Source organism: Tyto alba, unplaced genomic scaffold, assembly GCF_018691265.1.
Source record: "Tyto alba isolate M040663 unplaced genomic scaffold, T.alba_DEE_v4.0 Super-Scaffold_14, whole genome shotgun sequence".
NCBI lineage: Eukaryota > Metazoa > Chordata > Aves > Strigiformes > Tytonidae > Tyto > Tyto alba.
Window position 1 is genome coordinate 23,177,784 of NW_024881276.1, and position 286,326 is coordinate 23,464,109.

The following is a 286,326-nucleotide window of genomic DNA, read 5'->3' on the forward strand; positions in this document are numbered from 1 at the left end:
AACATCAACATACAAAACAGGAGTTTGAAGTGCTTTGTTCCTTAAATCTGTCTTCAGTCAACAAGCCCCTGCCACCCATAAAGGATTAAATTCACACTTCCTGTGACAGACAAAGCCATAGCTAGAAATTGGCTGTAATGCACTCAGAACAGCTTCTTTAGCTTCTGAGGTAAAAGGAGAGGAGGGCTGCAAGGGATGTATTAAATGTGAAGTGGCCCATGCATTTCATAATCTGCGCTCCTCTAGACTGTTTTATCTGGGATCTCAATGCATCTGGAGTTTTTACTCCAAAGTAAAGGACTTCAGGCTACTATGGTAGGCGGGTTTTTGCAATTTCTACCCCTCTTGTATGATTATTTGCATGGGCACTGCCATTGTTAAACTGTTTGAGAGGGAAAGATTCACACCCTGTTTCTGGCATTTATCTTCCATTGCAGCAACACAAATGCTCTACAGTTTCTGCAAGGAAAGAAATTATCCTTTAGAGGTACATCACTATTTTTTTTATCATCAGAGAAACCAATTTCACCCAGAGCCTTATTAATAGTGGAGGTGGAAGTGGAACTCTAACAGCAAAAACCCAGCAGGCATAACATGCTTGTTTTTCTTTTTCTTTTTTTTTTTTTTTCTTTCTTATTAATGCTAATTCCACATTGCTTATTGCTTTTTCAGAATAGTCTGATTAGAACAAAAAGAACTGATATTAGCATTAATTGAGAAGAGTTAATTTCACAATGCAGACAGGTAAATGGCCTGCTTGGGACAATGCAAAACTGATAAAACCCAGATACTTACTACTGTTTCCAGAGGAAGGTATTATAGTCTGTTAATTCTGTATTATGTATTATTAATTATGCATCTATTTTTCTTCTACTAACAAAACAGGATTACTTCAGAATAATAATTTATTTAATTCTTTCTGCTTTATTATCAAGTAGTGATGGATGATGGTTGAATATCTACAAACTTTCCATGCTTTTCTACCCAGTTTCTGGATATGCCTCTGGCAACATGTATGTAGATTAGCACTGATCCCAGTGATGTCAGTCTCTACTGAATTTACCGAGATTAGACCATGTCCTTTCATATCCAGTTCTGTGATGAGGAATTTGCTAAACTGAGTGACCAAAGGGAGAGCTCATTTTTAATGTCATTCAGAAATTATAAAAGATAAAATAAAATTAACCCTGCAAGAATGATAGCCCTTGAAATTACCAGACCAAACAAACAGGACTCCTATTTCAATTTGCTGCAAAACCTGTGGAGAATAATAGTCTTTGAATTAGATGTTTGGTTATATTTTAGCTCTGTAGATCTCTCCACTTGAGTCTGCCTCTGTAGAACAACATCAAAGCAACACTGCATGAGGAGCCAGGTCCTACAGCCGTCCTACTTGGAGCATACTTCACTTCTGCCTTTTGTTCAGCCCCTGAAGTGGGATGGGACACCTCTAGCTGCTCTACTGCTAGGTATCTGTTGGGAGCAGAAAGCTCAGGGTCCACGAGGACTCATGTCAGGAAGACCCCCAAAGGACATGCTTCTCCAGCTTTCTTCTTTCCTGTAAAATAGTGCACTCCCTCTTTTGGTTGACACGCCAAGAGGGCCAAAGCCTCGAATATTAAAAAAATTAATAATGCCTAGAATCGGCAGCCATTATTTGTGCATAAAACATGGAAAAACTAATATATCTCACAGAAGAATTTTGTTTTACACTAATAGACTTAATTAACTCTCAGATAATTATGAAAGTGAGATCTCAGAAGAGATGGACAAAGAAATCTCATTATTTTAATTTTAAAGACTTTTTAAATCTGTGTTGTGCTTTGAGTTTGACAGTTATGCTTTTTTATGGCCTAATGCATCATAGAGTTTGGGCAATTTGGCATGGAATAAAAGGAACAAAATTAAAACATAAAATGCCATAAATCTTTTCTCCCTTATTTATTTGCACCACTAAACCTTGAAGCATTCATTTTAATCCCCAGTTTCTGATGGGGACATTTATTTTACGCACAGCTGAGCATGGAAATCATCTATGCTTATTTTCATTGGATTGCTTTTGCCTCCTTGGATTAATTCTGAAGAATGGGGCCTTGACATTAGTTCTCCTTTTGAACTTTCAAATTGTAATTCATAATCCACTTCATGATAAAATCCTAACATCTTTACTGTGTATTTTCACAAATTTTTAAAGAAGCCCTAATTGCTTATGTATCATCCCTCTGTTATTGTAGGGCTGACAACATCTCACTTCCATCTTGGCCCTTTTGTTAAGGCAGACTTACTGAAAGAAAAGGTATTTTCAGCAGGTCAGTGAGTGGTGTTTGCCCAGCCAGATGACTTTGAGGATCAAAAATAGCTTGTGGCTAGCTGACTTCAGGTCAGGTAGAGGTGGGGGTGATCACATCTGTCTATACACACCTGTGCACCCCATTCTGCTGCCCAAAGAAACCATGCCAGGTGTTTTGTTTTGTTTTGTTTTTCCTGTGGAAAGGAAAAGTCATGCTGAAGAACTAACACAGCCTTGGATGCATTAACTTCTCAGAGGACTTTCTAATGACTATTGGAAAGCTTTGTATCCCTCTCCTTTTTCATTCTACCTATTTGCTGGGATTCTTTTATGAGGAGCATCAGGACATATGAAAGAGTAATGTTGTCTTCTCCTTGGTGTTTGCTGGTCTGAACGAGATACTGGAGTTCAAAAAAAAAAGCATTTAATAGCGTTAAAGGATTTGGTATTAAATACTGTCTTCAGGTGGAGACAGATAAAAAACATAATGCTCATCCCAACATTCACTGGAGTGAATGCTGGTACAAATGTCAACTCCAGGCTTCTCCTGGGTTAGGCTTCTCCTCTCCTTCTGTAAAAAGCCATGGACAGCCAGGGTGTAGCTAAGAAATAAATAGGAAGAGACAAGCTCTGAAGAACAACACCTACCTGTTTTTCTGAACCCTTTCATGGCTACATGCTGCCCTGAGAAATGAAAGCAAGTTAAAACCAAAGAATCACCTCGTAATTCATGTCTGTGACAGAACATGAATGTGTTTCCAAAAACTGAAGCCCTCTGAGACCTGGAGAGCTTGTGGTTTGGCCCATTCTGCCTTCTCATTGTGGTTATTTGCCTATGGTAGCTTTCACACAGTTGAGTACTGTTTCTGCCTTCCTTACAGCCAAGCAACCACTGCCCCCAAGTGCCCATTTGAAGGTTACTTTTTAAGTTGGGAGGGTTCAGAAGGTTTTGCACGTATGTGATACTGGGGTTAGCAGTGTGACCATCTCACAGGCTGCTGTCTGTGCAGTTGCAGACTGGCTAGCTTCAGCAGCTGCTCGCATGGTCAAATCACCTCTTTTAGTACCCCACAACCCATTTTCTCCCCATTGAACACCTATTGCCTCTCAGAAACCATGATTTTTTAATGTCTCCATTTCCTATGGTATTGCCTTTATACGCTGCACAGTGAAAATCAGTTCCTTGAAAGCCATTTCATTGTCAGGATCAGTGACAGACTACCATGAAGTTTTGGTCTTCCATATACTAAAAAAAAAAAACAGGTTTCATTATGTTTCCATCCAGAGTAACAGCTCTGTGTGATCCAGCATAACTATGCCTTCTCTTTACTTTTCAAATCAAATCAAATGCACTCTTTTTACTTAGGCAATATCATTCTCCAGCGTTCCTTTTCCCATAAAACAAAAGAGATCTCTCCTATAAGGCTCTTTCTTACCTGAGCAATTATCTCCTTCAAGATTTTTTGCTGCCTTATCAACAGTAACTCTTTTTGAGAGTCTAGCATTATCAGACCTTTTTTTCCCTTCTTTTCTGGATGTCCTCTCCAACTCCCCATCTTCATACTCCTTGATTTATGAAGTTTCTTTCCACACTTACCTCTGTTCTCCTGCCCCACTTAATTAATTCTTCAGAAGATGCTTTCTCTTCTGTCCTCCTCCTAATCTCCTCCACAACATGTCTCCACACTGCAATGGCCCTCCCTCTCCTCCAATCCCTTCCTGCCTTTGCCTGACTCCTGTACAGCGGGACTGATCCTGATCATTGTGATGGCTCCCATGATGAGGTCTGATTTGGCCTGATATGATCACAATAGAAAGTACTTTGAAGAGACTTCCCAGTTCTAAATCGGGGCAAACTGGAAGTGTTGGTGATATTCCCAAGACTTACGGTGTCCATTCCTGCTCATTATTATCTCCAGTTACATTTCATAATCTCAGGAACACATGACAGCCATTGCACTTGCGGGTAATGGCTAAGTTTTCCCAGTGGTTAGAAATTACAGTCATAGCAGTGGTGCTCCTTAGCATCACCCCAAGTACATCAGGATCAGTGAGAAATTCATTGCATATCATGTGGTACCGCTTTACTTAAATGTATTGAAGGTAATTAAATATGTTAATTTAGTGTGCACAATGCTTGCTTTGTGTCTAGGATAACCATATATGAATGGATTGATGGTATTTGAAACTCAGGCATCTGATATTACAGTTAAATAAAACAGGTTATGAATACACACTACAATAATATTTACTTGAAATTAAGGACAGAAAGAAAAGAAGAGAGACCACAATAATGCTTTCAAGCCCCAGTAGATTTGTGATTTGTACTAACTTGGCTGTAATAATCTTCTATATCTAGGTTGATGTGTCCATCAAAAATGTTGGCATGAAAACCAAGGGAAAAATTAGATGTCAGTAAGCTAAAAGCCTTTTTTTTTCCTCTGTGACAGACACAGCCTAATCCTGATCCCTTTATCACTACAAGAAATTCAGAGCTACTGATTTAAGAGTTCAGTTTGTAATGTGTACACACACATTAGGAAAACCATATGGAAACCCTTTTTCTATTCAGGCCAGTGAATAATGAAGCAGTGTCTGGATTCCTCTCCCACACACAGAGTGATCAAGCAGAAATCCTGCTGATAGGATGAGCAAGGGGAAAAAAACAGTCCTGTTTTGTTAATGTGATACTTTGCAATCAGGTCAGCAATACTTCTGAGGCTGCTTTACCAACGACTCCCCAGTGGTATCATTGCTTTACAAAGCCTGTCTGGAAGCAGCAAATAATTGCCAGCAGGCAAATGAGAATTTTAAGAAAAAGAAAGAAGCAGGAGGGAAATCATGAAATCAGGTCCCTACCTGGTCTGCCCAGGAGGCAGCTGAGAGCCCAGCAGCCTATGGTGCTCAGGGAGGAGAAATACAGGGGGAAACCTCCAGAGCAAAGCTCTTGGGGGTGTTGCTGAGTGCTGCTGAGCAGGTCCAGTCTTGCTCACAAACTGGCCGATCTCTTTCCACCTCTTGTTTCATCTTATCTTTGTATGACTTTCAGGTTTTATTTCTTAACATTTAAGTATGAGGAATAAACCCACCAATCTCTTCTATCAATCAAAGCCAAATCAGCGGTGAAAAGGGGACCTTGCAAGAAGACCAGACCCTATATGCACTCATATGGACTAGAGAAATACACAACCATAATGCATTTATTTTACATCTTGAAGACTCTCCTTCCTAAGCCAGTGATCCTTTTATTCTGGAAGCTTCTCTAACATGTAATGAAAAGACCTGTATGAACTCAAGGTGCTCTTTCATCCTATATAGAGAACGTGCTATAGAAATTAGAAATTTTTGTAGTTGCATTTTGACTTTCCACCAGCTCAGAGCTTTATGCTATTTCCAGGCTAATTAGAGTCAACAAGTGCCTGAGTTTTGCTCAGCCTTGAGTACTTGAGTAAAGATGTATGTGATGCATCTGAGATGAGGCACAACCATAAGACACAGGGAGGAATGAGACTGTAGGGAATTAATTTTCTCATGGAGGGCTCTTTCACTGGACTTGGTGAAACAGTGAAAAGCACCTCACTTGCTAGTACAGCCAGGGCATATTATGCTGCATTATCGAGCCTGACTGCCTTTCACTGGTTAAAGCGCTGTTCTTCCCTAGAATTGTCAGGAGGTGTTATTTCCAGAACTGTGAGCTTGTTGGTTATCCATTTGTGTTTCACACATACCCTGCCTTTCTAAACAGACAATCCTATTTCCAAGCAGACTGAGTCTCATTAACCACATAATCTGGAACAGAAATATGGATTCATAGTTTATGCATAGCTGAAAAAGCAATTGTAAGTTCTTAAGCATTCAGCATTACAGTCTGTCTTTGGTTATGTTACATGATCATATGAGCTTTAGAACAAATTTAACTACAATACTCCTTTGTTTCACAGTATCTGAGTATTTGATAGCATTAGAGATTTCCCCCCGTTCCTAGATTGCATCTAACTGACTTTCTAATGTATTTATTGTCCAAATGAGGATTGAGCTGAGACGCACATTACCTGTTCCATTTCTATACTGCACTCACTTGTTTGTATGCCACATTTAATATGAATACCACAGCAAGCTTTTCAGACAACTAATAGATTGCAAAATGTGTGTTAGCCAACATTTTGTTCTAGTCTTGTAGAAGCAATACCATGAATAGGATCATTTTCTTCACTATATCTTAATTGTATTAGACTCTCCTTCAACTAATTAGCATCTCATTTACTTAGAGCTGATAGCCAAGGTATTATAGATTTTAAAAAGCCTTTATGTTCACCTTCTTATTGGTGTCCTGTTTCTCATTCAAAAATGCTGAGGGACCGTTGTGCACCTTGCAGTTTAACTGCTAGGTTCCCTGCTGCCTTCCAGGTCTGGAGTCATGCACAAATACCAATGAAACATTTATCAAAAACCTCACACACACCTGTCTGAGTTCAGCTTCTATTCAAAATGAGCTGCAGATCACAGGGATGTTGTGCATGTTTCATTAACTTTTCATCAAATCCAGACACTAGGTTTCTCCACTAGAATTTTCCTTAATGAACAACCTGACTATTCACTACCAGCCAGTTTTTTTCCAGTCTGAACTTCGCTCTGTGATAACTATCCCATGAGTTGAATTTCATAGTAGCTTGTGATAGGAACAGTAGTCTTCCTTCCCTTCACTTCTGGAGAAAAACAAAGCCATGCAAATGTGTACAGCATAGAAAGTAGAATTGTCGCTCTGGGATGTGACCCGTGGAAAATTGGATTAATTCAAACCTGTGTCTGATATAAAAGAAAGAATCTGCAGCTAATCCATGGAGAGGATGATGCAGAAAAACGAGGGTGAGGGGGGGTGGGGTGCTGCTTTTGAACCGGAATTTGTAGGGCACATTCAGCTTTTGGTCCTTGCTTAAACTCAGGATTTAAAAGAAATTCAAAGCTGTAACTTAGTAGCATGAGGTCTTCCCTCTCCTGCACTGGGTACCGTGGGACAAGCCCCATGAGAAGAGCCCCTGGCTTCAACCTGCAGGTAGCATGAGTGGGAAATGCACGCAGGCACAGGCATGCACAGGGACCACAGGGGCCAGCAATAATTGAGATAATTTCCTAAATTGGCTACTGATTCAGCACAGCCTTCACATCTCACAGTCCTCAGCTGACTTGAAAGGCCCACTCACAAACACATCTGCCATCTGTGATGTGCTTATCAGGGAAAAGAAAGCAAGAAAGCAGTTATTAGTTTAAAATAGGAATATCCTTCTCCAGGTAAAACTCAACTAAAAATCATCCTAGATAATAATAAAAATAAATATGGAAAGAAAAGCTCTTCTCCAGTGGATAGCAAATACATGCAAAAGAAGTTAAAGCACTTCTAATTTGGCATGCATAGCATTTAGACACTTGTTACTGCTCAGACTGAAACAACAAATACATGAATTTATCATTACACCAATGAGGCACAAGAACATAGTTGATAATAAGTCTAGTTTGGGGAGTAAAAGTCATTTTACATGGGTTTTAACACCTTCTGAAGGTGCAAGCCATGAACTCTGAAAGGAAATAATTCTGTCTGAAGGTAACTTCATGACGCCACAGCATCTGGCCCATTGGTCATCATGAGCCAGTAACCAGAGAGGGAGGATGAGCTGTTCTGGCTAATGGGCAAGGAACAGCAAGAGTCACCAGGACTTTCATCTCCCACCTCAGGCCAGCTCTTCTTTTGGCCTTTTAGTTTGTGAAATCTGTGAGTCCTGGCAGTGACAAAGCTGCTTAGGTATAGACAGGTAGGCATTGGTTCAGCAATGCCTTGAGGATGCCAAATTCACATTCTGAAACTCTTATAATTCACCAGGATGAGAAACAGAGAAGTTCGTCTCACTGGGCTGCTCTAAATTTAGCCTTTTGAGCTAACTTCACACTTTATAGAAGAACAGAAGAAGAATAACAGAACAACCCTTTTTTTCTTCCTCAGGAGAATGAGTTAACATATAGAAAGAGGCATTTTTATACTATATCAATGTTGGCTGTTTCAGAGAACAAAAGTTCTGACAGCAATTCCACTGAAAAACCTTTAATCAAAGTAAATGACATAAAAAAATTCACAAGGCTGGTGTAAGTGGCATTTTGTTTGGCATGACCATAATTTAGCTCTTTGTCATTGTTGTGGTCACCAGAAGAAAAGGCTTCACGGTGCATTAGCGGTTTTTTTATTAAGCCACATCACTGATGCAACTGTGTTTTTTGTATCTAATGTACATCAACATAACAAGGTATTGACTGGTATCTGGAGTTCACTGTTAAGGGTGAAGAAAAACATCACAGTGAATAAACTGGTAAAGAGTTATTGATGGCGTTATTTGCAAGGTGAGTTTGAGGGAATACTGCCAGACCATAATTATTGCATCTCACTGATCCACAACACTAAATATTGAGAACATGGGAGCTGCCTGGGTCTGTTTCTGAAAATACATTCAGTGGTGACTGGCAGCCTTGGTGATGCACAGAATGACTACAGCTATGAACACCCAAAGGGTTGGTGAGAGAAACAGTGTCTGCAGCCCGAGAGCATGGGCCACCATGCTCCCTGCTGCAGCCAGAGGCGAGGTGGCCTGCAGTGGCCTCCAAGGGAAGAAGAGCAGATCCCCCTCACAGAGCTCTGGCAGTCACCACAGCCGTTTTGGGGTACAGCTACATACAGCTATACTGGAACCAGTATGACCGTACTGCTGTGGCGGGAAACCAGCACATCTACTCTGTCTCCCTCTTGCTTGTGCAAAACACATCTTTGATCAGAGGAAAGAGCAAGGGGAGTGGAGCTGGGCTAGGGAAGGGATGGGACAGAGCAGAAATCCACACCAATCAATCTTTCTTTTGTGTGGAGCTTTGGTGTTATCAGAGGTGTCCCTCCACAGTTTTTAGATAGGCCCAGGATGTGTGGGATTCAACAATGTGAATGGTTTCCTGATTTTCTCCTCTCTTTCACCTCTTCTGCAGTGTTTTGGGACTTTATGGGCCCATCTTTCAAAATACATGCTCCAATCCTTTCAAGTCAGGAAGTTTTTTTTCCTCTCTCCTTGTGTCTTCTACTTATGGCTTGCATGGCTATTTTATTTATTTTCACATCTCTTTATTTCTACATACTGTCACTTCTTTACCTTAGTCCATATTGATGTGCCCTTTATAAGGCATTTCCTGCTGAGGAAGTAAATATTCAGGACCCGTAAAAAACAAAACTCAGCTCAGGTGTGGGGAACGTAGAAGACTTTACCTTGGCAGCAGAGTTACAGCAGGAAAACAAAGGTAGCATCAGCAGGAACTGAAGATTTGTCTTCACCCATTGCTGCTCCAATTAGAAAAGTGAATGGCTAGGGAAGCAATCCATCAGACCTCAAATAACAGACCAAATGAGGCTAGCACTCCTCAGGTCTGTGTTTTCTTTTCTCTTCCCATTGTTATTTATTTGCTTGCATCTTGCTTATCATCCAGTGCCTCCAAGTGCGCCCAGCCCTCTTTCTTAATGTAGCATCTCCTTTAATAATGTATTCTGTGCAAATTGCAGCCTGGCAAACTGCAGACTCATCAGGTGGCAGAGACACAACACGAGTAGGTGCTTTACTCTTGTAATCCTCTGCTGTCAAAGAAGCCAATAAATACAAAATCTTCATTTGCTTTGAAACATCCTATGGCAAAGCAGATCAAGCTGCTCTTTTCCTTCATAACAACTGTGCCTTCTCTCTGCAAGATTAACAAGCATTACTGTGGATTTGGTGTGTCTGTACTATCAGAGATCACTTGTAGCCATCACTAGCCAAAGAGCAGCAGCACAGCAGTAGCTGTTACACTGCTTGTCAAAACCAGCAATCTGTGCTTCTTCCTCACCATTAAAACAATCAGGGCTGAATCAGCCATGTCAGGGCCTGTCCCCCGATGCATGCGTGATGTGTAGGAATGCACTTCTAGGAAACCAGTCCTTTTTTGGGGGGGCAGACAGGGTGAGGTTGTGAGATAAAAGGAAAGTTTACTAGACAGCACTGATTTAATGATGTTAATAAACCATAGCTATTAGTCCAATTACATAAGAGCAGGTTACCCTGCCAGCCCTAATAGCAGGAGATGATAAATGCAGATTAATTTCATCTTATTTACCTTATTCTGTTCTCCAGATAGGGAATGAAATGCCTGAGTTTATCTTTTTGTAAATGGCTCTTATATGGTTTAATTCTGACTTAGAATTATAAAGCCCTTATAAAGGGCTTTCTGGCCAGAAAGGGAAATCCTTTGCTCTCCCCTTAAGTAGGGCTGAAATTGCTCCCAGGTTGCAGTTACTTGTAGGCAGAAAGGATGAGAACTTAAGGTGGTTTCCCCAGGTTGTTGTACTTATAAATGCAGAAGGGAAGCAGTGTTTAGCCTTTCTCAGAAATGTTACCTTTTCTTTTCGTCTGTTTCTGAGCAGTTGTTTGGGACCATACCCAGCTCACTGGGTACTGCCTCAGTGTGTTACCACCCTCACTTAGGGCAGAGCGTGAGGGAGCCAGGTGGTTTCGTGCCATCATGTCATGGCAAGGCACCAAACAAGCAGGACAGCATCACCATAACAATAACTATATTGTTAGTCATAGAGGCACCAGACAGGATCTGAACCACTCGGCCATACACTTGTCAGGCACAAACAGATTTAGACATGACATGCTCCACCTCCCAAACCCCCCGCACTCTCAACCCCAGTGTCAGCACTTCAGCCCATGGTTGACTCCACAGCGCTGCTGTCAAAATGACATTTCTGTGCTCCCAGGGCACTAAGCCTCTGCTAGCATGGCCTGCCATGAGGCAACAATGGAAGGGGCTACTCATGGGGCCATGCTGTGCCCTCCCAGTGCTGTCGCATGGCTTTGAAGATATGCTTTTAATTAACTGCTTACAGCCAACATCGAGTTGAGGGCAAGAGAGGCAATAGCATCCCATCCTCTGTTTGCATTCTACCTGGTATTTAAATTAATTTCATGTAGTTACACTTTGCCACTTGATCTTGTCCCTTGATCCTTGCATAAGGGTCTAAACAACAGTGGCCACCCCAAATTACTGTGCTGGAAGTGATGCAAACCCTTACTAGGCTAGAAATAGACAAGCCATTATAAATGTATTTAAAATATTAGTTCAGAGATATTATAATTATCCTATTAAAAAGCATATTTGCGAAAATAACAGTCCTGAACATGGATCTTTCAGGCCAAGTTTAATCTCAAAATGAACTCTCACAGCACTTAATATCACTGTGAGATTTTTAATTATATCTTGGCAGAAATGGGACCCCTATAATTAGGCTGATGTGTTTGACAGACTATTTTTCACAAAAAAAGTTGACCACAAATACTTCTTGATCGACCTAACAACCTTCCCAATTGAAAATCTCTATGCAAATGTGAAAGATACGGTCTATCTTGACTCTCTAGTGAGCTTGATATGTTTTGGCAGGATTTACTGAGTAGTTTGAAGCCCATTTATTAGTGGAATGAACTAAGAGGTGATGAAGGAGATCTAGGTCTTGAGCTGTGAGAAGGCAGTTGGCCATGCAGCTTCTCCTACACATTTTCTTTCCAAAGATTGCTCAGAATCTTCTCATCCTTCATCTTCCATGTGCCAAGTTCTCCATTATGGCAATGTGCTCTGGCATTTCAGATCACTGGCTGCCTCTCTAACAGCAGCAGTGTTAGCCGCGAGACCCCTAGTTGTCATATCAAAAAAGTAATTCCCAGCATTTCAGTCACCTCCAGATGATGAGACCTTAGCTGAGAGGAGGGACACGTAGAGGTCATTTCCACCCCTCCATGCACACCCTGTCTCACATGCTGGCACTCCCTTGTAACATATCCTGCACTCAGGACAGGCGGAGAAGGCAGAGCTAAGGCTAGCAACAGCCACAGCCTGTGGAAGGCTCCCATATTGTGGAGAACTCAGAAATGGCCCCTGTAACTTTGACAGACAGGAAGGACTGTTTGTTCACAAGTAAAACAGGACTTATTTTCAAGGCGTTCCATAGTGAGACTGCATTATGTGACCAGTTCAGTTCATAAACAGGTTTGGTTGGGATGGAGTTAACTTTCCTCATAGCACCCACTATGCTGCTGTGTTGTGTGTTTACGACAAAAATAGCGTTGGCTGTTGCTGAATAGTGCTTGCGCAGCATCAAGGGAGTACGTTGGAGTAGCCAAGAGGCTGGAAGGGGACACAGCTGGGACAGCTGACCTGGACTGACCAAAGAAATTTTCCATACTATACAGTGCCATGCTGTTATGGTTTAGGTCCAGAGGGCAACTGAGCACCACGCAGCTGCTCACTGACTCCCTCCCCCATCAGAGGTATAGAGGGGAGAATATGGATCAGGAATGGCTCAAAGAATCCATCTAAGAACTGGGAGGAGTCACTCACCCATTATGGTTACAGGCAGATGACAGACTCATTAGGGGAAGATAAAAAAGAAAACATCACTTTAATTCAAATGCTAACAAGACAACACTTAACAGACAAGGTGGGGACAGTAAGAAGGCCACCACATCCAAAAACACCTTCCCCCCATCCCTCCCTTCTTCCCAGGTTCATCTCTGTTCCCTATCTCTCTACCTCCTCCCCCAGCAGTGCAGGGGACAGGGGATGGGGGTTACAGTCAGCTCACCACTCCTTCCTTCTCGAGACGGGGGGTTGAACGCCACACATCCCTCCCCTGCTCCATGTGGCTCCCCTCTCACTGCAGACAGTTCTCCATGAACCTTCTCTGGCATGAGGCCTCCCCATGGGATGCAGCCATCCCCGTGCTGCTCCGGCGTGGGTCACCCCATGTGTTGCAGTCCTCCCAGCGCCGAACCACAGTAGTGGAGGCCACTTGTCCCCTCAGGGTTCTGGCCTCCTTTAGTGCAGATACCTGTCCTGCCATGGGCTCCTCCACAGGCTTCAGGTCGGCCTCTACTCCACGGTGGATCTCCATGGGTAGCAGGGTGGGTGGCCCTGCCATCTCACCACAGGATACAGGGGTCTCTGCTCCAGCACAGCTCCCCCACGTCCTTCTCCTTCCTTACACTACCTGAGTGTTTGCCCTTCTCCCAACTCCTCATCACAAGTCCCAACCCCCTCTCAGGTTCCCCTTCTTAAATACATTATCTCAGCGGCACAGCTTGTTGGCTTGGCCCTGGCCAGAGGTGGGTCTGACCTGGAGCCAGGGGTGCTATCGAGAAGCTTCTCACAGAGGGCACTGCTGTAGCCCCCCTCTCCCACTACCAAAAAACTATGCCATAGAAACCCAGCACACATGTTCGGCAATAGAACTGGACTAAGGAAAAGAGAGGGATGTTTTTGGCTTCTGAGACGGCTGTTACTCTGGAGCCTGGCTGGGCATTGGTCTGCTTGTGGGAGGTGGTGAATGACTATGAACTCTGCATCGCCTGTTTTTTGCCCCTTTCCTTCACCTACTAAACTGTCTTCATCTCAGCCCACAAGTTTCTTGCTTTTGCTCTTCCTACTCTCTCCCCCGTCACACTGGGAGTGTGGTTGTGAGTGAGCGGCTGTGTGGGCGCTTGGCTGGGGTCAACTGCAACGATAGCTGAAGGTTAAAACACTGGTCCTCTGAGATTCAGCTGTTTTAAAACCTACCATAGCAACCCTTCTGCCTATCCGTCAGCAGTCCCCAACAGGAAGGGCCCTTCATGACATATAACAGTAGGTATTTGGGAATGGGGCAGAGAAGGGAGAAAAGGGGTATTTGGTTTTGTAAAGCTTCATATAGAAAATGGAAAATGAAAGGCACAATTGGACAAAATTACAAATATTCCCAAATGAGTCAAATACCCTAGCATGCCTTTGCTTTCAGAGTGCAAAGACAGCCAAATGCCCCTCAGATTCAGACTTTCCTTTCACCTCCTTGCAAAAGTTACTTAACAGAAAATCACACAGTTCATAATTTTTTTAAGAAGTGAGCTGGTAAACATGGGGTGTCTGACCCACTTTGCTCTCAACAATTCATGGGAGCTTGCTCTTCATGTGCTCAAATTAAGGCAATGTGCCTCGGCTTAAATTCTGCTTAGTGAGGTTTAAGCTAAGGGATGCTATTTCACAGCAGGGAGAAGATAAGGACCTGCACAGGGCTATTTAGAGGGACTGAGCTGAAGGAAGCTGACTCAGGGAGTGCAGTCACGTGCCTGCATTTGGTCAAGAATATTATTCTTGTCTCATGCCCCATGTTCAGCAGAACTGTCGCCAGCAAAGCACCCTAGTGCAGAGCCAATGTTGTCCTCTCCCCAGTGTGGGGCCCATCTCTCTTCAGGTTGAAGGGCTATCTACTGAACTGCTGGACAGTTTCAGAGATTTACGTTTTTTAATGCAAGGTTTAGATTATATTATTTTATTAAAGTAGCATTTGTGAGAGAAGAATTTTCTATTGGAAAGTTCCAGCAGCCTTTGTTTTCTGCAGGATTTTGTCCATTACATCCTTGTCACTCCAGAAAGGCATACATTTAAAGAAAACAACTTGAAACCAAAAGTTAAATTGTTGAAGTGCAGGAAATGCCCTAGAATCATGTTCCAAGGACAATACTTTTGTTTAGTGCAAAATCACTAATGCCTTCAAAAGCTGTTACTAACTAGAGCTGCCTCAACAACACCACAGGTTGAAATGATCCTTGAGATTCAAAGCCCTTTTTTCTCATTCCATTCAATTTGTCAAATAAATGTGATAAATAGTTTGATAAATGGCTGCTGAAAGTTAAACCTCACATGGAGCAGACCATGTCTTTTTGGCTAGGAGGAAAAAGAAATTTAGACTGCACACAAACTGAGGGAGATAGTCTGGGCCATAGTACCCACAGAGAAGCAGATAAACAGGTCTTTGTGAATGAGGCTAGTGATGTGGCTTTTTAAAGTGTTATATTTCCATAACTGCTATCACTAATAAACATTTATGTTGGTGCAATGCCCAGTCATTTCAACCCAATGAGAATCCCTACAAGGGTCCACTGTGGTAACTTCTCTACAAACTGATGTCAGTCTGTGATTTCCATTATCCTGGAAGACTTGATATATTTTTATTACACTGGATATTTTGGCATGAATGATCTGCTTCTGGCTGTATTTACAGCCAAGCCTTCCTGGTTTCACAGAATTGAGCATTACAATGTTTGCTAAGAGGGATGAATTTCCTTATACCTCAGTGATGTTCAAAATAAACTTTTTGGATAATTCCTGCAGTTTTTCCTCCAGTCAAAATGTATTCCCTAAACCTTCTGAAAGTGTGGACTGATTTATTTCAAACTCATTTCCTCCAGAAACCTTTCTAACTCTCAACAGTATTTTTACCGTTATACCTACACTACTGATCTTCACTTGAGCACTCTAAGAGAGTGAACTGTCATTATCTTCATCTTTCCAGGCAGACATAAAATAAAGCAGAAAAAGAATTCATCTCACTTAACTTCAGCCATGTAAAAGTTAAGGAATTGGTCTAAGCTCGTTTTACATAAGCTCCTTCTATAGTCCTTGTGGAGAAAGATCCCTTCAGAAGGTGATTAATGCCATCTCTCCAAGGCACTTTTCCTGAGAGTGGGACAGTTTGTCCTCTGGAGATGCCTTGGTTGTCGGAATATCAGAAGGATTCAAAAGAGCAATGTACGGTATCTAGGTTGCTGGATTTCTTAATTCAGCATCTCTACCTCCTATCCAAATACACAAACAAATGAGAACATAAATTGTTCATTCCAACTCTGTGGATTTTGTACAATGAAATTTTGTCATTTTATATGCAGTTTATTTGGTATTATGCATGCTTATTTATATATGTATGCATTTAATTTTATTGTATCCTGTTTTATACAGTGACAACAGCACTTGGCAGACTCCACTGCAATGTTTCCTGGGAGTAACCAAGGTTGAAGTGGGTCAAGAATTGAGTATTTTTTCTAGAACCACTGTTTGTTCAGAGGCTGCTCTGCAGCTCACAAATCAATTCTTATTTTGTTCTCTGTGTATGTGTGTTATAATTTATACAGGTATCATGCCTTGGTAAAAGTATGATACATTTCCTGTTTCAATATACCAAGACTATTGCACATTTACTTGCAGAGTAATGTATAAACTATGACTATGAGACCTCTTGGTTACCATCGGTGTGTGATGCTGGGATCATTTCTTATCCTTTTATGTTTGTAATTCTGTATCTTCAGTGTACGGAACAACTGCATGATAACATCTGTTTCACTAATTATCTGTTGATAGTTAAGAAAAGTTGAACCTTAAAGTGGTTGTGTGCCTAAATTTCCTTCTTTCCTAAAGAAAACTATAAAAAGGAGGTATATTTTTAGATGCATTTCTTTGGCAGATTTAAAGATGTGAAAGAGTTCTAAGGCTTGGGAAAAGTCTTACAAAACAATGTGCTACCACTACTCATCCACTGTCTTGTAGACGTGCAGCTTTCTGAAGCCCATAAGTAAACACATACTTTTTCTCCTTAGGGTAATGAGTTCAAAGTAATGAAATCAGAATTTGTCATAGTTCATAAAAATAGCCATCATTGCCATTCATTGTTAATGTTGGCATTTGAACTGTTCATCCATATTCCCATATTTCTGTTAGTATATTAGGGAAGCAGTGATTCGTGGAGTCCAGAGAAGACAACTTGTAAGCAGGGAGGAAAGGTGATTCTTCACAGTTCCTGATCTGTGCAGGGTGACTTTCCAAAGATAAAACAGCCTGTGAAAAAAATGTCACTGAACAGGCAGGATCAACAACCTGGCTTCAGTCAGCGGGTCCACCCCTCCCAGCTTCAGACTTGAACACCACAGAGCCCATGGTTGTGCACCCTCAGATTAGAAGAGAAACTAAAATCATAAGGACAAGCTCAGCTATGAAAAGTAATTAACTGGGAAACTCTTCTTCTTCATTCACAGAGTGACCCTTTGCTGAAAGGAGTGTGACTCCTTGGGGAGAAAGGTAATTTTTCTAAGTGAGCAACTGCTGTAATTTTCCAGCCCTTTCTACACTGCAAAAGTAGCTCTGACTGTACAGTTATATAAATGGATTGGTAGGGGTAAAGGGATTCATCAGCAAGGATCTGGTTCTGCAGTAGGAAGCTAGAGGACCTAAAGATATACATGAGTACACTCCTCAGCACCAGTTACATTTAAGTAAAATGAGTCCCATGAGTAGGGGCTGTAATTTAACAAACAGCCTCACTTCTCTACCCCAGGTCCCACCCTGTGAATAATGGGAGGGTTATGGCGGATACGCCAAGAGCAGCCTAGCAAAGTATGTTTGCTTTCAAAACACTGCTCCCTAGGGATAAGCCAAGAGCCTACTTGGCAGCTGCGTGAGGAAGTTTGCACTGATTATGATCTGATTAAACAAAATAATTGGAGGCCTAATGTATGCAAGGCAGTACCTTTTCCCAGTGGTTATTCAAATTTAAAGGAGAACTGGGCCAGTGCCGGGTAAGGTGTGACCATGGCCAGCTGTAAGTGATTTCTGTCATTTTAAGAAGGCCAGGTGCTACCTAGTGAGAGTACAGCTTGCAGGGCACAAAAGGAAACATACTTTCATTCCGGTCTTTACAGATAATTAAATGTTGCCAGAATTCAATGAGAGAAGATTGATATTACACCTGTAACTGTCTTGTCCAGGAGAGAAGAGAGCCATGGCTGTAAATATTGTGTACAGATCCATACAGTCACGAGGTGGAAAGCAAAGGGCACTCTGCAGGCAGGCAATGTAACTTCACTCCTGAGAGAGTGAAAAGCAAGAAAGAGAACTCATTCTCTTCTTTACCAGCTTTAAGGAAACTCCTACTATAAGGAAGACTCCCTACCATGAACTGAATTTGGAGACCAAGTCTAGCACACATTAATTTGCAAATAATCACCAAGTTACTTATATACTGAAGTGCTTGGGTTAAATATAGGGGATGTTTGAGTATATGTGGAATATATGTCTGCTTGTGTCCATATAGTAATAACATTGTCTGCCTTTGATTTTTACAGCAACATTTTTCTGCTCCTCTGTGTAACTCCTTAAAACTGTCAGATCTGAAGGCAGTCAGAGAAACATTTCCTGAGCGCATTCACATAAACATTTGTCTGCACAAGTGCGTTATTTTTTAATAAGCAGCAGCTAAATGGATCAACGTTCCTGCCTAAATGGAGGCTACATGTATGGGGTGTTGTGCAGAAATACAGAGGTAAAGTGTGCTGTGAATTTTATGAATTCCAAAAAAAAAAAAAAAAAAAACAAAAAAAAACAAAAACCACAAAAAAACAGAAGGTGTAGGTTAAGTCCAAACTCTCACAGATTCAAGGGACACCTTTTCAGTGCTGGGTGATCCAAGTCACTCAAAGTAAAACTTAAACACTCAGTTGAGACTGTGTTACCTCACTTCAGGGAACAGAATCACACTCCCTAACAGAAATTATAGAAATGCAAGTCTGAAAAGTTTTCTGTCAATTAAAGTGTTACAACTAGTTCTAGTCTACATTTAATAATGCAGCTATGCATGTGCAGCTACACATGTCTGGTTGTCCCCATGGAAAATACAGCTTCTGTGTTAAATTGGTGCTCACAATGTGTCAGAGAAGTTAGCATCCATAAAGTCACCAGAGCCACTCCAGCCCACAATGAAAGACAGGGCAAGTCTCACAGAACCTATATCAGGACTACAAACACAAGATGCTTTTGGTTTTAATCTGTAAAAACTGTGATTCTTTAATATCTAGAATAATTTTTATTCTTCTTTTCAGCAGAAAATGGAAACACTGAGAAAGATCTTGCAGTGGAATTGCTCTTCTTCAGGACTTACTTGTCTGGGCAATGAAACTTACATTTCTGGGCAATGAAAGAGGTTGAGGGTGAGCTCATCAGAGGGAAAGGCAGACACATCCAAAGGGGGAGAAAGCAGCAAAGCAACACATGTGAGAGAGGAGAGTGGGCATGGAAGCAGAGGCCCAGGTGTCCAACAAAATCCACTGAAAGAGAAGTTGTAGGCTGCAGAGCAGGAAGGTTGCGCTGCAGATTAAAGCACCAGTGCTGCCAAAGGAGATCAAACGGCTGTTAGAAGAAGAAATCAGAAGTGGAGCAGCAGGTGACAATGAAACACTTGAGGAGGCTCAAGACCTTGGTTAAAGGAAAGGATCCAGCACTGCACATCAACAGTAGAAGAACCGGAGAGACACGGAGCAAGGATGCAGAGGCTGCTGGGGAGAGAATAGGGGTTGTCAGGCATAAAGCAAGAGGAATCAGGATGAGCAGTTGGAGAAGAAATGGGTGGCAACCAAGAGAAAGACAAGATGGAGTGCAGGTCAAAGGAAAAAGGGTTGAAAAATGAAGAGCAGGACACTCTTAGTACAGCACTGAACTGGTTCACTGAAGTATTGCAAGCAAAGGAGGTTGTTTCAGGCTAGGGCTCATGTCAGATGTTGCCATGATTCAGGTCAGTCAATCAGTAAATTCTAGCAAGAGGCTGCTAGGCACAACATCACAGTGCAAAGCAATAGGCTGTATTCATGTTAGTGAAATCAAATAAAATTTTTAAAATTCTGCTATAGGGGTTGATTCATTGCAATACTTTTCTGTGAAACAGTCAATATTGTCCGTCAGTTCTTTGGCATTTTATTGGACATAAAAAGTGGAGATTAAAGAAACATATTAGAGTCAGACAAGGAAAAGAAAGGTTTTACCAGCACAAGTCCAAAATGGTTGCATGGGCTGGAAAAGTAGATGGACCCACCTGCATCTAGGTGAATCACATAAATTGTCCCATGTGAGCACTCAAAGCCTTCTATCACATTTCATTTTAAAAGTAAGAGTAAAAAGCAATTAAGTGACAGGTATACTGCCTTTCTATCTCAGGAGTATGACCTCAGACAGGAAGAAAAATAATAACTATTTCATTTTAGAAACACCTGGAATTGACATAAATGTTTTTTTTTCACACAAATTTATTAGGTTTTTAATGGGGGGAAACTCTGGATGACTGGGGAGATATTGGACTTTAAACCCAAATTTTGAAGAGTGATAATAGTATCAGGCCTAATGATTGTATAATTTTTTATATCCATAATGGATGGTAAATTAAAAGATTTTTTTATTAGGAAGTTGAAATGCAAAGTATAATCCTACAGCAGATTAAAACTGGAGGTACTTCAAATTATCAAGTATGTCTGTAGTTTATCACAGGGATGATACCATCATAAACACAATGCGTATCTGTATAATTTCACAATAAAACTTTTGAGACATTTTAAACTTTACTTAAATAGTTGCTTTCTGTTAAATCCTGCTCTCCAGAAGTCAAGCCAAAACTGAATTAATTCCATCGACTTTTCTTAGGGGACTGTGGTCTCCACATCAATGTAAGCAAGAATAACTGACAGTTCACACCAACCGTGTGTTAATGATGGCAGCAGAGCTACTCTTTCATAAGAAGTATAACAAAAATGACATACACTCCTAAGGACAAAAAAAGGAGTGAGGAACTATGTCAAAAGTTTTTGGATGGAGTATTCACATTCTGAGCTCTTTCACTGCATAACGGCTTTCCTTCACTGCTAGCTTTCATATTTTGATGAAAGAGCACTTCATCCTTATTATCTGTGAGAACAGTTTTGTGAGATGTTCATAGGCTGAAGTTTGCAGACCAAATAATTCAAGACTTTCTATGGGCCTGATTCTGCAGCAGGAAAGTTGATGTGAATTTTATTGCTGATTTATCAGGGCATCTGGTGCTTTTATCTTAGAAAATGTTCATATGAAACAAAATTTAAAGTACTTTTGATATTACATTTTATTCTTCTAGTATGCTAGCAGAAATTAAATGAGCCAGTGCTGATATATATTTAGATGATGTGGACTGTATTAAATTGAAGGCTCTGAAGAGCAGCCTGAGAGTAGTAGGCAACAGTAGCAACAAGTATCAAGCAAAACTCATCTTTAAAAAGACATTAATTTTTATTGAAGGAGATTATACTTGAAACACACTAGACAATTCTAGAATATGAGAGGCAAACTGATGAAGCATTCCCTGAAAACTGGAAATACAAAAATGTGACTAATCTCATCCCTTCCTCCTTCCCTGCCCAGGAAAAAGCAATGAATAACACTGAAAGTTTCTATACTTTCCCAGTCAGAATGTAGTTTTCAGTTGACACTTTGGTGTGAAATGCAAATTTTAAAGAGAAAATATTTGTTTTTGAATGTAGATTGAATAGTAACTGTAAAATAGGATGTTTCCTATCATTTCAGATGATGCCCTTTTGTCGTCTGATTCTGTTCTGCCAGTTTCTGGGGAGATGAGCTGAGAAGCCATTCACTGGGCTATGCAAAATGAGCCAGGATAATGCTTTGTCTTCAGAGATCATTCTTTTATTCCTTTCTGTCACTAAGGTTTGCACTGTATTACTATTCTATTCTATTCTATTCTATTCTATTCTATTCTATTCTATTCTATTCTATTCTATATCACATTACATAATGTTATATTAAGTTCTAGTTTCTGGTGCTGTATCTATCAAAGTGTTATGGGTAAGCTGAACAAGCACCTGTTCACTGTTGCAAGTGTTTGTGACAATTATTAAAAACATAAATCTCTGCTTCACACTAAGTTGCATCTCAAGGGTTCCTGCTGCGCATAAAAAAGGAGGCTTGTCACAGTGACACAGTGCCATAGACTAGACCTTGCAAAAGTTGTTTGCTACAGCACGGAGCATGGGAAGGGCTGGAGGAGGGAGCAGGGCACCAGCCCCAGGCTCCTCCATGCACTATCTGCCTGACAGTGCTTCAGCAGAGAGCTTCCCTGGGCTCTGCACAGCTCCAGCAGCCCTGACTTCCCCAGCGCTCAGACACCGTGGAAGAGAAGATAAGTGTCAGCAGTTGCTTGTCTCTGGTCACTATTAAAAAGTCTCTCTGTAGGCCACGGAGATGGGTTTTATCAGCTGTCACACACCAGGAGCCATCTTACAGGCCCTGATAAATAGAGAATAGTAAGTAACACTACAGAAATGCTCATATTGAGACTGGTCATATTTCAATGTGGAAAAGTAAATGTTCAGTGATATTTCTTCATTAAGTGAAAATCTTTGATCTGAACCAGGTGCCCATGAGACATTATTTGCACATTCCAAGGTTTCCCAAAGCAAATGTTCAGTCTTTTAGTAAAGGCAGACATGATTAAGGGTCTCTAAAAAAAGAGAAAAGGATACAGATATCCTCTTTTTTTACCCTTACTGAGAGGCTGGAGAACCTCCCTTATGAGGAAAGGCTGAGAAAGTTGAAGTTCTTCAACCTAGAGAAGAGAAGGCTCCAGAGAGACCTTATAGTGGCCTTCCAGTACTTAAAGGGGCTACAGGAGAGCTGGGAAGAGACTCTTTATCAGCGAGTGTTGACGAGGAGGAACATTTTATTCACATAAAAGTATACCATTCAAGGACCTCATGCCATTTTCTGGTGGACACCCATATAGGACAAAACCAGCATGTTTCACATGAGCTCTGCCAGGGTGTTGAGGAAACAGAGTTCCAGCAACAGCACCCATTAGTGTTTCAGATAAAAATTCCTCTTGCAACTAAAAAGAATGAGATTAAGCAGTAAAATCATTGTAAAGCTAGCACATTGTCCACACGGGGAACTGCAGTGGCAATGGCAGAGTGTTTTAGTCTGGGAAGATGCCCTGGGTTTGAGTGCTGGGGATTTGGATAGCAAGAGAGGGGGATACAGCAGTGATCTCCTGTGAGAAGCTTCTCAAAGCTCACCCAGCTCCAAGTTGGCCCCACCTCTGCACCAAAACTGAGCCAATCAGCTGTGCCTCTGCGATAACGTACTTAAGAAGGGACCTGGGAAGAGGAGGAGGAGTTCGAGTTGGGAGGAGGAGTTGTGACACCTATGTGAACACCAAGGTCAGTGGAAGAACAGAGGAGGAAAGGGGGAAGAGGTGCGTTGGAGCAGAGACCCCCTTGTATCCTGTGGTGAGACGGCAGGGCGGCCCCCCTGCCACCCATGGAGGTCTATGGTGGAGCAGATGCTGACAGAGGGTCTCTGGGGGGCCTCACGCTGTCTTGGGTGACTGTGCATGAAGGAGGCTGGGATCCTGTGGGAAGAAGCAGCCCCTGCTGTTGTAGTTCAGTGCTGGGAGGATTGCAGCATGAGGGGATGTCCCATGCTGGAACAGGTTGGGAAGGGCTGCAGCCCGTGGAAGAGATTCAAGTTGGAAGAAGTTGGTGTCCCATGCCAGAGCATCTAGGGAGATGCTGTGGCCCATGGGAGAGACTCAAGTTGGAGAAAAGTTTTCGAGGACTGTCGCCTGTGAGATGGGGACCACACTGGAGCAGGCAGAAGAGGTTCCATAAGTTCTGCCCCCCCAAAGATGAAGAAGAGGCAGCACTGACTTCACTCCCCGTTCCCTGCGCCTGCGCTGCTGGGGGTGAGGAGGTAGAGATATCAGGAGCAGAGCTGAGCCTGGGAAGAAGGGAGTGGGGGGAAGGTGTTCTCAAGATGTGGTAATGCTTCTCACTGTCCTGCCCTGTCTGTTAAGTGTTGTTGTTGTTAGTGTCTGTATTAAATTCATGTTCTTTTTTCTTCCTCTAATAAGTCTGTCTTTTGCCTGTGACCATAACGAGTGAGACATCCCTCCCTGCCCTTATCTCAAATACCAAGCTTTTGCATATTTTCTCTTTCTCAGTACCTGGGGGGAAGGAGGAAGTGAGCTGCTGCACGGTGCTCTGTTGCCCTCTGAGGTCAAACCACAACAGAAGGTATCTTGGGCCATATCAATAATGTTCCTTGCTAGTGTAAGCAAATCCCAAGCAACAAAACAGGATTGAATTCACCAACATCAGAAGCAGGTGACACTCCTGTGACTGCAGGCTTTAAGGCAGCCTGCATTTGGCTCAGCTAACCTCTCATAAGAAGACTGGGTATTGATGACAGATCCTTTTCTGCCACTCTCTCCATGCTGAAGATCCCCTCTTTCCGTATGCAGGAACATCCTTATCAAAGTAACCAGAGACTGGCCAAGATCTCTGGCTAGTTTGACTTCACAGAATCATAGAATCACAGAATGGTTTGGACTGGAAAGGACCCTAAAGACCATCTAGTTCCAACGCTCTGCCATGTGCAGGGACACCTCTCACAAGACCAGGGTGCTCCCAGCCCCATCCAACCTGGCCTTGAACCCTTCCAGGGAGGTGTCAACAACAGCTTCTCTGGGCAACCTGTTCCAGTGTTTCCCTGAATTACAGTATAACACTGTAATTAACCCTTCGGTCTGCTGGAACCCAGAGTCACCCACCAGGCTCAGTATCAGCCTGAACCATCCCAGCAGGCACCTGCCAAAGCGTCACTTTCTCCTGTGTCCCCCTATTACCTTCAGCTCTCTAAGGCAGGTGTTTCCAGCTTAGTGTTTGTGATCTGTGGAGAGGTTAAAGCAAGCTAATGCAATCTGGTTCCAGTTCAGCAGAGCCTGTAAGCACATAGCTTAATTTAATTGGAGTCCCTGGGACTATTACGTTGTGTATTATTAACTGTGTGCTTCACGTGCTTTGCTAGGCTGGGAAAGGACTTCTCAATTTTGTAGATCTCTAATAGACAGTAGAACTGTCTAGACAGTGCCAAAAACAATAATTGTTTTTCAGTAGTTGTTTGGCAGGAGCCTTTCTTCCTCTGTGCACTTTGCAATTATGCTTTGCCTGAATATTACCATGAGCCTAAGAGCCTGGGGTCTGAAGGCACAGGATTTACACAAGGATCACTGGATCCTGAAGTCCCAAGCTTTGCGGTTTGTGATCTCTATTAAGAGAAGTTTCAGAGGAGGCTGATTACATAGCTAATTCAATCAGCCAGCTGTGTTGTGTTTCTTCTTTCCTTCTCCTTATTGCACGGTGCAACAGAAGTGAGCTACTGTAAGCCTGTGAGAGGAATTGCGCTGTCTATGTTTTTATCAGCTGGGACAATTGCTTACTTTTCTCAACCTCACAATGTCAAGACTGAAGATGGCCAGTCCTCCACTCTACAGATCAGATCTGCCCAAGGACTGGTCTAGCTTTTTACCTTCTTTTCAGTTTTCAACTATTTATTTCATGCATGAAAGTGACTGGGGATTGGGAGATTGTTGTAATGGAAGACCAGTTCTTGTACTCTTCTGCGATATTCCTTCATGCTGAGCACTGACGGGCCTTGCTATCCACTTGCTGGATGCTTTTCATCAGGGATGCCTCAACAGCACCACGAATGCCTCCTCATGAATGCCTATGATGAGGCAGGCAGGTGCTACTACCACGTATGCATCTCCAATGAAGGTCTAAATTAACAAAGCATAAAACTAGCCATAGTTCCTTGAAATCAATCACAGACTTTAATGGTATGAAAGCCTAATATCAGAGACTTTCCATGGAAAATGACATTTCTTCCAGGAGAGCAGATATTAACATTATAAGTTAAAACACACCAAAGTCATAAATCTCTGTCAGAAATCTGATTGACCTTAAATCATAGAGCTACTGTGCTAGAACACTCTCTTGTAAACGGGACGACAGAGAGATATAGCATTTAAAAGTATTAGTTATAACATTTGGGAAAAGCAGTCCATTTTTCTCTTTTGTGTATCAGAAATTGAACATTTCGGTGTTCATTCCCTGGTTGTTTGTACCATTTCAAAAGAGCAATTGCCATTAAAGGAACATACGACCTTCTTTTGTCCTCGAAGAAGACTCATGTGGTCCTCTGGTGTAATGCAGCTGGGTGCAGCAAACAAAATCCTGTAAGGAATTTATCTAAGTATAAAGGTGTCATACTAAATCAAAGAAAACTTCCTCTAGCCATGTGTGCCAATGCTGGACACAGGGATCACGTGAGAATATCAGATGACCCATAATAAAACTCATATGATTCACAACAAAAATGGAAATCGTAGTAAAAATCTGTGGATATTTTTCTACGCTTTGGATATTGTCTCCAATTCAGGGTTTTCCCTGGCATTGACTTATCTAGAATTTTTATGAACATATCACTGATTTTCTATAGATACAAAAGACTATAAATCTTAGTTCTTAGGTCAGCACTCCATTTGCTTCCCAAAACATGCAAAGTAGAGCATGTAAAAAATGACCTGGGGTGTGTGCATGGATGTGTGTGTGTGTGTGTGTGTGTACGCAGAGAAGTACACTACAGATTCCCAAGTGATTCTTTGCAGTAGGATCACACTGTTCGCTACCTAAACTAGAAGGTCAAGCTTTTTTTATGCCTGATTTGGACAGGGATGAGGCTAGAAGATAAAGGAAGGAAACAATGTGAGAGTTTTAGAAAATATGAATTTTAGAAATGTGGAAAGTCGGGCAACTAAAATAAAATTACATGCCTCTGTATGGGTGCAGAAGCACTGCACTTCCAAGGGGTGTTCTGGAAATGCTATAAGCTTAGCAGAATAGGAGAGCTGGCACAGCCGCAAGGAGAAAAGAAAAGAAATGTATCCCTATGTCAGGCCCGCAGCATACAGATTCAGGCAACCCTTTTGCGGGAGAGAGGGAGGAATTCTACTGTCATTTAAAAAAAAAAACCAAACCCCGAATCAGCGGGGTCCCAGACTTGAGACAGCCAGACCAAGCTATTGTCCTAATCCACACAGTAATCAGAAGTGATGAAAAAGATCTGTGGGATTTCGTCTTTAGTTTGCCTTTCTAAATCAGGAAAAAAAATGAGACTCGCCTTTTATTTGGGGGTAGGGGGAGTGGAGGGGGGGGTGGTGTTTAGATGGAATTATCTGAGACTGGAGCTCTTTCCTTGTAAAGACAGAACTATCAAGGGGCAGAGGTCTGTGGAAGAGAAAGTGGTTTCCATTGTCTTTCCAGAAGGAACAACAAAATGGGGATAGACCTGTTTCAATTTCCTTGCCACATGAGACAGGTTAAAAAAAAAAAAAAAAAAGGAAAAAAAAAAAAAAACAAAAACACCAAAACAGTAGGGATTCCTAAGTGAAAAAGATACAGAGAAAGCATCATTTGACTTCCTTAGATTTTATGGCAAATTTTGCATGTTCGAATTTGCCGTTAGCTCCCGGTGCAGCTGGATGAAACTAACACAGCACGCCTGCTGGGGGCGGTCAGCCCTCAGCCAACGCTGCCGTGAGCCGGAGCCCAAAGGATGCGCAGAACCGAGGGGGCCGGGGCCGGCGGCGGAGCGGGGCATCCTCCCGTGGGTCCCCGCCGGCAGCAGCCGCGGTTGCCACGGGAGCGCGGATGTTTGCCGTTGCGCCGGCCGTGGAACCCGCGCTCCGGCGCTTCTGCCCTGACAACCGCGTGGGCGTTTTCCCTGCAAACGCGGGTGACCTGACGGACTCGGGGAGCCCTCCGTATCTCCTCAACGGAGGGTCGACGATTCAGCCCTGAAATTATTTTCTGCCCCGCTGGGTGGTGGGTTTTTTGTTCGGTTTTGTTGTTGTTGTTGTTTTTAAAGGGGGGGGGGGGGGGGGGGGGGGGAGGGTGGGCGGGGCGCAGTTTCCCGCGGCCGGCGGGTTTCCCGGGGCGATGCCGCCCCCTGGCGGGCAGCGGGGCGCGGGGCCGGTGCTGGGCAGCCCCGGGAGACCTGGGTCCTGCAGGGGAATTAATTAAATAATAATAATAATAATAATAATAATAATAATAATAATAAATAATTAATAATAATAATGATAATAATAATAACGATAATACTAATAATAACAACAACAACAATAACAATAATAATTTTTAAAAAAATCCTGACCAGTCCAAGCACACGCATGTAGACTTAGCAGAAGCAGCACTTTTTCTTCCCCGCCCCACCCCCATTATACATTGATTTGTGTACTTACAGCTGTATCTGTAGATGCCTCCCACCGCCGGGATACGTGGGTGTCATCACAACTGCCAGCACAGGCAGAAAGCTCCTCTCAGAGGCAACCAGAGCAGGTGAACCAACTGTAGATCTGCTGTAGTGTTTAATCAGAGGGTCAGCTGAAGCAAACATGCTCGCCCTTCAAACCTAACGCTCACCAGGCACTGGCTCTCCCCAAGGCAGCTTGCTGGAGAAAGCGCCGTGTGTGAAGGTTTTCCCCCAACAGTACATTGGCACTGGTTTCAGACACCAAAAAGCCCCCAGAAAGCTTCCCTGCAGGCCCCATTTGCATGCATTGTTTAGCGGTTCTTATGATAAATTCTATGCCTTTGGTAGCAAGGCTCCAAGAAGGAAAGCAATCCAGAGACAGTCTGAGATTTTGGACACTGGTTTAAATCATGTGATCTCATCTGGTCAATGGTACAAAGGTCGATGGTGTCCTTGCCCTCACAAAGACTTTTCCTGTTGCCTTAAGCAAGGTCCATGTTGCTGGCACTTGTCCTGGGTCCCCAGACACCTCTGAGGTGCTGAGCTGGGGGCCTCAGGTTCTCACCTGGAAAATAAGTAAGACTGTGCCTCTCTGCTCTGCTTGCATATGAAGGAAAGAGTGAGAGGGCTCAGCTACTGTGAGAGAGGAGCTATGAAAAATACTGTGACAAAACTTAAAGCATCACAGACTGAAGTGTCTCCAGGAGAACAAACACTGCCTACCTGAGCCCTGGCTGCACTCTGTTGCCCTCTCAGAAACCACAAGAGGTGAGTTTGCAATAAAAAGGAGGGTGTACATCTTCCTGGCTCACCTGGGCAAAGATGATCCATTCCCATTATCTGAGAACCTGATTAAATGTAAACTCCACTCAGCGATTATTTCTAAGTTGGATGTGCATATTCCAACAGCTGTAACACTGGATGGTCTGAGATATTCGCAGGCTGTTGAGCTCTGTAGGCATTTCTCGGCTGGCAGCAGGCTTCAGGGCTACAACAACAAGAAAGGCTGTAAACCAGTAGCAACGAGGAAGTCCACACTTGCACCCCACCTGGCCGCGGGCTGCAGGGGACCAAGGAGCATGGAGTGGCTACGGGAGTGGATAATATTTTTTCCCACTACTCTTTCCATGAAAACGGAGCACAACAGCTCCCAAGATTTCATCTCAAGAGCAAATCCTATTTATTTTCCATGTTAGTCACAATCCCCCCGGATTAGTAGCGCCCAGCTTTCCAGCTCCCAGCACATCTGTGTGGCTGTGCCTTGGAGCTTGACAGCAGTTTGGGCACCATGAGGAAATAGCACTGCAGAGTTGTTAGTCTTGGAAGGATTATAGCAAAAAAAAAATATAGCTTTAGTACAAAAAGGCTGGAGGTTATAGCCATGACACTAGAGGGACCTGTAAACATTTTACACTGAGTTATTTCTCCCCAAATGTAAAGGCTAAGAAGGCACCACAGAAACAGCTCCAGTACAAACACTCACTTGCCAGTGTTGAAAACCCTCCACAAATGTGGAGGCTCTTCCCAAGGACTTTATTGCTTATCATAGGTAATAACAATTTATTTCAGTGCCTTCACTGTTAGGTATAATAGCCAAACAGAGGTATGAGAGACCCAAGCTGACACTCTGGTTGAAATCTATTGCTCTGCCTAGTGATTATATAACCAGTCACAGCTAAACAACAAATCACCAGTGTAGCTATAAATTGTTTATTTGCATAAATAAATAAACAGGTAGTCTTGTGCTTTCAGCCTTCCCATTGCATAATGTGGGTTCTCTAAGACACTTTGGGGGGCTTATGAGTATTGTTTCTCAAGCTTCCAAATCTTCAGTGACATCGGGATTGTCAGTTTTTCACCAGGTTGAAAAGCACCAACATCTTGTTTTGCTGAGTCCAGAGAACATTTGGGTGCATTGCATCCATTCTACAGAAAGGTATCCAAACCATCCAGAAGAAGAAAGATTTGGGACAAAAAATAGAAAAAATGTCCTGGACATCTGTGGTCAGAAAATCATCTATTATCCTCCTTTGCAAAGGTAGGAGGACTCATCACACTGTTCTGGGCCCTGCCCAAGCCTGCCTCCAGACCAAAACCTTCCCTACAGCTTTACTGTTGTGTGTGGTTAAAAAGCTCCTGCTTTCCAGCCCACTGTGGACATAGTTATTGCTATATATTCTCATTCCTAGCACACTTTGGTATCTTTGGGAAACAAAAGGCAGCAAATGCATGCAGGATTTTATGATTACCCATAGATTTCATATTTTCTGGATGAACAGAGGCAGCAGCGAGCTACTAATCACATCTATATGAACCTTTACATTATGTTTGCTCCATCTCAGTCTCTTTGGTGTTCATTATTGCTTTTCTTTTCTGCTGCTTGATACACTGAGGTAGACTTGAACACTTTGTGGTTCCTTTAATAGGCTCAGTGCAGCAAAGTGCTTTCAGTTCACACATGCTTCTGTTGATTTCAGGGAAGGAAAAACAAAGGGCATCTGCAGTCGTGACTGCTAACTCAGTCCTTCCAATTTTACTCCAAATGCTTGTAAGAGTTCATTTACTCACATTTAAAGTAGGCCTGTAACCGTCTCCTCACCTTAAAAATGGCCCTTTGCCACAATTTGTATCTGCAGAGTGAAGCACATGGCTGTTTTCCCCATTTTCTTTCATACATTCAGTGCCAGGATCTGCACTTCAGGTGAAAACACAAAACAGCAGGAGAGAAAGGGAGGCTTGGGATGTCACCATGAGAAAGATAACATGAGAAAGTGATGAAAGACTTGGCAGATCTGAATCCTTTTTTTAATTACTTTAACTCGGATCATCATGGCTCTGTTTAGGTATTGGTGTGCGTGCTGCACAAGGGGGTTACTTTTTCATATTGTTAACAATATTAAACATAAATTACTAAACATTCTTCTGAAATAATGAAATTTGGCATTTAAAATACTTCTAATTTAAGTTATTCTGTTTCTGTGGACATGGTATGGTCCAACAAAAGGCTCGATTTTCCTCCCTAGTTTAGAAATGGGCTTTTCAGACTGCTCAATCCTTTGATTTGTGCCTGTTGTTCCAGCTGCTCTGGTGCCTGGGAGCCCTGAGAACCACCAGCCACAAAAGCCCTGCAGAGCTTCAAATCCAAGGTTAAGACAAGCCAGTGAGGGGGATCATGGTATTGCCTGATCCATGTTAAAGATGTGTTTATATGCCAAGCCTCAGATGTATTGAAGGAAAATTCATTCTTTTATCCAGCTGAAGATCTCGGTAAGAGATATTTACCAACAAGTTGTTAGCTCTAGGATTCCCTGAATAATTTACCTTGAGCAAGTTTTTCTGGACATCTCTGGGCAGGTGCTGCCTTGAGCCTGTATGACATCCACTGAAAAATCCCAGAAGACAGCAATGACTGTCTTCCTCCCGTAAGAGGTGTGAGCTCCTGCCTTCCTACCCTCTCCAACATAGGGAGCTTTAACAGCACATACCAGGATTCTGCAGATGTTGTCGTAGTTAAAATACCAAAACAGTAATTTGGCCAATCAATGGCAAAAGCCACAGGAAGGCCTTAGGTCAGCTTCTCAGCTTCATCACATCATACCTTCCTGATGAACCTCTCCAAGGCCAGCCATTTGCTTTACAGATTGCTTTAGGCCTCTTTGCTAGCACACCATATGTCTCTGGAGAGCTAGAGCTCTGATCTTGTTTTAACTGCTTGGTATGTCTTCTACTAACACAGATAAAATATCTCACCCTGTTCCTTCTTATTTTAGAAAAGGACTCCACTAGCAACCCTGTCAGACCATTACTGCTGATGGTTTAAGGAAGACTGAGCCTTTCTGTCAGAGTCCAGTTTATTAACTCTAACATAAAAATTCGGAAAGTAATGCCAGACAAATTCTACATAAGCTAGCCATGTCCCTAGAACTCCTGTCTCCCTTTAACTCTGACCTGTCTGAGATTCTCCCCTCACAACTCCTTCCGACAGGGACCAATCATCAAATAAGACCGACTAGCCTTCAGTCTGTCCTTGCATGAGTAGACCATTTGCAATAAACATAGTGCTGTTCATCTGGCCAACACAAAGCACCTCTACAGTTATTGATGATGATGCAAACGGTGGTTTTGGTCATTACATTGCACTCAATTGATTAAACAAGGAATCTCGATTGTTAATACTTTTGCTGCTATCTTGAGCCCCAGCTTGGCTACAGCCTCTGACTGGAACCATCCGCATGCAACGTGCCCCACCGAAACAGAGCATTTGCTGTAAATGAGAAGAACAAAACCATGAAACAATAGAAAGCCCATAGCATATTTACGATCCTGAAAGAAACCAAAGCCTGAGTGATAAACCCACCTTTTCTTTGTAAGGGTGTAGTCCTAAAATGAGTTAGTCAGAGGCATAGTTTCCAACCCTGGGAGCAGACGCAATGGAAGTTACTCACGTTCTTGTTCTCTCAGTAACTTGCAGGTTCAGGGCCATATTCTCAGGTGGTACCAGTGAGCATCACTTCTCTACAGGATGGCCCAGGCAATGACACCTAGATCTGGTCCAGTGGCTCTTCTCAGACAGGTGCTTAATTTTTTCCCACTAATTCCATATCCTTCTAAAAAGCCCATACACCTTTCTTCTTATCAGTATTTGGGAAGGGACAATGTGGGTTCCTCGTCTCAGATGTTCTTCAGAATCTTTTTGGATATTCCTTCCAGACAGTCCTGTCAGGTAGACTTAAACAAGATGCACCAAAGTGAAAGCTATTATCAGAAGTGGAATATTTTATTGATCCCTGCATTCATTTACCACATAGACATTTGGGCATTGGGCAAAGTCAGTCAGAGGCTTTGTTTTTTTTCTACATTACTGCCTTTTCTTGGTAATCCAAGTCACACATGAGAAATAGGGGTTAGCAGTGTAATTTCGTGCCTAATGAAGCTTGAAATTATCGGTGGTGTCCACTGATGAATTATTAGTGGTCATTGATCCAAATCATGGAGTTTAAGCCTTTTCAGTTCAGCAATTTATTAGCAACAATTAGCATACAACATGTGAGACATCGGGCATTCTTCCCTACAGCAATCAGTTAACTTTCTGTGCAGCCTGCCAAACAAGTCATCTCAGGGTGCAGCTCTGACAGCACATGTAGGGACTGGTCCGTGTGTGAGCACAAACCAAAGGAGCTTAGGAGGAGAGGGCATGCACAAGCAGCTGATGCTGCATTAATGAGAGCACTGCTATGCAACTGTCACTTTACTCATTGATGGGGACTACATCTAATCCAGGGCATGTCTTTCCTTGTCCTGTTCTTCTTTACTTTGGACTCTCATGAGTTATTAAGCAACCCCACAGACATCCTGAGGTTTACTGTGTGGGGACTCAGTACCGATGCCCGGCTGCGCTTTGATCTTCAGCAGAGTTGGCCCCTCAGGCTCACAGCTCAGCACAGCTCAATTTTCATGCCAGTGCTGAAGCTAAGAAGATGAGGGGACTCAAGCTTTTCTTCAGTCAGATATGAAGGCAGCTATTTGCTGAACTGTTTCAACAGTGCTGAAGCATTTGAGATGTGCACACCAGCTAATGTGCCAGTGCTTTTTCTAAACTATTCCGCAGCAGGCTTCTTTTCTTTAACCAAGATCTATAGATCTTGCTATCCTCTTGCACAAACAATTTGCTCTGTTGGAAACATAGAACTGAATTTTATTTCACAGCATACTTATTCTAAGTTAGCTAGTAGCCTGATTTAGCATAGCCTAGCATACTTATCTGGCCACTCTGCAGCAGTATGCAGGTCAGAACATGAAGTAAATTTTAGAAAAATGTCCATTTTTAATGCTTACACCTAACAAATGGAGGTCTTCACACAAAACAAACATTACCAAGAAGCTTAAAACATGAGGTTAGACCATGTTGATTAGACCATGCACAAAATACAGAAATCTAGGGGTGAAAAGTAGTTCTGTGTTCCCTCCCCAGGCGAGCCACTGATTTCTCTCAGCAATGAGAGCCAAACCGGCAGAAATGACCAGGCAGCTTCCAGTGCCTGCCCACAACTCTTTCTCCAGACCCATCTCCTTCCCCTTGTCTCCCTCCACTCGCTTCTCACACCCTGCCCTGGGCTCCGCAGCGCTGCAGCAGCCAGAGCTTGGCCATGCCTGGTCCCCCTGTCCAGACCCACATGTTTTCCCCAGCAAGCCGGGGTGCTGCTGCTCAGGGCCAGAGCCCAGAGCCAGCCGAACCCAGCTAACTGCTTCTCATCTGCAACATGCACGGTCCTGGAGTATCAAGTAGTGGGAGTGTACAAATCTCACAGCATTGGCCTAAAATATCCCCAGACAATCTCTATCAATATTAAACACATTGCACAGGGGTTTTGTTAGGGCACATCAAAGTGGTAAAATAATGTCCGATGCAGAAACAACATTTTTGTATCTACAGGAATTAACTATTCAATTAAGATAGAGCAGGCATGAGTCATTGACGTTGGAGGCTGGTCAGGCCCAACATTCAAGAGAATATTCTGATTCAGGGTGTCACAGACCCCGGGTGTACGTGGGACGCAGGACTAAGAAATGCCACCAGAGTGGCTTTTGCTGTATCTATCAAGGGTTGTCCAGTATGAGTCTTGAAAACACAGGTTCCCAGAGACTGTCCAAGAGAGAAAAGATCATCAGGTTTTTCAAAAGACACAAACACTTCCAAAGTTATGACATCTTTTGAAAGAGATGATGACATTTTATGTTTCATTATCATTTATCTGATTTGGTTCATGCAAAAGCTCAGTTGGGAAAGGAGTTAGATTATACAGCAGTTAACAGTATGACTGGGAAATAAGAGAGAAACAAAGAAAAAACATGTCTGTTAATGTCTAAAATCTTAATTTGAGCTTGAAGACCAGGAGCATTGTCAAAGACCCAGAACAGCTCTGAAGCTTTGCTTTTATGGCAGGCAGCCAAGCGTGAAGGAAGATGCTGATGCTTTTTACTGAACTATTTCTGAAGCTTTCACAGAATCACACTTTATCTCCTGAAAACCTGAGATGCAAGACATGGGGTAGCAAAGGTTATTGCAGCAGCAGCATGTGGCAGGCTTTTTAAAAGCCTCATTATACAGCCCCGTTCCTTACCCATCAGCCAAGGGGCTGTGTGTTCCTATGACAGAGCACATCTTTCACAGCTGAGAAGTGACCCACTGGGAAAGCAAATGCCTTGGCTTTCCCCGCCAGCCCACCAGAGGTGGCACAGGGCCCGGCAGCAGCCTGCTCAGCATCTGGGTGCCACAGGAGGTGGCTCCCCCCAAACCCAACTCGGCTGCTTTCCTTGGATAGGCTTTCCCACATGGTTTGGAAGCAGAGTGCCCAGGGCGTCCCATGGACTGGCCTCCCATTTGGGTTAGTGCCCTCCTAGCTCACATCTTACTCACCCCTCGATAAATTGCATCTCTAAGGCTGTTCAAGGAGTATACTCAGCACGAGTGGGGATGGTCTAATCTATCCCTGATCCAGTTTGTGAATACACACACTATCAAAAAGCACCGATCAGAAAAAGCCCCCAGGTCAGTCTGACAAAAATTGAGCGAAGAGGGGAGGGAAAGAGCAAAAGGGAGATATTCAAAGGTGCTGGTACCAGAGGAGTCACTGAGCATGTTGCAGGTGCCTCCAGGAAGATCAAGCAGCAGGGCAGAAAGGGGAGGTTGCCGAGGTGCAGGCACACTGCTTACCTCTGCTGAAGGGGTGCAAGTCCATTACAAATGGCAGACAGGTTATGTAAGCTAGAAGGAAACTCTGGTAAATGGGAAGGCAAGGTCAGAGAAGCTCAAGGCTGGAAAAATCATCTGAAGTGTTACCTTTCCATTTTGTCCCTCAGAGCCTTCTCCCAGAGAGCAAAATTCTCAACCAAAATTAAGTTGCAACCAAAATACTCAATCCTTTGCTTTCTCAGAGTACATATTTGCTTTTCACTTCACGGCTTTTAAAAATAACTCACCTGACTCTGAAAAATAGGGGGTATCTTTTACTTCTCCAGAAGTATCCAGCATTAACAGAGATGGCATCTACTTTGCATGTCCACCACTAGGCAAGCGAAGAAATTCCAGGACATGATTGATTACCCACCAAGCTGGCAAGTCACACAGTTCAGGCTGATCATAGAATCACAGAATAGTTTGGGTTGAAAGGGACCTTTAAAAATCATCTAGTCCAACCCCACTGCAATAAGCAGTAACATCTTCAACTAGGTAAGGTTGCTCAGAGCCCTGCCCAACCTGACCTTGAATGTTTCCAGGGATGGGGCATCTACAGCTTCTCTGGGCAACCTGTTCCAGTGTTTTGCCACCCTCATCATAAAACATTTCTTCCTTATATCTAGTCTGAATCTACTCTCCTTTAGTCTAAAACCATTACCCCTTGTCCTATCACAACAAGCCCTACTAAAACCCCTCAAATGTGGGGGTCAAGTACCAGAAGCTAGAGAGAAAGAGGCAATGGAGTGACAGCCTATGACTGTAACTCTTTATTGTCACTATTGTGGCTTAGGTATCTTCCTTACTGTTAATTAGTGGCTAGGGTTTACCACTGAGCTTTTTATTCATGCTCTGGAAGCAGGAGAATGAATTCAAGCCAGCTGTGTTGGATCAAAGGAATGTTATTTTTCTTAGCCCGTGAGATATCTGTAATCCACTATTCAAGGTTTGTTACAAGGAGCACCTATAGCCCTTGATGTTAATTCTTTAGGTTAAGCTTAGACAGCTTATTGTTTTATCTCTGAATGTCTACTTATAAGCCACTGGTGTCTCAACTGCGATGGTGGCTGTTACAGAAGCACATACCCTGTTGTCTTTCTCCAGATACAATTGAGGTTGTAAACCTCCTTGGAAAATGTCATGGTGTGGGCTAAATCTTTGTAAAGAAAACCCCTTCCAGTATGTTTAATAATATGAAGTCTGTCACATTCCTGCTCATTGCCATGTTTTCCAAATGTCTCAGTTAAATGTCACTGAAGCGAAGAAGATGAACATTATTTCAGTTAAGAAGTTACATGTAAGACCAGCAATGTGCTCTGCCAATGGTGAGATCATCAGCCCCAGAAAGCTTGTTCCACTTCTGTGGCTCTTAACATTCAATGAATTTAAACAGAAACAGATGTGAAACTCCACCTCTGGCTCACTTTCCCCAGCAGCACTTCTACTCCTGGGCCACTGCCCCTGTCGTGAATGCTGGAGCACCCTGAGGAAGGGACTCTGGTGGCTGTGGGACTTTTGTCCTTGTGCCTATGAAGAGCTCATGAGGCTTGGGAAAGGGAATCCCATGGCAGAGTGGAGTCCAACCCATAGTAGCAGCATTTCAGGGGGTAATATCCATGTAGGTGAGCATGTCCTCTATCCCGGCCCCATCACCTCTATACTGAAACGTGTCATGTCTTGGTCTCCATCACGGTGCCCTGGGAGAGGATTATGAGACCAGGGGTGACACGGGCAGGGTCCTGTCCACCAGCACTGTGCAAGGATCAGATAAAGGACAAGGAGATAACACCACAAGGTATTCAGTGTTCAGGCAGCCTGGGAGCTGGCTCTTGCCTTGTCCCTGGGAGATAACTTGCTGTTTGTTGTGCCAGCTGTGTCTATCCCTGCCGGGAAAGCAACATCTGGTTTATACTACCTGTCTTATAGTACCAACACTGTTCATTAAGTGGATTTTGCATAAGGTACTTGCAAATATTGTATAAATATTTCACATGTCATACAGCGTGTTTTTGGTCTGGAAAGAAAGAAGGAAAGCATTTATTACAGCTGAGTGTTAGTACAAGCACTGTAGATAAGTGTGGAAAGAGATCCTTATTTCTAATTGTCATAAAACATCTTGTCTCCAGAAGCTTGCTCCTGATGGTGTCATACGTTTTTATATAAATCATTATGCCTGGACAGAAATAATAATTGCACTACTGGAAATGCTGTGTTTTTGTACCATCTGCCTTGGGCCTGTCTGTAGAAAAACAGGAACACAGAAAACAACCCTTGAAAGCTCAGGATTTCTCTTCCAAGAACCATGCCAAAAAATTGGGATATTTTCTCAAATTTAATAAAACTGTTGGATTCTCCATACAGCTGAGTTGAAAAGCAAGTACTGACAATTCTTCTGAGCACCAAAAATCTTGTGGTTATGAGACTTTGTCTTTAAAGCTTTGGATTCCAGGTTCTTATGATTATATGAAAATCTTGGACTGTTCTGTTTTTAAAGAAGCAAGCTTCTGCTGCCCATAGGTGCAGAGAAGAAGCTGCAGCTATAACTTTGGTATAAGCTAACAATGCAAAAGAAATAGGAGAAATACCTGTTTTCTTTCTGTGTTTTTCCTTTTATCTAAATCTCAACAGTTTTAAGCCCAATGTTTGATTTAGCAGAGCCTGTCTGATGGTGTTTACACATGACACCCACAATCCTGGAAATTTTGTGAGAATAAAACCATGTGTACCCCATGATTTGGGGGCAACCACTGGCCATGTGGTTCTCTTCTGTTACCTACCTACATCACTGGTCAGGTTTTATACATTGACAGATGGTTTCAGCCTTGCCTTCAAGGGTAGCTGGAGAGGGAATGCTTAGCCATGGAGAGGTCATTTCTCACAGCTTACAAATTGTCAGATGGGCTGGAGTAGTTGAGCAAAGAAAACATCACATCCACAGGCTGTTGAGCTTCAAAAATGCTCCGAACAACACCTCCAGAACACAATGAGAAAGAGGTATGAGAGGATGCAGAGCTTCTCTGAGGCATGAGGTCTCTCTGACAGTCAGCCTCCTCCTCCTCCCCAGCACACACTGGGACCAAACCCATCGCTTGGAGCTGCTAAGCCTCAGGAAGGAAAAGTGGATGCTGACTCCTGTGAGAAGAGCCATGTTTGTAGTATCTTAGCTTTTATATCCTATAGTAATCAGACAGAGTGTGGCCAGAGAAGCATGAAAATGAAAAATAATTGGGGTGAACTATGGCCTTTATCAGCCACAAAGGTTGAAATTATCATAAAGTCTGGTTTTGTGGAAGTTTGAAAAGATTCATCATAAGTGTTTTACCCACATGTGCATCAGAGTTACACACCTGCTTCTGCAACAGGTGCTGGGAATGTGGTGGCATGCAGCTGCCACAGGCCGCCTCCGAGTCAAGCCTGTTCTTCTGACAGTAGATAAAAGTCTATGCCATGAAATGCCATGAACTGTGTATGCCAAATTGCATGAGAAAATGGTGCTGCCTTATGGCACTACATCATTTGAGTTGCAGTTTTGCATCACCAATTTGATGATTAAATTTTAGCCCTGTCTATGCCTATGCAATCTTCAGAAACCAGGAAGGTTTAACAAAAACAATTTGGTTTTGCTTGCCTGCTTTCACATTAGGTATTGCAGGCACCTACCTGCTATTCATGGAAATGAGAGAAAAGTTCAGCTAACTACTTGTAAGAGGCTTGTAACTCTCTGAAACAAAGACTGAGAAGAGCAACCTGAGGAAAGCACAAGCAACAGTGAGAGATTAAACTTGGTAAGGATAAGGGATGGAGGGGGATGGAGGCCCTCTGAGACTTTCTGAGGAATGTCTCAAACACTCGCAAATTACCCTAAAATGAAACTGTAGTCATGGGGTGGAAAATGTGGAGTTTGGATAATGCAGGCTTTGTACTCAAGGAGTTGATGAGGGTACCTGGATAGCACAGGATGCGGCTGGAGGAGACAGCCCTGTGGAGAGAGGATGGTTCTGCTTGGTACATCTTGTAAAGTTTCAGGGCCATCTGTCCAGTGAGTGACCTTTGCTTCATTATCTGCAAAATGCATATTAAAGTTGACACCCTTGCACATGCTAATGAAGATTAAGAGGATCATGCTAGGTACATCATCCCAAGAAGCACATTACTCCTCCCCACATATATGATATGTAGATATGTAGGTTGACCTGGGGGAGGGACCCAAGGAAAGTGTGCATAGATTGAGGAGAGGCAAAGATAACAACAGTGGAATGAAGAAGTGCAGGAGTGGAGTGAAGAAGACGGATGAATTCTCAAACCCTTATTGGCAGGACCAACACAGGAATCTGGACCAGTGATGTCTATTTCTATCCCCATCTCTATCTCTCTTCTTCTCTTTTCACCCTTTTCCTTGTTATCATTAAGTAACACAAGGCATATCATATTGCTTGAAATAATTTGTTATATACTTAGTCAATTATCTTGTGTCCAGTTAAGACACTGTAGGAAATTAATAAATGTTTATGTCTGGACTTTGAGATTTGTCTCACCATTGTCTACTCCATTGGGGATTTACAAATCTAAGTTGCTTGTTTTCTTCTTCTGAGCAGGACATGACATTAAAATTGGTGTCACAGACAGGATACCCTTGGTGTTGGAAAGTCCTAAGAGATACCAGTTCTCCATTGGTGACAAGCACAGACGGGGACAACTGGGAAATGACCTCTCAGCTGTAAGCCAGAAGAGGTTCGAGCAGTAGCAAGCCATGACTGCACACAAAATGTCGGTGCTTGACTGCTCCCCAATTTTTGAGAAATTGAAGGAGTGCAAGGTGTGTCCTACTCCATTGGGAATACCCTGGGCCCATGATAATTCACGTGATCGAGAAGCAATGGCAAGCCATAACACTGTCCTTGCAAAGGAGCAAAGGTTGCAGGCAGGCAAGAGAAAAGCTATAGTGTGTGCTGCATTAGGGGAAGCACTGACTGCAGCCCAGAAGGATAGACACTTGACCAGGCAAGAAGAAGGAGAGACAATCAAATGTTGTAAGATCTGGTAAAAGTTCTCCAGGATCTAATGGAAATTTTGCAAAACCAATTAGCTGCTAAGCATAACACCACCCAGAGGCTCTATGTGGCTCTGTCAGATGCCCTGGACCAAGCAAAATTCTTACAGTCCAAACCAGAGCAGAATGAACAGGATTTCCATGGCCGAATGGATTTTAACTCTATCCCGGATAGTGAACTGGGATTTATAAGTCTGGCAAAACTGGCTGATAGATCCTCGTTTCTGACAAAGGAGTTAAAAATGAGCTGAGAAACTTTTTACCCCAAAAATTAGGGTCCAAACTTGAGACCATTAATTAAAACAGAGACCATCGATGACCAAGCTGGAGGAGCTTTGCAGGTCACCATTTGAATGATCCCATATCCAGCAATGGAACTTTAGAAAGTTCAGGAGAAATATACCAGACAAGCTCAGGAAACCAAGACTGAATACATATGGAGGGTTTTTTTAACTGGTGGCAACTGAAACGTTATCAGAAGATGAGGCACAAGGGTATTGGGGGCTCCAGGGTATTTTCAATTACTGATGAGAGCACTATGGTTGTTAACAAGCTGCCTATTGGGCAGAGGGTTTGGACTCCTTGGAAAGGTGGGATCCAGTATGTATTGAGACCCCCAACCATAAATTACTTGACCGAAAGTCTGCAGAAAGCTGCTTGTCTCCAATTAATACATGATAGGCATTTATTTCCTCAACAGCGTTCCCCACCACTATTAATTGCTAACCCCAATAGAATGACTCCTCTGATTTGAGGCCTGCCTGATTCTTTGAAACTATATGCAGTACAACTACAAGACCGTTTTTGGGATGCGTTAGCCTCATGGCCGGGGGAGACAAGCCCCATGACTTGGGGAGAGGTAGACCAAGAGTTAATAAATTATGGCAGAAGGATGGGGATTGGGGGGGAGAGCTACAAAATCAAAGACTGCTGTACAAAGAGTGGAACAGCAGGAAAATTGACACCCCCCCCTCTCCAGCAAGCCTTAGGGGAAAAGAGAAACATTTTGTGGGCTTAAGGAATAAAACAGGGAATTCCCTGAGATTTAATGGACAGTATGCCTACTATGGTTTTAGAAAAGCTCATTTGAGCGCGGAAAGACAAAAGGAAAGTGCCCCCCCAAATTGAGCAGACCTCTAGAGACATAGGAGGGTGGAACTGAAATCTAACGAGATGAAGGTAATTGTCCCTCAAACACCTACCACCCCTGAAAAATGATTTGATTGATCTCTGATTGGGAAACTGGACACACCTTCAGTCCCCAGTAAGTGAGACAGAGGACAGCCAGTGGGTTGACTTAATGAGGGTCACGGAAAATAGTAAGGGAGACTTGCTGATTAACTTTCCCCTTTGCCCACTTAAAACCCTGGTCACATTTTTAGTAGACACTGGCACTCAAGTCTCAGTGCTCCAAATGGATGTCACTGATCACAATAGCAGAGTAACTGGTAAAAACCAGATTGGGGTTACAGATGTTTTCAGAGGCTCTAAGCCACAGCCAACTGCTCAGGTGAAATGCTGGTTACCTGGGAATGAAACTGCAACAAAGGCTATCACGATCTTTGGAAATTTCCCCACAAATAACCCGGCACTCAATCTATTGAAAGGATGAGCCTGAGTGGATTTGAAAGGAAGGGAATGGAAATTTGGCTTCCCAATTGCCTCTATAAGCCTTTTACAGCAAGCGCCTGCACTTCCTCCTAAAATTGTTAACATGAAACCCTATGCCTTACCATCAGGGGCCAGGGAGGGGATCGCTCCAATAACAGCAGAAGTGTGAGAACAAGGGATAATTATCCCAACTCACCCTATAACTCTGTGGTGTGACCAGTCCGTAAAACTAACAGAAAGTGGCGACTGATGATTGACTACTGGCACCTAAATTCCAATACAGGTCCTCTAACAGCTGCAGTACATAACATAGACAGACTGATTGCAACCGTACAGGAACAAGCCCACTAGATTTTAGCAACTATTGATGTAAAAGATATGTTCTTTATGGTTCCCTTACAGGAATCACAGAGATCGCCTCGCCTTTACATGGGAAGGAGTGCAATTCACTTTTACACATCTCCCCCAGGGATATTGCCATTCACCAACCATTGCTCATTATGCACTAGCGCAGGAGCTTGCTCAAATCGATCCCAGGGAAGGGGTCAGGATATATCAGTATATTAACAGTGTACTGCTGGGTGGCCCTGACACCACTGCAGTGGGACAGACCCAGAGAGAGATAATCATCCACTTAGAAAATTCAGGGATCCAAATTCCAGCTGAAAAGGTACAACTCCCATCCTCCGTGCTAAAGTTCCTGGGTATTTGGTGGTGGGGAGGAAGAGTGTGTATTCCCCCTGAAACTTTATTTACCCTTGAACAGGTAAAAATTCCTGAAAATAATAAGAAGATGCAACGTGCCCTAGGGTTGCTGGTATTTTGGAGGAAACATATCCCTGATTTTTCCATCATAGACCACCCCCTCTATGATTTAACACATATAAGGGCTACTTGGGACTGGACCCTCGTTCATGAAGTTGTTAATCTTTGAGGCTGGGGTATATCCGGCCTTAGGGCCAATACACCCAACAGATCCACTCCATATTAAGTGGGGTTTTTCAATTCATAGACTATTCATACTTATGTGGCGATGTGCACTGGAGGGTCTGACCTGCCCTATAGGGTTTAATTTGTGCAGTTTCAAAGATGCAGAAAAATATTACTCAGTTTGGAAGAAAGGTCTTTTTGTGGTTATCCTAGGCTTCCAGAAAGTTGGAAGAAACATACGGCAACAGTCAATCATTCTATAAGGACCTTTTAAGGTCTTGAAACTGGTACTGGCCAGAAACCCCCACTCCTGTAGGAGTTGTGCAACAAGAGACAGTAAGGAAGCAGTATGTGCAATTAGAGCATTACTGTCATACACATCAGATAGAGGAGGGAGCACCCAAAGTACTCCAAATACAAGATCCACCCTCCCATCACCCAGACACAGAATCCCTTCCTTCATGCATAAAACCTGTTCATTTAAACCCCACCTAAAGAACATGTTTCACTGATTCATCCTCTAGAAGAGAGGGAAAGGTATGGAAAGATTGAGTGGTAGCACTGCTTGTTGACTCAGGGGACTGAATCATCACAGAGGGTGAGGGAAGTGCTCAGGTGGGAGAGTTGATAGTGGTATGGAGAGTGATTGTTAAAGAAGCTGAGATTACAGAATCGGTGTTTATTTACATGGATTCCTATGCCGTATTCAAAGGGTGTACCAAATGGCTCCCATTCTGGGAACAAAACCAGTGGGAAGTAAATTAGGTACTGGTGTGGCACTGTGAAAAATGAGAGGAAATCTTGTCCATTGCCAAATGGAAATCCTTTTTAGTAGGATGGGTTGCTGCACACCAGTCAAGAAATCACTCCGTCCACCTACTTAATAACCAGGTAGATTCAATGACCCATTTAACAAGAATGGCTACAGAAGGTGAGGAGGGAAAATGGGAACACTTACTGGAAAGTTTGCATGTAAAACAAGGCCACTCAGGGAGCAAAGATTTGGAGGCAGTAAGCACGAGATGATCTGTAACCAGGGAATTGTGCAATACCATTATTTCAGCATGTGGTTTTTGCCATACTCGGCTAGGAAAACACAACCCTTTTAAGGACCAGCCCCTACACCTAAGGGACAAGAAGGGTCCATGGGATGCCTGGCAGGTGGATTATATTGGTCTTTTCCAGGTGTCTGAAGGAAAATGCTATGTATTGGTGGGGATTAAAATAGTGTCTGGCCTAACCCAAGAAGAAGCCATCTTGAGCAACAAGGAAAATACAGTGAAGGAGTTAAAATGTTGGTTTAGCTGCTTGCCTAAACCCAAAGCGAACCAGTTAGATAATGGTAGTCGCTTTATTGCTGAGGTGGTTCAGGAGTGGCCTCTGGATGAAGGAATCCAGTGGGTTTTCCATACCCTATACTAGCCAAGCAAAGGAGATTGTGGAACGTACCAATGGGCTTCTAAAGCAGGCCCTAAAACCCCACAAACTGTTATGATCACAACTGGTGCCAGACGCAGTAATGAGAGTAAACAGCCAGTGGGAAATTAATGGATGCCCACGACTTACCGCGTTCTGTCCTAAACCTCCATCCATACTCCCCAGGGAAAAGGAGACTAAGGACCCTACAAACCTGCTCCATTATCCCAGACAACCTGTCCTAGTGAACTTACCCGCCATGGGGCAATTACCCCTAACCCTAAAAACTCCCATCAATATTTACTCATGGGTGGCTACTGTTACCCATGGGCAAAAACACCACATCAACACCAGATGGATTGTCCCATCCTTCTAGGGGGACCTTCATGTCCTGAATTAAAGATGTTCCAATGTCAAGCAGCTGATCAGAATGTGTTCACATAGTGTACTGCATCCCATTTTCTTTTCTTCTGTATCCCACTAGATGGATTATAACAAGCATAACATTAAGATGCAAAATATAGACCCAACCCTCTACTACAGTGCCAAGACCATAGCTGCTTGGTTTTTTGCATATGTGCATGCAAATAATCCTTGTTGCTTTTGTATTTCTGACTGTGTTGACTTCTTAGGGTTCCTGGAGTGAGGCAGAATTGTAGCCCATACAAATGTTTCTCATCAAGTACAAAGCCCACTAATTACTGGCTCTATTGTGTAAGCCTGAAACTTTGCTTAAACAATGCATGCCTTTCTAACCACTATACCTTTCAAGAGGAGCTAAAAGACAGATAAGAGAGGAACATCCTACCTCAGAAGGCCTCAAAGACTGGATAATTGTCTGAGAAGCATGAAGTCAGCAAAAATCTGTGGTAACTTGGGAAAAGGTAAAGATGATAGGGGGGGAGACTGTCACTACTGAATCAATTTAAGACCAAGAATATGTGCCCCTCGGCTTCACCCTTTGAGTTTGGGCAGAAAAATTAAAAGACACTGTAACTTTAAATCAAGACAAGGTATGTTGTTAACCAATAAGGGACAAAGTGATAAGAAACTAACCACTGGTCATTACAGTAAATGTGTGTTCATGTAGTCTGAAGTGTACAAATAGATTGAAGTTTTGAAGTTGCCTTTGTGTGACGTTCTAGCTTTGTGCAGTTACCAACTAGCACCCATCTTTGCACAGACATGGAGTAAATAAACACCTCTGCTCTGTGTGTATATTGGCGTATTGCACACCAAGTAAATGACCACACTTGTGGGAAAACAGTTTTGGTGACCCAGGTGGGACTGTGCTGACAGCCTCGCCTGGTTTGTCTTGCCGTACCCGACAAGAACTGGGTGGACTCCAGTGCACACCAACCTGTTGATGGGGGACTCCATCAGCTCCTCTCCTGCAGTTGGGCGGCAAGTGACACAACCATGCAACACTACTGAAAAGAGGTATTTTTGAAGTATGAGGGAAAGGGGTGTGGAAGCTGAGAAGTAAATGGCATTTGGTATATATGTTTTGTTTCGAGCTCTGCATAAGTTGTATCAGGAGAATATGTGCAGCACTAGCACAATCTTGTTACTACATGTTGTATTGGTAACAAAGGGAAACATCCCTCATTTAATATTTGTAACTCAGGTGTATGAAATGTTGGTTTAGGAAATTCTTTGGTACTGAAATGGGCGCTACTACTTCCCAGGAGACATCCTGCTCTCCTCTAGGATGCATCCTGAGAAACTGGAATAAATTTGGAGGGAATGCCCTGATTAAAAATAGGCTAAAGCAGTATTGTAATCAGTGGTGGCCACAATATTTTTTGGAGGATAGTGAAAAATGATCTGAAAATGGATCTTTAAAATAGAATACTATGTGGAGCCGCGGAAGAATGACATGCCGAGACATATTCAATGTGGGTGATAGAGCATCATCTATCTTATTGTATTCCTTTATTGGTCCAGGGTACATATATTTATACAGACAGTGCTAATTATTATGCCTACTAGTCACTAGCTGATTGGCTTAAGCTCTAAAGGTCGTATTCGCATGGTCCACCTACTTGCAGTTAGCTAACAGCACAAGCTTCTCATAACACTAAGTTTCTCTTGCCACTATTTCTAATTCCTCTTAACCTGTTTTCGACACACCACGGTACACAAGGCCGAAGCATCCTTGACATTCCTCATGTATCAGCAGCTGCGAGCAGCTGCAGGCAAACCCTAGTGGGGCCCAGCATCAGCCCCTAGAACAGGCTCTGATCGTACAACTGCTCGGGGGGCTCATGACCCTTGTCTCTGAGCCATTCTCCAACAATACTATATTGCAGTTAATGTTGTTTTGTTGAAGAACTGAGAAATGGGATAAAGTTGTGTATGTTGATTTATTTTTGTTTAAGACATGATCATGAAATTCAGGAAAAAATGTAGATTGTTGGTGGATGACATTGATGGAATGTATGTATTAGCAGAAAGTGTTAATGGACAAAGGCTGAACCATATGGCTGAAGAATGCTTCATCGCTGTTCACAGTGCCAGCCCCGCTACAGGGAACACCCATGCCAAGACGAAGGAGGTCGCTGACAAGACCGGAGAACTCTTTCAAGCAATGAAATCAACGGGTTAGTTTGGTGGATGGAGCCCTTGGTCATGGATCACATCACTATTAAAATCCTTAGGACTCATGGAGTGGGGAAGATGGCTTGTAAATACCGGTCTTATGACATTATGTGGATTTTTTTCTTTTAATGGTAGGCCCTGCAGCAGTTAGATGTATGCTTTCTCACCTCCTATCTTCTCTTTCCTCTGTACCTATTCACTATGTAAGTTCACAACAGTCAAAGAAGAACTTGGAGTGTTTGAGCAGGACATACACTACTACATTATCTGTACTAAAAAAAGTTCAGCAGCTGTTAACAAAAATTCAGAAATCAATTACTTTTAGGAAATTGAATTATCAGTTAATAAAATGTTTAACACATACTCCAGGATGTTGATATTTTCTATATTCATGCCACCACAACTTCAATCCTAAACAAGATAAAAGCATCTTCACTCCTTTTTCTTCTTTTCTTTTACAGGTACTTAGAAATACCTGCCACCTTCTGGAACAGATTTCCACTAGATATCCAGAAAATATATTTGTTAACTACTTAAATATTATGTTTGTTAATTTTGGTTTATTTATGATAGGCTATTCCTTTTCTGAATTACTATTTTTATTTTAAAGGCTTTGTCAGCTTCTGGTGTAGTGGATTGAAGAACTAATCTTAGCACATGGATGCTGTTTATATCTTTCAGACTAGTGCCGAGCAGGGGCCAATGTGTGCCTGAACCTTATGGATTTTGTGTGCTTATGTATGTACACACATATGTATAAATAAAAAATTTTATCTGCACACAGTTCCTCTGTTACAAAGATCTGGGAAAGAGAATGAGATTTTGGCTACTGTCATCACTGCCAAGTGCTTGCCATACATACTCTTGTCTGACACATCTTGTGCTGCAACATTAGGTTGACGTCTGGCAACTATCAAAATGCAGGTAAAACTAGAAGCATGAAAGCTGGATAGGTACCTGAGCTGTCCACATATCTCAAGCTGGAAACCAGTCTGTCTATTTATTTAGACAAACTTGGTGATGGGTTCAATAAGACATTTCCCAGAGAGAGCTCAATAAAGTTACCACATCTGCCTTGGGGATGATAGAACAGGAAATTTTTCTCTTGGGATCTCAGCACTTCCCTTTCCAATCTCAGCCATGACAAAGAAGCACTGAAGTGCGCAAAAATATAAGTAGGAGCCCTGATCCTGTCTCTTAAGCTTGTGTATCTCATCACTCTACATGCCCAAAGTGACAGAGAACCTGAAGGCGGCATCCCTACGTGCTGTGCAGGGACTCATCTGATCCATGTAATTTCCTTTCCAGTTCTAGTTGATGCTGGAAGGAAAATTTTTATTTTTCTGAAGGATCTTTATTTTCTTTGCAATAATGTATTTATATTGCCTACCACTATCACACATTTACCTGTAAATACAATTCAGGCAGGATAAATTGTGCCTGAGAAATACATCCCTCTCACTGTGACCTATACAGACAACCTAGATATCTTCTTTTTAGATGAAATCAGGACCCTTGATTCATACTCAGAGTCACTCCCTCTTTATTTGGCCTAACAGTAAGGGATGCTTTTGGTTATGGGTGTCCTAGAAATAAACTAGTAATGTCTTTTCACATACAGGAGGCTTGAAACTGTTTAGTCCACCTGGGTGCTTAAGCAGAAGCCATGCAAGCAGGAGATCCAGCTTCTTCTCCAGGCTTGGGGAGGAGGAACCTGGCAGCCAGCACACCCTGCAGGTTGCCAGCTGGTCTGCTAGTCGGCAACAGCTCCATTGCAATTGCCTGCAACCTCTTTTGCTTGCCCTTGGCTACTAGACTGGGGCTTCTTTCCTAGTTGTAGGGAAAGCCCCATGCTAAGCATGGGCTGAAGGCCTGGGACCTCTCTGGGCGTGGGGCTGTAACGTGGCAGTGGCAGGGGACATAGCTGCTGCAAGGTGCTGGAGATGATGGGCAACCATATTGTTATCCTCACGCTGCAGCAGCTCCACGGGGTCTGTCACCGAAGTCTGCAGCAAGTTGTCTGGGAGCAAGCAACCCAGCAGCCCAGCCGTGCAGCCGGGAGGACCAGAAACACCATACCCTGTGCGGGGCGATGGATGGGGGGGCACAGCAACACGGAAGACTGCATCAATCCTTGCACCTGGAAGTGGCTCCTCTGCTCGAGTCTCCCAGCTCAGCCTGCCCTTGTGCAACCCTTCTGGGCAGCCAGGATGCTTCCCTGGCTGTGGATGATCGCTGCAACATGTTTCCAAAATCACCCAGTTGGGGCTGCTCCATCCAAATGGCCATTTGTTCTTGGACAATATTAACTTGTCAGCTCCGCATGTGCACTGATCGCTGACTGCAGCAGCCAGGATAACCAAAGCCTTTGCATCAAGAAGGATTTTCTACTTTATTGCATAGCACTGAATGATATATCTAAAAAAACCAAACCACATGCAGATAATCAATATGTTTTACTCCATTAGTATCTGAATTACATGGCATAATACCTGAACAGATATTTTTCTTCTCTGGGAAAAAAAAAAAAAAAAAAGAAAAAAAAAAGAAAAAAAAAAAAGAAGATAAAAAGATCTAGTATAGTTCTGATAGAAGAATATTTAATAAATGGGATTATTTCCAATCAGATTAGTCATTAAGGGATCTGAATGTGATCAGTACACCTCAGACAAACAAGGAGTTTGAGGAGATGGCAAGTAGGTACTAGAAAAGAGTATCTATTGAAATGAAACCAAGCATAGTTCTATCACAAGTTTGTGGTTCAAACAGGCACATAAAAATATATAATACAAAGTGTTCTGGCAGTGGCTCACACTAATACCCGTGTTCTAGCTCACAAATACACAGGAATGTTAGACTAATACTTTATTGTACTTTTGTTTATTCTTGGAATCTCCTGTCAATAGTCGATCCCTCATCACATAAATGTTTTCCTAGCAAAAAAATTATAACTGGGTATTATCTCCTTAGAAATAAATTTGAAAGCCAGTCAAATTGCAGAGGAGGTAATATTCTCATTTCAAAAGACTCAGTGATTCACCACTGTGTAACCTTCAACACCTGCAGGCACAAAACGTCCTGCAGTTAAAAAGTTCAGGCAGATATAAAACCTCACATACAGGAGGTTCCCACAGTTCAGAAAATGTACTTTCACACTAAAGAACAAACACAGAGACTTGTTTATTGCTGTAGGCTCCTTTTAATAGCTCTATGACATTCAAGATAGTAAAAATAAAACCTGACATAATTCAAAATCCAAAGAGCACCAACTAAGATATATGCTTACTTAAGCATTGTACAGTGATACACAGAAATAGTCTTTACGCTGAGGCATTGCATTAGGTAAGGCAAGAAGCTCCATTGCATTGTGTGCACCCCAAATTACTAGAGGCTGGTGAAGCTGCAGGAACTGGTCTCAAGTGGCTCTGTCATGTAGACGAGAGAAGAAGTCCAGAAAGGGAAATTAGGGTACAGAAGACATATGAAGTGAGATCCATAGACTGCTCGCTAATGGTGCTTGCACCTTCTAGCTTGGCTGGGCACTTCAGCCTGTGCTGTCATCCTCAGACTCTGCAACTTGCGGAGAAGTGACAAGTTCCTCAGAAGTGGCAGAAATCAGTCTTTGGGGGCATTGTCTTTCTTTCTGTGCCTTTTTAATGCATTGAAAACGCCCCAGCGAAGGTGCTGTGAATTGCTTCTCCTGTCCAGATGCCTCCACTTCCAAAACCTGGCATAGGCAACGTGTCACCCCAGACTGGTGGTGCATTCCCCTGTCCCTGCTGCCTCCCCTGGCACTGGCTACGCAAACTGGTGGGCAGAGGGTTTCACTGGGAGAAGTAGCCCTGTTGGACACTGCTGAGGGAGCGATGCCCATGCCAGTCCAAACAATGACTTTTCTCTCCCGCTATGAACAAAAAGTAAACATACACTCCTCTGTGTGGTTTTCCCTACGTCCTCTTTTCATAGATGTAAGATGAAGATTGAACTCCTAATAATGTCTGTATCTCATAACAGTGCTCACAAGAATGAAAACCACTTTTACAGTTCCTTAAGAAATATCCAAAAATATTTATAAAATTGCACCAATTGCCCCATCCCTTAAATAATTCGTTAACAAAAGAGGCAACAGGCAATGCATTTTTCTAATGACTGAGGAGGAGCACAAGGTACCAGCAGAGCTGCCTGCTGCTGCACTCTTCATTTCCAACTCTATGGATGGATGTGCAGCTTCATGGTCTGATCATATGGTGACAGCGAGGACTTTCCCATCCCCACCAGGTACCTGCGCTGGCACTAGAGGTCCTGCACTGTACTTGTAGTGTGTGCCAAAGGCATAAGTAGAATATAAATGCAGCTACCTCCTGCTGCTGTAAATTATACTTACATCTGTGCTCCACATTTTGGCTCTAGGTAAATCAGCACCACTGAGACAAGCAGCAAGCATCTCACATTTGAGAACAGTTTTCCTGTCCTTCTTCTCTGTTGTCCTGACACTACAAATTGACCTTTGATTGCTTTTCTCTGCCTGTATCATATATAAGCCTGTGAGGCCCTGCAGACTCACATTGCTTGTTGTGTACCATTGAATGCAGCAGGGCAGTTGAATGCTGCATGCCTGTTTATTAATCAAGAAGGCATGTGTAGCCAGGCACTTCCATTTGCATCTTTATGAAGTCAGCAGTGACTACTGCTCAACAGAGCATTGAGAAATTGCATAAGGTCGTGTTGATAGATATCATCACAGGGTACAGTCAGGGTTTTTTTCTTTTATTGGAAGCACATTGCCAGACTTACCTTGATCAGAAATTAATTTCAGTTTTGTTTTTTTTTTTTTTTTTTTAATATAGAGGCAGATTAAGACTTTAAGACTTTTTTTTTTCTCTGAAGCAGTCAAAAAGTTTAATATGTTACTAAATTGCATACAGCATCAGTAATCAATAGTATTCTAGAGCATGTTTTGATATCACCAGATAAGAGATGGTGACTGTCATAAATACTGCTGAGCTAATATAGTTACACCAGAGGTGTGGTGTACTAGCAATTCTCATGATTTTAACTTTAACCAATTTATTCACAGTTCTTAATTACAAAATCTGCTAATTCATTGCTTTGGCTAATTTCTAATAATTTATTATCTAAATTTGAGGAATTACACAAGGAAAAAGAATGCACTTCCAGGTCAGTTTTAGGAATGAGGATGATGTCAGGATCTCAGGTTCTCTATTTGGATTTGCAAAAAGGAAACCAGGCAATTGATGTTATTTAGTCCATACAAGAATGTGATTCCTTGCGTCACACTAGAAAGTGTGCTGAATCTGCAGGGTAACTTCCAATCAAGGACTTCCAAGAAAAGAAGAAATAGCACCTTGGAAATGAGATTTTCTGTCCTCAGTTCAGCTACCTGACAGAGGTGGGGAAATGTGTCTGTGTACCTGGTGGTACTTAGGGCTGGGTCCAATTGCAAAGTGCTAGGGTCACTGCGCAGGGAGAGGAGGGCTGCCAGAAAGGGTTGTTCATCTCCCAAACCCTTGAAGTAGATTTGCTTCTTGGGAGGGGTACTGAGGGTTTTAGGTATTCAGTGAAGTAGTCATTAATCTAGTAGAGAGATGAAGCTGTCACATGGCTTCAGCTGACTGCATCCTGTACAGGATTTGCAGAGGAGAACAGCCTTTATTTCCTTTTGGACGCTTTCTATAGGTTCTCAACGCTGTTTTACCTGATAGACAGTGAGAGGGCATGACAAATTTCTCTGACCTACTTTTAGCAAAGCTTTCTGATTTCTTTTGTTATTGTATCAAAGGCTGGAGTTCAATGGCTCTAACTGGATTCTTTATTCCGGCTGGTGTTTCCACTAATTTTTTTCTTACCCTCAGATCAAATCTTATTATACTACTTTGATATTTAACTGTCTCCAATAATGATCTCCACTGATATGCCTATATTCCTATAATGGCTGCTCTAATTCTTAAATCCTGTTCAAACTGCAGCCAAGGTTTGTGGTCTATAAACAATGCTTGTTCTCCAAAGGTACTATCATGTTCAGGTTGTTGTTATCTCATACAAACTTTGATCTAATCTCAGACAATCCCAGCAATCTATGAGCTACATACAAACCACTTTTTTATGGAGCTGGTAATTACAGACACATTTTGTTAATATCACTGCAAGCGCATTGTACAACACAATATATAAAAATTATCTAATAATGTGATGGTGGTGAAGGGCACATAGAAAACTTGATAGCAGAAATGATAATGCACAGTATAAATCTGTTTCATGTGCTTTAAAGAACGTGAACAAAGTTCAGGTCTTCACATAAAGTCCTATCCACTAGCTGGAGCATATGTTTTGCAATACCAACATTCTCCTTCCAAAGGTCAGAAGGCACTTGATTTATGTGGTCTCTAAAGCCTGAAAAGTGAGCCTGGGCAAATCAGCAGGAGCCGCTAAACTAAGCAGGGAATTAAGTCAATTTAATACGCCCTCAGAAATACAGTAGTGTAAGTCTAGTACATAGTGGCAGTGTCACCTGAAATGTACAGGTTGAATGTTGAACCCATACCTGCTGAGGGACTGAGTCTGGGAGGGAAGACTCAGAAATTTCTCCCCGTTTCCAGAGACAAAGGCTGCTCTGCCACGCCTGCTCCTGGCCATCATCTACACACCTGCTTTGGGTCTTTGTGTGCTTTTTTTGCCAAAACTCTTGCAGATATCTCCCACTGGCAGCTACCTGGGGAGCTCCATTCAAATGCGACACCATGCTCTGAACTGCTTGCATGGCCACTTTGCCTCCAGCTTGCTCCTTGAGTTGTGCAGTAAAAGCATCACATGTGCTGCCTAGCAAGGTCTTCCCCCATGAAGGTAGGAGGAAGGAGCTCCAAAGGTTTGAGCAGTACCTGGAGCCCTTCTTCTAGACCTTCCTTGCAGTCTCTCCCACCTACTAACTTCACATTGGAGTCTATATTGGAGCTGAAAGTATTAGTAGAACTCAGCATCCCAAATTATTTATTTAATCTAAGCTTGTTGGAACCATTTCAGGGCTTCTTTTATTTGAAAGGAAACAAAGACATACACATATTTTTTAAATCCTTATTACTACTGTCAGTGAATATATTTTATCTCATAGCAATTAAAACAAACTCCCATTATAGGCAAATGAGTCATGAAGAAAGAAAGGGAAAAACTTCATGTCTCTCAACACTGGTGATTGAACTAATGCACATCATTAAAGACAAAGACCAGTAGGCTAAAGACATTAAAAATGAATTACCAGCATAATCCTTTTAGTTGCACATGTTAGCTTTAACTTTAGTTTCCTCTGTTTTGTTAGCATGAGTCATATATCTGAAGTTCTGTGTCTTTCACATCTTATGTAAAAAAACCTGCCACACAGGGGGATTGTAAATTTTTAAAGGCAACAATAGTATTTTGTGATTGCCCAGTACAACCCCCAGAAGATGCTTATCAAGAGATTGTCTGGAATCTGCTGGTGCCACCGCAGTGGAACCTAACTAGCTGCGAAATTGTAAAGTTATCTAAAAGTCATTCCTTGCTTTCAGAAAAGCTGTGTACAGAAGAAGGCTGAGTTCTGAGAAAAAAAAAAAAAAAAAAAAAAAAAAAAAAAGGCTTATCACACTTCATCTACTTCTTCTTGAAGTGCTTTGTACGTGTCTTTTAATACCAGGAAGCAAAATCTCGTTGCTCTGCCTATGGCTGTACTGAAAAACCACCTCCTTGTGCAAGAGCTGCCTGGGCATATCTGACTTATGGTACATGGAGATTTGTGCTTTATCTCACCCACTGATGAAGCCTGCCCAGTGCTCATTAATATGATGCTCAAATTTCCAAGATCTACTTCATTTTAAAATATTTGACAATTTGAGACTTATACAAACAGGAGAGTCTGATGCTATTAAAATATCAATAACAATCTTAGTTATACTGCACAATCATGCAGGGAAGTTACTTTGAAAATTTTTACTGAAGCAATTCAGTTTCCTTCCCAAACTGTCTTCTGGATTTTTGTACCCCACATGCCTATGTATGTTGTAATATAAGATGAAATAAAGTGTTGGAAATATTTCACAAAATTAAATTATTGATGGTATCCTAGTACAGAAAGAAAACATTTACCTAACTCTTTGGTGGCTAAAAATGCTTAAAATTTTATTCCACGTTTCTGTAGAGTCAAAATATCTTTTGGTGGCCTGAGGTAGTGGGACTTTATCCAGGGACTATATAACAGGTTTCTCTGGTGGAACAGAAAGCTTCACTGTGTGTAGTTGTGGGCATTCCCCTTTAGGGAGTAAGTCTCAGCTTGTATTTCGTTTTTCTGTTCCCAGGTGTAGAGAAGCACTCTGGAATGTGGATGAATGTTTTAGATATATGCTAGTAGACTTACCTAGGGACATTAAAGTCATAGCAATTGACCTTTTACTCATGGCTTTAAGAAAAATACTTACATGTATCTTCCCCATCCCCACCAAAAGTTTCCAGCCCCCCAAATACAGAGTAGTCACATGAATGATGCCTTCTGCATCTGGCACTGCAAAGGGAACCAAGATCTCTGGAGCGGTGCAGGGGATGGAAAGAGAATAAGTAGGTCTAGTGCCGATCGCTCACTGAAGAGCAGAAACTCTCAGTGATGGGGGCTGGCTCAGAGCACCCCACTCCCCACGTGCTCCTCTGTGTCCCACTGCCACCATCTTACACTCGGGACAGGCACCACACCAGAAGGTCTGTTGGATGCTTGGTAATCAAAGGAGTGGGAAACACAGGTCAAGGAGAGGGTGAGCACTGAATTTTTATTGACTATGTTTGTATTTCAGAAGATTCCTGGTTGTTGTTCTAAGGTAAAATGAACTAATCAAATTTTAATAGCCAGGAGAGATAATAATTTGCTTCAAGATGCTTATGCATTCATTAGAGTTTAGTGAGGTGCCTGAAATAGAGCTAGCCGGGAAGCAGAAGCATGAAGTTGCTATAGTTCTTGGAAACCCGTAGAATGAACAGTGTTGAATAAAGATGTCACAACTATCTTGTGTACAAAAGCATTTTTTACACCAGTGAAGACTGTTTTACAATATCAGACTGGTAATTGTATTCTGATGGTTTTGAATACACACCTAAGTAAGAAAGTGGACTTGAAAAGATAAGAATATACATCCTAGTCAGTAAAAATGACCATTAATACCACACAGTACCATTCACAGCTTACCAATTTGATTCCCACCAATTTTTACAAACATGTTGCACAATCTCTTTACGAATCCCCTGATGGGCCCATTCCAGTTGGTCTAGACAACTATCTGTTCAATGGGCCAGAATGAGGCAGAGAGATTGTATGAACATCCCCCAAGGGAGTCACTGAGGAAATAAGATCATGATGGTTTATGTTCAAGTCCTATGGTATAGTGTCATATTTTCAGTGCTTCTTGGAATAATTCCAAAAGAATCGGGTGAGAAATATTTGTTCCCAAACAGAACGGCAGCAAGGGTGCTCTGCGATGGGACAGGGGAAACTGGCACAACCTGGAGACGTGAGAAATTCCAACTCGATATGAGGGAAAAAAGGTCCACTGTGAGGGTGGCCAGATCCTTAAGCCCAGAATGGTTATGGAATCTCCATCCTTGAGAACATTCAAACTGGACAAGTCCTGGATCTACTTTGAGCAGGAGGCTGGACTACCCCTTCTTTGCTATTTGGCAATACATGTTTTCTCTCTTTCCTCTTTCATAAGACCCTTGGAGACACTTTGATCTGAGGTTGTTTGTTTGGAATTTGCTTGTCTCACAGGAAAGCACTCTAAAGCCTGAAACATTTAATAGAACATTTCCTTTTTTTACTGCTCATGGTGTACAACATTGTCTATTTCCATGTGTTACATGGTCTTTTATCATTTCCCTTACTGATAAAGTCCTTGGAAAAAAAAGAAATAACAAACAACTCTGTAAACTTAGTATTGTAAATTAACTGATGACCCCAAATTTACCATAAGATAGTCTAAGATACTGTTCCAAAATAGAAAACTCTCCTTAGAAAATAAAGTCTCACCTACAGCTGAGGTTTGAAGTTACTCCATACCGTGCACACTGTTGCCCAACAAATGCTCCCAACAGAACTACTGAGTCTGATGTTTGGAAGAGTTTGGGTTATTTTTTGCAGTTTTTCATATTTCAGCTTGATATAACCCAGCGTACTAACCATATAATTACCAGAATTAAAATGTGTATAAATGTAAATTTATGTGAATCAAGATTTGCAAAAGGCTCTGATAGTCTCTGGAAAGCTCATCTTTGTGCCTGCAGCGTAGAGTGCTAATCAACACAGATGATGAGTTAATGGTAAAAATTTCAGCTGGCGGTAACACTTAAGATGGCATGTTCTAGGGTATTTCAGAGAAACACTGTTGATATCATTAAGATACAAAAATTATGTGACTTTAGAAGTGGCTAAGTGGTGGTAATTATGACTTTAATAATGACAATCAGTGTTCTAGTGATAGTACATTCCTGCCTTACAGCACTTAGGTTCTCTTCACCTGTCAAAAGACATTCATAAAACAAATAAGGAAATAAAAAATTATACTGTATATATGAATGTACGGTAGATAATGTTTTTTTATTTTGACAACATTTTTTTTTAATGCCAAGGATTTTCCCTATGTTTTTGTTTCAGTTTGCAGATGCATTGGCAAAATAAGTAAAAGTGAAATCAGGAAGGAATGCAAAGCATCTGTGTCTTCCACGATGATTATGACTGATTTTACTCATCATTTGAGGTACTGATCAGACACAGAATAACGTGTGACCGTGACTACTGATGACATGACCTGAGAAGTTTGACTTCCTCACATTAGCAGCTGGCAAAACTGAAAGCAAAACACTTGTAGTACAACAAAGAACCTGATGATGACACTTCTCTTTTGGTATTTTTCTTCATGTTCTTTGAACAAGAAATTGATGCCTTTTTGCCCATTTTTGGGGCTACCAGACAATTTTTATTGTTGCTGACAGAGCTGTGATCTCAAGTGAAAGCTTTGCTCTGGGTGTTCCACTGTATTTCTCAGCAACTCTAAGTGTTTTTTTTTTTTTTTTTCCTGGTAAATGCCTAAAAGTCTATGTCAGTCCTGTAACTTTCTATACCTTCACATTAATGACCATACACATTCTGCAAGCTCAGCAATGTATTACTACAACTCATTCACTGAAGCAGCCATAAATCAACTAGACCTACTGCTAGGAAATGCTTTCAGCAGCAGTAGCTTCCTATACTGACCCATCAGCCTTGCCCCCTGTTTTTTATAGTGCATAAGGAATAGGGCCCATTGGCGAGCATTTCTTTATTATTCAACTCTCTGTTCCAAGCAACAATTAACTTCTTTCCAAATAAAATTTGAACTGTTTTAAATAAAATTTCCTTTGCTGTAAAGTTTGCCATCCCTTTGTTTTCTGTTGATTTCTGGACACATTTCAAATTTCTCTTGGAAAACTTGGTCATAATATTTAGGAAAGGAGGATCATTCTCAATATGACACATCACTTTATTCCTTCCCTGCTTCTTGCATTTTCAGCAAGTCCTCAGCAAACCCTGATGGACCCAGCTGAGAGGTTGACAAGATCTCCTTCATCATCTCCCATTGGGTTCATCCCATTGTTCTCAAGCAAGGCTTCAGCATCTGCTTGTTTTGTTTTGGTTTCGGATTTTTTTTTCCAAATCCTAGATATCTGCAGATCTATATGAGTGGAGGTAGAATTATTCTGAGGTCTTTTATTTGTATCATACAGATACTAAGGGTTTAGTAGTTATATGGTTCTGACAGCCATTGCTACACCTGCGGGCTTCTAATGCCCAAGATAATCCTTGGTAGCCTCTTAACATTTTTTTGGTCTTTACTCCAAGGGTAGAGGCAACCACAATGTATACAATTCACACTTTGATGTCACCTCTCATCATTAGAGATGCTCTAGGTAAAACCACTCCAGTGTCCACTGTTCTTTACTGAGCCTGCTGCAGCTCCTTTTAGCAAAAGAGACTTTTTGGCAAGCTTGTCTATCAGCAAGTTATCTAGATACACACAAGTTTCCTGTTATTATCACAGAGGATGTTTTTGCTGTTTTCCTCCAAACTTGGCTTCTGGATTATGAGGGAGGTGTCACTTGGTGATGCTTTGTATTCGTCAGATCACCTGTGACCTGCTCACTGGGGCCAGCAGAGCTATGGGAGGGGGTATCCTCATCACCCTCAAAAAGCAAAGACTTTTTCCCCTAATAAGCTGAAAAGGCTGTTGATTCATTGCATTTTCTGTTTTAGAACACATATCACTCTCACAGTCTTGCACTGTCCCCTTTTTGCACACTTTACTTCAGCATGCAAGCAGCAGCAATCTCAGTGATAATGAGCTTCTGTGTCAGCAGATGATCTTTCAGAGCTGTTATTTCCTATAGTACCTGGCACTTGCGTGTCTGCAGGTAGTACCACACAATTAATTAGCACTACATATATACTTTAAAGTACCTGTCTGCAGGTAGTACAACACAATTAATTAGCACTACATATATACTTTACTTTTTAAAGTACCTGTTTTTTATTTTTGAAGAAGATCCATTATTCTCTCTCTCATATTGTTGCTTAGTGATTTCATAGATGTTTCTCCATCAAGTCACTGTTGTCATAAAATCATAGAATGGTTTGGATTGGAAGGGGCGTCTAAAGGTCATCTAGACCAACACACACCCCCCACCCCCCCTCCATCAGTGAGCAGGGACATCTTCAACTAGGTCAGGTTGCTCAGAGCACCCGTCCAACCTGACCTGGAATGTTTCCAGGGATGGAGCATCTACCACCTCTCTGGGCAACCTGTTCCAGTATTTCGCCACCCTCATCGTAAAACATTTCTTCCTTATATCTGGTCTGAATCTACCCTCTTTTAGTTTAAAACCATTCTTCCTTGTCCTGTTGCTACAGGCCCTACTAAAAAGTCCCTCCCCATCTTTCCTGTAGGGCCCCTTTAAGTACTGGAAGGCCACTATGAGGTCTCCGCAGAGCCTTCTCTTCTTCAGGCTGAACAACCCCAATTCTCTCAGCCTGTCCTGACACAGGAGGTGCTCTAGCTCTCTGATCATTTTTGTGGCCCTCCTCTGGACCTGCTCCAAGAGATCCGTGTCTTGCTTTGACACATTTAGCACAAACTAGAAGTTCTAATTTTTCTCACTGTTAGAAAGCCGAGGCATTTCCGAGGACATCAACTGTAGCATTGGACTCTCATTCCATTCTTTGGCCATACCCAGATATGGAATAGGACTGTAGAATTGGGCAACTCTCAGAACTTATATCAATATTTAACATGAAGTGGCATTAGGATTTTCTGTAATTGTGTGAATTGTAAAGGTCTTCTGTGCTTACTTGGAAGGGGGTGGACAGGCTCTCTATTTTTTCTACTTAGCTTCACGGAGATGACATTTACACTTTGGCAATAAAAATTGTACAAGCTGTAAAAGGCACAAAAAAAAAATCACAATCATCACGTATTTCAGAGCAGTGATAGTAGCTAAGTACAAACAAAATTGGTATTTTGGCAACCAGTTATTATTTCAGGCACTGTATCTGGTAAACTGCTTCTGTGCAAAAGTTAACCCTTTATTCCCTGGCTCACGGACCGAGTGCAGTTTGGTATTAGTAGCACAAGGCGAGGCTTGTTTACAGCCGTAACCTGTGACACTCCAGCTCCGCGGGTCTCCTCCTCTCCCACGCTCACTGCTACCATACTTTCTAAATTTTAGCAAACAGAAGGGGGTTAGCGAGCGCAGGCTGCTGGAGCTGCCAGCATCCTGCAGCAGGCACGCTGTCCCCTCTCTGCCTCTAACCCTTCTGGTGCACCTGGGACGGGCTGGTGCCAAACCGAGCCGGTACCGAGCTGGGCCCCGGCAAAACACGGCGGCGGTTCGGCGGCGGGGGCTCACACCGGGCGGGGGGGGTAGGGGTGGCTCACACAGAGAGGCGTGGCTAGGAGAGACCACGCCCCCCCCGACGGGCAGCGCCCATTGGTGGAGGCGGCGGAGGGCCCGCCCAGGGGCGGGTCCGGGGCGGGCGGGACGGCGCGGCGCTGTCCCCCCGCCGTCGCCGCCGCGGGAGGGCGGGATGGAGGCAGCGGCCGGGACGGGGGGCAGCGCCATGGCCAAGAAATACGACGTGGTCGTGGTCGGGGCCGGCATCTCAGGTGGGTTCGGGCGCGCGGTTGCGGCCGCCACGTGTGGGCCGGTCAGCCGCGGGGTCATCACGCCGGCAGCGGTCCCGGAGCCCGTCCTGCGCGGCGGGGTCGGCGGGGAGCACCGGCACTCGGGGCCGGGGTGCGCCCAGCTGGGCAGCGCGGGGCCTGGGGGCGGCGGGGCCGGGGGCGGCTCGTCCCCACCCACGGCTGGCCTTTGAGGTTTGGGCGGTGGTTAACGAGAGTGTCGGGTCCCCAGGGGCTGCAGATACACTCGGGGGAGAAAAAAAAAAGGAAAATTATCTAGGTCGCAATTTAGGACGTATTTGCTGCTTCTTGCGTTGGTTTATACTTTGTGCTCATCGGGAGAGAGTCCGTAGGAGAACTGACTTTATAGTATCCACAGGTGCAGGAGAACGCAAGCATACAGGCTGGGATTTTTGCATCCTGGAAAACGATGGTATTTTGAAGTTTTTTAGGCAGCTCTTGCAGTGCTGGCAGTTGTGTTTTGATAAATATTGCAGAAAGACATCTGGGAATATCTGTAAAAACAGGCTAGGTTTTGTTACTGTGAGAAGAGCTGGACTACAGACAGCCAGATTCCCCCAGTGCGAGGGACTCTTCACACTTTACTAGGAAATACTTCCCAAAATACTCTTCAACCCTACTTTAACACTCACAAGTGCATTGTGGTTCCTGATCTTCAGGCTTATAAAAAGAGAAGTAATTAGTCTTATAGAATCTGGTGGTACCTAAGATGAGAATGTTACTATGTTGGAGAAAATCTGTATTTGGTTTGTTCATCAGATAAATACTGTGTTAGCAGCTTTGGCCAGGTTTCACTTTTCAGGGAGCCTTTGCTTTACTAATGATTTAGAAAAGGTGTGTTACATGACTGTCTTCAGTAATACTACAACCGTTATTGCTATAGGTGAAATCAGATTTTATTAGAATTGAGGAGGAGTCAGAGGCTTTCCTTCCTTTAATCTGCAGTGAATTAATGCACAAAACAGAAAATTGTTTACTTAATTGCATTATTTCATTTGGTAAAATGACATAACTTGTTTAAATAACAGTTTGTGACAATGTAGTTATGTAAAGAATCTGTAGTATTGCTGAAGAAAAAGAAAAAATTTGGACCTAGTTTTACCTGCTTTTTAGTTTTACCGGATGCCAGGGCATTTTCCTGCTGGTACCAGTCATTTGGTCTTCATCCTTCAGGTTCCTGTAATGCATAGAGTGTCCTTAGGGAATTACCACACTCTGTGCAGCTGATGGCGATGTGATCTTAGTATGGTTTTTAGGGGTCTTTGAAGCTCTTCTTCACTTGAGGGTAACTTGCTCCTCCATCTTTCCAACCTGTAGCAGTGCTTTGGAAAAGGAGACATTCCATGTTTTGGAAAACAAGAATCAGTAAGTTACTTCAGAACACTTATGACTTGGACCAAAGCCTGGTGTGGAGTCTGAAATGGAGCCAAGCAGGAAATTTCAAGGCGTCATGTTCCCTGAAAATTTGTCAGTGGCATTAGGAAGACAAATAAACATGTCACAGCACTCTTGGGGTACAGGAACATTTTTTTTTTTGCCAGTGGAAACCCTTATATCATGCCAGTGGCGTAGAAATTGGAATTTGCCTGTTATGAATTAGAACTGGCATTATTTTAAGAAAACAGCCTTAGAAAAATGGACAATAAATGCTTTATTTAATAACTAATTAATCTTTAATATACGATACCATTCATAGCTGGGCATTGTAATTCCTATCAGCTCCTGGTTTGTCTTGCTTTTCACACAGCTTCTCTGTCGCTACCGTTCCTGTACCAATATACCTACACTTCAGTTCTGTAAGAGGTTAGACAGTGCTGATTTCTGATCTTAAAAAAAAGTAGTCTGTATCTAGAATTTTGGTTCTGGTGAGATAAATAGTAAAACATGATCCAGTATGGATAGAATTTCCACTCAAAATCTCTCTGATTCCAGTCTTGACTTGCTGATGCTTATTTCTCTGAAGATATATTATTTTCAGTTGCCTCATCTGGTAAGATTTTAGTCTCTTCTCTCCTTTTACTGTATTTTGAATACTCATTACTGTATACTTGCAAGAAAAGATGGGAAACTTTGGGATAAACTAGTTCTTTTCTAGAAATACATGAAATGTGTATCAGGTATAAGCAAGCTGCTTGTTATATTAAGTGTGAGCTTCCCAGGAGTGAGACTGTGGCTTTTTAAAATATGTGTACAATATTTGCAAAATGAAGCTCAAATCCTGACTGTCACCTCAAAGTTATCTTTTCTTCAAAGTGAAGCATGGTCTTGAGAGCCGATTTCTGTACAACCTAACACACTCTTCTCATCCATACTGCTGGCCTCAGCATGCACACTTCTGTACGTGGTCATTCATAGCGACACAGAATCGACTCTGCCTGTAGGGACCTTCAGTGGAGGGATGGAGGGAGCTTCTGCAAAGTGTTTCACAGTGGGGAAGCTCTTGGAAGAACTCATCTCTGGTGGCCTCTGCTGCTGAGATTTTCCTGCTGTACCCCATGGAATTGTGTTCAAGCTGTCCAGACTCCACCGGCAAGTACGTTTGGGCCCCTACAGAGGGAGAGCTGCAGAGCTTGGACTATATTCCTCTTTTCACCTTGGCGTGCATGTGAAATGTGTGATCTACCAATGTGGATCATGGCCAGGGAAGACCCCAGGCACGTTTGTAACATTCTTAATGGATAATATCCCCCATAATACAGTTAATATTAATTATAACATTTTAGACTCAAATATATTAAAAAAAACCTGACACGTGAAGTTAAAGACTTTCCCCATACCCATAGGGAGTTCTTTGCTCCCATTTTTTATTTGTAGGGTTTTCTACTGAACTGAAGAGGGTGTTTTGGTTTGGATTGATTTCGACCTTTTGCTTGTGCATTTTGGTTTAGGCTATGTAATTCCCTCTGTAGATAAACACAGCAAGCTGCCAGCACATGATGTACCATAGATGCGTGTCTGATTAATCAGCAGAACCATAACCCTACATCCCATCCAGAGAGTCCTCTGCTGCTTGGGTTAAGGGCCTACACTAGCTGAGGACTAGGAGATTGTCATCCTCTGTGTGGACTAACTACTGTATCGATGACTTCCAGAAGTTGTCCCTTTTATGCAGCAAGTCACTGCCATACCTCTCGTGACACATTGTCCCTATCCCGTCTCCATTACCTGCTCCCTAAGCTAAGGCCCCAATTACAGGGAAATTAATATTTTGGCTACATAGCCGTAGGATGCAACGTTCACAGGTGCTCTGAGATAAGGGATGGGATGGAAGGAGATCTGGGATGCTCAGTCATTCGTTGGGGACTGCTCGTTAACAACTAGACAGCATTAAGTGCTCAGAGAATTTTGACAGAAACCTCAGATACTTCAGCTTTTCAGATCTAGAAAAAGGCTGCTGCCTCTGTGTGATCCGTAATTCCTCAAAACTTTCTAACTGACCTTATTGGAGCATATTTTCACATGGATTACAAAATGTGGTATGTTGACTCAAAGGCTACTTCTTTGCCAAATTTAAAGTTGCTGCTAGAACTTCCAAAATAGGAACAAAACAAAGCCATGAGTTTTCAAAATCAAAAAAATGTTTGTTCCCTAGAGGTTTAGAAATACTCAGCCAAAGTTGACCAAGATTTTCCAGCAAAAAAGAATCAGCCTGAAAAACACACCCTGAAAATTCAAGCTTAAATAGTTCAAAATCTGTCAACAAGTGCAAGAAAAATCCCCTAACTTTTTTCAGCAGGATGTTCGGAGTATATTAATGTGCCAGCCTTACCTTACATGTGAATTTTGGACACTGGAAGCTGAGTTTATCAAAAGGAGGCAGGGAGAATTAAGAATGTTTGTCTATATAATGCAAACCAGAGACGCATCAGATATGGAGAATTATGTCCAGAAGCAGGCAAGTCCAAGAAAAGTTGTATGCAAGTATCTTCTGGAAGAAATTTCAGCACATCATGTTACAAGCACAAGACACAAAGGAAACCCAGCTGTAATTGAAACTTACACTGAAGATTATAATTCTTTGATGTGGATAGTTCTTATTTCCACATAAAACCATGTTTGTTCTTAGCTAGAAACAAGGAGATCTCATGGCTTAACAAAACAGATGCTTAGATTTGCCAGCCGTGTGCAGGAAACAGCACTGTTTTCTGTTGTGCTTATGGAGCAGTCCAAGCACCACAAATTGTAGGAGAAGCTGAGATATAAAAATAGTGGTAATTAGTCTTTGTATTGAAATAAAACATATGATAGACTATTAAGGCTTTTTTTCCCTCTTTCCATGGAGGAGCACTGTTGGCATCTCCTGCTCCACAGTGTGTCATCGACAACCTTACCAGTTGAGCTACCTACGCATTGGCTGTGGTCTCTGAGTGAAAGACTGAATAATGAGGAAATGCAGATTTTTCTTGCTTGCTATAATGGCAGCACAACGTATGTTGTATACTGCTCTGTTGGTTTTGACAGCATGCCAATCTGCTGGTGGGTGGTAGTGTCAGATAAACTATCAAATACACAGTTACTGGTAGAAGATATAATCAGTCCCACCTGTGTAAATCTGGAGTAGTTCTCAGTAGATTTTTTTTTTTTTCCTAGTGTTACTTCTAAATTTGCACAGAATTTGACCTGTAGGAGGAATTCAGTAGCTGGTTCCTAAAATGTATGCTGTGTTTCATCTCCCCACATCTGCCCAGTGCTGGGCTCCAGCTACCTGGTTGCTTCCCACTTTCTCTCTGGATCCAGCAGGAAAGCTGATAATCGGTGATAATATTGTCACTTGGTGCCAGAAATTCCTAAAGGCCATTTTTTTGGGGTGCAGAAATAAGTATCAGTGTTTCGCAGAGTTTGCAGTTCCTCATGTACTACTAGCAAGCTGACTGTCCTTATGAAAAAAGTGTAGAGCAGGAACAAAACTATCAGACCCCCATACATAGGGTAATGGATGTTTTATACAATAATTGCAAATAAGCACAAATGCCAGTTTCCATTTGCCTCCTCCTTCGTAATGTGTTCTAATGTTTTGCTACTAAAGATGCAAAACCTTATGATGTGGGGCACAGGTTTTGGTTAAGACACTTCTTTGTGTTATGCTCCGTGCTAGATATTTAGGTTTGGCCAAAATATGGTTGTGATGTATCCATTATATAACCAGATGTAGAAATATTGTTATTCTCTTCATATTTCATCATATTATTCATGTGTTTTTTTATGGTAAATGTATCGTTCATAAACATTGTCTAAACCAGGGGGTAACCTGCGTTGTCACAGCTGGTTCTGCTCCTGAGTTAAGAATGTCTCAGGTTTGTTTCTGGCAGAAACAAAATTTACACCAGTGTTATTCACAGGTTAGCAAATTCAGAGCTCTTAAGAGAGCACTGTAAACCTGTGGTTTGTCCTAGAGGAGTAGATTTTGCACTGTACTTCAGGCTTAGGTAAAAATTGTTGAAAGGTAGTAAAGAGCTAGGTAGGTCTGAAGTCTTAAGTGTTATTTACTCCAGTGAACAAAAGAAATAGCTTAATTAGGACAGATACCTAAATATCCTAACAATAAAAATAGGCATGAGACAGGTATTATGTCTTTCCTGGGAATACCAGCGCTGATGTTCTTGATATTTGTGTCAATGACATGGATCATAGTTTAGCAGCAATATTTTTCCTCATACTTACTTAGTTTAAGACCACCATATAGCTAACAGGAATTTATTCTACATACTAACCAAAACAATTGTCAATATTTAGTAATTCATAGAATCATAGAATTTGAAAAGACCTTTAAGATCAAGTCCAACCATTAACCTAGCACTGCCAAATACACCAGTAAGCCATGTCCCTAAGCACCACATCTACATGTCTTTTAAATACCCCCATGGATGGTGACTCAACTACTTCCCTGGGCAGCCTGTTCCAATGCTTGACAACCCTTTCAGTGAAGAAATTTTGCTTAATTACCTTAGATAGTTCCATCAACTAAATGGTATCAAACCATCCTCATCTTAACTGGTGCCTCTCATTTTAATATGTAACAGGAAAGAAGATGCTGTATTTCTAGCCCCATGCTTATACTAGTTAATTTTTTTCAGTCTTTGTTTTGGGGGGAGGGTGGCATTCTGGGGAAGAGATGTTTACTGCATTGAGTTTTGGACTTGAAAATCCCAGTGGGTGTGTATGGAGGGGTGGATTCATCCTTGGGATGCAATTCCTTCATCCTGCCCACTGTGCTTCTGTTAACACCGTCCATGAGAAACTGTCTTTGTACCCTTCAGAACAAGGCTTGCATCTGTTGAAAGCATTTAGACAGTAGCACCATTGAAGCCAGCCAGAGTGGCTTGATCTCAATTGAACAATGTACTCTGTAACAGAAAATATTTATTGTCTTTTGGTTTAAATCTTTGCTGAATCAACTGGATTATTTTTGCTAGAGGGGAAAAAAGAATTGATGAACGAGAAATTACAAACATTTACCTGAAAATGACAAAATAAATAAATGTAACCTCATCCCCAGTATCACGTATTCTACAACAAGGATTGTGAAAGAACGAGTCGAAGGATAAAATACAGTTTCTGACAAACGGGAAGTTAGTGTTATAGCATTAAGCAACACTGAAGAAGAAATTAATGTAGACTTGTGATCCACACTGTGTATTCTTTCTGTTTTGTGCAAATTTAAGGGGCTGTAATTTAATTAATATGTTTGTTGGTTTGGTGCTTGTTTTTGTTTTTTTTTTTTTTCATTTTCAGTGGCAATATTAAATCTTCAGATCCTTAGTGTGTGAAAGAAAACAGTTTTTTGATTTTCAGCCTTCTGTATGTTGTTGCTCATTAGTGATTTCTCTGGTCAGTCTGATGTTACTGAGCACATTTTAACTATATTTTAAAACATATTTAAATGCCACGGTGTGCACAAAAATTCCAATAAAAAGAAAATTGGGGAGAGGGAGGAAGGAGAAGAAAGAGTTGAGGAAGGGAGATTTCAGAAATATTTCGCATCTCTTATTGACAAGTTCATGTTTACTTGGCAAAGAGACTTCTAGCTGGATAATGAGAGCTGATTTTAAGGTGGCCATTGCCACATTTAATTACTCAGTTGTGTTTGGAAAATGTTACGTTTTCCATTAGTGAAACAGTAAAAATAATCACGGCATTAGCATGCAGTTACGGTGGAACTTTAATGAGGATATATTGACAATTGTCATACTTTACTGATGTATATTAGAATAATGAGCAAGAAAGTTCTAAAATTTTTCCCCTGCTTAAGATCAGAAAATCACAGAGATTTTCCAGAAAGGTTTTTTCTGTATGTTACTCAGTTAAAGCCTGCTGGAACGCTACAGTAATGGGTTAGTTGTCTTTCACAGAAGGTAATTATCCCACTCCATCTACGGTAAGGTGGATTAACAAGGATTTTATGAAGGAATGTTGTATTAGGTTGGTTGTGGTAAACTTTCAGCCTGATAGTGGATCCATAAAAGGCAAATGCACTTTTTCAAAGAAGCTAGCAAGTAGGCAAAGAGTGTATCTAGAAAACCAGCAGACCTTTTCTGAGAGTAAGGTAACTTTCTCTGTCTCTGTTTTGGTGTGCTCAATATGGCACATACATAGTGGCCTCAGTTTGAAAGGTTAAAAGGTTGGTGTTATCAGACTGTCATCACTCCACTGCCTTTGCATGTTTTGGAGATGTTCAGCATACATCACATAAGAAGTGCTGTCTCTGGGAAGTTTTTACTTCTGATCATGGTGTATCAGTGAATCTGCTTGATGTTGTTGATTTACAGAGCCTAGTCTTTGAAAAGTAGAATTACTATACTGCTACTATAGTATTACTATCTCCTTTCCAATAAAGTAACTTTTTAAAAACTCCCACCATTTGTGCTACAGAACTCATATCTGCTCATACGCCCTGTATCAACCCCATTGTTGAGGCAACTTGGAATTATTGTCATAAATGCTACCCTCATAAATATTTCCCTACAAAATAGAGAAATATTTCCCACATTACAGGGCTTACTTGGGAATCAAGATCAGGTCTCTTAAGTCCCAGTCTTGTGCACTACCTGCAGAGCTAAACCTTCTCTCCTATGAGGTAGAGACATGCTTTGTTGTATTTTCCATCAGACTATATACAAACTTCAATATTGTTCAGTTTCTCTATGTTTCAGCCATGGTGTATGTCTAGTGGTCTGCAGATTGGCCTAAATTCATCTTAGTTTCTTTTTTTTAAAAACCAAACCAAACCGTATATCCAGTGTTTTGATGCACTTGTAACTGCTTCGCTTGATAGGATTATGACAATTTTCTGAAATGAAAGCAGTGGCAGCATGATCTGTGGCAGCAGCAATTCTGAGTCCTTAATAGCACTGCAAAATCAATAGGAATAGAGCTTTTCTGCATGGCGTCTTCAGACGGGGGGAGCTTGTTGTGAGATTGCTATAGAAACCCTTGTGGAGGATGTATAAGTCATCTTGACTTGTTTATTCTCATCTAATAACAAGTGAATTTCTACAACCAGATACTTCAAATGAGGCATGGTTTTGGCAGGCTCCTTTCATCTTTCCGAGGCAAGTAGTGTATTTCTAATTCACAGAATTCAAGTGGTATCTGGAGGGAGTGCGGCCAGGTTTGGGGTGGTTTGCAGCTTAATCTCTAGTCTATACTTGGAGGAGGTGGAGGCAGCAATGGGGCACAGCAGCGGCCTCGGCTGTGACAGGCGTCTGTGCTGCGGTTGTACAGATATATTGCGTGTGTGTTTTAAAATACCTCACCCATGTCATGGAGGCGACCTGAGAGGTTGCAGCCCAGTGCTCGGTTTGGCCTGGTATGGCGTGCTTACAGGATGTTGTTGATAGCCACAGCATCTGAGGGCGTTGTGGCAGGTGTCAGAGCCCACGCGTGGTGGAGGGCCATGGCCCTAGAGCAGTGCTCGCATTGTGGCAGGCCCTGGTGGTATGAAGGTCCTGCCCTCCCCCTTGGCAGCTCCTGGAAGGGGCACCAGATGTCCTCTGGGAAAGTGGTGGAGATGTTGGAGAGGAGGTGAGAGGCTAGCTCCAGGCAGCCTGAGAGGAGCTGAGCAGGCAGAGATGGGGCGAGGAGCTGGCAAGGAGAAGGTCTCGTTCCTTCCTCTCGTTCTCACACAATCAATCAAACAGAAATAAACGGTCGCTCTCTGGTATCCAGTCCTGTAGAGGGTACTGAAACTGCAAAAAAAAGTCTTGAAAATTCAAGTTATGGAGAAGATAAAGGGAAAATATACAGTGTGTTTATAGGTTAATTGTATATGAAAAGCACGTAGGCTCCATGACCTGTGGGATGCTTAAGCCATACCTACGGAAGCACCTGTATCTGGTCAACTTCGGTCACACCAGAATGGAGCTAGAGAGTTGGGTTCAGTAGACACCTACATAGAGATAGATACCCTGTGCGTGGGTGCGGTTGCTGGTCCTACATTTTGAAATAAAATTGTTTCCATACTTTAAACAAATACATGTGTAGTAACAATTTTTAATCAACATATTTTGCACTGTTTCTATTTCTGAGTCAGGCCCTTTCCCAGTTGTCAGTAAGCCATAGCTGTCCCAATGTATCTCTTGCACTTTCCCAGTCTGTGTATCTCTGAAGCCTTTTTTTTTTTTTTTTAATCAGTGTCTGAGGTGACACCTGTGTTGATAAGGAAAGAAAGAAGGTGTAAGGCTGGAGTGTAAGAAATATAATTTAACAAGCAAACAGGTTAGAGATCCTCAGTCACATTACCACGTGTTCTTCATCCTTTAGCAGTTCTTCTTTATTTGGATATATCGTATAATTAAGCTATAAACCAATAGTAAGCTTAACTTCCAACCCAGTCCATTGCAACCATTATTCTTCCTCAACAGCTGTGGTGTGAATATAGCTAGCATATTCATCATGAAATGATGGTCTTAGGCATTGAGGATTTCCATATAAATTTTTTTCAGACCTAGGCCAGATTTTTAACTGTTTCATGGTCCACAGAGTAACGCATGAATGTGCTGTGCATTTTTAAAAAACTTGTATATATACAGTGAAGAATTACCCACTCATGCCTGACTGTCCAGTGGTATTTATGTAGAATAAAGAATTTAACCTATTATTTTATATATGTAGGAAATATACTTTTTTGTGACAAAAAAACCCACTGTGTATTTTGAAAAAACACTTTTCCTCATATAAAAATTAAAAATATTTGTAAGAAAATATGGCAGTTTGTGTTTCCAACATTATAGATTTTATCTTCTATGATTATGTTGAGGAAGAAGAGAATACCATCACTGAAAGGTTTAAAGAATTAACTATTAAAAAAATGTAATATATTCTCTGTAGACTTTCATGCAGGAAAAAAATTATCAAAAACTACTGAAAGAAATCAGATCAATTTACAAGTTCACTGCACTAATACTTGGCTTGCATTTTTAAAAATTGGAATATTAGATAGATTAAATAAGTATACTTCTACTTCAGCAACAATCTAAATAGTATGGTGCAAGGATGTAAAGTTATTTTTAGGCAAGTGTGGAAATTGTATATACAATTTTTGTCAGTGTAAGACATCTGAACTTCCTCAGTTTTGGTTTCTAGTGAATGGTGTTCCACTTCCCCTTTAAAAGATTATGTACACAGAAGTTTATGGACTATTCTGTATTGTCCTCAGAATAAATGAGTACATTTAACGCTGCCCAGAATAATTCCTTTCCCCTGGTCTTTTCAGACATGCATTCTTTGTGGGCTCACAAACAGTTGCTTTTAATCACATTTTGAGGTAGTGTAATAAACATGAATATAATATTATTATTCCTTACTTCAGGCTATCTTGGAAGTTCTGATCAATAAGGCTGGCCTTTGTATACTTAAGGAGGGGAAACAACTCCAAAGAAACAATGCTTCAGTGCCAAATTGGCCTGCAGGGCAATGGGATAATCTGATTTCACAAACTCGTGATTGCTTTTTACAATTTCAGCTCGCATTTGTCAAAAGCAAAGAGGACTCCTGTCCTATTGAATTTTCACTTGTCTCTAGTGCCTCCATCACAAAGTCCCATAATTGGATGATTTTTGCTGAGACCATAATTTCTTTTATAAAGTACTTACATATAGCCTGTTTGATTGCCATGGTCAAACTCCATTGCTTAAAATGAATCTTGACAGTGAAGCAGACTTTCTTCCTGCATGTGAATGAGGACAATGGATAGCAATAGAGCAAGGAGCTGATTAGTGAGAGAAGTTGGAAGCCTACATTGCTGGAACATGCCTATTTAGTATATTATTTCTATCACTTTAGCACTGCAACCAGCACAAGCTAGGTTCTGCCTTTCTATGCACTGCACAAATGAAGAGTAAGATGTGTGTCCCTTAATAGTTGAGATTTTACTGTTTTTAAAATGCCAAAATGCTAACCCGAAGGACGGAACTTCAGTCTGTGAATGCTACTTATGGAGTTGGTTATAACTTGCAACTAAGCAGCAGCCACATGATTTCTGTGGTAAGACACCATGAAAAGTTTCTGACTTCTTTCGGGAATTTTTGAAAACAGTATTGAAATCTCTGACCTTGAAGCTTTGTTTCGGGTTTTGACCATTAATGTGTCTGACTGCTGCCACTTGCTTTAAAGCACTTTCTCTTTTTATGGTAGGTTTGTCAGCTGCCAAGTTGCTCTCTGAGTCTGGGGTCAGTGTGGTCGTTCTTGAGGCTCGGAACAGAGTTGGAGGAAGGACATTCACTATCAGGGTAAGTGCTTCATGAGATGCTGGTCTATGACATAGCAAATGTCACTCCTATCTCCAAGAAGGACAAGAAGGAGGACCCACAAAACTACAGGCTGGTCAGCCTCAACTCAAATCCCTAGGAAGGTGATAGAGCAACTAATCTTGGACACCCTTGCCAGGCACACGAAGGACAAGAAAGTCATCAGTCAGCATGAATTCACCAAGAGGAAGTCATGCTTGATCAACCTGATAACCTTCTGTGATGAAATGACTGGCTTGGTAGATGACAGAAGAGCAGTGGATGTTGTCTACCTTGACTTCAGTAATTCAACACTATCTCCTTTAAGATTCTCATAGACAAGGTGATGAAGTATGGACTGGTTGAGCAGACTGTGAGATTGACTGAGAACTGGCTGAACAGCCTGGTCCAGAGGATGGTGATCACTGGTATGAAATCCAGTTGGAGGCCAGTAATTTGTGGTGTACCCCAGGGGTCAATACCGGGTCTGATCCTGTTCAACATCTTCATTAATGATCTGGATGATGAAGTTACTGGAGCATCTCTCCTGTGAGGAAAGGCTGAGAGAGCTGGGACTGTTTAGCCTGTAAAAGAGAAGGCTCAGGTGGGATCTTGTCAGTGTATAGAAGGGAGGGAAGGAAAGGTGCAAAGAGGATAGAAGCAGACTCTTTTTCACTGATGCCCAGTGGCAGGACAAGAGGCAATAGGCAAAAACTGAAACACAGGAGGCTTGAACTATCTGAACATTAGGAAACACTTCTTTACTGTAAGGGTGACTGAGCACTGCCTGCCCAGGAATATCTCCTCTGAGATACTCAAAAGCTTTCTGGATGCAGCCCTTATCAACCAGCTCTAAGTGACCTTACTAGAGCAGGAAGGATTGGCCCAGATGGCCTCCACAGGTCTCTTCCCACCTCAACCATTCTGTGATTCTCTTGGGTTTGACATCATTATCCAGGGGGAAGAGGGGGAGTAGAGTTTCCAAACAAGACAGGTGTCTCAAGTTGCCATCACTTTTGTCAAGTGATAGAGTTTGGACAGGTTGCATTGCAATATATGCCAGCAGGCTTCTCTTGACAGAAGGTGCTTTAAAATTGGTCTGGAAGCAGCTCTGACGGCCATCAAATGGGATTTGGGTGTCTTACCAGAAGTGTGTAGTGCCATTTTAGCTGCCCTAGGATACCTTGCCTGGCCTCCAGCTGCAGGTCTTCCATGGATCGTGAGTCAAATTTGTCAGCCTTGCACAAAGTCTTGGATACCTTGGGCTCTCTAAAATGGTGTTAAACATCTGTATTAAGATAATTGAATTCCACCCACAGAGTCCATACCCTTTGTCCATAGCAGGATCTGCTCTGCCTTTAACGTTACAGAGGGAAACTATCATCTGAGACCATGAGTGTCAAAGCATTTCTCCTCTCATTCCCATCTCACTTTGCATACTGTAACAGGCATGATAACTAAGAGACCTATAAGAAGCAGCCTTATCAGGTCCAGACAACATTACCGCTCGGCCATACATTTTAACACAGCTTTAAATTACCTGAAATAACACTCCTGCTTCTAAAAATTGACTGTATCTTGATTGCCATTAAAAAGAAAATGAAAGAAATGACAAGTCACGTGTGGCACAGGGTAATGTAATACCTTACGTCTGCCTCCCACCCTACAAGTAAGGGAGGTTTAAATTATGTCAGATGCCATTGCTGGGGAACCAGAGATAAAAAGTGGCGTTTCAGCAGAAATTATTGTTCATGAAACATGAAGCATAAACACCATCCTTCTGTGACTCTGAGAATGCCTAGCTTAAAATGCTCACTATAAACAATGTTAAAAAGAGTTACTATTTTGGGAAATCAGCTTGTTTGTAATCGTACGCATCCCTGAAAGTTTTTGCTTTCTTCCTGCTTCCCGAGTGAGCTCAATACTGGTCTAAGGGGTGTGTGGAGCAACTTCAGTGTCAGGCATGGCTGGGGGCTGCTAGCCAGAGCACACCAGGCTAGAGCCAATGTGTGCGTGCTGGAAAAGAGATTACTCTTCTTGAATACTGCAGTGTAGTGCTCAACATCTACAGCATTAAGTCTAAGCAGATATCTACAATGGGAAAATAAGCCTTGGTGCTGGAGATGGTTTCAACTTGAGAAATGTCTTGCAATGATGAAAAAAGTAACATGAATTCTGAAAAAGTTGGCTTAGACTTAACCAAATTACTGATTCAGTTGAATATTTCTTCATATTCTCATGTCTTTTGTGAGAATAAAAGCCAATACTGAAAACTATAGTGAGATTTAAACTAGTTATGCACATGTGTGCAATTGGGTTTGACAGAGTGAAGACACTGTGATCTCTGTGTGCCTGTCATAGAGCTCAGTACTGCCCATTTTTAACTCAGTTAGTACACATTTTCTCCTGTGCATATAGTTGCAACGCGAGTCAGTATGGATTAATTCGTTCTACTTCTAGATGTTTGTACTGAGGAGCTTCCTGTACAACTTCTGATTCCTGTATTCTTTCTTTTGACAGAACAGTCAAGTTAATTATGTAGATGTTGGTGGATCATATGTAGGACCTACCCAAAACCGGATTTTACGACTGGCAAAAGAGCTTGGTATTGAGACCTATAAAGTGAATGTCGAGGGTCATATGATCCATTATAAGGGGGTAAGTACTGCATCTTTCATATTGAGATACCTAAAGGTATCATTGAGCTTTGGAAACTACTGACAGTCATTAAGAAAGTTTAATTTAAAGCTTGCTTTTAGTAATCCAGTAAGAAGCACCTGTTTGAAGTGTTGTTATTCTATTTTAACTTATTGGGAATGGGATCAACAGGTTTGGGGTTTTGTTTTTGTTTTTTTTTTTTTTGAAAAGTGTTCAGAAAATGGGACTGACAGCACTTAAAAACTTTGGGATGCATTCAGCACCTAATTATCTTTGAACATGTCCTCTAACAAATTTTTGCCTGAAATTCAGAAAATACTTGTTCTGAAATAAAAGCCAAATTTAAATAAGAAAAAAAAATACTATTGAATGATGATACTAGACAACAGTATTATGAAACTAGTCAGGGAGTAGTATAGTATATTTGCCCCACTTACGTAACTAGATTCACATGAGATCTCTCCTAGCTCCTTCATGTCTGAGATGTGGGTCAGCAGGAATCCACATGGCCACTCTTGAGTAGGTACTGCTGTGGCTAAAGTAAACTGGAATGAAACCTGTCTTAAGAGCAGATTTCCAGCCCTTGCCTTAGATCTTTAGCCCACTGAATATTCACTCAGATCCTAGTCAGGATCTACTGCTAAAAACAGTGCAGAAGAAGAGCAGTAGGGAAAGGGACAGAGAGGGGCCTGAGATTCATAAGTATGAGGTACAACTGTTTATCTCCATAACTCACAAACTACTTTACTTTCCAAAGACCATCACTTTTTAATATCCTTTGGTTCTGATATTTTCCAGATGCCAGCAGAACTAGGCAAGACTGTGTGATGGGTCCTTAACTGATTTAATTTCTATTATCTTCCCACTTTCTCTTCCAAAAATTAGAGCAATGCCTTCGTGCTGCAGTTTTATCATATGATTCTGTTGCTTCTCCTTGTTGGATAGATACATGCTATGCTCATGAAATAGTCATATCTTAAATAATTGCATGGCCACTCCATAATAGTAAAAAACTTATTTGACACCACCTGGTGTAAATCTACATCAAGAGGGCTGGGCTGATTTGTATCAGCTGAATGTTTGGCCCACTCTATTTGATTTAAGCTCAGACATGGATCTCTTAGCATCCTAAAAGGCACTTATCTTCTGTGTGTTAAATAAAAGGCTCTAATGGGTTACATGAATTTGAGCCCTTAATCCATTTTGACTCTGAAGCTGCAGCTTTTTTTTTGTCCCACATTACATTATGCATGTCCTTGCTAATGACCATGTAATTTTGTAAGTTTTCTTTGAAGTGAAAGCATGTTTCTAAGCAAGAGGCAGTATTATGAGCTATTCAGCTGGATCATAGGCTGTGGATCTATTGTAGATTTGGCATCATGGTCCTGCTGAGCTAACCAGGGTCCCCAGGGGAGGTGTAGTTGTTGGACCAGGGTGACAGGAAAGGGGCTTTAAGTTCTCCCAACATGGACAGACTTAAGCACTGGATAAATAATAATGGTGCTTTTCCTCCTTGTTCTTCCCGCATCCTCTTCCCATGAATTGCAGGCTTTTTGTTTTCTTTCCCTAAGGTTTTCCACTGCTGCTTCTCCTTACTCTTTCCTTAAGACATCGTGTAGTCACCATGCCCTTTGTTTTAGAGATCTGTTGTTGAACCCTCCCTTACATCCCACTTCTACAGGAAGGCTATTGAAAGCCATCCGTGCAGCCCTGGCTATTGGCTGGGCTGGTGAGTGCTCAGGGCTCTTAGGGCTTGTACATTTTACCTACCCGCTGCACGCTGTTACCATGCTGTGATGGTGAGTTGGCCAGGTAGGGATCTCTGTGCTCCTGGCTATAGGTGCACCCCTCATATTCATTAAAGATGGTCCAGGAACCCGAGCACCTGTGGTATTCCCTAGATGATAGAAAATGTGTTTGCAAGAGCTGATTTGATACTAAATGTGTTCAGCTTCTTGGGATAATACACTGTCAGCTGTGGACCAGCTGCTGCCTTTCAGGATTGAAAAGTATGACTAAAACTTTTCTCCTTGCGTATCATTTGCTGTTTCTGTCAGCTGATGGCTGTCAGGGAGTGTGTAGCCAGGGCCAGACAGGAAAGTCTCTTCCCAAGGGCATTTTGAGTTAGGGGAAAGTGGGGAAATGGTTTATCCTAGTAGTGGAAGCAGCCAAGGGAAAGTAGAAATCCCAGGAGAGATTTCATGAGCTTCTTTACTCTCAAAAGAATTTTTCCCATATGTGTGTGGAAAAATTCCATGTACTGCAAGCTTCAAAACCCATGTTGCTTTGTGTGGACAGGTTTCCTCTGTAGTTACAGTTTATTTGAAAAATCCAAACATGTAGCTATTGTTTATCTTTTTGTTTGTTTGTTCATTCTTTCCCAGCAGTTAGCATGGTAATGTGGAGTGCTTTGATGTCAATCAGGAATTTGTGTATATCTTGTCACCTTAAATCTGTAACTTCAAACTGTAAACTTTGTTATGAGCCCGACTTTCTCTTCAGCCATATTGCTCTGTGGCTACTGTCCCATAATTCATCAAGAATGCTTTAGGACTGAGAAAAGGCAGATCTGCTGGAGTTCTGTCTTCCGGGAAGAGGCATATAGCTTTTTGGTTTTACGGAGGTCCTTGAAGGTTATGCTGTGCTCTGATTTCACCTTCTCTTTAGTAGAAGACCCTAGAAAGTAAAGGTATCAGGGCCTTGGTGTGGTATTAACCTTCTCATGTAACTGCAGTCCTCTAATATCTGGCAGCAGCACCCAGCTGCTGTATATATAACATTAGTAAATAAGGACTGATTTTGCTTATTTGTTTGCTTATGATTCTCAAAGCAAGGTAACACTTGACAAAAGATGACCTTGCAGAGCACATCTCTCTCTGCTGCCTTCTTTCTAACCACTGAAGCACCGTGCTTGGGGATATTGTTTCCTTTGGTTTGGTGTGAGGTGACTAATCCAGGCAGGCAGCAGGACTCAAATCTGAGGTCTGCAAGAAAACACTCAACACACCAGGAAGTGAAAAAAAAAAAGTTAGGTAAACTCTGTGGGTCAGTCAAGCAGCCTTATGTTAGCATGGGAACAAAGCCAGTAGGTTATTTTCCTTTCAGTTAAGAAAACAGTAGTTCTCAAAATAATACACCCAGAAGACTATAAACTTTATTAAAAAACGGAATATTGCAAGACCTTGCCTGCTTGCAGTGAGCTCCTCTGTGAAACATGCAGCCAGAGCTCTTCTGACTAGTGGGGAGAAAATATTAAAAACAAATTAATAACTTACCAGCTCCAGGTCATTTGGGCTGGATTTATTCCCTGCTATGGAGACACTTGTGCAAGAGAGAGACTTGAAAAACTGATGTGGCTAAGGCTGTTTAGCTCATGCTTTCTGATGGGCAATGGGAGTTTCTCTCCTGGAATTTGTTAGAATTGGGCTTTCCTCCAATCAGCTCCCACCTCTTATAGGTCCAACACCCCTGCACAAGGAGTTAGTGTGTCTATGAATTACTTCAGGCTCTCTAAATTCAGTGTCAGCCTCTTCCAGGTCTGTTAGTATTTTTCCAGCTTTTCCTTGGTCTCCAGTCTTACTGAAGTTAATGGGTTTTTTGCATGCAGAAGAAAGCAACAAGTGATGCAACTTTAGACTATTAATTATCAGTTGACATTTCATAGTTCTCAGGGGATAAAATATGTTTTCTAATTGATCTTCCTGTGCTATGCCATTGACCGAAGTTGTGGGGATAATAGTATTTTCAGATCAGTAATTATAGTTCTTTTTTCAGATAGTGGGTAAGTGAATATTCAGTGTGATACGTGTCATACCAGTGGCTGAGACCATAAGGTTTCTTGATCAGTCCTCAACAGTTTGCAGTCATGGTGTACTACAGCTAGCATAGAGGTGGAAAAGTGGGAGGAAAATATTAGGTAGCCAGGCAGCACGCAAGTTCTCTCACCAGTTGCCCCATCTGCAACAATCAGAGTAGTTTAGGAGTTTCTCAGCCTGTAGCTGTTGAACACAGTAGAGTTAATGCTGGGGGTTGGAAAAGCTGTTTTGGCACACAACTCATCATAGAATTTGAGAGACTTTTCTTGGACTGTTGTTTCCAGCAATACAAGAAATAGGTTTGGCTGAAATCATGAGGAGAGGAGCCTTAGAATAAGTTACTTTTTTTACTTTCTTTTTAAATAAGTGCTTCTTTTTTTTGAGTTAAGTAATCTGAAGATAGGAGAGGTGTTTGCAGGTTACACCACTCAGTACAAGCATAGTCACTTATGAAAAAGCCTGTTGAAAAGAGGTATCACTGAAAAGTGAAAAACTGTGAAGTTTTCACTGCTATTCATGAATGGCAGGCTTATCTTTTCCCTTTGTCCCCTTGCAGTATCAACATGACAGAACTGCAGTAATAACTTATCTTCACCTGTTGTTAGGTGGCCTGACAGCATTGCACCTCATCTTTGCTTTAGGGCAGGATTATTGGTGTTAAAGCACGCCAAGGAAGACACATTGATGACACGTATGTTCCCGACCAGAATAAAATGTCTAGCAATAAGTGAATTTTGAAGGAGCAGTTTTTTATGATCTTTTTGAAAAACAACATGTTGTGCAATAGGAACAAAATTATTAGCAATATATTACTGCTTTGTATCAGGGTTTCCTTGTTTGTTACAGCATCAGTTTATGACAGTAAAAGCCATAGCATGCAGTATATCTCTTTGTGTGCATTTCTTGGTCCTTTTTTCTGTGTCTGAACACACAGTGCTCCAAACTGTCAGTGAGAAATTGTGCTCAAGGAAAAAGAAGAGGCAGTGTCATGTGGATGATTCTCTTGCTGGTAGTTCATAGGAGAATTTTCTCTGCTCTTGCCATGGCAGGAGTGTGTTTTACATACACACATTCACTTGGTGAAGGCTGGAGCAGCTTCACCTTCCTGCTTACCTTCCAACGTAGCTCTCTAAAACAGAATGAAATTGGGATAAAGGAAAGAAGTATGTGGTACACGAGATTATGATTACATACCCAGAAATCCAGAGGCAACCAACCACCGCCAGAGTCATCCTGGTGACTTGAAAACTCAACTGTTGTTGGAAATGCAAAAAAAAACCTTTAAGCACTTGGATCTTAAGCTGAACTAAGTGCTGAGATTGCAGTCTTGTGCTTTGCATGGCCAGGAGCAGAGATTACTGTGTCTAAGATGAACAGGAGAGCATGTTTGCCGCTGCCCTCGCTGAAGATGGTGAGGGGGTACAGCACAGCATGGGCCATGGGCCCAGATGGATGCCGGAGCTGGGACACGGCTGCAGCCATCCTCTGGGGAGAGAGGGACCAAGCGGTGTTGGCCATAGCAAGGCTTCTGTCCCTTACCCATGTACCCTTGTCTCCTCCGTTGTACCTGCCCTGAGGATGACAAAAGTTGACCAAAATGTGGGAGTTGGGATTTTTTACTGCTTTTGCCAAGTCTGAAAGCTCACTGTGGTCTCTGAATTTCATCTTGCACCTTTTATCTTTGTTATGACCTTTGCAGAAAAAAGTTCTGAAGAATATCAGAAATCCGTATGTATTTACACACATGTACACAACTATCTGTGGGGAAGACCACTAAACCCTCTCTCACCAAGTGTGGGAAAGGCCCTTTTGGCTCCTGCTTCGTGTCCCCCCATCCCTGGTTCACCATCTCATGCATCTGCAGCACTGTGGCCTCTCGCTTGGTCTGTGGCTCCCCCCTGCCCGCTGCAACGGGCCGGCACGGCGTACGCCGCGCTGAGAAGCACATTGCACTCTGCTTAGCACCACAGCTCCTACCTGTCGTGGTCTGGTGTGTTCGCTGCATCCTGCCACGTGATCTCATTGCAAACTTTTGACACACCCGGAGGAGCAAACATTAAAGAGGTCTGATGAGAAATTTGCCGTTGATTTACGCGGGGGAAAGTTCAAAGCAACTTCAGAAGAGAAAATGTTGCCTGCTCATCCAGTCCTCTTTCAGATTAAAGTTATCACTAAGAACCAGCTGCTGTTAGATTGTTTCACTTATCATTTTATCACAGGATTATCTGAAACAGTCTGTATTCCTGTTGCAGCTATGTGTCATGCACATTGTAAGTACTGATACCATTTTTGCAAGGGTATGAAATTTTTCTTCCTGCAGCCAAAAACTTTCTTTTTGGCAATTGTTTGGTTTTTTTTTTTTTTTTTTTTGTTTAGTCTAGCTTTCTCCCAAGGTACTTGGCATAATGAAGAGATATGTTTGCTTTTTATAGGTGAGTTGTACCATAAAAGTGCTTAGATAGTTTAATAGTTCAAAATGATGCAGTTTTAGACCCATGCAAATTTTAGGATGCACATCTTAACAGGCAGGCAAACATTAGATTCATTCATATGTAATAATGAAGAATGCTTAGGTAAAAGGAGTATTACCTCCTTGGCCACAGCTTGAGTCTCTTTAGACCAGAATTTGACAACCTTCTCAGAACAACTGTAACCCTCCCCATCCCCTCTAAATAAAAAAGAAGTGTTACTGTCCTTTTTAATGCCAGCCCAACAGTTTTTTCCTCTCACACTTAGCTTCATGCATTCCATTGCTTATATGCATATGGAGTGAAAAAAAAAAAAAAGGAAAAAGAATAGGTCTTTTGGGGCAAAAGGTCAACCATGTGATAACTTGAGTTTTGTGTTCTTGAGTAATGAAGATATGTTCTGTTGTGTTTCAATTGCTTATATTTTTATGTGTATTTTAGGGAAAGTCACGCTATTTCACAGGTATTTCCCCTTCAACATGGAATCCCTTAGTTTATCTGGATTACAATAACTTCTGGAGGACCATGGACAAGCTGGGAGAAGAGGTAGGCTGTGTATATTGCATCTGCTGCTTCCCATAGTGCTCATGTCACTATGAGACTATGAGTAAATCTGGCTTGGTTTTGTTTTGGTTCTGGCAGGCTTTTTTTCTGCTTCTTTAATATTAAAAAAAAAAAAAAAAAAAAAACCAAAAACAAAAAAACAAACCTCCATCAGGAAAGATATCGGTGTTGCCCAGAAACTATCAGGAATAACAGGGCTTCCTCACTGAGGGGGCGGTTGGACTAGATGATCTTTAAAGGTCCCTTCCAACCCAAACCATTCTATGTTTGTCCTGGTTTTGGCTGTGATAGAGTTAATTTTTCTTCTATGAGAGGATACAGAAAGATCTGGAGTTGTCTAAGATACCTGAAAAAAATGATGTTGAACCTTTGTGTATGTACTTTCTCATGCCAGGAAAAACCATTCCACGAGCTGGGAGATAAGTGGTTTTCCCCTTCCCTTGTTACGGCCTTTTTGAATAAGGGTGATTCTTTTTTGTAGCTGCCTAAGGTGGGCTCCAGTTCGGCTTCATATTAATTCTATTTCTAAAATTTTATTTTTAAAATTCTTAAACAGTAAATGCCTTCAAAATTGTCACAGTACAACTGCAGATCTTCCTGTGTACAAAAAGTAGTCCGTGGAATGACATGCTGTCTTTCAAATATTTATCAGTTGTTTTATAATCTGGCTGCAAACCAGGGGCCCTACCTTACAATAACTTTCAAACATAACTAACTGTATTCCTGCAAAGTTCATCAGGTTTATGTGTTTTTTCAAATCAAATTTGTGCATCATGCTACACATTTTTTTGTCAAATAATATATATTTTTTAAAGATTAAAATATATGATGGTGTCCTCACATGTCACGGTACTTACATGCAATGGATTATTACTAAGAATTTAATAATATAAAAATAATTTAATAGTATCTAGACATTTTTTCTCCCTCTGTAGTTAACAGAGACATAGGGGGCCTTCAGATACCTGTTGTGTAACTGACTGAATCTCTGACTGGAGAAAGAATTTTTCCCTCAGCTGCTAGAGGACATCAAGACAACTACATTAGAAGACACCTCACTTCTGGATGACTAAAGGCCAGATGGGTCCCAACATATGGATATAGATCATGGGTCAGATGGAGCCAGATTTGGTGGTCATGGTACAATTCATGCCCAAGAGTGTGAATGGAAACTCTTCCATTTAGTGAACTTACTCCAAATTTGCATCCATGTGCAGGAGACAAAAGCAACTCCTGGCCAACATATCAATCAACTCAGTGCTACTAAGTAGCTGTAACCAGGCAATGATATAGTACTCAATAATTTCTTGAATATTTTGCTTTTGTCTCCAGATTCCCCTTGAAGCACCATGGGATGCTCCACATGCTGAAGAATGGGACAAAATGACCATGAAAGAGCTGATAAATAAGATTTGCTGGACCAAGTACATAACTCTTTATTAATTTTGAAACCCAGATGCACAATAGTAGTAGCTCCCTGACACATTCTGGGGTACAGCTGAATACAGCTGGGGTACAGGTGGTGAGAGAGCAGGAGGTGTTTGAGATGAGGCTTGTCTTTGTGATGGGCTGTTGTCAGGTGGTGGGCGAGGGCCCATGGAGGATAAGGTGGTACGCAGAGCTTGGGTTGGCAGGCAGGGTGGGGTTAATGGTGCTGGGGAAACCTGGGGTTTGCCTCATCAGGCCTATGCACACAGGAGAGACAGCGTGGGCAATTCCCACCATGCGTTCACTTCACTTGGTTGGACGGCATGTGCCTTTGTTTTTAGGAAAAGCAACCTGTAAATAAAACTCCACTCTGCAGGCACGAATGAAGGTCACTTGCAGGCACAGAAGTAGAGGCAGAAGGGGGTGAGGGGGCTTCCCCAGCCCCGTGGCAGGCTAGGAGCCGAGGAGGGATGTCCTCTAACTCTTGGCTGTGTCCTCTCCTGCGCAGTTATCACACGTGGCTGCTTGTACAGCGTGTGCTGCATCGCGTGTACCGCGGAGCAGGCAGGTGCCGCTGGCACCCCGGGGAGCGGCACGCCGTGCCGGGGGGCCGCTGCTTGCCAGTGGCTGCTCCACGGATGGGGCAGCAAGACACCCCAGGAGCAGGGCAGTGAGAAGCTGCTGGCTCTGGAAATTCAGGAGAAGTCCAAATGCTGCTCCTTATTTCAGCAGTAGTGCCTGCTGGGCCTCTGAAACCCTTGGAGGGAAACAAGGCAGATGAGGTGACCTTTCTTGTTGCCTTTACCCTGTCTGGTTTGTGCCTGAGCCCAGCTGGGAGCTCTGTATTCGTCCCAGCAAGCCTGTTGCTGCTCTTGCTCTGCTATGCCCATTGCAGTGCACCCTCCCTCTGCTCCAGGGAAGCTGTCCTTGATTGGCAGCCAGCTCTCCTGGGCCTCTTTGCTCTACAGGGTAGTTTCCCATGAGATGCTGCCAATCAGATCCTTGAGGAGGATAAAATCTGCTCTTCCAAAATCCAGGGTTGCAATTCTGCTGTTTGTCTCACTCCTCTTGGGATCTTAAACTCCACAGTCTCATGGCCACTGCAGCCAGGGCTGCCCTTCTCCTTTGCATCACATGACAGATCTTCCTTGTTTGAGAGTAGCAGGTCCAACTGATCATTAACCCTAGTTGGTGAGAAGAGGGCCCAAGGTGTTGTATCACCCAGAAAATGGCCAGTGTGTTTTATCTATCTATGAGGGACCACAGTGTACGAATAAAAAAAAGGAGCAATGTTCAATATGAGGTGACAACAACTGGAAATACTCTTTTATTCCTTTCCTTTTTCAATTAATTCTCTTTATAAGGCAAAGAGAAGTGTGCTCATATGAGCACTTGAGTCCCCACTTGCTGTGCTGTCCCCTGTGCTATTCTGTGACTCCCTCCTCCCTTGTATAGAGCATCTTTTATTTGTGTGGCTCTGCTCTGTTTGCCGTTTCATTCCGACTGTGGTTTAGCACTGTGCCAGCAGCTTCCTGACCAAAACTTTCCATTTGAAATTTATTTTGCTGGCTTAAATCTTGCTCCAGCTGCATGTGATACAAAGTACAGCCATTTGGACTTTCTCTTGCTCTTTGTGGCATTGTAGCTTTCTTTACAGTTAGTTTTATGACCATTTGCCTGCAAACTCAGTTACTTTGAACTGTCCTTTCTGTGCAAGTGCAATGGCTCTTCCTCTTCTAGTTTTTACAGTTCCTCTTAGTCAGGGAGCCCGTGGTGTATAAGCAGTACTGGGCTTATAGTGATCTCTCCTGGAACATGCTTCTGTGCAAGACTGCTTCTACTTGCCAGTGGTTTTGCGGCTTTCCAGTTTTAATGGATGTGCTCAGCTGAAACATGTTCAAAAACTCAGTAAAAAGCCGTTTTAGATCTTCAAGGCAAGCCAGATTTCTTCTACACATAGTTAAAAACCATAGTGCCCTAAACATAAAAGCTCTTCCGCAGCATTTTCTATATAACTTTGGTCAAGATTATAAAAGATTTGTTTGTCATGTGTCACAGATCAGTATATACTGATCTTGGAGATTCTTTTCACATTTCTGAGGCCTGAACTTGCTACAACTGTTTAGTGTCTTGGTGCTTTCAGGATTCTGGCAGAGAGGTCTTGCGTGCAGGATGTTTTCATATCCTGGCTAATGAAATAGAGGTGACATTGTGGTAGACAGCTGATCCTCTCCTTGTATTTATGGCAGTGATTGACAGTTTGGTTTCTCTGGGTTATTTACAATGTCTGATTCTTGGTTTCACAAAAGGTCTGTGCAGCAGTGTTACATGGGACATGGGGGATGTCTTGGCCACGTAGATAGTTGAGTCCCTTAGGATTCATCAGACCTTGGAAATTATGTGCCCAGTGAACTCCCAACAGAGATTTTCACTAACTGGTTACCAAGTACATTCTCCAGCTGAGAAAAATAATTGTTCTGATGAAAGGAATAGCAGCTGGGAAACTATTTAAAGAAATAACTAAGGTGAAATCAGTGGGATTTCAAACTGAATGGGTAAATGCTTTGGGAGAGAGGGAGGAAGTTGCTGATATAAACGCATTGAAACAGTCTCACTACAGACTAAAACATGAGACAGATATAAATTATCTTGGCTTTTCTGAATTTGAGAAAGCAACTCTTATTGAGAATGACAAAGAAATTCCTGAAAGCAGTCAGAAGGTCACATTCACTCATTGACTGTTTCTGCTCCTGTGTCTCATGCAGAGCTGCTAAAGAATTTGCCACCTTCTTTGTGAACGTCAACGTCACATCTGAGCCTCATGAAGTCTCCGCTCTTTGGTTCCTGTGGTATGTGAGGCAGTGTGGGGGCACAGCCAGGATTTTCTCTATCACCAATGGGGGCCAGGTACAAAATGTCTTATATTCTTTCTCCTTTCTTGAAACCACAAAAAGCAAGTGGAGTGTACTCATCAAAGCCCTGCAATTAATGAAAAGAGGACAAAACACTAAGTGCATGTGGCACAGGAGACAATCATGTTCTCATGGGGTAGAACAGCCCTCTCAGCTAACTCTGTACAATGAGGAATTTTATTAGCTAGGCTGTGGGATAAATTGGGACAATTTAATAAATTGTTTTTTCCTGCATTCATTTCAGCACAGTCCTGTTGTTTGGTTGATTTTTTTTTTTGCCAGTTTGTTTTCTATGGGTTACTTAGCACATTTAAATGTGTTCAGGAGTTCAAAGCAAGTGTACTTCACAGTGGAATACATTTTTTTGGCATTGAAGTTTCTAATTATAAGAGTTGGAAGCAGATCGCAAAAGACCCTTCCTTCTTGGGACAGCTCACATGGCGGCATGTTTTATGAGCTACTTCAGACTGTTTCTCACCTTGGTCATGGCAGGTGTCTGGTTGCCTGCAGAACATCATGGTTTTCATGTGATTGTTCTGGATGAAGTTTCAGAAAAAGGGAGAGAGGGCTGTCAAAGTAATTTGTATGTGGTATGTCAGCACCCTTTACTAGCCTCCGACCTCAGTTAGCGCAGCCTCAGAAAGCATGCACAACATTTCAGACCTAAGCTGTCAACAGCAGAAGTGGAGACTGTACCACACCCTTCCTCCAAATGCCCTGGGACAGGGAGACATTAAGGGAAGTTGCCTGAGGAGATTTGAAATCTCCATCAACATCTGTCCACTGGGGACAGAATAGGCAACCATGTGTCAGGAAAGATGTATGTAGAGCTAATGCTGCCCTAAGCCTTACTGCTCAGGAGCCCCTCAGCCACTTTTGCTGACCCACGTCAGCAACTGCTAGACGTTACAGCAAGAATTAAAATTAAAATTAATCCAAAGATACTCGGAGCTAAACAAGGCGTGTGGAGAGAGTAAAACTAGCCTGGGAAGAGCACTTCCTTTTCTTTGTGCGTGGGTGGGACAAGCTGTCTTGGTTTCTACCATCCTTCCCTCTCCTCTCACCCCAGTCAAAATCAGTTGAGCAAAAATGCTAAGGGTTTCTGACTTAGTGACCATGATGAGTCTTATAAAACTTCTGCAGGCAGCCATTTCAGTCTTTCAGCACAGCACTTTGTGGATCCTTTCCTCCCTGCCAGTACTAGCATCTTATATGTAAAAGCGAGCTGCTTGATTTAACACTGGTGGCTGGTGGATAAAAGAGGGTTAGTGCTTCCCCTGAGCCTCTGCACAGACATCGCAAGGAAATACCTATCACAGATTGTGCCTTTTTCCAGACAGCAGTGCCTTTGTGTCTTCCTGGGGGCAGATAAAGCTCATTGCCTGCTGCATTCGAGGCCAGACCCACTTAAATATCTGTCTTGCTTCTGGGCTGGTGCAGGCTTTCACTGTGTGGATGCAAGTTGGTATCTTTGTCACACATGAGAGTTTTGGTAGCACAATGATAGGTAAGATACTCAAAACCTGTTTTTAATGAAGTGATGTGTTTATACTAACTGGAATACCTGTATTATATGTGTTTGTTTTCTAGGCTTTAAGAGTCTTTAAATCAGCTAATTGAGGAAACCATTGCAAAAGTGGCTTAGGCAGCATTCTCCACTGAGGCTTAGGTTTATGCCTTCGCTCTTCTGAAAGTCTGGGCCTCTTTATGCACCCTTAGGACTTGCAGATTCAGCCTGTCATTTCTTGATTATGAGCTGAAGTCCTATTCAACGTTATTGTGATTAATGCTGGTGATTTTTTTGCTTGTGTTTCTTTTCTGTTTGTTTTTTAGGAGAGGAAGTTTAAAGGGGGTTCTGGTCAGATATCAGAGAAAATAATGGAACGCCTCAAAGGCAGAGTTAAACTGGAGAGACCTGTGGTCCGTATTGATCAGACAGGTGATAATGTTGTTGTGGAGACTCTAAACCATGAGATATATGAGGTAATTTGATCAGAATAAAAGTAGAGTATGCATTTAGTGGGGGAATACATCTGCTGTAGCTCTTAGCCAGATGTAATCAGGAAGTACCCATTTGAGCGTGTCTATTTCTCAGACTACACTGACAGTCTGTGAAACCTGCTTTACAGATTTATTTATGGCTGGGTCTCTTCTTGGTGTTCTGCCAGTTAGTTTCTGTCATTATTGTGCCTTTTCTGCGATTATGTTTTTACATTTAGTTCTGCTTTGAGACCATTTCAAAGAAAGGGAAAATAACATTCCTGTTCATATCTAAATTTGTGGTTTGCAGAACGAAAAAAAAAAAAAAAAGACATTTCAAATGCCTTTAGTAAGATTTTGCCTGTGTACAGTGGTGCTGTGAAATGCTCCATCAGCACATGATTACCCACAGTGGCACACACAGGATAGCAGCTCCCTTCTGCACACAGAGCCCAGCCTGCCACAGGGGTTTGTGCAGGACCATCACAGTTTTAGGCAGTTTTACCTATGCCATAAGATCTATCCTGTCCCATTTCCCCCACCTTTCTCCAGCCAAGTTTCAGCTCTGGTCCAGTAGTGTTCAGAAAGCTGTCAAGAATCATCTAACCATAAAACAACGTGGTTTTCCCAGCTCCTTTTTCTGAAATGGCAGAATTATTTTCATAACCTGGAAATATCTGCGGGGGTAAGCCAAGTAGCAAAGTCAGGTGTGGCAAAGCTGTTTACAACTAATAAGAGTATCTTTCAAATGTGTCCTGCAGGGTGAAGTCAGTGAGAGGCAGTGCCATGTCTGTACTGTCTGTGTTTTATGTTTCAGGGCAAGTATGTGATCTGTGCTATCCCTCCAATCCTGACAACGAAGATTCATTACAAACCAGAACTGCCGCCAAAGAGAAACCAGTTAATTCAGCGTTTGCCTATGGGGTGTGTCATAAAATGCATGGTGTACTACAGGGAAGCCTTCTGGGAGAGGAAAGGTATGTGGGGAAGTGAAGGACTTGTCAGCCCTGTGCTGCATGAATTTTGAAGCTCTGCTGTCTATCAGGGAATAAATCCAAGGGGTGGGTCAAATGTGCACAGTCCCAAAACCAAACACATATAAAAGGGAAAGGTAAAGCTCCTTAGAAAGGAAAACTCTTTCCAGGCTTGAGTGCATGCCTTCTCCAGAGATGAGTCCAGACCCAGATAGGATCCCGAATCTCATTGTTGCTAGCTGAGGACGGACAACTGAGGGAACAAGCCAAGTTTCCCTGGGAAGCATTGCTGAAACCTGCAACGCACAGAAGCAGAGACCCTGCAGCAGCAGGTCCCTGCTTCTTCCTGCCAGGGACAGAGTTAGGGCAGCCAAAGAGAATTTATAGCAGATTACAGGGAGAGCTTAAGGTGTAAGCAAGACCTTTCTCTGTTTTTAATTCTCTGTTCTGCAGACTTGATATCTCAGAGGACTGGAAAAAGTAGGTTAGCTTTTTGTTTAACACAAAATATTTTTTCCATGTGCTGCAACATCACATGTTTCTCAGTTTTAACTGATACCATTTCCAGAACTATTTTTATGAACAGATTAGTTTCCACTTCCTGTGTAATGATACTGAGAGTTGCACTGGGTGAGAATATTTCTTAATCAAAAGAATATAATGTTGCATGTCTCGGGGCATAAACCAGCCATTGGGATTAGAAAGAAATGTAGGCAGGTTTATACATTATCTATATGGAATTTTTTGCATGTTCATCTGAAACATATATTGATGTGATACTAGATTAGACAGCCCATGTTTCTGCTGCATTGCTGTTACAGGACACCATTCCTGACAGTCTTATCATCAGCAAAATCAATGCAGGGTGTAAATTTGAGCCCACAGTGGCCAGATGTAATTACACTGGTTTTTGTTGCTGCTGTTGCTGTTTTGGCCAAAGTTACTCATGGAATGAACCATCATAGTTCTTGCTAGATCCATATATTTTTGTTTATATAAAATATATGTTTCCCAATACAGAAAACCAAAGGGACTTGCAACAGTCCATAGAATATTCCTTGCTAAGTAATAATGGAATTTAAATACGACTTTTATAAGTCTGTGTACAAAATTTCCCAGAATCAGCGGGAAGAGAGGAGTGTTACAAAAACACTTCAGACAGTGGGTATTATTGGTGACAAAGGAATTACTGTACAATTCCTTTTATGCATAATTTCCGTTGCTCATTACTGTCAGAAGCAATGGTCATCAAGTTTCTCTGGCAATCGTTTTGTTTTCTTTTCCCCCCTTAGGTTATTGTGGTTCATTCATCATTGAGGATGAAGAGTCTCCAGTTGGAATAACCATAGATGACACGAAACCTGATGGATCTTTCCCTGCTATTATGGGGTTAAGAGCTTCTAGCCCATACTTACAGATGTGTATTTCTTTTTGTATGAAGGAGTGGGAGGAGGAGAAAGAGGGGAAATGGCCAGGTTATGTCAGTGGTACCCACTCCCACAGTCTTCATAGATGAAGGAGCACACTGCTGACAAGCCCCTTGTACTTCTCTAGTCCATATAAGCTTTTAGGTGAAGCTTCTGCTACAAATAGCCTAATACAAAGGAGATGGTTGGGCAGGAGTTGCTGAATTCAGCTGTAGCTCATTTTAAGCATTCGGTTAATTTTTTTTGCTGTGAAATAGATTTAGAAATAAATCCCTTTCTCACCTAGCTTTGTGAGCCTGTATTTGGCTTATATCAGGCCTTGTGTTTAGTGCCTGGGCCAAAATGAAAATGCAGTTGTCCAAGAAATCCTCATTTGCCTCCTGTGCCCATTGAGCTGAGGCAGGACATTGAACATCAGATGGTGATTGAGCAAAGCAGCAGCTGTGCAGTGAAGAAATTGGGATTCCAAAGAAACTGGCAAGTAAAAAAGTTGTAGTTTGGACAAACAGATGGGAAAATATGTAACAGCTTTGACTGGCTTTCAAGATAGGTTAAGCCAGTATGAACAACCTTTACAAATATTTCCACTGTAATCTGAGGTGAGACTGCCAAAAAAAGGCCAGTATAAATGTCAGGCAAGTAATTCTTAAGTATCTGGCAGGGAAAGCTTGCCACTTCTGCTGAACTGTACATGTTTATGGGCGTGTTCAAGGCTTAAAAAATTCTGTGACCTGAGAGCAATAAGCCTCTTCCAAACCCCATATGGCAAACAGTTTCCTGCTTTCTTCTTGTGGATTTATGCAACTTTCTAAAAGAGTGCCAGAACATACTTCATCCTCTGGGTATCTCCGCTGAGGTCAAATGAACTGATCACCAAATCTGTTTCCTTCAAGCTGAATACATATTAATCCGAGTTCTTACAGGACTGGTCCGTGACACTGCACAGCGCTTGTTGGAGCAGCAGGCTCCCCTTGCTTATTAACACCAAGTGACACGGGTAGTGGTATGGCCAGCTGTTTGCAAGACTTCAGAATCTCAAGAAAACTCAGGGTCTCAGTCATATTGGATAAGACCCTGGGTATAAGAGGGTAGGCAGTGCAAGCTAGTTTGCTGGGCACTGTCGTCTCTCTGCCCACTTTGGGTATAACTTTGCTCTCCTGAGTCAGTAAGGATGGAGAGCTCATTCCCACTGAGTAAAATGAGGCCAGTGCTGGCAGCTTTGAAAAGAGACTTGGAATCCGCAACTTTCTCATCTGGTAGCTGCCAGGCAGTCCTCCGTGCCTGCCGCCTGGGAATGCATGCTCTCCCTGTCAGTTAACTCCCCAGGGTTCCCCTCACAGGCCTTTTCACCCATGTGACCTGTAATTATTAAGTGATGAAGAATGATGAAAAAATGCCAAGCCCGTTACGTACTGGTAGAGTGCTTTGCCCGTCTTTTTTTAGAGTCATTTCAGGCAAGAGCTTGTGAATCAGCTGGGGTGCTGACACTGCATAATATTTATATGCCATATTTTTCTTTTCAGTTTCATCCTTACCAGAAAGGCTGTTAGACTGGCCCATCTCAGCAAGGAAGAGAGGTAAGAGTTCAGAAACTAAATATTTCAGAAATAAGTCTGTTCTCTGGGCTGCATCCCCACAGGAATATGTGTGTGGATATGTGTGTGCATGTGCATGTATACACATGCTCAGTGCAACTACCAATACTGGAAACTGGGGCAAAAATTGAGCTTTTTACCATAAACAGGCCAGGACATTAATGCTGATATCCATCCAGTTATGAATATTTCTGAGCTTACAAGTCCTACCCACTCTTCCATGTTATGACTTATCAGCTCTGTGTCTCCATGTGAACTGAGAAGATTTTTCCGAAGATGTTCCCAGGCTGCATCCCCACGGAATGATGCCTCCCCCCAGGGATACAGTGAATGTTGACATACGGAGTTTTGGGTGTCCTTCACATTCAGACTAGATGATAAAATTTTTAAACCTCTGTGTTTACAACAGTAGGGTTTCTCCATTAGTTTGTGAAATGAACAAACAGTGCTTTCTAAATACGATTTTTGGTACACACGCAAGTGGAAGAGGAGATCTGCTTAGGAATGTGAGTAGTATTCTCCAGCTCATATTTTGTTCTCAGCTACAGTAAATCTGTAGGGATTTCATTGATTTATATTGCTTCTCTTCTGGTCTTACACCAGTGAACATGAGAATGAATTGGCTCTGCATCCTAAAATAACTGTACAAAGATTTATTTTTTCAGAGCTCATTGCCAAAATCAACCTTCATTTCCCATTCCCTGGGTCCGTTTTGGATGTCACATTTAGGCATCAGCGTTTGAAATATGTATATTAAGATAAGAACTTGAAATCAGACTTAAAAATAAAGCTAAACCCATATTTTTTTCCAATGTGTTGGAATAAATGTGATTTTTTTTTTTTTTTAATAAGAAGAGCAACAGCTCAATAGCTGAGAGGTCTTTTTCCTACTTTTTTTTTTTTTTTTTTTTTTTTTTTTAAATTTTCCTACAGGAAGAAGAAGATCTGTGAGGCATATTCCAAGGCAATGGGGATGGAAGAGGCTTTACATGTAAGAAGTTCTCCCCTCTGCTGTACAGTAATGTTGCTCCTTTATTCTGGAGGGTGAAGCCAAAATTCATGGTACCTAAAATGTATATCTAAAACTGCATGTTGTGCCATATAGTCTGTACTCCCAAGGCGAGGGCAGCAGCATCTAGTACAGGAAGAAAAGAGCTGCCAGTCTCACCCATTACAAGAAACGAGAAGGCAGTGCATGGTTTTATTTGTCCTGTCAGTTCCCCATGGGAGGCTAGTGCTTCTGTGTAAGTGCAGAGATTTATTTTGTGCAGATGGATAGCATTAACCAGATGACATGGCACTTCTTTGACAGGTATCCTTAGCCTGTTTTTTCCCTCTTCAAAGGAAATTTATTTTTTGTTTCCCATTTCTTTGCCACTGTTTCACTTTCTAATGTTTACTGATACTTACAGCCTGTGCATTATGAAGAAAAGAACTGGAACATGGAGCAATATTCAGGGGGTTGTTACACAGCCTACTTCCCACCAGGCATAATGTATTCTTATGGAAGGTAAACCAGAGAATGCTTTGCTTTCTAATTTTACATTTATTAGCTCGTGTACAATGATATACCTTATGCAACAAACTTACGGCATAGACAGCATATTGGGGGAACTCCAACCCTCTTTCCATTCCCCTACTCCCCAGGTAACAAGGATCTTGCTATTGACTTTAGTAAGAGCAGAGTTTCTCTTGTGACTTTCAAGGAAACAAAGCACAGTCACAAAGAGACCTGCTAGAGCCAGGAAACCTTTCCCCACTAGGTTACTTACAGTATTTGCTGATACGCAGTATGTGCAGTAGATCCATTTAATGCTTTCTAAGACCTTGAGGGCACATGTCTTGGACAGATGAAGAGTCTTCACTGTCTCTGTAGGTGGAGCACCAGGTTCTGGTGAAGCCCATTGAGTCACATCACAAGGGGAAGGCACAAAACACTTACATGAAAACTCATTCTCTCCTCCTACCCAGCAAAGCCTCCCATGCCCGCCCCGTGCAGAACTGTTGTATTCCTAAAGGAACGTGGTAGGTCATACTGCCTAGTACTAGGTATATCACAGGAAAGCATGTGGAAGGCGTGGTTCAGCACACGATAGGAACAGCCAGACAAATCTTATATCCATAGCCAAAGACCAGACAAACCACATAGCACATCACAGCATGAGCTCCTTAGCATGTCCATCACAGTGTTACACCCGGCCTCTGTGCCAAGGTGCGAGTGGGAGGAAGTACTCCTGTGCACAGCCTCTGCTCTTGTAGTTTATCTGAAGGCTTGAGTAGTGATGGGTGAGGCCTCTGACCTGGGGAAGCTGATGTCAGGCAGACAGGGAAAACCTAATCAGGGGTTAGATGGCAGCCCTTAGAGCAAGTATATCTCTATATGGGGAAGGGAGCTCATTACCTATGGCTGGGCTGACCAGGGCATTTGTGCAACTTTGCACGGTTGAAGGGCTGGCTTATATGACCCTATGGGGTGAGTGCATCTCCCTAAAGGCTGAGGCCTTCAGCTTCCATCCCCTTTTGGCAGGACTTGCAGCCAGGCAAGTCCAGCCTCCAAATAGAAGCTGGTACTAGTGACCCACCACTGCAAAAACATCATTCACATCCCATTCTAACAGCATGATAATAACAAAGCAGCCGTGCAGAAGACATAAATCTATCAGCTGCACTGCATTTCTGGAGGCTGTTAGGATTATCCCTTATCCCAGCACTAAAATAAAGCTCAAATTATTTTGCGTGGAAGGTGGGCACACTAATTTATGCCTTAGGTTTTCTCTTTCTCAGATCTTGAGTTTTGTGTACAAAAGGAAGTAGGTGGTCCTGTGGGGACAGCTTATTGTGCCATGCTCCCCAGCCCAGGGCTGCAGGAATTCTGAAGAACTGAAGTTGAATGCTCTATCAAAGCCCATAAATTGCTTTTAGAAGGATTATCGTCTTCCTGTTACTTGTTGTCTGACATTCACCATTTATTTTGAAGGATCATTCGCCAGCCCATTGACAGAATCTACTTTGCTGGCACAGAGACAGCCACCCAATGGAGTGGATACATGGAGGGGGCCGTACAGGCAGGAGAGAGAGCAGCCAGAGAGGTACAGACTGTTGGTTTGCTTTCCACATCTCTGTTAAAACATTAAAAAGGATTAAGTACAGCTTGGAGCGTCTGATTTCATTCATCACACCCTGTAATTGTACAGGGGCTCCTAGAATTGATGGGGAAGAATCCCAGAAAATTATGCGAACCAGAGCCTTTTTTTTATATTTAAACTTTACTTAGTTGTTACTGAATAAAGTGAAGCCAAGAATCTCACCCTAATCAGAACATTGCGCAGTGTGTTGTTGCACTGGAGACTTAAAACGAAGCTCATACCATATACATCATGTCTGGAGGAAAAAAACCTTCCAACCCGATGCTGCCCTTAGATATACTACCACAGTTTCTAACAAATTAATCACTGTATATTTTAAAAGTAGTTTAAGTCATTACAAATGCTCGTAGCTATTTCCTGTGCAGTGATCTGGAAATCCGAGCACTCGTCTCATTTTTGATCTATCCCTTCTGCTTCTCCTTTTACCAGAGAGTACAGTTAGCTTGGCTTTATGAATTCGTAATGGGCAGCTCTGATAATGTCTAAATCTCCTCAGAATGACACGCATTGGGCTGGGTTCCCAGTCACAGTGAAATCCCTTTACAACAGTCTGGAGGGAGGGAAAAAAAATACATTAAAGGGTGTACATTACAGTTAAAACTGCTGTAAGGCAGAGCCACAGAGCTGTTATTTAAGGGAAAACCAGCCCTTTGCTTCTGTTTGACTGAATGTCATATTTGCCTTATAAACCTCATTACTTGCTCTGTTTCAAGTCACCTAATTTCTCTTTTCTTTTTTCCACATCTGTAAGCAGTAGTTACAAAGACAGCTGTTTCTCCTGGAGACATTTATTTGCCTCTGAGAACCTCCATGGTTGTTACAATCAGTTTATTCTCAAGAAAAATCCTCAGTGAGCATTGTACTGCCTGAATAGCCAAGAGATAACTTCGTAATTGTATGATTTGAAAGCTCTAGTGTTGTATCTCCCCTCTTTCTAGCTTGTGATACAAGCAGCATCACTCCTAACAGGCTTTGCGTCCCATGTGTGTTGGTAACCTCACCTTGCTATTCCTCAAACTGTCATGTGAAAAAGCATTTTTATTTGTACTCATAAAAAAATTTAAAACAAACAGCTGGAGAACCTGTAGTTCATGTGGATTTCTGAGTGAAGTCCTACTTTTTACAAATGACTCTGTGAAACTGTCCTTTTATCCTTAAAACATTGGTTAGGCACATGACCGTTTGATGAACAACTGTCATATATTTACAGAAACTACCAAAACTGCCTCCTTCTTCTTTCTTTGCTGATATGAGCAGAGAAATCACTATACATTTTCAGGCTCAAAGCATTTTCAGCTAGTCACAGCCTTTTATCAATGGCACCTTGCTCTGACTTGCTCTGCTCTTCCAAAACTGAAAGTAGTGTGGGTTTTAATTTCTTCTCACGTTGTACAAATAATCTTTTATTCTAGATATTGCACAGTATGGGGAAGATCTCAGAAAATGAAATTTGGATGCCAGAGCCAGAGTCAGAGGTAAGCCAGACTTTCTCATTGTCACCCGGTCAGGCGCATACCCCTCAGTCAGGCTGTGGTCCCTGCTTCAGCGAGGTTTTGGTTACCTCATATGCTGATGGCATTAATTTTTTTGACTCCTCCAAGGAATATCATTACCCCTGTCTAAAGGGTGGATGGCCAGATCCCAGGGACAAGGATTTCAGAGTCTGGGGGACTGCAAAATGTAGTAAATTAGCCTAGTTCTGCCCAGTCCCAGGCCAAGGTTTTAAGGCAAATATAACCTCCTTCCAGTTACAAGTAACTCCACCTTCGCTGTCCCGTGGACGACAGAAAATGTGTGTTTCACAGCCCTGACACTCCTTCCCCACCCCAACCTGGTGCTTGGGAAAAACCTGTGATCTCCCCAAGCTAGTAGGGGACATGTGCTGCCTCCCCATCACACAGAGAAGAAGACCCTGCAGTGGTACCATCTCTTCTCTCCCCCAGGATGTCCCAGCCCGACCGTTCACCACCACCTTCTGGGAGAGGAACCTGCCATCCGTGCCAGGACTGCTGTGCCTCCTTAGCTCTACCTTGTGTTTCACCTCTGTGGCTGCTGCAGGGCTGCTTGCCTATAAAAAGGGACTACTAATTCGAAACTAGTGTGGACCACATGTCCAATGATAGCTGCATACTTCCTCTTCTTCCCTTTTACCAAAGGAGTGTTATTTTTGGAGAGAAGTGGCATGGACAGCTGGAAAGGGCAAAAGTTATTCTCCTTGTGATTTTGCTTTTTAGCACCGTAATTAATGCATCAAATCTACTGCAATTGCTACCAGTTAAACAGAAATAAATCAGCTGTGGGGGTGTTTTTCAAATTTCCATTTTCCTTACCCTTTTGTTTTGATTGGACATCATAAAATTGATGGTATATTCCTAATACAGGCAAGGGAAACTGCAGATCACACCTTTCTCAAAAGACAAAGACACCTTGGAGAATGCATTAGTTTCCACTTGTCGCTTTATTCTAGACCACACGAGATAATAAGTGCCGTTATGTATTCACCTCAGTTAGCAGCTCAGAATATCTGAGGTTATTCCCATAACATCTCTGCCACACAGAAGAGATTAGCATGCCAATCAGACGTAGAATTGCCAAATTAATTTTCAAATGCATTTGATTAATTATTAATCATCGCAACGGGAAACCGAACCACGATCTGGATGAAAAGAGGTAATTAGCACAAAGCAGCTCGCTAAACAGCGAGAGAGGAAGCACGAGTGGACTTTATTCTACCCGCTACTGAGCAAACATCTGCGCTTATCTGTTGCTCAGGGTGCCTGCGTCAGGGCGGCTCTCGGTTACTTCCCGGCCCAAGAGCATCCGATCCAGCCCAGCCGTTTGCTGTTAAAGGGGAGTGAATTGAATTAGCAAAGTTAAAGGCTCTCCGACTTGCAGCAGGTGCTAGCTGTTATTTTTCCGAGTGGCAGCAGCTTCTTGGCTCCCTGCCAATTCACTGCCCCTCGTTGTGCTCATAATCTGTACTGCTTTCCTCCAATAAGGAGAAATATATTTGGGACTTGAATTACTGCCTTGTAAATTACAGTAATTGGATGCATCTGCCTGTTCCGCACTTACTATGTACATGACACACTTAAAATAATCACTTTAGTGTTTAACTGAAGTCTGGAATATATGTTTCACAACCTACCATCATTATGCAGTCTTTTTGCCATGAAATGTGAGCATTGTATGTGTCCATGAATTCAACTGTTGTTCAACATGTGTGAAATGTGCCTTTCAATAGTCCTGAAACCTTGGTAAGAGGAGCTCTTCTATAAACTTTTCTTCAGATTCTTTCTTGCGTTGTTTCTTGTGAGTTTGTGGAGGGTGGTGTGTCTCTGCACCTGTGTTAAATCACTAGGCACATCACCTGCAGCAGCCACCAAACACTTGCTCTGCTCTATATGATCTATATGTATATGCCAACAGAATATCTACCTATGCAAGATGACTTCGCTCCTGGCTTCTGCTTCAACCACATTCACATGGCCTCTCACTTTTTTTGTCCAAAAGCCTTGTAGACACGGTAAGTGCAGACCAATCTCAGCCTAGGTGCTGGTTGGCTCCAAACCAGAAGCCATTTCTAGAGGGAAGGGCTGCTTCAGGTGACCCCTTGTCATCAGATGTGAGCAAGATGGTCACGGTGCCAGCGTTAAGAACCACGCAGAAGAGGTTGTACAGACACTATATGTCTCCTGAGCTACTTTGTTCACTGTTAGCAGCCATTCTGTGTGAGGATCGGACAGTTGCTGCCAAAAAAAAAAAAAACCTGAACAGATTTTTATAAGACTATCTACATTTTCAGCTTTAGCTTTCCCATCTACCTTGAACTTACACATGTACTTCAAATTACCCACAAAGGAAAGGAGAGAATAGTCTCACTAGGAAGCCGCAATGTTGGATTTTGAACGCATTAAACTGTAGTAGTTAATGCTTGTTCAAAGGATTTTTGACTGGTCCATTTGGCATCCAACTTAGGAACATTTAAAGGAGGGGAAACGTCCCTAATGTGAATTGGTGTTTGACTCGAGGGCTCTCTAATGAATGAGTGTTTTCCCCAGGTCCAGCCATTACTGAGCAGGGATTCCTGTGCGCTAGGACTACCCCGTGCAGGTGGCCTGGCACAGCCACGGTGCCCACCCAAGGGCTCAGGGAGGGACCACTGGCTTGCTCCTGACAAGCCCGTTGTGGCATGAAACGGCTCCACACCATTACACACTTCCCCCAGGGGGGATATTTCCACCACCCATAAGACACTGACCATATCGGTTCAAAAATATTCATCCATTTGTGGCAATTAAGAGACATACATTTTTGTGCTGACTTTAAACTTGACATCTGAATTTCACAGCTTTTGTGTGCACGTGCAAAAGGGACACCAAATCATCTGGAATACTCCCATGAGCCAACACCGTCCAGCTTCGCTTTTCACCTTATCCACACACGTTTCTATTGCAATTTGTTTGGGATTTGAAGTGCAAGTTCAATTCAGCTGAATTAGTCTCAAACTGTTAAACAGGGCTAGGTACAACGTTCCCCACTTTGCAGGGAAAAAGCACATCTCACTGATGTGGGAGTGGTAAGCAGCAAATGAGATTAAATGAAAGAGGTTGATTAAAATTGGCATTTCTGAAACTCCTTGCAGCTTCCAGGCACCACGCTGCTGCACAGAAAGGGCAGCATTTGTCAGAGATTATAGACCATTCTCCATCCCGCTTTAAAGTCCTTTCTGACAATCAGAACAATTTCCCGGTTTAAACATTAAACATTTAGCTTAAATATTAAACAACCAGGCATCTTTCTTAAACCAATTTTGAAACAGAAAGGGACTGAGTTTATCACCACTGACAACTCTCCAAGCGAGCTGCTGCTGTTATTAAAACCGTGAGGCTGAAGCATGGTGGAAACATCCCTTTGTGCTAGGGACTGAGCAGAGTCCTCACCCAGACCGTGGAGTGGGAAAGTCTTTGGTGACCTTCCCTAACCAGGAGTGCTCAGTGCCCCACTTTTGGGAGAGAGAGCCCTGCAGTCCCTTGGCAGAGGTGGGAGATGCTCTGTCTTCTCAAAGTAAGGGTTGAGACGGGAGAGGCCGAGGTTGACACCAAGTCCGTCAGCACCAGGGTGGGAACTGAATTGCATTGACATTCCCGGGAAATGGGAAAGCCTCAGGTGAAAAGGCTGCCATTTGATGCTTGGAAATAAAGCAGAAACCAGATCAAGCACTGGCAAAAGGAGCAGCAGAGGGGAAAGAGAATAAAAAAAAAAAAAAAAAAAAAAAAGACTAATCCTCCATACTAGCAGTGAAATAAGAAGCATCACAGAGCAGATAGATCAGGCGGTTCAAAATAAGCAAGCAGAGATGATACATGTGAGAGATCCTGCCTTTTTTTTTTAATTAAATTGCTGCTTTTGCTTATGGATACCACAGCAGCTGTGCCCAAGCCCCTTGCAGCATGTCACATAATTAGCCTTCCAACACCTCTGAGAGCCACAGAAATCAGCACCAGGGATGGAAAAACACTCCTGTGAGAATCTCATGCTTCCCAACTCCTTTCTGCCCTGCTCCACTCAGCTGCAGCTCCTGCCTGTGCAGGGCGGTACGGCTGCCCCCTCCTCCCTGGCTGCCATCATGGGGACAGCGACCTGGAAACCCGATGGGCTGCTGGGCCACCAGGATCTGGGCGGGCAGGAGGTGCAGGAGGAGAGTCGCTGGCTGGCTTTTTTGCACCATCAGCCCAGCAAGGCTTTCCTTCCCTCATCACCTACCTGTCACGCAACCTCCAAAATGCCCGGCATGGGAACTGACAACCCAAACCCCTCTGCTTGGGAACCCACCATGTGAGAGGTCCGGGAAGTGGCCACCATCATGAGGACCAAGCGCCGGGTTGCAGGGGCTGCATTCTTTGGCACGGTGGACATGGACCTCCCCCAGGTCAGGCAGCGTCCCTCCAGCTGTGCTCCTCACACGGGGCAAGGGGGAGGTCTCACCACATTCACCTGAGGTGTAAAAGCACCTCCAGCCTCAAAACCCATTCTGGGCACACAAGAGGCTGCAGTCTGCACTTGGTCTCTTCAGTAGCTGTGCAATACTTTCCACTCCATGTTTGATCCAGCCCCCGGTTTCACACTCAGTCTCTTCTCTCAGGATCAAACATCCCCCCAACTACCTGCACAAATTAGCATTCTATATTTGAATAAAAATATCACCCATGGGAATTGCCAACATTGCGCAGTCTGACGGGCCAGAACATCCAGGTATCCCACCAGCCGGTTCCCACGTCTCATTGACCACGTCCTGCTGCCTGGCATCAAGGGCTTTCCCCACCCAGAAACCACACCAGGAACAAGCTGGGGACTGGTCTTTTGTTCTCTGTACAGAGCTCAGGTCCCAGTTCCCAGCAGCAGCATCAAGAAATAGAAAAATGGACAAATCCAGAGAGTCCTCATCTGTGGAATCATGATTTTAGTTGGTTCTCTTCCTTTCCTTTTGGACTGTTTTTTGGAGCAGTTGGAAACAAACAATTTTGTTTTGCAAATATTCCCTGCAACAGATGCTTTCTACGCAGAGAGAGAAAAAGCAAACTTCACCTTGTTGAAAATCCAGAAGGGGAAATTAAATGTGCTCTTCGTTAGTGAACTGTAACTTTTTCTTTTCCCACTCAGCTCTGGCACTTGGCAATCAATGCTTCAGGCTCCAGTTGCAATTTCTGTTCTGCTCTTTATTTGTAGTGCTTGGCTTCCCAGTTTCTGTCCCCTGTTTGTTGCTTTCTTTGGGGTTTTTACTGGCCTCGTCTTATGTAGCAGAGACAGAATAAACCAGGACACATAGAAGGAGCAGGGAAAAATCTTTCCCAGGAGAGAGCACATTACTAATGAGAGGAAAGGGAGGCTTTAGCAGAGCGGTGCTGGCAGCTTGCTGGGTGCCAGAGGAGATCAGCAGTGCCTCTGAGCTGTCCGTCTCCTCTTCTAGGGGACCCAGGAGATGGGAGGTGCCCCGGCCTATAACCATGAACACATCAGACAGGGGTGTGAGTTTGCACTGCCTAAAACCTTACCAAGCACCAGACAATATAACGGCAGATGTCATTTGCCGTCTCTATCATCCCACTGTTATTCTTTCTCTATGAAATGCAAGCGTGAGCTTCACTGCCACTTACAGTACAAGAAGACTGCTTCCACTAAGGATTGAAAACGAAGCAAAGGACATAATTACTGCTTGTGCTGAAATTTGGACTTTCATGGTTGTGTTGGCATTTGGACCATTCACTTGAAACCTCCTCGGATTATAGTCCGAGCACCATCATTTTCATCAAAACATTGATTAAAACCAGAATGTCTGGCCGAATTACAAAAGGCAGAGCCTAGCATTTGGCAGGGGGGTGGGAGATGGGGGATGAGACTACTGTTAGTAGACACCAGCTGCAGACAGCTGTGCTGAAGCATGGCCTGCAGCACAGTAGCATAGCACAGCAGGGCTCAAGGATGAAATAAAGGCTGCCATCTTCTGGCTACATAATAGCAGTATTTTATCACCTCGCAAACAACAATGTGGCAGAAGCTTAACACTTGCGATTTTCGGAAAGGTCTCAGTGGGTATTTCTGCACTGGTGCTTACCATTCCTGTCGGGTACCCAAAATACAGAACTCTGGAATGGAAACACTAAAGGAAAGGGATGCAAGTCCCCAGCTTCAAGCCTCAGCTCTCACTCATCTCCAGGCTGGAGGAAGCAGAGGAAGGCAGGCTCCATCCCTGCAGCCTCTGCTTCCCAGCCTCAGCCAGTTCCTGGCATAAATCAGGGCAACTGAGCGGCTGTTGCACCACTCCTCTGCTGGCACTGCCAGAGTTCCTCTGCAGGGCAGCTGAAGTCTCTGCTGCTGCTTGGCAGCATGAGGGAGCTGGAAGAAATGCATGAACACTCCCTTCCTCTGAGAAGGGGGTTTCTTTGGGTGCAGTTTGCTTTACAAAGAGAGATAGAGGTGTTGGATCAAATATGCAACCTCTGAAAAAGCATTCTGGTCAAAGTCCAGCTCAAAAAGAAATTACTGGGAAATAGCATAGTTTCTAATTTAGTTTAATATTCTTGTTCCACTTTGGGCTGAACCGGCAAGCAGAGGCTGGAGTAACATCTCCCCTTGATTTTGATTAAGTGCAAGCATGCATTTCAATTGTTTAAGATAATGACTGCACAGCCCAATGGGACATCTCACTGACTCAGGCCTGGAATAGACGTTTCCGTATCTGAAATTATAATGTAATTTCTACTAAATGCAACACTGCTGTGCAAAGTGTTTTCTTACAACTTGGAGCATATGCAAACTGGGCGTGAAGAGCCTGAGAGCTGACAAGAATACCTCAGTGCATTATTTATACGCTTTCTTTTCTCCCCTCTTCTCCATCCAAGCATCAGAGAATATTTGAATGCAGTGTGGAATCCCATTAGACAGCAGTGCAGGAGCGAATGAGACATTTGACAAACTAAATCAGCCAAAAGCTGGTGCTTCTGCTGGTTACTGCTTCCTCAAGAACTTCTCCAACACATCTCTGCTGATGCAGGGAAATGGCACTCAATGAGACCCCCACCCCAAGTTACTTACTACTGGCATTCAGTGACATTATGCCCTTGGGCAGATGAGGATGGTCTGTATTTGCTCAGACCCTGTTTGCTGTAGGTCAGATGAACGGATTGCTTAGATGTGGATGAGGCATTTTCCCCCCCTCAAAGTTGCGAGGATGGGGGAAGAGGGAGTCTACAGAGCCTGTAGATGCCAGAGTAAATGGAGCCGGATGGATGTTGATTATTTTCTTATGGCCATTCTGCAAAGGAGGGGTTGTAAAAATTGCTAACAGAAAATTCCCTATGCACATAGCAAAACCCAACCCTGAGTGAAAGCTAACAACCCTTTACTTCTAAATTAGAAAAGATATCTCTCACATTCTGTCAAAACACAGAGTGAGGCTGTCTTATGATCTACAATGGATGTAAAAACTCAAAACAACTTTGTCATTTTCAGCAAGGGCAGGAAGAATGGAAGAATGGCTCATCGGGATGAACCAGCATGTCACTGGGTAAAGACCCAGTGGAAAAGACAGTGTGTGTTTCACAGCTTATCACAGCTATCTAAAATTCATTTTTGAGCTTTTTATAGCCCAGCTTTGGAATAGCTTATTGTTACTGACTGCACAAATCATGCAAACTAAAATCAACTACAAACCCTCTTACTCAGGTGTACTTTTTTTACAGCTTAACTTGGCACTTGGTTGCTAACAGAAGGCTTTTCTAGCCAACACTGTTAATATTCTGACTAGAATATCATGCTTTGTTTTTATTTCCACTGACCAACAAAGTCATTGTATAACATGCCTGCACAAAGGACAGCTATGTATTAACATATTAAATGTGGAGCAACCTACTGACATGCAATTTATTAACTTGCATCATATTAGATTCACAGGGCCTGCATCATCCTTGTTTGCATTTCTCCAAAGCTAAGTACCCCAAGGAAGCATTCAAGTACCTAATTGCCATCGGCAGTTGGTGGGAGGTAGAAGCTTAGTTCAGTATCCAAGGAATGTCTGTGCCACCTGCGCAGGGCTGCTTAGGACACATGGCCTCTGGAAGAGCTGCCGCCTTTCAGTGCAGCAGCTGGAGGCTGGACAGGGTGCCCTCAGGTGTCTGAAAGGCACAAGGCAACTGTGTTTTGGCTCCTGAATAGCTCTCTAGGTAGGTAAATATCATGTGCTCTTTGAAAACATCTAACCTTGTCATTCATGTCTTTGCAGACCAAGTGAAACAAGCGCATTAGATATGATTTAATCCCATGTATTTGAAACACATCACTGAGATACTGAAGATAGAAACTCCATTAACGTAGGTATCCTCCTACATGGAGAGCAAGAGAGGGGGATGTGTCCATAGGACTCCTCAAGTCCTGCATGGGCTGAACCACCGGGTGAGGAGCCCTTCTCTCCCCATTCAGAGGAGGGAGGACGGCCAGACAAGAACTGTGCCTCAGCGGCTCTGTTGGCGGAAGCACCTCAGACGGGGTAGCAAAAACTCGGGCCTTAATGTGTTGGTCTAAATTAAACAGAAAGCCTCCCCTTGTTTCCAGTAGGTATCAAACTGTACCTTGGTTCTGTACAGTCTGAGGCCAGTTGTGCCTTTCGTTCTTGAATGCTTTTTTTCTGAGGCAACTCTACAGGCCCTATGGGAATTAATCCTGCCTTGAGCCAGAAGGCAAAACTTGTCAGTCCCTCAAACACTTTGGGATTTGCTTCAGATGAGTAGATTGGTATAATTATACAAGGTGAGAGGAAAAAATGATCCTCAGTTCTCACACTAGAAGTTAGTGTTGTACGATTTAGCCAAATAATTTGCAAACATGTTCTCTCCTGAACAATGAGTGGGATATCTAATTGGTTTCTCACGAAATCCTATTTATCTTCTACATATGTTATGCCAAATGCATTTCTCCTGTATTAATCCATCCAAATTAATTTTCTGTACACTGGACTGCTGGAAATAATTAAGTGGCCCCTGGCTGACACAGTCTCTTTGACATGCACACTGAAAGCTTTATAAATAAATAAATAAAAATACCATTTCAGTACCTCCTCTAGGATGCCACAGGATATGTCTGAACAAAGCGTTAAAGAGGTAGTTCAAATCTGAGCCAAGGCAGCAATGTTTAAGAGTCATAATCATTTGTGAGTTGCTTTGAGAGCCTGTGAAATGCATTGCTGGTTCTGATACATTTCTTAAGGGATGGATGCTTTATAGAGCATGCAAAGGATTAGTTGAAAATATTTGCTTTCATGGTATTTGTGCTCCTTTATAACTTGTAAGTAATACTGAAAGTTAAGCCTATATAAAAAGCAGTGCATTTTTCACATGACGTGTTTTTCACATGGATGGTTATGCTTTTTCCAGTAGTCACAAACTACATTTTGGTGAAACACAGGACCCTCCCCACGGCCAAATTTATTCTTCAATTACATTATCTCTCTAGCACTGACACTGAGCTGATGGATGAAATTAAGCCAGTGATTTTTCCTTTTCTTCCAAGTTTTTTATGTTTACACCACAGAGTATTTAGTATGAAGTCTGTTTTTTCCCATGTTCAGTTATAGCATTATGCCACCTGCCCTTGACTCATGAGCAGCTGTAAGTCCTGCCCATACATATTCTGGTAAGCAAGGTACTGTGAAAGGGGTATGTTCATGATAGGGATACTCCAAATCTACCTACAGCAATAAAAACTAATTCTTAAGTGTAAAAGACAGTTGGCCATCTATATGTTAGAAAGAATTATTACCCAATGTGGTTTCATTGTTTTGGTGTTTATTTTTTTCAGGGAGTTGGGAGTTTTGTGGTTTGTTGGAGTTTTCTTATCCTTCTTCCTTTCTTCTTTACAGAGCTTTCTTTACTGAGAAAAGCTGAAAACACCTCACTGGCTTCCATATGAAATGAAAAATCTTGTGTTACTAAGTAATACTCACCATCACAACCACGTCAAAAGGGGCTTCCACAAAAGAAAAGCCTCAAACAGTAAATGTGACATGACAATATTTATTGATTCTAATTAAGGTTAAAAAAAGTTCACAGCTGTCAGATAAAAATATCTGCAGAGCGTATTGAAAAGAGAACTTAAGAAGGAAACCAAGGGAGACAGTCACCACAGAGGCACTTGAGAAAATGCTACAGTTATAAAAGGCACACATTCATCACACACACAGCATATATATTCCTGCAAAGTGAAGTCACTCTTTTTTTCCAAAACACAGAGGCAGGCATCACTGAACACTGACCTCTACATGACCACAGGAGACACAATACAAGCCGCAGCCTATGACAACACCTAAACGATTTGACTGGAGAGATACTTTGAAAGCAAGACTGCTTTGGCCATCTCTTTTTTGTCTCTATTGAAGAACAGATTGTAAAATCAAGGTGATCTTAAAGTGGTGGAGATGGGAGAGGGAATGGCAATCCATTTAAACTCAGGTCAGGTTTATTTGTGAGCATCTGTAATCTGTGATTTAAGTGAGTTTGTTTCTTGTCTGATTGTGCAGGTCTGAGAGTGAGATCTGCAATGGCAGATCTGTTGTCATTTAATCCCGGCTCCCTTTTGCATCCAAGTACTTTTGGAGGACATACAATTCCTTCCTCTCAAAAATATTTTTCTTTCATGTTTTAAAAAGAAAAAAAAAATCTTAAAATTTCTGCACTTATGTAAAGTCTACCTCAGTGAAGCAACAGTCCCACTGAGGACACGGGGAGATTATTTTAATAGAAGTCCCTAGCTTCTCCTGCAGGCCTTGGTTTCCAGTGATGGACAATGCTCAGACATATACTTAATTGTGATTAATGTCCTTGTTGTGTTGACAGCAGATGTGCTATTTGGAATCAAGATGTGCACTGAGAAAAAAAATTTACTAGTTAAAGGAAAGACAAGGGGCTACTTCAGATTGCTCACTTCCTTGTTATTGTCAAGTAGTTTATACAATTAGCTTTCAAGTACTTTGGTTAACACAGATTTTCATGCCATGACCCAACATCCTTTGCAATATACAGTTGTTATCAGAACAGTTTACAAGCAAGTAAACTTTTTTTTTTTTTTTGCAAACTCTTAAGAGCCTTACAAAATATGCATGATAACACAAATCAGTTCATAAGAGACAAATACAATTATTTCCACGGTTGTTCCTATAATATATTTTACGAAGCTGGTAAACTGTTGGAACTTTCATGATAGCAGATTTCTCACCAAACATGTTAATAAATTAAGAATATAGCAGAACTGGTTACCTGATAAACCAGAATTCATTCCTCTCTTTGAAGGGTTAACATGAAGGAATTTTAAAAATGTTAGCCAGTGCCAACAGTTCCTTCTACCCATGGGGAGGCAACTTGATTCTTCACCAACATTTGTCAATTTTCTTATCACACTGGCATCCACATACACAAAGTTCCACATATTCCTTTTACGTGGAAGATATCAAGAAAACAGCAGCAAATCCTTCTCTTTAATCCCATAGTGGTGATAAAATCCATAGCATAATCGTAGCAAGACATGGCTGTAAAGACAAAGAGAGCATTCCTAATGCATTGGCAGTCTGGAAGGAAGAAGACAGCAACTTTTGAGTGCTTATACAGATGCTGCAATTCAGACCTCCTGGCACCATCAATTTGGTGAGAAATCTCAGGGGATCCAAATTTAATCTGAGATTGAAAGTCACATCTGCTTTTAGTTGTGGCAGAATAACATGAGAAATGCTTTGTGGTTTTTTGGGTTGGTTTTTTTTTTTCCATTTTTGTTTCACTTTGAAACTAAGAATAAGAAATATTTATAACTATATACACTGGTTTTGGATTTGTTTTGTTTTATTTTTTAAATTGACCAATCTCATTAAAAGCTTTGGTTATGATTCTGTTCAGTTCTAACTATACCTAGCTTCTGGTTTTCCTTAGATTTTCTGCCACACATTTTCTCGTTAGATGGGGAAAAACGTCTAATAGATTCAGGAACAAAGAAGAGAGATACATTTTGGACATGAATAAAACTAATTTATCCTCATTAGTCTCATAGATCTGTTACCCTTTAGAGACCTGCAGAGTATTTCTAGGGCAGAACCACGACTTGAAATCCGAACAGTTTTGGCAGAGAAATCATCCACAAATGCATCAGGTCTTTATATATTAAGCATGTATTCACCATCTAGAACTTACAAATATTAAGTCAAGACTTTAAAAATGTCTTCCCAAATTTAGGTTCCCGTCTTTATTTCTGGCCTGAGAATTGTCTGAGTTGCAAAAGCTCTGAATTTACACAGTTCCCATTCAGCTTTTGGTTCCTAATTTATTCAGTAAATAAATCACAGAAAGCAAGCCACGTAGAAATGCTCTGTTGTAGGCAAATGTCCCAGCCAATTAGTGCTCTGTGTGATACAATGAGAAAGGCCATATGTACACTGCCGCACTGTTCTTCTGACTTAAAGATCTTTATATCTGAAAAGTTCCCCTATGCATTTTAAAAGGCTGTTATGAGGATATTCATTTGTGATAAAATCCAGGCTGCCGCTACAAGATTTTTAACTAGCACATCAAGTTAAAAAGAATGAAACCTAAGGGCCAGAAACTGATACACTGCTCACAAATATTACAGCTTTATAAGTAGTTCAGTGGATTTCCATGGGACTATATGGACAATGAAGTACTACTCTGCACAAGCAGGATCAGATGCTAGCCCAAAAAGTCTGCCTGAAACTGGTGATACAGTTCCTCTACCGTCTGATGAATATATTATTATACTTCCCTCCATGGCTTTTTACTGCAATGTAATTTTTTACATATAAATCAGCACTGTTTGAAGGGAGATGTACAGCAAATCGGCTCAGAAAAAATGCAGACATCTCAAACTTCATGTGCACCAAATCCTGTTCTCAGTTATATCTGTGTCTTCCTGTTTTGGGTTGTGCAGACATAAAACGACAGAAACACCTAGAACAAGGTACCATCGTGTTGACAGGTAGGCACCTAAGGTTCTGGTGGTTGGGGGGTTTTGTTTCTCTTTTTTTTTTTTTTTTTCCTTCTTCCTTTTTTCTTTTTTCTTTTCTTTTTTTTTTTTTTTTTTTTTTACATTGTTTGAAAGGTACCAAGCTAGAGAGGGCAGAAGCACTTGCCTGTGACTATCCTATCCATGGTTCTCTTTGATCTCTCTACCATTTAAATCCTTGATCAGCTGCCAGGAGTGCACAGTCAGTACAACACAGCACAGCAGGCAGAAGTGGAAGTGCTAATCCCATCAATACAGTTGTTCAGAAAGACTGGAGCTCTGAATCAGCTAAACTGTGTTCAGCATGAAGCAAGTGTGGGGAGGGGCAGTTAAATTAGTTTTGTTGTTGTTTCTTTTTAATACTAACGCTACATTTTCAAGCCCATTGTGCCCTACCAGGCATGACACAGCCTCAGGGTGTTCAAAGTATAAATTTAAGTGGATGAAAGAAAGGCAGGAAATAAGAAAAAGTAAGTAAATGAGTTTTTTATGGAGGGCTTTACAACTTCCTGAGGCAGGCAGAGGTTAATTTGCTCTCCTGCTATCTTGCAGCAATTTAGGGAGCTAAAACAGGACCTTGGAGGCACAGAGATGTCGAAGACTGAGTGAAAAAGGTTCAAAAGGCTGTGTCTGTGCATTAGCACAAGGTTCCCCATTCGCACTCAGGTCCAATAGCCTGATCTGCCATACTGCTGTACAGACCAGCAATAGTCCGGAGCCTGCCGGTTTTCTAGGCAGAGGTCAGATCCTGCACAGGGATGGACTTGACTGGCACACACGAGCCCTGCCGTTCCAGGCAATCTGAACACAGCTGGGGAGCCTGAAATTCAACCACATTGCCAAAGGCTCTAACAACACTGTCCTTTAACTCACTGTAGGACAAATATGCTACTGGAAATCCCAACAACCTCGAGTCACCCTTGCATGGTTTGGATGGATAAATTTAGCCCAACCTGTCCCTTAGGTGCTGCCTGGGCTCTGGACACCTGGGTGAGAAATGAAAACACTAAAAAGATCCTTAGCAGCAATTTTCATTAACTAGTTAATTATTCTTTAAGGTATGGATTTATTTTCTCAGTCTACCACACAGGAAGGCAGAAATCCTTCATTTACAACTAGAGATAGAAATGCCTGTGAAGACTTGGGAGTTCAGGGTCTGGTTCAGATACAAGTGTAAAAACAGCTGGAAATCTCATCAGAACAGGCTTTATAGAGGTATTTGTCACTTCTCTTCTGAAATCCGGATAAAAACCTCAAGGTGATAATGCTTGGCAGGGGTATCTATTTCTATTCAACAACCAAAAAGTTACTGCTAGAAGTAGGCCTGGATTCAAGGGGTTCTTTTTCAATACGGATCCCCTTCCTTCATCCCTCCCCTTCAGCCTCTTCTCTCTACTGTTTTCTCCTCTTCCCAAGTCCTGATCTGATTTTGGAGACAGGGAAGTACATGCCAAAAAAAAAATCAAAAAAAAAAAACCCAAACCGCTCAAGCATGAAGCTTTGTATTGGCACCTTTTTCAGTTTCGAACTACAAGTCCCTTTTTGTAAGCAAATAACCCAGCCGCAGCCACAGAGGTAAAGAAAGTGGAAAATCCAATCAGTTTTAGCAGTCCTGGCACAGACGGCAAGTTCCTCTCCCAGAAGGTTGTAGTGATGGGCAAAGCTGGAACATCCTGCAGGAAGAGCATCCATTATCAACATAACGTCTCCACTGTGAGATGCAGCATGTAAAGCAAGAGATTCTTGTGGCAGTCACAGAACTCAGTTGAAGCAGTTCATGTTATCAAGAAGTTCAGTTTATCAAAATTTGCTTCTCAGTTAAAGGGAATAAGAGACACATGGAAAGGATTCATAGCTCACTTAAAAAGTGCAGTTCTTTCTAATTCCGCATTACAGGGTTGTCACACGGGTGCCCTCTCTGAGTTTCTATCACGTTCCTGTTAGGGAAGGGCAGTTTTGATGAGGAAGGGAAAGCTTATTGTGGCTTTGATTTAATGAACTTAAATAAAAACAGCCAACAAAATTCTACTTCACCAGCAAAACCACAGAAAAAAAAAAAATTACATTAGATTTACAGAAAGACTTACAGTTGATTCAGGTTCTGGCTTCCAGATTTCACTGTCTGGGATTTTTCTCATAGCAAACAGTATCTGAAAATAAGTAACATTCTCTAGTAAGTACTATTCATTCTTTGAAAGGGAAAAAGAGCTGGCTTCAATTTTCGTTTTAAAATGGCATGATGAAGACAACAATTGAGCACATAAATTGCTGTGTGTGCAAATTTTGAAAGAAAACTCGACCTTTGTACAACTCATTTCTGGGGAGGCCTGATGTTTAATAAGACACTCATTCTAGTGGAAAATAGAATCAGTAACAGAAAAACCTCTCTATGCTTAGTTAGTCCATGAGAGATATTGGAACTTGACTAGTCCCATGGGAACAGGGTAATATGAATATGACTAAGTGTTAAGTATATACTCATGGCAAAGTGAGGCGTGCATAAACCAGCTACTGCATGCGTAAGCTATATAGTCAGGAGTAGCTCATTTTGCAAATTTTACCATGATGTAGGAAGAGGAACAGAATCCTGTGGGTGATGACAGACCACCGTTTTCAGCCAGAGAAAAGCAAGACTGAAAAGAAAACCTTCACAATGGAAAAGTAATCATTCAAAGTATCAAAGATACCAGAAATCAGTAGGATAGTAGAGATTATCTGAAATTATAGTCATGAAAGACAGCAATATTAACTTCTTCTACAGTAAAATAAAATGGAGGTAGTGATAATAATGTTTTTCCTATTCCAGACACTTGTAGGTTTAGTATTTGCCATCCTTTACGATGGGCTTTTATTCTAGACAAGATTCATGGACCCCATCAACTTTTCAATACAGGAGAGTGAGAAACACCCTCTCACTGGATTTTAAACATATTTTCCTTTCACAAGTGAATGAGAAAAGAAAAACATCAAAATTTTTTTTGTGAAAAAAAAGTGAGTCAAGCTCACTTCTCAACTTCTCTTCTGTAGCCTATGGAGGTTCTGCTGTAATGTCCTTACATTACAGTGGTCATGAAGCACTACCTCTGGAGGTTTTCAGGAACAGGTTAGGTATAACCTTCACAAATGGGACAGTTTAAGGGCAGTTGATCCCTGTCTTTAGGGGAAGGGGTATGGGCTAGACAGACTCTCCAGATAATTTCCAGGCCAATTTCTGTTCTGCAACTGTAGATTTTAGCCACAGGCTTCCTTCACCCCATAAAACAAAGATGAAATTTATTTTGCTGCTCCATAAACTGTAATATTCCTGAAAATACTTGAGGAATTGACATTCTCTCAGAAGCAAAATATTGAAGTCCTTGTTTAATGACTTTATTTAAAGCTGTCTCAATGGTATATCACTGTGTCAATGGTATTGTTGGAAACAGTTGAGGAAGGGACTGGCTTGGTGTGCAGAGCTGCAGAACTGAGCTGTTCCTAGTGAGGCTAATGGCCATGTTCTCTCAGTATGATGACTAACAAAGTGCCAATTTGGGGGAAAAAATGACTAGGTGAGAATCTGGGATTTCTGTTTGTCCTGGGTTGAGTGAGTGGTGGAGTTTTTTGGTAGCAGGGGAGGGGGCTATAGGGGCGGCCCCCTGTGAGAAGCTTCTCGAAGCTCCCCCAGCTCCACGTCAGCTCCACCTCTGTTTGGAAAACTGAGCCCATCAGCTGCACCTCTGCGATAATGTATTTAAGAAGGGACGTGGTGACATGCAGTGGGACTGGTGAGGAGGAGTTGCGGCAGCTGCATGAACACCAAGGTCAGTGGAGGAACGGAGGAGGAAAGGAGGGGGGAGGTGTGCAGGAGCAGAGACCCCCCTGTATCCTGTGGTGAGACAGCAGGGCGCCCCCCCCCCCCCCCCCCCGCCATCCATGAAGATCTGTGGTGGAGCAGACATTGATTTATGGCCTGTGAGGGGCCTCTCATGGATGACCAAGGTGACTGTGCCCGAAGAAGGCCGGGGTCTCATGGGAAAAGGTAGCCCCACTGCTGTAATTCAGCGCTGGGAGGATTGCAGCACACGGGGGATTCCCACGCCAGAGCAGCTCGGGAAGGGCTGCAGCCTGTGGGAGGGATTCCAGTCGGAGGAAGTTAGTGACCCATGACGGAGCAGTGTGGGGAACGCTGCGGCCTGTGGGAGGAATTCATGTCGGAGAAAGTTTGTGGAGGACTGTCTCCTGTGAGAGGGGGACCACGATGGAGCAGGAGGAACAAGTTCCAGACACTCCCCTCACCGAAGATAAGGGAAATGGCAGCGCTGACTGCACCCCCCATTCCCTGCCCCTTCGCCACTGGGGGAGGAGGTAGAGATATCGGGAGCAGAACTGAGCCTGGGAAGAAGGGAGGGGTGGGGGGAAGGTGTTCTCAAGATGTGGCAATGCTTCGCACTGTCCTACTCTGTTATGTGTTGTTGTTAGTGTCTGTAATAAATGTATGCTCTTTTTTTCTTCCCCTAACGAGTCTGCCTTTTGCTCGTGACCATAAAGGGGGATTTTTTTTTCCCCATCCCAGTCCTATCTTGAACCCCAAGCCTGGATCTCTGTCCCTTCTTATTGCAAGAAGAGAAGGGAGAGAGAGCTGCTGCGTGGTGGTTGGCTGCCAACCAGGCCCAAACCACAACACTGTTAAAGAAGAAAGAATTTAATTACTGGAAACAGAGAAGTGTTTGATGAAATAGCCAGAGCCCTTCATAAGCATTCCAAATCTAAGTGCAAAACTGTCATCCTTTTTGAAGTCTATCCCCTTTGCAGGGATTTGCATCAAGATTTCAGAATGCCTGAAGCAGTCAACACTCGGTTCCCATTTCACCTCCAACCAGAGGCTCTTCCGTTTTCCATAGCATATTTGACAGCACCCCCTTTTTTGGGCTTGCATCTGTACCTCTCTGGCTGCTCTTTCTCCAGCCTGCACAGCCCCCTCCATGTATCCACTCCACTCTGTGGCTGTCTCTGTACCAGCAAAATAGATCCTGCCAATGGGCTGCCGAATAATCCTGGAGGGGGACAAGGAGTAAGTCACATCAGCCATATCAGGAAAGGTAACTGAAACCCTTGGGTTAAAATCAGAATAGAAGTGTTTTAAATGACAGCGAGCACTGGAAGATAGTAAACTTTGGGTGAGTTGAGCTGGAGGGGCAGTCTGTATTGCATCTCATCTTTTAGAGTAAACACAGCAGTGTTCATATTTTCTAAACATTTAAAATGCTTGTAGGTGCAAAGGGCAATTAAGCTTGAGATGAGATTTATTCTATCTCACTATTTTAGCTAGTATCATAAATACCAATGCTAGGCATTACTGGCACAGTATAGCATTCTGAAGTACATCCCCATGATATCTAAAGTAACAAGAAAATGAAAAAAAAAAAAATAAAAAAGGATTTTTTTTTAAAACTCTATTTGCCAGAATTTGCAGCAATCATCATTAAAATTGCTTTAAATACTAAGGCCTCCATATGCCCTTCATTACAACTGCTTTATTCCTCTGTGGTTTTTTTAGATTGTGAAAACTTATACTTCAAAGTAGGGCTGTGCCACCACATTAAAAACTATCTATCTGAATCCACTCACCAGACTGACCAGTAAACCTTTTTCTTTTTGGTAAATCTTATTTTCAAGCCAAAATTTTGTCGGACAGGACTGTATACAACGGCACACGGATTACTATATTAAGCCTTGACTGCTAAAAGAAAAGAAGCAGTCCAAAGAAATCACTCATTATTGTCAGTGTTGGCAAGAATTAACTCTACCAGTATTTATGAAATACCAGCTAACAATGTGCCGGAAATGGTAACACTGATCTCAAATACCCAAAGCCAGTTTTGTAAATAGATTGTGAAAGCTTCCCAACTCCCTTTCAAGAACCTTCTCGGCTGTATTTACCAAATAACAAAAGTGAATAAAACCCCCTAATGATACTGTACTCATCCATCATAAAGCCCAACTGAGACAAGTGGAAGGTTATAATATCTGTTTAAAATATTCCCCCGTGATCTTAAAGGTATAAAGCGAACAGTGACAGAGGATTTATGACCCTTTCTGAGGATATTTATTAATGTGGTTTTATCTTACTACTCCGAAGCCCACTATAAATAGACACTGTACCTTCCATACTGAGTCATTATGCCTGGTGGGAAGTAGGCTGTGTAGCAGCCCCCAGAATACTGTTCTTCACACCAGTTCTTCTCTTCATAATGCACTGGCTGTAAAACAGAGATTAATTCACTCAAGGAAAGGACAAAGTCCCAGGGAAGCTAATAAAAGAACTGAGGAGAGAGCAGAGAAGAATAGCTTATGATTTGTTGCATGTCAATGTCTGACAAGATGAGCATATTTAACAAGTCTCTTAATGCCACATGGATCCAACACAATAAGCCTTAATTTTAGACACTGCTAGCTATGTTTAAAAAAGCTAGTTAATCTGGCCACTGTAGAACATAATCCTCTTAATCTCTCAATGCAAATTTATGCTTTGAGCCATGTAAAGAAAAATTAACCTCAGGTGTACACAGGTATAATACTTGTAATATGTACATTGGATACAAATATATACTGTTAAAAATGCAAAGTATGGCACTTGCATGGTTCTGTGTACAGTACCACTGTGTTTAAAATCATGTAATCTTGGGATTGGTGTCTACAGCATTTAATTTCCCTTAAAGGATAAGCAGCGTTGATCACACAAACTAAGTGTGAGATCACACAAATCCTATCAGTTATTTTTCATTACAGGGAAGAGAAGGCAGGGAAAGACAAAAAATCCCCAACACATCTAGTAGTGAGCCTTATCAACTAACAAGAGAGAAGAAACATTATTCTCAACACAGACTGTGAGGGAAAGGCAAGTCTGTCACATCTGAAAACAGCTGAGATGTATGGTGGCAAGCACTGCGAATGGCACCCATGTAGCTGGACAAGAACATATCTGCCTTTTAACTGTTTCGTAAGCTCATTCTCATCCTCACTGTCAAACACAACCCGAGACTTGCCATAACGTTCTTTCCACTCCTCTACAGAGGGCAGCAAGTGCTCCCATAGCAGGTACTTTCTCCAAAATGCCATGCAGTGCTGTACCAGAGCACTGCTGCATTCTGGTTTCATTCTGCTCTTCCCCAGCTCACCAAGTCTGACAAGAGGTGCAGTGGTTTAGGTTTTGTGCTTACATGTAAAGCTTCCTCTGATCCCAGAACCTTTGCATAGAGCTCACAAAGCCTCATCTTCCTGCAAGAGAAAAGCAACAGAAGACTTCTGTGTGAGGAAAGAGAAAATAAACCACCTCTAATATGTCCTAGTTTCAAAAGAACAGGTATTAATATCTACTGGAACTTGAGGTTCCAGCTTTTTAGAATCTATCCTAATTGGTCAGCCTCTGGATCACTACAAATAATTCACTCAAACTCCTGTGCTGTATAAGTGCTGGTTTTACCATCAGTTATGCAAGATGTTCCCTTAAGATACCTCTAGCAGACCAAATCCATATATTATCCAAAGGTTCTCTAGGCTGTCAGAAAAGCAAGTAGTAGGCACTGCACCTTTTTGTCTTGGCACATAGTCTAACTTATGGTTTGTTCCTACAAAGATCCAGGTATTGATAGCCTGAGGCTCTCAGGGAATCAGTACTTTATTTCTGTATCTATAAAAGTTCCTCCTGTGTTACTTTATGAGTCTATAAATCCATGAATATACTTCATACTCTATCAAACCCCAAGTGCAATTAAGTTTGTTCTTATAAGCTTTTCGATCTTACTATTTACTGTTAGCCGCACTGCACCAATTTCCAAACACATGAAGATCAAGATGAAATAATAGTTAACAATTATTAAAAACAAACATGCAAACACAGCACTGGAAAGATGTTTACTTCTGGAAGCAAACGCTGTGCTCCACAGAAAGCCATGCTGGGCAGAGAAATACAGTAGTACCAGCTCTGTAACTGTATGGGCTAAACTTGCAGATATATGAGAAAACTGTATTTATACTGCCGTATGAAGCAACCCAGCTATTCAGGAGTCCAGCTATACCCAGGAGCAGCTGAACTCAACGAATGCTACAGAAAGTGGATGAGGAGAAAAAAAAAAAAAAAAAAACAAACAAACCAGGAAGATCTGAAGGGCCTTGAAGAAGGTGTCCTCCTGTGCAGGATGGGGCTTGAGCAGGAAAGTGAAGGCTGCTACAGTTTAGGAAGCGCCGTGGGCCTGGGGTTACTGTGCTACTGGGGGGTGCCAAGCTCAAGAGCAGGAGAGGGGGAAGACGCAGCCCCTCAGCCCCTTCCTTGTGCCCCAGGGCAGAGAGAGGAAAAGGGTCAGCCTGCTCCAGAAGCAGAAAGGCACAGTGAAGCAGTGACTGGCCATGGGGGGCTTGGAGAGCTGCAGGATCTGTATATGAACATCCCTCTGCAGTCAGGGTGTGACATGAATCCAGTAACAACCATAACAAAAGGAATCACAGCCTCCATCTCTCTGTCTCTCCCTAAGTGAGGTGACTGCCATGACCTGCAGACCACCAGTACCTACCCAGTGTCTGAAGAGAGTAAAGCCATTTTAACAGCATGACCCAGCAAAGCTTCTGCTGAGGTCTGCCCATCACCTCTCAGAAAAGCCCACTGGCTCCTGCTTTCAGGGCAGGTCAGTAACACCACAGGGCTCCACAGAAGAGTTATTACCCTAGGACCCACCTGCCTCTGGCTCCTCTCAGCACCACGACAGGGATGAGAAGGATCCCTCTAGATCTGCCTGTGCCCTGCCCTTTTTCCACATGTGACTTGTAGACCCTCCAGGGAGCCTGGAAATGGCATACCAAAGGCTGGTAGGGATTCTCAGGTATGGCCAACTGCTGAGCTCCAATAAGGTGCAAGTTCACTGCTCTTTGCTAACTACATTGCAAATACATATCAAGTTAGTTTAAGATAGCTGTGCAAAAGAAATTATTAAGCTTCAGGTCAAGGGCATCTTCAGACTGTTAAGAAATTTAGACCTTAGAAGGAATTATTCATCAGTAATAAGGTATTATTTGACAGAAAAAAAAACACATAAAAGCAGTTTCTAAAGACTGAATCACACCAATGGTACTCTATTACTGAGCACATTACCTCTAATAAATCAATCTTTGCAGATGTGCTAGTCACTCCAACATCTGCAATTTTTGTCCTAGAACAGTTCATATAAATACTTATTTATGGATTTATGGTTAATGTTAGCATGGAACTTATATGCAGTGAGTAAAATCCTTATTTTTTGTCTTTGGACTCAGCTGTGAAATTGCCACTAGCACTAAATAAGAGGAATGCTATGCCTGGAGCTACCTAGGTAGGGTCCTGTTGAGAGTTACACTGTGCGCAGTGTGGAAGAAGTGCACACGCAGACGGACGGCTCTTTACCCCGGTCTCTTATTCCACGTCAGTGTGTGATGTCATCACCTTTACTGCACAGCTGTGAGAGGTAGCAAACTTAACCACAATTTAACCACTGGCACCTGGCCTGGGAGGACCAGCTGGAAGGCAGCATTAAGGTTTACTCTCTTCAGCCTGGCTTAGGCTGTAAAACAGTTTCCATACCCTCCCACAACCACCATTCCCAGCCATGATTTAGGATAGCTGCCATGGACCCTACATCCTACTCTTTGTATCCAAGGATTACTGAAAACCTTACCCTGTCATCAACGTGACAAAATGAGAACCCAGCCTGTGTTGATAGGCAAGCACAGCACCTCTGCAAGACGCATCCTCTGTAGGGTGCCACAAGAAGCCTGTCCTCAGGAGAGACCCCTCCCTGAAAACACCATGGCCCCCATCTAACATCTGAACAATACAAACTAATTGCCCCTGAATGTACATGGGAAAAAGGTCTGGGTTTGCACTCTGTCTTTTCCTGGACCCTGATTTCCACTGGAAGGAGACTTGTGCTAATGTGCAGGAGAGCCCAGTGGGTTCCTGCCTTGGCTGGCTGTGGCCAGGACTGCAGGAGCCAGAGAGGTGCCCCCACACCAGGGGATGTCAATCAGGTGCCAACCCAAGCATATTTCATAACCATTCCTTATCAAAGCACAGTCCTTCCTAGTCTAAGGTTTCTTCCTCAAAAGACAAGAGTTCAAAACCCGTTTGTTTAAAAGTTGGCCACAGGCAGCAGAAGAGTCAGATAATTGTGCTATTGCTTTTAACGCCCAGGGGAAAGCAACCTTTCCTTCACGGTGCCTTGCAAACATCCAGGACAGCCCTTCATTTCACAGAAAGAGAAGCTGTTCTCAAATACTGTGAATGTTCAGTTGTGTCTAGTGTATTGACACACAGTGTAAGACACCATTTGTTGTTTATGATGGTTTAAAATGCTGGGCACACTGGATTTCAGAACATCTACACTACTTTTATAGGCAGTCACCTGCTGGGGATCTATCTCAAAGCCTGAGTCCTGAGGAAAAGACTTCCCTGTCCACTCCAGCCAAAATTAAAAGTGCTCTGTGGTACTAGGCTGTCATTTGAAAAGACTGCGACATTAGCAGCCCCATTTAGACCCATTATCCACAGACCGCTAAACTACCTGCAAAGCTAATCTGAGATCACTACATCTTTTCTAGTTAGATTAGCTATTACTGTAACAATGTTTACTTGGACACAGTATTCCTTGTGGCATACTTTAAAAACAAAGGTATTTTCTCCTCATATCCATACTCTCTACTTGTAGCTTTAATTTGATCAGATACTGTGAATCAGTGTGATGGAAAAAACTCATTACTTTGTAAATTCTGTTTTAGTAATAAACCAAAGAGCACTACCATATGCAGAGATTTGTTTCAAGAAGACAGTAAAAAAGACCTTCATCTGTGCCTGAAGGGCATTTTTTCCCTCAGAACTGAGAGTGGAGAGCTGGAGGCAGCTTTTTGACTCCTTCACAATGCTGAGGTCTCATTCATGGCATCTACAGTGGCCTCAAGGTTGCATTAAGTTAAAGACACCGAAAGGACCCTCCAGGGCGATTATACAAAAAAAAAAAAAAAAAAAAAAAAAAAAGCACATTGGCCAAACCTGTTCATTCTGAAAAGCCTTCAAAGAGCTCAGTGCAGCTGCAGGAAGCCAGACAGGTATCTGGGGGCAGGAGGGAAAGGGGATATGAGGCTGGCCCTGGGCTCTTTCCACTCAGGGCAGCAGAATGTCCATACAACTTTCATATTCAGCAGCTTAGAGCAGTTCTTTTGCTAGAGTCATGTAGGCAGAGCAGCCCTGCTGGAAAACGTAAACCAGGACCAGAGAGTTTCCAAAGGGCAGGGCTAGCTGCCACATCTGCTGCCAGTTTGTGGGAATTCTGTGGGGCCTTCATCCAAAAAACAGTAAGCTCTCTTCTTCCTTAAAGTGACATGTCTTCCTACTGTCACGAGGTTACAATTAGGACATATTTTTCCTTCTCTGGTCATTTATAACACAATTTTGACTCAGATTCCATGCAGATCTCCAGTGTTTGTAGTTACCTTTCTTCTTTTGTGAGGCCTGTCAGTCTTCTACACTTCCGAGCAAGAATGAAGCTGTAGGAAGACCATAAACAATTTATTTCCATTATATTACTACATTTCCTGTGTTATTTAAAATGCCAATACTTTATGATAGGATGCTGTGATTCATAGTATTAGATTTTGGGTCTCTATCTACATGCTCTGCCTGCTGCTTGCAGCACTCACTGTGGAAGGAACCACTCTGAGATTCAGGGTAGTATTTGTATGAGCTGCTTCCCAATAACCTTAATTTCATACAGCAGTGAGTGCGGGCATATACCAACAAGAGGTGAAGCCTGAAATTGAACTGGAAATTATAGTTCAATAACCTTTCTAAGACTGATCATACGCTCTGGCTGTTTTTCTTTTTTTTTTATATATAAAAAAAAAAAAACAAATCAAGATATAATTCTAGAAAATAAATTTTAATTTAAAGAACTGGAAGATCTGGGGGAGGCAAAATATTTGGAGAAAACTTTACATTTCTGTAACCACCACCTTTTTTCTTCTCCTTCCCTTCCTCTTCTCCAATTTTGTACTTTGCCACACAAAAAGGCAAAAGATGACAGTGAGAAAAAGAAGAAAAACAGAATTTATTTTTTTTAAAATTAGCAATTATACCATAGAGAGAACTTTTCTGAAAGGAAGAAAATCATAGAACATATTCCTTACACACTGAGAAACTCAACCCTTTCATTTTTTTAAAGTCTTTCTCTCCAAAAGTAGCAGGTTTTCCATTTCAATTGTTGCCTATAAGACAAAATAAAAAGGCACTAACTAGACACTTTCTTTCTCTCTTACCCTATTATGGCAGGAAAGCTGCCATCAGGCTTAGTGTCATCAAGTGTTAAACCAATTGCAGCATCTTCATCTTCAATGATCATGGTACCACAATATCCTGTTAAGCACAAGGCAGAAAAGAATGTAGGATCCATGTACCCAAACACAGGAATGAGCTTCCAAGAAGCTGTGAAATGCTCAGAACTTGACTGGAAAAAGCCCTGAACAACCTGATTTAAATTGACTCTGCTTTGAGCAAGGCATGGGACTAGATGACATTCAGAGGTCCCTCCCAATCTCTATCATTCCCTGATTCTATAACTCTAATACAGGGAGATATGAAAACAAAGGAAAGAAGAAAAAAAAAAATAAACAAAACCCACAAGTGATGTGACTCCCATCAGGTGACAAAAGTTAGCACACAGCTTCCTTGCTGATCTGAAAGGCAGTGTAGTGTAGTGTTGCCTTGAATCAGAGAAGTGCTAGATCCTCTCTAGAGGAGAAAGTTCAGATCTGAGATGTGCTGACAGTTAACACCCCTTTTCAAGCATCTTTAAAACAGAAAGTCAATAAAGGAATCTCCTATTGTTGAATTCATGATAAAAAAATAAATTATTCTGCAACCCACTTAGCAAGGTTAGCACAGAAACAGGTTGCTCCCAGATACTGAAGGTGTTCAAGTGCCTCTACCACAGTTCCACATATGACATTCATCAGACATAGAAGGAGATATTCATACATTGTTCTGAAAACACAACTGTTCTTAAAAGAAGGGTTGGAAGAAAATAAATTGTTCTTAAAGAAGAACAATGGTGTTGGCAAAGCACAGTACACAAATTATGGGTTCAATCAGGAAATGGGAATCACCTGTTGCCAGTCCATCCCAAACCTAATAGCCAGGATCCAGAACTATTAAAATCATTCACAAAGATGAAGAGCGGATGATATTTGTAGACAAACGCAGCTGTAGACTTATTATAAACAGTGATAAGAAATGGGTGCTATTACGCTGCAGTTTGTCTTAGATTTGCGAAGTTCTAAAAGAGAGCTGAGGAATCACGAAGGAAGTATTCAGCATGTAAAGGAGACCAGGATGACTAGCTCAGCTGGGGATGTCTATGTGAAAACACATTCAATTAATCTCGTCCAGTGCATCCAGAAGGCAGAATTTTTGCAGGCTGATAATTGATGGGATAAAACCTCTTTCCATCACACATCACTTGTACCTTTACACTACTGTACAAGTAGGAGAGACTCATCTCATCCCCAGGTGCCACTGAAGGAAAAGGAGAGGACAACAAAGAACAACCAAGGCAATAATAAACAGGCATGAGTTCTCTCTTCATGTCTACCTCATGCTTTTTATTCCCCTGTCCACCCTCTCTTCCCAACCAATCTCTCAAGTTTCTCAAGTAGGGGAAGGCAAAAATGACATAGAAGTGTATGAATTCTCCTTCTAAGGTCCAGCATCTTCTAAACACAGAGACTACACCGTTACCATGTACCCTCTTCCCTCACTCTATCACTATTATTCTTTTCAATTAAAACCTAATACCTTTCTTTCTCCAGAAAGTTTCTGTATAGTACACAATGCACTTGATGACTGAGCCCATGGGGATACGGTTGATGAGCTGGTTTCTCATTGGGGGCAAAGGTGGGTTGAAATGAATCTTCAAAACAAGAGCTGGGGGAATGGCACTGATCACATATTTGCCCTGGAAAAGAAATTATACATAAGCCAAATACATTCCCCACTACTCCATCTGAAGTATATTGCTCTAATGATCTTGGCAGACATCTGGGGAGGCTGCAGGGTATATCTTCTGAAGCAATTTTGGCACTCAGTATAACAATTGCAAAACTAAACCCTCACAAAATCCTGCTTGTTAAACAACAAACAAGCATTATATAAACAGCCATCTGCTCAAATGATGGACAGCTGCTCTTTCCCCAGCGCTTAAAAAAACCCGCTGTATTGTAAGAGTCCATTGGTCTCCCTTCCATCTGGACTCCTCTGTTACAACTTGGAAGCAAAGTCTGCAATGTTTTTCACAGAAATTTTATTACTAAGCTACATTTTTGCATCCACCTTACAACTATCCTTTAATTCACAAAGCAACTGAACACAAAGAAGAGATGCTTGCAAAGGAAGTTTGAATATAGACTTCGCTTTCCAGGCATCATTTTAAAGCTCTATCATTGCTATTCCTTCAGAACAATCAGAAAGTGTGACTGTCTGTCACAGTCACTTAAATCTCTGCTATGTTTTTGTACAGCATTCTGGAGAAGTCAAAAAGGAAAATCTATCCTTCTTCTAGCCAACCCAGCACAAATGGTTGCTTAAATGTTATGGGTTTCATTACCTCATATAATTCATGATCTAAGGTTTCCACTATGACACTTTCACCCGACTGGTCGATGCGGATGACTGGCTTCCTCAGCTTTACCCGGCCTCCCAGGCGCTCCATTATTTTCTCACTGATCTGGCCAGAGCCCCCAACAAACTTCCTCTCCTGAAACACAGAAAACAATAACTCAGCAAAGCAGAGTCAGCAGAGCAGTGCTGATGAAGTGAGTATCGTGACAAACATTTTGTTTGACATTCAAAACAAACTACATTCTTCTGGTGTTATCAAAACATTGTTGGGAAGTTTGGCAGTCTTGCCTGGAAAATGTATCCACATTACTTTCTCTTTCAATGAGCTCCTCAAATACTTCCCGTATTTGACCACCAGCCAAAACTAGAAGTATCAGTAACCTCATCAGAAAATTCCTTCTCATGTGGTCTCCAAATGGCTTCCCCAGACCTGTGTGAATCAGCAAGACTTCTGAAAAGCGCTTAAAATTTTATAATTTTCTCTGAGTTCTCACCCTGCAGAGGTCCATGCACCAGAAGTAGGAACCCTGATCCTCATAATAATAAATAACAAGGTGTAAGAAGTCACATAGTTCACGCCAAAAATGTCTCCTGCAGTATATAATCTAACCTAACTTAAACTCAAATAATCTCTAACATAATACAGAATTCAAATAATATTTTATTCAATTTATTTACAGTTAAATTATCTACAATAACTGCTTATCTATGCACATTTATGCATTTAACATTTATTTGTATTTTTAGTTTTTTATTTACAATTAAATAATATGCATTTCTAAAAAAATAATTATTTCTAATACAATTAGTAAAATTTGCATTTCTCAAGTAGAAGACCATTAACAGAGTCTTTACTTTCTTGAAACGCAGACGCTGCACTAATGTACCAGATTTCAAACATTTCAGAGCATCATCACATTTAAGAAGAGGTGTTTGTTTTCTTCAGACTGGTTTTAAAATCCTAACAGTTTAAATCCTTGGAAGCTTTCATCCTTAGGTACTCAGCTCTGGGCTACATTTTCAGTATGAGTTTGGAGCACTCTACACACTTGTGCAGCTAGCACTGTCATCTCCATTATGTGCTTCTGAAGTTGTAAGGCTTGCTTCAGCCTCACAACAGAAATAAGCATAAGTAAAACTTTATTTTTTTAATGTGGATAAGCAAAGTACATGTTCTAACCAGAGCCCAAAAGGAAGCCAGAGTCAGGAACAGATACAAATCTACTGATCCCTGGGCCAATGCCTTCAGCACAGGAACAGCCTTCAACACTAGTTTTGCAAGATCCAGACTAACAAGTAAATGAATAGAACTAGTTATCAATGTGCTACTGGCTTAAAATCATGGATGTATCAGTTGGCCCTCTGAACTAAAATAAACAAGCAGAAGGATGAAGAAAACAGGGCCTGTCACAAGCTGCAGAAGGTGATGACTGACAATACCTGTCCTCCATTGGTCGTTGAGAATATCCTTGTTGTCCCTCCACACTGCTTCACGTACCACAAAAACCAAAGGGCAGAGACCTCATGGGGTTCAGAAGTGACATCCACATTCACAAACAGAGTTGCAAAACTTTTGGCAGCACTGCAACAAAGAGAAGAAAGTGAGTTAATTTAAAAACTGAAGAAGGGTAACAAGATTGTTCTTTAGTAGGGGACAGACTGTCTTTGGCAACCTCATATTTCACTGTGGGCAAAGGATTCCTTAATTTCAGTTGAAGCAGGGAACTATCAATTCCTTTTACATAATATTTTCCAAGTAACTCCGCAAAAAACTGTTAATCAAGCACTGCTGTGTTCCAGTCAAATTAGAGCTCCAGGAGACACAACAGCCCATGAAAGCTTACACCACTTTATGCTACTAATGCAAAGTTAGTTTTTCATCCTAGACTCAGAATTAAAGGAAGCAAGCCCTCCTGACTTCACTGGACTTCAAAACCACCATATCCTCCCATGATTGCTGGGTTACATACAAGACCTGCAGATCTGTTTGCACCTGCTGAATGCCTGTCTCTACACACAGTGTAGAGATTATTCAACAACACTTGTCATAAAAAAGTTAGGGATCTTATCTAAGCTAATCATCTGGACTCTCTGCATTAGTGAGCATCCCCTCACTGCCCGCTCCTCTGCTGTGCTCAGGAAAGGTGATGCTGGAACACAATAAGGAAAGAAATGTAAGTAGGAAGCCATAAGTGAAGAGACAGCACATACAAATTCATGCAAAAGTCTGGCAAGGAAAGGGAAACGTTATTTTTAGTTGCTCAACTCAGTATTTTAAACAGTGGTATGCTAGTCAGTAGTGATGAACACAGAAGTGGAAAAGTAGCCTGTGTCTGGAAAAGGAATGCTGCTTTATGTCCTCCAGTTGGCGCTTTTATAACAGCTCTGTTGCAAATTACTGTATAAACCTGTACAAGATTTCAGGGTCCACTAAAACAAAGTTAAATAAGGCTCAGGGAAACATTCCTCCTGTTAGAAGTAAATACTTCCTCTGCCCTCACTCTGAGGAGGAGTTTAAAGGGACATGGACAGGACCAGGAGATGCTCGGCTTAACTGCATTGTGGTTGGCAGGGACTGAGATTCTATAGGTATTTCATATGCCAGTCATTAGGCAATGAATAACTTCAAAAGCTAGTACAGAATCCACTTTTAGTAGCTTCTTTTTTTCAGTCTTCAAACTTCCCCTCCCCCCCAAAAAAAGTGAAAAGCATAACTCAAACATACTATTTCAAACAGCTGTAGAACTACAAAGAAAAAAGTAATCTTCTGTGCTTTCTAAAAATGCAAACTCCTGCTGAAGTAAAAAGCTGATCCATTTTCTGAAATATGGATGTATTCCAGCTTCATTCTTGACAACCAAAAAAAATACAGAAAATATTTATCAATTTTTGTCTGTATAAATACATACTGTAAAATTTTACCAACTCTGAAAAATATTTTGTCTAGTGGGAGAACTACTATATATGTTTATTAATATTTCATAAGAAGAAGCTATTAGATGGTGGTTAAATTCTCCCAATTTCTGCTGCCTTCTCCCATTGCTTTTTAGCATTTCAGTTTCCCAGTTTCTCATGGTTTTTACCTAGAAATGGCAGTATTATTTCAACCAAGAGCAGTCAGGGTATTTCCAGCATGCAACTCTAGCCAAAAGCAAATCTGTACAGTCTGTTAGATGCAAGGAAATAGTAGAACATTACCCTTCTAGATCATTACCTTCCAGGGTGGGAAGTTTCTATGGCATATTACCTGAATCTTGGACAAATTGGGCAAATCAAGCTGAGATGCACATATAAAATCTGAAAAGCATTCTGGAATTAAGGGAGGCTGAAATTTATGCCAATATTCAGGTAAAATGCCAAGTCTTATTCCATCAGGGTTTGAAAACGTATGACTATAGTCACGTGAGCCATTGGATATTGAATGACTACCGATGCATAGCATTTTGTTAACTTGGATAGTTCCTCACTGAATCAGAGGTTCAGATGGCCAGCAGAACCGCCAGCATACATTTCTGTTTGGTTTTACTGAGTATGGACAGTGACAGAAGCAAGAAAGGCTTTCCATATGCTTTTTTTTGCAATTGCCACTCTCCTTAAAGCAAAGCAATCAGAAGATTAAAAGTTTTTGGACAAGAGCCTACTGTCCATTAACAATGATCACGTTGCTCTCCAGAGACTGGCTGAAGCCATAAAAATGCCCCGGCCGATGACTGTATCAGCTTGAGTGGGTGCTAGCAGGCTCCTGCTCCAAAGCTCAGGCAGGCTCACGGCAGCCATGTGTTGGGTGCTTAGCAATTCCGAAGAAGTTTCTGTAGAAATCAATCTGCTTTACAGTGAGGTGGAATTAATGTGGTTTTTCTTTTTTCTTCAGTGCAAAGAAAACCAATCAAACTGTTGTTAAATGGCAAGTAAAGAAAAATTGCTTTGATGTATACATAAAAACTGGAAGCATTTTCAGTTTTCATGGGTGGTATATAGTGCAGCAGTTAAACAATAGAATGATGGGTATTAAAGTGATTTACTGCTATTTCAAGACAAATGTTATTTTTATAGCACTTTGGTAAAATCAGCTGGTCCAGCACAGAATAAAAGTGTGGTTTTCCATCAAAAGTTTGATTCAAAAGCCTGCTGCAGCCAGAGTATTTTTCTCTTAAAGGTTAAATACACAGTAAAGACAGAGAAAGCACACATAACAGATGAAGGTACCACACATCTCTTCAGAAGTAACCCTCACCAAATGCATTTTCCTTTTATCTTTATTTTAGTCTAAAAAGTTATGGAAATAAAATATACTCTGTGTGCTGACAGGTGTCGTGTTCCATTATTATAAGATTTTCTCACCCCGTTTCTTTAAAAAAGCTGTATTCTAGTGGTAGTTATATCTGTTTGCAAAGCAGTAACACTTACTTGGAGCTCTAAGGTATATAAATATAAGCTATTATATTTCATATCAAAGAGTTTCTTACTTTGTCCAACAGGTTTTGTCTATGAAATCTTGCATAGTCATTTTGTCCCATTCTTCTGCATGTGGAGCTTTCCATGGGGCTTCACTGGGAATCTAAGGAGACATAAAAGAGCATTCATCAGCAAATGAGTGAGCAGCGTAAGAGACAACAAACACAAATAATCTCATCTTTACAATTCAGCCTGCAAATTGCTGGCAGTGAACTTAACAGAGAGTGCTTTTAGGTTTTTGTTGTTTGTTTGCTTGTTTTAAGATTTTTTTTTTTTTTTAGTGTGAAGAACAGAGAATAATTTTACAGTTAAGAACTTTGCCCAGAAAGACAAAATACAGTGCTGGGGAATGTCTCTGAGTTATTCCCTCTCTCTCCCATTCATCTATGCATGTAACAGTAATCTCTTCTTAAAGTCTTGTAGTTCAGTCAGTGGAAAACATAGACTACTGGCAACAAACTAAAACAGTTGAGTTCGAGGGTGGAGAAAGGCATACAGTTGAGGTCTACAAGCCTCCTAAAAAATATTACTTACCCAATCATCAGACAAAGTGCTAAAAATCACATGCATAAACCCTCATGTTCATATACCCAGAAAAGCAAAGGTATGACTGCAGACAACCTCAGTAGCATGGCCTTTCAGAAGAGCTTGCCAGGATGCCACTTGTACATGTGCTCTGACCATCAGCGCATAGCAAGATGCACACCGTGACGCTGCTCTTGCCAGCACCAGGTTTCTTCAAGCTAGAGCAGCTTTGCCTGTCTGCATCCTAGTCCCATCTTCAATCTGCCCCTCATGAGGACAAAGCCGAGCTGAGACAGTCAGCTGCAATTCCTCATGCCATACCTCCTTTCCCATTTCATCCATGGTCCTCCATAGGTTGTTGTAGTCCAGGTAGGCCAATGGATTCCACATAGGAGGGAATGGACCTTTAAAGGGGTAAGACTTACCCTGCAAGATGAAAAGAAAAACACGAAAATATCATAAAAACTAAGTACAACTATAATCATGGCTTCTATGTGCAGGAAGATGAACCAAATGTTTAAGTGTTCACTGGAAAAAAGCACAAATTTAATCAATATATGTAACAGCTTCTGACTGATCACATCTGCGTGTGCACACAGAACAAGAGGCAACGAGCACAAACTGAAACATAGGAGGTTCCTTCTGAACACCAGGAAATACTTCTTCACTGTGAGGGTGACCGAGCACCAGCACAGGTTCCCAGAGAGGTTGTGGGGTCTCCAGCCTTGGAGGTATCCAAAAGCCGCCTGGACATGATCTTGGGCAACCAGGTCTAGGTGGCCCTGTTTGAGCGGGGGGCTTGAACAAGAGGACCTCTACAGGCCCCATCCAAGCTCAACCATTCTGTGATACTGTTATTCTGCCTGTGCAACTTAAGCGTGATACATGGTTGAATTAAGTCACTTGTGTGCAGAACTGATACTGCACTGTAGATTCAAAACTTTATACTGGGCACTTCTGGGCAATAAAACTAATACCCTGCAGCAGAGTCACTAATATCAGACTGAAAAAATGAAATGGAATGGCACTGCTCAACTGGGATGAAACATTAGCTATTTGTTACTGAAAAAGATAAACATATGTTACTTTTTTTTTCTCCTAAATGTTCATGAAAAGACTGAACTGTTAATTATATCTATTGTTGTTTGGGGTTTTTTTCTTTCAAAATCGGACAAAAGCATCTGTGATGAGCTTTATTATACACTAAAATCATAGCTTAGAGACCTCCTGGAAAAAAATGGTTTCAGCTAACCTAAAAATCCCCAGCCCTACAGAACATGTAGCATTTACTAATAATGATTCATTCTTCCAATCCAACACCTCTGGCCGTAAATTCCAGAGTGATAGTGTGGTCAATACAAATGTCCTAATTATATATTTAATAGTTGGATTTTATATATCTCTATCTCCACTATACTAGATATTCAGAAATTCTAGCTTAATTAAGAGTGGAAGATGACAGGTAATTTCTAGAGCTATTTTATTTACATGGGATTTCCCTGGTTGACTATATGGATGGCAGCACAATAGCTTTAAAAATTCACAAATAAATGATCATTAGCATTATGTGGTTACTCATTTTTTCACAATGTATTCTGGACTTCATAAAATAGATAAACAGTAAAGGACATATTGTATGCCACAGCTGATTTTTCAAAACTTATATTAAATTATGTATTTAAGTGGGCATTTCATCAGCATGAATGTCAACAGGTAGAAGTACTAACTTTTAATAGCAATTGGATGCAGTGCCACACTAATCTGTCACTGAAAAAAATATTTACACTGGCTTCAGAAGAAATACCGCATCAGGGTTTAATATTTAGAACCAGGTAAAACAACACTACTGTCTTGTTAAGGAGAAGTATCCAAAGACCATTTAAATAAAGAAGTGTCAGGATCGATTTGATTTAGCCTCTTTATTAATAATGAGAAAGAAGGGATAGAAAGCACATCATTAAAATTTGCAGGTGTTTGCAAGCACCCAAAGAAACAGTAAAAGGGCACAAGGGGTTCCTGAAGGTCTCAAAACTTGGTCCAGAAATAAAAAAATGAGATAGCCTTGAAAAATGCTAATAACTTTGAGAACTTATGATTCAAAGAGAGAGATACTTAGAAAGCAGCAAAGTCAAAAATCAAACCTAAAGAGAAAAATAAGAGAACATTAGTTTACAAAAATCCCTAACAGGCTAGAGAAAGTGAAAAAAAAGACTGTTTTTTCACCTAGTCTTTGTACGGATGCAGGACTCTAATGGAATCCTTGTCAGAAACACCAAGGTAATGAAAGTTAGGAAGAAAGCAAAGTGTGGGAGGAAAGGATCTAATTCTTGGGTATACGGACATATGACAAAGTAGCTGCAAAACAGCAATTTCATTTTGCAGTGCTTTTCAGGAGAGATTATGATTTGTAAAATGCCAAAACATCAAATTTTAAAAAGTTTTCAATCAGAAGTTTTGTCATAGCCAGAGTAGATCTCCAGTCACTTCATAAGCCAGAGTCACCAAGGTTGAAAACCTAGCATTTCCAATTTAAGAATGGACATTACAGTAAATGGTCACAGATACTACAGCAAATACAGGGTTGGGTTTGGTATTTTTTCATTTAGCATGGAACAAAAGCACATTTCTACAGCTCTTGTGCTCAACCATAGGACATTCCAACGTTTCACTGGAATCAGGAAAATACATCCCTGTAGATGGAGATGAACTCAATGAGTTTGTTTCAACAGAAGCATTTGGTCCCGACATGGACATTTGGGTACTGTTATGGAATCTCGTAAAATGAAATTAATTTGAACTGGGGCACACCTTCTTACTCTGCTGCCAGAGGGCTATGAAAGAAGAGTAAAAGCACTCAGACTGAGTATCTTCCTGTCCCATCTAGTAATATCTGAACCATGTCGGTAATTACCTTTTAGCCTTTTTGGGCTTATTAAAACTCAATAACTAACTCCTATGGCAGCAAGAAGTCAGTTTTACCATGCCACCTTCTGAAGAATGGAGCCATCCTTCACTAGCGTAAACACCGTGCAGGTATTCCAAAGACAGCATATCAATTTGGTTTTAAGTACCTAGCATTCCCCAGATTTAGAGTTATAAACCACATATACTGCTGTGCTCAAAAAAAAACAGAACAGCATTAGAATGGGTTATTCCATTTATTGATTTTGTTCTGTACTTCCTGCTCTGCCAGAGGCAATCCTACCTGAGTTATCCCCTCTGAGTTAAGTCAAGTCTTACGAATTCCCTGTGGTGCTTCCTTATGAGCAACCAGCTAAGAGACACACAAAACCTATCTTTGTTTTAGTATTCTTCTATTTCACTGCATCTGAACTGCTAAAAGGGCAATCTCGGGTATGTCTCTTGTGCAGAAATCTGGGGTGACAAGTCACATAAAGCACAAGAACAAACTTCAACCTGGAAAAATAGAAACAGTCATCAAAGTTAGGAAGTTTCCTGTGAAAGTTACTTTCAAGACCTCCTAAGACATTACCTAAGGCATGATCCTTATTTCCTACACAGATAAAATTCCAGGAGCTGTCAATCAGATTTTTGTTTGAGAAGAGACTGCAAGACTGGGCTCTACACTGGAACAAAAACACCAGCACCAAAGAAAAACTACACATAGCTCTGAGTAGTTACCAACAAACTGAAACATTTCAGCTCTACGTCTGATGAATTTGCACTTCTGCAAATACAACCACCTATTTGATATTTAGGCAAAATTTGCCTATTTCTATCATATTGCTGGGAATAGCATTCTCCATACCTTCTGGTGCTGTATAATCTGTAAGAAAAGACACAGATGAAAAATATATGGCCCAAGATGCACAAAACATTTAATTTTCAAATATTTTTATACCTAAATCAGAGCAGTATAAAAACAGCAATAATAACCACCCCTTCTGATCAGCTGACATATTTCAACACCAGCACTATAATGCTCAGAAGTATTTCTTACCTTTTTATTTATTTATTTATTTGTTTATAGGGCTTAGGGGTATTTAATACATGTATATATATTTTTTAGAAACTGTTTCACAATGCGACTTGCAATGCTTCCAAAAGCAGAGCATCAGCATCAGCAGCTGGAGGTCTAACTGCCAATATTGTATGGGCCACTTGCTGCTCACAAAGGCTGTTGCTGCAGTATGGGCTAAAGCACACAGAAAAAGCTGAAACTATAGGAAGGAAACTCATGCAATCCAACTGCCTCAGGAATAAACAAACAGGGAAATGAGGAATCCAGTGTTTGTCACAAATATTACAATTCCCAATAGATTTTCTCATCCATCTGTTTCACATCAACTAGTGTTTGGCTTAGTTATGCTGGACCCATGTAAAGTAAGTAGTATAGAAATAAACCTTCTGCATACATCAGCTCTGCTTCAGGTCAAATAGCTGATGTAAGAAGTGGGTTAGTACAGGGGAAAAAAACACAGCATGTCAGCTGAATATCAGTAGCTCCTGGAATAGCAGCGCCAGCACCTGAGAGGGCATAGGAACTGGATCCCACACATTTTCCCCTGTTTGGGTGAAAGAATGGCTAGCTGAGAAAGGACACGATCTGCCAGGAAATATCATTGTTATCTCAATGCAGAGTGAGATCTCAAGAGACAGTCTGCTTTTGCAGGCACAACTTCATGCTCCCCTAAACGTTATGTACCCAGGTAACGCCCAAGTGGGTTGCGGTATTGTGAATTGAAGCCCTTGGTGCCAATGATCCATGCATTTTTTTATGGTATAAACATCTTATAAATATAGTCAGCTTTCATTGGAAGAAACGAGATGGTGTGGTGCACTCCCTGCATCACTGAATGAGCACAGATATTCCCTCAGCTAAACCGTCTAAACCTTGGAGTAACTGTGCGAACTTCACCAAGGTGTCACTCCGCATGTTAATTCACAGTTACGTAGGTTTATAGGCACATAGTGCCCCCTGCTGATTCACAGCGCTGGTACATCACACACACCTCTCAAGTTAAAATCCTAGTAACATCATTCATATAAAGCACAGAGACAGTAAGATGCAAAGTTGTGAGAAAAAAAATGAGAAACAGAAAAGCATCACTTCAGTATGTAACTCTGTACCTGTCTCAGATACTCAGTTTCTCATCTGCTGACTTGCGGAAAATAATCCTTTTAGTTTGCCTTGTAAGGGTGTTTTTTGGTTTTTTATTCCATAGCATCTAACAATATGTGTCTTTGGGACTAAGCCTCTTGTGTAATAAATCTCAATAAAACATGGCAACTAGCTAGACCAAGCTGAGAGAGGTATACAGGCCCACTAACAGCGTTGAGTTTCATTGAAGTTCCCCTCTTTGAGAAACTGTTCAGGAGCTCATATGCTCAGCTGGTTACTATACTGACAGATAACCTAAAGATACAAAGATATATAGGTTAGAAAATATAAATGCAGCAGAAGAAAAACTGGATAACTAATGGTGCAAAGCTTCAATATTAAGACACACCAAAATATCCCCCAAATATGTTTCAATATCTAATTTGATATTATCAGCTGTGGATGCCAGAGTGTTTTGTGAAATTTGGTCAGCAAAAGTAATTTCATTTTACATGTAGCACAGTCAGATACATTGGCTTGAAAACATGCATCCTGAAAAGAAAGGAGCTAATTGGGAACAATTTGTTTCTGCCATATTATAGAAATTAAGTCCATCTTCACTCTGCCACAACATCAATCATACAATCACTGGAATATTTGTCTTTATCTGCAAAAAAGGCAGAATGAGAAAAACAACACTGGCGTGATTTAGGAAGGGAAATTGAGATTCTGCTCTGAATTTAAAAGCAAATATAACTATTTGTTCAAGCCAGATGAGAAAATAATTAACTAAGTCTCCTTCATACTAGAACAGGATTTTTTGGTTTTGGGCACTAAAAAGCACCTTTATAAAAAGCATCGAGGCATCTTATGAAGCACAGATTTATAGGGACTGTCATTCTAAACATGCTTTGAAACTGGGTCTGTGGTTTTCAACACCTGAATTAAACCTGCCAACAAAGTGGAAAAAATCAGTAGAAAACTTTTCAGTTGTCCCTCTATGAAATACACATTTCTCTAATTCTGTTTTTTTGTAGACCTCAATCAACTTTCCAGGGGAAACAATAATCAGTTCTTACAATCAGATGTAATTGAAGCTCTTCTCAAAGCAGCCTGAATTAAATAAACTAGGTGGGAGTACAGCTCCTTTTCCTTATCTCCTAGGGAACAGACCCTAGGGGTCTGGGAGGGCTAAGACTGAGAAAGTTTTTTTCCATTCAGATTTAATTAAGAAATGCATATGTTATTTCCAGTTCATTTTTCTTACTACTTTCGTCCTCATGCTACCATTAGGTCACAGCTGCCAGTCAATCTTCTTGATCAATAAACATCCCTTGCAAGACCTTGCTTTACAGTCCCCTCTGACAGAGATCACTTTGCAGATTTGATGTACATAATCTTACTTTTTCTAGGCTGCTGTAATACAAATATTATCCATCTTTTAACTAAAAAGCCCTTCATTCTTGCAATTACTGCCAGGTGACTGGCACACAAGCTGGAAGATGGCCCTTTATTTACAGGGCAGTTCCAATGAGACTGAAAGAAGACTCACAATCCTGCCTATGACTGCTCTTCATTCACAGCATGGAGAACATCCCTTGTGGGAGTCTGGAAGATGCTTTCACCAACCTCAGTCTATTCAGTCCTCAGACTCACTTTTGAGGCTATCAGCAAGTGTGATTAATGACACGGCATCTTATGACAGGAATGCCTGCATCCTGGTATCTAGTAAAGAGTTAAAATAACATAGATCTGCATTCCAGTAATGACATGTGAAGCTACCAAGTCTCTGTAGTAATTTAAGCATCTTTGAATTTACTTGGCTTCCTTTTCAAGACACCAGATGCCCAGCTTCTTAAAGATTCAGATACATTCTTCTCAGTTCCCCGAGTTCTTGCTTACAAATTGCCAGCAAAAAGGGGAAAAAACAAAAGATGTGATACCATTTTGCCTCACCTAAATTGATGGCAACTGAGAGTCTCACACACATTTCATTCTCTGACTGCACTCTAATTAAGATATACAAAGAAAAATGAAAGCGTTTTTATCTAGTCATTCAAAAACCTATTTAAGCTGTTACGCTCTATACTACAGACTACGCCAGGAGATACTGCCCCTAGATTTGCAGAGAAGCAGGTCAAAAGCTTAAATAAATCATATTGCTTAGCTTCAGCACATATATCACTGATATCACAGAAGAAACATCACTGAGTTCTGTAACTTTAGATACAGCAGCCACTTATCCAGCTGCTAATTAAATCCCAATACAACACGACCATCACATTTTTTATTCATGAACAAGACCACAGCAAACTACATTTTAATAAGCACAGTAGTGCTGAAAATGAATGACACCCAGGAGGGCTGTAAATTTTTTTTCTGCAGATCTCTTGTAGATCAGTATGTAACCTGATAACGTTAGTGCAGATGTGTGGTCCTAGTTAAAAGTACCACATGTCTAAGACTAAATGTTCACCTTCAGGGATGTGCTGTAGACAGGGTTCACGTTAGCATTCTCCCCAGAGATGCCAAGTGTATACACTTGTATGAAAGCGGTGCTAAACTAAAGAGGGCATGACGTGCATTCAGACATCTCTAGACAGTGCTGGTGGCAGACGAATGAGTATGAGGAACCTCCATCCTCTTATGAGGAACCAGATTGAAGTAATGAGGTATTGGCAAGTTTCTGTCAAGAATTTGTCTAGTGACTGGGGAGAGGATGCTTCATGTTCCACCCATCATTTGAACCTGAAAGACACCCTTGGATGTGCGCAATGCCAAGCGTGCGTTTTGTTGCTAAGGAAACAACTAGCAGGATTTATCTCAATTATAACCACCTGAGCAATGTTTCAGGTGCAACACACTGTCAAAATAGCCAGCTACCTAAGCCAGATGTTAGCACTATCCGCAGCCTGCACTGAGACAGACTAGAAGGAGCAAGTGTTACTACCAGCTTCTAGCAAAAATGCTATAATCTGGAGAAATTCCAGGAAGGATCGTGGCACTACCCCATAGAAAGTTCTGGTGAAAAAAACATCTGGAAAAAAAAGACAAGAAGCATCAAAATTGCAGGGGTGGGAGGGCCGGGATCTGCCACAGACTAATTGTATTTTGAGAAACGAGCTGTGTTGGTCTAATGTAGCCAGTAAGCAGTCTTGTTGCCAGTCTATGCTGCCAGGTTTTCATGCAAGCTCTCCATCAGCACAAACGGGATCAGAGGTTGTTCAGCTGGCACCATAGCAGGACAAAGACTAGATCATCCTTACTGCATATGAAGGAATCAAGTTCTAAAAAGGTTAATTTGGCAAACCAGTCATACAAATAAATGTTTCTTTGCACAGATTTAGGGTATCAGAGTAAACCAGTTCCACAGTTATCTTACTTAGCCAAGGAACCTGTGTTACATTTGATAACACTGGTAAATTTGTGTTTTAAAATGCAGGAAGTTTGCATGGCTATTGAGACTGTACAAAAGTCAAGTGCAATTTGAATTAATGAAGAAAATATGTTGATAATTAAACCCTCACAATAATTGACATGTTTTTATATTTCAATACTTCTTTCCAGGGTAAAAATTACCTGGACTATATGTTCTTTGGATTGTTTTTCTAGGACAAAAGCTGTCTTTTTGGTGAGGAAAACAAAAACCAATCAAAAGTTGCAAATCTACCTATCTAAGGCAGGGTCCCCAGCCCTCACTTGAGCAGCTAAGGAAACGTGTTTTACATCTGCCTACCAGTCCAATGAGAGGACTATTAGGAGATGATGACTTCTCAGACAGTTCTGCTTTTGCTTCTTAAATCTGGATTTATGAACCTAACTTCAGTTACACTATTGAAAAGCAATGCTGTTCAGGCAGCAATTTGTCTACCAGATACTACTTGAAGAGCTATACTAATTTTCTCACTAAGGCTGATGAACCAGTATTTATACAAATGAAAAGAACAGACTCCTCTCCTTTCAAAGACCATTAAAAGGCTGCTTAGCAAGTGGAGGGAAAGAAAAAAAAATAGGGCAAGAAATATAATTTTGAGTTTCTGTGAAGATATCACACACAATATAAGCGAGACCAAAAATAATCTCACAATAGAACCTGACATTAAAAAAGATTAAAGAGGAAAAGAAACCCACACAACCCAATCAAGTTGGTAAAGCCTAATTAGCACAGACCTACCCAGAGATCAACAAAATGCATTCTTTGCATTTTGTAGTACAAAGAAGCTGCATATATTACTTGTATTTAAAAACCTCTAAAACAAATTTAATTAACTATGAAGGGGTTGATTTTGCCTTTGGGTATATGTAAAAAAAGCAGCTGACTTTACAAGATGCACTGTGATGCCTGATTCTGTAGTGAGAGATGAATTAAAACTTCTAGGTTTTACTGTCTCTCTGAATTCAGAGAATTTTGTGGTCCAGAATTTAATTATTTTTGGCTGCAATCAAAAATCTTGGGTTAGCATGTGAATTCAAATCCACACAGGGTCAAAAGACCTTTGTATAATTTGGAATTTGGTTTGCAAGCTATGACTTGAGAGTACCACTTAGATTTCAGGGAGCACATGAGAGCATTGTCCACTTGCAGGGAAAGCATGGGCAAACCACATTGCTGAAAATGACAGAACTATAAGGAATGTATTACAGACACATGAAATGCAAAAGTCTGAAGATTATTACACTGATTCGGCTACACAACAATGCATATGTTTACTATACAGTGCTCATGTTCCAATTATTTGATTGAGAGTAATTCTTATTATGTTAATAATAAGAGTTATGTTAAATGTTAATACTATTCCATAGTAGTATAAACACAGAAGCTAAAAGGAAAGAAAACATCTAAAACTAATGAAATTAGGAAATTCAAAGGAGGTGTTACTGACTGTGGAATATCTCCTCTCTTTACCTCATGCTTGGCTACCAGGGAGTCCTGGCACACACCTCTCCCTCCTCTCTTCAGGAGCTCTCCTACAGGCAGCCACACTGGGAGCCTGAGCCTACAAACTCTCTCTGAATCCAACCTGAAGGCTCTCAGCATGTCTTGGGAGCACCTCAGCCAGCACATGGGATCTCTCTCCTTGGAGACTTTCAACACTTCACTGGGAATGACCTCAAGCAACATGAACTAACTATGAAATAGACACTGCTCCAAGCCCAGGGTGGAGTAGGAACCTCCAAGGCCCCCCTCCAGGGCAGGTTTTTCCATGGCTTTGTGTAAAGCATAGTGTCAATCTCAGACATGCCTGCCAGCACTCAAACTGAGCCACTTTCCTGCATCAAATAGCCATGGATGCTCCATTCCCCTGGCATATGTAAGGGGGATAACCTGTCATCTATGAGCATCTCTCAGCAGGTCTTAGCATGGGCACATGAGTGCTGGAGCAAGCCCAGGCCCTCGGCCTTCCTCACAGCTCCCCCAGGATCTGTTTGCACAGATGCAGACATCAACCAAAGTAGCAAGCACCCCTTATCTCCAGGCTTGGATGGCTTGAATGTCTCAAGGTGCACAGTGGCTTTCCCCACCTCTGGATTTCTGGATACAAGCCATACTACTGTATAGATTTCCTGGACTTGTGTCCTAATGCTTTAGTGTCCCAATTCAAGGCCCTTTCTATACCCAACATACAGACAAAGCCAAGGCACACCCCCCCTCTGCCAGCCTGGGATACGTACCTGAATGCCAGCAAGTTCCATCAGTGCTGGGTAGGGAGGAAAGCTGAGAGCCATGACTCACACCAGCACTCACCATCCCAGGCTAAAAGGTATCCATAGATGACAGTAAAATGCTATGGGCAACCTCCAGCAACTCATGCAATAAGACACTTGTGGTCAAAGGATACATACTACCCTTGTCAAGAGCCCAAACTTCTACTTTTGTGCCATTCTCTGTTCTCCTCACTCTAAAAGCCTGTTGGAAAACAAAAGGCTATTTCAACCAGCATAGTAATATCAATATCCCCCCACAAGCTGGTTCCTTAAGATCCTAAAATCATTGCTAATTTCCTCAGGACTAACATAGAAAGCTTCCCTTCTGTGGGAGTGCAACACTAATCTATATCAGAAGAGGAGAAAGGATGCTCTTTTGGAGAAAGCATAGTACAAATACTGAGAATACGTGGGCTTTTTAACAGCTTTGCCATAGATGCCCTGTTTCAGATCGTGAACAGATCATTTAGATCTGCCGCCATAAGAACATTTGACTCCCAGGGCCTTTTGCAACTACTGTTACAATGCCTTTTGCTGCTCTGCATATTAGTTTCCCCAGACTTAACTTCTCACGTTTCTTTCAGTCAGGATAATAATGGTCACTGGTTTAGGAAGCCCATCCTGAAAAACTTTCAGCCTGATTGAAGATACCTCTAGGAATTCTGAAAGGGACTTGCAGACACCTTGGGCAGCGCATATGAGAGCTTACGTGTCCAAAGTCACAGTTGTACTGTCCATTAACAATTAAGCTTTTTGAGAGGTTTTAACTAAGTCCTCAGACCTGAACCAAGGCATCATCTAACAGGATGTGTCTATAGGGTACGTATGTAGATGTGCATGCATATAGTAATTGGTGTGAGTTCTTCATTATCAACACACTTATTTTTCTCCAAGAAACTCATATGATGCATACTTAAACATGTATACTCCACTGTAGTATGGATGGAAAACAATGAGAAAGCAGATCACTACAACTCGCCCGTCTACAGCAGCATGCTTGAGAGCATCTTACCTTGACATGGTGTATCAGGTGCTCAACTTCATTCACTTTATATGTCTCTATTCCTAACTCTTTAGATAACCGCAGAAGACGATTTTGTGTTGGCCCCACATAAGCTCCTCCAAGGTCCACATATTTAACTTGCTTATTCTAGTTTATCACACACAACACACAAAAGGGGAAAAAAAAAAAAAAAAAAAAAAAAAAAAAGGATTAAAAAAAGGATAAGCCCTTTACAAATCCTTTGTACACAGCACACAAGTTACAAGAGCAATCCAGAGGAATTCTTTAAATTAAACACTCCCAGAGCATTTTGGCCAAGATTCACCTCCCCACAGAAAACTTCAATTCTTTGGTATCATTCTGGTGTAGCGATTACTGAAATCTCAGATAAGGGGTTCATAACCAGTTTAGTTGGCCTGTTGTTACATTACAGCCTTAAAAAACATGAGAGGAAAGAGCCTGACAGGCAGAGAAAGAAGGACAGTCAGACACATCTGTGTGGTTCTTGCTCAGTCAGGTATCTCGATGACTAGTTCAGAACAGACTGTACTAGGAAGTAGCACAGGTAAGATCTTCTAATGAGTGAGGGGTAGGTGGTCTTCCAGGCCAAGATAGGGCAGGAGGTAAAGGAGTGAAGGGACACATGCTGGTTCTAGTTCCCAGCCACCCCTGCCGTTCCTCCACCCTACTTTACTCCTCATGGAGCCTGTTACGGTTCAGCTCAAGGCTCCTCATGGTATGGTTGGCCTTACAGGTGTTTTTTCAGAGAGATTTCTCCAGTGTCTCTCCTCAGGAAATTATTTTGAAACATAGCTAATCATGTTCTCCTTCCCAGAGGAAAGAACTGATGACTCCAGAATGTGTAGATCACGTGGAAATATTCTGGCCCCACCATCATGCCAGTCCTTTCCCTACTCTTGCTGGCACAATATCAGGAAATTTCCTACCTGCTAGTGCTCTAGAAATTTTCCCTCAAGTAGGTCCTCTAGGAGGAAAGATAAATAAATACATTTATGTACACTATTCACATAGTATATGTATAATATGCATATATATATACACATTCAACATATATGTGTGTGTATATAGTAGTATATAAATGTATATATGTATAATGTAGTATAAATGGGTTTGGAGATAATTACCCTTACGGTGAAAGTTCTTCCACCAACCCTGTCATTGGCTTCCAGCAACACCACATTCAAGCCTGATTCAGTCAGCAGTTTAGCTGCTGAAAGACCTAAAAGATAAAAAGAAAACCAATTAAAAAATACTTCCGCAGATGCACCCCATGGCTTTTGTGACTTGACATGTAAATACTCACAGAGCTATCCATCCAAATCCTGAATTTTTCATTCAAACACTTTGCCAGGGGGGTAGGGTGAAATTAAAAAAAATAATAATCATTAAATGAAACTGAAGCCACATATTAAAACAGTCTATGGTCAAATTTTACATGTGCTGAGCATCTTTTGCACCACATGCTCAGCTCTTCTGATGCATAAGCCAGCACTTGTTATGACAGTCATCCAGCCAGGCAGAGAACTTGGGGAGGACAGCTTTCTGTTTTCGAACATGAGCACAACATCTTTTATAACTCCAACCCCAAAAAAATTAAAAAGGAAGAAGTGAAGTTTTATTAGGACTGTCCTAAATTTCAAAAGTTTTCCTGAAGTTTGCTGTACATGTCTGCTTTCCAGATCTGACTATTTTGAAGTACATCAGCAAAGTTCCCACACAGTCAGGTCACAGGTTTCTTCTCCTGAAGAACACATGGTCTAACTCAGAAGAGAGAGAATGTGCATTTGTGTGTGGCAACAAGAAGAAAAAATATGGTTAAGTCTACCTCAAACAAAATGTTTAATTCCTCATCCCTTTTCTTCACACACATTTATTTCCATCTTGCAATTCTTGAAGCAGAGACACCAAGGGAAGGAACAATGGGAATACAGGAGAGAACATCTCATTTTAGTTCTGATGCCATAAATTCTCATAATTGCAGAGGAAAATATTAGCGTCAGCAAGTGTGTCAAGTGCTATGGGAACGAAGGGAACTAGAAAGGGTACACAACATGGAAGGAATGCAGCCTGCAACCTCCCAACTTAAGATCATCTCTGCCTTTTACTTCAGCATACGAACTCAGATTTGTATAAACTGAAGTTCTTACTTTGGTCACGAGTGAATTTCTAGTGGGATGACAAGAGTTACATTCTAGAGGGTTGCATCATCCTCTTGAACTGACAGGATGCGTTGCATAAAGTTCAGCACAGGCCAGGCTAGAAGCCACACTCATACATCATAATTTAGTTATCCTTTCTGGCTTTCTGCCTTGTCACCATCAGAAGACAACTAGTTTTCTCTCTGTGTCCTAGTACATGTAGTCTTTGAGAAGGAGTTTTCCAAGCAGATTGATGAAAGCATAAGGCAGCCATGGAAGAAACGGCAAAAGCGCTGGCAGGAAAAACAGATGGCCAGTGCTGATGGGGCAGCACTGAACGAAATGATAACAAAGGAAATATAGCAGCCCTGGATAGAGAAAGAATACTAATGAGAACTACCAAAGGTGCTACAGAATATCCTGGTCATCAACTAGTGGCTTGGGAGTAGGAGAATCAGGTCCTGTTCCCAGCACTGCACTGAACCTACTGCACCGTGCTCATTAAATCACTTAAGCTCTTTGTTTACATCTGTAAAAAAATTAGACAATGGTGTAGACCTATCTATCTAAAGGATTTGACATTTTCTGAAGAAAAGCAGCAGATGTTTCCATTAAAAGATCACACTGCCCTGCTTTTATTTCTAGCTTCATGGGCTTATTTATCTTAGGTTTTCACGTAAATGTTAGTGAGAAAATCAGTAATGACGCTGATAAAGGTCTTTCCATACTTCCTTATTGAGGAAATTATATTGCAAAAACAGCTGGCTAGATCAGTGGCCTTGACTACACTCACAAGTATTTGAAGATACCAAGGAAGAACAATATACAGAAAACAGTCATGGTCTGCAAACACAGACCACCGCTTCAAACACCTTGCAAAAAGAGATTGGCTCCTGAAGGAAAAATAGTCAACAAAACTCCTAAATAAATACAGTTTCGCAGTTAAAGAAAAAAAAAAAAAAAAGTTGCTCTTCAAAAAAAGATAAATATTTCATCAGTTGGGAGAGGATCAATAGTAGTTATTAATAATTTACAGAATGAATGCATAATCTGAAGGCTGTTGTCACTGAAGGTTTCTGTTGGCTTATTATGCTAACAGGTATTGACTAAACAATTAATAATATTCAGTTACCAACACTGATCAAGGAATATGAGATTTGACTTTCTATATTAAAATCTAATGAATAAACATTTCAGTACAGCTGGGAACAAAGACAGTTTATTCCCAGGAGCTGAACAGAGAAGCTTGTGAAAGTATAGCGCTCTAGACTCAACTGAAACGCAGCCAATGTGCGATGGTCAGCCTAGATACCACCTCCTTGTTTCCTTATGCACCTTTCATCCACTCTATTGCATTTACTATTATTTAGTACCTACTGTTTATTTTGAGGCAGGTGCCACCTTTTTTTTTTCCCTGTACATTCACAGATGTACCTGTTACAAGACAGATAACTGTATACTCTTTCCTGATGCAAATACAGAAAACCAAACGAGTGTTGAGGGAAGGATCAGGCACATTACTATCTCACTGCCTGTGGTGGTGCAACCCCCACCTCTTAGGCCACTCGGTGTTTAGTGCAATGTTCACCCTCCTTGGGCCACATGCCAACCCAAGAAGAACAGGGAAAGGTCAGAAACCAGAACATAAAGGCACTCAGCATTCCTGATTCCCACCTCCCCTGTTGCTTGGGAACAGACCACATGTCAACTCAAATGGCTTGGGAAATTGGCAGTAGACTGCAGTGTTAAGGTGCCCCCTTAGTCCACCCGGCTTCTGCCTCCCTCTCTTACCACTCAAAGAATAATAGGAACCATCAATACCTCCCAACAGCCTAGTACATCTTTATCTAGAGGTGATACAAAGAGGCAGATACCAGAACTCCAAGATCTAGCAAGTTCTGGGCCTGCGCAACTGGTAGAAAGTACCAGAATATTCCATCATCCAAACTGGGCTGAAATAGAAAAGTACCTGACAAAAGTCAATTATCTCAGACCCTATAAATAGCGATTGTAAGTGAGACCCTTAGAGCTCTCTTGGATCACAGTAGGCTGTGACCAGCATCTCCCCTGAGCTGGGATGCCTCTCAGACTTCTTGAAGTTTGAAGATTGTCTGCCCATAAAACTGGTGGAAGGCCAGGGTGAAGTCTTATTCTTCTCAACTCTCAATTATCGCCCATTGAGAAATACCAATGCACTGTGAGTATTTGCTCCCAACTTGAGAAGAGGGAAATTTTAGCTTATAGGCTAGCGTCTTCCATCCACCTCTTTACTTATCTATGTGCTTAAATATGCACAATTGCCTTTACGACTGTAGATGTCTATACATTTCACTGGTTATCCGAATATTTCCAGGCTGTCTGTGTGTGTGTATGTTTTGAGAATTTACATGCATAAATATATATATTTTTGGATTTAGAATACCCTCTAGTAAGTTAGTGTGAATCTTGTCATTCTGAAATCTGTAATCAAGTCATATTTTAATCATATTTTACTGAATCACTTTGTTAATCTTTAAATCAACCATTAAGTGCTGCCAAAATTTAAATTTTGATCTACCTCACACCACAAATAAATATTAAATTTTTATTAAATCATAACCATGTGAGATACTTTCATCCATGACACTGCCCCATGCCCATCCTCCAGCAGATCAGATCTCTGTAGGGGGAGTGATGTGTCCTTGGGGCTTGCCCTATAGTGGAAGTTGCAGTCTACAAGGTTCCCAAACTAAGCACCACCTGACCACTTAATTCTTTTCAAGGGCTGGTAGTCCAGCCCCTTCTCTCATCTACATGACAGGGCTCAGTTCTGGTCCAAAGTTTGCTGGAGAAATTATGCAGATAATTGCTGACAAAGGCAGGGAACACAGCCAACCTCTAGCTCCTCCTTTCCCTCATCACAAACGTGTAATTGGGGAAAAGGGTGGAAGAAACGAAGGCAGAGGATCAGGAAGGTCAGATGGCACAGTAAAGGACAAGATTAGATCTCGTAGCACACACAGTACAGGATAAGGCAAGGCTGCTGTCACAGACACCACACAACAGTGCAATACTGACAGGCAGGAATGTTGATAGTTTTGGCGTCTCACACAACTGGAAACACAGTACTGCCACATCACCCCAGACCCGTTCCCTGGAGCTGGACCCAAGACCCCAAATGGGCTCCTGCACTGTTACTACAGTAACAGCAGGAGGACTGCATGCTGCAGAGGGAGACCTCTGAGCCAAAGTGACACAAGGACAGATAGGGTGCCAGGAACAGCAACAAAAACATATTAAGATGGAAATGAATACTAGCACATTAATATTGGGTCAGAAGGTTGAGGCTTGCTTTTTAGAAACTAAAAATTGCTGCAGGAAGCTCCTACAAATCACATCTTTTCTGGGCAAGAGCCAGAGTGGCCTCTTTGTGCTTAATACTCAAATTGCCACAAACAGCACGCATGAAGCCTGTAACGCAAAGCCTGGAAAAATCTGTCATATATGATGTAAGATGTTCTCTTGAGAAATTTAACCTCTCACAAGTTGCACATTTCAGCCCTGCCTCTGGCTTACCTCTCACCCTCTGGCACTTCACTAATAAAAGGCAGGTCTTCAATACTGACCCCATTCCTCACAAGTGAGGAAAACACCCACATTCAAATGTAAAGTCCATTCAAAAACGTGACTGATGCTGTTATTACTGATGTTACTACTCCTATTTTGTGCACAATGCTTTGCCACCCAGCGGCACCTTCCCCTCCTCCCCAAGACCATCTCCACAGAATCAGATCTGAATTGCAATATAAGGGCTCAACCACCTTTGCCACCACTTAGCAGAAGACAGTAATTGGGTCCAGTTCCCATTGCAGGTCAGCTTTCTTCAAGAGGCAAGAGAGAGTCATATGGATCTGGCAGATAACATACTGTTAAGCAACCTCACCTGCGGTTCTGCTCAGAGAAATGATAGATAATTAATGCAAACAACAAAGAAGCAAAGATGATAGGTCTTATTTGAAGCCCCAGACTGAAAATACCACTGTGCTTAGAGGATGTTTAACCGGGCAAGCCTTCATCCGTTACCATAGCAACATGTTACCCAACCACAGCCACTCAGAGATACTGGTGCGAGATTGCCTCCCCCAGAATTTTATAATGTAAGTTCAAGCCAAGAAAATCGTTTTTCCATCATGCAGCTCTCTGCATTCTAACAGATCTTACTGAAATGTAATAATCATAATAATTAATTCATCTTCAGTTTCAACTTCTTTCTTTACTGTTTGATATCTCTGTACCTGCTAAACACCTTAAATTGCAACATTTTATTAAACAGCTTCATTATAACCTTCCTTCCTAACATTAACAGCTTTCTTGTAGTAAGAGAACAACTAATTCAGTTTGGGTTTCTTTTTTTAAAGAGAAAATCTTAAATTTCTGTGCTAGGGCAGAATCCAAACTCACATTTGGATTGACAAATATGACAAGAGTCACATTTTTCATCTGATCCCGAGGTAATATGGACTACAATGAAGCCCTACAATAAAACACATCTAACTATCTAAAAAACATTTTAAAGTAAATTCTTAAAAAACTGACTGAAATTTTGTAACACCAGTCTGAATATGCCTGGAATCAGCAAATTTATTGAAATACCCTTTTAACTTTAGCATTTCCACAAAAATTTCACTAGAAAGGACATGATTGGAAGTTGCATCTCTGATAGATCTCTAAATGATATCTGTGTCTTCTTCCATATAGTTACTTTTTTTTTCATAGGATACTTCTGTCATTCTCTGGGCAGCTAAGCAACCAATACACAACAGCAAGCCCATCAACAATATTTTATTTCTTTCTTGGGCTACACCCAATTCCCTTTCAAGTGTAGGAGGGACAGGGCATGTAACCTGGAGGGCAATAGATTATAAAGCTGTAAATAAAGTTTACTGCATTCCTGCCCTTCCTGATGTACTTTCTCTGTATCATTCACTACTTTATCATGTTCCCTCCATATTATTATCTCCCTTCTAAGAACAAAAAAAAAAAATCTCTTCTCTCATACATGTAATTATAAAAATCATGTACAAATTCTAAATTTTAATTAACGTAGGGAGCAAAGAAAGAGCCTCTAAGCCACTGGCACTTATTTAATAGCTTCTAAGATGGCTGTCAACAGATTATTTACTTTATAACCTTAAAAATTTCTCTCTCCAACTAAAATTGTAAATTGAACAGGAAGAAAGGCTGCCATCGTACTGTACTGACTTGCAGATCTTACTGCAAAATGTACATGTCTTTCACCTGGATTTCCTCATTCATGAAAGTTGCTGATATTTCTCTCTCCTCCTCTTTATTTATCTGTCTTGACACCAAAGATATGTTTATAAAGTACTGCCCAGGGGTGTTTTAACATTTGTAACGAATGCCAGACACCTGGGCTCTGCATACAAACATCGGCTATACATGTAGATTAGAAACACCCAACACTTAAAAGAGGCAAGGAGCTGATTTCAACCTTTGTTGTACCTCCACAACTTGGATATATGTGTGTGAACAAGCTCTACAGTGGCTCATTTACCTGCTGGCAGCATCCCCCTTGACATCATGTGTTTGAGCAGGGGCTGACACCTGCTTTTCCCAGGGTTTTTGCAGGTGCAGCAGCGGCACTGCAAGTCGTCCTCCAGGCAGCTGCCTGAAAGCTCAAGCGTGTCTGCACAAGAAGTGGCTGACATCATAAAATAGCTTGTAAATAAAGCCAAAACTGATGAGTTTCTTGAGGACTTTTTCCCGGCTCTCAACCTGTTTGGCCACATTGAAATCACTGTCTGCAGAGATGTCAGCTAACAGATGCTCCTTTACCCAGAGCCGGCGGGCAGAGCAGCCGCAGCACCAGAGTCTGAGCCTGAGCACCTTCACAGGGTCAGGGGCAGTAAAATAACATTGCTCGAGGCTCAGCATGAGGATCTGTCACAAAATGCGCCCTGGAAATGGTGCAACACTGAGCCTGCAGAACAAGCACACTCCTCCGCCCTGGGGTTAATGGAGATATTGTGGGATGTAAAAATGTTTCACAAGACTGACAGCAAGAAAAGGAAACATACTACAATTGATTATATGCAAACAAGTAAGAGTTGAGTTCAGGGTCACTAAGATAAATGAACTCAAGCATTTCTTAACATCCAAAAATATTAGTCAGACCACCTTTGTCCATGACATTTAACATCTTGAAGCCGTTATTTTAGAAATCTCAAGATTTGTATTCTTCTTCTTGATCTTAAGTCTCATTTTGACCAGAGGGACCAGGAATTTCATTTATTTCCTTAATGAAAGTGATGAGTCTCACAAAAATCATGAAACCTGAAGTAGCTGAAATCTTACCAAAAACCAGCAGATCTGTCAAAACCTACAAAAAAGTTATAATAGCTGGTATTGCTGTAGGATCTCATGGGAAACACAACTTCCCTCTCTATTAGATGTCTTCATTCAGTAAACCTCACCTACCATCTCTGATGTTCAGAAACACATACAAGATGCGTACAGCAAATAAATGAGTTCTGGCCAAAATTGCTGCACTGTACCCAGTGAAACAAAATCTATCTGTCCTAACACTGCAGAAGACCTTTTGAGGAGAACTCTGTTAGTGGTCAACACAGTTGCAGTATTTGACTTAGGGCAATAGGAAGAAATAAAGAGGAATATGACCCAAGAAATTGAGGTAAATTGTGGGGGAAAGCAGTAAAAACACTTCTTCGACCAGGAATACCCACTGGGTAAGTTCCTAGCACCTAAAAATTAGATCAGTTAATGGAAGAATCCTGTTTGCTGTTGTTTAGACCTAATTACTCTAACATTCAAATAAAAATCCTCCTTGTTTATACTCAAGGTTCTCTGACCTCCTTTCAAGAGATGACACAAAAACATCCTGTTAGCTCAGTGCCATTAGTGTAATACAGTTCACATACTGCTGTGATACTGGAGTGATGGAGGGCAGAAACAAAGAAAAGGCATGTTCTTATGCACAGCTAAGCAGACATTTTGCACCAGTGGGTTTTCTCCTTCAAATCTCCCACTGCTTCTTTATTGCATTACTATGTTAGAAACATCAATTTAATAGCATTGTTTTCATTTGTGTTGACTGCTCTAATAAACACAATCTGATTACTGCTCTGCCACTGAGAGATTGAACTTGGCACTGGTCACCTGTACCTCTGTCACTCATCATTAGCCAGCTAAAATGTTTTAATTGAAATAATGTTTTGAGACAGTAATGCTTATAAGGCATTATAGATAAGGATTGTAAGCAAAATCAAAAAACAACAACAAAAAAGGCAAAACCAAGACTGGCTCAGGGTCTGGGTGAGCTAAGGTGATACAGGCATTTTTTGTAACTTTCCTCACATTACGGAAAGGTCATGGGATTTTGCTCTTGTGAAGAATACTATCCCTTTATAAATTCAAGGGACATGCTCAGAATTGTAATGGGAGTGCTACAACACAAGTAGCTAAGAGCACAGTGCCTGAAAGTTCACATCAGGCTGACAGACTGCTAACAAAAATGGTGAGCATGAACAATAGTCAGTTTCCTTGCTTCATTGCTTTCTTATTCCTCTGCAAGACAAAGTATACAGTATCCAGATTGATCCAAGAGTTATCTAGGTGACAACAGTTCTGAAAAGCAAAGGGCTACAAGGACAACAAGATACTGCAACCCAGAAATAACTTTTCTTAACTTGGCCCCTCATCTACATCCATATGCTTTCAGGGTGAAGGTAACCTTTTAACTTCTCTAGTTTGGGACACCTTTATAAAGGTACTTTAGAGACTCAGGCTCATGGAAGAATGATACAAAAATTATAGTTCAGAACCTAAAAACATGGTAGATCTGGGTCTCTCTAAATTGTTATTCTTGGTTATTCTCAATGTCTTACCTTCACGTGCTGAACAGTACTGTGAAAGGTATCAAAGCAACTCCTTTTGACCCAAGTTTAGCTATGGGGGAGATACTCTTTCTTCCTAAACTGTATTTCTGTGCAGCAATGAATGCCACTAAAATGAGTATCCCTCACCTACAACACTGGAGAACTTAAAAAATAATAAAATAATAAAATTACAGTTTCAGAAACCCCAAGGACCAAAAAAAGACATTATCAATCTGCCTATCTGCTTAAAATGTACATTTACTTAAAATATTTGTACAAAGAACATAACATTTCTGCCTAGGATATGGCACTCTATGAGCAAATATAATTTATTTCTGTTAGCATTTCATTGTCTAGCTGAGGCAATGAGTTTTTCCTGTCTGAGCGTTGGTTCTGTAATGTTGTCACTGAGGTCAGTATGAGCATCCCCACGAGTTAATGTGACTTTACTTGAGCATAAACTCTAGTCACAACCTTCTGTGTTCTCTTCTCCCTGGCAGTGCTCCTAAATGATTCATCCACAGTGCAGGGAGAAGTATTTAAGCAGAGTTCTTCAAACTAACATTAAAAACATTCAGTCTACATTTGTCCCAGGCATTGCTCCTGGTTAAGTGATACAGAGCCTGGCCAGTTATGAGTGAGACAAGCAAAGTGCTGGTGCCTTAAACTCAAGCCCTGCCAAGCATGGCATGAAGACAGGTTGTTGCATTTAGGTGGAAACCCAGCACTCAGTGTGGTGGTGCCCAGGCTCAAGCACCAAAGCCACAGCTATTCTGTCCTTGCCCAGGGCTTCCCTTTAGTTTCTGTTGCATTTTTACACTTGAAGTTTCCAATGAAATTTCAGATTGATGAAATGCTGGCACTCCAGCACTTCAAAGGATGGGTATTTCTAGTACCAATCATTTACTCCATATTCCATTCATTTCAATGTCATGTCTTACACGTGAAGCAGTATACCCACTTAATGCCCACTTCACACTTTTGAAGAGTCAGAAGTCTGTTTCTAGGCTCTAGTCAGATTAAAAAAAAAAAAAAAAAAAAAACACAAAACAAACACATTCTGCAGGTCCTTTGTTATGGCCCCAGGATATACTGAGGAGTTAAAGTTAATTGCATTATTATTATTATCATCTGTACTGCAGTATTATCTCACACTTTCAAACCCAATGCCTCCTTTGGTTTAGGTAATCCCTTTCCGCTAGTTTACAACCTAGGCTGCCTCAAAACACAACAGACAGAGGGAAGAAATAAAGGAGATAAAGAGAATTGAAAGATAAGGTAACATTACAACAAGCATACAATAGTATTAGAACAAACAAACCTTAGCACAATTAACTAGTTGAGGCACTATATATGCAGTTTACTAAAAACATCCCTTTAGGCATTACTGTTACACAAGCAAATAAAATGCCATCCAGATTTACTCTGAAGAAGAGTTTTGCCTTCTATACACCACAATGTGGGAAAAAAAGTTACACCTGGAAAATTTTGCAAAATTATGTAGCCCTTGCCTCAGAAGATAAATGCTTATTTGTTTTCCTAAGTCTTGCATGTTCTCAAGCAAATATTTTACATTTTTTTTAGTCCCCTGAGAAAAGCAAATGCTCAAAATATACAATCAAACAGAAGATGCAAACTTAAAAAATAAACAGGCTACCATTCTTATATCTTGACATTAAAGAGCAACATATAGTTTCACAGATTTCTCAGTATCTGGTGACTCACAAGCATTCATCTAGAGAAGGTCACTTCTCATGGCAGCTAACAAAGCCCCCAGCAGAGCCACCATGCCCTCATTCCATGTCTACCCATTTTGTTTCATGTTTTCCTTGATCTTCAGCTAACTATTTTCACCCAGCATAATGCATAATCATTTTACGTGTTAGCCAGCTTTTTGCTGATATCCCAAAAAGATCATTTCTTCATGGCCAGCTCACAATGAACCACTCCCTGGCTGAGATACCAAAGGCTGAGAACACAGATGTCATCCAGAGAAGCCCAAAAGGGAACAACTGAAAAAGATTCTTTTCAAGTGACTGTCTTCCCTTGATCTCTAAGTACAGGCAGGAGATAGTTTGAGACAAACAGCTCATAAAAATATTACCTTTATGAAAGAAGAAGTGCTACCATTAGGTTTGTACCATTCTGATATAATGCATGCGGAACAAAAAAGGTGAAGGAAGCATAGAGGGAAAGGAAAGTATCAAAGGTGTAAACTAAAAGAGTTTAGACTCTTTCTTTTCCTCATTTGTGCTCACTGTATAGTATAACTGACTGATTCGGCCTCTGTCCAAGCTAACCTCATAAAAAAACAACTCATATTGGAATAAAATGGGTGTCTCGCCCTAATATTTAATGCATTCAAACACAGATCTATCGCTCAAGCAAACAGTATGCAAGTTTATATGCAAGCTATCCAGGTAATCATGATGCATGGTATGAACTGGCTGTTTGATCAGCTGTTGCTGTGTGCAGTCAACTGAATAGACTGCATTCAATGTTTTATATATGAATTATACCATCAAGATAAAGACCAGCAGGCTGGGAGGCAGAATGTTACAAAGGCACCTTTCCTCCCCATCCCCCTCACTCCCAGCTGAGTTATATGGTGGAAACTGAAAAACGTGAAGAAGTTGAATAGTATAAAGTATTATTTGTAAAATTAACAGGTTACAAGTAAATTAAAACTTCATGGAACTCTTTGTCCACCTGAAACATGAAGTGGCAAACAGTAGTCATCACCATAACCTAATCCTTGTAACTGCAAGATGCCAGAGGCTCTAATGAACCACAGCCAGACTCTTCAGTGTTAATCCAGTGTTAAAAATCAGCGCCTCTATGATGTATTTTGCCACATGCACCAGTTACCAGAAGTAGCTCACAAGGTATCAAACTTTCTAGACTGGAAACCCCGCTTCTTCTGGGGATGGTCTTCACTCTGTGTTCACCCATCCTATCCCCTGCCCTCCCTTCTTCTACACAAACACACACAAGCCCCCTATAAAAATCCCATTGCCCTGCATTTCCTTGAACAGTTCCCTGCTCTCCACCCATAGCTGCTACTGCTCCTGATACCATCAAGAGCCCACCCTTCCTTAAACTAAGTCCATGCAGCTGAATCCCACGGGGCTGTGGGTGGTGTGGGGACAGTAGCCCTATATACTTGCTAGTGAGGTGGTAACATCTGTCTGGCAATGGAGACAGCATGAAGAAGGGCAGGGGAGAGAAAAAGAGATGGGGAGAAGAAAAAGATGGATTCAATTCCTTTGGGCTTCTTTGTTCCTGAAAATATTTCACTCCCTCCTTGAAAGCCTGCTCTCCCCATAAATAATATTATCACTGCTTCTTCACTAAGTCAATGCAACTCCTCTGTAGTTTGACAGGCACTTTCCAGAACCCTCTTTTTTGATAACTTATCCAGAACTCAGGGGCTCCACAACAGAGATTTTGATGCCCATTCCTCTTCCCGTTCCCTGACAGTACTCCAGACCCAAATACTGGTCATAACAGTTTATGAAGCAAATACAGTTTCTAAGGCACTGACAGAACTTTTAAGCAAGCTGTCTGAACAGAAGACTGACAGGACAGAAAAGTTTGTGCAAAATACAAGTGCATGGGTGGGTTAATTATAAGAATACTAGACATTCACAGTTTAAATACCAGTGTGCTGTAGTGCACTCTCATTGACCATTGAAATCAGAAAAAAAAAAAAACAAAACTTTAAAAAAGGATCATACAACATTACAAAATTACAAACCTTAGACACTAATCACTCCTCAAGGAAATAAAGCTAGGCAATTAGATGAACAATCACATTTAGACAAACCATCTCACAAGGCAGCAAGAACCTTAATATCTGACAGAAGTTTACAAGGATGAAAGAGGTTATCAGCCCAGATGGAAAGTCATGTTAAGTTCAAATACAGATATATAAAAATTACAGAATGGAAACTGTAACAAGATGAATGGAATTTCCTCAAGAAATTGAAGCCCGGCTGAAACTCTGGAGTCCTCAGCATAAGAAAGAGGTGAATCTGTTGGTGCAGATCCAGAGGAGGCCACAAAAATTATCGGAGGGCTGGAGCACTTCCCCTATAAGGACAGGCTGAGAAAACTGGGGTTGTTCAGCCTGGAGAAGAGAAGGCTCTGGGGAGACCTTTCAGTACCTAAAGGGGTCTTATAAGAAAGATGAAGACAGACTTTTTAGCAAGGCGTGTTGTGATACGACATGGTATAATGGTTTTAAACTGAAAGAGGATAGATTTAGACAAGATATAAGGAAGAAATTTTTTACAATGAGGGTGGTGAAACACTGGCACAGGTTGCCCAGAGAAGCTGTGGATGTCCCCTCCCTGGAAGGGTTCAAGGCCAGATTGGACCGGGCTCTGAACAACCTGATCTAGCTGAAGATGTCCCTGCTCGGTGGGGGGGTGGGGGGCTGCACTAGATGACCCTTAAATGTCCCTTCCAAATCAAACTATTCTAAGGTCCCTTTCAAACCAAACTATTCTATGACTCTCTGATACTATGAATGACGACTGACTTCAGAAACATAACTGAGAGCTTTGTAAGTGTACCAAGACACCCTCACTGTAAAGGAAAACCAAAGGAAGGTCTTCAATTCACAATGGCATTGCTCAGCAAACTTTTATAACCATGGTAAACTTCACCATTGTTTCAGCGCAGTCTGGGAAGTAGCTGCTACAGAACTGAGACAAAACACAAAGGCAAGCGACTCCTGTTCTGGGAACGGGCAGTGAGACAATATGGCTTTTTAAATAACAAAACTACTTGTGCTATAGGGAAGGAAGCAGTGCCAGTGGGAAACAAGCCAAAATCACCCAGATTGTTTACATACAGAATAGTAACTTCTGAAGAAGAAAAGCCTTCTCAATTGACTAAATTATGCATAAGACCTAATTCATTGTCATTAGCTACTGTGTAAGATGTGTAAGTATAGAGCAAACTCTCTGCTGATTTATGATACTACAAGCAGCACTCAAGTTTATCTCTGGGACTATAAGGGCTGTGTAAGCCTGCATTGTTCAGGCTGCCTACTTATGTGGTACAAATCTGCCTACTTAGTTTTCTGACACAGTTCTCCACCTTTTGATAAGACTACCTCCACTCACCAGTTGCCCTCAAGTCCTCACATAGTCCTGAGATCACATTAGACAGCCTGAACACTCCCAGGACAGAGCTGGAGCAATGGGCTGCTCCTCACAGGAGCTCCTCTGGGACTGCAGGCACCAGCATCTGACCCAGACTCCTATCACTGTGGTGACTGATATCTTGCTGTTTGCTGGACACGGACACCGCAGTCACTCGCTACGGGGAGGGGGAAAGCATGCCGAATCATGTGTCTTTAAAATTAGACCTGTCCCTGATGGTGCCAATGAATAAAATGAGCAAATCAAAATTCACAAGTACACAGAATGTGATCTTTTCGGCAATCTCTTGATGCTACGAGAAAATTAAAGAAAGAAAAACAGTAGGCAAGGAGAAGACATATCAGATGGAGACAGGACGGCGGTGCACATCTGTGGTCAGGATAACCAAGTAAATTTTTAACTGTGTCTTCATGGAAGAAGAGGACAAAACTGAAATGCTTACTCTTTCCATGTTACCACCTTTGATCTGCAAAACTAAAAATGTCCCAAGACAGCAAGTTTGCAGCGCCTATGTTAGCAAATATTGCAGAACATCAAAATATCTGCAGAGTAAAACAGTTATATCCTGGATATCCAGTATCCATACTAAATCCATGAAAGGGGCTTTATTTCATACCAGCTCTTGTGTAGTGCTACAGGCTGAACATCCCACTACGGGCTGGTGCTCAAAAGGTGAGCTCCTAGAGCATGTCTTCCCACTTGGTCTCATGCAAAAATAAATCCAACACATATTCTCTGAGCCTGCTCTGTAGTGCACATCATAGATTACTAAGTGGGGTCAATCAGGAGATTTGCTCAAGGTACATACTTGATTGGAACCAATACACTAATGCAGACAAATACCTACCAACACCTTCAGTGTGATCAGGGTCTAGCTGAGTGCTAGACTAGACCCTGACAAATCTAATGAACTAAAAGCATCAGTGCGGATGGTTGTCCAAGTAAAAAATGCATTAAACTTTCTTAGAAAGAACTTTCACAGCCTCTCCTGTGTCTAATCTTGTTTGTCGAAAAAATTATGCAATTCAGCAGTATGGATAAAAAAAATCCTGTACATTTTGCAGTTTGTAACCCTAACATCAACTGCTACACACAAACGTGGGCTCTCCACCAATTATTTCCATAATAGGTACCCAGGAATCCCTTGCTCAAAGTTCTGCCATCCTAATTTACCTTTTTTGCACCTTCCAGGGTGGTTTTCACATTTTGCTAACAGACTGATGAAGTTTCCCTAATGTCACCCTTTCATAATGGTTAAATAATCTAATGGAAAAGCTTTCCTTAATGATGCGTTGCTCTAAGCCTTGGGACATGAGATGGCTCCTGCGTGTAGACTGGAAAGCTTCTTATCAAATCAACCTTGAGACCAAATAAGAGGTATCAGTCAGTGAATTACAAGTGCTGTCCCTGCTGCCTACACTACCAAACTATTTCACAACATTATGCAGCTGCTTTCTGTCCTGTTTACTGTGTATTACCAAGCCTTTTTGTGAAAATTTCTAGAAGTTAAATGGCAGGCTCCACCTAACTGCCTCATAGTCCTTTGCAGTAGCCATGAGAGTAGTTGAATACAAGAGAAAGAACCCCCTGATGGCAGATACAGAGATGGACCCTGAAAATGTGAATGAAGAGCTTCATCACGTCAACTGTCAGGGAAATGTTTTGGTTTACCTTTGCCCATGTGCATCCTGGAGAGGGTGGTATCCCTCGGAGAGGGTCACAGTCCTCCCACAGATAGCTCCATTCCATTTCATCATGCACAGCTATTTCATCCATGCCTGCATTTTGTTTTGGTCTGGGATTTCTTCCTCTCCAAACGGGCATCGAGCATAGGACTGCTAGACTAGTAATGTTCTCCAAATATAGTGTCTTGTTTGGCAAACTATCTTTTCAGAGGAGGATTATTAAGACACTGTAAATTACTACCAGAGAGCAAAAAGAAACAAGTTAACTAGTGGAGGGTATATGTCACACATATCCTTTTCTTACAACATGCCCCAGTTTTGTTTTGAAAAACAACTTTGCCCTCTGCTTCAGTCTATTTTAAAACAGACTGAACATCTTCAGACAACAGCCCCCAAAACAGCTGATATAATTTAGGGGGTTTTGTTCTGTTTTGTTTTGTTCTTTTAAAGTAATTTGAAACAGGTTCACTGATGCAGTGAGAGCTACTGTAATTATACATTATATTAGATTGTCATACAAATACAAAGCAAGGCCTAAGAAGAGTACAAAGCACAGTGGTATCTCAGTAATACATGAACAAGTATCTAAATATTTTCAAACCCCAACATTTCAATAGAAATATTTTATCTTACAGTGGGTTTTGGTTCTAAACTTACAGGAGCATGACAAATTCTTGTGAGCAGGAAAACCACTGAGCATACTTCAAATAACATTCACCATAATTAAGAAAAGGCATCACCTTCCAGGAAAAAAAAAAATAATCAATTAACCTCACTTTGATTATAAAATCTGTGCACCAGAAATTTAAGATGAGCATTTTATTAGTAGGACTGGCATAACATTAGGATAAAACATGATAACTTCTTTGAAAACAAAAATGGAAGAGGTCCCCATGGCAAAAGCAGGGACAGGAAGGCACTTTAAAAAACACAGAATTATAGAATAGAATCATAAGATGGTTTGGGTTGGAAGGGACCTTAAAGACCATCTAGCTCCAACCCCCCTGCCATGGGCAGGGACACCTCCCACCAGACCAGGTTGCTCCCAGCCCCGTCCAGCCTGGCCTTGAACCCTTCCAGGGAGGGGGCAGCCACAGCTCCTCTGGGCGACCTGTGCCAGGGTCTCACCACTCTCACAGTGAAGAATTTCTTCCTTATATTTAATCTAAATCTACCCTCTTTCAGTTTAAAACTGTTACCTCTTGTTCTATCGGTACGCTGCCTGATAAAGAGTCCCTCCCCATCTATCTATAGGCCCCCTTTAAGTACTGGAAGGCCACTATAAGGTCTCCCCGGACCCCTCTCTTCTCCAGGCTGAACCCCAATTCTTTCAGCTTGTCCTCACAGGGGAGGTCTTGAGCCCCATGATCTCCTTCTTGGCCTCCTCTGGACCCACCTGAGCAGGTCCATGGCTTTCTGTTGTGGTTCCATTCCAAAGGGCAATTGAGCACCAGGCAACTGTTCACTCCCCATTTCCCCTTCAAGAATGGGAAAGAGAAAATTAAGTAAAAGTCTGGACATCAAGACAAGGACAGGAGGGATGCCTCACCCATTATGGTCATGGGAAAAAGACAGACTCCTCAGGAAAGACAAAGAACATTGTTTTAATTCAAACACTAACAACACTTGGCAGAATGTGACAGTGAGAAGCACTACCACATCTTAAAAACACCTTCCCCCACCCTTCCCTTCTTCTGGGCTCAGCTTTGTTCCCAATCTCTCTACCTCCTCCCCCTGAGTGGTGCAGGGGCAGGGAATGTGGGAATTGGGGGGTGTAGTCAGTCCCACCATTTGTTCCTCCTTGGGGGCGTGGGGGGGGGACACACATGACACACCCCCACACACACCTCCTTGCACTCTTCCCCTGCTCCAGTGTCGTGTCCCTGTCACAGGAGACAGTCATCCACAAATTTTCTCTGAGTTGAGTCCTTCCACAAGCTGCAACTCTTCCCAACCTGCTCTGGTGTGGGTCCCTCCCATGTGTTAAAATACTCTCAGTGTCTGTCCTGGGTTTGAGTGATTGGTGGGGGTTTTTGGTAGCAGGGGAGGGGGCTATAGGGGTGGCCCCCTGTGAGAAGCTCCAAGTCTGCTCCACGTCTACATCAAAACTGAGCCAATCAGCTGCGCCTCTGTGACAACATATTTTAGAAGGAATGTGATGAGGAGGAGTCAGACTTGTGAGGAGGAGTTGTGGCAGTTGCATGAACACCAAGGTCAGTGGAGGAACGGAGGAAGAAAGGAGGGGGGAGGTGTGCCGGAGCAGAGCCCCCCCTGTATCCTGTGGTGAGACGGCAGGGCGGCCCCCCCTGCCACCCATGAAGATCTACAGTGGAGCAGACACTGATTTACAGACTGTGTTTTTAGTAAATCCTCCTGTACCTCAAAGATCTGTGCTGTCATCAACTATATTAAGATGATCTGAAATCTTCAGAGAAGCCACAGACCACTTTTTTAGACTTGAAATTAACGAAGACTAATTTTGAGTAGATTTTCATCACATAACACTTATATTAGCCGGTTCTTTAGTTTTATTCTTTTTCACAAACCTTCAATAAAGTACAGTGAAAATGATTCAGCAAAGGAAGCAGTACCTTCAGATAAAACATCAGCCCCTTCAGAGAACAATGACTGTCAGGGTTGTGAAGGCCTCTGCATTGCTATTCCATTATCAGGTTTTTTACTCTTTAAATTTTAGACTCTAATAATTAAATCTGGATAAAAAGATGGGTAGGACTGCTGACAAAGAGGGTCAGAGCACTGCAAATGGACAGCTTGCATTAACCTAAATTAAGAAATAGTAAAGACATAGCTGAGTAGCATCTCGGCAACATGTTTGCATCCTCACACCAGCCCAGCAGCTCTTTCTTTCATCTGTGATTACCTGCTTTGCTTACAGCTACAGCGGCTAACGAGCACACCCGAAGGTTACAAGAGCTTTCTGCTGTTTTACAGCTGTGCACTGACTGATGCCTTCCTCACCTAAAGGCAGTAACAGCATAATCTCAAGCAGCTCAAAACCAGTGACTTTCTGAAGGAACACACACCAAATCTGGAGTAATAACAAACCCGGCCTCCGAGGAGCAACCCATTTTAAAAATCATACACTTCATTCTCCAGTGAACAGGAGAAGAGATCTCTGCAGCAGTTTGGCACGTCAGCAGGAGTTTTCAATCAGAGCAAGGAGATATAAAACCATAGTTTCCTCACCTGGCATCAAGGTCAATGATTTAAAGAGAAGTGTGTGGGCAGAAGACAGAGGTGAATCAGGAGAGGTACATAGTAGCTAAAGGAAAATGACTGAAGAGAGGTGCGTAGTCATTAGCAATTTCTGTGTGTATATTTTTCCAGCTACTGTGTGAGGACATGAGAAAAGTTGCTACAGCATGAAACCAGAGTGCGTTGGTGAAGAGTTGGTGTAAAAGGAAGTAAATAGAAAACTGGCCCCCCACCTTCCCCCCACACACACTTGCTGCTGTCTGCAGGTAGCAAAGAGTGAAGCACACAATTTAATACGGCATAGTGCTGCTTCTCTGTTCTGACTGCTCTTTCAGAAAAACATATGTGGGCTGTGCAGGACTGCCATGAAAATATTCCCATGGCAACCATGAAAAACAAGGGTATATTAAAAGCTGTTACACTAACTCTTTCACTCCAACTCATTCAACAGAGGGAACCTGTAGCACTACTTGCTGTACAAAAACACACCACTGGAAATGTTTTTGTTTGGAATGCATGAATAGATAGTTACCACTGGATAATTTTCTGTAATCACCGTGAAACATGGTGTAAATTAAGAACTAGCCATAATACTGTGTTCAGAATCAACTGTGCTTTATAGAAAATAGATGGTTAATTTTTGCTAATTGCATAAACATACTTGAAATATTAAATAATTATTCAGCAGTTAGTTTATCAGATAATCATCCTTAGGGAATAATGCCAATGATTTTGGTCACTGCATTTTCTATATCATTCAAATAGCATGCTGCACACCTTACTATAATGGTTAAACAGATACATAGAATTACATACAAATAATTAGTGGAAATTGAAAGCCATGGAAAAACCAGATTAATAAAATCATGTTTTGTAACACATCTTGAGTAATTTGTTTGCAGTTTGGCAAGAGATACTTCTTGGATCTGTGAACATGTGCATACTCATTTTGCAGCAAGGAGATTTAACATTCAGCACAGGAGCTATCACTGCATCCCTCTCAGCGCTAACTGGCCAAAAAGCAACTATTCAGTATGTCAAAGGCACAGGGGGAAAAAAAAAAAAAAAATCTACTGTGCATCCACAATTTATTTGGCATGTGTACTTCAAAACAAAACGCAGAAGAGAGAGATTCACTTTGGGCAGGCACTGAGGTTTTCTAGCCAGGATTTGGTTAAAAACAGCAGATTGCCACTCAGTGCAACAAGGCTTCCAGGCCTGCTGTCCATTTCTGCTAGACTGCTCATGCTCTCAAATCCCTATCAGTGCGGAATGAGGAACCAGAAACTTACTGAACGATCCAGCTCAGTTCAGTCCTTTTTTTTTTTTTTTTTTTTTTTCCTTTATGCTTCTACCTGCTCTAAACAGAAAGCACCCCAAGATTTTCATTAGTCACGTGTGAGCGAGGGCCCCTTCGTACCACCCCCGGCCTCAGTGCAGGGGATGTACACCCTCGCCTGCTCAAAACTTACAGGGACTCCAGTAAGAATTACACAGGCTCAAGGGGATGCCGGGGCTGGACAGTGGAAGAACCACCATAATAAATTTTAAAAATAATACAATATGAAAAAAAAAAATATAATAAAATACTGCCCGCGCCATGTGGCATTCATCCCGAATGACGGGGACTCTACCCCGCCAGCTTCACCGAGCCGGCGGGGTAGAGGTGCGCTCGCACCTCGGGCTCCCCGGCGGAGACCCGCTCGGCCCGAGGCGGCGGCGAGCACCAGCGCGGCTTCTCCCGCCGCCGCCGCCGCCGCCGCCGCGATGCTGCCGCCGCCCCGCCGCTCCCACCGCCTCCCCCGGGCCGGGCGGCCCAGCGGCCCCGGGGGGGTGACGGCGCCCAAGCAGGCTGCGCCCCGGGTGCCGCCACCCCGCCCGGCGCCCCGGGGGGCTGACAGGACACCCCCCCACACGCACACCCCGGGCCGCCGGACCCACCTGAGACGCCGCCCCCGACCACGACCACGTCGTATCTCTCGGCCATGGCGCTGCCCCCCCGCACCTTCCGCCCGCTCCCTCCCGCGGCGGCTCTGCCCCGGCTCTGGCGTCCCCCGGGCGGACACCGCCTCGCCCCGCCTCGCTCCGCCGATGGGCACCGCCTCCCGCCGCCCCGTCTGGGACCGAGGGCTGGCGGCGACGCGCCCCTCCGCCTCCGCGGGGCTGTGAGGGGGCCCGCCCGGCGAGGGGTCCGCCGGGTGTGGGGGCCGGCCCGGTTCCGCGGGCCCGGGGTGGGCGGCTAACAGCTGGGGGGCCGCTGACCCCCTGGGTGGTGGTTGACCCCTTGCCTCGCCCCCCACAGACGGGAGCCCCGCGTCTTGCTGTTCTCTCTCCCACCTGCCAGGGGACTTGGGGAGCCTGGTTGAGGAGTGCAGCCCCCAAGGCGCAGCGGCTGTGGGGTGGCTGCCCTCCGTGCTCCAAAGGCTGTGGAAATGTTGGAGTCAACTTCTGCATCCGCTGCGGCTGCCCTGGGGCCACCAGAGGGGACCTGTGGCTACCCAGGCTGGCGGTACGGACACTGGAACAACAGTTAATGCTTTCCTTGAGAGCGCCTCAAAATGAGCAGCGCCTTGTGCCAGCCGCAGTTTGTGCTGTGCGACGGTGGCATGCACCAGTGTTCTTCCAGATCGGCTTCCACGCTGAGTGGTCTGCTGAGACCCCCAAGACACTCACCCACGGGGAAAAGGAACTGGCTTGTCCAGAAGCAACAGTGTCATCAATTCACTTGGAGCCTTTAGGCTGGTCCCCTACAAACCCAGCATGGATTTGCATCGCTCAGGTTTCTACTTTGCCACGAGGGTGGCTCCAGGAGGACTGGCTTTGGGGATGGTCAAAACATGCAAACATATTTCATCAGGTGTATCTGTACAGTCCACAGCCAGCAGTCATGTCAGTCATATCCAACCTTCCATGCTCGGTGGGCTCAAGGCAGAAGGTACCCAGCTCCAAGACTCCTCTGAGCCAAAGACACATGTTCAGTCTGTGTCATTCTCCATCTCCTGGAGCCATACATCAGAAGAAACAGACCATGAGAGTCTGGACAGGATTCCCTGTCCCTCTTCCATAATGCCTCAAGTGATTTTTGATGGTGTACAAAGACAGGGGCACCTGTAATGGGAGTCACATATATTGACTACAGTAGGTGCAATCCTGCCTTTGTAGGGAGAATGGGAGGGGAGAAAATATAGGGGTCAGGAAACAGAATAAAAATAGGTCTAGGTCAACTGTCCGCAAAGCTAATAATCATTCATGGGCCCATCCTCACTTTCACTGCTGGGAACAGTTCCTGCTCCATACTGTTTCTCGTGTCCTGCTCAGGCATTGTGTGGCACTGTTCTGTTTGGCACGGGCCACACAGTGCCAGGAGGCTTGCTAACAGGTAGTAAGGTGATCATAGGGCACTATGATCATCTGAGCACGTGTCCTGGACATGTTTAATTTGCTAGGAGACCTGTGTCCTGTATCTCATGTAAAGTGGATGATAGTTTATTCGTGGGCACTCAGTTTAATGTCCAGTGCTAAGGCTCTAGCATCTTCCTGAGACCCCAGGATGAAATATGCTTCATCTTACAAGTATACTGTCTAAGAAGCATTCTCATGTTCCCTTGTATTTTTCATAGAATTACAGAATGGTTTAGGTTGCAAGGAACCTTTGAAGATCATCAAGTCCAACCCCCCCTACCATGGGCAGGGACATCTTGGGTTGCTTGAAGCCCCATCCAACCTGACCTTGAACACTTCCAATGATGGGGCATCCACAACTCCTCAGGGCAACCTGTTCCAGTGTCTTACTACTCACTACTCACTATTCACTACTTTTTTTAATCCCTTTTCCAGCCCTCTCCACCTGGATAACTCCTCTCCTTGTATCTTACCCACTCTTTCTCCAAGCTGTGTGCCAACCAACAGACGAAGTCCAGACTTTAGGACAAAAGCCCCTAAAACTTGAAGAATTAATGAACTACACCCCATGATGTCAGCATAAGGGAAAGTTTAGGTTAAAGGAAAAATTAAATTTTTAAAAATCCAAAGATTTTTAAATCTAGAAGATTTAAAATAGAGAAAGAGCAGTATCTAGCTGAAACTAGTTTATCACAGTTCTCAATATCTGAAGTACAAAAGTTTCATTTGATTTACCTGGTATCTTTATTACTTTGTGACTATTAGATTAATAATTACACCGGTGAAACCCAGAAAACACCTGCAACACTCCTCTTTAAGGGAAATGCAATTCCTCCATGATCATGAGTATTCTGTTTTGGTTGGAAGAAGGCATGCCAGAGAGGCAAGGGGTGTCAGAGGGGTAGGGACTGAGCCACCATCTGGAGGGCCAGGTCACCTCTTGGAATATACAAGGAAATTCATTAGAAGGCAAGGGTCATGTGGTATTGTTTCTTGTTATACACTTAGAAAGATGCTACATTTATTATTTCTGAAGTTCAGGCTGGTTGCTGGTAAAAAGAGAGATTAGGGTAGATAAGGGGAGAAGAAAAAGAGTAAAAGAGGAAGAGGAGAGGGCAGTGGCCCTAATTTATTTGCCTCTTGTCTGTGCGTATTTTTTTAATTCACTTTTAGTTTTCTGAATGTGAGAAATCAACCAATACATTTCAGAACTTGAACTAAATTTCTTTCTGAGGATGCTAGTCCTAAGAAGTAGCTAGCTTGCACGTACATTCCTTTTGATGGGGTCAGAAATAAGCTGCTTTGCCATACCTAATGTGGTTAATGTCTAGGATATTTTATTGTATATGATATTTGGGTCTCATTTCATCACTGTAGTTATGAATATTGTAACTGTGGTTAGGTGCTGTATCTGGAACTGCAGTTCCTGATGATTTTAGACATTTGCTTCTATTTTACACTGGTGAAGTCTGCTTTGATCAAACTGATATTTTGCTTTAAAAAATTATGAATACTTGTGAAAAAAAAATATTGCTCCTTACCCTACTTTTCTCTATTGCTCTTGCTCCTTATCTGAGGTCTGTTCTCTAGATCTTTGCCTAGCTGCTTGCTTACCCTTTTTGTTTACTTTTAGATGTGATCTCTTCCTTGTTAAGGCCATAAATGTATCAACTTCTTACAAAAGAAAGCAGTCTAATGAGACCATCTATATTTTTACTTTTATTATTGCATTTCTACCTAGAAGATATGTGAAGACAAGAAGCTTTGCCTCATTAAAATTGTCATAAATATCTCCCTTTCAAAACAGCTTTTCTGAGTGATGCTTTCTCTGCCTGAAGCAATGCTAGATGATTGATCATTTACAGGGAGAAATTCCTTATCTTTGAGAGAAGTAGTTAATGGAGAAGAGAGAAAGAGGTCTCTCCAAATGACCTGAATAAAAAGTTATTGGGACACTGATGAGACTGAATTAATAGAAGATGCCACTTTTTAGTTTCTGCTCAGAAATACATATTCTTACTGTGATTAAAAGAATCTGTCTGATTCAAGGATGGTTAAATCAAACTCCAAGACTTCATACTGAGAAACACACAATTATCAAATGGCTGTCAGAAATTATAGTTGTAGAGATTACTTCAAACCCCACATGAAACACTAAAAGGTAGGGGAGGCTATTCAAAAAGCAGAAGCAGGTAATTTTATTTGGGCTATTGGCAAAGGTAGCTACAGTTACATCTATATACTTAATGCCAAGTGCCACAGATTCCCAATGTCCACAATATGTAACACTTATTCCTGGAATTCCTCTGGTCCCTATCTTCCTCCCGTGGCTCTAAGGAATACTTTTTTTTTTTTTTTTTAATGTGAGTGTTTGAAATGAAGGGCTATATTGCCTGCAGTTGAGGGTATGTAGTGCATGCCCTAGAGTCACATGAAGGTCCACGGGAGTGTTTGAGGGCACGAAGTGCTCAAAGGGCTGCTGTTGAGATACAGCAGAGCAAACTTCTGTGTCATTAAGTCTGGTCCTCTATCATCATGGACACATTATATAACCCTTCTAATGAATAAATCTAGCTCTGTCTAGAGCAGGCCAAACCTCTCCCAAAGCCAGGTTGGTAGTTTTTCCCTCCTCTCCCACAATAACTCTGTTTCAAATGTTTATTTTTTCCATCTCAATAGCTTCTGCTTCCAAAATGTTTACACCATCAAGCATTTAAACCAATACCATATTCCTCTTTCTGCTTTTCTGCTTGCAATGTTGACGCTTGTCAAGCACTTTGGTATCCTCACATACTGGGATACACATTTGCTGATCCTAATAGTTCAGTCCAAAAGTATACATAATCTTAACAAAGCCTCTTTGATGGCATAAAGATTTTTTTGTCTGGAACCCGCTCTCTTCTAATCATATTAGGATTCAGTTTCTGTTTTTTGTAGTCCCATTACTTCTCTCATCCCATGTAGCTCTAACTGAACAGATAAAGAACCTTTTGCCTGGATTTTGGTGCATTATCCTTTGGACACAAAATGTTAAAAGCAAAGCAAACTTTCTGAGAAAACAGTGCAACCAAGAGCCCCCACATTTCCTTACCTTGGAAGAGAACTCATCTGAGACAAAATATATTGTTTTCATAAATTTTGATAGGCACTTAGACACTGTGGCAATGAGACGGCATAAATAGCTATGCAGTCTGGTAGAAAATGTACTGACAGCCCTGGACTAAATTTTGAGAAATTAGTGGAAAGTTGATGGAGCAGGGGTCAAAGCCAAAGATCTCCAAATTTAAAAGGCTGAGGTAGAATTTAGGAACATGATTCATGACTGTCTGGTCAGTGGCTGGTAAAACCACAGTGGCATTTTAAATTACACATTCTCTCAGCTTCTTCTCCTTAAATAGCAGTGCATTTAATAAGCCAGCTTTTCGTTGTTTTTTATGTGCTACAGTCTCTCTTCATCATATTTGGTGGGAAAGCCCCTGCTTCAGAACAAGCCAGTTTTCCCTGCTGAAATTTCCTGCTGACAGGTAATACATGTTGACATCACCTTTAATCAAAGAGTCGGAATGGATTCCTGTTACCTGCAAGCTGTATTAGCGCCTGCATCGCTAGGGTGCTTCAGCAACAGTGATCTGATCAGAGCCAGAAATCCCTCTAAATTCCTGGGTCTGGATACAAACTCCCACTGCACCGGGCCCACGTCAGAAAGCCCTGGGCATTCATCCTGTCCCCCACCCTTCCCACCCCACTGCCACTGCCCCTGCCACACAGAGAGGAAGCCTGGGCACACAGGCTAGGTGGAGACCATGGCACCACCACAGTGGGTCTGAGACCTTCATAACTGGGGTCAGGGCACAAGGACCTGACAGCTTTTAGGCTGTTTGGTGGACAGAGGTTCAGGTTCAGGAGCACAGATAAGTCGAGACACAGCCTTAAGGGCATCGCTGTCACATACAGAGAAACTGAGAAGAGAAAGGTAACAGAGAGTTTGGTTCTGAAGAGCAAGATTGCATCTTCCATCGGCCACAAGCATCCACTGAGACTTAGTGCTTTCAGGCACCTAGTGAATTTGGTGCTCGTATTTCATTACTGGTTTGTGGTGGAGAATCCCTTGAAGGTAGAGTGAATGTGGCTTGCTACCTCTCTAGTCTGCAACCCGGTCATGTTGTTCTGGTTAGTACCTTTGTGTCTGCTGAATACTGATGTCACAGAAGACAGGCAAGCTTAAATACATTTTTAAACATATATTTCACATATTTTCAAATCTCTCTAAAGCAATCAGTGCAGAAATTGTGAAAGCACATGTCAGAGCTTTTGAAATACTGTACAATTAAGTGAGCATAAGCTCCATGCCAAGCTTTCCACTAAAGGAAAACTGCTGCAAGGAGTCTCAGGAGTTTGTCTCGTCTGTCCTTTTGCCCTACGGCAGCATCAGCCATGACCGAAATGTATCTTGATTAGGAGTGAATGTTAACTGGAGAGGCTAAATGTTAATAACCAAGATTTTTAATCCAACATACAACAGTCTGACATTAATCTACAGCTAATAAACAAGAATTTAATATATTATCAGTCAGATTCTATTCAAAGTAGAACTGATCATTAAATGTAAAACACACACAATTAAGCCCATTACTAAAAGCAGTGAGTGAATGCAAACACATTACACTTGAGCACTACAGAACAAGGGTCTGAGTGCCATGGTCCCAGGGCCAGGGGCCAGGATCGCAGGGTCCCCCCAGGGGAGGGTGACAGGGCAGGCCCTGGAAGCCCAGGTCTGTCCCACTCCCATCCCGAGGCAGCCCCAGCCCTGGGCACCGGGCACATCCCTGAGGGTGGGCCCTGCACAGTGGGGGCCATGGCCAGGCAGAGTAGGGCTGTGTGGAGCTGCGGCAGGGGCCAGCAGCCCTGGGGGACTGACTTGGGGTTCTGGGCTGCGGGCAGGTGGGGGGACCCTCAGGGGGCTGCCAAGGGGCAGTCAGGACTGGGGGTGCCTTCAGAACCCTGAAGCTGAGTGAAAACTGCTTTGTGTGTTTTCAGGCTAGTCAGAAAGACCAGCAAAATTAGGTCTCCACTGATACCATAATCATTAAATACAAGTGCACAAGTTTCTAGACCACAGCATTCTAACACCCAGTAATTTTGGCTTTCTTATTATTAGCTCTTGGTCTATTTAGGCTTGAGGATCCTCCTGGCCAAAAGCATCTGTAATGGGTATAAAGGCAGCCTCCCGTTCAGTGGAGGGAGGCCACATAGGCTCTAACACAATGAAGAGTCAACCACATGTCCCACAGTTAGATGTCATGGAAAACCCATTCATCAAGACTGCTTGTGTAATGAAATCCCAGGAAGGAGTGGAGGAAAGTCAGTGTGATGTCTCAAACCATTCCAGCTAGTCCTGGTTCATAGTCTCTAGTTTCTTTTCCCACTCTTTTGCCTAATGAACTTACTTTTACATACCTGTGACTGATGTAACCACCATTCTGATGCAAGGATTGATAACAGTTATGGTAATTATACATGTATATGCATACTTACTAATATAGCCAACAATATAAATGCAGGGAAAAAAACTTAAACTAGCATAAATTATTTCCCAACATCAAGCTCGTCCTTGCATTCTGCTAATCTCTTCCTGACCATTAGCTACAGTTCAGGCTGGTCCAATTTCCAATTACTTTTCTCTTTTGTGAAATTTTCCTCCAAAAGAAATCCACCATCAGGTTTGCAGTGATGTTTGCTATTGGTATTAGCATGCTTATCTGGCAGAGGTGACTGGTACTGCCATGGCATCTGTGACATGGACTTCTACTAATTTCAAAAGACACTTTACATTCACCCACAGGCAGTGCTAGTTCCTGCCATGCAGAAGTCCTAGCAGACAGGTCCACAGGTGACCCAGACAGACAAGGATGATGACAGAATGGAAAGCAACATTTTAAGTAGATGTAAAGGAGTGAGTTAGAAAAATTAAAGTGTCTTAGAAGGTAACAAAATGGAAAAGAAAAAAAATCTCAATAGAAGCAGCTAAATTGAATTCCATGTGCATCATGGCAAAGTGGAGCACTGGTTCCCCCACTGTCCATCTTGGAGAACTAGTCTGAATGAGGTTCTCCCAAGCCCTCCAGTTCACCTATAGCCTAAATCCACAAAAGAGACCAACAGACAGGGCATCACCTGGAATGGCAGAGAGCAGTCCAAATTAGTATCTTCCTGCTTGTCATGGTTTGAACCTGGCCAGCAGCCAAGAACCATGCAGCCGCTCACTCACCCTTCTGTCACCCGGGGTATGGGGGAGGGAATTAGAGGGGTAACGGGAGACTTGTAGGTTGAGATAAAAACAGATTAATAATTGCAATAAAATAAAACCATAATAATAATAATAGAAAGTACAAATGGGTAATGCACAATGTGATTGCTCACCACCCCACTGACTGATACCCATCCTATTCCTAGCTAGCGATCCCAAAATACCAAGATCCTGCAATTGCAATCCCATAAGCAAGAGACAACCCCCATCCTTCCCAGACATCTCTTCTTTATATACTGAGCGTGATGTTACATGATATGGAATATTTCATTGGCCAGTTTGGGACTGGTGCTCTGGCCGTGCTCCCTCCCAGCTCCTTGTGCACTTGCGCACGGGCAGGACATGGGGAGTTGGAGAGTCCTTGAAATGTCAGCAACAACTGAAAGCATCAGTGTATTATCAGCATTCTTATACTAAATCCCATACTGAATCCAAAGCACAACACTACTCTAGATACTAAGAAGAAAAATTAACCCTATTCCAGCCAAACCCAGAACTCTGCTTCAGATAGAGCCAGACTTAGGTTTGAAATCAAAGGGTATTTTTCAAAATAATTGGTGTTTTGTAAGCAGTGACCAGAAGACATATGTTCTGAACTGAAAGTCAATAGTCTTTGCTTTGTAATGACTATTTTTTCTGATCTTTGTTTAGAGTCTGTTTGAGCTCAATTTTTTTTTTATTGAACAAAATGATCAAAGGCTAAAGATGCAAAGCAGATGATAGCTGTGAAATTCTTTCTCATACCTCTAAACAGTGTTCTGTGTAATATGGATTGGCATACCTCAGAACACAGGAGGAAATAAACCATTTTCATTCTTTTAACAAAGATGACTGCCATGTCCTTTGCCGATAATCTAATCTAAAGAGTTCCTTAAGAAACAGGTTATGCCTCTCACTCATGACAAATGTTTACTTAGTGAATAATGGCAGGTGACCTTTTATTTTTACTTAATCATGCTTCGCATCTACCTAAGTCACAGCACACCGTTTCCATCTGTCACTTGAAAGATAGCTCTCTTTCAGTCTGGCCACCACCAGCCTTCATTAATTCACTGCTAACCTATTTCACCTGAACTAGAGTCAAAAGGAGCTCCTAGGTTTGCATTCCTCTGGTTTCTCATTCTCTAATTATGTATTTTTCCCCCTGCATTTCTTCTAATTCCTCATTCCCTAATTGTTAGGTGTGGTGAAATAGACCAGCATCAGTAGCAAAACTCATGTTCTGCAGGAAAAAGCATACAGGAAGGTACTCTGGAAGATCCTACAGTGCAAACTTAGGAAAGAATTGAAATAATGAACAACAGGCTATCATGTGTTGGTATGGAGGTTATTATCACTGAGGAGGCTATTATGCATGTTTATGTTAATACTGCTGTGACTACTGGGGAGGGGATGCAGTTTTCACTTTTGTGCACACTTCTACAGTCCAAGATGGTCCTGACTAAATTGAAGTGGCTTCAGTGAAGAGCTATGAAAAATAATTAACAGATTGGGAAATATGCTTGCTGGTGAAAAATCTAAATTTAAAGAGGATACGGTTAAGAGGTTATAGTTTTTACAGGTGGGATTCATTTCATCTTATGTTGAACATCTGAACTGGCCAACAAGCTCCCTTCTCTGGGAAATGGAGGAGATAGGTAGGTCTAGAGATTGATTTATGCTATACTAGGATAGTTAATCAAGAGATGTGGGACCAGTTTCCTCCTGAGATGCCTAGCTCTCTCCAAGGACACTTAACTAATTGACTTAGACTAGATAAACTTTCAGATGATTAGAACTAGTGAACTAAGTCCCACTCCAGGTATGTACTTAGGGAGCAAAGAGCTACTCCTAAAGCTCCTCAGTGGAGATAGTAGAAGTGCTAACTAATACTTCTAGCATAGGAGAAAAGGAGAAACGAATTCAATTCCTCCCTGGAAACTTACCACTCAGGTTATTTCATACAGACCATAGGATCTTGTCTTTGCTGCTGAGAAGCAGCAGAAAATTGTGTCTTCGAGATAAATTGGCTCCTTGCTCTTCCATGAAGTCTAGGACTACCTTTGAAAAGGCCTGTGTTGTCCCGATTATCCTCCATGGGCATGGAGAACCCCTTTGCATAGGAAGACTTGGGCCTTGGTAGTTATTAATATTGTAACACAGATTTTAAGCACTCACAGACACAAACAGCATTAGCTGCATGCTGGACCAGAATCAAGTTTTTATCTTATAATTACCCTTCACAATCTTTTATAAACATTCAAAATCCCAGCATTGGAAAGTGCTGAGTTTAATCCTAAATCCTCTGGGGTCAGGACTTGACCTTTCTCTTTGAGGCCTGGGGTAGATTTTCCATACTCGTGTTATTTCTTCTTTCTATTGTATACACAGTTTCCATTCTTTTCAGGCCTAAACTTTCTCCAAAATCTTTAATTACCCAATAAATTTCCAAGTCCAGCTCCTCATCAACTTTTCCTTGTATGCTTCAACTCATTTCCATAAAAGACAAACCTCCTCCAAAGAATTAAAAAAATACATGTATCCACTTCCTAGATGTATAATAGTTTAAAATCCCTAAAATCTGGATCTAACAATAAGCAGAGCTTTCCATGTTGTCTTCATGCTAATTTTTGTCTCTCTAAGTATTTAGGTCTGTCTCCACTTATTGTCTTCCATTTTATAGCCTGTTTCTTTTGAAATGCTTGGTTATTTTAATAAGCCTAATTTGCAAAGGTGTTTTGTTTATATTAGAACTTCTCTACAGTGCAACCAAGATCAGTCATAAGTCTCTCTGTTTTCTGCAAAATGAGCCTGCTGCATTCACTTTACAGAATGAAATAAAAATATTCTGAGTTTAGGTACATCAGAATTTTAACTACTGTCATATACAGACACGGAACAATAGTTTTCAGATAAAAATATTATTTGATCTCCCCTCACATTTCTCATGATTGGTATTTTGGTTTCATGAGGTAGGCAGCATGTAGTTAGTGTTACTGTAGGTTGTATTTCATAAAAGGTATATTTTAGAGGAGGTCAGTACTAGGCAGGATATTTTAAAATGCTGTTACTTTACAGAGATGAGCAACCAGACAGCACCAGGGGACCTTGTCTCTGTTCCATTCCTCAGTTCAAGGAGATCTAGTTTCATGTTGCTGGTGATTGCACTGAATGGAATTCTCAGGGCTGAGAACAACTTTAACTATTTTACCCAAAGACCTCACCTGGTCCTGACTCATATCTTCATGAACTAGATTCTTGAATCAGAATATCATCTAGAATCTAGAATTTCATCAGCCATCTAGGTTGTGGTGTGAAAACAGAAGCTTCACATGTTCAAATACCTGACCCTGCTGTCTGCATCCTTGAGAGAAGAACTGCAGTGATCCTTCATCTTCTGGCAATTATCATTTCACAGCAGATGACAGAAAAAAGTCAAGGTGAGCCTTCTGCATTTTCTCTGTTGGGATTAAAATCTTGGTCCTGAGCCATTGTGTGCATTTGATTGATTTTCCCCTTTCTGTATGCAGTGGACATTGCTTTCTCTCATGCCCTTTCAGGGGAATGGTTAATACCTAACGGTGATGTGTCAAACGTTTGTAACTCATTGTATGAAGGCACTTGCAGTAGAGTACTCTGCAAGGCTGTTTCTATCTGCTTTGCGTTTTCAGACAGGCATCCTTTTATTTTAAATGTTCTATTAGAACTCCAAATGGTGCCCTAGGAACAAACCATGTACTGGTTTGTCCTGGGTTTGAGTGGTGGGGTTTTTGGTAGAGGGAGCTATAGGCATGGCCCCCTGTGAGAAGCTTCTCGAAGCTCCCCCAGCTCCAATTCAGCTCCACCTCTGCACCAAAACTGAGCCAATCAGCTGCTCCTCTGTGATAATGTATTTAAGAAGAGATGTGAAGAGGAGGAGTTGGATTGGTGAGGAGGAGTTGTGGCAGCTGCATGAACACCAAGGTCAGTGGAGGAACGGAGGAGGAAAGGAGGGTGGAGGTGTGCTGGAGCAGAGACCCCCCTATATCCTGTGGTGAGATGGCAGGGCGGCCCCCCCTGCCACACATCAAGATCTACAGGGGAGCAGACACTGATTTACAGCCTGTGGTTTTCACCTGGGTAATCAAGGTGCTGTGCCTAAAGAAGGTCGAGGTCTTGTGGGAAAAGGTAGCCCCACTGTTGTAGTTCAGTGCTGGGAGGATTGCAGCATGTGGAGGTGTCCCATGCTGGAGCAGCTTGGGAAGGGCTGCAGCCGTGGGAGGGACTCCAGTTGGAGAAAGTTGGTGTCCCACGCCAGAGCAGTGTAAGGGAACACTGCGGCCCATGGGAGGGACTCATGTCAAAGAAAGTTTGTGGAGGACTGTCTCCTGTGAGAGGGGGACCACTATGAAGCAGGGGCGAACAAGTTCCAGAAGCTCCCCCCACAGAAGATGGAAGAAATGTCATCACTGACTGCACCCCCCATTCCCTGCCCCTGTGCCACTGGGGGGAGGAGGTAGAGATTTCAGGAGCAGAACTGAGCTTAGGAGGAAAGGAAGGGTGCGGGAAGGTGTTCTCAAGATGTTGCAATGCTTCTCACTGTCATACTCTGTTAAGTGTTGTTATTAGTGTCTGTAATAAATGTATGTTCTTTTTTTCTTCCCCTAACAAGTCTGCCTTTTTACTCATGACCATAATGGGTGATCTGCCCCTCCCAGTCCTATCTCAAACCCCAAGCCTGGCTCATCTGTCCCTTCTCATTGCCGGAAGAGAAGGGGGAAAGAGTGGCTGCGTGGTGTTCGGCTGTTGACCAGGCTCAAACCACAACATGTTTTAAGCCTGTACTCTTTTTGAAGCCTTTCCTGCTTCACTAACATCTTTTTGGTCTGTCTTGTTTTGCATTATTTCCTTCTGGTTCCCTATTGTTGGCATTGTCTACTCTGGCTGAGTGAGCATGAACTTCCTCTGTCTTTGTTCCCATTACCTGCATGTATCTGCAATATAAGCATAATGGTCAGGGAAACTGCTATGTTGTCTTTCTGAATACAGTAGCACTGCTTACTGCTCACATTTATATTGTGCATATAGCTCTTTCAGCTGTGGGTTGGTTCATCTGCTATGTCTCTCCACCAGTTTGGAGATAGGTCACAAAATAACTTTCACTGTTTGCAATATTTTTAGTGTTGCAGACTGTGGTGTGAGGGGCTAGTTTATAGCCATCTGCAACTTCTGCCACATTGTTTTGCTTGGCATATTGCTGATCACTGCTGTATTTTGTGTTCTTGTTCAGTGATTGTCAGAGTCAGTGGGGAGATTTATACCAGTGGCAGGGAGTGTTCTCTGAGAGCCTGTGTTATGTTTTTTATTGCTATTCTAAAATTCCTGGGTTTGAAAATCTGGTTTGCTTTTCATGTATAATTTTAGATGAAAAGAACATTAATGTTTGCAAGCAGACAGACTTTTGTCTAAGCCACACAGGTTTCTGGAACTGGTTTCTGGAACTGTCCAGATACTGGGACAAAGGTACAAGAAATATCTCATCTGGTAATTCTTCCAGCAAATAAACGTACTTTTAAGTTATGTCAGTCAGTTGAAGCAATTGAAGCAATTCTGTCAGTCAGGTCTTATGAATTCACAGTCATAAATGCCTAAGCACTGATGTAAGATTTTAATAAACCAAGTATATTTGCATACTTTCATACTTGGAGAATATGTATAGACAATACCAGAAAGAAGTGGCCTTTTGAATATTGGCAAGTGATTTCAAATACCCTGAGTTCATTAGAATAGTCAGCATTTCATTTGGATTGACTGGCCAGTAAAATAATACAGATAAGCAAAGTAAACACACAATGATTAATTAGCAAATATATGCGGTATTTCTGAAAAAAAATCCTGACATTTTCATAGGAGACTTTGGGATTGTAAACGTTATATAACCATGAGGCTTGCTTAATGAGGCAATGTATTCTGAAGTGGGATTCTTTGATGTACCTGTATCTTTTAAACTAGCCCTCAGTAGCCATATCCCCACGAAGAGTGGCTTTTACTGCATTATAACATATCCTTCCCTTGAGATACAGGTGTAGGCTTTCTTCTGAAGAAGGTGTTGCCCAGCATGGATTAGCACTCCTTTGCACATCTGCTGGGATCTGGGCTCCACAGACCTGGTCCCGTGGTGAGTGGGACATCTTGCAGAAGCTAGCCAGTAGCCACTGAATTGTATACCTGGGAGTCAAACTCTTCTGCCCTTGAGCTGTCCCCTGGGGTAAATCCAATACCATTTTCGCACACCTAGGAGATCACTATACATAAACCTCTCTTCTAGGCTCAGTGCTACTGCAAACTGTGTTGCAGAGTTGGTCTGGCCAGTAGTGTCCGTATTGACTTAGGTCAATCAAAAGGTCAATGCTAAACTCGCAGGTTTCACATTGGCTCCATGTTGACGGAGGGCCAGAGAGGCCTCCTGAAGCCAGGATGGCAGCTGCATTCACAGTACTTCAGGTGGTGCTGATAACTGAACACCTTGCTAATCCACGTGGGGAAATAGTGAGACTCTGGCCTCAGATGGTGTAGAGAAACCCAGCAAAATTAGCAGTGCTGTTGTTCACTTGAACAGTCTTTCTGGCCACTCTGAATGGGAAGAGAGATGGCAATCATGCCTTAAACCACAACAGACTCCTTGCAGGGAAATCTTCTCTATCTAAAATTTTGATTTATCTCTCCCAAGATCATGCATGGAATTTTCAACATCCTGTTTTCCTCTGCATAAGCCTTTGTAAAGTAAACAGTGTTTGTCCTCTAAACTATGTTGTGAAATTCTGTGTCTAGTTCTCATCCTCTTGTGATACATCAGTGTTGCTATACCTACTTTCACAGTGGTTTGCTATGCTTGAAAAAGAGATTGCGGATGTACAAGACTTTGGCAATGAACAGTACACAGTGAAGTACAGGTAAAGCTTAGGTGAAGAATTTTCTGGTGACAGGAGGGTAAAATAGCACAAATATTGTCACAGGTACTCTAGAGGAGTGAATGTAGTGACATTTAATTGATCCTGACATGGAATATGATCATGACAACTATTTGATGTTAATTGATTTCTTCATTAGGAATAGCTGTAATTTGTTTTCATTCCCCTTTGAAAAGTATTCATGGTAACAGCCTATACACAGTGACCTGAGCTCCAGGTGAGTGCTGACCAATGACTGCAGAAACAGGTACATCACCTGTGGATAGGACACACTCTAATGAAGGTAAGCAGAGGGATTCTGCAGACTCAGAGCACAGTTCCTCTGTGGATCATCTTGCAGGCATACAGTAAGCCTTATGTGACCAGGGCACTCACTGCTGGATTTGAGGACCTTTTTAAACTTGGGGATACTGGAACCTGTCTCTGGGGTTTATGTCTTAAGATGGCACTGTGCATTCAGCATAATCTTTCCCCAAATGACCAAGGTTAGATGGTACGATATCATGGGCAGTAACTTAAAAAGTAATTTCTTTAAAAGTTGCCAACATTCATAGCCTGTTGGTCTTCAGCATTGCACTGACTGTAAAATGCATTCTGAACAAGGACCTGTTCCAGAGATAATGGTGTTGCTTATTAGCCACCAAATAATGTCATTCTGAATTTTAAAGGAAATTACTTTCTGTACCCTGTAAATGAATCTGGAGGAACTGTTTGTCTTCAGAGCATGGTGTTCTGCGAGACTGTGGCAAGTGATCTGCAAATGATCATGGATCTAACATCACCTTCACAGCATTTCCAATTAAAACTGTACTGAAGATGCATGGTTGCCTACAGAAATTCTGAGAGGTGACATGGGCCTGAGGAATAAAAAATCGGGAAATCACCAAGCAAAGAACACTAGACTCTGTAACCTCTGGGTGTTATGGAGGCGTGAAGATAAAATATAAATGAATATTAATGTCTGGGGACAGCTTAATGATACAGCATAAAATTGAAATTATATAATTAATTCCTAAGCATGGAACAACATTCTTTCTGAGAGGAATTGTTTTGATTATGATTAGAGATATTTAAAAAAAGGCTTTTCTGTTCATAAATGTCTATCTTTTTCTGGCTGATGTGAAGTGCATGCCTCTGTTCTATCCACTAGAAGTAGTGTTAGACTTGAATGTCTTACTGTGAAGAAATACTTCTAGCACTTCCAGATGCAAGCTATAACTTATAGTTCAAGCATACCACACACAGCATCAAACAGTTTATTTCAAAGGAGAGCTGTCACTGCATGTATTCTGCAGTTAGCATTAGTCCTGTCCTATTCTATACTAATATTAGTCATAGATTGTAGCAATTCCAGTTGTATTTCAACATTATTAGTGCTCTACAAGAGGAATTCCTTGTAAATATTTGTGACAAATAAATACTGAAGAGGAATATCATAAGATTAACAATTTGTATCACAGGCATCATTGTTTGATAGTTGTTTCATCTTGTTAGTGTTTTAATCTGTGTTCAATGTAAGACAAACTGTATTGTCACTATTTGCTTTTGAATAGGCAAGCAAAAAGTGATGTGTCTCAGCTATATTATGAAGTGCCTGTTCTCTTTCATGTGAACACTGTGGCCTTTTATTACATTCTCGTGACATTGGTTCTGTTCTAGCAAGATTCCTCTTCTTTTTCCAATATCTAATCATGCTCCCATCAAAGTACCAGTCCCTGAGGGGGAGAGGAAGGATGGGAGAAGCACATATGATGCCTGCCAGGAGACAGAGGAGCTGGTTTTATTTATAATGAAAGTGATAGAACAATCTGGTTTAAATGTACGAAGCAGCAAAATGGAAAATCTCAAGTTTTATCAACAATGAGGTTATTTTTTCCTCTATGTGTCTAGCTTTGGTAGATTTCTCTGATACTCAATGATGACTCATTATCCAGCAAAATCAGAACACCTCAGAACACAAAAATTATGTTACGGTTATTACTGTAGTCCTATGAAGTCTCAGAGCCTGAACACATGTCCTGTACTTAAATCTTAGTACAGAAGAATTTTCAGTGCTGGCATTTTGAAAGGCTGTGGCAATTAAATGAGATAGAGGCAAAGCATTCTACTGGCTGGTGTATGCTTTTCCAGAAGTTTCACAACCTTAATGATTTCAAGACAGATTACAGATGAAGTAATCTTCAGATAAACTATTATAATGTCACCCTATCTCCTTGTTGGCACTGGTCATATTCCAGATCATAGTTATTGTCCAAAATGGTCCACAGGGCATACATGTCCATGAGCTGTAATGGGCATTTGTGTTCCCTGGCAGACTGCATAACTGTGGTCTCTTTGTGACTGAAAGATTTACACATGGTACAAAAAAGAGAAGGGCTCTCCACAGTCATCCTGTTTCCACACTGCCTCTCGCACTCCAACCAGCCTGTAAAATACAGCTGGATGGTGCTAAACACCAGGCAACATGGAGCCACTTATTGCCTCAGATGTTGAAAGGTAGCAGATGGTGTCCAGCAGGCTCTCGCTGCTGTCTGTCAGTGCAGGGGAAAGAAACGTTACAAACCTTAAAACCTGAAAAAGCATGGTGTGTTGAGGAGAATCACGAACTCCGGCAACTCCGTAAGAGTCAGGAATCAAAATCCATTTATTGCCAATACAAGTGTGTTTATAAATCTTCCTAGCAACTGATCACACATAAACAGAAGGCTTGATTGGTTACATGCATTCTTCACACACTGTTCACAAGCCTAAAACTAACATTTGATTGGTTATTACCTGCTGTCCATAATACACCAGACAATTCATTGGCTACAAGTTAGTTACTGCTATCCTAAAGCCGATTGGTTAATTAAATCTTACAAGCACAAACACAATGTTCTATACACTTTTAGCTCAAGGTAGAAAACTTTCCACTGTTTAAGAAATGACCAGATGTTTCCCATCAACCGTAGCTTGGCATGTTTTCTTCAGGCAGAGCTCAGCATCCTTATCTTGTTTTTCTACATTCCTGTTTGCTACTTCCAAGGCTTCTGGCCAGCGAAGGTCAAGATGTTCTCATTATTCACCAGCTGTACAGTGCTCTCAGTTCTTCTTCCTCTTTTTGCATCCCTTTTGCGATGTAGCCAAAGTCTTGCTCTTGTCCGACGTGGCCATTGTCCTCCAAAAACGATCCCACAGTGTGGCGTATCTTTATATTGTATGATGAGGTACTTCGCTGAATCCAGAGGATGAGGAATTGGGCCTCGTTCCTTCCTGGAGCAACTGAAGGTGTGGTTTTGTGGTGTTTCGGTTCTTTCACCCCCAGCTCATCTTTGAATCCAGCAGAGGGCATTTTAATGTTGCTTCAGTTGAAAGTCAGCTGTTCCAGGAGCACAGATAAGTAGGTAGGAAAGCAGGGAATACACAAACATAACTCCTTCTTCAGCTGCAGTTGGGGGTCTGAGGGGTGGAGAATAGGAGGAAAACATAATCAATTCTTTTTCAAAGTGGAAGTACTTGCTTTGATCAGTTCTAGTGAAAAACGGGGTTAGTAAAAAGGGATGCTGCATTACAAGAAGTCAGTGAAGGTGCCCAGAAGCCTCCTGAATGGGGATCTCAGAGGCCTAGTGCTTTATCAGAGGCATACACACAACAAAGCTCACTCACGGAAAGGCTGAGGTCCCTCACACTTCACTCAACCTTTGCTCTTTGCTGTTAGCAAAGGCTCTCTGGAGACAGCTGCCCTGATAGTCAGTGTAGCTCCATGTTCCTAGTATCTATGGATCCAGCATTTACATCTCTTTTCTTGCATTGCAGTTACAAGTCATATCCCTATGCCTCACCACTAACTTCTCCTCTCAAAATATTTCATCTTGGGATGTTTTCTGAGGATTCAAAACACCCTTTTCCCTGCCTTTTGGCCATTCCTTTTCCTATATACCTTCATGGGTGTAAAGCCTAAGTCTCTGTTCCTTTATTCAGAACCAAGAGATCTTATTTCTTATGGTCTTGGCACTGTACTTTAGACCAGTAGCATATCTGTCTATTGCTGGAGCATTATAGTAAGGAAGGATTACTGTTGATATCAGCTGTGCCAAGGACCTGACTTCAAGCCTCCAGAGATTTCTAAGCCTCCTGGCTACATGACAAGTGTTTTAAGGTCTTTGGAAAGTGCAGAGTATAAACAAGAATAGGAGTAAAAATGTAAACCAAGAAAAACAGAATCAAGTCACTCTTGGAGAGAAAAAGTGAGGAAAAAAAAGGGTAAAAGCAGATGCAGAGGTATGCTTAAGACCTTGGGTTAAACCTACCTCAGCTTTTCAGGCATCTGCAGCAGGCACTGCAGCTCTTGCTCACAACTAAAAGCTAAAGCTAGATTTCCTCTTGCCAAAGAACAGTCAGAACAAATAGGCTACCTTAGCCTACACTTTAACAAGGCAAATGTTGTCAGGCCTCTGCAAGCTGCCCTGTTACATGAAACAAATTCACGGTATATTTACTTTTGCAAAACATTTCAGCTCTGCTGTCATGAGTCACTTTGACATAATTTTTCTGCAGCAGCCCTTGCAATGAGGGTGCATGCCTTCACCTCCTCTGCTTAGTTTAGTGGCACAATTATTTTAAACCTCTACTCAGGGGTCACGCTTCATGAACTTACCCAAGAGAAAGATACTATGACAAAATGGTCATGACTCACTGTTACACACAGGCGCATGAAAAGAGACCCAAGGAGATCATGTAGTTCACTGCACCATTCAGAGGTAGGACCGACTATACATAAAGGAACCTGAAGGTGCACAAGTCCATGGGACCTGATGAGATGCACAAATGGGTTCTGAGAGATCTGGCAGATGAAGTGGCTAAGCCACTATCCATCATCTTTGAGAAATCGTGGCAGTCCGGTGAGGTTCTCACTGACTGGAAAAAGGGAAACATAACCCCTGCTTTTAAAAAGGAAGACCGTGGAAACTACAGGCCAGTCAGTCTCACCTCTGTGCCCAGCAAGATCATGGAGCAGGTCCTCCTGGAAACTATGCTAGGGCATGTGAAAAATCAGGAGGTGATCTGTGACAGCCAACATGGCTTCACTAAGGGAAAATAGTGCCTGATAAATTTGGTGGCCTTCTGCAAAGGGGTTACATTGTTGGTGGATAGAGGAAGAGTAATGGACGTCATCTACCTGGATTTGTGCAAAGCATTTTACACTGTCCTGCACAGCACCCTTGTCTATAAATTGGAGTGACATGTATTTGATGGATGGACCACTCGGACGATAAGGAATTTGCTGGATAGTCACACTCAAAGAGTTGAGGTCAATGACACAATGTCCAAATGGTGAGCAGTGATGACTGGCATTCCTGAAGGGTCGGTGTTAGGACTGGTAATGTTTAGCATCTCTGTTGGTGACGTGGACAGTGGGATCAAGTGCACCCTCAGCAAGTTTGACAATGATACCAAGCTGTGTGGTGCAGTTGACACGCTGGAGGGAAGGGATGCCATCCACAGGGACCTGGACAGGCTTGAGAGGTGGGCCCATGCAAACTCATGAAGTCTAACAAGGCCAAGTGCAAGGTCCTGCACATGGGTCAGGGCAATCCCAAGGACAGATACAGGCTGGGCGGTGAGTGGATGGAGAGCAGCCCTAAGGAGAAGGACGTGGGGATACCGGTGGATGAAAAACTGTCTATGAGCCAGCAGTGTGCACTCGCAGCCCAGAAAGCCAACCTTGTCCTGGGCTGCATCAAGAGAAGTGTGGCCAGTGGATTGAGGGAGGGGATTCTGTCCCTCTACTCCACTCTTGTGAGGTCCCACCTGCAGTCCTGTGTCCAGCTCTGAGGTTCCCAGCATAAGATGGACATGGCCCTGCTCGAGCGGGGCCAGAGGAGGCCATGGAGATGATCAGGGAGCTGGAGCAACTCCCTTATACGGACTGGCTGAGAGAGTTGGGGCTGTTCATCCTGAAGAAGAGAAGGCTCCGGGGAGACCTTATTGTGTCCTTCCAGTACTTAAAGGGGGCTACAGGAAAGATGGGGAGGAACTCTTTATCGGTCAGTGTAGTGATAGAATGATGGGTAATGGTTTTAAATTGAAAGAGCGTAGATTTAGATCATCTAGAAGGAAGAACTTCTTTACTGTGAGGATGGTGAGACACTGGCACAGGCTGCCCAGAGAAGCTGTGGCTGCCCCCTCCCTGGAAGGGTTCAAGGCCAGGCTGGACGGGGCTTTGAGCAGCCTGGTCTGGTGGGAGGTGTCCCTGCCCATGGCAGGGGGGTTGGAACTGGATGATCTTTAAGGTCCCTTCCAGTCCAAACCATTCTATGTTTCTATGATTTATCTAAAGTGTTCTTAATGTCCTTAAGGATATGTCTTAACAGACACCTACTGCAATTATTTCCAGTCCTTCCTTGTCTTCTGTGTAGGAATGTTTCTTCATTATGGATTCTAGGATTTTAATCCCTGCAGCTTCTTTTTGCATATTTTAATATTTTCAGCAGATTTTCCCTCAGCCTTCACTTCTATAGGTTATTCAAACCAATTCCTTCAATTCTTTCTTGCAGGCTATGTTTTCATGCTCTCTGATTATTCAAATTTCTCTCCTCTATACTTTTTCCAGTTAGTGAACATCTTTCTTTAGCTCAAAACTGATCATACTATTCCAGCTGAAGCTTCACTGACACCAAATAAAGTGGAAGGATTGCTTCAGGTACCTCATGATGCCTCCCAGTATCACATTTAGCTTTCTCATAACAACATAATGTTACTGATTTATGCTCTGCTGTGTCCCACCATAACCCCCGTATCTCCTCTTGATGAAGGTTTGTATTTGTACAGCTGATTATTCTTTCCTTTCCACTGCATCTTTCAGGTCTCCCTTATGTTTACTTTGGGTGGTAACGTCAATTTGTTGGGATTGATTTGAATACTAATTTATATTTGCAGTCCCTCCTTCTTAATGCCATATGCAAATACAGTAAGCATCCTCTCTATTCCATTATCTCGGTCATGAGTGAAAACATGAAGGGCCCCAAGTGATGTAATCTCCCATTTTCTCACTGTTTACTAGTTTACTCTCTGAGAGTAGTTGCTTGCTCACCTCTCAGAAGCTCGATTCAGACCATGTTTCCTCATTTTATTTATGAGGACATCACTAGAGAGACTATATTAAAAGCATCCCTGTGACTCTTCTTGATCTCCACAGCTGCTGTGTGGTAATACCTGGATCTGGGTTCTTTGAGTTAAAACTGTCCTTTTTTTGTGTATACAGTATATTGATCTGTACCTGTGACTTTCTACAGTAAGAATGATAATAAAAGTAATAAATTATAGTAATAGAATTGCTCTTTTTTTTTTTTTCTGAGGAAAGAAATAGCAGGTTGATTCAGCTTGTAGATTAAGACTGGAGAGGATATGTCTACCTATGCAATAGGTGTCTAACCTGTTATAATCCATAAGCATCTAGTCAAGACAGTCAGCTCAGTCTAGAAGGCTACTCAGCTCACCCAGATGTATACACTAATGTCTAGTCAGGTAAGTTGACTCTAGACTCAGGCATCTTGACTCTGAGAACTGCGGCAGAAGTTAGACATGAGCCTGATTTTGGGTGCCTTGATCTGTGAGCCAAATCCCACCTGCTAAATTCTGTATAACATGCATGGTAATGTGCTGTATTCAGTATGTTCTAGTCATGTTTTTGTACGTGTTTTTAGAGTACAGAAGAAAACCATGGAGGAGGGTAATATATACAGTGCAAATAGGAGTAATGCTGCAACACTGGAATTTATTATTGCTGATCTCAGTAACTACTTACAGTAGTGGGTAGTGATCTGTCATGTGAAAGGGACATTGAGTCTTCCTAACTCTGACCTATGAATTCATCTTAAATGACTAATGTTGCTTACCTTTATAGTAATTGGGATTTATCATGTGAAAAAAACAGGGAACTGAGGAGGAAAATAAAGTAATAACACAATGAGTAGCACACACCAGCAACATCATTAAAATTTGTTTCCCTTATAACTTGATTTCCTTTCAAAACTTTTTATCACATCCATGAAAGGGAGGTTTGGATACTGGTATGAGACATCACAAAATGGGGAAGGATTTTTGGTACAGGTGTAGTTTCAGCTGATGAAGTTTTGTCTGGAAAACAGCTCATCAAACAATTTGATATTTTACAGATATTCAGAGTCACCAGGTTTTTTTCTTGCACAAAGAGAGAAAAAGACCAGGAATTTGTAAGAATCCAACTGAAATAAACAGGCACTAAAGTAAGAAAGAAGAGTAGATCAGCAGGCTGCAGAATTACAAAGCCTATCTGGTTTGCATTTAGGCTTTGTTTTGTTTTGTTTTGTTTTTTTCAAAATGTCTCTTGCCCTTCTGGACACTCCTTTGTCTATAGCATGGTTGCACACAGCTCTTCCTTGGAGGCATCACTTTACATTTCCTCTTCTACATGTCATTGATTCTCATCTGTAAAGATTTATATATCATTTAAGTACAAAGCTGAAGCTGGATCACAAAATGTGCTCTTCAAAGGCCTTGACTGCTAACTGAATATCTGAACTTTGCCTCCTCTGTAGTTGCCCCAGTTGCATAAACTCGGATGCTATAAGACAGATTCTCCTGGCTGAAGTTGTTGTAAACTGGCAATACCAGCCTTGTTTGTCCCTGACCAAACTTCACGTCAACTTATCTAAAGTGCAAGAAGGAGCAAGAGCTCACAGTCATGGTATTTCCCAAAATGTCATGAAATAACAAGAGCGTTAGAGCAACTCTGTTGTTAACACACATCATCACCCTAGCAGCAGAGTCAGGAGAGGCTATCTGCACACCAACCCCACAGCCCAGGCTTGCTCTAACCACCAAACGTTTTAGTTTGGTCCTGGGGCAGCAAGCTAGGGGCGGTTGGTATAAATCTAACCTTTCCATTCATGGCCAGGGCTTCAACAGGGCATTTGGCAACTGCTGATCCTCTTTAATGTCCATGCAAGATCCTCACCATCCCGCAGCTGGCAGCAGGACACCCTCAGTGTAAAGTTGTTTTTGTAAGTTTGCTGTCCCAAACATCTGTTCATCCCAGGAGTCTTGGGAGTGTAACAACATAGTGGGCAAGATTTGGGGTTATGTCAGGCTCTTCTGTGAGTATGGTGTGATATTGCTGGCAGCTTCATGTATAATAAGAAATGTAGAAATCCGTAATTTTTCCTTTTCCTGTTTTGCAGGTTTAAGGACCACTCCTGTCCCCTTCTGCTTTCTATCTCTGGTGCTATCGAGGACACTCACATTCTTCATCCTCCTGAGCTGACACAGGCCCTGCTTGTGATGCCAGGTATCACTTTTACAGTGTGAAATAAACACAGCTTTTACAAGCCTGGCTTTGTTAGACAAAATTGTAAGCCCTCACATGTGTTTTAAATGCAGTCCACTGATTTGGGGTTTGCTGCTAGAGTACAGCTTTCTTCCACTTATTTCTGCCTACTCTCCAGCCTGCCAGATCTCACAGAAGGGACGGGAAGATCTGGGAACCACACGCTCTGCAGCTGATGCGAGCCTGCCAGATTGCCCTTGCTGAGCCCAAGACTCGCACAGAGGCCTGCTCCTTCGTGCTTCCCACCGCGCTCCGCTTGTGCAGTGGCCCTCCTCCCAGCCACTGCACAATTAATTAAGATGAATTAAGGCAGCCTTGCGCACGGCTCTCCCCATCCCACAGCCCAGCAGCACCGGGCCCCCTGCCGCCACGCAGCAAAGCGTGCTCCTGGGCCTCCTTCGGGAGCTGAAGGTCCTCGGGGTCCCGTTGGACTGGGACGCGAGGTAGACCTGAAGGGAGCTTCCCTGGCTGCGTGGACACGCACCGAGAGTCTCTGATTCCACGCTCCTGCCGCGGCGGTGGCCGGGTGCACGCAGCCCCTCTAGTTGCCCCAGTAACAAAGCCCAGCCACGGTGGATCCGCCAGCAGCCCTATGGGCCGTAGCCAACGCTGCGTGCACGCAGGACAAAAGCCATCTGCAAACAGCTTTCGAAAGAAACCGTTTCTCAGCTTTGTGAGGAACCCGGCTGTTAACCCGAGCGGTGAAAATCGGGAGGTCAAGCTCTGCTCTGCCTGGCCGGCCTTGTCCCGCAGTGATGCTCTTCCCGGGAGCGGCGGTACGTGAGCTCCACCTAAAGGCTCAGGCTCAGGCTCAGCCCCAGCCCCTCTCCCAGGAATCCGCAAGGATTTCATCACGCCGGAGCCTCACGCTGTGCCCCACCTCCAGGGAAAGCGTGGGTTACTCAGCAGAACGTCAGGAGCAGCCAGCGACGGCCTTTGCCTCCTTTGCAGTCGGGTGTGCTGCTGACCTGGCGCCGTGTTGTGTTTATCACCTTTTGGTTTGTGGCGTTCAAGGTCATTCATGCAGTCATTTTGCCTGACAGCAATGGCTCTATTGAGGCTTAAATGCATAAAAACATATTTATGAATATATAGAAGTAGATTTGTGTGTGTCTCGGTGTGTTTCTCTTTTACATCCTGTTGCAATACTGCAATATAAAACATTTCCCACAAAGCTGTGATTATCCAGGTCAAGGCTGGAAAACAGAGCTTCTCCTATCCTACAGTAAGCACAGTCTCACCCTCCCTGTGTCTGTGTGTGTGCGTGTGCACATATGCATATGCCTGTGTGTATCATTACAGTTTAAGGGGAAAAAAAAAAAAAAAAAGTCACAAAGTAGTCAGTAGTGAGTTTCCAACACCGGGTGACAAAATAGCCCCAGTGTTCTGGAGTTTATGGTGCCTGTAGATGAAAAGCCAGAATTAGCACATTATTCAGTCTTTGAAACAAGATGCAAGAGAGAAGCCTTCAGTTATAGAGGAGGATGATGCATGTATTTCCCCCTGAGGCTGTTTCCAAATTGGAGAGTACAGAGGAAGAGAGGTGGATTACCAGCTCCTCATTGCCCGAGGCCTTAAGGGCAGGCAAATAAAAACAAAGAAACAACACGGGAAACATTCGGAAGCACAGAAATGGGTTCTCCCAGTGCAGGGACTCTTGCACTTCAAAGGGAATGAAATATGTGAGGCAGCAGTAACTCTAGTCCCAGGAGTGGTAATGTTTGAACATAGCTAGCTTATGTAAAATATTAATCAGTTTTAAGTCTGCACAGTCTTGCTGCATCGGGTCACAGATTTCTTCTTCCAGCATCCCATTCCCAGTTACTGTGAATGTTTGGAGAAGCTCTGTACGTGACAATGTGGAGATATGTCTGACATGAGCAGTGGGATCCCAGCAGCACGATTGTTTCCATGTATTAGAGGTGCAGGGTGGGTGAGGAGGAGCAGGGCAGGTGAAAGGAATGAAGGAAACTTAAATGAGCATAACTCTGAATTTTCCTCAATTAAGGGCAAATGACTTGCAGACATCTGATGCTGAGGACTGGCAGTATCCCGAGCAGGTGCATCGCAAAACTGGATCCTTCCCTTCTTCCCTCCTTGCCTCCTCTCATCATCCTCAGGCAGGAGGCTTTGTGGTGCTGGCCAGGGTTTGTTCTCACTGAAGCTACTGATTGTCCTCCATCTGTGTGAATCAAAGTGGAGTTAAGTCAATACTGAGCACCTTTGAAAAATCCCACTCAGAATTCACTTAGTATTTATTCAATTAAGTATTAATTATAGGATCTCTTTAGCTAAAGAAAATCCCTTACTGTCATTTCATCAAAGTGTAGAATATGGTGCCTTAGTTCCCCCAAGCATCCTCTGCTGCATTTCATTTTCTGATGTATTTTTCCCACAGTTACAGTCTGTAGAAAAGAACTAAATTTTTAAATATAAATCCAGAGATTAGGAAAGGCATAATTTCTAAACACCACACAACAATTCTGTTAAAGTGCCAATAATCTCTGTGTCAATACTCTAAAGGGATCAAAACAAGAGTTGGGAAGATCTGCAATTTAAAAAATAAGAGACCCATAAAAAGCACAGATGAAAAGAGTGAATGTAGACATGCAGCTTTAGATGGGATCACTCTTATCCCTTTTATACAAGGAGCAACAGAATTTTATGTCTGGAATATTTATTTGGCTCCAACAAGTGGCCTCTGGCGTGACCATAAAGAGCTGTATCTGAACAGTCAGCTGAGGGGCTTAGGTGGATTTAGGCACCTACTGTGATGCCTCACTTGAAGAGAATGTTGCTAAGATTTTGTTCATCTTGCAAACAGTGGTGAAATGTAGCTGCTTTCTAAGAGCAGTGGAGAGGGTCTAGGAGAGAGATCTTTGCTCCTCTCCAGCTACCAGGCTTTCAGGGAGCAGTAGAAGGCTGTGAGGCTGAAGAGAGATGTCCGTGAGATAGAGCCTTGGTTTGTGCATCTATCTACCTATACATGTACACAGGAATATAGCAAAAAGATCAAGAGTTATTACTTCTAATAGTACCAAGCTTCTCTTTAATAAAGTTATGGACTGGTTGCTCTTGTGAATGTTTGACTTCTGCAAAAGCATATTTATGTCATTTTCAAAGAGCAAAGCAGTCAGTAATCATGTCATTTCAATACTTGAAATACTCTCAATGTATTTTCAATACTATTTGTCTGAATTCTGCAAAACTAATTTCTAATACACTCAGACACCTATCTGGGACATTTTCAGCCTCTCAGTTTCAGACAGAAGTCTCTCTGACCAGCAGAGGTTCTCTCTGCCTTTCCTATAGGGACTGCCTAGGAACTTGCATCTGCGTAAAACAATTTGGCATACAGAAAGCTCAAGTCCAAAGAGAAGCTTAATTTTTCTACCAACGCTGAGACTGTGCTTAGCTCACTCAGACTGCACTGCATTTAGTGACAACTGCTTTGGTGACTTTACCACCTCCCTTTTTCACAGATCCTGCGGGAAAACATACCCAAGAGAGTGGAGACTGATTCCACACCTTTCTCCACTCAAACAGGAGGTTTGATCCCCATCTGTTACAGAGCTGGGGATTGATGCCTTCAGGGGAAAGGACCTTCCACCTCTCCTCTGGAGTGTCAGTCATTTTGAAGGCAGAAGTAGACCCAACAAGACAAAGTCTCTAGTGATTAAGGTAGGGAGATGGGGGAGATGAATCCTGACACACCACTTACTGCTGCTCCCCCGATTAATCCTCCTTTTTACACAAGGAATGTCTGCACTACACAACATCAGTGCTAACCTGCATTAGTTTTTGAGTCTGAAAAACCTCAAAAGAATGGAAAACTATGAAATCTTGAGATCCACATAGAGCTTGGAATAGCAATTTCATACTTGAATGAAAACAGCTCTTTAATTCTTCATAGAAAAAAATAGATCAGATTAATGTATGTAGACTACTTGTGAATGTAATTAACTGGTTTTAATATTTGATTTTCATTGGGTATACTGTTGGTTAACATCTAAAGGAAGTATTATTTCTGATTCAGACAAACTATAGATGTCCTTTTGTTTTTTAATACATGTTTTTGATTCCTAGACCACTCCCAAATGGCCTATTAAATAAAAATAATAATAATTAAAAAAAAAGGCAAACCAAAACATCTTGCAATATACATTCTTGGTGCAGGCCAAATGAGATTACTTATTCTTGTTAGTGAACTCTGGTCTTTCGTATCTTGCCTTGATGTACCTAAAGCATCTTCCTCATATCATAAAACCACCAAGAATAATTTTCAGTGCATTAGCCTGTTTACTAACATAGTTTGCAGACTAGTAATTACCTATGCTCTCTCTTTTGAACCATAAATAAAGACTGTGACCTCTTGCTTGCAAAATAAAAGGGATAGACTCACTATCTGGATCTCCAGCCAGCTTATTTGTATATGTGAGACACAGCAAATTTAGCTGGGCTACTACTTTCCAACACAGCCTGCTGCACTTTTCTATCAGTATCTGTCTCGATACATGTTAGCTACAATACAATCTATCTTAGAAGCCTGTCAGTCACTTTTACCTGGCATATCATCTTTTTTTTTTTTTTTTTACTTTTTCCCAAAGCCCTTGTATTTTAAATAACTACAGAGTCAATGAAAGTAAGACATACCCTACTCCACCACCCCTTACACTGACCTATTCAATGATTTTTTTGGATTTTTCAAAAATACTTATGGCCCAGGTCAAAGGAAAGATTCCTTGCTAAGCAGAACTGTACTTCCTAGAGGATTTAATCCTATTTCAGACAAATTTAGTAAGAAACCACTGTCTTTAAACATACAGGGCTAGGCACTGAAAAAACACTCACCCACAGAAGGGAGCTCAGGGGCATCTCTTTTCTCACATCATGTCTGAAACAAAAAAGGCCCAAACAATAAACCTCCAACCAAAGTTGACTTCTGAATGAATCCCCCGACCAGCAACCAGCATCTTATCAACATGAAATGCAACCCTTGGAACAATCCCTGAAAACTATAAGTAAACAACAGGAAGCAACTATAAATCCCAAATGTAAAGTAAAACAGAAACTCCTCAGTTGTGCCCGGATCCTGGCCAGATCCGGAGGGCGATTGGTGATGTATCTTTCTTAATCACTATAGCTAGCTTTATGTAGTAATGACTAGGTGCATTACCTTGCTTATTCTTTCTGCTGCTTTAAACTAAAGTAAAATAAGCCTATTTCTTTAGCTTGGTGTCTGTGTCCTTTGTGTTAGCCCCGTCAATTGGCAAAACAAACTTAGTGTCACAGACAGGATCAGAACAAAATGTCATTTTTTAAACCTAAATGTAATGAATCAGCTCCATCCGAAATTCCTGGATGGGAATACCTTCCCTATAGCTCACTGGCTCTCGAGTGGGTTAAGGTCGGAGGACCATGTGAACAGTGGGAAAGTTGAGTAAAAGAAGCTGAACCATTGGATGTATTAAAATGCATCCAAAAATTATCTATCAAAAAAGGAAAAAAAAATTGTGTGTTCAGGAAGACAGGGATGGGTTTTGTTAACAGCATTTTGGAAACAGCACCAACAGAAAGAAGAACTGTTGTTAAAGTGCTCCCACATGGAGCAACAGATGTGTGATTTGCAGAATCAAATTGTAATGTTACAGTGTCAAAATAAGTTGCTTGCTGATAAGTTGGATACTTATCAGACTGTAGCTGAAAGAGCTGCGGTAAGGGTTGTACAGTATAAGAAAAGAAGGGGACAAGTAAATCATGGGAAAGTGCATTCTGTGATTGCAGAAGCAGGGGTACAGTGGGGTCCTGACAGATGGGATGGAGATATTTGGGATTCTACGGGTTCTGATGAGGCTGATTCCTCAGATGAACTTGTGGATGTAAAACCAGTGTGGAGACGGAAAACAGAATTGGATACTAATGGGCAACAAATAAGGAAAGATGTGATAGAGGATTATACTCAGCATGAAATAAATGATATAATTGAAAGATTTAAGCAGAGACTGGGGGAATCTCTACTCTCTTGGATGGTGCGTTTGCATGATCAGGGAGCAGCAGGGGTAACCCTAGATCCAGAGGACTCTAGGAAGTTTTTATTTTTGAGTTCTGATTCCTTTGTGCAAGATGCATTCCGAAATAATCCTCAGGATACAAATTTTCTAACCTTGGCTGCCTGGGGATGTAATAATAAATACCCCACAGAGAATGATTGGTCAGGTGTGGAACATCCCTGGTATACTTTTCAAGATCGTATACAGTGGATGAAGGAGGAAGGGATGAAATTGGCAATCTTTATAGGAGACCCTGACACAGTGATGCAAGATGCCTTGTCTGTCACTCATAGGAATCGATTGATTAAAACTGCCCCACCAGCATATAAAAATGTAATAATGACTCTCTTAATTAATGAGACAGAAAATCCCATTGATGAGATACTTGAAAAAATACAGCAGCTAGGTGATCTTGGAGAATGGGGCCCCCAAGAAAATGTAGGAAACCGAGATACTCGGGACAGCCCTAAAGGAAATGAGAACAGAGTTTCTCGCAAGGAAATGTTTACAGCTTTATTGAAGGATGGCATATCTCGTGAAAAGACTGATGGTGTTCCAACCAACGAGCTGTGGCGAATATACGAACAAAGAGGGCTGAATAAGCCTAGCAAGGGAGTGTAGAGTTCTGAAACTAAGAATTCAGGGGTAACTCAGCCTACAGCATCACTTCCTGAGCCTCAGCGGGACTTCCCATCTGCACACGGTAGGCCCTCCACAGGCAGAACAGTTGTTTCAGGGGAAAGGGAGGATTGGGAGCCATATTCTGATTTATACCCATGGAAGGAGACTAGGGAAATAGTCCAGCATAGTAAACAGGAATGAAATTACAGCCAAGCTCCAGTGCAATGGGCACAGAAGGACTGACAGCCCCATGTGGAGGTCCAAATATTTTGGAAAAAACAGTCCTCACAAACAGTAAAAGCCTTCATTGACACAGGAGGAGAGGCCTCCTTGATATATGGAAATCCAAAGAAATTTAAAGGACAACCTGTAATTATTACAGGTCTGGGAGGGAAACAAATTGAAGCTATACAAAGTCAAATAGAAATGAAAATAGGAAACCTCCCAAAACAACTGTATTCAGTCATGATTTTCCCCATTCCTGAATATATAACAGGAATAGACATTTTGAAGGGACTAACTTTGAATCTCCCAGATGGTTTGTACCAGTTAGGGGTGAAAAATCATATCAGTATTAGAACAATTTTAGTAGGAAAAGTAAAAATGCCTCCTGTACAGATTCCTGCTGCTACTAAATTAGTGACTATGAAACAATATAGAATTCCAGGAAGGCATGAGGAGATATCACAGACAATTAAAGATTTATCAGATGCAGGAGTACTGAAACCAGTTACCACAGCTTGGAACAATCGGGTATGGCCCGTCAAGAAAAGTGATGGGTCATGGAGAATGACAGTAGATTTTAGGGAATTAAATAAACACACCCCACAGCTTACAGCAGCTATACCCAATACTATTACTTTAATAGAAAAGGTTCAAAAGCATTCAGGGACTTGGTATGCTGTAATAGATTTAGCTAACTCCTTTTTCACTATCCCAATTACAGAGGAGCATTGGGACCAATTTGCCTTCACCTGGCAGGGACGACAGTATACCTTTACCAGATTGCCTCAGGGATAGCTGCATAGTCCAACCGTTTGCCATCAGACAGTGGCTGAGCATCTGGATAAGATAAAACTGCCTCCTCATATGCAAATAGTGCATTATATTGATGATATCCTAATTCAGGGAAACGATGAGAAGGAAGTGCAACAAATACTTGAACAGGTGGTGGATCATATGAGACAGAAAGGTTGGGAAATTAATCCTAACAAGATTCAAGAACCATCCCAAACGGTAAATTTTTTAGGAATTCAATGGCATTGTGGGCATCAGGAAATATTACCCAAAGCTCGACAGAAAATTTTGGATTATGCAGTACCACAAAATAAAAATGAGGCACAGAGATTTATTGGATTGTTTGGTTTTTGCCTGCAGCATATTCCTCATTTAGGACATATTCTGACTCTTTTGTATAAAGTAACAAGGAAAAAATACGAGTTTGAATGGGGGAATGAACAGCAAGCTGCTTTTGAGTCAGCAAAGGAAGCTATTCAAAAGGCCCTAAATTTGTGGCCAGTGCAGGAAGGAGAAGTGGAGTTAAATGTGTCAGTAAATGGATTACATGCCAATTGGAGCCTATGGCAAAAACAGGGAAAGAAAAAGGTTCCCTTAGGTTTTTGGGGATGAAATCTGCCAGAGGCAGGAAACAATTATATGCCTTTTGAGAAACAACTGTTAGGATGTTATTGAGTGTTGGTAGAAACAGAAGAGCTTACAATAGGACATGAAGTGTCACTTTGTCCTGAAATTCCTATCATGTAATGGGTTAAAAGCTCTCCTAAAACCCATCGAATTGGGCATGCTCAAGAATTGAATATCATAAAGTGGAAATGGTATATTCAGGATAGGGCCAAGGTAGGGGTTGGCAGAGTAGCTACCCTCCACGAGCGAGTACCTACTGCCCCCACAGGTGATCGAGAAATGAACCCTGATTTCACAGTTGAACAGGAATCCCCAGTACGATGGGGAAAAGCTTTAGATCAATTAACACCCTCTGAAAAGGAACATGCTTGGTTCCCTAATGGATCAGCTAAGTATACAGGAGGGGAGAGGTTTTGGAAAGCAGTAGCTTATTATCCCCATCTAGAAAAATTTTTAGAAATTATGAGAGAAGGGAAAAGCAGCCAATATGCTGAATTATATGCAGCTTATATGGTCTTGAAACAAGAATATCTAGGAGAATATCATTTATATATGGATTCCTGGTCAGTAGCTAGTGGGTTAGCTACTTGGCTGCCTACATGAGTAGCCAAAGACTGGAAAATATACTCCAAAGAAGTCTGGGGAAAGGAATTGTGGAAAGATATTTGGGAAATAGTACAGAGGACTAAGGTGACTATGTTTCATGTTGATGCTCATAGTAATACAAACACTTTAGAATGACTTTATAGCTCTGTTGTAGACAACTGGGCAAAGATTTCCCAAGCTGGATTAGAATTCCCTCAGAAGGAGGATCATGAAGGCTTGGAAAAATGGGCTCACCAAAAGTGTGGGCACCTTGGAGAGAAAGCCACTTACAGGTGGGCCCAAGAGCATGGCATAACAATGTCATTTGATATGATCAAAACTATAATCGCCCAGTACCCAGTGTGCCAACATTTTCACAAATGCCCGGTGCCTAATATTGTGAAAGGACAACTGGGGAGAGGAAAATTGCCAGGACAAATTTGGAAAATGGATTATATTGGGCCTTTACCCCAGGACCAAGGGTGTAAATATGTCTGCACTGCTGTAGATACATATTCTGGATATTTGATTGCCCATCTTTGTAAGAAAGCTAGTCATCATAGTACTATGTGTACTATAGACATAATAATTTTGTACTATGGAATTCCATTGCAGATTCAAACTGAAAATGGGTCTCATTTTTGAAAGAAATTTGTCCAACAGTATGCTGAGCAGCAAAATATTCAGTGTTTTTTTCATATACCGCACTATCCACAAGCTGCAGGACTGATTGAACGAATGAACGGATTGTTGAAAGAGCAGTTGAGGAAGTTAGGAGATGGGAACCTATGCCAATGGAAAACTCATCTCACAGATGCTCTCCATATCCTTAACAATAGGCCCATTGGGGAAATGGAAACCGCTTTGATGCACATGACTACACCCAATTTGCAAATAAAACCTCTGACAGTAAGTGAGACTTTGACTTACTGGGAAATTGTTCTGGATGCTATGACCCCTTACCGGGCCACTCCAGAGGCTGCAGGGCTAGATCTCTATGCATTGGAATTGATCAAGATAAACCAAAAACAGATGAGAGTTATCAATACTGGAATAGGAATTCAAATTCCTCCAGGACACTTTGGTTTGATAACTGCTCGTTCGAGCCTAGCCTTGGAAAGTATTCATGTTATGGGAGGAGTAATTGGTGCAGATTATCAGGGAGAAATTAAAGTAATTCTGTTAAACAATGGTGAACAAGATTTGATTATTCATCCCCATGACAGAATAGCACAATTATTGATATTTCCAGTTTTGAAAGCAATTGTGAAAAGAGGGGATCCACCTCAAGTCACCACTGTTCATGGAGATAAAGAGTTTGGATCAACTAATTTCAGTAACGGAGCTAAAGTATGGGTCCAAAGTTCAAGTGGACCTCCTGAACCAGCTGAAGTAATAGCCACAGGAAAAGACAATACTGTTTTAATCATGAAACCTGGACAGGAAAAATGGGAATATGTTCCTGCAACTAAATGTTATCTGCAAGAATAACTAGATGTTTTAAGATTCTGTTTTTTAGATCCTGCTAAGATGGATTTGCCTGTGTATCGTCATGGTTCATTTGGGAAAGGCTTTTACCCCAGGATGGCCATTGGAAGGTCCACAAGAGACACCACTTAGGTGGTAATGGAAAAATGCAACCAAGACAAGACAACAGGATGACTTCCGATGCAAAGCCAATTCTGCCTGTATCATAGCCAATCTAACTTTCAGTACTCAGTTTATTGGAACATTCAGTGAATCTGTATAAATGGACAATCTTGCCCAAAAGTTTTGATATGTTTGTGGAAATTAGTGCTAAGCATGTTTGTATAGTAACAACTTATAAAAATATTATAGAAATGTATAATCTAACTACTCCATTTTTGGGATGCCTCAGAAATGTATTCTATCTCATCTGGCACGGAAGATGTATACTTTTTGTTCAACGCATGAAGAACAACTAAACATGTACTGGCAACCCCAAAGCTTAGGACTTAATGGAATCATCTTATCTCTGACTCCTCTGAAAGCCATCATGGAACAATCAGAACATTTGTGTTGACACCTAGAACAATGAAACAAAACTCTGTCAGACTCTCTGATACAGACTGTAATCAACTAATGTCATTAGCTAGCCAGATGGAGAAGGAGACTGCACACCACTGGTGGGACATCTTTACTGGATATTCACCCTCTGCAACCCAAGTGTTGAATTTCTTAATACATCCTCTTATAATATTGCTAGTTATCATTATTATTACTTTATATAATTGTTATGTATGGTATTGTATCAAACGGATAGAGCAAACATATTGGGTTCTTGCAAAGGGGTCGTGATCTTCACTCATAAGTCAAAGGACCAATTGAAATAAAAAAGGCCCAAACAATAGGCCTCAAACCAAAGTTGACTTCTGAGTGAATCCCCCGACCAGCAACCAGCATCTTATCAGCATGAAGCAACCAGCATCTTATCAACATTAAATGCAACGCTGGGAACAATCCCTGAAAACTATAAGTAAACAACAGGAAGTAACTATAAATCCCAAATGTAAAGAAAAACAGAAACTCCTCAAATGTGCCCGGATCCTGGCCAGATCCGGGCACACCTGAGTGAGGCATGTGAATCTACCAGATATCTCCTGTGCATTTTTTATAGATTAGTTTGTTAAACTGTATGAAAGCCGGACCCTCTCACAGCAAAGACAGAGATCTCACCTACGAGAGGACGCCCTGCGTAGGACTTCCCAATTGCCAGGAAAGGCTCTCCAACCCTCCACTGTGACGGGGCTCCCCAGCTGATGCACGGATCTGGATGATGGTGAAGTATGAGGGCGATTGGTGATGTATCTTTCTTAATCACTACAGCTTTCTTTATGTAGTAATGACTAGGTGCATTACCTTGCTTATTCTTTCTGCTGATCTAAACTAAAGTAAAATAAGCCTATTTCTTTAGCTTGGTGTCTGTGTCCTTTGTGTTAGCCCCATCAATTGGCAAAAAAACATCCTAAGAACTGAGGTTAGACACAGAGAGCAGCAGAGCATTGGGCTATTCCTATGAGACAGTAACCTCTCCTCTTTTATCTTTCTTTCACAAAAATAGTCTGGCTGCAAGCTACACAGTCCTGCCTGAGTTTCAGGGCTTCGTGGTAAATTTGCAAGGATTTGGTGAATAGGTCTCAAAAGACTCATGTGAAGGCCCTGTACAGACTGTGGTGTACCATGGTTGTCAACAAACTTCACCTCTCCGATATTGCCATGAGCACTGTGACAGTAGCTTACAAAAGCCCTGATAAAGGCCACCACAAGACAGACAGGCTCAGGATCTCATCTGGTAGAAATTCTTCAAGCTCAGAGGGCAAGATGAGGTGTAAGGAAAGTCAGTGGGGACATCTCCAAGAAAGCAGTGAGTTCTTCTGTTTAATGATTCATGTAAAGCTTGAATCTGCAAACTGACTTTGTATCCATGCAGTTGTAGAGCACTTAACAGACCCACCGAAGCTGGGAACAGAATAATTAAAATTTGCTAGGTCACAGGCTTTTTTATTCTGGCCAATGACAGATTATTTCTAATAGGCACAAAATGCAGTGACATTATAAGGCTTTTCTTACAAGCAAGGGTCTAGTGTTTCTGTCTGGTCTCCATAAGTACAGTCAATCCAGCTGAAACATAACACCACAACTGCTGGGACGGGTGGTTTTCAAAAGTAAGCCAGGCTGAACTTGGAAATTTAATCAAAAGAAAAGAGAGCACAGAGTGGTGACAGTGGAAAGTCTGTATCACACCTCATCTTGAGCAAACTACAGGTTGATCACAGATGAACCAGCCTTTCTGTGAGGGAAGATGGTGCCTGAAGGGTGAGGTGCAGTGGGGGGAAAAAAGGACAAAGGTTTCTCATCCGAGTCCCAGTGAGAGGAGTGCCTCAACATTATTTGGACAACTAGATATTGGCCTCCCTGTTGTTCAATTTAAGAAGCACTTACACAGTAGTCTGACTTGAAAAACAGAGCTTAAGTATCCAGACTGGTGTCAGGCTAAGAAATCAGGAAACCATTTCATTTCTAAGTGCCATTTAGTCTCTTTCTAGCCATGAGCCGTATCCTGTGATTTTTACCTGAAGCCTCATTTTCTTTTGCTTCAATATGCCTCCTGAATTTTAACATGGATAGCACTTGTGTACTTCATTCAGCACTTAGTTGCCTAAAATACTGATTAAAAAAGTATTAAAATATGGATTTATAACTGACTTTGGGGCATTCAGTTTTGAAGAATAGCTCCTCCTTTTCTTAAATGCTAACACAAAGATTGCTTGACAAAGCCAAAAGGAGAGTTTGAAAGTTTGATTCATTGTTTAATATCCAGTTCTAGCTGTTTACAAGTAGGGTTTGTCTTGCCGTTCATAATTTCTGTTATATTCCTTCCAAGCATTTATTCGACTCAGTTAAATTAGATAATGTTGAATTCACCTCAACATTTATGCCTGGCAACAGCCTTTGCGGTCACAAGGCGATGATTTCATTAGAGGAACCGAGCAGAAGTGGAAGGAATGTGGGGTGTGAGAGGGGAAAAAAAAAGCTTTTGTTGAAACACAAATATCTTCTGTGAGACCGATTTGAGCAATTATAGCTCTGGCACTGTGATAGCAAGGGGATGTGGGAATAAATACCAGCCAAGCTCTTCTCTCACTATAAATATTCTCTTTTTTCCTAAATCAGCTCAGGCATGGTCTCTGCTCAAACCCCTCTTCTCTCCTGACCAGAGAACCGTGCTTGGGGCCAGGCTGCTCTGCCACGTCCTGCCCAGCCCGCAGAGCTGCCTGTGCCGTGCAGGAGCGCCACAAACTGTCATCTGAATTTTGTGTCACAGCCCCCCAGCATCCCATTTTGTACCAGCAAAGGACGCCAGTGGCAGCACAACCCGGGGGGAGGTGATGCTGGATATAGCAGTTACCCTTCAAACATTCCCCATTCCTTAGATAACTGCATAGCATTGCTTGTGTGCAGCAGTCTCTATACCCACACTTAGAGGTCACGCATATTTTGCAGTATAGTTATTTGGTTATCAAAGGTATTGCTGATGTTTCAGATAAGGACTGGAATTTTCTATATATAATTAACAGTAGGGGGTGGTACTTTTTTGGATAATGGGATTTTTAGATGCTGGAGGTTGAAAGAGAGTGGAAAAGGGAGGCACATATGATCTTTCATATAAATTAGTCTGGTGATAATGCCCGGCTCACGCTCCCTTCACTCACCCTTTGATGTTCAGACCATGCATCAGATGTGAAAAGAATGACTGACAGTGCTGAAAAAACGCATGGTGTCTAAATGAACTCACTGGGGCTCATCACTCCCAGTTTTGACATTTTAATCTGAGCCCCTCAGCTTCTAACAGTTTGATTCACCTTCTTTTTTTTTTTCCCCCAGATCTGCGTTGTTGAAAACTGGCCATCTCCAAGCCATCTCCAGAAGACAGAGACAGTCCTTCCCATGTATCACAAACCTCTCTAACCGGTGTCTGCAGGTGTATCTGTCCCCCATCGCTTTCCACTACTGCCATCCTGCTTCAGGATTTGGCTTGCAAGGCCAGTGTCTGCCAGCTGCCTGCCTTCACATCCCATACATATTTGCCATGAGGAGGCAGTGGCAAAGGATTTTGGCTTTGCCCAAGCAGCCACAGTAATTCCTGTGCAGACCACAGGACGACTGCTCTCCCTGTCAGACCTTGGGGATCCCCATCAACATCAGTGTGCATCCCTGAGCTGCTGTGTATGGCTTTCTCTGCAGACAGACTGGATGGCACTGAACAGGCAGACCAAATTCTGGGCTTGGACAGTACCTCCCCTCCTTACCACAGGGCCTTGCCAGGCACTGCTGTGCAGGGGACCCGCTCCAGCCTGTCCCAGAGAATAACTGTGAGACTAGGCACGAGGGTGCCACTGAGGGGTAGAAAGGGCACTGACTCACTGAATTCTTATACAGCAAAGATGCTCTCAGCATCTTCATGGCTTCTATCAAAAAACTGGCTTAGCCAGGTTTATGTGAACATCACAGACGTACTGCTGACTGACTGGATATACTGTCATTTAAAGAAATTTGTAAAATGAGATAATAACTGTTATGTTGTTTCCTTGTAGTCACAAGAGACTATGACTGAACCTTCCTAAAACCTCATGTTAATGGAGGAGGGACAGTTTCTCTGCTAATAGCAAATACCATTCTGAAACTTGGGGTCCTTTGCTATTTTACAACCCTTTCACCCTCCCAGTCACTGCAATTCATTCAGCTCCTCAAGGCATTTCTTTCTGCAGTGATTCTACAGGAGAAAGCAGCTCCTGGACACATTCACTTCTTACAGAGAAGCACTGTCTACCCTGCTCTGCAGGGCCCAGCAGCTCTGATGCCCCGGCTGTGGGATGGCTTCACCTGAGGGTGAGGTCTGGGCTTGTGCCAAATCCACTACAGCCTCCTGCATCCTTCTGTGTGCACAAAGAACGCGTAGGCCTACGGACCAGACAAGAGCTGTGCCATTCCCTGAGCAGCTGTCAAGCTGGATAGTTAGTCAACCAGGACCCCAGGTAGCAGATCATTAGGTAAATCGAAGCACAGCCTTTGTGGTCAACTGGAGAACACTGGGATTCATACTCTGCCTTAAACTGCCTATGGGCACATCAGTGTGATTCCCCTGTATTTGCAATTGCCTGTCTTTAAAAGGCAAAATGGTACTCAATGAATGGCCTAAGAGGTATAGGTGAAAATCGGTCTTAGGTTTGGTCATTATTTTGGTGATTCTAGCTCTGTACATCAACAGGTATACCCAAGCTAAGAAAAGACTCAATTTAGTATGTGTCATTTTAATCTTTGATTACTTTTTAGCATTTGAATAATGGCTTTTGTGACAGATGTGATGTGCCACATTTCCAAACTTTTAGAGGGAAACAATGACCTTCCATTTTTCAGGAGCTGCTCAGCTACTGAACTCTGTTGCCAAATGCTGCAAATAATCATTTCAGCCAGCAATGGCTGGGTAATCCCAGTGTGACATTTCATATCCTGTTCACTTTTCAATGATTTATTTGTAATTTCTGCTAAACCACAGTTAAAGTTGTCCAACGCTTGGCTTCTAGATGAGTAACAGATAACCCTTGCCAACAGCACAGTCTGTTTTGAAGGCAAATGTAACTAGGAGACTGAGAATAAATTGATAGGTTAAAAGGTGGTATATGGGAACTGATGCCCACATCTGTGTCTGAACGCCAACTTCCAGAGCGTAGTGCTGTCATCCAGCTGATCTTCCTCTCTTTTCCTCTGCTGCCCTTGGCCTAAAGCAAAAGCACCTCTCTGTAATCAGAGCTGAGCCTGAAAAAGAAGAAACTCACAAAAATATCCTTTCAGAAAAAAAGAAAGGCTTCTTAAAAACAAGTCCTCCCGTTTTTGCTTTTGTCACTGCCCATACTTCGGTACCGGCTCCATCCAGGCCCCAGGATATTTTACACTTTAGCTCTCTGATCCAATCCAGTCTGGTTAGTCCTGTCCTCGCTGCAATCGTACGCTGGGAGTGTCGGCCTCACCTTGGATTACTTCTTGGGAGCCTTCCCCAACAGCAGCACCCCAGTCCCCTCTCTGCTGCGGCAGGAACATCCCTAGGAGTTGCACTCCTCGCAGTGGCAGGAGAGGATGTAGCGGTAGGTGGCAGTGAGCCGCATGCCCCCCGAGCATCGCAACCGCATGGCCTTCAGCTTGGAGGTCTGGGGCCGGCAGCAGTGGCAGGTGGAGCGGAAAGGCTGCTTCAGGACGGTGCTGAAAGAAACCAGCGGCTCCGAGCGCGACGTCTGGCTGCAGCGCCCTTCGCAGCGAGCCAGCAGCACCATCTGCGAAGGGAAAGAGACAGGTTAGGAAATGCGTCCCCGTGGCTGCCAGCGCACAGCTAACAACGGCAGATGGGCAACTCCTTCCAGTCTGTCTGGTCTTCCTTCACTTACTGCATCTCCCCTCCTTGATGAGGGCACTGAGCCCCGCAGAGTGCCTTGTCCCCAAGCTGTGCCCGAGAGGACAAAGAAGGTAACATGGGCAGGACTAAAAACAAGGCTCCTCCTGGAGTCCCAGGAACAAACACCAATAAGGATTACAGGGCCTGGTTTTCTGAAAGCTGACCTCAGGACTTGAAACAATCACAGCCAGCCCTGCTTTCCAGGCATGGTGACTGCAACTGTGACTTACTAACCCCAGATTTGTGGCATCCAAACCCTTGAATCATCAGCCAGAATGATACTTCAGTTGAATATATGCTAGTGATCAGCAGAACTGGTCCTCAGGGCCCATGAATCTCTCAGATGGTTAGATATATAAACATATAAAGTAGAAATATAAAGAAGATGCTTAGTTTATTGTTTCTAAAGAAGTAATTTTCTAGATACCTCCTTTTACAAAGATCACCTTAAACATGCATGTGAATTTATTTATGTGTGTATATATATAATTGCATCAGTTCTACCTGTATAAAATGCACTGCATAACATAAGGTTGTGAAAATGTAAACAAGATGAACTCATTGCCAAACATGAGGGTTCACTAGTGAAATTTTCCAAAAGAAATGCAGGCTCCATGGTTCTTATCTTCCTGAGTTCACTGACTGAACTATGACCAGAACAAGGTAACTTGCACAAAGGGAGTCACTAAGGAAGGAAAGCCTGTGGGGAGTCACCTACTCCCCTTCCCAACAATCCCTTGTTGAGCAGAGATGGATAGAGTCTCTTAAGATCTATATAAAATATGAAAAGGGTCTTCTAAAGCTCAGGGAATTATGTGGTTAGAAACAGCTATTACCACCTTGATAACGGGTAAGTCATAGAAACAGAACAGTTTGGGCGGGAAGGGACCTTAAAGATCACCTAGTTCCAACCCCCCTGCCATGGGCAGGGACACCTCCCACCAAACCAGGCTGCTCAAAGCCCCGTCCAGCCTGGCCTTGAACCCTTCCAGGGAGGGGGCAGCCACAGCTTCTCTGGGCAGCCTGTGCCAGTGTCTCACCACACTCACAGTAAAGAAGTTCTTCCTTCTAGCTGATCTAAATATACCCTCTTTCAGTTTAAAACCTTTGCCCATCATTCTATCACTACACTGACTGATAAAGAGTTCCTCCCCATCTTTCCTGTAGCCCCCTTTAAGTACTGGAAGGCCACAATAAGGTCTCCCCGGAGCCTTCTCTTCTTCAGGATGAACAGCCCCAACTCTCTCAGCCAGTCCGTATAAGGGAGTTGCTCCAGCTCCCTGATCATCTCCATGGCCTCCTCTGGCCCCACTCGAGCAGGGCCATGTCCATCTTATGCTGGGAACCTCAGAGCTGGACACAGGACTGCAGGTGGGACCTCACAAGAGTGGAGTAGAGGGACAGAATCCCCTCCCTCAATCCACTGGCCACATTTCTCTTGATGCAGCCCAGGACACGGTTGGCTTTCTGGGCTGCAAGTGCACATTGCTGGCTCATAGACAGTTTTTCATCCACCAATATCCCCACATCCTTCTCCTTAGGGCTGCTCTCCATCCACTCACTGCCCGGACTGTATCTGTCCTTGGGATTGCCTCGACCCATGTGCAAGACCTTGCACTTGGCCTGTTGAACTTCATGAGGTTGCACAGGCCCACCTCTCAAGCCTGTCCAGGTCCCTCTGGATGACACCCCTTCCCTCCAGTGTGTTGACCACACTACACAACTCGGTGCCTTTGTCAAACTTGTTGAGGGTGCACTCAGTCCCACTGTCCATGTCACCAACAGAGATGTTAAACACTACCAGTCCCGTGCAGAATGCCACTCATTACTGCTCTCCACTTGGCCATCAAACCATTGACCACAACTCTTTGAGTGTAGACAAGTGTTGGACAAGTTCAAACAAACTCTTACACCTTCATGGGGAATAAAATACTAAGTCCATATCAGCTAATTCTGCTTAACAAACACAAATTTAAAAATGAACTTATTGTATCATCCAAACAAGGTCAACATGTGACAGAGGTGAGAAAGTAGGCAGTAAAACAGTCATAAGTCTATCCTGTAACCAAGGAACAAAATTACATTTTAACCATGCTGCACATATCTCATGTTTTTTTCCAGACAATCTGAAAGGATAACCACAGATGTGACAGCAAATATTTTACGTTAAACTTTTTTTGAGCTTCTTTCACTACACATGATCAATTGGCTGCAAATCTCCAAGTCCTGCAAGCAGGTATGACAAATGTTTAATTTTCTCTTCAGTCATGAGGAAATGTGAGAGAGAGAATATTCCTGGTATCAAGGAGGAAATACCAGCACTGTCTGTGTCCATGGGAAAGGCACTGATTATCCACTGTACAGTGCTTAAAAATTGCTCTTCCAGGAGTACTTGCATGCTAAATGGTTTGCTTGGAAATGTATTAATATATTAACAACTACACTTCCAGTCAACATAGACAGATCACAAGGAAGATGTCTCAATGAGCTGATGATCTGGAGTTGGTACAATCTTGTTTCTTGGTTTAATTAAGATATGGGTTCTTGTTTGCCATCCTTCATGATTTATAGCATACATTTATGGTACCCTTCCTATGATGCTGCATATTCAGCAAATTCACTTCAACAGTTAGTAGTAATGTGCTGGGAAGGAAATTTCAGTGTACTGTTGAGCCACACCTTGTCTTTAGATGCATCAACTACGTCAAGCTCCTTAATACCAGTGTCTTTAGTGTACACAAGAACGGGGAAAGGAACAATTATTACAGTGCTAACACCCCATTACTGACAGAGGATTCACTTTTTTCCCCTTGATAAACAAAACTCATTTCCCATAGGGACAGACAGGCAGTATTTGAAGAGCTACACAGGTATCTTTCCCGTGTTACAAAGGAAAGACAGCAAATTGGGACATCTAAAACAGTTAGTTCCCTCTCCAGCATCTTGACAGCTCTTGTTAGGTCCCCCACTTTGACCAGTTCACCAGACTGTGTGCAGTCTCTGTCACAGGCTATTGCCAAGCGTTTGGCTGAAGAGGAGGGTGAAGAGCAGCTGGCAACCACTTGAAGGTTGCAAAGACAACAGAGCCCAACTCACCTCAGGAATGTCAAAGGGGGATGTGCAACAGCCAAAAGTTGCTTTTTGGGAGGTTCAGAGGACCTCCAGAATCTCTTCCAACCAACATTTCTGTGATTCTGTGATTTCAGCCCAAATATGACAGCACGTGTTTCTGTATGGTGGAGGTGACTTCTAACGGTTGAAGCTTCTGAAGCTGGAACAATCGCTTCTGATACTGTTACCCTAAGGACTTTTTATGGCACACGTCTGGTCCTGTATCTGCAAATGCCTTCAGAAATGCCAGGGGAAAAAAAAAAAAAAAAAAAGCAAACCAAAACAAACAAAGCAAAAAAAAAAAAAAAACCAAAACAAACCAAAACAAACAACAAAACCCTAAGGAACAGGATTAAGGACTACATAAGAGTTGCAGCAGTGTAATTGCAGGGTAGAATTATCTGATGTGCCAATATCTGTGTCTCAATACATTTCTTATGAGCAAGTTTTCTAATGCAAAACGAGTCAATATTTCTTGAACGTGCAACTGCATTTCTATTTGCTTAACAAGCCTTTTATTTAAAAACATGTTTTAGTCTGTGGAGATTCTATGGAGATTCTAATTTCAATCTCAAGTTTTGTTGGCTACTCAGGTTTTCACAAGGTTATGGTCAGTAGTTGTAGTAGTAAAATTACACTGTGCTGGTTTTATGCCCTGTCTGGATGACAGTGTAAATTTTTACAAATGGCACAGCACCATGGGTATCAGGTCAAACTCGCAGGATAAAAAAATTTCAGATTTTCCGTTTTGATAGCTTTCTAAACTTCTGGGCTAATCTGAAGTCCTCAGCAAAATTTAACCTCCTCCTCCTCATAAATACAGAACAACACCAGTGGATTTTGGCAGGTGTGCAAATGAGCTGGAAATAGCATGTACTTTAAAAGCTTTGCTTTGCCATTTAATCAATCACACCAGCTGCTTATTGCATCGTATACTATAGCGCAATAGAGATTATCGCCTAAATAATTAGTAATGCTATGATGGCATAGCACAGTAATACAGTGGGTGTATATATAGTAAAAACGTGTGGGTATTTTATAACCTGATATGCATGGCTCTTGGCTCCTGGCTCCCCTCGTCCCCCACACATGTGAGCTTCTGTGTGTCACCTTGCAATTCTGGATCCGGAAGCACAGCGTGCTACAACGTGGGAACCACAGGGCTCTCGCATGTATGAGCAGCGAGGGAAGAAGAGGTTTTCTTACTTATAATCAGCAGTCTCATAGGTATCTGGAAGGCCATGAAAGAGAGCAGCCTGAATCTGAGCATTTGACTCTGAACATTTGAGCTATATTCTGGAAATTCAGAAGTTGTGAACTGGTTTGTTATTAACAGTGATTGTGGTTCTCTTTTCTGCACTCTTCAGCAACAAACTGAGGCCCAAAAGCAAGTGGCCTGAGATGCACAAGAACAGACTTTCACACAGTAGCCATGGCCTGGCTGCAAGCAAGCATTACTGGAAATTTCCTCAGTCACATCATAAGTAAATGTCTTCAAACATTTGCTAAACTTTTCTTCATCTGGTCCATGTCTCTCTGGGCTGGATTCTTTCGTGTGAGGCTGTCAGTGGTAGCACACTTCTGGCACATCTGGAGGAAGCACTTGTGACAGACAACATTGCAATTTAGGAGGCTCTGGTTGCAGTGATGAGGCAATCCAGCACATCGATGAAGACCAGTAGGTCTCTGTGATAGAGGTCAGGCAGAATCCAATATGGTCAGGAAAAACAATACCTCAGGAGCTGATACAAATATTTCCTTGAAGTCAAACGAAAACACTGTTTTTCAGGAACCTTTTTCCATCTCTCTTTTGTTCCTCTATTATACATTCTGTTACTATAATGGACTACATTTCTGAAAGCTTTGGAAACCTGTTTTCAACATCTGCTTCAGGTCACAAGCAAGAGGGGTTTTAATGATTAAATTACATTGGGTGGATGTTTCCAAATGCAACAAAACTGCTTCCTATGTGGGTACAACTGGCAGCCTCCACAGATAAGCATGGTGGACACAATCTTTTTTTAACCAAGGTGGACAGCAAACATAATATATCTTGCAATTTCAGAATCCATTTTTAACCTCTGTAATTCTATTCTGCACTAAAAGGGAAAACATACAGAGTGAAAAAGGATGGCTTGATGGAATCAATATATCACTCCAAAAAAGGGCAAAGTCTCCGCTTGACATCAATTTTCAGCCCAAGCTTTACAATGGAAGTTCAGTGGAAACAGGAGGCACCGTAACTAACATAGCAATTCCCACAGAACCTTACTTTTTTTGACTTGTTTATATTTTATCATGATATATATAGGAACAGACATAGTAGCTAATTTTCATTAGCAAGTCTAATATTGGTCTGTGTTTATAAGCTAGATCCAGAACAGAAGCCATATGTCTACCAGGATGATTCAGATCCCTGAGACCTTAAAAAAAAAGAACTTGATTTAACAAGCAGAGAGAAGTTTTCTAGGAAATGTCAAAATTATTTTGCTTTGTATGGGAACTGTTTTCATTTTCCACTTCATGACAAAGTCCATATAACTTGCAGTATTGTTAAACAACTGTTATTGAAACCGTTGTGGAATTTGGGAAGCCAAGAGATGTGATAATATTTTCAAACATGATTTCCATTAAAGGCTTGTTTTAAAAAAAAAAGACACTGACATTTTTGCAGTCAGAGTTACAAATGTTTATGTCAACAGCTTTTTTCTCAAAGCTCAGTTTTGAAATAATATGGTTTTCATTACAATGCGTTCTGTGTTCTCATTTCCATCAGTCCCACTCCTAAAGGCGTGATTGCTTTTCTCTGTCATTGGAGATGCTACGAAATTGATTTGTTGGTGGGTTTCCTTCCTTCCTTCCTTCCTTCCTTCCTTCCTTCCTTCCTTCCTTCCTTCCTTCCTTCCTTCCTTCCTTCCTTCCTTCCTTCCTTCCTTCCTTCCTTCCTTCCTTCCTTCCTTCCTTCCTTCCTTCCTGCCTTCCTGCCTTCCTGCCTTCCTGCCTTCCTGCCTTCCTGCCTTCCTGCCTTCCTTCCTGCCTTCCTTCCTGCCTTCCTTCCTGCCTTCCTTCCTGCCTTCCTGCCTTCCTGCCTTCCTGCCTTCCTGCCTTCCTGCCTTCCTTCCTGCCTTCCTTCCTGCCTTCCTTGATGGTAAAAAGGTCTAGTCTAGGCTAAAAGCAAACCAAAAGATCTCTCCTGAATCACAACTAATGCATGATTTTACTGTCTGAACTCAGAAGCAGTAGGGAAAAAGTCTCTGACCTCCCACTACTGTGGATCAGTCATGGTTATGCAAATCTGGGCAGTAGCACAGCTGTGAGACCGGTGTAAGGCAGCCCAGAGCAGGGCTTTCCCCAGTTTTGAGGCCATCAGCTGGCAAGCAGGCACAGGACAAGCCCCGTAGAAGATGCACAGCCAGGGCAGCCTCTGTCCTGGTGCACAGGGGGAGCGCAGAACACCGAGCGTGCCTTATTTTCCATTAATGCTTCTCTCTGTACTTTATTTTAAATTTTATGGCCTGCTGCTACCTGTGGAATTACCTCACCTCCACGCTGGTCACGGGAAGCAAATGACTTGTTCTGCACACAAAGTCACCTGGGGGTCTCAGCAGCCAGCGCTGCATCCATGTGAACTGCATGGGTCCTCTCTCCTCAGAAATGCTCCCAGGATCTCCGCTGCTGGGGTTTGCCATCAGGGAACACTGCAGGCAGCCCTCTTGTCCTGCACCCCGCCACAGACCTGCCTCCCATCGCTCGCTTACCCAGCGCAGGGCTGGCAAAAGCACTGGCACTGGCACTTGTTCCCTTTCATTAATCCAGGGATGTGGGTGCCTAAGGCAAAGCCACTTTCTGTGGGACAGAGGGATGGTCCAGGCAGAGACTGTACATCTGAATGTGCTCTGGGTTAACTCAGCCGGAACAAATTAGGACAAGACAAAAGGGACCAGCAAGGATTTTCCCATTGTTTCTCTCCATTCTTTTTCTTCATGCAATGAAATAAATGACTGTAGGCTACATGAGCAGGCTGCTAAACCATTTTGACACAAAATTTTTCAGGCTTTAAAGCTCAATTGAAAGACAATCTTGTATTTCCTTCTGCTCCTAAACCCTACAGTAAACATCTGATTGTCATTCTGCATGAAAACAAAGGCCTTGAAAATAAATAGGGAAAAAGAATTAGCAATGTTTTTCACGTGCTTTTTTCATTACCATTTTACAACTTGATTCTTTATCTCAGTACTTCACCTCGAAAGTTATAAATTTACATATTCTGGATTAAAGACTCGCTTAAAGGAGGGGGTGATTGGGATGATCTAAGTTTACAAACTAGCCCATCTACTTGACACAGGTGGCTACGATCTCAACATGCTCCTCTGGATCTTACCATATACTGCATGTTAACTTTACCATCATGGTGTGTTTCTCCTTTAGAAAAGGTGAAGATTGTCAAGAGCCTTTCTCGCCAGTCCCAGTTCCGAAGTACACACTCAGATGTCTCTACATCTGTATGTCTTTGCAGCTACATTTTGGTAATAAGGAGCAAATCACCCAAAATGGCTCATTTTAACAACTCTGCCAACACAGCACCCCTCTGCAAGGGGGTGAGGGAAGTCCTTACCTTTGAGCTGCACTTGTAGAGGGGGTGACTGATGGAGTCGACGTAGTGATGCCTCATACAGCGGCTGGGGTCGGAGTCAATCATGAAGGAACTGTCTGTTTTACTGTCTGTGTCTCCCATCATTGCCAGGAGTGAGAGCATGGAAATCGAAGCTGCAAGTACATGACTTCCCATTGTCAAGGAACTTCTCGCTGATAACAGCAGAGGGAGGTAGAGTATTAAAAAACCTTCAAATACTGGCAGCCACTTCCTTTCCAGGATGGTGAAAGGTCTGGTTTAAGTCTCTTAGTTGTCATTCTGCTTCTCGAGTTGGAGTTTGCCGAGATTGTAATCCGTCAAAGAATCTCCTGCGTAGTTGGAATAAAAACAACATAAATCACTATCCTGACCAAGAAGACGTCTGGAGAAAAACAGACATAAATAATATTAAGACACACAGGATTTTTGCTAGCCAAAATATACACTCTGAGTGAGCATCATTCCCACAGTAGGTAGAGTATATGGCATTAGGAAGGAGATGTCAGGGCCTTGTTACTTTAAGCATGGCTGTCATTTTACTGGGGAGAACCTTTTGACTTTTAACGTCACAAGTGGTGCAATGTTAATCTTTTACATTGGTGATGTCCCTAATGGGTTCCCCTCAAAATTGGCAATTAGTGACACATTAGAGATTTCTGCAAATTGGAAGGACTGTGTATCTACCCAAAGTGTCAAAGTGGGGCAAAGCTAGGCTGCCTCCTGCATTACAGATGGGAATTTATGGCCCAGGTAGCACATGGAAAGGCTGGAGGCAGGTTGAACACCCTGGCTTTAGGGGCTGAATGTCAGTTTTGTGCACTTGCTGTGCTGCAGGGCCAAAGAGCACCCCCAGGATGGAGGGATGCTGAGGGTCCCAGCCCAGGCATGAGCAAAGCGGTCCCCCAGAAAGCTTGCTGAGCACGGACCTGCACTGCATGAAGGACTACCTAAGTCTCTGGCTGCCCTGCTCCCCTGAGTACCAAACTCGTATGCACACAGTTAGGCAAGCCTTACGTGCTTACTCGTCAGGCTGTACTGGCTCAGTGTCAGTCTCTTCCCCATTTATTAAAGAGCAGCGTTTGAAAAATACATTATATTCCATAATATCGAGGCACATCCCAGCTATCAATTAGGACAAAAATATGTTCAGGTGGAGTCATGTAGATATCAAGCCAGGCATCTGCATTTCTGGTGATTGTTGGAGACCAAGAGATCCCCCAGAAGGCTAGCACAGGACAGCCCCTGAAACGCTGCCTGGAGTCCTGTGCCAGCAGGAAAAGGAAGTCATCTCCCCCAGCTGCTTCATTACAGCCCTTTGATCCTTCTCACAAAGCCCTTAGACTCAAATGGGTGATTTAATTTTGCTTTTACTACAAGCAACTACAGCTTGAAAGAGCTGTGAACTATCCATCTAAATACAACCTGATGAAGCAAAGGATAATCATAAATTAAGTTAAAAGTGTGAGGACTTTCTGAAGAAACTTTTGACAAAACAGTTCCCTGGTCACACAGAAATGCTCTCCCAGAGCCTCTTGCTTATTTAAAGAGCTGATGTGTGCCTTTATTGCCTTATACAAGCGTCTTTCAAAACTGTTTTCTGGTTTGCTGGCTGTACTCTAAACCAACTGATACTCATCTCCCAAACAGCCTGAAATTACGAGGCCTCCTCACCAGAGTGCTTGATGATTTGTGTATTGCTTTATAGCTTGCTCAAACGCTTTTGTGAGAGGGGAGTATAGCAGTGAGAAACACTTCCAGAGTTCATCCAAGTTGGGAGTCCGGACTTGTCAGGCTGAAGTGACATACAAGGTCTCACACTGGGAAGAAATGTAATTAGGGATGCTCTGTGTTTTAGACATTTTTTAAAGCCTTTTTTGGGTTTCAAACTATTGTCCATGTGCCTAAGGAGGAGAGGAAAAATGATGTGACTGTAGATTTAATAGGCAATTTTCTTTTTTCCCGGAGTCTGACCTATGACCTCATATATTTTCCTCAAGCAAATGTTTTTCGGTGGGTATGGCATTAAAAAAAAACTACGTCTCTGCAGTATGAGGAACTTAAACAACACTAAACACTTAGGATCTTGGATACAGTTATGTACAGTCTCATTCATGTCAATAAATATCCCTCCAAACATTTTAGCAGAGTAAGAGAGAAATCTCTTGGTCATGGGAACTAGGAGACACTCCTTCCCAGAAGTGAACTGTTCTACTCTGGTTTATGCAGATGATGCCCAAGGATTAACTAACAGGAGGAGTGATAACACTTCTTTTTTTTTTTTTTTTTTTAATATATTTAACCTTTTACCTACATTCCTATTCTTCTTTATAAAGAGGCTGACCAAAACACGTTGCTTGGCAAGGTCTCTCTCCAACATAGTTAATCAGTATTACACACCCAGTAATTCCCTCTCTGTCCAAATATATTTACTTGATATTGGACGGTCTCATCCCATGTAATGTTACACCCAGGGATCCCCATTTCCCACTCTTTGTCTCACTGTTAATTTTGTGCTTCTATATCTTTCTATGGTTTTGATCAGTATGATTTAATACACTGAGAGAAATCTGGAGTCCTGGCTCAGTTTTCAAAGGCTTATCTCTCTAGTTTTCTTCAGGAAATAATTGGATGACATAGAGTCTGCCTCATGAAAACACACTGAGAAAGCTGGAAAGAAGCAGGGAACAATGTGAGAAAAGGAAGATAACTGTACCTTCTTCAGGATAAGCATAGCACAATACAAAAAGTATTAACACTTTCAAAATCTTTTAAAATTGCCCTGATACTTCCCTGGCAAGGAAATGTAGCAGGCTTTGATAACAAAACTGACAGAAGAAAAAAGTACTGTTATCACATACTTGTTAGTAAAAAGAGAGACCATGGAGGTAAATATGACTCATCTTTTGTGAAAAAACTGTGTACAGTTGTTGATAGACATACTGGCAAAATGAGTGTGTAGGTATCGGAAGCAGGACTGCAGACAACACTGGGCTATTTGCACATGCCAGTATTTCCTGACATACCTATGTGAAGTATACACATACATTTTTCAAGTACCTATGACTTATATAATTGAGATATATGGAAAAAAGTCTCACAGGGACATTCAAACATATAGACACTATATGTGCAGATTTTTGATTGTGTAAAGAAAGTCTAAATATTTTCACTCAGGTACATCACCATGGTGAAGTATGTTGACATGACATTTTCCATTTCTGGCTGATACTGTGCAATTTCAGTGGCATTTCACTTTAAATTAACATTCTTCTTTTTTAAAAAAAAAAAAAAAAAAGAAAAGAAAAAAGTTGTATTCCTTTTTGAAATGTTATCTGAAATTATAAAATCCTAGACAATACATAATATCAGGAGTGACATGTAGCTTCCAGTCTACCTTTCTGTCCAAAACCAGAAGCAAGTACACATGTAATCATTAATCATTATAGCTGTACTTATGTTGACATTTTGTTTCATTTGGAAACTACAGATTTTTAAATCACAATTAACAATTTCACACAGAATTTGGGTTTTTACTCTATTTAAGCTGGTTTTTCCTCAGTTTCTTTTCATGTGAAAAACTGTCATAAACAGCTCATCTGCCAAGCTAACAAAAAGGAACCTAAAATTCTTCCTCTTTATAGCATCCTGTAAAGAAAAAGATGCAAAAGTGACTTCATATTCCTAGGATGAAAATTGGCTACGGAAGTATTTGGCCTAACAGTGGATGAAAATCACTGCTTCCCATTTTTTCAGAATTCACTGATATGGGCATAACACGTTGTTAGCAATAAGCTTATAGTGCCCTTTCCATATAACTAGTTTTCAGGAATTCATAGAGACATAACATGCTAAAAGCTGTTTACAGCTGTTATCTAAAACTGCTACAGATGTTACCTAAAAACTGCAAGGAAAAATAGAAGACATCCCAAAGGAAGACTGTATGAACATACAATCCAAGACCGTATTGCACATGGACATAGGGGCAGTTAAGGTTATTTTTCCAGTTTTATGTTGTTATTAACTGCTTTTTGAATGCTGAAATGAAGATTTCTTACCAGAGTCTTAATATCATTTAGAGAGTGGTGAAAGTTAAGATTTTGTTTTGCTTTAAGGACAGAAGAAAATTCCGTCATCTGGAATTATTTAGCCAGTCACTTTGTGAGAACGTAAACAGAAATTCCCTCTTTGCTATGTATCTTGGAAAAAATAAAGAGCTGAGCAATTCTCCAATGGTCTGTTGGATCTGCACCACTTTTACCCTGGAAGGTAGGAAGGGAGCAATGGAAAAGCTCATTCATGGTGTACTTCTACTTGGCTGTTACTAACTCCTGAGCCCCCAGAATTAGGCATGCACGTATGTTCAGCTTGGGCTTCGTTTGCTGTGCATTTTCTGTATTTGAGACTCCTGCTCGACGATGAGGGTACAATTCAAGTCATTCAATGCCTTTTATGTTTCAGAGGCTGCCAAAATCCCGTTGAAGCATCAGTGTGCATATATAACTAAGCATGGCCTTGCATGCAGTGCATATTTAGTAAACACAATTACTTGGATCTTACCATGTGGTTCCCTCATTCTGAATTTGTTATGTAAACAGAAGAGTTGCAAGACTACTCATTTTCTCCACACTACAGCCCTAAAAAAGTGTCATTAGCCATATACGTATATATATATGTGTGTGTGTGTATGTGTCATTCACCCCTGCTGCTCTGACAAAAAAACAACGAAGATCTTTATGAGACCAAAAGGGATTTCTCAAGAACTTTATATAACCTGGAAAAGTTCAGGCCAGAAAGATGAGGGTTTGGGAGTTTTGCACTCCAAGGTCTGGACTAGAGTGGAAATGACTGTGTTAGGCAAACTACACTGTTGGGCTACACCAGGGTTTATTCTGCAGGGTTAAACACTGCCACGAGAAGGGCCATGAAAAGGGTTGGTGTTGGAAAGGCCAGGAGGAGCAATCTGTGCTGGAGATGACCTCCAGTCCCCCAGCCCCAGACACAGAGTAGCACTGCGGTGTCCCCACTGCTGCCGCCTGGCCACGGTGCTAGCATGGCCTGTGGCCACCCACCACCAGGATCTCTGAATGACAGATATGTGCTTTCAGAGAACTTGGGGAATCATTGTTTCTGCTCCTGCAATGAGTTGCCAAGGCCTCAGCTGGGCAGTCAGCTGGGGGGACCCTGTGTACAGAGCTGCCCCACACTTGACCACAGCTCCCGCATGACAGTTCTTTTGCTAGGGCTACCCTTGTGAAGGGGTACCCCTCTCCCAAAGCCATGTGTTGTTCTGCATATCCACAGCTCAAGTCTTGCTCCAAGGCCACATCTCTGCTGGGACATTAAAGCCCCCTGGAGTGTCTCTCCAGCCCTGTGGCCGCGTGGCGTGGTCTGTTCACAGACCTCCTGAACCTGCACAGCACTCAGTGGCTTCCAGCCCACGCACCATGCCCAGGAACCACCTGTGAAGCACTGTGTGCTATGGGAAAAATACATATGAGTGACCATCTGAGCAATTTAAGAGAACAGTTTATCTAGTAGGAGAGATGACTTAAGATGCTGTGCCTGATTGTGGTTTCTGTTGAATCAACCCAGAGTCTTTATCAGCTCCAGTGTATGCTTTAGCTCTGTAAATACATGTAATCGTCTTTTCATCTAGTTATTTCACTGTGGCCATTTCTGCTCCAGTAATGAAGTAACTGGCCTCCTATATGTGCTCCTCACTCTGCTCTGCAGCCGCCTTTCAAAACACCTGACAAAGTGACTGAGCGACCATGTGGCAGCCGGGAAGCAGCAGGTGAACACAAAGAACTCCAGTTGTTTGTGAAATGCCTCTGTGCAACATTTGAACAGGTTTCTTCCCCTCCCGAGACAGGGCAAATACCAATCTAAATATTTTGAGTGAGACCCTTATAGGTCTAAATAAGTGAAATGCTTTCCCAAGGCCTTCTTGTGCCAAATGAGTGTTTGCCCTGCTGACATCCAGCTGTGCTGAAGCTTGTCCCCTTTGACACCAAGGGCAATGTTCTCACCCATTGTACGGGAGCTCTGTCCACCCAGCAGGTTGCAGGGTGGTGTGCAACTGCAAGGAGGTTACATGGATAACACGCACTCCTGGCCAGAGCTGGAAGCAGCTGGAGGGCAAGAGAAGGGAAGGAAAAAGGCAGTAAAAAGGAAAACAGGGTCAAAAGAAGAGATTTAAGCCTCTTCATCTGGGTGTCCACAAGAGAGAAGCATATCTTCTGGTCCTACAGAGGCTGCGCTGTCCTACCACCCACCCACCAGCAACTACAGAGCATTGTCCCATAAAAAAACAAGAAGATAAAATGGATGCTACCTCTGAACAGTCAGAAATGTCAAACATGCTGATGGTAGTTGAGAGAACCTCCTGCACATCATTTTCTTCTGTGAGGCTTCACTAAGTCTTTTAATATTTAAGGAGATGGACACCTGCAGCTGTAAGCAGACTGAAAAAATAGGAAGACCAAGGCAATCAAAGAGCAAGAAACAGCATAGTAATTTCAGCAAGTAACTGCTGCAAGCACCCCAGTAAGCACCGGCACACATGGGATGAGCATGCAATGGACTGGTTCCCCGGGCTTTGATGGGGCGGCTCATGTAAGGCCCCGAAAAGTGTTCACGCAGCAGGGACCCAGTGCGTGAGGTGGAACAAATTAAGCTGAAGAGCACTTGAGATGGCTGAGATTCTCTCTCCTTTGCAAGAATACTTCCATTCCTTCAGGTAGCTAGGAGAGCGGGAGCTGACACTGCCTTCCTGATAGGCGGTTGAAATAACAAACTCTAGTGGGTACTGCAAGCTGGCGCCCTGCCAGCAGACAAGCACAGGCCAACATGGAGGAAAGGTTTTTAATACACTCGCAAAGAATAACTACTGGTAGACAAAAGAGTGCTTGTATTTTTACTCTTCCCTTTTCCTGCTTCCAGGAAACTTTAAATAGATTGATTAGGGGCATGTATGGGATCTCTCTCTAATGAGCTAGTAGAGCCATTTAATGGCGAGGTGATGCTAGTCTTGGATTCTTTCTTTATTCTCGTGTCTCACTGAATATCAAAGTAGCCATGGTCTTGAGTCTGGGACAGGAACTGAGAAGAATACAGTTTTCCACTTGCTCATCCAGAGGGTGCTGGATGGGGTCACTCCTTGGTGAAGCACCAGGCACAGAGCCGAGCTGTGTAAGTAAGACCACCCAACCCTCTCTGGAGGCAATCCAGCAAGGGTGGCTTCTGGATAAAGTGCAAATATTCTCAGCCAAGCATTAGCCGTAGAATTTGTTTCAGTAACTAGCTCTACTTTAGTCTTATGACCCAACATGAGGCAAAATGACACTTGGCCAAATTACATGTTCCTGAGAGGTCTAGGACATTTGGACATGTGTCCTCTACCTGTTGGAGTGTGTTCCAAGCAGATGGGCAGTTTTTGCTCTCTGTCTCTCACATATTTTCTAGAGAACTCAAGGGATTGTAGTTGTCAATAGACACAGGAGTAGGGATAGGTTTCTTATTCTTTAATATTAAACAAAGACATCTCTGCCACTGAGACCAGCAGAGTGCTATGCATGCTGGAGGGTAGCACATGATTGAAGGGGATGTTCCCTCTCTTCTGACCCCAGGGACTAGGTCCTCTCTTCTTTTATAGACAGGCAAAATTCAGACTACCATCCATATACCTCAGCCTCTGATAATCAGGAAAACGAAATATTTGGCTCATGGTAACAATTTTATGTCTTCTAACAAGGGGAACAGGGTCCCACTCTCTTTGAGCTGTGCTGCTATGACAGTAATGCGATTGTCACTGCCATGGTATGCTTAACCTTTGCCAAACCAGAGCTGAGGCATTAGCTCAGATCCTCAACTCACATGTCTTAAAAGGCAACATAACCTGTGCTGCCTTCACACTGACAGACCAACACAGTTTGCAGCTCAATAATAATAAGCACATAAATGTGACAAGCCTAAGCCATAAAAATGATTGATGTAAATAGAAAAATAACAAAGAGAAGCTGAAAAATAGCGATGTGGTAGAATTCTGAGGACCGGTGTCTCCATGGCACCAGCAGCCTGATACCCTGACACTAGAAGAAAGGCTACACTTGTCTGTGGTAGAAAGCATCTCCATGCCACGCAATGAAATTCCAGCAAACAGGACAAGGACTGATGGTGTCTGGAAGTGGTAGTGCCACTGCTACCCGGATAATAGTCTGAATTAGATTATGTGAAAAAAGAAGGAATATATAGACGGCCAGCTGCTCAAAGGCTTACTACAACCTTGCTTTTATTGTTCTGCTAAGTTAGAGGTGGGGCATCAGAGGGATTCCTAACATACCACTACTGAGAAATTTTAATATGTTCCACACTGACACATATAAAAAGGAAATAACAGCTGATCATAGTCAGCAGAGACTGCAGCATCTCTCCATATGTATGCACAGAAGTGTGGGCAAAGTGGGGTACTCTTGGCCAGGGAGACTCAGGCACCCAAGATAATTTGACCCAGCTAAACTTTTTTTCTGTCACTGAGCTGAGTTTCAGCGAAAAGGCTTTCAAGTGGGAAGCAAGACAGCAGAAAAATAGTGGTCTGGGCATGGCTACTCACCCCATCCTGAGATACCAGGACGTGGAGAAGGGCAGGGGAGCTGAGAGGCTGCACATTTAACACTGATGAAAAGAAACACATGTTTACACAACCGACAATGATCCGGTGGAACAAGATATCACAGAGGGCAAAAGTTTAGCTGGGCTCAGCAAAAGGACCTGTTCTGTATGGGAGGGTTACAGTCACAAGGGGTTTATTTTAAAAGAGTTTTTGGAAGGGTTATAAACTCTCAGGACTCTGGGAGTTCAATTGATGGTGTTAGAGAAAAATCCTTCACCACAGCCAGTTACCCTGTAGCTGCCTGCCACAGGGTCTCTATGGCTTTCTTTGATGTGGCCGCTTCCAGCCACGCTCAAGAGGTGGATTGCTCAAATAACAGAGGGCTGTTGCACAGTCTCATGTAGCCAAACTCTTCTAAAAGTCATAGAGAAAAGTATCTCCTCATACTCAGTAGGACATAAGAGGCAGAAGAATTTGTAGTATTTGTAATACAACCATCTAACATTTATGTTGTAATTATAATGGTAGCATTTGGAGTTAAAAAAAAAAAGTGTATTTTTCTTCTTCTTCCTTCTTCTTTCAGTTAAACAAATAATTCACTAGACTTGTTGCAAAAACAAATGTCTCAGTGGCTTCATGCAGGTTTTGCACTATAGATAGTCAACTCCCTTCAAGGTCCAAGAACAACCTTGAGCACTTCCTAGTGCATCTGGGAGCAGACAAGCCAGGAAGGGGACACAGTCAGTCCCAGGGGAAATTGAGAATGAAGCCAACTCCAGGAGGACTCCTTGTCAAATGAATCACCTCAGGCATCAGTGGGAGCCCCCAAGGAGGTGTCTCGCTTCCTTCACACTTGAGCAAAAGTGATTGCAGTCCTGGCAACTCAAGCAAGCAAGAACATACAGATGTTATCACAAGCCTCCGTGGCACATGAGGGATTGTCCCGGTGGGGCAGATGGCTTTTGCTGAGATCAGCCATGCGTAGGTAGCTACCTGGGGTATTGCTACTGCAAACTGTACGCAAAACTGTCTGTAACAAGCATCCTGCTCTGCAAGGGGGAATCATCAGTGTACATGCAGCTGATCAAAACCAGGTGCTGCATAAACCCAGGAAAAATGCATAGGACACCTTCAGGTAGAGATCTGAGCTTACAAGTAGAGTAATCAGGAGCAGCCCCTAATTATAGCCCTTCACTAAATCAAACTGCATTTCATTTTATAAGCTTGAAACATCTATTCCTTCCACATTTGCTTTTAACTGGAAAATCTTAAAGCGTCTTCTCATAATACCAGTATTGTAAATATGATTTCATTATTGCAGCAAGAGCATGTCAAGGTATATATAAGTAACTTTGGGAACCCTTGATTCAAGCTGGTAATTAATGGCTCACCAAATAATTCTATTTAGGTCGAGGGAATTATTCATGTGTATAACTGCTCACAGATATGAGCAAGGTCTCACAGCCTGAGCAAAAGTAATTCATCATTAGTAATTCAAGAGAAAAAAAAATAAAAATAGACATCCTAAAATGTAGATTTTTTTTTTTTAATGAGGGACAAATAACAGCACTGTAATTATTGCATCCACATTTATTGACCCCACCAGGCAGCTGGGTTGCTTCTATTAGGAAATAGCTTTGCAATAAGGAGGAGATTTGAAGTGAATTTGTCCTCACTGCTGGTTTTAAATAATCATTTGCCTGTCCTTTTCCAATATGCAGAGTTCTCACCTTTCAGCCACTGGGACAGTTACAAAGCTTTAGGAACTGCTAGTAACACTTAGCATATAGGAAAGATTTTTTCATCCTTTAATAGCTGCAGAAACCTTAACAAGTTATTTGTCATGCCATCTGTCCCAGGCAGAAGCAGTAAGATGTGTTATGGGGAGGCTATGGGAGAAATTTGAATGAACTTGAGGGGTAGGATAAGAAATCTGCTTGACAGTCCCACAAGAGTCAGTCCGCATACAATGTCTTCCAAATTCAGATTTGCCACAAGGAATTTACCCCCTCGGCACACACCCTGGGTGAGCCTGCTTTACTGACACTACAGCAGTCAGCTAACACAGTACTGAAATTGGTCTTCACACGGTTCATCTTTGTTACTCTGTTTTTTATTACTGGACCCATTCATTTGAACTTTTATAGCATGAATTCACTCACCTTAATCCCAGCAGGGAGACGGGGCTTTCTTCCTCAGCTGGGCTCTCTCGGGGCAGTGTCCGTTCCCGTGCCTCGCAGTCGCACTACACTGACACTTTATCACTGGGCTCATAACAGTGAAACTCTTCTTTTGTCCCAAAGCCACAGAGAACAGTTATGCTCGTGCCTCTGATGCTGATACACAGAGAAATGATCTGCCAGTAAATGAGGAGAGCCTCCCTTTCTCCTTCAGCAGGCAGTCTGGGGTCCTGCAGCATCCTCCCATGTCAGCTACTGACTGCACAGCCATGCTGCATCGCGCGTCGCGCTGATGGGGTCGGCTACCTACTAAATATACCCCTCGGCGTTGCAGCAAAGGCAAACACCGTGGCTTTCCTCATAGGTTTCAGCCAATCAAAAGTGTGTATTAAATCTGTCCTAACCCATAACCAGTGCTGTCCAGTCCATAGTAAAGCTTCCCAGAAGTTTGGATAAATAATAATGTGCAAATTAAGGGTGCTCCTGCGAAGCATGACACACAAAGCTAGAAATAAATATTGCCTGTTGTTTCAAATTATTCTAAGCACTCCAGCAGATGACTGGCAAGAGAACAGCACGCATAAGTAGTGATAAAAGTAAACAGTCCAGCTTTAAACTAGCAGGCTTGCCTGTGTTCATAAAGCCCTATTGTAATGGGACAAAGAGGGTGCTGGTGATACCAGCACGCTCTCGATGAATTCAGGGCAGAGTCCAGCACGTCCATTCACTCCAAAGCCATGCAGTTAGGACCAGCGCAGAGCTACAGACATGAGCCCGACACGCTCACAGGAATAGATGTTTAACCAAGTTGCTCAGAAGCACACCGGGCTACCTATTTGAGTACATACAGGCATCCTTCAAACAGGAGATACAGTTAAAGATACAAGGATAAGAAGGAGACACAGGTACTAGACCTGCGTCGGTTCCACTTCAACACATTTTAATTTTAAAAATGGTACAAGGAGAGCATGTGTTTGTCAGATAAAGAGATTAAGCACTCGATTTAAGTCCATGTAATACTCAAACCCTGGAGGAATCTCTTATTTGTGTGCTTACCTTTGGGAAATTCACTGCTCCTTCCTCTCCTCGGACTCTTCGGAGAGCTAAAAAGAGGTTCTGTTACTTCCAAATGCTTTTGTTCTTCTGTCCCACTGTCACATGGCTTGCCTTTTATATTTGCAACACACAAAAGTTAGGGCTGTTGTTTAAGAGAGAGAGGGAGAGGGAGAGAGAGGGAATGTCAAATGGAAAAGTGCCATTGCAGTCATATATCAATCAGGGCAGCGGCAGCAGCAGCTCGCTGGCAAATGGGAATTCCACAGAAATGTGAAGCTCTTGTTATCTGAGAAATCACAAAACACCACCAGCCAAGCTCCCCTCTGCAGGGACTTCTTATTATTGGCAAGCCAGGAAATAAAAAGAAATGTAGGCGCTTTTTTTGTTGTTGTTATTGTTTCGGATTTGGAGATACGTACACTGTGGTATATATAAGCCAGTGGAATATAAATCCTCAATCAGATTCCTTCCTAAATAAATGCACAGTCTGCAAGATAAAGCAAACTACTGAGAAACAAGGTAACACAGCTAAGTGAAGAAACTGAAAGTAATGATTTAAAAAATCTCTTATCTGTTTGCACTTGGAAAATATCCATAGAAAAGCTACTTTTTTGCTGGATACTCATTAATCTCCTTTTTTCTATTTTTAAGGCTTTTCTTAGACTTTTTTTTTTAATTGTGATTGATCTCAGATATCCTTAATTCAAGCTGTACTGCTTCACTACAATTGGTCACCTAAATCATCTGACATTCCCTGGTTCTCCAGTTGGGTAAGCAGACAAGCATTTTCTGTATAAATACTTGTCTGCAAATCTGCAATTCTGACACTTCAGATAGCCTGCCCTGAAATTCTGAAATTTCTCTCAAATAAACTCAGAAATTTGCTCACAGAAACAAGCATCGTCTTTTTGCTTTATCCACTTTCCTCTAAAGAACGCCTAGTTCGAAAACAGTTATCCTTCAAACATTTTCTATAGATATTGTGGGTTTATGCAAAAAAAAAAAAAAAAATATCCCTGAGGAGCTGAAGATAAACTCCATCCACTGGAAAACCCCACTTACAACAAGCACATCACAGCTGTGGATGCACCAAACCCTCTTCTCCCCTTCCACAGAGGAGCGCATTTCACTTCCCTTCGGAGTGCCCCCTAGTCGTCCTGCAGTGTTACGGAAAGCACAGACCTTAGCTGGTTAATTAAAAAATAGGCGACATAGTTGGCCATTCACAAGCTGGATCTGTTCAGAGGCACTGGCCAGCAGATGGACGGGGTCCTGTGTCGATTGTGTTTGAACTCTAAAGGAAAGTTGGTATTTGATGGATGATGTTATTAGCTAAATGTCTTATGTGGTATAAGATCAAAGAACAGATGGAAATTATGCCTTAAAAATAGAATAATCTAAAAGTGGAATGGCTTGTAGATGAGTAAGCATCATGGAAACAATAAAGGAGACATTCTTTGGCTTGCTTTGCCACAGAGCCAGGTTTGGCTGGTGGGGTAAACAAATGATCCACTTAGGACCAAGATTCTCAGGATGTGAATTCTGCTGCACATTTTTTCCCTCATATTCAGAGTTTACATTGTTTTGCCTCTTATGTCAACACCAGGTTTCTCTCACCGACTGTATGTGTACCAGCTCTCTACCTCCCTCGTAGATGCCACCGCAGTGACCCAGAGTGGATGACGCAGAGCTCACTAGCATCTTTGCCTCACTGAAACTGCAAGCTGAAATGTCACTGATGCTCTGGCACTACTATTACCTTAAACAGATAGACTACACATAGCAATCTTTCTTAATTTAGCCAACACTTCCTTTTAAAATTAAGGCTATTGGCCCTTTGGTCATTATGCTGTTGGGTTGTCTCTCTTTTTCCCTGGAGAAAAAAAGTGGCTCACATACTCCAGTTGCTTGTACTAAGGACCTGCCATATGCAAGACAAAGGCCTGGCTAATTAGCCCCAGGATTAAATCCTCCAGGGGACAGTAGATATAGATATCCTACTCATTGTCCTTATTGGAAATGATGCTTAAGTTTTTAACTGGTGCACCTTAGGTTTCTTATCTTTGCATCATCTACAGGTGACAATATCTGTATTAATTGTTTGTTGGGTGCTAAGCATACTTCAAATACTCAAAAATTACCAATAATACCTCAAACTAATATTTTTGAGAAGTAGTGCTCAACAGTTTGCTACAAATTCCTAATACAGGAAAATCTGCATATATTGGACTACAAATTTTTCAAAAAATTAAAAGTGGCTTTCAGTTTTTTATCTTCAGCTTCAAGACCATGTTTGGCAGTAGGTGGAAGTTAATTGGCAATTAATTGGCCTCACAAGATGGTGACTTAAAAACTGACATTCTCATTTGCAGCCTTCTGAATGAACTTACACATGATCACAAACACAAAAGTAGAAACATCCAATGTAGTTTCCCCCCACACCTCAAGAACACTATGGCCCATAACTTTTTCATAGCTGTTCATAAATCTTCAGCCTCTCTCAACCACTGTGACTTAATCCAACCCTTAAAACCAGTCATTTTCATGAAACATACAAAACCAGAAAGCACGGGATCTCAGAGCTCAATTTTCAAAGATGATTAGACATCTGAAATGACCTCAGATATTAGATAAGATTTCTGGAAGGTCTAAGGTATCCTGCTCCCATCAGTTTTGATCTGAGTTCCCTTCAGAGGGAGTTTATTTCACTTAACAGCAGTTGCCTGAAAACTAAGTTTAGGCTCTCCCAGCAGCAAAAGGAGAGTTTCCATCCCAAATTACTTTCCGTTCAGGCCAGTTTCAGGTCAGCATCAATAACAGATTTTCTCTCTGTGAAAAAAAGAAGATATTCTGCTGACTCAGATGGACCAAATATCTATTTTTTTTTTTTAATAGATAAAAGTAGGTGAGATAAATGCCTCTTTCAAGGACTCAGGCTGTAATTTTAAAGAAATGGAGATCCACCTCTGCATGGAGTTCTACCAACCTCCCCAGTTCCATCCCCATGAAATGCATTACAGTCCTGCAGCCCTAATTTGCAGGTCTCCTTATTCCAGCACTGTAGGACCTAAAAAACTCATGTTTGTCCTTGGGAAAGAGTTGTACTGCCATTACCTGCAATTCAGTGAGATCGAATCGTTTGCCCTTTTGGCATCATCGAGCACCGTGTTGCTTCCTCTAAGGAGCAGAATAACAATTCTCCAACATGCACATGTTGTGAAATGCATTCAGACTTCTGCTGTAAAGTCAATCTTTTGTTTTCATCTGCAGGATTTTCCAGCGCTACCATTTTGTATTCTTTCCCAGGCAATTTTTATATTCTGAGATAGTGGATAACAGACCTCCGTATCATCAAATGTGCTGTCAGAACAGGCACTGCTTTCATCTGTGCTGTCTGTGCCTGTGAAGACCATGAGTGGAGTATACAAGCAAGGACAATTTTTAAGTGTAGATATATACTCATGCACAGACATAAACACACACACTATTGCTGCAAGAAGTTAGAGGGAGTAGGATGTACATGTGTGTGTTTCAGGGAAGGACAATGTTTTGTTCCATTATTGGATTGATAAATGGTGGTTTGTATTTGGGGCTTGGCTCTCGATATTGTTTTCATAGTTGGGACTCTAGGAGGAACTAAAGTCTTGTAATGATAGCCTACGGTAACAAGCAACATAATGGTTATATAATGAATATATACTTTGTGCTGAAAAGGGGTACCCAGAATTCTTAGAGGAAGTATTTTCTATGATTTTAATAATCAAAATAAGCATTACATAAACAATATTCCAAATAAATAAAATTACATACCCACATACATCAGTGCAGGAGCAGGTAGCACACAAGTCTGTTTAGGCAGTCAGTGTTTAGTCTCTTCTTCCTCCCCATTGTGCATTATCTCAGATTCATTTTGTAAGGAAATTTAAATACTTAAACACATATATTCTTCTGTAGCCTAAATGGGCCTCTTCTTTCAATGTTTATATGTATCCATGAATGTGTGTTGTTAAGACAGTATCTGGAAATGTTTATTTAGTGCCTTACACAAATGCCTTTATTACAGCAAGACACCCTTTATCTAGGAAATAAGACTGCTATGGAGAAGACTGTGAAAACTGGGTCTGAACTATTCACTTACTCATTTTATGACAGAATTCAGAAAGACATATTGCCTGTGGACTATACTTGGACTTTAGATTGACTTGAAAATATGGTTGCAGCAGGACCAGAAGTTGATGTCCCCCCAAGCTCCTTCATCAAGAAGGGGTAGTTGGTCAGGTAGGGCTCCCCTGCGGTGTGCTGCCTAAAGGCACAAATGATGTTGGAATATCAGTGCTGAAAAAAGACAAGCTGAAGAGCCTGACAAGAGTGACTAGTTCAGATTTAGTCATCCAACTATCGGACGCCATGGTTAAGGCAGATAAATTCCACCTTTAACGTTGTTTCAAATTATCTTATAAGCATATGAGGTAGACACATAACATAACAGATATCTGTAGTTGTACATAGGTCAATGCTATATATGTTGCTTTTTTGCCAAGGTTGCAGGGAAGTTTTTGTGTCAAGCAGTGTGGGATAATCACACTCGATGTGCAATGTGAAAATTGCAATGTATTTCTTCCATCTAATAAAGGTAGAGTGTCTCTGTGAAGACTTGTAGTCTGTCAAATGCTTATCCAGGTATCAAAGAACAGTCATGATGTGTCCGACAGGATCCCCCAAACCACATCTAAAAGCAAGCTGTATTAACAACAGTCTCTTATAGGAAGGAGTTACAGTCATGCCCCCCAGGTTTCTGATGTGGAGTTTGAGACCTTGGGATACAACTTAGATGTGGTGTCTCTGACAATTTCCCCCATGCTTCTCCAGAATTTGCATCTCCACCTCCCCATGTGGGTGATATATGGTGCACCTTAGGCATCAAAGCTGGTCTCTCTACGCCACTATCCTGAACCACAAACATAACATTTCTGCTGTTTCCTGTCACGCATTTTCCTCAAGAAGTCAGAATTTGTCAGTTCCAAGCAGCATCCACTGGCAGTTTTGCCTGAGTAAAAACTGTGGATTAACGTTTCTAAATGTGGTTTAAAGTAGCTTCCCTCATCAGGGGTCAGATCCTGAGGGCTTACTTGTAGCTTGCATGTCATTGAGGGTCAAACTGTAGCTTCATTTCCAGGACAGTTTGCACAGAGAGAGAAAACAATAAGGTGTCAGGAGTATCTCCACTTAACTGATAAGGGCATCTTTACCTTCCTCAGTATAATATCAGGTTAGGACTGTGATTTGAACAACATTTCCGTAATGACAAAAACCTTCCCATAAACTCACTTAGAGTAACAAAACTGACCTGGCAAGATACAGCCAGATACCAATAATGGCAGCTTTATTTTGTTGCAGTCTCCTGCCAATACTCACATGATGTGATTTTCTTCCAGTAAAAATGTAATAAACAAAGTGGAGGAGACATTTTTCAGTGCTATTTACTATGAAAAATTAAATCCAATTAATTTGTCTACCACCCAGGTTTGTGTGGCCACTCCCTGTGAAAAACCTCATGTTTAAAAACGAAACATTAAATGAAAGTCAGTCTCATCTAGACAATTTGGGTTAAAACTGCAGGCCATCTTGCTGTATGTGAAGTTGCTGAGAAGAAATGTTATTTAGAGCAGGAAATTGGTGATTCATAATTGACATTAACTCTAGTTGCCCTCCAATGTGCATGCTGTACTTCATGTGAAATTATTATAAGCAAAGAAAGGCCATTCCCTTGAGCAAGTTCAAGTTAATGTTTAGGAAAACATTTAAGTTATTATTAGGACAAGAGTCATTACGGTGTAATGGTCAGATGCTCAGACTGCACTTTCAGCTGCAAAACCTGTGCATTTTAATACCTCTTTGCAGGTAGCTCTTCAGACATATGGTCATTTTGGCCAATTCACTGAAATCCCGGCTTCACAAAAGTCCCCAGTCAAAACTCCCACCTACTAAACAGAGCTAGAAACAAATCCTTTTTTTGACGCTCCCTATGGGCAGCTTTCTAACTTCACCAAAATCCATGCTAGGCTCTAGTTTTACAAACATGCAAGTCCCTTTGAACTCAGATGAACTCCTGGAGCCCGGGCAGTTTGTGGGAGCAGAGCCACAAAGACCTGTCCGCACACAGCTGCATGCAGACCCCCACTTAGAGGCAATATACATCTATACTGGCAGATGTCAGAATTGAGGAAAGCAGCTTGCTGCAATTCGGACTGCAGAAGGAGACAGCCAGGGGCCAGATCCTTGACTAATGAGAGCCAGCAATGCTCTGTGGCTTTTGTTGCAATCTGTGACCTTGAACTAGGTGCAAAATTGGTGCCACCACTGCCTGGTCCTTCACAGCTGGATGCTCTGCCTTCTGGTCTCCACAGCAGAGATGAAGTTCACTAAACTTCCTTAGCGTACTTCAGTTTATTCAGTCCAGATGAATATGTGAACAAAAGTATTCCACCATACTATAAGCCTAGAATATAGAATCAAATAGATCTTGTTATGGATTTTGATGTAAGTCGGGTTTTGGCATCTCATGCAATTTTTCAATTTTTTTTTTTAAAAAAAAAGGAAGAACATGATCTGATCTAGAATATGCCTCAAGCTGCAAGTATGAATCAGAGGTAAACTTCAGGTACAGAAGGTGAGTAAAGACTCTTATGATCATAAATTTAAGCACCTTTGAACTTGAGAAAAGCACTTCAAACCACTGTCTCATTGCTATCTTTAGAAAGGAGTGATTTGGATTCCTCTTTACAAGGACAGATGCTCTGCAGGCCCAATGCTGTGCGTGACTGAGGACCCCATAAGGAAATCCAGCCACTCCCCACGGCTGGTCAAGTTCCTGGGGCCCTGTTGATTGTAGAAGGATGCTCAGGGCACAGAGGGGTGACAGGTCACAGAAAGTCAAAGGATTCACAGTCCTCCATGGCCTCAGCTTTGGCTGTGATGAGCAAGACAATGGAGGGAGTTTTTGAGTAGCAAAGGACAGCAGTGCACGGCCTCGAGAGCAAAACAAACTAAGAAAACATTCTTTGCGTAAGACCAGAGGTGGCAAAAGACCTGACATAGCTGAAACATACTGGAGCTGGAGAGGACACCAGAAGCGGGTATAAACTGTGATGTACTGAGGGTGAGCACAGTAAGGGTAAGAGAGGTTGCCAGCAAAAGGCAGGAGAGGCAAGAGAAGGAGCCATTCCTTCACGTTTTCAAATAATCTTCAGTTCTGCCAGGCAACCATTGTAGAAGTTTGAGTCTTGTACTTCAGCTAAAAGCTAGAAAGATAAATAAGAGGTTTTCAGATAGAAGGTACAAAAATTAAAGTTTGCCCTCACATGGCAGAACCAAAGCTACAGCTTCAGGAGTGGACCCTGGCAAATGCTGACTGGGGCAGAGCCTGGAGTCTACTGCAGGAAGCAGAATTAACTCGGAGAAAGGAATTAGGATTTGCCAGGTAAAGGAAGTCAACTAGAACAGACTGAGGCTGATGAAAGGATGGGCAGAGACTCTGCAAAGAGCCCTGAGATGGAAGGGCAAGCCAAGTCTACTGTGCTGGGAGACACTGAAAGGCCACATATGATGCACGTGCCTTGGCAAGCCATAGCTATGTCCAACATTTGGAAAAAGATTCAAGAATCAGAATCGCAACAGGTTAACTTGACTGAGAGAGAGTCAACGTGACCCTCAGCATGAGTGAGCAGGATGGTGACAGCACCATTGGAGGGAAGGGACTTATTCACAGGAGACATGAAAAATGTTGTGGCACAAGATAAAAGGACAACCATCCTATAGGCAAATGTCAATAATCAATTTTCAGCTGGACAGAGCTGCACAAGCTGATAAGGTGTCTGACAGGGTTATGAGCACAGAAAGAAAAACTACAGGCAGAATAAGGTAAGAAAAGAAAGGGCTCAGAATGGCTTTTCCCCACTGAAGGAGATAAAGGCATGTGCAAATGAAAGAGAGAGTTCATAATAGTGTCAGAGATTTTTAAAATGTCACATCCTTTCTCTCAGCCCCCAGGGTGAATGCACTGGAGTCAAAACAATAGTGGAAAAGGCTGAGAGACTTCAGAGAATAGACATGATCTCTGCAAACTGCAGAACAGAGCACAAAAGCACCTCACCCTCTCCATCCCCACCCCAAGGGGGTGGCTGGAGCCTTTCAGCCCCAGCCTGGGGAGAGGGCTGCAACGGCACTGCTCTGGGAATCAGTGGTCCAGGGAGGAACAACCCTGGAGGGACTCCACGTCCATCCACAGAAGGAAATGTCACTTCCTTAATGAATAAGGAAAATTAAGTCTGCATGTTAACAGAGCATGTTTTCTCCTCCTCCCAGAGGGGAATGGATTTTAGGAGATGGTTGATACCACACAGTACACCTGACACACCAGGCAACGCTCTCGAGCAGGAGCCAGTATTGAAACAGAGTGTGTATTCAGCACCCTCATTTCAGTGATGTCCTTGCCTCAAAGAGACCTCTCAAGAAAATCCACCTTTTGACTGCATAAAGCCTTCTGGTCTCCATACACAATCTTGTTGTCTAAAGGGAAGAAAACCTACAGACCTGAGCTCGAGAAATGGCCCAGCCTCCTGGGGCTACAGCAGAGCTAACGACTGCCAACTCAATGCAACAGAAATCACATGCCTGTCAGGGGGAAGAGCACAGCGAGGGTGCAGGCAGGTCCAAGTAGGGCCGAAATCGTTGCAGATACATCTGTCCCAACAGACAAGGAAAGAATGCAAAGTATCCTTGTGATGGTGACCCATATGGGGAACCTACCCACAACACCAGCAAGGTGACAAGGCTCATGGGCAGCTCTAGACAGTGCTCACAGTGTGTATATTTTACTAAAGACTGTGAAGGAGGAAGAGACCTCTAAAGAATCCTTGACCTTCCACCACTGTGAGAGTAAGCTTAAAACTGAATTTCTCACAGACACCTCCAAGCAGAGGATGAGTGAGTCCCCTGCCTGGAGACCAGCATTTTGTACACAAGGAAACTGTCCACAACCCTGCAAGCAAAGGAAAAGTCAGATCTAGATGCCATCTTACAGAGCATGGACTGTGATTGCCAAAGCCGCTGCCCAGGCTCTTGCCCCACTGTTAAAGCTGTTGGCCAGGATGAAGGGACTGGGTTTTCCCACTACCTAGTAAGCATTAAAGCGAAAATTTTCAGTCCTAAAATAAGTTTTTGAAGGTTGATGGACACAGGGAGGGCAGTAAGGGTCTAAGCATGTTGCTAAGTAGAAGAGGATGATGCAGCAAGCTCAGGTGTGGTTTTCTGCTGGTCCACACTGCATAAGTGTTATCCCACTCCTTGGCTCTCTTCTGGGTCACTCCAGATGGCTGTCTCCAAGACAAACCTCACAGGGATGGAAACAGGACTTACCGACATTGCTGAGTCTATGGCCTTGAGGCTGGGACTCAGATACAGTAATTGAAAACCCTTGGAAAATAAGTGGAAAGATTTGGCATTTGTCACAGACTTTGTACCTGATGTAAGAATACCTGACAAGAGCACAACCTCATGGGGACAAGTCAGACCCTGAGGCATGGGTTTGGAAATGCAACCCGCCATCTTTGTAAGCCCCTACACAGTTTGTCCCATTGCAGCAGTCTGAGGCTGAGCTCCAGAGCTTGGGACAGCCAGTGGGTTTGCTGCTTCCTAACAGCACCAGTGCAGACATCTTAGGCAAAGCCAGCATCTTCACTTGACAATAAAAATCTCTTCAGAAGCTCAGCAAGCACCACTAATAAGTACATTGTCTATATGGCTCTAACTTCTGTGTTGTTGATTCCTCCTAGTTACATTTAGTGTTTAACCTGGTAGGAAAGAAACAGGAAACTTGTTTGGGATGCTCTTCTAAGATCTTGATGGAATTATGGTTGTGAGTTGCATATTTCCTTGCTGGGCTATGCCAATCACTTACAACCCAGACACTGCATGAACAAATAAATGAACGAATTAAGATATTAATTACATAGATCTTTGTCAAGTTCCCTGGTTTCCAAGCTGCATAGACTTGACTGTGACTGCCAACAGCTCTGCACTGTGGACTGGCTTAGTCAAAACTGGTCCAAAAATCATAAAAGCTCTGGTTATTCACTCCCTCCTCAACCATGCCTTCACAGTTCCCTTGGCTGCACTGAGACCCTGGGTAGCTACAGCCTCTGTAAGATTAGGTTGGGGTTTCAATCTTCTACTGGCCTGTAACATCTATTTGCAATAACTGTAAGAGATGATTTGGAACTGGAGTGCCTCATCCTGTTAAGCTTACACCTTCAATTTCAAAAGACCGCTCTGGAAAGTAAAGTGGCAAGACTGTAGCGCTAGTTTGCAAAATGGGAGGACTTATATTAATTCCGTCAATGAGACTCCTGAATTTACCCAGCACTAAATTTACCCTTCCAGTTATACAGTGATAGTATCTAATTTGTATTTTCAATACTTGCTGATCTAATAAATTCAATTAATGGGATGGTGCAGTCATATTGTTTCAATGCTTAAAACATAGTACTGTAGGGTACTGATTTCTCATGGTAAGTTTGGGAAGGAATCATGTCTGTGCTTTAGGCTTTCTAAAAAACTTCCAGAGTTTGGATACATGGCACTTACAGTTTATTGTACTGTAACATTGTACCCAACAGAGAAAAGGAGTGGTCAGCCTGTAGGAACTGTTGTCATTTTGTTATTCTGTTGCTGTTCTGGCTTAAAACAGGCAGCCTTCAAAATTACTTATCAAAAGAGAGATACATTCATAACCAGCAAGACCGATCATTTTAGTGATGCTGAACCGTGTACAACACAGTTTGACATAGATGCAGTAGCAGAGTGTTAGTGCAATGAAGGTGCTGTGAACTGTGCATGCCAGAAGTGCACCTCAGCCCTTGCTACCACTGCTGCACTCCCTGTGCGTGCCTGAGCTGACCGGCCCTGTATTCGTCATCTGCAAATTGTCATGCCAACTGACCCTTCTGATGTGTCACAGGTGTGAGTTAAAGCTCTAGGGCCACACTGGAAGTAGATCAAGCCCATTCAACTACCTGGAGGACTAGGAGCTGTAGTGTAGACAAGACACCGGCATTTTTGGTACTATGTCTTCTAAATCTGCTTAAAGCACAGTTAGATAACATAGCAAGAGAAATAACCATCCTCCTTTCTTCATCCAAATCTCTCCTCCATTGACACCAGGGTGAATTTCAGCTTCCATATCTCCCACAGGAGTGAAAAGTCATGGTGACAATCCACTCAGAAAGTGCTGTAGTGCCAGAGCCCTTGGGCAAGAGGGATTGTCCTGGTTGGGGCTGGCCTAGAGCTCCCGTCGGTCTGGCAGCGGGAGGAGCTGCAGCCCCCTGAGACCCCAGGGGCTCCCCAGGTCCCAGTGCCCTCACCTGTGTGCGGGGGCGGGGGGAGCACAGCTGGAGGGCTGGGCCCTGATTGGCCAATAGCCCGTGTCACGTGACATTGTGCTTACTATATAAAGGCAGGAGTGGGCCAGGAGGGGCTCTCACTTCTGGGGGTGTGGCTGCAGCATCTTTGTGTTTGGGATTGCCAGGTGGGAGCAGGTGGGTGTTAGTTGGCATGTGGTGAGCAGCTGTATTGTACATTACCTGTTGATACTGCTGTCAGCGTGTTGTTCTGTTACTGTTATTAAACTGTTTTTATCTCCACCCGTGAGTCTCCCTTTGCCCCTCCGATTCCCTCCCCATTCCCAAGTGGGGGGAGGGTGGGTGAGCTACTGCGTGGTGTTTAGCTGCTGACCAGGCTCAAACCACAACAGGGATTTACCACCACAGCAGGGCAATACGGACACCAGACCCAGCTATGGAGGGCTACAAACCGCAAGGTTGCAGCCAGGAGCAGTTGTCCCCACAAGCTTGGATGCTCCTCACCACCAGTGTCCACTGCTGGACACTGTTGGGGATGGGGTCCTGGCTGGGTGGACCTCTGCCTGGTGTCACACAGCCACATTCAGTGTTCTACGATTGATGTAGTAAGATAGAGAATGATACAGCATGGCACAATAGTTTACTGAATTAAATGAATCAAATGAAGTCCAAATGAAATGGCTTTGCTTCTTCAGAACAGAACTCCTCAAAATTATTAAAATCAAACCTTCTGATAAAGAAAAGCAATATCATGGCTTGTTGATTTTGTTTGTCTGGGGATTTGGGTTGTGGTTTTTTTGTGAGATTGCAACATTTTCACAGAACGTTTTGTTTGTGTTTATGCTGTACTTTCCTGAAGAAAATGATGCTGTTAGAAAATACAAATTATTTCTTCTGGAATTCTGTAATAGTAAAATTACAATTCAGATTCTCTGCAGTTGTTAGTCAAATCCATTTATTTCAATGGCCTAGTCTACAGAGCTCAAGAGGCCAGCTCTATCCAGTTTGTAGCGAATTGAAGAACATCTTTGTTCAGCACAGCAGTCTCAGGATGCTTGTAATACTCAAGCATTAATGTCTCTATATAAGCAGTTTCTTTAATTACCACTGCCAATTCTGATTTCTCCAGGTGAAGGCAGCCACCTTGCTAAAATACTGAAATCATTTATCATCTGTCATGAAGGAGAGAGTTTGTTGGCATCCTCCTGTGCAAGGACACATGCTTTGATCCCACAGTATTCCATTTATGATATAGTAAGACAAAGCACCACCTGCTATGAAGTTTGAAAGACTACATAAAATTTAATTCATGTACATTACCATCTGACATAGAAGTATCACAAAAGAGAGCAAGAAGCAAAAACATTTGTAAATTGTGTGGCAGACACAAATATATCTAATTTATGACAGAGAGCTAATAAGATAGTTTCTCTTCCAAAACAAAAAACTCCTCAAAGGAGCTGTCCAGTGACTTCACTCATATGTCCTTAAATGAAGATTGTCTGCAGTCAACAAGTCAACACAATGCTACCAAATCAAATATACAAAGATTGAGAGGATCTAATAAACCTGTCTAGTAAATTTTATGTGCACAAAGGACCAGAAATCTAAAAATAAGAATTAACCCTGCCAGTCAACACCTAATTAATTTGCAGACCTTCAGCCAGTAGAACTACATTGGCAGGGATATCCCACCACCCTCCCAGATGCACAGGAATGGACAGAAGCATCATCTGGAGACACATGCTCTACTGCTCACTAACACGTCACCATGTCCAAGTCCCTCTGATGCTCCAAAGCTGCCATCCAACTGGTGGTGGGACCCAAAAGCAAACCAAAATCCTGCTGTTCATTAGCAGTTTCTAGATGGGCAGGGGCCATCTTAAAAAAGGGGCAAAGAAATAAAAGGTAGTTGGTGCCAGAGAAAGCCCATGAAATGGGCTTGGGTTTTGGGACTGTGGTGACAGGGACATGGTCAGTCCCAGCACTGCTTTGCAGCCACTACACTATGTTGGTCAGGGTACAAGCCCTCATGGCACCCAGAGCATCAGGATCCTGCACTTCCACACCTTTATAAACACAGTACTTTTATATGGCAGTGTTTTTCAGTCACAGACCAAAGACATATTAATTGCAATGAGTTGGGATATTCCCTTGTCATCCCTGCTGTGTCCCTCACATTGTTTGGCTTTATATCTAGGGTTAGGGGGTGAAGGTCCCTGATAAGTAATAAATCCCTTCTTGGTGTCATGCATGCTGCAACACCCAAAGGTAAGACACAGCAGGGGCTCATGAATCTCATTTGAAAGTTTTCACTCTTGTCTTCAACTCACACAAAGACAAGGGGATGAAAAACCCCTTCAGCCCTTGTGTGGAGAAGTCTGGCTGAAGAACAGTCTGGCATCAGGCCTCACCTGTATGAAGAAGTGGGGGTCTGGCAGAGTCTGTTGGGAGCATTGCTCCCCAAAACTTACCTCCCGGTTTCAGTCTTTGCACCCGGTGCCCTCCCCAGGGACACGCAGTGGGGCACTGCCACCCGCAAAGTGATGGAGCAATTCTGGCATCTGGGAACTGAAACCATGTGTGAGAAAGGAAAACACAAGATGGTGGTTGAGGAAGCCCTGACGTGTTAGGCAGCAATGGGCTTTCTCAGGAGAACACGTGTCCCACAGCCCAGGAAGGGAGGTGAGAAAAGGGCTTATGCCACCTCCCAGTGTGCTCATGGGATGCCCACACTGCCCAGACACCCACCGGGCTCCAAACACCAGGGAGCAGAAAGTGACTGCCTTCAGGAGGCTGTGGGATCTTGCCATTTTGAAACAGCAAGTCACTGATATATATATATATATAGGTCTGGATAGGTGGGTGCAGAGTTGGAAGTTTTCAGGAATCATTGCGTGACTTTTTTTTTAACTTGGTCCATTGGTGCTACCATACTATTTCTTTTTCCAAAACAAGATAGAGGCTTTAGATTGAATACAGAGATAGCATAACTATTTTTTTTTCCCCTCCTTTGCAGCGTAACTGCAAAGGCTATACACACAGATCAATGTACATTTCTCATTTAGATTCAAGTACAGTGTCAGTAACTATTAGCAAGGGTTGCTCAACCCTGCAAAGTACTTTTTTTCTTGTTTGATTTCCAAATGAAGACTATGTTTCAGTCCCTTTTTTGATGGGAAAACCAACCTATTTATTGCTCTTTTCTCATTTTTGTTTCTTCCCTTAATAGTGAACCCCAGCCTTAATGCAAGCATTTCAAAGAAAGCCAAAGTGATTTTTTCATGTTAAGAATTTGCTCAGACACTAAACATGTTTAAATGTCATCTTCCATTTTCTGTTATACCCTTATAAATTAAGTTATCCAAATACTGTCCTGCAAATTTACTCTCAAGAAAAAAAAATCCAAGCTGGTGTATTCCCTTTGCCCCATTTCTTGCTTTCTATTAATGTTTGAAATTTGTTGTTAGAACTTCCTGGAACAGGAACAAAAATGATTCAACTTATTTCTGGGTTGGAGAGAAAAGTGTTTTGTGGGAAAAGGGCAGGGAGATACGAAGAACAAACAAGGGAAAATAGGCTTGTATTTACTGAATATCTAACTTTCAAGTGTCCAAACTATAACTGGTATTGCCTGCCGAGCCCAACATTTCTACATTTTCTTTTGACATTTGAAGATTAAGTAAATCATGTTTATGTGCGATAGTACCAGCAGACACTTGACTCCGGTCTCTCCCCAGCTCTTCAGGACTTGTCGCCAAAGTGATACCATGGAAACAGCATCGCGGAAATGGCAGGGAATATGTGCTCGTACAGGAGACCACCGCTATTAACTAAGCTCACGATTTAAGGGAGCATTGACATAATCTCCAGCCCTTCTTCCCTTCTATATTGAGCGGTTGCTGTAGGTCTGCATGTATGTGCAAACCTACCCGATATACATATGCCTGTTAACTCTAGATTTGTATTTTATTTGCCCCTTATAATTTTAGTAAGGATACAATTAAGGATACCAGTTAATGGCTGCTGTTTGTTTTAGAAAGTAAACATGAAGTAATTGACTGTAAGTATGAAATCCTTAGCAGTGCTTTACTGAGGTGTGATTAGAAAAACACTAAAAGTCTACTTAAAGGTACTCCACTTTCTAAATGTTTCTGAAATGTGTCTGAGGTTGGCTTGCAAAAGCAGCATATTGACATTGCTTTTATCATTTACCTTTTGATCCTGCTTCTTGTGGCTACAAGTTAATTTTAGCAGTTTTGCTTGATAGTAGGCGAGAACAACCTCAAGGCTTTCTTTTTCCTGTGGATTCCCACTCTATATGGCAAATGAAAACAGATATACGCCAGACATGAATAGAGAGAAGAATGAGAGGGAGGCAGGTATGGAGGGAGGAAGGAAGGAAGAAAGAGAAGGCAGAAAAAAAGGAAGAAAGAGAAAGAAAGAAGGAAAAGGAAGGAAAGGGAGGAATGGAAAGAAAGAAAATGAAGAAAGGAAAGTGTGAGCTTTTTTATAACCTTGATTTAACATCCAATCTGAGCCAAACCTGTTTTACAGAATATGTTTCCTTGGGGGCTTATAATGCAACTACTACAGAGAAACCAGCATGATCTGATACAGCATGAACTATTCAGCAGCCTGCTAAAAATACAAATAGCTCGCAATGACAGGAGAATCAAACTATAACGGCCTGGAATGTGAGGTGATTATAAAATATCATGATCCAGATTGAAATTCAATATATTTGTTGAAGTTTTCAGTAAAAGCACACAGACTATTGGAAAACAGTGCATTCCCTGCAGTTGCTAACAGCAGCCTCTGGACAAGGTAAGAAGTTGCATGTTTAAAATTAAAATAAACAAAAAAAAAAAAAAGGGAGTTCTGATATCAGTCCAAAGTATTCAAAAATGTGAATTGTAATGGGAAGCAAGTAGTGAAAACCCAGCCCTGGAAGGGTGAACAAAGGCAACGGCAGCCTGTAACACTGATGTCTCAAAGGCAAAATGCACATTACTCTTACCCAAGGGTCTTCAGAAGGTACTTTGCTGTAAGGGAATGCCCTTGCAAAGTCTGTGCTGCCTAGGGATTGCAGTATTTAAAGGGATTTGCTATTAGAAACTTTTGGATTAGGTAATTTTACATGCACCAAGTTAAATATCAAAGAGAGAACTAGACAGCCTGCCAGCCTAGCCACTAGCGTTAGTGAAGGTAAGTAATAGCACTGAAGTATCCCTATTCAAGTAAGCAATTAAACAAATGTTTAGACTGAGCACATGACTTAAGCATTCACTTAAGCAATTTAATACACTGAGACCAGGTTAATGAAATGCAACTGCTATTTATCTTGACACACAAAAGCATCCTCCATACCATAGATATGAAGGAAAATACGATAAAAGGAAAGACAAAATAAGAAAAGAGGTTGCCATTTACCTGTGCTATGCATTTTGTCTTTTTTGTGTAGCCATTTGTAACCATTCCTAAGCATGGTTTGCATTAAGGCTGGATCGCAAATGACACCTACCATGCAGCTGTTTACATCTGGCTCACAGGTGTCTGACTGGTGTTTGCCAGGAGCAGATGGATGCCTTATAGGGACTTTTCAGGACTGAGATGCAGAACCAGAGAGGAGGAAAGGGAGAGGGTCTTTACTGTTCCCTAACCCTGTTACCTCCCTATTAAGCCTCCTGTTTCAAAGTACAAGTCAACTTGAACAGAAATGTTGGCTGGAAAACTCTCCTGAGTTTCCTCTAAGGTAGTAAAAAGTGCAGTAGTGAATATACACAGGAGTATAGGGCAAGTCGACTAGAAAGAACAGAGCATTAACAACATTGCATGGCAATTCAGGTAGAGCCTCCAGCAACAGGAACTCAAGGCACAGCCTTTGGCAGTGCTGGGATTGCAGAGTGCTGACTCTGTGTCCTGCCCCAGGGTCCAGAAATGGGTTCATCGGACTAAGAAGTCGTCAAATGCTCCCCGGTGCCTGGCAGTGTAGTTTGTACAGATGCCTGAGAGCCCTCCACACGGGCATTAAAAACCGTCCTGTATGATGAGGAGCTTAGAGCTTCAGTTCCCCACAGGCTCAGCAGCCAGTCCCATTTCTGAAAGCCTGTTCACCATCACCTGCTTGGAGACCCAATGCTGGGTCTGACACCAGGCAAACCTATCCAAACCTGTCTGGACAGCAAGACTTTTGCCCATCTGATAATGTGAAGCCGGTGAGAAGCACAGGCTGCAAAGAGGATGCACCACCACGTCTTGCCTGCATTTTCCCGCCCGTCATAGCAGGAGACAGGAAAGCTATGGGACAGGAGGAGGCAGGAGGCAGGACAGGAGAATGAGCAGGAATTCACCCCTTGCACAACCAGCCTGGCACTTTCGGAGCCAAGTAGGGCTGGACTTTGGCAGGGGAGTTTTGTTTGAGAGGAACAATGCAACAGACATGGGTGTAACAAAGAGACCTTTGTGAACACGGTTGGCCTGTAGCACAGGATAAGTACTTCTTTTTCAGGCTAGCTGCCTGGAATACTGAAGGACAAACAGCTTCCCAAGTCAGGACAACATGACTGAAAATCCCAGTATATCCCCCCACCAGCTCCCTGCCTGTGCAACTCCTCAGCCGTGCAGCAACTTCTTCCTCTGTGGGAGGATTTGAGCAAAAAAAAAAGAGGGGGAGATGCGGGCAGCCGGCAGAGCAGGCAGCTCTTTGCATGCATGCACACGTAGCGCTGGCAGCCGGCAGCCTGGCCGCCGGCGGAGGCCGGTCAGCTGCCTGGCTGCAGAGTTTGGGAAGCCCTGCGGCGCACAAAGGTTGCACCGAGGCAACAATTCTGAATTCAGTGCTTTTGCTGTCCTGAGCCAACCACACACACATACATACACACATCCCCCAACTTTGGCAGATCAACTGCTTCCAACTTTCCTGAAGAATTATCACAAGGCAGAGAAATGATCCTCAGCCCTTCCTCACGTAGAAATCTGAGGGTTTTTTCCATGGGCTGAGTAACATAAAGCACCCCAAATTAGCACCATTCATGCTACCACAGCCAAGTACTGCCTGCGCAACAACATTCCCATCGAGAGTGTTGCAGCCTCTCTTAAGAACCTATAAAATAAAAGGTAGTCAGATTCCTAACCCAAACACACTACCAATTACTTTTTTTTTCAGTAAATTCAGGCCATAGGCACCCAGTTTAACCCCAAATGCACCAACTTCTTTATAACCAACTTCACAGAAGTTTTTTCTTTTTAAATAACTGTCACCAAGCCTATTCTTTAACCAACATTCAGAAATCACATGTTCACCATCTGGATTTGAAGCTTGTACTTTGTTTTCAGTTCCCATCACAAATTCAGTAATCAGCAATGCCATCAAGCTGTCTCTGAAATATTCTTACACCTCTATTAGCTTCACGGGCACTGTCATTAAAGAAGTGTCACACTATGTCTTCCATGCACAAGCATGCCTGCGGATCAACACACGTATCTCCACTGAGCTTGCAACCCTTTAAAACATATTACATTGCAGTGCATTAGCGCAGACTCTCAGGGACCACTAGTCACTTGGAGGAAAGCAATGATGGCACTTATTTCATTGGTGTAAGACTGGGTTTTTCTTATCAGAGAAACTGCTCTTACCTTACAGTGAATGAGGAACCAGAAACTTACTTCAATGCAGAAACCCAAACTGACTGACTGACTCTACCCCTCAGTTTTCACATTACTAAACCCTAATGGGATCCACATGGAAAATCAGCAAGCAGCCACAACCAGCATTAGAAGACCATATGTTTTGAAATAAGTTTTCCTCAGTATCTAACTTCCTAACTTTTAAATAACCCCCACCCTCAACAAACTCATAATCAGAAGCGAAACGAACTGAATCCACCCTGAACAAATGAACAGCAGCAAAGAGAAAAAAAAAAAATCTGTAAACCCATGTCCACAGCCACCCCCCATGACTGCCCTCTGAGCAGCCCCACTGCAATTCAAGGAACCTTCACAGGCTCACCATGAAACATGACACACACTATACCCATGCACTACAGGATTTGTGGAAACTATGCAGTTGGACAACACATATGTGCTGGAGTGAACTCTGCTGGACAACTAATAAAGAACTGCAGCATCCTCTTACCATGTAGAGAATATTTTTCACTAAATGTTTCCTCACTCTGACCTCTCAGAAGGTTGTCCTGAAGAGTGGCTTCCGATATAGCTCCAAAAGACAACCCTGAAAAGGAAAATGCTTAACACTACTAGACTAAAAAAACAGTTATGTACTCAACAAACTATTTAAGGCATACTTTGATCTTCCTTCTGTCTAGATGAATGATGCTTGTTCCACATGGGCTGCCTGCTGGCCTGTTTCCCCCCTGCTTTGCTCTGAAGGAATAAACATGTTATCACCTTGCTAAAACCCTATCTTGACCCCACAGGCTGTAACTGCCCTTCTCTCAAGTTGACTGGTCAGCTAGCACAACTGCGTTGAACAAAGAGTTATTGTCTCAAACCCATGTTTTGACTGGAAGATGATGACGATGCTTTCTGAGTCCTGAGGAAATAGCTGCATGTCCACAATTCCTCTGTTTGGTTGTTTGTTTGTTTTTTTTCAAATATCAGCTGGTCTAATGAAAGATATCATGTTTGTCCATAAACCTGGTGAAATACATGTTTTGCACTAGCCTTGCACACACTTGAACCCTTCACCCCACAACAGGATATCCAGGGCTGCTGTGGGAAGAACATGCCATGCTTGTGCCATAGACCTGCTTCACTGGGCCACAGGGAACAGAGCTCAGGTGCTTCTCATGCCTACAGGCCTGCATTCAGTGAGAAATGGAAGATACACCTAAGTCAGAATCCTGCCAAAATAAATTTGTGATGGAAAGCAAACTGGGACTCAGGGATCTGGGGCAAAGTCCCTGCTCCCAACCCTTGGTTCACAGGGAAGCTCTGCCCTCCTCCAGGGGCTTGGCTGCGCTGGCTGTGCCTCGTGGCACCCACAGTACTGGTTGCTCTCCCTGCTGTGCCCATGACCATGTCGATGCCTCCTATGCAACGCTCAGCCCTGCCCGCTCTACGGGCTGGCCGTGGCCCCAAGCCTGCACCATGAGCACGGCAACCTCAGGCGCCCAAGGCTACATGTCCATTTGGCACAGTCTCGGCTGCAGAAACAGGTTTCCTGAAATGAACGTGAAACGTAGTGCTCTAGTTACTTTCAGGAATGTGCCTCTACCAAGGATTAAGTAAAAGAAATGTTAGATGGTTTCATATCTTTTTTTCAAGCTTACCTATGCATGCCCATCTCTAGCCTTGTCCAATGTTTAGACCTGCCAACTGCTCCTAGTTGTTAGAGAGCATTTCAGTTTTACAGGGTTACCTTTCAAGAGCCTTTTCTTTAGAGGATGGCTACATCTGCCTGCTTGCATTCCCTCCATAGACTCGCAGATACCGTATTTAGAGTTACAGTTCCCTACAGAGGCACTTCAGAAACCGTCCTTGTATTGCAAAGAAGTAATGCTAAAAAAAGAAAGAGATCATATCTGAAGAAGAATACGTCCTTCAAGACTTTCTTGCATCTGCTAGTGAACTAAGGGTGTCCAAATATTTTTTCCGTGGGAGCTAGTTGAACTGTCCTCTTAGCCATTTCATTCATATTATTTTGAGCATATTTTCTCTCAGTCAGAATAGCACAGCTTCATTAAATATTGCTTTTCCAAGCCATTTTTGCTTCATTTCCAAGCTACTGCTTCACAAACTGGTCCAATTTTTCCATTAATTCTCTCTGATGGTTCCAACGGCATCTGCGGAAAGGTGCTGCCCCAGAGTTCAACCTCTGATCTTTAGTGAGCCCAACAGTGATGAATTTCTGTGGACCAAACTTGCAGCTATGACATTTCCTGAGGTTATTCATATGAGAAAACTCCTGTTGGCCCTAAAGGAAGAGATGAGCTCTCACACGTGGAGAGATGGGGACCTGCAACATGGCTTCCTTGCCAGACCATTTTGGCATGCTGCAAGGGAAGCATGGAGGGCTTGTGGCTCCAAAATGAAGGGTCTTCCTCTTCGGTCTTGTCAGCAGAAAACACTGAGCAGATGGTGATGCCCCCAATAGATTTCTCCTTAGAGCCAAAAGTGAAGACAAGCTTTAAGCTCAAAGGAGAGAGCAACATCCAGTAGAACAAAGTAGAATTCAACTCTGTCCAACTTTTACAAGGCAAGAACAAGCTCCTAACCCAAACACACCTCAGCGGCATAACTCTTTCCACCCACACAACTGGTTTTGGTTAACTGGGTCCTTGACACTCTCTTGGTTTGTGCCAACAGAGAGTTTGGCCCAGAAAGTGCACATTATTGTAAAAATCACAGGCAACTGTTAAAAATGGCTATGGATAGGTTGCGTACTTTGGGCATTTCTGGGAAGGGTACAGAGTTAGCTCCTCTGCCGGCATTGAAAGCTTTAGGATGGCTGCATCATGCAGGCAAGTAGACAAATTTGCACATCACAGCATGTAGCTATGAGAAAACTCCCCAGATGCTTTTTACACAGGAGGTGTCTGACAGTGCCTGGCCCAGGACATCATAGATGATGCTGAATGAAATTGTCTGCCATTGTTTCCCATGGAAAAAAGAGGCAGGAAGACACAAAATGCCTCGGTTTCCAGACTGGAGTAGCAGCTACAGTTCACTACTGTCCAACTTCCTCATGCAAAAATAACTAGATTGGCACCTTTTTAATATTTATAAACTCTGTGTGTCAGGATCCAGATGAGAGCTATGTGGGGAGCCTTGCAAATATGAGACTTAAGGAGTGTGCAAAAGCATTTGCTGGCCCTATCACCCAGCTAGCGATCTTGCCAGCAGCCCAAGCAATGGTGTTTCAGGGTAGATTATTAAAAAAACTGGTCCTGAAACTTTCTGTTGCACCTGCATTGTGGTACTTTCCAAATGGGTTGCAGGTGCGAATAAGACTGTTTTAATTTCTCTTTACCTGACTTGCATGAAATTCAGCAAGGGGAGGCAGCCTTCAGAGGTTTTTGTGGCAGTTGCAAAGGGCAAGCAGTCCTCAGGGTAAAAGCAGTGTTTGCTACACTTTCCTTCCACTCCCTCCACCAGGATGTCTTAATTTCTGAGTGATGCATGTCAAGATCAGTGCAGAGGAGGGGATAAAACCTTTATTGCAAAAAAGCTTGCTTAATGAGCTGTGAGTAGAATATTTGTACCTGCCAGGGCTGCAAGGTGGAAAAAAATGAAAGAAATAAAAAAAAAAAAAAAAATAGATGTCATCCAATGGATCTTGAGAGCTGTCACTACACCAGCAACAAGTCACCAGAGCTGTGAGAAGAATTTTCAGCCCAGGACATTGCCAGGCCAGGCCAAGCATGCTCGCTGCTCTTCAGCTACACACTCAGAAAAGAAAGGATCCCTGTTTCTTACAAACAAGCCATGGGCAGAGCGCCAGCCGTCTGGTTTCTGAGCACTGAGAAGGGAGAAAGCTACTCCCTGGAGAAAGGCTGGGCCCAGAGGTGTGAGTCGGTCACTGGCAATGGTAAAATTTAACCCTTCCAGGGTTGCTCTTGCAGAGAGTCATGGGGAAAGCAAGTGTGCCCAGGCAGATACCAAAACTCACCCGTGACAAATCCTGGCTTTCACAAGCCAGTGAAGTTCGCTTTTGTCAGTATTTGCCATCAGAGGCCTTTACGCAGTAGCTTCAGAGCAGATAGCCATCTATTTAAAAATTTGCAGTATGGTGCCAAATTAAAGACACAACAGCAATTATACTCTCCCCAGACATCTGGACAAAGGCGCTTACCAGATTTCACAGGGTGCTGTTGCAGTCTCCATAACTTATGCAACAGTGTGGGCAATACTGCCCAAAAGTGCTTTTTAACATTCCTTATTCCAAAAGCTATGCATCATATTGAAAAAAAATTCAAAAGCCAGCTTGTGTAGTGCTGCCAATTTGCTTTTCCTCTGCAGCTAAATTCAATTCATGCTAAACTTCAGATGTTAATTTTTAAGTCTGTTTCCCTCCTCTAGTTTATTTGCTTCTCAGATGTGTATTGGGCATGCTTTGATTTTCTTACTTCTTTTATCCATCCACAGACCACCCGTCTGCTGCCTTACAGACCAGCACAATGTGTGTACCACAGACTGAAAAGCACTTTCCCTTCCAGAACCTTAGTATTACAAAATGCTGAAACTACAGCTTTTTATTAAGAAAGAGTAACTGTAAAATATTAAGAAACTACCTAGCAGGTCTCCTCTCACTGGTTTTAAAGGTAACGGTAAAAAACAGAGGGGCAAAAGAATATTGCCTACTTCAGAGAAAATACAAAATAAACTTTTTCTCAAGTTGCATACACTTTGTAGCAACTTGTACATGCAGAAGGGGATTTATGCAGTCTCAGAAGATTGTACTGTGATTTACTAAGGATGTGAAAGGAAATGCATAAGAAACAAGGAAAAAAATATTACTGGTCAATTTGTGGGATCCTGCTAAGGGACACAAGCCTCACACAGTTGCTACAGCTATGAAGAAGTAACTTGGATAAAAGTCAACACTTGATCCCTTGTCACATTCTACAATTAATGTAGTCCCCTCAGTCTTGCCCAGGTTCCTGACCTTCGTCTCTGCTGTTCCCCAATGCACTCCATCTTTTCACGCTGCAGAAAGTCTGCTCAGGGGTAGTCCATACATTAAGGATGAAACATGCCTTCCTGCACTGTGCTTAAGAGCCTCGGCATTCACTGCTCAGGAAAGCTCACTACATGACCCAGTGCCGATCTGCGACTACCCATTAAAACACTTATCCTTCACCTGAAATGATAAACTTATGTGTCTCCAGAAATAGTGTCGTCTGTTTTGGAGCTGTGAATGTTAAAGCATTGGCTGAGTGAGAAGGAAAAAGACTGTTCTTCTCCATTAATTTGAAAAAATAATTTCAAGGGTGGAAGCCTATGCAGAGTAAGCTGGCCTAGAGATGCTCATGCTCTGCTTTTTTTCTAAAAGCAAATGATTCCTGTTTGAGTGGTGGCAATGAAACAAATTTGGGAAGAATTAAATATTGATGTGTTGTTTCAGCCCCTTTTTTTTAAGTAGTTGATAGAACAAAATTTTGAATTACTGTAGCAACAGGATTAAACAATACTCCGGAACCTGTTGATATTTATCCCATGATCTAATAGTGCTTTGTTGACTGTGGTACTCTGCAGGGCTACAGCATTAAGTCAGAACTTTATTCTTTTAACATATGGTCCCCAGGAAAGAAATTTTCTCTTGCACTTTGTACTCTGCACTACAGTTAAGTGCACCAATGGTAAGATTCATAAAGGCAGGCATTAGTTACCTGTGATTAAATCCCACAGCCTAGGTATGGATTTAAAATTTATGGTAATAAAATTATAGACATAAAAATGAGGTTGCATAGATCCAGATGAGTGTTAACGAGTGTGAAGGCCTGCAAGAGTAATGTGTTATTTTACTATTATTATAACATATGTTTATCTTTAAAGAAGACGTCTGTAAAAGGTATTGCACTGACATTTAAGTCATGTGGATAGGTGTAAGTAGCACAAGATTAGGTGGCTGGGAAACCAGGCTAAGATCAAGGAAATTATGTCATTTTCAAATTCAGAAAACTCAGCAGTGAATCTCAAGGGAACGGGGGAGAACTCCACCAGAAGATGTTTTAGTAGAAGTGAATGTAAAGTTGTTGCACCATATTTTTATTTTATTTTGGAGGAGCTAACTCCCTGTGACAATTTCCAAAAATACATGAAAAGACAGAGGTTCTGTTGGTCAGATCGGGCATCGCTCCCAGACCTGTGTATGGAGACACACTCTCATGGGACAAATTTAGGTCCCAGAATTACACAGCACATTTTGACTTGACTTTTTAGAAGCAGCCTTTCTTCATATAGCACCGTTTTTGCTGTGTGTTGGGAAACAGCAAACTGCTTTTTGGGAACACATGGCTCATTGACAGCTGGCCAGTAAGTGTGTGTAGATCTACCTACAGGACTGGCCATGTACTCATTGCATACTACCAGCGCTCCTGGCACTCCCAGAGAGAGTGCTCCCAATAAGCCAGGTGTGAATGAATTTTGAGATGTGGGGTTTACTAAGGGCAAAGCATGGTACCTGGCTTTAAAAAGGAAGATAAAGACCATCTGGGGAAGGATAGAGTAGTCAACTGAAGTTTGACACCCTGCAAAATACTCAGCCAAATTACTAGACAATCAGTCTGTGACTCTCCGAGGATAACAAGGGGAAGGGAAACAGCCAACACGGATTTGTGAAGAGCAAATTATGTCAAACCAGCCAGACTTCCTTCTCTGGCCAGGTCACAGGGCTGGTGGGTAGGGTTATTCTGTAGTTGTGGTATTTCTTGACTTCAGCAAGATTTTCAGCAGTGTGAGGTTGGAGATGCCTGAGCAGCACTTTCACAGGCAAAACTGGAATTTAATGCAGTGCAGATAAAATAAAATCAAACAGATCTGAAATCAGCAGGGTGAAACTCATAAAGATGGACATGGAGGATGACATTCAGGAAGGAAAATTTGGGTGCTCAGAAGAAGAACAAGCTGGCAAGATGGACTGGACTGCTGTGCAAACCGGTCTGGGGGTCAGAGCGAAGCCAGGAGTGAACATGAATCAACAATGTGATACTGTTGGAAAAAAGGCAAATGTCATTCCGGGACATGCCAGCAAGTGCTGCAAACAATTACTGCACATTGAGGAGCCCTGAGCATCAGCCCTGCACCCAGACCTTGGCACCAGGCTCTGCAGAGGATGCAGGTGGATAGGAGCACATAGGAAAGAGGAGCCAGAGGAGCTGCAAAGGACCAAAATGCATGATTTATGGAGAAAAGATGAAGAAATAATTCATTTAGACTAGAAAAAGCGTTCCACTGTAAATAATACTCAGAACAAGATTAAATGCTGAAATTCACAGACTTGCTGGCACGGGGTGGCTACACTGGGGATTTCTGAGACATTTCAGGCACAGAAGTGGAGAGCTGATCCAAAATGCTTGGGAACAAGCAGGCTGTCAGGGCTGATGTGGATACACTTGGGCCTGCTTCAGAGCAGGGAATGGTTCCACTGACCTCCCAGGCCACCCACCTGCCCTCCCTGTCTACAGTGTCACAGTCCCACCTTCTTCTTGACCAAAATCTGAACGCACAAGAGCTATAAGCTTCCATGAAACCCCTGCTCTGAGCTGACATAGCTGGTGAAAGGAGCAAAGGGGACCAAGTCCTATGCCCTACATGTCAATACATGACTTTCTGAGACAATGCTGAGCCCCAGAGGGTGCCAGGATGGGCTTTGGACAGGCAGGGTGGGAAGGAAAGGACCTAGCTGTCAGTCTGTCTGCCACACAACACCTCAGGAGTGCTGGGCCAACATCAGTAAGCATACTCTACTGCAAAAAAAAAAAAAAAAAAAAAAAAAGAAGACAACAGCAAATTATTCCTGGATGTGGAGCAAAAAACATCTGCAGATGGGTTAGTTCCATAAAAAGAGTGAATCAGTCAGCTGAGAAAAGTTGAGCAGGGCTTTATTGTTGCTGTTCAGGACACTCTTCCTATGAACAGACCCTAATCTGGAGAGTGAGGACAGGGTACATTCCCCCCAGCATCACTAGCTGGGGTTGTATCTGCCCCGTACCACTCATTTTGGGGTGGGAGGTTGAGGGAGAGATCATGTGTGTCTCTGGCAGTTGCCAAAATCATGCTTGCTTTGACTTAGGAAAACCAAAATCCCACTTACTCTCCCTGTGCTTCATATGACATGCCTCTCTGCCTGAGCCTTTTTTGAAAAACTGCAAAGTGACCATGAAGTTTGTTTATTTTGTTGCTCATGATATAAAATGCATGGTATCACAGTTTGGCTGGGTGCCACACCGTACAGACTGACATGTCCAGTCATTTTCTTACTCATACGCTGCACTGTGGCTGCTTTTATACTGTCCTTCAGTCTTCCCTCACTCGTGTATTTCTTTCGCTTATACTTCTTGTAGAAGAAGTTTTTTGATAAAGAATTCAGGACTCCAGCCACCCTGAGTGGTGAAAGGCCCTAGCCCCCCGAGATCTCCAGCATAGCCATTGCAGTGCCGTAGGAAACCCAGCAGGGCTCTGTGGACCATCAAAGTCCTGGTGACGGGCTTAGGTCCCCACTTTGCACAATGGTACCCATGGCATTAAAACCCCAACCTTTACATGTCACATTGTCAGGTACAGTCTTCCTCAGCCAGGGTGAAGACTGGAATATGACATGCCAAATTTCTAATTTGAACAATTTTATACTGTAATATGTTACTGTGAAACAGCAAGAGCTTAAGCTACTAGCAACTGTCTCTCTGGCAGTGGTGCCCTCTGCATCTGTTTTCTGTACCCTCTGCTGCACTGCTGGCCAGGAGGTCACTGAAACTGGTTCTACCACTAATGTGCCAGCCACATCAGGCTGCTGGCATTTCAGTAGAACCTGCAGCCAGCAACACAATGCAAATAAATAACAGGAACTGAGCTCCCACAGGAGCCTGGATTTCTCTGGAATTGAAAGGAATTTTTTTTTTTTTTTTCTGTTCATTGGTTTCTGGATTTTTCATCAATCTGCTGTTTCCAGGCCATTTTCTGAGTAGCTGTCCTGTACAGTCCAGAATTGGATCATGTCAGAGAGTTACACTGCTCTCTGACACTGGTCCAGACTAAGGCAAGTGTGAACCTTCCCCACGTCTGCAACACAGCTCATACCAGAATACTCATGACTTTCCATGAGCCCCACCGTGGCTGAACAGTAAATCTGCAGAACCATGATCTTACCCAGGATAGAAATGTCTTTCTCATCAATGAAGATGATTTAATGCACGTCTGCTACATTTCTTAAGTCGTGCAAAGCATCATATTTTACCCATAGCACATCCTTCTGGGACTGTGCATCCCTTCAGATTCCCTTGGAGGGTTTCCATTCCTATGCGGAGAAGGGCAGAGAGAAGTCATCTCCTCAGTGAACTGAAAGATGCTCCTCCCCTGCCCTCACCCCCACCATTTCTTCCTCATAGAGAACAATCACAGTATACTACAAGGGTTTCCGAGAATGGAAAAGCAGCATGTGATAGTGTTTTTAATGTCTGGTGCTTTTCCATGCCCTCCTCTGTGTTCGTTTCCTGGGGCTGTACACAATCTCCAGCCAAGAAAATATTCTGAATAACCCTCTGAAAATCCTCCTCCACTGTGCCCAGGGAGCTAGTCCTGTGGGACAATACCAAGAAACAAAAAGCACTGTGGGCTTCCTCGTCTCAGGGGTACTCTCCAGCTTGAGCACACGTACCCATGGATGATAAAGATCAAAAGCAAAACCAGACAAGCATCTCAGTTACTTTAATTAACACAAACGCTGACTCTCTCAAAGTCCTTATCTCCATTGATTAAGGTGCAACATCAAACTCGCCGGGGGTCGGGAGCCTGCACAGATGCTTTGACAGTCCTGGCAACACCACTGTGTTCCTGTTCTGGGTTATGAAACACTGCAGTTGCTCCAGGCTTAGTGGGTTTGCTTTGTTGTTGCATTACAACCATGGTACTTCACAGTGCACTATACAGAGGAAACACACAGGGGCCCAATATTCAGCAACTGAGGATCTCACCCTGTGATGTGCATTAATATGCCAGAAGGAAATACAGAGTTCACAGATATATTAATTCCCCATTATATGAGTCTTCTGTTCCCATACTGGCTCTCAAAGACGAGGCTGTCACAGATGTGAAAGCTCTGGCTCTTCAACAACCATATACATTGCAAATAAAAAACAAAACAAAACAAAACGAAACAAAACAAAACAAAACAAAACAAAACAAAACAACAACAACAAAAAAAAAAACCAACAGGAAATGTTATCAAAGTCAACACATTTTACCACAGGTTTTTGCATAACAAATAGCTTAGAATATGTGCTGCACATAAAACATTATTATGTAAAATAACATGTATTATGCTTTTTCAATAACTTTCTGCATAACTTCAGAATTGGATAGTAAAAGCCTATTGTATAATATATTTTAGGTAAGAGCCCATTGAGAGATGGAAGATTTCCCACCATTAAAAATGCTGGTTGATTACAACATTCAAGAACTTATTCACTTGGGATCTACAAACTTATTCATGCTAGGCAGCCCTAGCAAATTCCACAATTCACATAGCTGCATGGGACATAGAGCTGACGCTTCAGCAAAAAACCTTCCCTCAAAGACAGAGCAGAGAGCAGTGTCTTCTTTCTTTTTTTCCGTACAAGATGACTGTAAAAGGGTGAAAAACTGGAGGTTTTCAGTTAAACTGAGAGTTTGTGATAATTTCCTAACAGTTGCATGTCATTAGTGAATCACACTTATGATAGAAATTAGAAGCAGGTAACATCATCATTTCTGGCTGGAAGATAGATGGCATTTATGGCTGTAGATTTTTCCTGGAAAATGCTGACACAGATTGACAAAAATAAGTTCTAATTTATGTCCAGCATTGCCTAGTTGAACTGGTCAGAAAAATAAGACCTTAAAAAACCCTGACAAGGTGAAAAAACAATTTGAATATTCATATTTTTAAGATTAAATGTTGTGCTTTCATGACTGAAAAGAGGGTTCCAGCTTCACTTAAGTACTTGTAATGTTTGATTTCAGGCATGATAAGCCATTTTATTCAGCCACAAATTAGTTTTTTCACTCTTCTGTTCATCCAAAACACTTTGAATATTCTCATTTTGGGGCAACTTGAAACAAACTGTGTTTTAGTTCTTTCAGCACTGCCGATGAACTGAAAAAAAACCCTTATTAACCAAGCTCTATTTGCATGTGCAATGCTCTGTTTTAATCTTTCAAAACCTCTCTCTATTTTCAAGCAATCGTGGATGGTTCAGGCAGAGCTTATATGTACATTTATCTTTAAAATAAATTCTGCCACATAGCTTTAGTATGATGGGAAAAGCTTTTTGATTTATGAGACTGAAAAGCTGCTTTGCTTTGTTTTGCTTCTTCGGCACCTGTCTGAAGAGGACTTAAGAAGGATATTTTGTTTTAACCTAGGATTATAGTCGCCTTAGCTAATGACATATAAGAAGATCAAAGTTTAAAGATGTGTTTTCTGTGTCTGTCTAAAATAATAAAAAAAAAAAAATCAAATCTCATCCTTGTTCTAAAAGTTTCACTGATGTTGTGGATTTTTTTATTTGTCATTTCTTATACTTGCCTGTGGAATGTCAGACAGTTTGAGTCCTTAATGGTTACTTCCATAAAGAAGTAGTCATTGGGTTACGTGGGTGCTGACAGAAGCCAAAACCAAAACTGCCTGTTGCCATAACAGAAGGCACATTGAATAAATGATGGGATAGCTCTTCAGCAGGGCCAGAGAAGAGTAAACCATCTGACTAAGCATCTCTTCCCTTCCAGCTGCCCCATGATCACTCTCTGGTTTTTGTACTGTCACCACATTCACAGCCGTCCCATGACTGTAGAATCTTCCAAGAAAGCAAAACATAGGTAATTTTTTAATTCACCAGCCCCACAAGATCTGAGGCAGTGACAAGGCTTTGGGTCCCAAGAAGCTGATAAGCACCAGGCCAGGGTTTTTCTCACCCAGAGTTTACACACAGGTCAGCTAAGGCTTGTCTTTGCATCTACGTCTGAGTGCAAGAGCAGCCCCCATGTGCCCTGTCCTCCCCCCGTGCACCGTCAGTGTCACACTGCAGCTCTGCGGTGTGGCTGCTCTCGGTCACCCACACCCCAGCTGATGTTCCAAGGAGCAGAGAAAGAACAGACCAACGTTAGTGCAGGGTGCTGTAAAATTTGGCCATGCACAAAAACACCCCTTATAAACCAGAGCAAGGCTGAGGTTAAGAGGCTTGCAGAATGGTTTCTGCAAAAGGGGGGGGTTAAAATGAGAAATTAGATACGGCTATGTCTCACTCAACCTTCAACCCCTCCAGAGCAGGTACATCTTGCAGGGTATTTTGTACGCAAAAATGGAAGGTGAAAGATAAGCAGTTTTTAAAGCACTAGTGCCTGGCAACATCTGTGAGGAGGCTGTCTGTACAAGATGTCCATCCCACCCGGGCAGCTCTGCTGGGAACATAGGTTCATTCACTCATCTCTTTCACTAACAGATAAAAATGAGTGCTGAAAATATTATCTCCTAAGTGGTGATTCTGACATGGAAAATATCTGATGTGTGTGTGTCAGGTATTCCTAAACAGCTCATATTCCCTAAAATAGCCAACAGAAGTGAAGAAGCAGGTTAAAATGTGATGGCTGAACCAAAAAAAAACCACATTCACCTTTTTCCTTATCTTTTTGCAAAGCTGCTTTCATATAATTTATTTCTTCTAACATCTTGCAAACTCATGTTTGAATGGACAAGTTGTGGACGAGCATTTTCCTTTCTCTCTGTCATGGCTTCAATGACTGTAAGAGAAGCAAGAGTGTATTTTCTTTTAATCCAGTTTTTCCTCCAGTTTGACTCCAAGGTTTATAGAGATAAAATGTCTGCATTTGTCTTCCACATACTTCTGCCTTGGCAACATCAGCTGCTGTATGAGAGTGTAGCCTCCCCAGTGAAATATGGTTGTGGCTCTGAGTTTACTATCTTTCAGACCCAAGATCCCATTTCAGGTACTAGTAATTTCAATGGGAAATGTGTCATATGTAACGGGTGCAAAATTTGCTTTATTTGTGTTAAAAGTAGTTGGGTTTAATCCTGGTTCTGTGAAAGTCTGTAGAAAAGCTCTTGCTGTCTTCTGAAGGGCCCAGCTTTCACTCACTGTGGTTTTTCTAATGAGCAGATGGACTGTGTCACTGAAACAGGAATCTTTCTGTCCTTACTAACTCCCCTCCTAGGAGAAGTCCTACAAGCACCCTGAAGTGCCACACAGCTGGACACAGATAGAGAATTTATCTGACATTTCTCTTGATGAGGCACAAAATAAAATAATAACTCATTTTACTGCCTCAGAGATGTGCTAGCTGCTCAGGAGTGGCATAAGAAAAAACCACGCTGCCACCCAACTCAGCAAGCCTGGCTTTGAGCTAATACAGCAAGCTCAGTGACTTCTTGGATCAGGACTGCACATTATCATTTAGCTGGATGAACGCATGAGACAGAAAAGTTGTTCTTGATTAAAAACAAATATCAAGCATGACAAGAAAATGAGTAAGGATAAACAGATTAAGTGTGATATGTCTGAAGGCTTCCCACAGTATAAAAGCCATATGTGGGAGGCATGAGCCTAAAATTAAACTCCTAACAGTGTGAGTTAAGGTTCTTGAAAGAGGCACCTGACACAGTCAGAGGGGGAAAGTCTGAGTAATTGGCTCATCAAGGGAGGTTCTCGCCACTTTCCCATGATCTGCACTTTCTTTCTTCTGCTGTGCTCATCCAGGCAGGAAAACACCATTCAGGGGGCAGACCAGACAAGCTGACTTACTCGTCCCTCCAGCCCGGCTCATCCGAAGGAGTCCCCGTGCAGAGCCAAAGCAGGGAAGCAGCTGAGGGCAGCCCCAGGTAAGCCATGGCCCATTCAACACCAACCCAAGCCCAGGCAGGCTGGAGCTGGTAGGAATGTTAAATCAGCCTGCTAGCAGTCTCCCCTCCCTGTGCTCAGCCAGTGAAGGCCCCGCACCACAAGCTCAGGTATGGGAGGAAGAGTTTATTTTATAAACAGGCAACAGATTTTTTAACGATCAGTCCCAGACTAATTGCAACAAGCAATTGCTTGGGACAACAAACAAGTAACACAGGGCCTTCCTCGCAAACAATGAGCTACTGGTTGCTGTCTCCGTGATTGTCACTGTGAGCTATAACCTCAATGCCTTTGCAAGCAGAAAGAGTGGCATGTTTCTAAGCAACATAAGTCTCTGACCAATTCAATTCAATCCACCAAATTGTTTTCACTGAGGCTGCCGCTTTTTGTTCACTCGGTGATGCTGCAGCCTTGGCTTCCACAAAGAGCCTGCGCTTCCAACTGGAACTCCAGCTGGATTTACCACTGCCAGGTGGCTGGGGGGGCAGTTGGCATCCTTGGGGTCCACTTCGTTTGCCACCCTTTGCCTTGCAGACAGCATTCCCGCACTCTCCCCCAGAGGCTCCCTGCTCATCAGCGGATGTGAAGGAGCCTATGCTTAGTGGTAACCCAGCATCTCCCAAGGTTTTATGACAAAACACTTGCACTGCCACTCAAACCACATATTCCAGTAACTTCACAGTCAAGCAATCATTCTTCCCAACCAAACTCAATAGCTGTGTGTTGCTTTAGCCTGCAAGTTGCTCAGCTCTGCTGGTTTCTACCCCTTTAGTCTTCATTATAGACCCAAACAACAACAACATTTTCTCGAAGAAGAAATAAACCAAATCCAGTCATGCTATATTTGTTAGTGACTAGGAAATTCTGAAGTTTTGGACTCTCCCCATAATGCTGAAAGGCCAATCTCTGCTGCCTGCCACCTCACCTCACGGCCAAGGCCTTTGCAGAGAGAGCCCCATACAGAAGCCCAGAGGCTTTTCCACTCTCTTTGGGCACATGCAAGGAGTGAGACTGCAGATGCTCCAGTGGCCACCCTTGCTCCTGCAAAGACCTGCTGTGAACACAGAAGAAAGTTATGCTCAAGTGGAGCATGTGGGTCCTACATGTAGCATTCTTTGCAAAAAAAAAGCTTTAAATTAACTCCACTGAGAGAAAAACAGTTGGTAGACCAACCCCAAGGGGCCACTACAGCTCCCAGAATACGAGCAAAATTTTCAAGCCTTCTGTCACTGAACCTTTTACCAGATATATAGTTTTTCTCTGGTTTTCGGGGGAAAACTGTCTACATAAGCGGGGTGCAGGGCAATTACTCCATGCCTGGCTGCTGTTTTGGTAGCCCCAGGGTCCAAGCTGTGGTGTTTGAAAGGATGCTAGACAGCCATGGGATACACATGCAGTGCCCTGGTCCACACCCTGCAGCAAGATCAGCCACTGCAGTCAGGTCCCATAAGCAAATACAATGAACGGATTTGTTATTTAATGCTATCGGTCATCCCATGTCAGGCATGAAACTAAAAAATGATTGAGAAAGGGAGCTTTTCCTCTTCTCCCTCTGTGGAGGAGCTGTCTTCATCCAACTCTGCACCGCTCCAGGATGAAGTAATCTTGGCTCCCTGCATTTTAGCTATTTGAGATAACAGATTTGATTTTCTTAGTCATCCAAAGGCAAAACCATCTTTAGCTCTTTGCTGGTGTTATGGCTTTGTTTTCACTGTGAGCCATGCTCTGGGTGCAAACATGTGGGTCAGCAAGGCACAGAGGCTGATCCTACATGAGGCAAGTTTCCTAAAAGAGATGTGGAAGGGTAAGAAATGAAATTCAACCATTATCAGTAAAATTTCCATGCAGTGCCCACACAACTGTTCACAGGAGAACGCAATTATTGCAAAGTATAACAAAAAAAAAACTGATATAAAAGAGTACTAGGTTTTGCATCATTGCTCACAGACTGCACAATAAAGAGGGTCTGAAACTCCATGTGCACCCATGTTTCGTCCCAGTAGTTTCAAGACAGTCCAACCTGAGGGTGTGCCTGAAAGTTAGTAGTGCAGACAGGAGATAGTCCTCTCATGAGTGCCCCAAGAATCAGTCTGCAAGGTAGTGTAGATGTAGTTTTAAATATTAAGAAGTGAACCCTGGATGCCAATTTTTTCTTTTTTTTTTTCCTTTTTTTCTTCTTCTGTTTTTGTTTTTTAACAAGACAGGGCAATTCTTGCCATCAGAAACACTAGGTAGTCATAGGGTAGTGGGTGGGTATTTCTGACTGGACTAAACATTGGGAAAAAAACCCACTAGCTGCATGATACATCTGTGTAAAATGGTTGTGCCCAACACCACCTGGAGCTGGATACCTGTGTCTCTTTTCAAAGGCATTCTTTTAGGTTTTTAATTTGGAAGCACAATCAAATGTTAGGGGTATGCAGACAGGTCATCATGGAAGCAGGAGTTATTTCACACGTCTCTTAGTCATGTCTATTTAGTGAGACTGGCCACATCGAAGGGATTAAGGAAAAGAACTTCCAAAGATTTGACTGCTACTAGAAACCAGGACGCCCAGCATGCTCCAAAAGCCAAAGAGACCGTGTCTTTTTTACCACCTATGTTGCACATAAAATATTTTTATGCCAGTGAGCGTACCTTCCTCTATGCTAGATCATAGATACAGCTGGGTAGTAGATATAGTTAATTAAAACCTGATTCTTTAAGCTGCACTTCCTTAGGCAGATAGCAGAAGCACGCTACATGGCAAACCGTGATCAGCTCTAGGCCAAGAGAGCAAGAAATATTTTTCAAAAGTTATGCAGAAAATATTGTTGATTAATGAATGCATTCAAAATAATGAGCTCTCCTGGAAAAAGATCAAAAAGAAAAAGATTAAATTCATCAGGTAGATTTTTGCTGACAAATTATTAGACCAGCTTTGTCAAGTATCAGTCTGTCATGGTTTGAGCCTGGTCGGCAGCCAAACACCATGCAGCTGCTCACTCCTCCCTTCTCCTCCAGTGATGAGAAGGGACAAATGATCCAGGCTTGGGATTTGAGATAGGACCAGGAAGGGCAGATCACTCATTATGGTCACGGGCAAAAGGCAGACTCCTTAGGGGAAGAAAAAAAGAACATAGATTTATTACAGACACTAACAACAACACTTAACAGAGTAAGACAGTGTGAAGCATTGCCACATCTTGAGAACACCTTCCCCCCATCCCTCCCTTCTTCCCAGGCTCAGCTCTGCTCCCAATATCTCTACCTCCTCCCCCAGTGGCGCAGGGGCAGGGAATGGCGGGTGCAGTCAGTGATGACATTTCTTCCATCTTCTGTGGGGGGAGCTTCTGGAACTTCTTCCCCCTGATTCATTGTGGTCCCCCTCTCACAGGAGACAGTCCTCCACAAACTTTCTCCAATGTGAGTCCCTCCCACGGGCTGCAGTGTTTCATTACACTGCTCCAATGTGGGACACCAACTTTCTCCAACTGGATTCCCTCCCATGGCTGCAGCCCTTCCCAAGCTGCTCCTGTGTGGGACACCCCCACACGCTGCAATCTTCCCAGTGCCAAAATACAACAGCGGGGCTACCTTTTCCCACAAGACCCCGGCCTTCTTCAGGCACAGCACCTTGATTACCCAGGCGAAAAATACAGGCCATAAATCAGTGTCTGCTCCACTGTAGATCTTCATGGGTGGCAGGGGGGCCTGTGCTACCATGTCCCCACAGGATACAGGGGGGTTTCTGCTCCAGCACACCTCCCCCCTCCTTTCTTCCTCCGTTCCTCCACTGACCTTGGTGTTCATGCAGCTGCCACAACTCCTCCTCACAAGTCCAACTCCTCCTCACCCCGTCCCTTCTTAAATACGCTATCGCAGTGGCACAGGTGATTGGCTCAGTTTTGGTGCAGAGGTGGAGCTGATTTGGAGCTGGGGGAGCTTTGTGAAGCTTCTCACAGGGGGCCACCCCTATAGCCCCCTCCCCTGCTACCAAAAAACCCCACCAATCACTCAAACCCAGGACATAGTCTAATCAAAAAGGACTGTATGAGCTGCTTTCCTTTCAATGTCCTCTTTTTGCTTCTTGGTTTCCCAATTGTATAGAGCACTTTTTCTCTTCATTCAAGCCTCAAAGAATAATTGTCCACCAAAAAAATTAGTTTTGAGTTGTCTAGTGTGAGGATGACTAATTTCTATCTACCTCACTCATCTTAATCAGAGTGGTCAGCCAAAATTTGGCATCCAGAAGATTGTGTCAAATTAAGAAGATAATAAAGCGAGTTGGTTTATTGATGGCATCTGTTTTTTTATCAAATTAGTCAAAAATAAAAGCAAACAAACAAAAAACCAAACAAAACAAAAAAAAACAACTCTAAAGTCCTGTTCTCATGAAGACAGGAATAACCAACATTGGGAAAGAAGTTGTGATGGGTTGACTTTGGCTGGACATGAGGTGTCCACTAAGCTGCTCTATCACTCCCCTCCTCAGCAGGCTAGGGCAGGGAGAAAATAAGATGGAAAAAAACTTGGGGGTCAAGATAAAGGCAGTCTACTAACGCAAATGCAAAAGCCGCATGCAGATGCAAAGGAAAACAAAAGATTTATTCCCTATTTCTGATTAGCAGGCGGCATCCAGGCACTTCCCAGGAAGTAGGGCTTCAGTACATATAGCAGTTGCTCTGGAAGACAAATGTTGTAATAATGACTGCTCCTCCCCTCTCCTTTCCCTTAGCATTTACTGCTGAGCAGATGTCATATGGCATGGAATATCCCTTTGGTGAGTTTGGGTCAGCTGCCCTGGCTATGTCCCCTCACCAAGATCTTGCCTATGCCTATGCCTACCCCCCAGCCTACTGGTGAGGGAGGAATGTCAGAGATACAGCCTTGATGCTGTGTGAGCACTGCTCAGCAATAGCCAAAACACTGGTGTGTTATCAGCACCTTTCTAGCTACCAATACAAAGCAGAGCACTATGAGGGCTGCTATGGGGAAAATTAACTCTGTCTCAACCAGGCTCAATACCTTGCAGGTACACCTCACAACCTTTCTGACTGGCAGCTGTTCCCAAAATGCTTGGTCAGAGCTGTGCTACTTTTCCATCCTGATCATCAACTTCCATGGTGGTCTCTATAATAAACCTCAGTTCTCCCCAAAAAGTCCATCTACTCATAAAGTTCAAATTCCTGAGGTAGCTGTGGCTCTGCTGAATGTTGTAACTGATATATCTGTTGTCTTCTAAAGAAATTATATCACCCAAAATGTGCCTTCTGTTCCACCAAAAAGTTGCCAGGATTAGCTTTATGGAGACCTACCAAGTTACTTGTTTAAGATATCAACAAAGGCAGTGGTATAGTTAGGTGTCAGCTCAGGCAAATTGAATTTTCTCAGACTTATTTTAGCCATATAAATATGCGCCAAACTGTGCACGCATGTGTGTATGCACATGTATACACACATGCACACCCACACACGCAAATGCACTGAACCAATATATATACATATTTATATGAACACACAGAACATATTTTCCTACAGTTACACCCATATACACAAAACAGTTGAGTTCATCACTTTTCTATTTACTATTTTACCACCAGACAGAAGCTTGTAGATGTTAAAAATCTGCTAAACCCAGAAGAGAGGAAACTGGTGGGTGTTGGGTAGATTAAGATGCCTACAGCTGGTAAGGAAGCCGAGGGTTTGTGGGGTTGCTCCTACCAACTCATGACAGGGAGGAGAGGAGATCATACAGAGATGCGCCCAATCACAGGAACATTAACAAAAACTAAAAGAGAAAATTCTTCCAGCTGGACAAGACCACCTCTTATCAGTATGCTTTTAACTAAAACTGTCCTCTGGGGAAGGTTCTTCTTCTATTTCCCAGTCTGAGGTCTCCTGTTATGAGATAGCTATAAGATTTTATGACCAGCTAATGTAGTCCAGGATGGTAAATGCCCATATTCCTCACTTTCCCACCATTTCTTTTCTCTGTCCTAAGGAATCAGAGCATGGACAAATCCCATTGACGTAAATGCTGTGGGGTAGCAAGAATGTTTGCCACCAAGCCATGCTCTGGAATGACAAATATGCAAGAATTAGCATCTATAACTCTCCATAAACACTGGGGTTAATCTCCAGGGTTTACAAGATTCTTTAAATGTGTTTTAATAGGACAATTTGCTTTACCCAGGACCCATCCAACACTTCACATATCAGCAAAGTTTACAAGAAGGTAAACTGAGCTGGGATAATAGTTCAGATGTACAGCCAGGGCTCTAATGAGAATGCCAAAGTCAAAGCAATAAATGGATTTGCAAGTATAATACCTTCCCAAATGGCTGAAGAGCATTCCAATCTGGCAAGACAATCAGAAAAACTGCAAGAATTGCATTATTTTCTCTCTCAAACTCTGAAATCGAAAGAAATGCATCAAATCACCAAACTTTCAGTGCAAAAGGATGGTCTGACTTACACTTGCACTCTGCCAGCCTCACCCAGCTTGGGCAGGACTCTGCTCCTTGAGCAGTCCTGCTCAGGGAACCAGTGCTGCCCACAGAGCTTGGAGCTGCTGAGAATGAGTAATGGTGGCTAATTAAAACTGAAAACTGTGTGGACATCTACTGTAGGAAAGGAAGACTGAGGCCCTGGACAAACCTGCTTTCCTTCACTGATGACAAAATCTTTCTTCTAGCTTCCTAAAGCTGGGTGAGATGAATACTGCCCTGGGTTCATTTGAGTCTTGGGTGCCTACTTGCTTCAGGTAGACCCCACCTCTGTGGTCAGAGCAAGCCAACAGCCCCAGGTACAACTTGATTTCATTTTGGAGAATGATTTTTAAGATGATTGGCCTCAGCCTCACCACTGTCATCCAACAAACACATACAAAAAGCAGAATAAGCCTTTCCTAATAGATGACCAGTTTGTTTCAAGTTAACGTATTCTTTATGTGCTTTTCACCCAAAACTGAATATCAACAAGAAAAGAAAGCTGGGAATTTCAAGAAGTGACACATTTCCACTAATTGAATATCAAAACTAGCCAGACTATCCTAAGAAACATAATGAATGAATTAGGCATTCAAAGAAGAATGACCTCATCTTTCAGTTCTTTACCCTCATCCTAATTACCACAGAACATTGGCCCAAACTAGCCTCTCTTTCCATGACTCTGTAACGACCTGAGGGGACTTTCTGGATGGAGGCAGCCAATATCTTAGCTGCATTTGCTATTGTCTCTGTTTATCACTTGGCACAACCCTGTCAGAGTATGGATAGATTGGCAGTAAAAGGATGATTGCTCCATTATAATAATTCAATCTACACTGAGACAGGCTGTCTCCCGTGCTACGTGAGAAACAGCTAGAAAATTTATTTCATAAGCAAAATTACCACTGGCCGTTTTAAAATGCCAAGAGCAGCTATCATTAGACTGTGGTTCTGCTGGCTCTGTTCTGTGGTGCAGGGGCTGCGGTGGGCTGAGGAGCCTCCCTCTCAGGAAGGAACCAACCTGCCTGGTGGGATGGAGCAAAGGGGTGACAAGCAAGAGAAGAACCAACCATTCCTTTAGCACCAAATCAGAAAGTTCAAGAAAAACATCTTTATAGACCAAGAGAAGACATTCTGTAATTTCTTGTATAGCGAATTGGGAACCATTTTTGCTGTTTTAGAAACACAAGTTTGACCCGGTCATTATCGCTGAAATCTGGCAGGAATATTTAAATCAATCTTTATTTTGTATTTCAAGAGGATCAGCTGAGAAAAAGCTAAGGAGGACTTGCACTGCTTGTGAAAAGGAGTTTGGCCTGCTTCCAAGTTTTTAGCAACTCGGGAATGAATATTCTCATATTGTTATGAATTAGTGTCCTCAGACATGGTGTCTGAGATGGACAAAACTAGCATCAACTCCACAGTCAACAGGGAAGACTGAATTTATCTCCCTGGATTATGATGCATAGGAAGAAAAAACTACATTGTCATGAGTGCTGCAGCCTGTGTAGTGGAAGTGAGAAACCTCTCATTGTATCTACCAACATGTTTATGGCATGTTCAGACATACAGAAGACATAGCATAATTTAAATACATGCAGTGTATAACATGCAGTGTGTAAAATCTGGTGTGCAGCATACTATCTGCTAGATTTTTTTCTTTTCAGGTTACCAGCAGATCAGATAGGGCAAAGTAGTGGCTGCGTAGATACAAGCCATCATGGTTGCATCATGTTTGTTGCGATCATCATCATACAACCCTAGTCAGGATTGGGTATTTTGAAAATCCTAGCTTCAGAAAACTGAAAATATCACAAGTGAGAATATAAAGAGAGAAATGTGGATTCACAACTGCTTAACGACAGCAAATCAGTGACTACTAAGATTAATGAATCCTGGTTTGTGGGGAATGTCTGATAAGGCTTGAGCTTGATCAAAGCTTTGCTTATTGCTGGCTATTCATAAGGGGTTTCTCTGGGTTGGATCCTCTGATGTCTAGTAAGTTGAGAACCCATGTTAAAGACTTAAATCCAAATAAGTCACTAATCAAAAAAATAATAAATTGATGATGAGTATGAATTACAGGCTGTAAATTATAGCCTTACAGTAAGAAAAGGACACAAGTAGACCTCAATGATCAGCATGAGTATTAAAAGTATGTTGGCTACAAATGGGATCATCAAAAAGATACCACATTGCTTCTAAATGGACATGCTAAGACTTCAAATAATAAACCCAAAGTAAAAATGTTGAGTAAATATTTCCCAGTTGTATTTGGGGAAAAGACAGATAATGCATTGCATCTTATGCAAGAAAAATGACACTTTTTTTTCTAACTATAATTTCTAAACTTAGAAATTTTTAATTGGCAGTTTCTGGATAATTTGCATCCAAGAAGCAAAGATGTTCACTGAACCCCTGCTGCTGATTTTGAATAAGTCTTGGAACACTAGAGAAGTTAGAGATTTGAAGGAAAGATAATGTTGTGCCAGCACTTAAACAGAGTAACTAGGATGACATGAATAAATATAGGCCTGTCAGCCTGACATCAATCTGAACAAAATAATAGAACGGTTATTTGGGGACACTATTAAGAACTAAAGAGGAAAAAATAGAATTACATTGAAATTGTCATGAACTTATTAAAAACAGACCCTATTCAAATAATTTTATAATGTTGGAGCATGAACAAGTTTAATTGGTAAAGGTAATAGTGCAGATGTAATTGATACTGTTGGACTACTTTACCAACTGATAGGTCCTCAAATAAAACTGTCTTTGGGGAATGGGCCAATCTCATGAGCTGGGTTCTTGGCCCTTCACTCTTTAACAACTGTTCCCTGCTGATGGAGCTGGCAAGTAAGACAAAGACTGTGAGGGACTGGTGAATGGCGAAGATATAACAGCTGATCTGGGAGATTAAGCTGGTTTGCTCCATAACTGTGACACCGCACAAGAAGGGGACAGCAAAGGAGGCCGGACTTACCAAGTGAGGAGATCAGTGATTCTGAAGGGATTTCCAGATCCTGATAGAAAGTCAGCTGAACTCAAGTTCAGTGTCTAAAGAGGCCAAGACAACCTTCAGCTGTGCAAAGCAGGGTCCATTGAGGATCAAGGTATCCTCTGTGTTTCACAATGCTGTGATGGCTCCTACAATTGTTCTGGTTTTCAGAAAAAGGGTCCTGAAAAAAAATGGAGAGGATTCAGAAAAAAACACTCATTTGTTTAAAGGATAACAGAGCATGTTTTGTTCTGAGATACTCAAGAGCCCAATTTATGTGACATGTCCAAAGGAAGTCTTGAGGATGACTTGATAGTAATGAGTTATGTCTGCACAGACAGTAAAACTTTCACAAAGATGGCCTCCTTCAGTTGTTGGACAAATGTTTAACAAATATCATGGTTTGATGCTGAAGTTAGATTCATCCTGACAGAAATAGATCCATCCTGACTGTTTTCAGAGGGGAGAATAATTAACTGCTAGAATTACTCACTAATAAGCTCCTTGTTATTGATCAGTTTCTAATAAAATTCTAATAAAGCTTGGAGGATTCAAAAAAAAAAAAAGTAAAAAAGTACTGTTAACATTGAAATCAGGAAATTTCAAGCAGGAAGAAACTGAGGCAGGTCCTGTGGGTTGTGTTACAATGAAGATCTGTCTAGAAGACCCTTGGGTCTATTCTAACCTTAAAAAATATGAGAAAATAGATTGTCAGTGATGACACACACTTTCAGTGAGTCTTTTGTCCAGCAGACTGTCTCACCACTGAGACAACTAGGAAGACCTTTCTTTATAAAACAGAGTGCTCAAACATTCCCAAAGTTATTGTTTGCTTTTACCGACTAGATGCTTGTTGTGGTTTAACCCCAGCCAATAACTAAGCACCACGCAGTGGCTCACTCACTCCTCCACCCCTGCCAGTGGGATGGGGAGGAAAATTGGAAAAAAAAGTAAAACTCATGGATTGAGATAACAACAGTTTAATAACTAAACTAGACTAAAATATAATAATAACAATAACAAAATATAACACTAATAATTGCAATGAAAATTAATATTTTTTTTTAAAAGGGAGAAATAAACCCCAAGACAAGCAATGTACAACGCAATTGCTCACCATGCACTGACCGATGCTTGAGCAGCAATCTGCCCTCCAGCCAGCTCCCCCCAGTTTATATATTGAGCAACACTCTTACAGATAGACAAAATAAGACATCTTGGCTAGTGCAGCCACCATGTTTAGTCACTGTCATGTTTTTCAGCAGTAGTTCTTTTAACTCTATCTTGGGATTATGGCAATTTCCCCATGCTAATAGGATTTATAGATCTTGCAAATTAGTGAACGTTCAATATCAGGGAAGCTAGAGGCTCAAAACCGTTTATCCCATTTTTTCATAGTCCTCAGCTCCTTCTGTAGCTTCATAGAACTTCTTGTCCACTTATTTTATGAAGAACCTGGATGCATCTCTTGTTGCTTATCAGTCAAAGAGCTAATCTGAAGGGAAGTACCTCTGTGAGCAGATCTGCTGCATTCAGTGGGAAAGTTTCCCAATTGTAGGACTTGTTCTTTTAGTTCACATGGTCTTGCAGCCCATCAGTTTGACCAAGTCTAAAGTCTTAAATCACAACTCAAGCAACATCACCATGGTTTCCCCGCCTTTTCCCATTAAAAAAAATCTGTGAAACTACCAAGTTTTCCATGGCTTTTTCCCAAAGCCACAACCTGCTGCAAATTCATTGAAAAGTAATTCCAAATTTAACGCAGATTAATAATGCTTCCAATTACTATGGCCAAGTCTTGTAGTTTAACAGATTAAAAATTGTCAGGTTTTGCATCTCTTTGTGAACTTTTTGTTCCACTTAAACCACAATCCCACAACAAATTATTGCCGCCAAACTAAAGCTATAAAAAAAAAAAAAAATCCACCTTTGCATTTTGAAAACTCTACACTTTGGTGGAGTTCAGATTTGTAGTTTAATTTTGTCCTGTTGCATAAAGATGGGAGGAACCTGCTTCTAGATCCAGAATGGTTTCCAAGTCATAGCCCTACCCAGATCAGGATATTTGGACCCATATGCTTTTCTTTGGATCCTTCTCTATTTTTTCCTTAAAATGGAGGGCGTGCTCAGATCATCTGCAAATGTTTCAAGCTAACATGTTTTCAGCCATTAACCTCACTTTCACTGAAAATCATTGCCCCTTAACTGAAGTGTAATATACAGCCACAATTCCTCACTAGTGCAATGTGAAACAGGTTTGCTGGCCCACTCTCATGGAGAGGAAGGAGATGAGAAAGGTGAACACCTACAAAGATGATAACACATTTGTTTGTGATAATGCTGGCTACCCTCTACATTTTCCTGAGATTGTTTTTTTTTTCCCTCAGCTTCTGCATTCTTCTCCCTAGGTATGCTATTTGGAGACAGAAACATGGGCTGATGATGACTGAAACCACACTCTCCTGAACAGGATAGCCCTTGTACTTTCTAGACCGAAGTACACTCTGGGACTGTGCTGAAAAAAAGATTTATAGTTTTTAATCTCCTCATAAGGTATGACTGTTAAGTATGCTATAATATATAGGACAGGAATTAATCCTGAATTTATTTAGTATTTTTTTTCTTATTTCATCTGTCAGAAGATTGTAATTTCAATTATTTATTAAGAAAATTATGTTTTTCAAGGTAAATGCATTACTTTCGTTATCTGCTTTCAATTAACTGGGAATTCACTATGTTCAGCCAAATGTCCATTCATCAACAAATTCCAGATTCCTGGCAGTCTAAACAAATTCCCAATTTTCTTCTTTTATGGGTAAAATAAGTGAAGATATTCATGCCTCATGCTAAATTATGGCTAGGGTTACACTAGCCTGGAGGGAGGAGAAAACAACTATGGAAGGTCTTGAAATATATTAATAGATGTTTTGATAGAAGTAGAGCTAAAATATTTCACAATCCTTTTTCTTCAGGTGCTTCATTACATTAACTAAATGCCCTCCTCTCCTCCTTCATGGGCAACATAATGAACTGAGCCGGTCATCCCCCAAAATGCATGCAACAGGCTGATGAGACAGTCTATAGCTACAAAGCTTTGCCTTCCACAGAGACATGCAGGAGGAAAAACAAAAATACTTCCTGTGCCACTGCAGCTCTTCATGTCACATCCAACCCTTCCAATCTGTGAATTCACATTTTCAGTGCCAGGCTGTGCAAAGCAGCTCCAGCAGTGTCACGGGCTGCTCGGGGGTCACCTGTACACTCTGGAGCATTGCAGGAGCAGTGAGCAAGGAGAAGTACAGTGGCAGGACACGTGTATGGGCAGAGCAGGGTCCAGTCTTCTGCCTCAGAAGTGCTCTGGTGTTGGTCCTCATTTCTCCACCCGCAAAACAGGGCCACACCGAGCTGGGGACCAGCCAGTTGCTGACACAACTACCTTGCTGGTGAGACCCCAACCAGTTTCTCAGCCCAACACCATGCCACGTTGTGTAGCTGCGTCCATCGCAGCCAGTTCCCTCCCCAGCCAGCTGCTCACTGGAAGGAGAAAACCCCGTGCTCCAGTGTGGGAGCTGGGCTGCTTGCAGAGAGGCTCTTTATCCTGAAAAGGGAGCATAAGCACTTTTAAAAATGCAAACATGATTTTTTAAATGCCTCATGCCCAAAGGCACTTTTGTTACTTGCTTACAATGGACACTTCATCCGCTGCTGAGCCAAAGCCTTTCACAAGGAATCTCCTGGGCAAAGCCAGGAGAATGGCTCTGCCCCTGCCAGCCATGGGGCCGGAGGGCAACAAGAAATGCTGCATGCTTACCACAGCCCTGAGCTCAGTTCCTCTCCAGGCACTGCTTGGAGTGGTACTTCTCTGTATGGTGTGACTGACCCCGAGCCGTGGGGGGAGCAGAGGAGCTGGGTGGAATGCTCCCCCTGTCCCAAATGGCTGTATCAGCCTCCTTCGTCTCTGTGAGACACCAGGCTGCATGCAGGAGGAGATCCTGGACACACCACAGCTTCCCGCTGGCCCCCATGGCCACGGTTCCTTCCCAGTAGGCAAGGAGTTGGGATGTAGGGTAATCTCACAGCAGGGAGTTAGGGTCTAGTTGAGATGCTTGCTTGGACTGGGGGAGCTTTGCTGTGAGATAGTCTTAAAATATTTCAAAGCTCAACTTTTTATTTCCAAACCAGGAAGATTTTCAGTCATTTTAGTAATTTATTTTATCTCCTCCTTCTTTTATTAGTGAAGCTGGCTTCCTTAGTGGTTGTTGTCAAAAGTCCTCTGTCCTGGTCATCTCCTATAGGTCATACAAAATCATCTTGGTTTTGTGCTACTATTCTGTTTCGTAGCTCAGTCATCACTGGCTCTCTAACTATATTTGCCTGGTCACCTCTCCTTTCCACTCACAGTGGATACTTTCTGCTCCTTCTGTTTTCTCTTTCTGATGATTTGTGGTCAGTAATTATTCCCTTACACTGTGGAGCAGGACTCTTCAGCCTTTCTCATCATATTTACGTGTTTGTAGGTCTTTCTCTCTCTGTGCATGTTTTGTGACAGTATTCTCTTGTGCACCATATTTTTCATCATGCGAATGAAGAAATAAAGTCTCTGCCTCTGGTTCCCCAGGTTGTGCAGAAAGCTAACTGTCCTTATGTGGGCTGATGCTTTTCTCACCAGACGTAGGAGACGCAAAAAGATGAGACTTTTTTCTCTTACATGGTTTGTGTTCATCTCAGCCAGCGCTCCCTGCTTGGCAAGATGATGAAACAACGATTCTGGGGTAAAAGCTGTGCTGCCTTCAATTCCTTGTGACACAGAGCCCCAAGAGCCACCTCGCCATCCAGCAGCTCTGTCAACAGTGGGTGCTGCTCCTGAAGGCTCTCCCAACAGGCAAAACCATTGCCATCTCTTCAACGTCTGTCTAATGTCTTATAGCCTAGGCAGTTGTGAACTCATGTGTTTATTTTACTGGTAGAATACACCTGCAACTTAAATATTGTATGATAAGCAGATGTTCACTTCTATAAATTGAACAGCACACAAAGATTTATAGACCCCAGAGGTTCAGATTTAGCGAGTGGGAGCCAAGGTCACAACTGGACCTTCAGATTCAATAAATCTTGGCATTACTGGGGCATTGGGGGAGGGGAGGAAGGTGTCATTATAGACATATAACAATTTTAAAAGTATGCCAGTGATGATCTGCAAAGCAGATGTAAGTCAGGCTGATTTTGATACGTTAAACTGACCCTGCCAGGCAAGAGATGAAATAACTCAGGATTTGATTTGGAGTCACACATGGAATATAGGAGTGGAAATGGTGATAATAAGCCCCTGTTCATATGAGAAGCAGAGTGGGAAAATGCTCCATTAAAAATAATAAATGTTTTGGGTTTATGCTGTAAGAAGGACACTGTTGATATCATCAGCGGTGCATTTATTCTAATTAAGCTACCTTAAATGACATATCTGTGCTGTGTTTTTCTTTTATGCAGTGCGTTAATGAAAACCACTGGTTTAGCTACAGAAAAATCAAGAATTCCTGCATGAGTAGAGTAGGTACCTGTTGCACCCCACTGGTGTCTCCCACATCAGGAAGAAGAGTCAGCACTGCTGGGTGCATTCGGAGGCCTGGCAAAGAGAACAGGTTGTCGGAAGTAATTCAGTCTCTAATGCCCCTTCAGACCCTGGTTTCTTTGCCAGAGCTTTAAACACAGGCTGGCAGCAATGATGGAGAGGAAAGGAGGCGAAGCTGTATGAACAACCTGTGCCAATATCACTGCAGAAGAAAGAGAGGCTGGAAATAGAGTTAGGGAGAGTAATAGGCTAGGAAGAAAGTTTTAAAAGGACACCGAGATATCCTGGCATGTCTGTGCTATAAGCGCCTTCACAGGGGCAACTCAGTAGCCATTGCCTTGTGATAGATGCAATAAGATATTCCTAAGGGTGCAAGTAGAAGCGAATAAACGGGAGTGAAACGCCGGAGGGAGCCTGAACCAACCCCTGCCAGCACAGAGCCCAGCCTAGGCTGTGTAGCCCTCCAGAGAAGCTGTACAAGCTTGCCTACTTCAGACTCCACACCAACACACAGTGACTCCCAAGCCAGCCCAGTCACAGCCAGCTTTCATCAGACAACACACCACCGCAGCCTGGGGCGGGCAGGGAAAGCCGGGGCTGCCGCTGGTGGACACAGGGGGTGCACAGCCAGCTCCTCCTGCACCCCCTCCAGCCCGCCGGCACCCCTCCCGCTCCGCACCTCCACTTCTGCAACGGCCTGCAGCGTTTTAAAACGAGCAGCTAGGCTGGACCGCTGAGCAGTTCACAGTCACAACAAAAACCCACATGGAGGTTTCCAATGAGCAACTATAAATTACACTGGTGTTTTGGTGTTTCTGACTGTTTAGAGTAACTCATAGCAGTTTATGTGAATCATCTAACTAGCAATTTTTAGGGACTTCCAAAACATGTAGTTCAGCCAAAAACAAAGCAGAAAAAACACTACCAGTAAGGAATTCCCCAGTTACTGAATAAAAACTAATAAATACAAATCCCCATTACAGTAGAAGATGGAGGCAGAGAAGAGAACATGAGGCAGACAAGAGAAAACGAACACGAAAACATTGTACTGACTTTTTTCTCATTGAGGTAGATGTGTATATGAACATCTCCCCCCAAAGTCCTGTAGCTGAAATCAGAGCTGTCTGAAGCAGAAACTGAAAGGAAGATGTAGCATTTGATGGCTTCTGTGGCAACTGAAATGAAGACTTTGGAGCCAAAGTGATCACTAGCTGACGGATACAATCTTTGCAAATAACAGTGCTCCAAAATAAGACTGTGGGCTATACCCTGACTGCCAGTTGTAATGCTGATAAATAGTCAAATAATCCAAAAAGCATGACAGTCATAAGCACCAGCTCAAGATTTTCAAAGTGCTTGCACAAGGATGTTCTAGACGTCCAGACGTTCACAGCTACCTGCATGCCCTCCTGAAAGACAATCTAGTGAGAAAATCTGGTCAGGGCAGGGTGGTTGGGACCCAGAACACTACCCTATCTTGCTCTCATCCTGGTTCCAAATTTTCACCTCTGGGCACAGGGCTCATTTTAACTCTCACACCCATGTATGCAAGATATAGGCATATTTTACTTCAGAGGATATAGCGAAGCTCATGATATGTACAGGCTTGGAAAAGGCTGCTGTAACAATCTGATGTACAACAAACCTTCTGTCAACTGGTCTTTCACAACTGACAGTGTGTTTTCTGCACCCATCTCCCAAGTTACGGGATGGGGAGTGATTACCTGCCCCACTGCCACCCAACAGCCCCAGCCAGAAGCCCCCAGCAGTGATCCCAGTCACCACATCCCCTCTCCTGGACATTTTTTCCCCATGACTACAAGCTCGGGGATCATTAAGAAAAATCATTTCTCAGTGGTTTCTCCTTGTGAAAATCCTACACAACCAGGCCGATCGGGAAGTGTTTACACTATCTGGCCTTTGTTCCAGTATCTTTAAACACTGACTCCAAAATAATTCTGATTTCCATACCAAGTAAGCACATTGTGGCTTCTTTACTGGTGAGGCACAAGCTGTGAATTTGCCTGCCTTGGAAGTTGCAAAAGACAGCTCTGGTATTTGCAACATCTTTTAAGGGAGCCCCTGGTGTCCTTAATGAAAAAATCATTTAGGGTAAATCAATATTCAGCTTCATTGTCATCCTATATCAGACTGGGATGCAGGTGAAAGTGAATTTAGTGGTTACTATTTATTCCCAGCCGACTACTAATCCCATTTCCCATTGCTGAAATAAGGCGTTAAAAATCAAAGTAATCTCCCATTGAAAGGAAGACATTCCTAACAGCTGTATCCTTCAAAGGCTTCAGGCCTTTTCTTTCCCCTTACCATCTCCCTAGGTAGCCCTCCAGGACACACGGTTATGTGGGATGCCAACTGTTCACTATTTATCATGGCCCTATTCTCCAAGGGCCCATTGACTTTCAATAATTTATCACTCGATGTTTTGTGTGTTGCTGCAGAAATAAATCAGAACTGGGAGCACCAGATGCTCCTGCATCCCATCATACTGTGTTAATTTATTAAAAAGGGATTTTCTCAGCCCAGCCATGGGGTTCAGGAATCTCCTCCACAAGGAGCAGTGAGGATGGGGGTTAAGGTCCAATGAGCCAAGTGTGAAAAGCGTTGAGAGAGAGAGAGAGAGAGAGAGAGACTTCAACCGTGGAAGCACATGAGTTTGGAAACCCTCACAGGGTGAGCAGGCGGTTGGCTTTCCAAGCAGAGCTAGTGGTGACAGCGCTCCAAGAAAAATACATTTAGTTTTTAAGCGTGTAGCTTTTGTTCTGGGCTCACAGACTCTTTCTGCTTCTTGGACTAGGTCTCGCACCCGGATACGGCAAGTAAATATCAAGCCATAAATCACAAATTCGATGCTTGCTTTTCTTTCCTCAAGGTTGTATAATATAATGAAAAAGATCAAGTAAATGCAAAGCTTTTACTCTGCACATGCAGAGTGCAAAAGGCCCTGGGTCTCTTCCAATGACCCGGAGAATGATAGGCCTCCTGCTAACATGAATATCTAATTTGCTGAGGCATCACACAAATTGTCTTATAGATTGAAGAGTTTCTCCTGCTCTTGTTTTCTTTAATACTCTTGCAATACAGTCAATTTAATATATAATGACCCTTCATTCAAACCTTCTGCACATGTATATTAAGGTAGTTTCATCAAATGTGCCTCTGGCAGAACAGGAAACACAAATTTCCTATGTTTCTTCCCAGAGTCCTGAATGCATGTCAACAGCTTTTTGGTACTTATCACCCTTGGTCATTTCTCTTCTCCCCTTCAGAGGGGGAGAATTGTGGCTGCTAACACACAATCTTGCCTCTGACATTACCACTGGAGCACTAGGTTGACCCCACTTTGAAGATGGGAGGGTGTTGCAATTTCTCTTTGGCTTTCTGGGGCCTTGTCCTTGAAGTCCAGCCTTGCCGAGGTTTCATACTCAGTTCCACCATTACCTAATCCATCAGGGCCTGAAGTCACACCACCAGTGCTCTTATAAAATCAGCTTGCAGTTACCTGGAAGGGAAAGATCCAGAACAAGAATGCATGATTCTTCCCACCCCACACAAACATTGATCAGGATAATTCCTCTTCTCTAGAACAGTGTCCACCGAACAGGAATTGCATAACGGGATAGGAGCATTACCAGTACTGCTGGTACATTAGCAGCCTCTCTGCTCACCTATGAGAATGTAAAAATGGGACTTTAAAGTGTCACATAACTGACAGCTAGTTTTTGTGGTGACAGCAAAAAAACACACTTTCTCGACACCAGCTCCTTTGCCAGGTTTCAAGTCTTTGCCGCATCTCCAGAGGGACTTTGCAACCTCTACAGGAACAAGCTGGCAGGTGGGTTGTAAGCCCCCATTTCTGTCTCCATTCTCTCCTCCTCCAAAATTTCCATTTGCATTGGCATTTTCCCAAACTTGTAAGCTAGGGAAAGATATCCGATGTGCATAATTCTAGCCTGAAGAGCTAAAGTTTGCCAATGTTATGAGAAAGCATAAGCAAGAACTTATAATGGGAAGTGTTGGGCAATCCTGTCTTTACTGAATGTAAAATCCCCCGCTGCGCCTGCCACCACGATTAATTCCAGATTTCCTTAGGTTCTGTGGCATGCGTAAGGGCCCGTCCCAGCAGCTGCTAAGCACTATCAGGTCTAATGCTTTCTTTCAAATCTCTCAGCCCTAGTATCAAGAGCATCATTCTGAGGAGATTTTTCATGAGACAACATTGGGAAATCCTGATTAGTCAGTAAGACCATTGTTTATCCTCCTGGTAAAGCACAGCTTCTGCTAAACCAGAGCCATTCTCCCCTTGAAGATAAGCAAATGTTAGCAAAATTACTGTAAATTGTGAGATTACTGGTTAAGGTTGCAGCAAAATGCAATTTGCATCTTAACTCTGGTTTCTCTCATTTACAGCCTTCTTCAAATGTCTTGTTTGGCACTGAAAACATTTGTCTCAACCTAAAAGTGAACTTTGGAGGGGGGGAGTCTGAATAAAACCCCTACAGCTGTTTTTGAATTATCCAGGAAGAAAAAAATGCACATTTCCCAAAATAAACATTATCTTGGTTTTATTTGGGGTTTTTTTATTGTTTTGTTTTGTTGGGGTTTTTTTTTAGTTCAGGGAGAACATTCAGTTTATTTAGAGTTAGATTATTTTATTTTATTTAGATGTCAGCACAGCACATCTGTATTTCTCAGCGAGACAGAGGAACATAAGAACTGCTCTGCGAGGTCAGGCCAAGGGTCGGTCCAACCCCGTACCCTGCCTCCAGCGGCAGCCACGAGCAGATGCTCGGAGCAAAGCACAGAGGAGACTGGACCAGGGGCCTTTCCTGGTGTCCCTGCTGCGCTCCCAGCTCTCAGTGGTCACAGGGCTTCCTGCGCCGGAGCCGCAGCTGGGCCTCTCTGCTTGGCAGTCACCAATGGCCGGGTCCTCTCCAGATTTGTCCAAGCCCCTTTTGAGCCTCCCTACCCTCTTGGCTTTTGCAGCCTTCTGTGGAAAAGACACAGGCACAAGGCAGCTATGATGTGTGTGAAATTAATACTTCCTTGCCCTCTTTTTAAACCTGATAATGTCCTTGGAATACTCTTAGTTCTTAAACTACGATAAACACTGAATAGGCTCTTTCCCTGAATAGGCCTTTTTCCATAAGCTGTTTCATTGCTCCTCTCATGCAAGCTTGGTCACAGCCCTCCTCATTCTTGTTTTTCTTCTCTCTGTGCCTCTGGCTCTCCTCTAACCATTTTAAGGGAGTTAAGCATGACATGGCTTGGACTTATAATTCAGAAAAACTTCCTTTTCTTGTCGTATCTAGTATTTAGTCTGCCTATTTTTTTCCTCCATTGCTGAGTAGCAGACAATGTTATCAGAGAATTTTCCATCATTATTCCAAACTCAACAGCTTGCTGAGAGCAGGATAAGCAGTGGTCATTTCGTTGCTTTCCTCCTTTTTATTACTTTGCACTGACTTTCTCCCTACATTGCATCTCCCAGTCACTGAGCAGTGTGAGATTCTCCTGCAACTGTTTGCTGTTGGCTCTTCTGAAGAGTTTTGCATCATCTGAAAATGTGGCTAACTCACTATTTATCCCTTCTTCCAGATTTTTGATGAATACACTGGAGTATACCACATATATCTACACTGTTTTCTAGACTAAAGCAGCTCCACAAGAGGACTTGGGCCTTTTTCCCTCCACAGCTTGTCTTTCCAATGTGTCTGAGGCAAAGTACCATTTTTGGAAAGCTGGATGGGTTTTATCGTTGATCCCTTGCTTAGTCACATCCTTACTGACCTCTGCAAAGATTGCCAACAGATTTGCAAAGCCTGACTCTCCCCCACAGAAGCAACATTTCTTTCCTTTCACCTTCTACCTGACACACGTGGGATCCATCCATGTCTATCAATTCTAATCTGTCATATAATTTTCAATAACTTGCCCAGGATGGAAAACTAACATGTTAGTTTGCAGTTCTCGTGTTCATTCTTTAATTATTTCTGGATATAATTAGTATATCTGGAGTAAAAGGTTCAAATGTGAGGTTTTATTAATAATTAGAAGGACAACAAATATTCCCTGCAGGCAAGATCAGATATCTGTGCTAGTTTCCTTGTTACAAGTGTAGCTTCTTCCACAAACTGGGCCAAAGTATGCCCACAATTATTGGAAAAGTTATTTGGAAAGTTTCCCCTGTTCCTTGAAAAAAGTGTTGATTTAGTTTTTGCACTGCAAAATGCACTGGCAATTTCTTCCCCCACAAACTCCATTTTTGTATTCACAATTTTGTTCCTATAGTCTCTTGTGGGTCAAATATAATATAAGGCACCAACTGACCATTCAGATGTTTTCATATAGTTTGGCATCTGCAAATAATGCTGCAATCTGAGTTCACAATTAATTAGAGATTTCCTACATTGGGAGATGCATTTAGCATTATTTTGCCTCTATAAATTCAGTTATATTGGTACAGTGGTTGATGTCCCAAACCTGTCAGTGTTTAAGAGTCTTTTGGACAATGTCCTTAACATGCTTTAACCTTAGTCAGCCCTGAACTGATCAGGCAGTTGGACTAGGTGGTCACTGTAGGTCCCTTCCAACTGAAATAGTCTAGTCTATTCTAAATCAGAGCTTTCCCTGTGCATACTCCTTTCCTGAAATAATTGTGCGTATTGGTTGATGTTTTAGCATATTTTCCTTCAGCATGGTTACCCCCCAGTTTTATAAAGTAGAATTTTGCATACATTTAAAAGGTAGTCAAATGCATAACATAGGTAAAAATATGCAAGTCTGTATTTGACTTATCTGTCTGTCTTATACACCTGAGTGTGGGCACGTGCTTTTGTGTGCATAATACTGCATGAACATTCGTGCAGACATTAGAGTAAGTAAATGTGTAGACAAAGGTATGTGTACAGGAATTGTGTTTTATTTCAAAAAGTGCTAAATAAATCCCAAAGAGGTAGAAGTTACCTATGGCAGTGAAGGCATCAAGTATTTAACCATGAACATAATTACAACTATGAAAGTACTGTCTGTGAAATTAATACAGCCTTTCAGGTGCTTTAAAAATAGGATCCCACTTAAATATTTTGCCTACCCAAGACTCTAATGGATATCATTGTGGTACCACCTAGCTAAACAAATGCAGATTAATGGAGGGAGTGGGTGCTTTCACCTCTCTCCCTCAAAATTAGCAGCACCGCTGCACTGTGCATTCCCACATGATAATAGATCAGGGATGTGCAGCCTTTTCTCCACCCTTGAATCAGTTCAGGGCTGTGTTTGCCTCTGGGTAATGTTAAATTTAGGGCTTAAGTTTCAGGACTACTCATCTTCACTTCGCAGCTCTCTCAGCTGCAGTATATCACTCACAGGCCAATAACCTTAACCCATAGGGGGGTATCCCATGTGGCATACACTAATTTATAAATGAGAATGATAGCTGAATGCATCACATTTCAGTGAAGAAAAACAAACCTTATGGACTCTTTTAAGGCTGTGATAAATTAGAATGTGCACCGTACAAATATTTATCTTGCACCCTTATTACAAGTATTTCCTTTTCACTGGTTAATTTAATTAAGAGTTGTCCCTTTGGGTTAAAGCTTTGTAAGATGGATATATTTTTCTCCAAAACATAATTCATTTTGAATGAAGAAGGGAAAACTCATAGCTCCTGAATCTATTAATAATGATCTGAATTAAAATACATTCCAGGCTTCTTTGAACATTTACGTATGTTACGGCATAGCTAGGAGGGAAGGAAAGAAGGATTATTTTTGTTTTCATGAGAAGGACCTGATCCCAGAAACACTGTCAAACACATATGATGAAGAGTTAGTCACAATGATTTCTTTGGCAAGGGAGGAAGAAGCAGAAACAAAAACAACACTGACCCAACATTCTGTCAAAGCAGGGGACGGGGATGAGAGCTGATATGGGATCATTCTTCTTCTCTCCCAATGCCCAGGATCCCATCGCACTCCAAAAAAGCCTCCCTGTGCTTGGCAGCCTGTGGCTGTGAAGGACACTGAGGACAGGAGCAGAAGAAGTGGTCAAGCCTGACAAGAGCAGCCTGTGGCCCTGAGGGGGGTCACCCTCCTGCACAGCCCCGGGGCTGTGGGGGCCTCCTTGGTGCTCCCCTCTCTGTGCGATGCAAATTGTCACCCAGGGCAGGACGTTGGGCTCCCAGGGAAGGCAAAACCCACAAAAGACCCCATCCTAGTTCAGCTGGCAAGTTTTAGGCGAGGGCAGCCATCCTCTGAAGATGTTACCTGAGCTGCAGACCTAAAAAGAAAAAGGGAAAGATGAAGCCCACTGGAGAAGGTGTTATTTAGGGGTTCAGACGGTCAGGATTTTGCCTCGGGTCTACTGTGCTATTCTTGGATGTGCCACTCCATCTCACTTCTTGGGATCCCTTCCCAATTTTCGTCTAATCTACTTCAAGGGTGATATCTCTGGATCACAAGCCAACTCCTGCTGTGTCTATGCAATGAGATAATGAGGCTCCACACACAACTTTGCTGACATACAGGCATTACAGAGAGATGATGACAAAACTGCAACTGTTTTTCCAAAATATTGCTTTGCCTCTACTCATAGAGCAATTCTTAGAATTGTCCATTAGAAAATTAGTCCCCAGATCAGTCCCTACAGAGTGGTGAGTGATTTCGTGTCTGATTATCCCTTCAAGGGTGTTTAGACATACAAATGTTTGGGAAACACACCTATTTTAAGAGGCCTCTTCTTCTATAAAGTTTGGTGTTTACAACTTCCATCACTGCCTCTGTGGCATGTTGATGAGAGATGATTTTAATGATGTTCAAGTTTGAATAATAGAAGGCAGCTTGTCATTTCACTTCCTCTTTAGAGAAGAATCTTCTGATCAGTTTTGAGTATTGTGTCAGTAACTCCTGTCATATTTTCTTTCATTACCGAGCCTACCAATACACGCATTAACAAAACAAGGGGCATCACTGCCAGAACAAGAGGCTACTCAAACACAAAGTCTAGCAAAAATCTCAAGCATATAAGCTTGAACTTGAATCATTGCTGCAGGTATAATTGAAAGGGTTTCTCAACATGTTATTTAAATCCATGCTGATGCTGTTTTACTTCCAAGTCCCCCTCCAGCACCTGCAGAAATCTCTCTGCTGGCCCTAAGACCCTTGGTGAGATTCAAGCAGGAGTGTTTGGTCAATGCCAGCTCTTACATCAGTGACTGGCACTCCTTCATGGCTCACACGTCCCACTTTTAAAAGAACAATTACAGCCATGCTGTGAGTTGAATGACAAAACTCAAAGGAAAATTAACTTGAAGAAGTTTCCCTAGCAACTGTGTGCAGCAGTGTTCCCACCAGTCCAACACTGCAGCATCACACTTTGAATTGAAAAAAATACAGATTAAAATCTTTACCACTTAAATGACAAGCACAGCCTGGCAGAGACACAGCCGTCCTTGCTCGCACCGGCCAGTACCCAACTCACAACCCTGATTTCACCTTATGTGGAAGACCACTCCAGATGAGGAACAGCAACAGCCATAAACAGAGGTTTAGGGAGCATAGCAACTTCAGATGACCCTGAAGATAAAAAGGCTTAAGTTCAGTATTGTTAAAAGAAAAGAAATGATGATTATCTCCTCCTTCCATTCCCGATCCTTATCATTACAACACTAGTGTAATTTTTGCATATGCTGTTTAATGAGTCACCTTCAGCCATCTGACACAAATTACCTTTCTTGAAATAAAAGCAATGAGTTCCCAGTGGGCAAAGCAAGGCTTACTGACCTTACTGTAACCATCTTTGTGCAGCAAGTCTTTCCCAGCCCTTCTTACTCATCCTTCTTAAAATGTCCCAAATCAGGAACAGCATGCCCTAGTGCAACCCACACTTTTTTTCCTGGCAGACACAGAGGTCCATGTTTTCTCTCCACCATATTACCCAGAGCAGATATAGTGAGTGATGCAAATAGGGGAAGGAAAGAGGTAACTGTCCCATTACTATCCTAATAAACCCACCTATTTTTTGTTTACGTTACTACCATCGTTTTAACTGATGTAGTCCAGTCTACTGCAGGAGGAAAACTTTTTATGCTGAATCATGCATTATTATCTTCCAGAAGGACAGTAACCATTTCCAACAAGGATGCTTTCTGGTTTGAATATTTAGGCACACAGATGAAAGGCTGCTATGGCTTTATACATAGTAAAATCTATTTGTACTAGTACATTATCTTTTAGTTGTACTCTGGAGATAAATGCAACTTTATACCCTATCACCCCGAGAATGATTTCCACTCACCTGTACTGGAAATCCTGTCCTGTTCCATAAACTTGAGTTCCACCTTTCGGACCTGAAAACACTCTGAAAATGCTTCCCAGATATGGCCAACCAATTGCTTTCCTTAGCTGATGCATGGTTAGCATCACTAACATGGATTAAATTAGCAATATCAAATCCAAAATATTGTATCTCACACTGTGATTTATGGTTTACCTCCTGCAATATGAGAGGCCTTCAGCACACTGAACCAGAGATGCCTCAAATGCCACCAACGGGACATTTTTATAAAAAGAATGTGAGGGGAGGGAGCGTTCATCAACATCCACGCATTAGTTGTGCAGCTCTTCCTCCTGCTTGTTGGGTGTTAATACTCACACCATTCGTTCTTTCTATAGCTCTCCACGCGCCAGCAGTAGGAAAAGCTCAGCCAGGGGTTCTGCAGGGCAGGGCTGAACAGTCTCAGAGTATCTGAAAGCTTCAGCTGATGAAGCAGGAGGAAGACTACACAATCGCCCTGACCCATAAGAAAGGTAACCCTGCTGATTAACCAGGGAAAGCAATAGGTTTGTCCAACTGAGCAGAGCAACACAGGAGGGAAAAGAATGATCAAGAAGCTGAAACTTCTCCACATTGAGGGGACAGTCCTGCAACTGCTGGTCCTGCTTTGGGAAAACAGCCCCTCATTCCCTCCCAAACTACACCAGGGACATGGGCAGCCCATGAGACCCACAGTCAACCGCAGACTTCAAATGACGAGTTTCTAACCGGAGAGAAGGGCCAGCTCCCAGTCTCCATAAATGACCAAGAACCTCTCAGGAGGCTTTGGAGTATTTCACAACTGCATACAATGGAGTCAAAGCCTGAGAAGTCCAGTTTTCTTCTCTATAATTCAAGTAACAGCCCACCCACATGCTTACATTAAAGTGTATTTTAGGATAATGAAAGATCATTAATTCTCTTCTTACAAGAGTTTCTTATGAAATTTCTCTGTTACTTCATCAATCCCCTCCGCTGACACAGGATGATAAAGATGTAGTAGAACAGGCAGACAATATTACAGACATTTTTCCATGAGGCAGTATCTCAGATCCTGTCCTGCCCATCAACATACTTACATGGCATCAGGAATGTTGTCTCATACCTAGGAATTACTCCTTTTCCCCATAGCTGCGCAGTCTTGTTAGCGTTACTTGCAAACTCTTCCTACTCACAGGCTGGAGCTGGCACTGGAGTCACCATCTGTCTTCCCTGTCTGTGCGAGGCTTTGATCCAGCCTCTTGTCTTGCTGGGAGCCAGAGCACGGCTCCTTCTGGCTCTCCATCCCCCCAGGTGCCGGGGAGCTAATGCGGTGGCTACAGAGGAGGCGGTGTGACCCTGTCGAAAATGGGCCATTTAGATCGCTTAACAAAGGTATCTACCAAAGTGGTTTTATTGAAATACAATGTTGTAAAAGCCCAACTTAAAGTTCGATGGCAAGGTTCACTCTATTATTACCCTGTGCAGTCATTTGAACAATAATTAAAATATACCAAGGCAGAGTCCAAGTTACCAAGACAAAAGCAAAGGTACCATAATAAGAAGTTGTGCATGGTATCAGTCGCTTACCAAAGATCTGCCATTGGTGAAAGGTCTCTCTGCATTGAGGAGCAAACTTGAGAGGTGCCCCAGCTCAAGAGGAGATCACCACCATACAGCTGGGCTGCTTAGCAGAGAGAGATCAGAGAAGGTTCACTTAGGGTGTCATATTTATGAGATAAAGTGCTTGGCTTGTAGTCAAATTACATGGGATGGAAAAGGTAAGCATGTGATTTCTTGTACCCACAACTTTCTTTGCTCCTTGATAAATGAGTTGGAAAAGCCACTCGCTATTCATGTGTAAATCGCATGATGGGTGTTCTAAGCTCATATGCATTGATGCCCACTGTGTCACTTTGCGCCTTCATGGATTTTCAGAGAACATATTGGAACTAGAGAAGTTCTTGGCCCGGTTACAGCTGAGGCCTCTACCTCCTTTGGAGCCTGTACCAAACTACCACTAGTTTGGTTAAGGAGTCGAGTGCCTCCGTCACAGGCCCCCATACCCGCGTATCTGCAATGCTGCATGTTGAGCTGGGATCTGCCAGGACCTGACCCAGCCCTAGCACCTGGCCGCTGCAGCTGAAGCACGTGGACTACCCTGAGACAAGTTGAGGATTTCACGTGCAAGGGTAGGAAAGCAGCGAAGCAATTGCCCTTTCCCAGAAAGTAAAGCCAAACCCTGTTCCCACAGAAATCAACGGTGAGACTGTTGGGACCTCAGCAGCAACAGTTCGGGTCCTTCCTGTTTGTTTGCCTCCTAAAAGGAATTTTGCTTCATTAAGATGCTGAGTCTTTCTAATTCGAGTATTTGATTTGCTTCAGGTCTTGGGTTGTCTTCATTATGTGGTTGCCAACAGGGAATCAAAAGGGACATCTCTGAACCTGCTGCGAGGCTCTGAGACTTTACTGAGCAAGTGAGACCAAGTGGGCAGGCGCATTCCTGAGGGAGTGCCTCCCAGTTTGATACCATTGTTATGGAAACTTAAAACTTCAGGATAAACCGGGAAGGCCAGTGAAATGCAAATGGCACAAAGCCCGAGAGAGACCGTGTTTGCTCACTACTTACCATGCTTCTGCAGAACAAAATGTCTGAGTTTCTGCCTTTTGTGAAAATGAGCTTTCCTGGGGTACTAAAGGCCAAACTCCCTCGTAGGCGTAAAGGTCAGGAATCCAGCAGCGTGGAGGTGATAGACATGAATCCCAACAGCCACTTGAGATGCTTACTCTGGAAACAAACTCTCACACAAAAGTGGCAAAAACAGAAGACATGATGCAACAGCAAAACAAATGAAAATCTTGTGTTTCATCCCAGAATGAGTTGCCTACTGGGAGAGAGAGGGCAAGAGCAGTGGCTCTGTTGTGTACCTCCAGTTTTTCACATCCATTTAAACCCAGCCGGCTAACGATGACAAAAACTTCCTGCAT

The 286,326-nt window shown here is 42.4% G+C and overlaps 3 protein-coding genes across 9 annotated transcripts; 1 reads left to right on the forward strand and 2 right to left on the reverse strand.

The window, feature by feature from the left end:
• The first annotated feature begins 61,620 nt into the window (after positions 1–61,620).
• Positions 61,621–99,747, forward strand: LOC104364021 (amine oxidase [flavin-containing] A). The gene is made up of 15 exons (XM_042788818.1): positions 61,621–61,724; positions 73,392–73,486; positions 76,004–76,141; positions 82,866–82,970; positions 84,321–84,412; positions 87,182–87,323; positions 89,162–89,311; positions 90,126–90,285; positions 91,575–91,671; positions 93,233–93,286; positions 94,238–94,295; positions 94,717–94,814; positions 96,282–96,393; positions 97,863–97,925; positions 98,394–99,747. Exons 1-15 carry the CDS (start codon positions 61,646–61,648, stop codon positions 98,547–98,549), a joined length of 1,599 nt encoding a protein of 532 aa, XP_042644752.1. The 5' UTR covers positions 61,621–61,645; the 3' UTR covers positions 98,550–99,747.
• A 9,163-nt stretch (positions 99,748–108,910) lies between these two features.
• Positions 108,911–164,579, reverse strand: LOC104364022 (amine oxidase [flavin-containing] B). Of its 2 annotated transcripts, none has more exons than XM_042788920.1 (16): positions 164,493–164,579; positions 143,571–143,665; positions 142,435–142,572; positions 130,976–131,080; positions 130,141–130,232; positions 127,115–127,256; positions 125,661–125,810; positions 124,853–125,012; positions 123,319–123,415; positions 122,497–122,550; positions 118,203–118,260; positions 117,145–117,242; positions 115,925–116,036; positions 113,091–113,153; positions 112,516–112,676; positions 108,911–109,525 (listed from the first exon to the last, which is right to left on the reverse strand). In XM_042788920.1, the coding sequence occupies exons 1-15, from the start codon at positions 164,536–164,538 to the stop codon at positions 112,521–112,523; spliced, it is 1,566 nt and encodes a 521-aa protein (XP_042644854.1). In that variant the 5' UTR covers positions 164,539–164,579; the 3' UTR covers positions 108,911–109,525; positions 112,516–112,520. The 2 variants fall into 2 exon arrangements, with proteins under 2 accessions (XP_042644854.1, XP_009968880.3); XM_009970578.3 differs by lacking the exon at positions 164,493–164,579 and adding an exon at positions 159,322–159,367.
• A 21,943-nt stretch (positions 164,580–186,522) lies between these two features.
• LOC104361183 (norrin cystine knot growth factor NDP) lies at positions 186,523–225,265 on the reverse strand. 6 transcript variants are annotated; one of them, XR_006164944.1, is made up of 7 exons: positions 224,996–225,264; positions 223,922–224,095; positions 213,131–213,477; positions 204,284–205,285; positions 193,387–193,429; positions 190,845–190,953; positions 186,523–190,717 (listed from the first exon to the last, which is right to left on the reverse strand). XR_006164944.1 is itself a non-coding variant. In XM_032994462.2 (3 exons), exons 2-3 carry the CDS (start codon positions 213,302–213,304, stop codon positions 205,058–205,060), a joined length of 402 nt encoding a protein of 133 aa, XP_032850353.1. In that variant the 5' UTR covers positions 213,305–213,477; positions 224,996–225,264; the 3' UTR covers positions 204,249–205,057. The 6 variants fall into 6 exon arrangements, 1 of the variants encoding a protein (XP_032850353.1); XR_006164945.1 differs by lacking the exon at positions 224,996–225,264 and adding an exon at positions 219,483–219,612 and having other exon boundaries at positions 223,922–224,234; XR_004407273.2 differs by lacking the exon at positions 223,922–224,095.
• Between the last annotated feature and the right edge of the window lie 61,061 nt (positions 225,266–286,326).

Excerpts from the sequence above, each read along its gene's own strand:
- LOC104364022 (XM_042788920.1), bottom strand. The coding sequence starts at position 164,538 with ATGGCCGAGAGATACGACGTGGTCGTGGTCGGGGGCGGCGTCTCAG. Across the intron at positions 125,811-127,114 it reads CAACGACCAATGGAGGACAG|GAGAGGAAGTTTGTTGGGGG; the intron begins GTATTGTCAGTC and ends TCTGTGTTTCAG. Across the intron at positions 118,261-122,496 it reads GGCCTCACAAAAGAAGAAAG|GAAGATGAGGCTTTGTGAGC; the intron begins GTAACTACAAAC and ends TTTCTCTTGCAG.
- LOC104361183 (XM_032994462.2), bottom strand. The coding sequence starts at position 213,304 with ATGGGAAGTCATGTACTTGCAGCTTCGATTTCCATGCTCTCACTCCTG. Across the intron at positions 205,286-213,130 it reads TCTACAAGTGCAGCTCAAAG|ATGGTGCTGCTGGCTCGCTG; the intron begins GTAAGGACTTCC and ends TTCCCTTCGCAG.
- LOC104364021 (XM_042788818.1), top strand. The coding sequence starts at position 61,646 with ATGGAGGCAGCGGCCGGGACGGGGGGCAGCGCCATGGCCAAGAAATAC. Across the intron at positions 61,725-73,391 it reads GGTCGGGGCCGGCATCTCAG|GTTTGTCAGCTGCCAAGTTG; the intron begins GTGGGTTCGGGC and ends TTTTTATGGTAG. Across the intron at positions 96,394-97,862 it reads GAGAGAGAGCAGCCAGAGAG|ATATTGCACAGTATGGGGAA; the intron begins GTACAGACTGTT and ends CTTTTATTCTAG.